This window comes from Lycorma delicatula, chromosome 10, assembly GCF_047948215.1.
Source record: "Lycorma delicatula isolate Av1 chromosome 10, ASM4794821v1, whole genome shotgun sequence".
Lineage (NCBI taxonomy): Eukaryota > Metazoa > Arthropoda > Insecta > Hemiptera > Fulgoridae > Lycorma > Lycorma delicatula.
This window is the reverse complement of record NC_134464.1, coordinates 27,043,666-27,332,023: the sequence shown is the minus strand read 5'-3', so window position 1 is coordinate 27,332,023 and position 288,358 is coordinate 27,043,666. Positions and strand designations below refer to the sequence as shown.

At 29.8% G+C, this 288,358-nt stretch overlaps 3 protein-coding genes and 1 pseudogene across 7 annotated transcripts; 1 reads left to right on the top strand and 3 right to left on the bottom strand.

Annotated features, from left to right (window-relative positions):
• Positions 1–73,716: 73,716 nt before the first annotated feature.
• Positions 73,717–264,426, bottom strand: LOC142331111 (beta-1,3-glucan-binding protein-like). Of its 2 annotated transcripts, none has more exons than XM_075376786.1 (4): positions 264,184–264,426; positions 261,718–261,872; positions 260,735–260,842; positions 73,717–73,884 (listed from the first exon to the last, which is right to left on the bottom strand). In XM_075376786.1, the coding sequence occupies exons 1-4, from the start codon at positions 264,371–264,373 to the stop codon at positions 73,780–73,782; spliced, it is 558 nt and encodes a 185-aa protein (XP_075232901.1). In that variant the 5' UTR covers positions 264,374–264,426; the 3' UTR covers positions 73,717–73,779. The 2 variants fall into 2 exon arrangements, with proteins under 2 accessions (XP_075232901.1, XP_075232902.1); XM_075376787.1 differs by lacking the exon at positions 73,717–73,884 and adding an exon at positions 257,101–257,957.
• On the bottom strand, positions 100,576–155,083 carry LOC142331109 (uncharacterized). Of its 4 annotated transcripts, none has more exons than XM_075376782.1 (7): positions 154,950–155,083; positions 125,881–126,212; positions 122,971–123,208; positions 114,711–114,863; positions 109,265–109,417; positions 105,903–106,085; positions 100,576–102,072 (listed from the first exon to the last, which is right to left on the bottom strand). In XM_075376782.1, the coding sequence occupies exons 3-7, from the start codon at positions 122,983–122,985 to the stop codon at positions 101,494–101,496; spliced, it is 1,083 nt and encodes a 360-aa protein (XP_075232897.1). In that variant the 5' UTR covers positions 122,986–123,208; positions 125,881–126,212; positions 154,950–155,083; the 3' UTR covers positions 100,576–101,493. The 4 variants fall into 4 exon arrangements, with proteins under 4 accessions (XP_075232897.1, XP_075232899.1, XP_075232898.1 ...); XM_075376784.1 differs by having other exon boundaries at positions 123,002–123,208; XM_075376783.1 differs by lacking the exon at positions 154,950–155,083 and adding an exon at positions 136,948–137,121.
• Positions 177,390–219,295, top strand: LOC142331613 (uncharacterized). The gene is made up of 3 exons (XM_075377643.1): positions 177,390–177,713; positions 201,224–201,613; positions 216,932–219,295. The coding sequence occupies exon 3, from the start codon at positions 218,519–218,521 to the stop codon at positions 219,101–219,103; it is 585 nt and encodes a 194-aa protein (XP_075233758.1). The 5' UTR covers positions 177,390–177,713; positions 201,224–201,613; positions 216,932–218,518; the 3' UTR covers positions 219,104–219,295.
• Positions 264,427–274,162: 9,736 nt separating the features above from the next.
• On the bottom strand, positions 274,163–285,272 carry LOC142331693 (evolutionarily conserved signaling intermediate in Toll pathway, mitochondrial-like; annotated as a pseudogene).
• Between the last annotated feature and the right edge of the window lie 3,086 nt (positions 285,273–288,358).

The window sequence follows — 288,358 nt, the reverse complement described above, 5'->3', positions numbered from 1 at the left end:
TCGCTAGCAAGTCCGTTAGCCTGTACGCTTCCGTTAGCGGGCCGCTAACGAGCCCAATAGCGGCGGCACTAACGTATTGGCTTACGTTTGTGCTATTAGGACCGCTGACGGGTTCATTAACTTTAATTTAAATGAAATTAAATTTATTACTTTAATGTTATTATAATTTTCTGATAGATAACTGAACTATATCCAAATTTACTTTTCGACTTTACCCAAAAGTAAATTATGAACTTTTAATTAAATCAGATTTATTACTCTTGAACATCAGTCACCATATTTTTATTTTATTAATTCATTAATTATGAAGAAGTAGAAAACTGTTATTGTTTTTTTTATGTACATTTTTTGAGCATGAAATATTTTAATTTTCACTAGTGATTTTTTAAATCGATACATTTTCGATTAGAATAAACGTATAAATAAACGTATAATAGAATAAACGTATTTTTTTTATTAACATGATCAGCATAATGATAATAATAATAATAATAATTTTATTTATTTTATTTTATTTGCTTTATTTGTGCAACAGAACAGTTATAAAAAACCTTTGTATGTTGCAAAATATCACATAAAGTCACAAAAGAACAGCCACAAGTCAACAAACCACATACAAATTAAAAATACAATATTCAAAACACAATAATAATAACAAGAATAAAAATAATAATAACAATTATACAGTCAAATACAAAAAAAAATAATAATTAGAACTTTAAAAACGGTAGCTATGGAGTGATAATAAACACACATAGATGAAAACATACAAAATAAAAAAAAAACAATATTACTAATACATTTCAAATAAAACAAGTAGTAATAGTAGTAAGCAATAATCCTTAAAAAAACAACAATAATTCTAAAATCATGAAAGTGAACATTACACCAAGGACAATAATCCATCGCCACGTAACCCTCTCAAATGTTTAATGAAGGTTGTCTCATCTTCCCAAAAGCTTAGCTTATCCTGGAACTCCATTGCAACACTGGTACACCGCTCAATCGGAGACACGGTGGAACCAAACGGCGTCACAAATTGCCTAAAAGACCTCACCTACCTGGCCTGGTTCCGCAAGACAACATGATAACGCGTCGGAAGTTTATTGTGCAGAGCTCTATAAAAGAAAACCAAGTCAAAGTACGTTCTTCTATCAGATAACCTGGAAAGGTCTAATCGCCTCTACATATCCTCTCTACTAGCGCCAACAAAACAATCTCCAAACTTAAAACGCATCCAGTTCAAGAACCTATTCTGAACACCCTCAACCAGATCAGAGGCAACAACTCATGTACTATTCCACACCACGGTTGAATGACACAACGTTGCATTCGAATACGCGCGTGTATTTATATACCTATTAGTTATGTATCTAAGATGTCACACCTTGACTGGTAAAAACATGTTTTTTTTTTTAAAACAGCGCTATCTGTTGAATGTAAACGCAACACACGCTATACTAAATATTTTACGATTCAATTAAAATTTTTCCTGTCCGCTATAAATTAAAAAAACTACTGGACCGATTTACGTGCGGGGAAAAGGGAGAAAGAAAAAATCGGAAAAGGTAAAGAGGAAAATATCGGAAGAGGGAAAGAGAGAAAATCGAAAAAGGTAAAAGGGAAGAAGGGGAAAATAGAAAAAATAAAAAGAAGAAAAGGAAATGGAAAGGAGAAAGGGAAAAAAGAGGAAAGGGTGAAAATGGAATAGGGGGATAAGGGAAAGAGAAAGGGGGAAGGAAAAGGAAAGCGGAGGAAAAGAGGGAATGGGGGAATGAGAAAGGGGGTGTGGTAAAAAATGAAAATGAGGGAAAAAAGAAAAATGAGAAAAGGAAAACAGGAAAAAGAAAAAAAATGGGGAAAAGGAAGGAAAGGGAAAAGGGGGGGAAGGAAAAGGGGAAAAGGAAGAAAGGGTAAAAGGGAAAGGTTAAATTTTTTGAAGTTCCGTAATGTTCATTTTGTTAATGTTTTATCAAACTTTCAATTGCGTTCATCTACTCTATGTATACATATATATATATATACATATTCAAATCTAGTAATAGCGAAGCCTTGCCGGGTCTGCTAATTTTAATAGTAATAATAATTATAAATTCAACAAAAATAAAATTAATAATTAAAGTTTTAATAATAATAATAAGACTGTTAAACAAATAATCATAATTTTAGCAATAATAATTTTTAATTATACAAATAACAATGATGACAATGGCAATAGTAAAAAATAAAAGATTAAACATAAAACCGGTTCTTAATGTTAAAAATACTAGAATAGGGAATAGTTTTAAATTATAACACTTATCAACGGACAAGCAGAAGAAGGTATTTATTATTTAGCAGTAATAATAGTAAATTAATTAAAATAACAATGATAATGATAAATAATGCAATGATGACAATAATACAAAATGACAATGACAAAACTAAAAAATAACAGATAAATTACATAATATAAAACCGATTTTAATTACAAAAATAATAACATAGAGAATAGTTTTAAATTACAATACTTAATTATGGACAAGCAGAAGAGGGTCTTCGTCAGTTTTGTAGCAATCCAGTTTTATAGCACCAGTTCTGTTTCAAATGCCGTTTATCATACCAGAATATAACCTTCTTAGTTCATAAACAAAATTCTTCCTTGGTTGGAAAAATGTATTGTATTGTATTTGCTTACCGCAGTAAAAGTGCTTCTCTCTGTCGGTGAAATAAATTGCGTAGAGTACACAAGAGGGCAAAAGTTTCTAATATTGCGTCCGGGTATACGTAGCTGTACTTCATCGGGTAGAATTACACTCATGTAAAACTTTATGAAAAAACAATAAATCAAAGAATTCTCTGCGAAATGCAAGAGATGGTAAATTATATAGTGACTTAAGCTGATTTTGGCAAGATGTTGAAGATTAAAGTTGTGAGAAAGCCAAGACAGAAAATTGTTCTGAATGGATTCAATTTTTTTCGAAGTATACTCTCTCCGAAAATTCCAGGTTGAGCTGGAATATTCAAGTTGGTTTCGATCAAGCGACTTGAAGAGTAAGAGACAAGTGCGAGGTCTCGCAATCCATATCAACAGACTAAGGTTTCGCTTTGCTCTATTCACAATCCTGTCATGTTCAGAAAGGTACAGCTTTCTGAACAGAAAAGGCTAAGAGAATCGGACCGCTGTCGCTCACCCATACCCGCCCTGAAGCCTTCAATATATCCCTGTAGCCTGTCGCAGGTCCATGAACAGCAGTCTCCGAACCCGAGACAGTAGGACTCACCAAAAATATCTTTAAAATTATACGCAAAAGAAAATCTCCTAATTCCTGGTTAGAAGAAACCATTTAACCTAATTTGAATTCCCAGAAATGGATGCGATACATGGAATCAAGTAGAGGAAAATAATAACTGGATTTAAAGAACTCCAGAAGATTAAGGAAACAGAATAAAAAAGAAAATTTACGGCCGAACATCTGGCAAAAATGGCAGAAGACAGAAGAACAGCCTTAGAAAAAAAGAGAAATATGAAAAAGGATTTGTTGCGCGGTCCCCAGTAGGCCAATTTATACTTAATTAATATTAAGGTTAAACCCATTGGGTTGGTCTAGTGGTAAACCCGTCATCACAAATCGGCTGATTTCGAAGTCAAAGTTCTCAGGTTCAAATCTTAATAAAGATAGTTGCTTTTATTCGGATATGAATACAAGATCGTGGATATCGGTGTTCTTTGGTGTTGGGTTTCAATTAACCACACGTCTGAGGGATGGTCGGCCTGAGTTTGTGCTAGATAACACGTTTACCAGTGCATTTACATACACTGATAATTCGCTAATTACTTTAATTGTTGATGAGAGTATAAATAAAAGTATTAAAAAACAAATATTAAGGTATTAGCAAAGAATTTCAAGAGGTTGAAAACAACTTTTTAATGTCTATAAGTTTAACATTTTTTTATTTTATCCAGGCTCTAACTGTTGTTAAAAAATATATTTAATTTTATTTATTGTTAAAATAAGATTAAAGCCAATAAAATTTTAAATATCTTTCTCTTAAAATCTTTTGGAATTATTACCAGCAGTTTCTTTTTGACAAGAAATAATATCTGATATCCAAAGAAACATCTACTAATTCAAATAGAAATGAATAATATAATCACTTAATATACTCGAAAAAAATTAAAACAAAACATAAATTATTATTTAACAAAATTCTTTCTCGAATTTAATAGACCTATTCATAAAAAAATAACAGGTTTTTGTTTAATTTTTATTACAAAATAAAATAATATTTCAAGATTAAAATTATGCGATTAAATTGATTATTAAAAGATCTGCCTTCAATTCACCAGTAAAAAATAAAAAAAAATATTGAAACTTGTTTCTAAGTATTAATAATAACAAGCTACAAAGAAGGAATTAATCTTTTAATTTATGTTTCAGAATATATCCTATTACTCATTTACAATAAGCAATATAGCCACGATAATTATATTAAATAAAATATTCATCTTATATAATAAAATTTTACTTAGTACCGTATGATGACGTAAAATATAATACATCTATTATTGCTACTCCTAGCACGGATCATTCAGTACTGTACTTACCGTTTCATTTAAAATATCTGCTAATTAAAATTTATTATTTGTATTGAATAAATTATTTAAACATTAATAAAGATAAAATGATTTCTTTTAAAAAATTTAATTTTTAATTTTATGATAATTATACATAATTCTTGTTTTATAATCTCTAGTATTTATTATAATATTACAAATATACTGTAAGTTATTGTATATTCATTGATAACAATTTGGTTAAAATTATCGAAGATTGATAGTTTGATAAACGCTTTACAGTTATTATGCAATACTATTCTTCAGGATTAAATCAGTTCCAAATGTTCCTTTTCTATATATTTTTTTACGTAGTATTAAGAATAAGTAATAAAAGAAAATAATCCAACAGTTAAAATTTGTTTTAATAAGAATAAATCATACACGATAATGCCATACCTAACTTAACACCTAATACATTGATGAAGAATTCTGAGAACAGGGCAATGAGAAACTCTCACAATGTAATCAGGTTTTACCAACCAGTATACACATAAAAAGCAATGTTTTATTTCACATATTTTATAACCCGATGTTTGTATCACATCTATAATATAGTTAACTGTATTCATTACTTTATACTTCTATTCGATTTTTCTGTTTAGCCTCCGGAACCACCGTAAAGTATTACTTCAGAGGATGAATGAGGATGATATGTATGAAGGTAAATGAAATGTAGTCTTGTACAGTCTCAGGTCAACCACTCCTGAGATGTGTGGTTAATTGAAACGCAACTACCAAAGAACATCGGTATCCACGATCTAGTATTCAAATCCGTATAAAAGTAACTGCCTATTAGGATTTGAACCTTACAACTCTCGACTTCGAAATCAGCTGATCTGCGATAACGAGTTCACCACTAGACCAACCCGGTGGGGTTTTTTATACTTCTACTACCTTTTATTAACACTAATAAATATATTCAACTAGCAGACCCGACAATGCTTCGCTATTGCTAGATTTGATTATATGAATAGAATAAAATGAACACGATTGAAAGTTAGATAAAACATTAAAAAACTGAACATTACGGAACTTCACAAAATTTAACCTTTCATTTTATAAAAGTCAGAATGTAAATAAATCCACTTGTCAAAACAGCTCTCTGCCTATTGGATTTAATTCAAACTACTCTCTAAACACAGTAGTCGGTACAAAATACCCCTAACTTTCTTTCTACTCTTCCGATCGAAAATTATAATAGCTTTAAACCTTCTCCGGACAACGCAGACCATTTTTCAAAAACCCGCGCGTAAATCATTCCAATAGATTTTTAGTCTATATCGGACACATATACGAACATTGTCTTTTATATATATAGAAGAAGAAAGTCTGTATATTTGTTTCGTAAATATCTCGACACAGGCTCCACCTCGCGGGTATAGTTTTTGCAGAAGTTTTTGTTTTCACGTAGCTAATATATATTCTGAAATGAGACAAATCGGTCCGTAAATACAATTTTTCTAAATATCTCAACCCCAGAACCATCTAGCGGGTCTATTTCTTTCAGAGGTATTCCATGTAACACATATTCTGAATATGAGAAAAATGGATCATGAACGCAATTTTTCAAAATATCTCGATCCCAGCGCCACCTAACGAGTCCATTATTTGCTAAAATATTTCTTTTCACGTAACTAATATACAGATTGTTTCTAAATGAGTGGGTTGACTATACTTTTTTGGATTCTTCTTGTAAAACTAAAAAAAAATATCCTTAGGAAAAATAGTAATTTCTTCTTCGTTCTTCCCTTCTCCGCCATTTTGTTATTTTTATATAATAATTTATATCTCAAGTCTGGATAGATGAATCTCATTAATATTTGGTAAACGTCTTGATAATAAAGTTTTAAAATTATAAAAAAATCAGGACTTAAATACCTTCGCAAATTATAAATTGGCGCCCATTATTTTTAAATCCGTTATATCTCCATAAATATTAGTTTTATCAAAACTTATATTATTTCCTAAAATATTAAGCTTTATTTGAAGAAAATGATAATTATATTTTTTTAAATCGGTTATAGCCGAGTTATGGCAGAAAATTTATGTTGTAATTTTGTGTCTGTTTTCAGTTTTTCACTTTACTTTTAATCCGATTAAACATTAATTATTTTTATTTATTGTTAGTACTAGTATTGTAAATTAGTATCAATTTAAGTAATAATTTTCTCACAATAATAGACCTAATAATTATGACACAAAATTACAACATCAATTTTCTGTCAACTCGGTAATTGTAAACTGATTTTAAAAAATAAAATGTAATTTTCTTCAAAATAAAAGGCTTAATATTTTAGCAAATAAGATAAATTTTTATAAAACTAATATTTATATAGAGATATAACACATTGAAAAATAAACATGGCCGCCATTTTGTAATTTTCGAAGGCATTTAAATCCTGATTTTTTGCTAATTTTAAAACTTTATTACCAAGACGCTTACCAAATATTAATCTGATTCGTCTATCCGAACTTGAAGTATAAATTATTATATAAAAATAAAAAAATGGTGGACATTGGGAGAACGAAGGAGAAATTGCCATTTTTCCTAAGGATATTTTTTGTTTAGTTTTACAAGTCGAGTCCGATAAAGTATAGCCATCCCACCATTTTAGAAACACTGTATGTTCTGAATGTGAGCCAATTCGGACCATAAGTACAATTTTTCGTATCAATAAAAAATTAATATTTTAATAAAAGTAATTATGGTGTATTTTTTCGCGTAAAAATAGCAGCACTACTGATAGTCGTAAACAAAGAGTTGAAACGTTTCAGAATAATAGTGGTATAAATTATTGGTCTATTTCTGGAATGTGATTACTATCTCTAGTCTTTCAGGAAATAATAGGATTCCAATTTTTTAATCGTACGTCAGTTTACTACTATAATATTGCTTAACTTATGAATATTTTTTATTAGTTTCTTGTTTGTGAGTAAATACTGTATAATGTACAGCTAATCAGAAGCACTCTTTACCCTAGAGCAAATGGTAAAGAGTTAGTTGGCCTTGAAAAAAAAAAATAGGTAGACAAGGAATTTACATATCAGCTAATTTTGAATGGGTGTGTAATGATGAATATGGTAAAAGCGTATAATATAAAAATAAAAGATTATATGATGTAATAATTAATTACTACTTTACTACTAATAAAATATAATTATATAGTATATATTTATCTTTTCATTACTTATGTATAAAGTAGATGTAGTTATGGAATACCTTAATTTTTTTACTTCGGCCTACAATACTTGAGCTGAAAATTTGCGCCTCGCCAACCGCTGTGTTTAGTGTACTAGTCATTGTATTGTCCTAGTGTTTGCATTTTATATACAAATGTGACACGTTATTATTAATCGGTTGATGTCATCTGGTTAGATAGTACAACGAACCTCGCTCGCCCGCCCCGCCTATTCCAGCCAACAGTTTGGTTGACAAAGACAAGGATAAATCTTCAGCTAACTTAATGTAAAATATTACTAAAAAATTGCCAATAAACTAATGACATTTTTCATAAAACTAAATTATTTGCTTTATAATATCTTATTCATTTATTCGAATTCTTTCCCGTAGATTACCGTGATGATAAATATCTTAAAAAATATATGTGTAGAAAACACGATAAAGTTAACGGTGATTTTAATGTTTCAAGAATTGATTAGATATTTACTTGGCAAAGATTCATTTATTAATTTTTTTTCACCTTAAATAATGTTTTATTTTTGTTTTAACCTCTAGGATCACCATTAGGTATTGCTTCAGAGAATGAGATGAATGATTTTTAGCGTATGAAATACTATGCCTGACCGGGATTCAAACCCGGGACCTCCAGATGAAAGGCCGAGACGTTACCGCTCGCGCCATGTAGGCCGGCATGTTATATAATGTTACAGAGACATATTTCATATATCAGGCTAAAGGTTCCAAATTCTTCGGAAGAAATATATAAAGTATATGATACTAATAATATTAATAAATAAGTTAACATATGTAACATCTGTCCTACTAAGTAGAAGGCATTGTACAGAATAATTACAAATGAAATATACACTTTCAAAAGCTTATTAAAAATTTATTTTTTAAGAGTTGAGATGATTTCTTACATGATTATATAAAAGAACTTAAGTTTTTATTTATAAATGGTCAATGTCTGCACCGTATGTAACGTGACAAATATCAACACGGTAGTCGAATTCGTCCCAAATACGTGCAAGTATATGCCGGAACAGCATTTGTAATGCGTTTTTTTTAAGTCGCTGATATCAACAGGAAGGAGCAGTACAAAAACTTTGTCTTTTATATAACCCCGTAAAAAATAATCGCAAGGCCTTAAGTTTAGACTACGTGGTGGCCAACACTTAAACACCGTGTTTTCCTCACTTGCACGGCCAATCCATTCATTTGTGAAGGCGTTCGTCCAGACAATTTCTGACCTGTAAGGGCCAGTGAGGCAGAGCTTCATCTCGTACCAAAACGAAGTTGCAGTATCTTCCTCCAGTTGTGACGTTAGCCATACACTTAACATGTCCATATAAATTACTATGGTTACTTTCAAAATAGTTAATACTACGTATTATGTATAGTTTATGCTGTCAATACTATAGTTCCGTGAAAAAAGAACGGTCCGTACACCCTTTACGAGATACAGCGCAAAACAAGTTCACTTTAGAGAAATCGCCTATGTGTTGTAAACTTTCTCTTGGATTTTCAGTACCCCATATTCTTACATTATGTCTATTACCTTTTCCACTAATGTGAAACACACATTCATCACCTAAAATTAGGCAATGAAAAGCCACATTTCTCCAACTCCACATAAAAATGTTTACTTAAGACTTTATTGTCGACATTTAAACTTTGTACTAACTGCAATTTATAAGTTGTCATTTTCAAACGTTTCCGCAGAATTTTTCACACAGTCGGTTGAGGAATTTGCAATTGCTGATTTAGTCCATTTGCCTGGGGTAAGTTGATACACATTATGAAAACGATCGATTTGATCTTTTGAAACAGGAGGTTTTCCAGAACTTTTCTTTTGACATAAGACATACTGTGTTTTGAAACTGTTTATTCTAGTCATAGATTGACTTTCTTATTGATGGTGATTTACCACATATTTTGTCCTGAAACGTCGCTGCGCGACAGAAACCGAGTTTCTTTTGGCTATTTCGAGCGCACAAAAAGATTTCTCTACTGCAGTAGCGACCATCTTACTAGTCTGTTAACATGACACATCAATCAATGACATCAATCAATGATTAGTAGCAGAGCAGATATACCGACACAAACTTTAAAATATTCCCTGTAAAACCATATCATTTATTGTATTCATCTACACCAGTTTAATCTTTAAGCCTTCGAAATTGTATATTTCATTTGTAATCACTCTGTACTGTGCAACATAGTGATCCATTAATTTCGGTTGTGAGTAAAATATGAATGGTGTCACCGAGTGTCACCTTCAGCGAGTAATAGTGCATTTGTGAAAACATGTTAGTTACTGAATAGTTGTATTTTATAGTACTGTTATACTCATTTCCATTAATATCGGCAAATTCCGCGCGCAGTCACATTCCCCGTCATAGGATCTCAGTTCATACTCGCATATACTTCTTCACACATAAGTAGTAAGCAATGTTTTCCTCACTGTGTAATGACTGTACAGTTCATAGCGTACATGTACACTGCATAGTGAAAGCACGGTACTGTTTTCACGGTAACTTGTACATGGTCAAGCGGGTTAGGAGAGTTAGGTCATAGTAGGGGTGACAAGGCAAGTAGATGCTACCGACAGGTGGTGAGGAAAACCACCAATATAAATTGTAATGGATATATCTAGTACGCAACAAACGCTTTTGACTAGTATATTAGACGTAATGTATAATAATTGCCGTCCTCATCCCGCCTACGTAATCAACGCTGTCAACCAGATTCACGGAGCTGACCGTCAGCCAGTATATTACTCAATTACAGTATATTGCGCATCTCAAGGCTTATTTGATCTGATGTTGGTTGATCTAACGGCTGTTAGATCATTTAAATATGACGTTGTCAATTTTACTTTTCGCTTTTTTCCGCGGTTTTTTTATTTGTTATTTTTTATATACTGAGTGACGCCTCTTGGGTACACCCAAACAGATATGTTACGCAATTTCTTTCCAGCCATGGCGCTTTTAAGGATAGACTGCAGAAATTCGGCCTTGAAGATTTTGGGATGTGTTCTCAGTGTGGACAATTGGATGACATCTACCATGTTCTTTATGAATGCTCGAAGTACGAGTAAATGCGCACGGAGACCATCTGTCGGCTTGATCTTATCGGTTAGGCGTTGGATCTCTGGGTAAACTGGAGGAGTCGGACTGAATGGCAATAGTGGAGAGTTTTATAGAGTACTTGGCAAAGGAAAGGATTGCTGAGGGGATCTACAGCCCTACTTTGATCTCTCTTGTATTCTGTTTTTTTTTTATTTATCTATTTATTTATAAATTGAGATTTTGTTGTTGTTTTTGTCCTTTATTTTCTATATTTTTTACAACCGAATGTAGGAGGTAATTCAACAAATTATTCGAACAATCAAAGCTGAAAGCCCATAACGGACACATTTCAATAACATTCAAAAATTTGAATCAATAAATGAGAGCATCTAGACCAAATCTCCGGCTTCCAGAGTAACTGAGTTACAGGACAAGATAAAGTAGTTATTTTAAATTATATTTTACAGAATGATAAACAAACTAAACTACAGTTGATTTTTTTATATAAATCTTTAATCTATTTCAATGGATTATTTTGTGTAGTAAATTTTACTTGTCATAGTTTTGTTTTTGAAGAAAAATTACTTTTAAGATAATCGTTATTTTAGCTATTGAGCTTTAAAATAATTCAATAAAATTTAAAATTTTTATTAAAGAATCGAGTAATTGTATCAGTAAACAACAGGCCCATCTTATATTAAATTGAAAAATTTTGTTGTGGATATCACTTGACTTCCTTGTACGCCTATTAAATTACATATACACATTTTTTTTTTAAATGAAAAGTACATAAAATTTTATTTCATTAATAATTTCTGATATTCTTTAATATATTTTTTTTATTGTTATTATTGAATTGTTATTTATCGTAATTCTTTTTTAGTATCAAGCAATATTTTTTGTAATTTCTAGTAATTTATTGATTTACAAAATAAAACCGTATAGATTTTTTTATTAGTTCAGTGTAAGCTTTCTCACAACAAATCTTTCGGAGTTGTTTTATAATCTGAACAAAAGTGTTGCCAAAAATTCTTGAAAGGAATAATTTATTTTTATAACTAAAAAAGGATAATTTGGCTTACCATACTCATCAGTAGTAATGTTTCTGCTTCTATTGCACATATATGACCTCCGAGACCACCGTTAGGCATTACTTCAAAGGATAAGATAGATGAAAATATTTTTAGCGTCTGAAAACGTCATACCTGACCGGGTTTCGAACTCGGGACCTCCGGATGAAAGGCCGAGACGCTACCACTGGCGCCACGGAGGCCGACGCACATAAATAATCTAATAATTAAAATAACTATTATAATTTAAATAAAATTATAAATGAATAAAATTAATTAGTTGAGTCAAACTAGAAGCATGAAACCACTTCGCACTGACCTCTGAGTTGCTTAAACAAGCATGATTACAATTTTTAACTGTTTTAGAAATTCTTTTTTTGTATTTTTATTTATTTTTAATTGATTAACTTATAAATAATGTTAATGAGCGCTAAACAGCAAACATACCAATTCATACATTTTTATTTTTATAAATGGTTCATAAACCTTTATGTTTGTTTTTAGTAATTTTTTTTGCGTAACTCATTATTTTTATTTTTCAGCATCTTTAAACGGATATCATTAGATTATTTTTAACTAAACCATAAATGTTTATAAGTGCATTTTTTTACATAACTGTGACTTCTCAAAAAGGAGAATTATTTATTTAGGGTGTATATATATATATGTATGTATGTTTGTTTGTTCCGACGTAGCAGCTCAACAGCTGAACCAATTTAGATGTATGATGCCGCGATGGAATCCTTACGTTACCGGAAGTGTAATAAGCTATATGCTAAACATATATATATATAGGAACTAATTCTAGAGCTTGAAATAAAAAAAAATCATACAAATAGATGTTCGAAAAAGCTTTGTTACTTTGTTACAGCTAGCAAATACTTTAGGCGGATTTCAATTTCTCCGATAAAATTTCAGTATATCAGGGGTAAACTTGATGATTTCTTATGTTTTTTGACCAGAAAAATCGAAAAAAAAAACAGGTCCCAGAACTGTATTTTTCTTAGGTTTCATGATATCCAACGTAAAACAGAAAAATTCGCTAACGAAAAACATTTTTTCAGGTTTGAAGTACAATAACTTTGTTAAATGACTAATAAAAGCGTAAAATTTTATTCTGAGAAACGTGTAGAAAATTTTATTCTGAGAAACTTGATGTAATAAACACTTTGAAAAAGAAAAAAAAATCAACTTTTATTTATAACAAAAATATTTTTATTTATAACAAAAAAATCTTATGATTTTTCAAAAATTAAAAACAACTGTTTTTATTACAATAAATTTAGACCTTTGAAAAATTAAAATATTTTTAATTTACTTCTAAAAAAGCACTCGCTATGGTTTATACTGTAATAATTTATTACATTACTGCCCAGAAAGGAAAGTAATTTATTTATGGTGTATATACTCGTACGTATGCACGTATGTATATTTGTTTCACCGTAGCAGCTCAACGGCTGAACCGACTTAGATTATGACCCTGGATTGGAATCTTTACGTTACCGGGAGTGTCATAGACTAAATAAATATGTATATACTCGCACATATATTTCGTTTAAATAGATTTAAAAAATTTGAAAGCAATATTATACTATATACAAAATTGTCACCCGTACGCTTATTAATTATCGAATATTGGTAATTAACTTATATTAAAAGCAATGTTTTTTTTTTTTGCAGTCGTGTTTTTTTATTTTTTAATATTTTTCTCTTGACTATAAATTTTGAACAATTTTCTGTAACTAATAAATATGATTTTACGGGAAAAATGACATGCAACGTTATTAATAATTTTTTTGTTAATTATCATGTTTATATAAAAACATGATGTACATAATTTTTTTATTTTTTTCATTCTAATGAATGAAAAAAAGAAAAAAAATCTAAAGATAATTTTTTTATTTACCGCTATTAAAAATTCAATTTTTAATTAAATTTTTAAAAAAATTAATAGCTTCATGTTAAATTTTATTTTTTACTTTAACTAAAATCGAGTATAAATAAACAATAATTAACCTTCAGTAAGAAATAATCGAATGACTGCATTATCGATAATAATTATAATGCTTTTAATTCGTGTATATTCATATAGCTTACGTAGAAGGGAATAAGCTATTATTACGGTAAAAGAAACCCTATGTACAGTAAAACCTCTTCTGCAATAATATTATTTATTAAGGTAAAAGCACGACTATTTTTTAAAAAGAATAAAATTAAGCAATACCGCCAAGAATCTGTTAAAAAGTATTGCAACAAACCAATACACCTTTCCTGTTAATTCATATAGTAATAACCTACACAATATGTAATATACTGTTTAATAAAATAAAATTTTAATATCATTAATACAAGTATTATCCTTCTAAAATAATATTTATTTGCGTGAATAGAATTTAAAATTAACTTCATTATACATTATTATTTGACTTGTTTTTATGTTTTAACGGTAATAAATAAGTGTTGATAAATGTTATTTTATTCAGACTTTTAAAAGAAATTATGTACATTAAGTAGGTGTGGTATTAGTTCATTTAAATTTTCAACAAATGATTTTTAATTTTCAAATGATTTCTTAATTTTACTAAGTTGTATGTTTTAAATTGTTAACAAACTATTAAAAAACGCACTAAACTAGCAATAAAAAAATTATTTACTTAAAAATAAATTTTTAGCAAATAAAAGTAACACAGATTATTATTAAATTAAAAATGTGAGTTTTTAAAATTTAATAATATAACGAACTATAATTTATAATCTTATAAGTAAAGCCAAAAGTTTATTTATCTACTTTTCTGCCTGCCTGCCCTCCTGTCCGCCCGACCGTCTGTTTGTTCTGTAATCACGCGATAACCAACCGACCAATTACTTTCAGATTTTCAGGATACAGTCGTCTTATCCCGGGGAAGGTTTTATGCAATATACCGAGGCCCTTTCCCCCTTGGGGGTGAAGTTATGAATTAAAAATAGTCATTAAAGAAAGAAAAAAGATTAACTCTTCTACTTCATTATTATATTTTGATCAACGTAACAGCAGAAATAAGTTATGAATTTTTTGTCGTCAAAGGTATTTGTACTTTAGTTACCGTAGTTATGTACTCTGTATGTCTGACTGTATACCGTAATTACCTATTACGTTTTTTTTGTTTTTTTTTTTTTTGTAATTTAGTTTATTTTTCTGGTTTCTATAAATCCCGAATATTTTAATTGATATTATTAATACTAATCTCACAAAAGTGAGGGTAATGAACACTGCGAGGATCCATGGAGCGGAGCCCTCTGGTTACACAGGAATGGCGAGTGAAGTCAGCTCTGCGGTTCTGGGGTAGGCCCCTTGTCCCGCGAAGGCTTCGAAGAGCCCCTGGGTTGGTTCGGGATTTGCCTGTACCGACCTGAGCCCCGGGGATCCAAAGAGCGGAACCCCCTTGGTTAGACGGTTGGGCCAGCGAAAAGATTTCAACTAGCTAGTAAATTTTTAGAAATTAGTTTAATGTGAAAAGAAAGTTATTCTTAACATAAATTACTTATTTCTATGTTTATTATTCTAATAAACAAGAAGGATTAAATGTTTTATAACATTTATTATTTTATAACATTAATATTGGAAAGAAAGGTAGAAGGAAAAAATTGTGTAGGCAGGCCACGGTTGGAATATGTAAAACAAATTGTTAGGGATGTAGGATGTAGAGGGTATACTGAAATGAAAAGACTAGCACTAGATAGGGAATCTTGGAGAGCTGCATCAAACCAGTCAAATGACTGGACAAAAAAAAACATTTATGTGTCCCTGTATCTTATAAATAGGTAAAACGATTTTCTTGGCATATATATATATATATATATATATATATATATATATATATATATATATATATATATATATATATATATATATATATATATATATATATATATATATATATATATATATATATAATCAGACGGTTAATCTCAGGTTGACGACGAAAATTCATATTTATGTTGCTATATTGACAGAAATATAATAATGAAATAAAAAGTTTAATCTTTTTTTTTTCCTTAATAAATATCTTTAATTCAAATTTCACCCAAAACGGGAGCTAGGACCTCGATGAATAGCTTAAAAAATTTGAAAAAATATAAAAACAAACAGAAATAGTGAAAAAAGAGCTAATTTTATGAAAAACGGAAAACCAAAAGTTTTCCATAACATGTGGAATAAATAAACTTCGTAACAATATTATGGATGAATAAAATAAACCTCTTAATAAAAATTTTGGATAAAAACTCCACTAAAAATGAAAAATTAGTTAAAAACTAAACACTATAAAACAAAACACATTTTTTACTCATACGAAGTACGGGTGATCAGTTATAACTAATATTTAGACCGGATTATATGCAACATAAAAAGCTTGAAATATACATGCAAATATGCATAAAAATGCTTAAAATATGCATGAAAAGTGTCAAAATATGCAACTTTAAATAATAAAAAAATTGTAGTTTTTTTTTGTCTTCAGTCATTTGACTGGTTTGATGCAGCTCTCCAAGATTCCCTATCTAGTGCTAGTCGTTTCATTTCAGTATACCCTCTACATCCTACATCCCTAAGAATTTGTTTTACATATTCCAACCCTGGCCTGCCTATACAATTTTTTCCTTCTACCTGTCCTTCCAATATTAAAGCGACTATTCCAGGATGCCTTAGTATGTGGCCTATAAGTCTGTCTCTTCTTTTAACTATATTTTTCCAAATGCTTCTTTCTTCATCTATTTGCCGCAATACCTCTTCATTGCGGCAAGTTTGTAGTTTTTAGTTTTTTTTTATTTCAAAATCAGCATACAATTAGTAGTAATTAAATAACATATCGATAAATTCGATAATTAACAATTATTTAATATTTTGTTACTTTTGTAAACATAAACAATCAGAAATACTGTTCCGCGGCTGCTAAGTGCGCCATGCCAAGTGCGCTCTAATAGGTTTGGCCGGCTACAACGTAAGATTTCATTTATTAAATTAACAAACTACCCTAACGAAAACTATTGAAAATACAGGGAAAATATGCTTCATCACTAGATTTTAAGGAAAATATGCAATAACCGGCGAGAATGGGCTTAATATACAAATGCATATAATCCGGTCTCTACTAATATTTTTAATATTATTTTAAAATAATACTTTTATTTTTAAATAAAATTTCGACTGTTTTGAAACCCAAATTCCAAATTTTCGGGTCCTGCACTGACAAAATTGTTACTATGAAGAAATTACAATACATTGATAGTTTTTATAAATTGAACTGACTTTAATTTTTATTTATCATTATTCTCACATGCATGAGTTTATTGAACACAGCGGGGTGTAAGGGACTCGCCCTTCCCGTCTAACCAGAAGGAAGGGTGAGCGAAGCGAGCCATGACCACCAAATATTACCTGACCGCAACGGGAAACGCAAGTAATCATATAGTATGAGCGAAGCCACGACGAGAATGTTAGTTTTTAATATTTAAGAATGTATTCCTGTTTCCTTTCAGTTTAAAAAAAATAAGTTAAGCGATTTAAAATTTAAAAAAATAATTTTTTTTTAATGTTGGAGAAAGGTTTTTTACATTTCAAATGAGATCTTAGTACACCTTTTCGTGAAAGTAGATTTAAAAGAAATATATAAAGATTAAAACTGAATATTTAAATGAAAAAAAAATAAACTTTGAAACAATATTTCTTAGGATATTTTTACTCTCAAAGAATGCATCTTAAATAATAATAAAAAAAAAATAATAAATTGGATTTTAGGCGAAAGGAAAATTTTTAGGTTTTCAAATAATTGCTTCTCTGTTAAAATCAATATTTGTGCTTCATTGATTGGAGTTAAGTTTAAAAAAAAAAGTATTTCAGGGAAATAAGAATTATAACAAAATATTTTTAAATAATTTCTCATGGATTTTTTCCGGAATTTTAATTGCGTGAATCTTTTGAGTGGTAAATAAGAATTGGTACGGTACCAGAATAAAGAATGAATAACTCAACCACAGTTGAGATCAGATTAGTCTGAAGAAAGAAAAAATACGCACGGTGAAAGTTAAAAGCAATGCTACTATAGCCCAATCTATTCATAATACAGCCAACTAAAATTCTGTAGTTAGGCTATTTACACTTCTATTAATATAATCTAAAGTAAATCCATAATTAATTAAATATCAAAAATCTTCAAAACTACTACATCAGTTTCACTGAAATTTAGGTATGTTCTAGTAGTGTACCTGAAGTTGTGAATGTGAAAATTTGATGAAGACTGGTCGAGTCGTTCTCGAGTTAAGCTTAATTGTTCCAAAAATCTTTTAAATTTTGCGGCTCGAAGATATCTAAAACTACTAAAAAATTTTATTGAAATTTAGATATGCTACAGGAGTGAATTTGAAGTTGTGAATGTGAGAATTTCATGAAGAGTGGTTGAGTAATTCTTCAGTTGCGCTTAATTTAAGTTCGACAACAGACCTTGTAAGGGCATTGGAAAAGAAAAGTTGCTCTTCTTGCGCAGAAAAATGCAATTTAATTTTCATTTTTATGGGTATTACCTTTTTAAGATGATTACAAAATCAGACAAAAAAAGTTAATGTAAAAAGTGATGAAAGTATTTAGAAATATTTGTTCTTTTTTTTCTTTCGTGAAAGACAATTAGCGTAAAAATTGATGTAACATAGAGGACAAACATGCAAGATGTAGGCATTACTAAAAACTAGTCACACTGTATAATTAATTTTAAACAAATAAAAAAAAAAAATCTTAAAAAAACCAAAGTAATAATTATTAATAGGTTCTTTTTTTTCAAACGACCAACTCCAATAAGATAATACGTAAATATTTTGTCATATTATGTATATATTTGAAATGAACATTATTATCGGATAGGCATTTTGTTATTAACTCCAAAATAATTTAAAAAATCCTTAACCTATCAATATTTATGATAAACAGTAAAATTATTAAAAGTACATAAAAAATAATATAATTTAAATTAATCAATTTGTATTATTTATTTATTATTTTTGTATATATTTAACGTTTACCTAAAGCGCTATATATGTTGAGATGGTAATACTAAATTAAAAATCCATGTTTTATGACAGAGCATGTCGGTCGGTAATCCTTACATTTCAAGTTGTCCCTAATTTGGTAACATAATGTAAGCCGTATGTGACTATTCATAACTAAATATACTTTAATAACATATGGTTATATATACAAGGTGCGGCTATTAAAAAACGAGACTAATGCTGTAAAATATTCTATTTTAAATGTATAAATATTTAGTTATTATCCCCTTCAATATACAACCCCTGCTCAAAATATATTATCTCCTCCTCTACCCCTCCAACGCACCATGCGAATTTTCCATTGTTCGAAACAGTACTGGAAGTTTTCTTCTGTAAGCTCTTTCATGATGCGTGCGCTTTTTCTTTCACAGCTTCAACACTCTGAAATCTTGTTCCTTTTAATGCAGATTTGACCTTGGGGAACAGATAAAATTCATATGATGCCAGGTCAGGCGAATAAGGCGGATGGTCTCACACTGGGACGTTATACTTCGCTAGAAATGTCTTGGCAGACAATCGTTGTCCTGATGAAGAACTCATGGACTTATTCTTCCACAATTCGGATCGTTTATTTTTCTTATTTTTTCACAAAATTGAGCAAGGACGTTGAATAAAGACAAGAATAGTTAACCGATGGTCAGACCAGAGCAGATTAGCAAATTTTTCAATATTTTTATCCGTTTTTGTCGTGGAAGGGCGACCCGGGTGAACATCATCTTCAACGTCTTCTCGGGCATCTTGGAAATGCTTAAACCACTCAAAAACCCGTGCACGTAATAAACATTCATTTCCATATTATCATTTTTTTAATAAAATATAAGTTTCAGTAACGGTTTTTCCAAGTTTCATATTAAATTTCACGACAATTCATTGCTCTAATAAAACACTTACCATTTTTTCGGCAAAACAAAAAACAGATTTTATCCAAACGAAGGTCACGGCCAGACTAATATATCTACAAAGTCTAGAGTGGAAACAATCGAAAGAGAAGACTTCACGCTACACAGCTGTCGGTCGTACGAATTTGGAGCATGCGCAGTTCTTCTGTAGCAGCATTAGTCTCGTTATTTCATAGCCCACCTGGTATGTATGGTCGTTTATTTACACACGCACACACACACACACACACACACACACACACACACACACACACACACACACACACACACACACACACACACACACATATATATATATATATATATATATATATATATATGTATATATATATATATATATATGTATGTATATATATCTGTACCTGTAAAGTCAACTTGTCCTGACTAACTGATTCATCAAAGCTCAGCAGAAATTACTGAAGATAAATTGATGAAAATTTGTACACATGTTCTTCGATGTAACTGCACACTAAGAAAGGATTTTTTGACATTCCGGGTTTAAAGGGTTAACATCTTGTAACAATGAAATTTACTATTTTTTTTTTTAATTTCTCGGTAACAAATGAAGATACCACCAACCTGATTTACGGTATGTGTAATCTTCTTGTGAATAACTAAAAATAAATTTTTAGGTTTTTTGAAATTAAACCTTGTAAAGGAGTAAGAAAGGTAACAAAATTTTGAATAATTATTGAAAATTTTCCATATTTCCGACTATACTAAACGAGATTGGGGCTTACAAATACTCTTCAAATAAATATCTAAAAACCATTATCGGGTATTTTGAATTTCGGTGTTTTAAGGGTGCAATGTTAAACGACGCTGCAGTTTAACCAACACAGCTGCTATTACTGTATGTGCGACGCGACTGTCTGCACCTGTCTTCGCTTACTTGACTAAAAAATACAAAATAAAGTAAGCAAACAATTTTTTTAAATAGAAAACAATTACGGTCACCTCTTAGTAGTGTTTTCTGGGCAACGCTAAGAACCGAACAAAATATATTTTTATCAGGACATGAGGTAACCAGTTATAACTAATATTTTTTAAGACGCAGGCCGACTGTTTTATAACCCACATTCTCTTAGATAACTCAAAGTTTCATTTCCTGTACTGACCAAACCGGTGCGCTAAAGAAAATGGATAATTTTTTTTTTACAAATTGAGCAGGCTTCAATTTTTATTTATCATTATCCTTCTTACAACATGATTTTAATGAAAACAGAAGGGTCCAAGGGACAGAGCTTTCTGACTAGTCGAGAAGGGCGAGGGAAGCGAGCCATGGCCGGCTAAATATTCTCTGACCACAACGGGAAACGCGTGTAACCATATAGCGCGGGCAAAGCCGCGACGGGAGATTTTAGCACTCATACATGAAACTGGATTAAAGTTTTGTATTATATTGGAGGTGAAGTCGCATTGATATCGTGGGCGAAGCCGCGATAGGGGAACACTAGTATACTCGTATATACATGTATAAAGTAACTGAATATATATATATTTTTTTTTTTTCAGTTACTTTTTAAGAGAACTATGGTTGACTATGTGAAACATCAGTTACGATTTGTAGTAAATGATTTTTTCCTTGTTTTAATAAAAAAAATATTGTCTCTTGTTTTACTAAGAATTAACATATTTTTTTACTTAATATTTTTATTACATAATAAAATATAGTTTACGGAAATTAATTATAAAAATAAAATAAAATGAAATTTAATAAATTATTTCACAATACAGCATTTATTAAAAATATTAAATCAGTACCTTATAATAATTTGAGAGAAAAACAAAGTATAAATATAATAAAAAATATATTCTTAGAATTAATAATTAATTAGTGGGCGTTACTTAATTTATTAAGTGAAAATAATAATGTACAATACATGCAAATATAATACCAGCAATATAATAAATTCATTTATTATAGTTACGAAACATTTCGACAAAAGAAATGTTAATATAACAGTAAAAGAAATAGCATCAGAAATCATTGTAAGATAAATTATTATTATTCTTTCATTAGATCACTGTGTGAAAAAAAAAACTATCACATCCGCTTCACACTCACTCAAGAAATATTCTGGTGTACAGGGAGGAAAGAACTTTTAATTAGTCTCTAAATTTACTCTAACCTTATCAATGAAATCGTCATTACAAAAATATTTTACGAAAAAAAATTCCACTCAAAAAATAATGATTTTAAAATTATCAAATAATTACGATATGATTACAAAATTACCATTTATATTCGAAATACTAGAATTAGAATGTTATCATATTGCTGGAAAATTGATAACAAATTATGATATCGCAGAAAAAATAAACATGTCTAGGAAAATGAGAAAGTGGTTTGATGATAATTGTGACTAACCACACTGACAAGACGTATTACGTATGACTTGATTTTTATAACTGACGATGAACTGTTATATTTATACAAACATTTTTTTATTTATCTAACACATTTAATATGTGAAGTATTATTATCATATATATACTTACTTCCGATACGTCCCTGAAGATGGAAATAATTTTCCGAAAGCGCTAGGATGTAAATTTATATAAATATTTGTTTGTAAACCAAAACATTTTATTTTTTCTGCAATTACCCAATAATTAATTTAGTTACAGACTTCGTTGGGGTCTTAAAACACTCATTACAACAGACCACAGATAACCAGTTGACACCGACTAGGCTAACTCGATTACGAAAGAGTTTTAAGGTAACATGGCTTTTCTTATACTCAAAACCTTATCTCAATGACGTTGAAATCGAAATTCTCGGCAACTAGTTAAATTACAGACTTTTTATGCGTATTAAACACTCACTATGTCAAGCGCCATCAAATGAGCCACACTGAATTCAGATAAAAGTTTTGAGAGAACACACATTTTCTGCTGTATCTCAACAGCTAATTAAGGTACAGAATTCGTTTGGATCTTAAAAACACTTACCACGCATAGCCTCATCATATTGATTTCGATCACTCAATTTCTAAAAACGTCGTGAGGATAAGTTAAATAAATTAACCGATAAGAAATCACTTATATGTGCTCTCTGAAAATGGTGATGAAATCTAAGAGTCGATGTACAACTAATGTTTTCTGGAAGGAAGTCTTAGTTATGAACCTCTTAGTAAATTATTTATTAAACTTAATTTATTTACTGATGCTGAAGAACAGTAAAGGTCTCCTAATAATAATTGAAAATAAAAGCCAATCCCGTGATTGATAACTTCTCGGTCTTTTTTCCGGGGGACCGTGTTCGAATCCCGGCCAAGCATGATATTTGATATACGCTATAAAAATTTCAATTTCACATTCCCACATAAAAACTTCGTTGTAAGCTTCTTCGGTGAATTAATACATCAACCAAAAAAAACAAAAAAAATTAAGAAAAAGCTGACAACTGTGTGTTGTTTCTGATGCATGGCTTACACACACATACTCACAACGTAATTTAAAATATTTATCATTTTATTTAAATATAATTTTTTTTTCGTTTATTTAATTCAATGATTCTAGCTAAAGCACGCGTACATACAGTTTTTAATTCACCGGGTGTGGCGGTACGGTGACGATCAGTACTAACTAATGTAATTTCACAACTTACATAGAACAAATGTAGCTTGTACGTTCGGTGGACTGGTGTAGCCGCGAAGCTTACGCACCAGGTACCAAGTCAACTGGACGATCGAGTTTGAGACCCAGCCAGATCGAATTATTTTTTTATACTTAAATATTATTCATTTATTTAATTCTACCGCTCACCTGTGACGTCAAAACATAGCAGACGACTAAAACAGATATTTTTTGGGGTGGGGAAGCGATTTTGCAAAAACATTGTTTTTGGAAATGCTATTATTTTTTAATTGTTAACAAATGTGCCTAAGAAAAGTATGACCTTAATTAGGCGAAATATCGAGATATTGAGGGTGACTTTGCTCTACAGCCTCACCCCCTTAACCTTTTAAGTTGAAAATTTAATGGCATCAATGCCTCTATATTTAAAAGTAGTTTGACCAAGTCTGGTCAAAATCGGTCTAGTAATTCTGGATATATAAGGTGATTTAGAGGCCAACACCGAACACACACACACACACATGTACAAACGAACATTAATATCCGGAAAATTTCCATCCGGTATTTTTTTTTTTTTGGTTCCTTAGGTGTCAAAACATCAAGATCGTGAAAATCGCACACGTCCCAAACTGGGCCGATTATAATACTTTCCCTTCTAGAGCTATAGCTCTGCTAAAGCGCTATCTAGACGGGAATGTAATTAAAACCACACCCTCTACAGTTTACGTTATTACAAAGTAAGTTATTAAGCTTTAAGTTCAATCTTTACGAATAATCAATGAGGAATGTAGTAGTAGGTGATTAAAGAATAGCACATGAGCAAGATATTGCTACATTTCAATCATAGTCTGTCGCTCTGGCACTATTATTACTTTTCTTAGGGTGAGGTCTCACATATATCTGAGCTGAATACGATTTATGGATAATAATTGTTTCATTCGTCGTTGAAATAATTTTTCTTATAATGATAAATAATTATTATTAAAATTATTTAATTTATCAGAATTACTAATGGATACACTTCATTTAATAAAATAACTTTAGCAGTTATCTACGTTATTTTAATCATTTAAACATTTTATAAATAAGTAATTTATTAAATATGGAAATAAAATGAAGATTTTGCTGACGTGTACTATCTCACTAAATTCACCAAAGACACCTACTGAAATAGGTATTCTAAATAAATAAATATGTAATTCACCACACACTTTATGAACTGTACTTAAGAAATAGAGAGGGTAAATAAGAGAAGTCGGCAACAGTTGTTTAGTTTTACATTTATAGTTGTTTTAATATTGTCTCCTCTTGCTGAACAATTTTAATAATTGTAACAATTATAATAATTGTTCAGTATTACAAAAGTAATAATAAGAAAAAGAAATGTCTGACTAAATGTTGTCTTAGTTTCTTAGGTGATATGAGCACGTGCAATTACTACTAAACGCCAGCATACCTTTCCGGACTATCAACTCTAAATACATTTCGTGTAATATTAAAGACTGACTGAAATTGGATCTGTTAAGGACACACCTATGTCCGGAAGACCATTTTATTTGACAGAGAAAAAATTGGATGGTATTTCAGATTTCATAGCTCGAAGTCCAAAAAATGTATCAGAATGCTGGTAGAAGCGAGAAGAAAGTACGCACGAAGCACTGATTCTAAAAACTACACCCGTACAAAATCACTGCAGTGCATCTGTTACATAATACACATTTTTCAAAACGTGTTGAATATTTCCGGTGAATTATTCTCGATGTAATTTTTTTTTTTTTTTTTTAGATGAGACGTGGTTTTATTTATCGGGCTATATTAACATCCAGAATAGTCAGTTGTAATATGTAAATCATAATCCTAATGAGATCTTGGAACAATCACTACATGTAGAAAAAATCTGATGTGGACATCACATGACTTCCTTGTACGTCTATTAAATTATATATATATACATACATTTTTTTAAATGAAAAGTACATAATATTTTATTTCATTAATAATTTTTGATATTTTTTAATATTTTATTTTTATATTTATTATTGAATTATTTAGTGTAAAATGTTTTTACAATCAGAGGTTAATAATTATTAATAAATCAATATACTTAAATTAAAAAAGAAAAAAGTTAAAAAAAAAGAAGATGAAGTCTGATTTGAAACGACTTGCCTTTTCCTTGTAAGATCCAAGTATCTCATTAATTAAAATTTTATTTAGCTATAACTTTGGAAGTAATGAAAATAAGTACCAGTACCACTTATGATATATGTTGAAAAGCTCTCAATGAGGGCTTGACTTATTACTGTAGCTAAGAAAAATTCCAAAATATAAATTTTTTGGATTTTGGGCGTTTTCGGAAACTTTTGGTCCCGTCGATTGCAATCAAAAGGGGAGGTGCACAACTAGATGTTATAACAATCCTAAAACTAAAAATTTCAACATCCTACGGCTAATCGTTTTTGAGTTATGCGAGATACGTACATACGTACGTACAGCTGTCACCCCACTAGTCAAAATGGATTCAGGGATGGTCGAAATGGATATTTACGTTGAAATCTGAAAACCGAAATTTTTCGCCATTACAATACTTCCTTTACTTCGAATAAGGAAGTAAAAATATTTATAAAGCATATAAAAATTTTGTTAATTAACTTACAGATTCGGTTGAGGTCTCTAATGGAATTTTCTCTAATGATACCACTGACATTTTCTCCGAATAAATTTAGTTGGAAAATTTTTTATATGATAAATTAATTTTGATTGGATGTTTGGACAACATTTTTCATTTTTCTTTTGGTTTTGCATTGGATTTTTTTAATCAATAATAATCTGAAAATACTCTGATATTAAATGTATTTTTTTTAATTCAAAAAAAATAATAAAAAAAACTTTGGTAAAAATCAAAATTTTAAATAAAAAAATAATAATTCATGCGTTTTAAAGAGCCTCAGATTACTCTCAGTTAGCAATCTGTTCAATCTAAAATGATCTTTTTCATGTTTTTATTATGTTTATAAAACTGGAGGTTTTTCTTAATTTCAATAATTTTTTTTTTGTGTTATACTGTTTTATTTAAAACCAGTTTCTCAGATAATGAAACGTGAAATATAGATATCCAAGACACCTCACGAGAGAATACAATAAACGTCTGAACCAAGGAAAATACGATTAAATGTACAACTATCAATGCACACAAAGTCCATAACAAATTGCACATAAATCAACAAGTAATGAAACAAAGTAAAAAGGATAAATGAACGTGGCAATTTTTAATAAAACAAAGCAAATAAAATATTCACCGCACAATAGCATCAAAATCTAATACGTGCAATCTTTTCAGTCGTCACAAATCCTTACTGTTATCCAACAGCTTAACAGCCAGATGGTTTTCACGCGTGTTAAACTTAAGTATATACTTTGAGCTTAACCGATGAATTTCTTCACGAATAGAGGCATCCCTAGACAATGAGGGATTTCATTGTTCTTCGTAAACCATGGCGCCTCCAATATGTTCTCAGCATTTTGTTTTGGAACCTTTTAATGTCGATAATGCAGATTTGCTTGCTCAGAATTGCTTGCCGTACCTCAAAGTTATGTTCCGTAGGAACATATTGACTTTAAAAACGGCTTACACAACAACAGTCAAGTACTTAACGACAACACGGAGCTTCTTTCTAAATCAGTAATTTTATAGTTGTTTTTTTTTTTTTTGTTTCTAATAAAAGAGAAATCTACAAAATTAAAAATATAATAAATATCTATAATAAAAACATAAATGAAATACAATAAATAATAAAACCAACTCAAAATAACGTCCTGAAAATGAAAATATTACTTCAATTCTTTTATCGAGAAGTTCGTTGAACTTTGCCGGTACTGGACGACACGGCGAAGTCAACGAACTATTTATAATTCTAAACATGACCTTACCTAAAAGTGAAATGAAAATAGGGAAAAAAATTAAGCATGAAAAAATTATACTTCAGTTCAATTAGATTTGTAATAAAGAATACTTTCAAAAAAAATACCTCGAATTTTGGTAGACAACGTTTTTTTTTTTAATTTGATGAACCTCGAATATATCACTTTTTCCTCAAAAAGGTGGGTTTACGAATCGCGCCACTAGGTAGCAGTACTTGATAGTACTAGATAACGTGCAAAAACTTGATAATGTATAAACTTGAAATAATAAAATTTAAAAGAAAATATACTACAGCTTGTTTTAATAGTAAATGTCTTACGTAAATGAAAGTACTGAAGACGAAATAATTTTTTAAATCCCATCACTTCATTAAAAAAAATAAAAGTATTAGTTTACAAGACATTATAGCTGCTAATAAAACACAAGAAACGAACAGTAGAAAAGCGTTGTAAATGTGGCAACAAAAGTTTATTATATAAAACAGAAAAAAATCCCATTGGTAAAATGTTTATTCTACAATTAGAACTATTTGAACTAACTGATGGAGAAATAACAAAAGTTCATTTAATAATAATAATAATAAAAAAGTGTGTCCACGGATACAATAAAAATCGAGGGTTACACTTACAAAGTAATAAGCGCAATAATACATTGCGATCTTCGATTCGTAAAAAATCATTATACTAGTTTTATTTAAAAAAAAAAAAATTGTATGAAGTGAATGATATGACTATCAACTAAAAACAAAAAAACAAATTGGCCGAGAAATTCAAAAACTGTATATTTGTTTGTTCTAGAAAGGCAATAAATTTAAATAATAAATCTATAAGATCATAATCAGTAATTCATAAAAAAAATAAAAGAATAATCTAACAAAACGCAGTGATATCCAAAAAAAGTCAGTGAAATTTTACACCGTACGGTAAGTCTCGCAGATATCATTCCGCTCCAAAAACAAAAATTTCTGTAATATAAATAAAACTGTATCAATAAAAAACACCAAAAAGAAGGCCAATGGTGGATTGTGCCAAATGAGGTGGTGTATCAAGAAATAGAGCCTGTTACTGATACTATGCGGAAAAAAAGAATCTCTTTCTTTGGTCATCTCATAAGAACACCGGAAACAAGACTGTCAAGAAATATCATTGAAAAGCTCTGGTTCCAAAAGCTAGAAGTAGGATGGATCAAAGAAATTAGAGAAGATATGAAAGAATTGGGAATTTTTCTGACTGACCTACAGAATAAAACTGGTAAAATTACAAAGCTAAAAGACAAAAGCATTAGATTTAAACAAAAGACAGACAAACGACAAAATACAACGAAGAGGGTGTTTACGGATGAAGAAAAGAAAGCAAGATCTGAACGGATGAAGAAATACTGGGCAGCTCGGAAGAGTAAAATAACACGCTTTTCTCAGAAAATATCCAACTAAAATTGACTTAAGTAAAAGCATAATAATAATAATATAAATAAAACTGTTTTTAAAAAAATGATACTGATATAAAAAAAGGTAAAACTACATTTCTATTATGAAAATTTGTTAATAATTTATAATTCATTTTTAAAAAGTTCGTGTTAAATATATGTAATAGATAATAGATAATGTTTATTTTTATTTTTTAAAGAGATGCAGTAACCTCATTTACGGGCGCATAGGCAGTAACAGGCTCGCTAACAGGTTCTATTACAGGTGTTATTAAGTGCGTATGTATACCTGCGCACTACCAATTAAACCTCTACCACTGGCTCTCCACCCTTTCCTGGAACATTTTAAGGAAGTATTTATCAAGAAGGGGGATGATACGCTCTCACACAGTCGTACACCAATCATGCACAGACCAAGAAAAAACAAAAATCACACACATCACGCCACAAGCACACCAAACAGTCGCAACAGATCAACAAACACGCATCATACACATCAAGCTCACAAATCTTTCTCATTACTTACCGGAGGCCGCCAACGCTTAAATAATGTTAAGCGTTCTATATAATAAGCAAAAAATAGAAAGATTTGTTACAAAACTCTTACCGGTAAGATTTCATTTATTAAATAACGAATAATAATCATAAGAATTGTATTATTTCTTAAATGAAATCGGGCGGGTAAGAGTTTTGTAACAAATTTTTTATTTTTTGCTTATTATATGGAACGCTTAAACATTGTTTATTATCTATTGTATATCTATTGTCTATTACATACATTTAACATTTATTATTTTTTAAACAAATTCTAAATAAGAGATTTTTATAATAATGTAATGTCTTACCTGTTTTGATTAATTTTGCACTTTTTGAAATTTTCACCAAATTAAGGGATAATAAACTGTTTAAAATTTCGCAGCAACTTCACAAAGTTTAAATATAGAAATAATACTTAACTGTGTGTGAATTTAACGATACAAAAAATGAGATAAACCAGAATTTTTTACGTATTATTTAACGTATACTTAAAACGTTAGATTTAAAAAAAAAGGTGACAACATAACTATGGGTTGTTTCTGATGTATGGCTAACATACCTATAGACACACAACTTAATTTAAAATACTAAACTGATGTAATTTCACAACTGACATACAACAAATTTCGCTTCTACAGTCAGCAGACTGGTGTAGCCGCGAGGCTTAACGCACGAGGGACCGAGTCTACCAAGCGATCGGGTTCGAGACCTAGCCAGATCGAGTTACATTTTTACTTTTTAAATATTGTTCTATTATTTAATTCTACCGCACACCTGTGACGTCACAACATTGCAGACGACTACTACAACTTTTTTTTTGGGTGCAGTTGCAAGTTTTTGCAAACATTATTATTTTTTAATCGTTAACAAATATGCCTAAGAAGAATATGTATGCCCTTAATTAAAGCGAAATCTCGAGATACTGAGAGTGATATTGCTCTACAGCCTCACCCCCTTGACCTTTTAAATTGAAAATTTAATGGTGTCAATGCCCCATATATAGAAGTAATCTGACCGAGTTTGGTCAAAATAGGTAGAGTAGTTCTGGAGTTATAAGGTAATATAGAGACCAACCCTGAACACACACACATTTAAATACGAACATTAACATCCGGAAAATTTCTATCCAGGTTTTTGAGTTTCTTAGGTACAAAACGTCAAGATCCGGTGAAAACCGCATATGCTCAAATTGGACCGATTACAATACTTTCCCCTCTAGAGATATAACTGTGCTACAGCGCTATCTAGACGGAAAAGTAAAATTACTTTATGTAAACTTATGTTTACATAGTAAAAATGTTTTATTATTATTATTTATTTATAATTAAATTAAATCATATCTTTTTTTAAATTAATTAATTTCATACTTCATTAGATTCGGAGTAACAGTACAAGGTGAAAAGATAAAGATGCTACGATTTGCTGATGATATAGTAATTCTAGCCGAGAATAAAAAGGATTTAGAAGAAACAATGAACGGCATGGATGAAGTCCTACGCAAGAACTATCGCATGAAAATAAACAAGAACAAAACAAAAGTAATGAAATGTAGTAGAAATAACAAAGATGGACCACTGAATGTGAAAATAGGAGGAGAAAAGATTATGGAGGTAGAAGAATTTTGTTATTTGGGAAGTAGAATTACTAAAGATGGACGAAGCAGGAGCGATATAAAATGCCGAATAGCACAAGCTAAACGAGCCTTCAGTAAGAAATATAAGTTGTTTACATCAAAAATTAATTTAAATGTCAGGAAAAGATTTTTGAAAGTGTATGTTTGGAGTGTCGCTTTATATGGAAGTGAAACTTGGACAATCGGAGTATCTGAGAAGAAAAGGTTAGAAGCTTTTGAAATGCGGTGCTATAGGAGAATGTTAAAAATCAGATGGGTGGATAAAGTGACAAATGAGGAGGTATTGCGGCAAATAGATGAAGAAAGAAGCATTTGGAAAAATATAGTTAAAAGAAGAGACAGACTTATAGGCCACATACTAAGGCATCCTGGAATAGTCGCTTTAATTTTGGAAGGACAGGTAGAAGGGAAAAATTGTGTAGGCAGGCCACTTTTGGAGTATGTAAAACAAATTGTTAGGGATGTAGGGTGTAGGGGGTATACTGAAATGAAACGACTAGCACTAGATAGGGAATCTTGGAGAGCTGCATCAAACCAGTCAAATGACTGAAGACAAAAAAAAAAAAATGTCATACTTTAAAAATATTGTTCTGATAAAATTATTCTATAGTTTCCCTTGATTCTTCCAGATTAGTATTATAACATTTCCTTTTTATTATTCGTGAAAAACAAATCTAATATTTCTAACATGATCTTTACAATGCATAATTATTTTACGACCCGAATAAATTATTTACTTGTTATATAACTACTTTCTGGAATCGAAGTCGTATTAATATTTATTATTCAAAGCATTCCGCTAGAAATCTTTTTTTAGTTCAAAAAAAAATTTACTATTGAATAAAAGAGAGAGGAGATGACTTCTTTAGTACGTTGGCTCTGTTCGTGAGTACGTGAGGATATTTAATGCACAAGGTAAATAAGATGGGTAGGGCACGGTGATGCTCACACTAGTATAAATGTCGTGTGCTTTTGTAAAACAATGACCATGTTATTTTCATATTGACATTATCAGACAACTCTGTCTCATTATAATTTTAAAATCCTACACCTCTCTTAATAGTAAATTGTTCAAATAAATATTTAAATTATCATAAAAATCGATTTTACTTTCCTTAGGTTCACTAATAACCTATTAAATTTCTAATAGAACAAGGATTACTTAATTATCCTTTTTTGATAAAAGATAAATATTTTGTAAGTAGCATCATAGACATTTAAAATTTAACTTTGCAAACACACAACTTTCTCTTTGGTATGACTCTTTGCATAACATTTCCTTTTTAATTTTTCTCCTAGATGTTACTAAAATACTTAAATAATTTTTTATAAAATGTAAAATATATTTTTAAAAAAACATAAATTATTGCTAGTAATAAACTTTTCGCAAAGTCCGATTATCTTTGTATTCATAACTGTAATTCTACTTCTTTACTGACGGTTATTTTGAAGCTTAATTGGATACTTCATAATAACAGTAAAAAAATCAAGTTTGGTTTCATTTTATTTGACAGTTAACTTTTCTGTTAACTTATAAAATCCTTTTTTCTTACTTTTCATTTTTAACGAAAAAATCCGATGTGGACAACACCTTCTTATACGCCTATTAAATTACATATACGCATTTTTAAAAGTACATAAAATTTTATTTCATTAATAACTTCTGATAATTCTTCATATTTTCTTTCTTTTTATTATTATTATTTATTGTAAAAATTTGTTTACAATCAGAGATTAATAATTATTAATAAATCAATATATTTAAATTAAAAAAAGTTAAAAAAAGGAGATGAAGTCGATGTGTATTTCTCTTATAAGATCCAAGTATTCATTAATTAAAAGTTTATCTGGCTATAACTCTGGAACCAATGAAAATAAGTATCACTTATAAATATCGTTGAAAAACTCTTGATAAGAGCTTATTACTGCAGTTAAGAAAAATTCCAAAATCCAACTGTTTTGGATTTTGGGCGTTTTTGAACATTTATGGTCCAGTCGATTGCAATTAAAAGAGGAGGTGCACAACTAGATGTTACAACAGTCCTAAATCCACAATTTCAACATCCTACGGCTAATCGTTTTTGAGTTATGCGAGATACGTACATACGTACGTACAGACGTGACGCCGAAACTAGTCAGAATGGATTCAGGAATGCTCAAAATGACATTTGCATTAAAATTTGAAAACCGAAATTTTTTCGTTATCACAATACTTTCTTTACTTTGTACAAGAAGTAAAAAGGTTAACATAAAAAAAAAAAACCATTTTTGATTAATCAATTTTCAGTTGTTGGTCAATTTCAAATTAATCAATATTTTAATTAGAAATAATTTTTTTTATCAAAGAAGATTATTACATTGATAAACCTTCATATTTGTAAATAAACATACATTCATCCCAGTGCAGAAGATTAAATTAAATCTTCATTCAAGTCTTTAATAGGCAAATCAATAATTTTTTTCTTATTTCACTGCTTTTACTCAAAAGCTATTGGATAGTAACAAACAATAGGAAATATAATTAACTCACATAAATCTAAAGTTTCAAGTAATTTTAAAATTACTTATGAATAATAAAATTTAAAACATATTATTAAGTATAACAACAGCTAAATATTAAAGATTAAAAAGCACGACTGCCCAAAAATAAAACTTGCTGACAAAGATTGCTCTTTTTGTTTTGGTTTGGTTTCATCGTGATTTTATATTATACTTGCAAATACCCCGTTTGAAATTTGAAAATCGGATGATTAGTTGCGAAGATATAACAAAATTTCCGAATAATCGTGATCTGTTAGATCGTGAGTGTACCTGATGCATGCAAAAGTTAGCCTTCAACCTACTATCAAATACCCCGTTTGAAGTTTGAAAATCGGACGATTGTTTATAAAGATAATATAAGAATACCCCATTGCACCTCCCAAAACAACGCCCCCGGGACACCCTCACCTTTGATACCAATTCATGGTGATGGTTGGTTTAGCCTAGCACGAGATGCTCACATCTAGCCTAACACGCAGTCCCCACGGGAAGCCCAATATTATAAACAGAAATTTTGATTAAATAGGAATATTTTAAATTTCTTTAATATTATTTTATTATATTTAACCTAAATTTAATTGTATTATTTTTATAATATTATTAATTCGTTTGATTCAAATCATTCAGTTCAAACTCAGCTCACACAGTGATAGAGGCTCACAATTTACAGTTCACTAATTCAATTCATTAAAGTTTGTGCTTCAATCGACAAATCTCCACTGCTACAGATATTTTAAATAAGGAAACCAATTAACTGCCTTCTTCTTATTTTACATTTAAATTAGAGTTACTGAAAAGTACCTCTGTGTATAGCAATTGCTCTTTGTTGATAATATTAAGAAAGATAAATTAAAATGATATAATAATATGAATTGTTGCAAACCCAATTCCAATATTAAATAATGCCTACATCTCCAATAATTTGTTTCTATGGTATTAATTATGAATTGTAGAATCTTCAATAACCGCGTTCGGAGGACCAAAATGTTTCAATAAATAGTGCTTTGGTGCCATACCTTGGTTAGGTATATTGGCGTATTTATTCACATATTTATGTAGCCTACGACACTCCTGGTAACGTAAGGATTCCAACGCGGGGTCATATAATAAATCGGTTCAGCCATTGAGATGTTACGGTAGAACAAATATATATACATACATCCTAAATATATTAATTCCTTTTTAAGCTAACGTATAAAAACATTAATAATTTACAAAATAAATACACAAATATAAATATTTACCAAAATATATCTATTAATATTATATTAGTTTTTAATGCAGGAATGGTAAAGATTAATTTTATTACATAGTGGAAACAAGAAAATACAACATCATTAATAAAAATTCTATTTAAAATTTAAAACTAAATGCAATTTCAGATACCTTACATCAAAATATACCTTACACTATTTTCTTATTTAATAAAATAAACAAATTAAAAATAAAATAATAAATAATAAAAGATATTAATTGACAAGTAAATTAAACCTTACAGTTTTAATTTACTACATATCTACTACAATTTTCCACATAATCGCCATTCAGTTCTAAGAATTTTCTTAACGCTGCACCACAGGTGCAGCCTGAGGTTGGTTTCTTTAACCTCTCTGCGCAGAAGTTCGCCGCCTGGGAATTAAACCAGTTGAAATCGGCTATCTTGAGTTCCTCGTCGTTTTCAAACCGTTATCCACCAAGCTACTTTTTCAAATGCAAGAAGAGGAAGTAATCACTTGGTGCAAGGCTGGGACTGTATGGAGGGTAGTCAAAACGTTCACACCGAAAAGTTTGAATCTTCTTGGTTAAGTCAGCGGTGTGAGGACACGCGTTGTCGTGAAGAAGGATTACTTCGTACGACAGTTTCCCGCGTCGTCGATTTTGGATCACACGTCTCAGTTTAGTAAGCGTTTCGCAGTACATGTCAGCTGTAATTGTTGACCACGTTCCATGAAATCAACCAAAATAACGCCCTTTTCTTTCCAAAAAACAGTATCCAACATTTTTCGACTCGAGTACGGAGATTGCTTAACTTTTTCAGTTTTTGGGAACTTGAATGGCGCCACTTCCTTGACTTTTGTTTCGAATCTGCGTTGGTATAGGATATCTACGTCTCATCGCCCGCAACAATGCGGGAAAACAAATCATTCCCATCTTGTCCACAGCAGTCCAAAAACGCTCGTCCACTGCACATTCTTTGCTCTTTGTGTTGGTCGTGGAGCATTTTCGGTACCCACCTTGCACACAATTTGTGATATCCGAGCTTTTCTGTGACAATCGTGTAGATAGAGGTACATTCAACATACGGAAATTCATCAACCAGAGCACTAATCGTCATCGCCGATCACATCGCAGTTTTCGGTTCACTTGTTCAACGATTTTGTCGGTCTGAATACTGGGTCGGCCACTTCGCTCATCGTCATGCGCATTTGTTCGGCCATTTTTAAAGTCTCAACACCATTTTCTAATCTCTCCTTCACTCATCACTGAATATCCATACATTAGGCTCAAGTCCCGATGAATTTCAGCAGCTGAAGATCCTTTTGTGCACACAAAAATCGAATCAGAGCACGCAATTCACAACTGCCGGGAGAAACGGTTGTTGCGGACATTACGATGTGTTCAGACCTGCTAATATTTAAATATAAGCTAACGGCCCTTAATTTATGAATATGCACCGTATATATATATATATATATATATATATACGGTGCATATACGGTGCATATATATATATATATATATATATATATATATATATATATATATATATAAACGTATATATAAACATTTGGACTGACAGTGGTTCTGGGGTCTGGGGGATGTGAATCGTAAAGATTTGTCGAAATTTTCCGGAAGTCGAATCATGTTACCCATTACAATAGGTAGCTTTCTTATGAAATCTACCTAAAATAGGAAAACAATGAAGTAATAAAACAAAGTACTCATGAATACAACTTTAATATGTAAGGGAAAATATTATTACTTGTATTTAAGAGCATATCGAAATTTTGACTCAAATCACCTACGGTGTGACCAATTCTTTTTAAAAAAAATCACCGATGAAATATTTCTGAGATATTTTGCTAATTACATGTTTATAATTCTGGTCTAATCGGAATCCAGTAGAACATAAACCGAGAATCAAAGTGATATTCTCAAATTAAAAAATAAATAAATAAATAAATTGAAAATGAAAATAACGAGATTAATAAATTCACTTAACATATAGATTGATATTTAACGTAAATGTTTTTCCGTTAAAAATTATATACAATAAAAATTTATTTACTACAATGAGAAAAATTTACGTAGTGAAGATACGTAATAATTTCAGATGAGTCTTTAGAAAAACAAGAACTAATATTCTAATACCGATTGACATATTCATATTTTTAGTCAAATTCAGATACTTCAATTTCATATTCTGGGAAAAATATTCGAAAAGATTTTTAAAATTGATAAAGCAAGTGTTGTTATAAGATAATTAGTAGTTTAGTTATTGCATTTGTTTTGTTACCGACCGATCGGCAAAGTATCACTATATACTTTTTCTTGTTTTATAAGAAATATAGACAAGTGAACACTTAGTCGGCCGGTGTATGCGGCATGAATGCAAAATGTGTAGTGTCTATTTCGTACCTGTCGCGATTCCATAGAAAAACGTTTATCGGTTTAAGCTATCGATCTGCAAAATCTGTACATTTTATTTTTTGTCACATAACATCGTGTATCGACCAACCTGCCGTTAAAGTGAACAATAAAAATTAAACACCACCATATGCCATTAGATTGTTATCGACTGGTATAAAAAATATGTGAAATGAACTATATAAACTTATGAATTTCATTTTAGATTCTGCGAAAATACATTTTCTATTTATCGCCTACAAAGGGTTATTTCTTTGCATCTGTCTAAAAGTTGTAGATTTAACATACATCTATACATTGGGTTGGATATAAATATATAAAAAAATTAATAAGCAATAGATTTGTTTTGGTTAGCAATTATATTTAATTATATTTAATTTTTGTTATCCTTATCAGAAAATATAAGGTGGAGATAATTTTTCTCTTCTGTTTGGACAAAATAACTGTATCTGAATGATTTTCTGCATTTCTGTCTGATAAAATTAAAATTTTTGTGATTATCTATGGTAAACTGTTAAAATAATTTAGAGACGATAAGTTTCTTGTCGGGAAAAATTTGTTGTATACCGAGTGGTTACTTTAATTCACAGCTTATGATTGGTTAAAAACAATGATTATGATTGGTTTGAATTTACTACCTAATCATTTATCAGTTCCTTTATGAGATATGATAGGAGAGAAGTAGTGACTATTTGATTGGTCAATCGTATTTTTGATTGGTTAGGAACATACGGTATTTTGATTAGTTACTTACTGAAGTAATCTGTGGGGGTGGTGAAAATTTTGTTATCTTTGATGTACGAGAATAATTGTGGATTGTCATTGGTTTATTTTTTATCGGCCTTTGTTTGAGAGGATAAGTCTCCTGTTTGGGTCAATTTTCATTCATTTTCCACACGTTAGATGACTGTTACGAAGTGGCATAAACAAAATAAATTTTCATCAAATTGATTATTATTAAAAAAAATAAATGCCAATCTCTTATTATTCTACACATTCTTACGCTAACCGCAGTTTTTTTTTTTTAATTTTATACAAAAATTATAAATTTTGTACACATGTAATGTTACAAATACCCATTAAAATATACTGGCATTTAAAATATGAAATCATATAACTTATCGTAAAACGTTAACAGTATGGAAATTTAGATACGATTGATTATTTACTGTGAAGTGTTATTAAAATATAACTCCAACTTATTTCTGATTACTACTTTCAGAATATGCCGTCCAATATGTAATTATGTTTTTTATAAATAAAAAACCATACTATTTTTAAAGGGATTTGTTTTTCTAATTAGTAGAGTATCTGGTATTGTTTTGGCATTAAAAAATGTCCATGAGTGCTAAGTAATATAACAAAATATCTGTCGTTGTTAATATATAAACAAAAAAAAAAATTTTTATTACTTACGATTAAGTTCATACCGAGATGTTGGCTGAAATCACCTACGGTGTGATTAATTGTTTAAAAAAAAATCACCAGTTAAATATTTCTGATATGGTTTACAAATAATATATTCAAATTTTTGGTCTAGTTGGGATGCAGTACAACATAAATAGAGAATCAATCTTATATTAATGCATGATATTCTCTAATCAAAAAAAAACTAATTCAAAATGAAAATAAGGTATATCTTATTTTCGCAAATATTTGACCGTTAAAAATTATAAACGATAAACGTTTATTTATTACAACGTCGTCAATTTACTTACCGACAATACGTTATAATTTCCGATTAGTCGCCAGAAAAATATTAACTAATATTCTAATTCCGACTGACATATATATATTTCTAGTCACATTCAGGTATTAAAATTTCTTATCCTGGGAAGAGAAGTCCGAAAATTTTTTTCAAAAGTTAGAAAGCAAGTAAGATTATTAGTAGTTTTGCTATACGTTTGTATTTTTACCGACCGATCACAAAATAATATTATATAAATCTCAATCCACTATTTCCTGTTTTATAAAAGTATAGAAATTAGTGACCACTCAGTCGTGCTGTGTATACGATATGAATGCAAACTTTGCAGTATCTATTTCGTTTCTCTCACGATTTTATCGTGAAAACGAAATACTTCATCGTATCGTTTTGTAAAATCAGTAACATTTTTTTTTTTCTTGCATTAACATCGTGAATTTACCAACTTCTCGTTCCAATGATAAACCAAAATTAAACAACACTAGGTTATTTCTGTTCGTAAAACAAACATGTGAAATGGAACATAAATTTGTAAATTTAATTATCAGTTCTGAGAAAATAAATGTCCCATTCTATTGAACACTAAATATATCACTGTAGTTTTTAAATTTCACAAAGTTTAAACTGCTAATACGTTAATTTATCGCTTACAAAGAGTAAGTTCTTAGCATACGTCAAATCTTAGCATCGATGTATCTTATTACATCGTTCACATATTAAACTGTAATCTTAAAATATATGTACGTAGTTGATTGTATTACAAATATAAAAAAAAATCAATCATAAATGATGTGGATTGGTTAATAAATATTTTTTTATGTTTATCGGATGAAATATTGGTGAAGAAACTTAATTCTAACTCTTGTGATTGGTCAAAATTAATTGTTTTCAGAATGGTTACACTGCCCACCAAAAAATATTTTTTGAATGTTTCCTTCACTTCATGAGTCAAATCTTACTAATTTTGGGTTTAAAAAAAGGATTGTGGCAAAGAAAAGATTCACTAGCTAGTTTCTGTGATATAATTTTTTTTTGTCTTCAGTCTGGTTTGATCTAACCAGTATCAAACCAGTTCAGACTGGTTTGATCTAAACCAGTCAAATGTTGAAGAGCTGCATCAGCTCTCCAACATTCCCTATCTAGTGCCAGTCGTTTCATTTCGGTATACCCCCTACATCCTACATCCCTAACAATTTGTTTCACACATTCCAAACGTTGTTTGCCTGCACAATTTTTCCCTTCTCCCTGTCCCTCCAATATTAAAACGACTATTCCAGATTACCTTAATATGTGGCCCATAAGTCTGTCTCTTCTTTTAATTATATTTTACCAAGTGCTTCTTTCTTCAACAACTTGCCGCAACACATCTTCATCTGTCACTTTATCCACCCATCTGATTTTTAACATTCCCCTACATCACCGCATTTCAAAAGCTTCTAATCTTTTCTTCTCAGGTACTTTGAACGTCCAAGTTTCACTTCCATATAAAGCTACGCTCCAAACGTATACTTTCAAAAATGTTTTCCTGATGTTTAAATTAATTTTTGATGTAAGAAAATTATATTTCTGACTGAAAGCTCGTTTCGCCTGTGCTATTAGGCACTTTATATCGCTCCTGCTTCATTCATCTTTAGTAATTCTATTTCCCAAATAACAGAATTCTTCTACCTCCGTAATCTTTTCTCTTCCTATTTTTATATTCAGTGATCCATTTACATTATTTCTACTACATTTCATTACTTTCGTTTTATTCTTGTTTATTTTCATACGGAAGTTCTTGCGTAGGACTTCATCCATGCCGTTCATTGTTTCTTCTAAATATTTTTTACTCTCAGCTAGAATTACTATATCACCAGCACGTTTATATCTTTATCTTGTTTAGTTTAACTTTGTTTAATAAACTTTATCAAGTTTAGTTCTTTATCTTTTCACCTTGTACTGTTATTCTGGAACTAGATTGTTTTTTAACATCATTAACTACTAGTTCTACGTAAAAATTAAAAAGTAACAGGGGTAGAGAACATTCTTGTCGGACTCCCTTTTTTATTACGGCTTCTTACTTATGTTATTCAATTATTACTGTTGCTATAGCAATTTTTCTTAGATCTCTGTACTTGAACCCTTACTTTTTTAAAATGCTGAACATTTTATTCCAGCCTACGTTATCGAATGCCTTTTCTATGTCTATAAATACCAAGTATGTTGGTTTGTTTTTCTTTAATCTTCCTTCTACTATTAATCTGAGCGCTAAAACTGCTTCCCTTGTCCCTATACTTTTCCTGAAACAAAATTGGTCTTCTCCTAACACTTCTTCTATTCTCCTCTCAATTCTCTATACAGAATTCTAATTATGATTTTTGATGCACGACTAGTTAAACTAATTGTTCTGTATTCTTCATATTTATTTGCTCCTGCTTTCTTTGGTATCATGACTATAACACTCTTTTTGAAGTCTGACGAAACTTCCCCTTTTTCGTAAATATTACACACTAGTTTGTATAATCTATCTATCGCTTCCTCACCTGCTCTGCGCGGTAATTCTTCAGGTATTCCGTCTATTCCAGGAGCCTTTCTCCCATTCAAATTCAGATCTCCGTATTATTTCTTCCCTTTCATCCTCTTCGACCTCCTCTTCTTCCTCTATAATACCATTTTCTAATTCATTTCCTCTGTATAACTCTTCAATATATTCCACCCACCTATCGACCTTTCGTTTCGTATTATAAATCGGTGTAACATCTCTGTTTAACATAATATTAGATTTTAATTTAAGTACCATAAAACTATCCTGTATGCTCCTATATTTTACCAATGGTCATTTCGCTTTCCACTTCTGAACACTTTTCTTTGATCTACTCTTTTTTCGCTAGTTTGCACTTCCTGTTTATAGTATTTCTTAATTGTCGATAGATCATTTTACTTTCTTCACCACTAGCATTCTTATATTTTCTACGTTCAACCATCATATGCAATATATCCTCTGACATCCAAGGTTTTCTACCAGTTCTCTTTGTTCCCCTTAAGTATGCTTGTGGTGATTTAAGAATTTCCTTTTTAACATTCTCCCATTCGTTTTCTACATTTTCCACCTTATCTTTTTTACTCAGACCTCTTGGTATTCTGCCTTGACTTCTGTCGCTCTTGACATATCGTATTTCAATGTCTGCGGCCTCCGCCCGGCCAGCAACTGAGCCTTTAGCCCATTCTTTGTCAGAACGTCGGCCTCCAGCAGCTGCTTCCCCTGCCGCTCACTTATGAGTTTCAAGATGACACTGTAGTCCCTTGTTTTAGTGGCCCGGGAGACTTGGATCTTTTCCCTCCGCGAGTCCAGGACCTTCTCGGGTTAGCTACCTATGCCCGGAACACAAGACGGTGGCCAATGGTAGTCTTTTACAGCCTGCTAAATATTGCTAGAATCAACGAACAAATTATAAACAATATAAATGGCAACACTTCGAAACGATGGCATTTCCACATGAGCCTAGCCACATTTTTAACGAAACATCATGTGAAAATGCGTTTTACATCAAATTATCTTTACAAAACATTTTAAGAAGAAAGCAGAAGGTATTGGAATACGGTACGAAGATACCGATTAGAATGAAAGTATCATAACTCGGTAGGCCGTAAGCGATGCTACATGTATACGAGAAAAGACAACAGGATGACACGAAACTTTTGTAGCAGGTGCAAAAATTTAATCCGTTTGTAACACGGTAAACTAATTTATAAAAATGTGTGGACACCACACGACGTAAGCCTATTAAATTACACATACACATTTTTGAAAGTACATAAAATATTATTTTATGTACTTTTAAGAGGTTAATAATTATTAATAAATCAATATATTTAAATTAAGAAAAAAAAAGTTAAAAAGATAAAAAGGAGATGAAGTCGGATTCGAACTGATGTGCCTTCCTCTTGTAATAACTAAATATTTCATTAATTAAAAATTTATTTGGCTCAAACTCTGGAACCAATGAAAATAAGTACCACTTATGATAGATATATCGTTGAAAATCTCTCAATGAGGGCTTATTACTACAGTTAAGAAAAAGTAAAAAATCCAAATGCTTTGTATTTTGGGCTCTTTTGGACACTTTTGCTTCAGTCAATTGCACTCAAAAGAGGAGTTACACAACTAGATGTTACAACAGTCCTATTCCAAAATTTTAACATCCTAAGGCTAATCGTTTTTCATTTATCCGAGATGCATACGTATATCCGTACGTACGTAAAGACGTCACGCCAAAACTAGTAAAAACGAATATTTCCGTTGAAATCTAGAAACCGATATTTTCGCGATCACAATACTTCCTTTACTTCGTACAAGGAAGTAAGAATTGTGTTTAAAAATTACGTGGAACGTAACTAAACATCAGATTTAGAGGAAATAAAATATATAATGCAATTGAATATTAAATTTCAGGTAAATTTTTCATTTATGATTTCGTTTAAACTTCAATAATTAGTCGCTAAGTTATAATTATTTTAAATCAAAAATATTTTATAATATTGATATTTTAATTTGGAAATTACAATATCTTAATAAAAAAATTTCTTAAAAATAATGTATCAAATCAATGTAGCGCCTGATAAGACACCACGTAAACACTCACGTTGACAAAGGAAGGACACGACTACCGCAGTGTCAATAAAATATATTATAATTTTTATATATTTATAAACCATAACATATGATGATTATAAAATTAAAAAAATTCATTCCCAGTCAATGCGATACATAAACGAATCGAGATATTTTAATTAAACATTAATAACGTTTATTTAAAAAAATTATTAACACAAAATTATGTTTTTTAATAATAACTTCAACAATTTCTGAACCTCCTTGCCTTGAACTAGTAATAAACAAAAAACCACAAAAAATTAAAAGCTATTAAGATTATTACATAAATCAGTTGCATGGTGAAACAAATTTTTGTCGTATTGAACAATTATTTCTTACCTTATGGTGGAGGCGTGTTGTAACCAATAACTCTGAAAAGTATTATTACTATTACTATTTTTTTTTTTTTTTTTTTATAAATTTATAAGCCCATATATAATTTTTCAAGTCACGATTAACAATTGCTTTCTCTTAGTTTTACCTTCTTTTAACGAAAGCTATATAAAAAAATAAAACAACTAATAAGTTAGGTAAAAATGTAATGTATAATAAAAGTCTTAGTAATAAACAAAATAATATTAAAAACTAGACAACGAAATTTTGAAATAAATGATACATTACATTGGTATGGATAATACTGCTTTAAGATGTTTAAAAATCTATTCTAATCGAATTGTACAAAACTCAAATACATTATTAGTAATTTTTTTTTCATCCGTGGTTAAATAGGTAATACACAAATATAATAAGTAATTACATATTTTATTCTAATAGGTATGTAATGACACATTATATAGATTACGTCAGAAATGAGTAGGTGCATTACATAAAAAAACAAAATCTGTTCTGGCATGATGGATCAAGATCCATCCGGTAAAAATGCGTAATTAAACAAATTAATTATTAATTAAAAAATGTATTAATTAATAAAGTTAGAATTTAGAGTGGCTTTATCTATTTTCTTAGGAAGGAAAACCTTTAGTTAGGGAATCAGAAATTAAATCTTGATCAAAGTAAAATAAAAATGCAAAATTTATCAAGAAATAAAATGTATTATTTGTTAAGTTTTATATTAATCATTAAAAATAGAAATACACATGAAATAACAGTAAATTAAATATGTGACGATATTAAATAAATAATATAATTAAAAAACAAACAACTTAGACGACATTAATGAAAGTTATTTTAACATATATCAATACACGTTAAATAGATATTAAAAAAAATAATTATTTTTAAATAGTAGATTTGTTCAAAAACTCATCGAAAAATTAATATTATGTTCTATGAAACCAAATCTTTAAAAAATCTTATGTTAAATATAAAGGCTCTTTAAAAAGGTTCAGTAATTTATTAAAAAAAGAAGAAAAAATACAACGGAACCATAGAAAGAATGTCCGAGGCGGGTGACGACATGATAGATACTTTCGCTTATGTCGGCCAACAAGGCAATGGTTTTTCTCAGGAACTCTCCTGTGGAGTATGGTGTTGGCAGTACCGAGCTGTGTAAGCCGCCAGCTTGTGGTGAACGCGTCTTCCCAAATCAGCTGAATTGAAAGTCGAGAGTTCCAGCGTTCAAGTCCTAGTAAAGCCAGTTATTTTTACACGGATTTGAATACTAGATCGTGGATACCGGTGTTCTTTGGTGGTTGGGTTTCAATTAACCACACATCTCAGGAATGATCGAACTGAGAATGTACAAGACTACACTTCATTTACACTCATACATATCATCCTCATTCATCCTCTGAAATATTATCTAAACGGTAGTTACCGGAGGCTAAACAGGAAAAAGAGAGTACCGAGCTGTGTGAATTGCCTGTGGTTTGCTCGTCGAAGTCTAGCACCGCTTGGTGTGTCAAGTCACTTCGGCCCTTGACAGGGATTGACTCATGAGTAAGGGTATCGGAGTTCTTACTACTACGTGTGAGCCCTGGGATATTGGTATCGTGGGTCAGGCAGTACCCGACCCTTCGGCCCGGATTATATCTGGCTGAATAAGGGAACCCAGGCAAGATCAATCGTCCGAGGCACGCCAACCGTCTCTCCTCCCGCACCTTGTGACATATTTAATGATGAAACATAGATTATGGATAACTCAACTTCTACAACTTCCAGGATAGAGAGTCTGTGTAAAAATATTCGTCTTGGAGACCCTCTGATTTTGCAGGCGAAAAGGAAGAAGAGTGTTGAGTCCAGGAAAAGAAGGATCGAACATGTTTCGATCGAAGAGCATCGGATCAAATCCAGAATATTTATTGATCAATTAATAAAAGGAGATTCCTCAAAGACTAGACCTTTCGTGATAGGTCGATACATCACGAAATTTGCAGCAGGTGATTATAAAGGAGACAAGAAAAACTAATGTTGGTCTATTTACAGAAAAACAGTCAACGATTAACAATCGTTGAAAGCGACGAAGATGGGCGTCATAGACATCGAGGTCTCACCAAATGAAACGTTTAACACCTCAAAATGAGTGGTTGTGTGCAGGGACATACTATACTGTGCGGAGGAGAAAATCGTTCAGGAACTTCTTAAGCAAGGGTTTTAGCATGTCGGCGACTAAACACGCGACGCAACTAAAAATTTACACCCTCCGTGTCGCATGTGTTAACTTTCACAGACCGAAGGGTCCAAATAAGATAAACCCTGGGCTTCGTTCGTTTATCCCAACTTCATTACGGTGGTTTAGATATCAGAGATGCGGACATATAGCTGCAAGATGTGTGAAGAAGCAGATCTCTCTCTCTCGTGCGCGCGTGTGTCTGTTGAAGTACAGAAAATACCCACCAAGTGTACTGAGAAAACCAAAGTAAGGTTTACTAGAGAAAGAAGACTTTGAACTAACGAAAATGGAGCCTCTGAAAGTTCAGAGGCCTTTAAATGAGAGACTGAGCACTTCAGCCACCCCACGCCCTTTAGCAGGGAGTCTATTGAGTCTTGGACTGAGATTCACTACTGACCATCCCATTGGAGTTGGTATCATCTGATGCTGGCGACAAAACATCCTTCGTAATATACTCAGAGGATTCTATCTCGTAGGCCTCAGATACCTTGGATTTCAACATTGAAGCCTTCAGGAAGTTGGAAAAAGCAAAAAAGAAAGGATAGCCAAAGGATAAATCTAGGCAATAGAATCTATGAAGAAGACAGTTACGTTGTTTTGTTTTTTTTTAATAAACTTTTACTGGAAAGATGCGCTTTTTAATTTTTGTATGATATTGAAGTCGTTTTAACATTTTTAGAAATGGTTTGTATTTGTTTTAAGTGGCAAGGATCTGTTTTATACACCTGTCATCTTGTATTTCTTTGGGTTTCAGTAAGCTTTGAGAGAAAGATCTTATATTGTGTAGAGATTCGTAATATTAAAATATGTAAGAGTGAGTGGTAACAATAAGATAAGTGATGGAAGATTTGAAAAAGTAATAAATTTTTTGACATATAGATATGGAGAAGATAGTGAAGAGATAGGATGGATAAAGTGAAGAATGAGAAAGTATTGAACAGGATTAAAGAAGAAAGTGCATTTATGTGGGAAGTACACAAAAGAAAAGGAATCAGTTTAGGACATGTGGTAAGAGGATGTGGAATCTTGATAACTGTATTGAAAGTATCAGTAGAAGGAAAAAGAAAGTGAAGAAGAAGAAGGTTGAAGTTAATATATGAGGTGAATATTAGAAACTACAAGGTGATAAAGAAGAAGACTTGGGTCAGGGAAGGATGAAGGCAAGAGTGGCATAAGGAACCTGTTGTCAAGCAGAGCATCGTATGATAATGAAAATTTGAGTTGTGTAGTATGTTTTGTGAATGTTGAATTGTGTTTTTAAGGATGGCTATGTAGGTGTTCTGGTTTGTGTAGTTAAATTTCTTTTCTTAATGAGTTAATTCAATTATTTAAAAAGAAGCTTTGAACCTTGTAACGGGAAAATGGGAAGGTAATTTTGTATGTTATGAAAAATGCCATGCTTAACTGGGATTCAAACCCAAAAAACCCAAATGAAAGTTTGAGGTGCTATTATTCTGTTATGGAAATCAGCTAATTTTTTGAATGAATTTTAATGTAAATCTTAGTTCATCTATGTTGTTTTTGTAATATATCCTGTGACATAATTATTAATGTTCTATGTTATAAATTATCATACAGTTTTCTTTGTCATTATGTAGATTTCACTCATAACAACCGAAAACTAAGATCTCAGAACAGTTGAACAGTATGAAGCTTACAAACACACAATATTTGTCAAAAATAACATATTAAATGAAGAAACATAACATACATTGAATATATTAATACACATACCTAAGATAGAGAGAAAGAGAGACAGAGAGAGAGACAAGAGAGAGAGAGAGAGAGAGAGAGAGAGAGAGAGAGAGAGAGAGAGAGAGAGAGAGAGAGAGATAGACAGAGAGAGAGTGAGAGAGAAAGAGAGAGAGAGACAAGAGAGAGAGAGAGACAGAGAGAGAGAGACAAGAGACAGAGAGAGAGAGACAGAGAGAGAGAGATAGACAGAGAGGCACAGAGAGAGAGAGAGAGAGTGAGGGAGAGAGAGAGAGAGAGAGTGACAGAGGCAGAGACAGGTAGATAGAGAGACAGTGAGGAAGAGAGAGAGTGAGAGAGACAAGATAGACAGAGAGAGAGACAGAGAGAGGGAGAGAGAGAGAGAGATAAGAGAGAGAGAGAGAGAGAGATAGAGTGATAGAGGGAGAGAGACTTCTCTTACAAGGATTTACATCTTAAAATCTTGAATTTTAAAAACAATCACTAGGAAATAAGTGTCAAATGTAGATTGAAAGGTTAATTGTAAGAACATCTGTATGATTCTTGAATTTTAAACAATACGTTGAGATTTATTCTGTGATTGTAGGTATGTTGCGAGTCATGTACATTGTTATTTGTAATGTACAAAGGCATTGTTATTTGTAATATAGAGTGGTATATAAAACTTTGGATTGAAATTGTAATATAGTTACAGGGATCATTAATTTATGCGGTTTAATCCCTGAAAATTGTCATGTGAATCACAACTGTTTTCTCAAGAAATGTATACAGTAGACTATAGTATCTGTATGTATTTAGTATGCTAAATTTTTAATTCTTTTCATTGGAAGAAGACACAGAATTTTTAAACAATTTGGCTTAACGTATCTTAATAGAATATAAATTTAATCCAGTACAGTAAATATGATTACATAAAGTACAATACTGAAGAAACAAAGTAAAAAATTAAGAATAAAAAATTGCAAAAGAAACATCATAATACAGTACAGTATTATTAAACAAATATTTACCTTAAAATAAATGTATATAAGCTTAAATACGATAAGGAATATTAAAAAAAAACTTGTGAAACCAAAACTGAACTAAAGCTTTGGTTTCTTAAAATAACTGTCCAGTTAACACTGCTATACTGATTATTGCAACTGATCTAGCAGCATCTTATAACTTCATTGTCCATTTACAACTTTTGTATTTCGTTCTCGATCAGAATCATTTTTAGTTTCGTAATCACAAAATTTTTCGATGTATTCTAATGCCTCCTGCAATCCTTTTACTGTTAATTGTGGCTTTGAAAGGGGAGGATGAGGTTGAAGGTTCACCGCTATTGATTTTTGTTGACCTTGATTTAATGTGTAACTGCTATTCGAATTGTCATCTAGCTGCTCATTTGGTGACTCGACTACTGCTAATAAGTCTTTGTTTTCTAAAGGTTGTTTATCTCCTTCCACAAGTTCATTCATATCTTCAGAATCGACTTTGAGCCCTACACTGCTGGCGAATTATATAACTTCATTAAATAGTATCTAAGTCCTTGTCCATTATCGAATGCAGTTTGATTTTGATAATCATCTTAATACACCTTGTGTCATACTCTGCAAAGCGTACTCTCTTTGATTTCTTCCAAGCTTCACCGAAATTATATACAAAATGATGTTATATTTTTTCCAGAACATTCGCAAATCACAAATCCCATTGCTTGAACTGTTAGTCAGAAACCATCTGAAAAATGTTTTTTGTAAGATAGTAAGCATTGAACTGAGCTATCAATCCTTGATTGCATTACTGGCGATGTCGCATTTGCAGGCATATAAATGACTTTTATATGTGAATTAAAATTACAAATCACCTACTCACCACTCAGCATGAGATGCAACGTTCAAAAATAACATGATAGTACAAGATAAATAATAAACTTGCATCTAGACACACTAGAATACATTAATTTGTTTTTACAAAAACAATGGTGTATGTTTTAAATAAAAATAAACCTGTTTTCTGTAGAACTTTGTTTATTAGATTAAAAATACAATTTTTTAAATAAAATAAATATGTATACACTTTAATCTACTTAAACATTTAAGTGAATGTTAACATTTTGACTACACAGATATATTATAAAATCAAACTACATAATTCTAAAATCTTTTACATTATGAACAAAATGTTATTTATTAACATCACATAAAAACTCACAAAATATATCTTATAAACCAACTTCTAAAACTGAAATTCAAATATACTGCACTTTTCATTACAATAAATTAATCTATTTCTCCAAGAAAAAAATTTTAAATTTAAGTCATATAAACTTGCGATAGTAAAATTTTAGCAATTTACTTTGAAGAACTATTAAAACTACAAAATACCAAAGAAAAGCTCAACTGTTTGGAACCAGTAAATAAATTAGAAATCTCAAATTCCACCAATAACAAAAAAAAGAATATTTAATCAGATATCTAAAAAATTAGAAAGCATCTGGTGAGGGCTCAATAATGGTATAACTTTTAAAATTATAATGATTAGTTAATTAGTGTGTGATGATCTATTAGAGAAATTATTTGAAAAGCAGAAAAAATCCCAAAAGAATGGCAGTCCGCCCTATTCATAGTCTACACATAAAAGGAGACAAAATAGAAGTTAATATTACAAAGGAATATCTCTTCTTTTATTAACCTATCTTTTAGTAAGTTGTAGAAAATTGAATAGCACATCAATAAACAATTTGGAAAATATATCATGGTGGTTTAGAACAGGAAGATCTTGTGTGGAAAAGATCATTTGTGTAAAATTAATAAAATGAGATAGAATGGTGAAACACAAGAATTATGTATTACATTTTACATTTTAAAAAGGTATATGATTCTGTTGATAGAAATGGGAATGAATGATACTTTAACTAAACAAACAATTTCCAACGTCTTCTCTAAATTTAAATTTATTCGGAATTGTAGAAACGATTAGATCAAAAAAGGCATAAGGTAATGTGATCTGTTGACTCTGATCACTTTTAATACTGTTCCAGATACAGGATAAAAGAATAGAGAAAACCAATGAAACTGAATGTGCTTCAATGTATGTTAGTGGCAAGGAAAAAAGGAAAATAATTTAAATCCAGGCGATAACAATAAAAGAATACATTTTTAAAGAAACTGATACACGAAAAGTAGCACTTATTTTTTTACAAGTATGTTAGTAATAAACTAGATTAATAAAGATTTTTAAGATCAATATCTATAAGAGACAAAGATATCGGATTATACACTTTTTGTTTGCTTTTAATATTTGAAAACATGTGACATGAAGTAAACTTGTTGTAATTATATTTTAATATGAATATTATTAAGATGTCTGCCTAATTTAAAGTATAACGTTTGTTAAAAGATTTTTGATAAACATTATTTCTGTTTGTGGTGTAAATTATTAATATGCTTCATTGCATTAGAAAGATTATTAAAAGCCTTTTGACAGAAGTAACAAATATAACTTTTCTCTTTTGTATGAATATTAAGATGTGCCTTTAAAACTTCTTTATAATTAAAAGACTTCTGACAAAACTTACAAACATAATTTTTTTCTTTTGTATGAATATTAAGATGTCTCTTTAAACTAGAGGGACAATTCAAAACCTTTTGGCACACATTACAAACATAAGTTTTCTTTTGTATGAATATTAAGATGTCTGCCTAATGTAGAAGGACAATTCAAAACCTTTTGGCACACATTACAAACATAAGATTTCTCTTCTGTATGAATATTACGATGTTTCTATAAACTAGAAGGATGATAAAAAACCTTTCGCAAAAGTTACAAACATAATTTTTTGCTTTTGTATGAATATTAAGATGTCTGTTTAAACTAGTAGAACAATTCAAAACCTTTTGGCGGAAGTTACAAACATAATGTTTCTCTTTTCTATGAATATTTAAATGTGATTTTAACGTAGGATGTCTAATTCCATTATCAATAGTAACCTGTAAAATTAAAAATAACAAATAATTACAATCGAAAATGAAAGGGACACATTAAAAGTCAATGTCAGATTATGATGGCACAAAACTCTGTTACCCGACATGCTTGAGGACTTTACTGTTCCCCAGATTTATTCAGGTTTCAGTATGCAACAAGGTGGTGCTCCACCAAACTTTATGGAGATTTACCATGTTCCTGAACAAACCTTCTCTGGATGTTCTATCAGACAAGGAGGAATATCCAACAATATTTAAATATATATATAAAAATGTTAAGTTCATTTGTGTACGGCTTCAAAAACTCAAAATGTTCTGCACTGATTGAGCTCAAATTTTAGCACGATATATAACCCACATCAAAGATTGTTTTCATCTATTTTTAATAAATCTATCTATCTATTTTTAATTTGTACATTTTTAATTTGGAAATGTAAACAAAGGAAAACCAATCAGATCGATGCAAGATGGCCGCTGTCAAGCAACGACCAATCACAAAGATCCCGTATGGCGGTTCTAATGTAAACAAAATCACAACTGATTAAGTAACAAATTTCTTTGAATTATATTTAACAGCTAAAACATTTGTATTTTATTAAAAAAAAAACACCAAAACAAAAAGAAAAGCCACCAAGAAGCATGACTTACAGTAAATAAATTAAAACACCCAACTTTCTTATATCCCAGATAGACTTAAAACCATGCAAACAAAAAAAGTCGAAATAACCAAATACACAGAAAATAATATCCCTCTACATAATGACCAAAAAATCCTTTGTTAGGTTATTTTTTTTACATATATATGACCAAACAATCGTTTTTTGGTCATTTAGCGTTCTTTGCTATGTAAAAGCAAAGAACAAAATTCACAAATAGTAACACTGAAACCACACAACTAAGTATTCGTTTTTTTTTCGTTTTTTCTAGCCTCCGAAACCACCATTATGCATTGCTTCAGATGATGATATGAATGATTTATAGCGTATGAAAATGCCATGCCTGACCAGGATTCCAACTCGGAATCACCGGATTAAAGTCCAAGACGTTACCACTCGCGCCACGGAGACCAGCAAACATATTCGTTAGGAGCCGAATAAAAACTTAGGTAAAGGACTTACCAATATGGCGTTGTGTGTCAAACCAATTTTATACAGACTATAATTACTTATAATACGCGAAACCCTTTGCAATGGGTTAACCCGTTAACTTAAACCTAAGTTAACTTAAGTTAACGGGTTAACTTAAACCTTGTTTAAGTTAACCCTTTAACTTAAACCTCTTCAAAAATTATTCCTTTTGAACTAAGCCACATTTTGATATCATTGTTTTTCTATAACACGGCTGGAATTCTTTTCGTTTAATGATAATTATTGTCTTCATTGTCGAAGACAATAACCGAATTCTCTTCCAAAGGACAAAATACACCGCTAAACTATTTCTAAATAATTCAAATTCGTGTAATTTTTTTACGAATCGCGTTTTTATCAAAATCTCAACTTTTTCTTAATTGACCTGTGGGATTTTGTTTTCTTTGGAGACCGTAATTCATTAGTAGATTCATACTCCAGAATCACATTGTACACTGAAGCAGCACAACTTCTACTTACGTTAGCAGTTTATTAACATTTGAAATCAATGCCGTTTGATTATTCTGTAATCTGTAAGCATTACTCTGCTTTTGTAAGCATTTAAAATTATGTGTTTTTTCGCAGCCCACAAATCTTTATATATAAAAATGTTCGTTTGTGTACGCTTCAAAAACTCAAAATGTTCTGCACCGATTGAGCTCAAATTTTAGCACAATATATAACCCGCACCAAAGATTGTTTTTATCTATTTTTCGCATCAGTCACATACCCGCGACCGCAAGAAAACAGTTTTTTTAACGGTCAGCTGTGTACCAGTGACCGCCATCTGCCGGAAGCGAGGGAACACTCGCCATACTAGCTAAGACAACCGCAGTCACATGTGAAACAATACCTGTTCCCAATTACATTGTTTATTAACAAAAAAAAAAACGTATCCACTTGCTTCTGATTCAGATTATTATACAATCTGAATTAAATATTCACTTTAATCGAGGTACTTTTGTGTGATCGTGTCGTGATTGAGCTGTGCCTTTCACCAAGCTCTGAATTTATTAGAAAACAACCAACAGTGGGATATATATATTAATGACGCATCCAACACTGCACATCCAAACCAAATTCGCGCATTATTCGTAATTATATTGACCGCTTGCTTCCCTTCATCTCCCACAGAGTTATGGGAAAGATATCGATCACATATGGCTGAGGATAGTTTGCATAGAGTATGCCTAGAAAATACTAATATGACCATGGAATTTACAGAAGGCATTTACAACTAAGCATTGATAAATATTGAAGATATTTATCAAGTGCTTAGCTATTGCAAATAAAGCTCTTAGTCAACTGGGAATGCCAGCACCCACCCGAGCTGCGATTGCTTCATTTGATGTGGATTTACGCCGTGAACAGAGTTATAACATTGGTGATCTTCAGTAATATGTCCAATCAAACATTCCCAAATTAACGCGTGAACAGAAAGGCATTTATGATCGCATAATGCTAATGATAAATGACGGAGTTGGGAGGACCTTCTTCTTGGATGCGCCAGGAGGAACTGGGAAAACATTCCTCATTAGATTGATTCTAGTAACGGTTCGATAAAAAAATGACAATTATCCTGTTGCGGAATATTAATCAACCAAAACTCTGCAATGGCACGCGACTTGCAGTTAAGAAATTGATGAATAACATAGTGGAAGCAACGATTTTAACGGAGCCATTCAAAGGTGAAGATGTCCTCATTCCTCAAATACCCATAATCCCATCCAATACACCATTTTAATTTAAAAGATTGCGATTCCCAATTCGATTGGCATTTGCAATCACAATCACTAAAGCTCAAGGTCAATCTTTAGAATTGTGTGGTTTAGATTTAGATGCGGATTGCTTCTCACTTGGGCAACTGTATGTTGCGTGTTCCCGAGTCGGCAAACCAGATAGCCTTTATATCTACGCAGACAGTGGAAAAACAAAAAATATTGTATATCCACAAGTATTGCAAAATTAAACTTCTATGAAACGTATACATTGTTTTGTTTCTAATTTCTCATCCATGCAACCACAATGTGCCACAGCGAAGCGTGGCAGGGCAGCTAGTATTCACATACATAGGTGAGCAATGTCAAAACCAAACTGAGAAAGCTGGAACTGCAGTTATTTGAGTGTCACCTTTAACAATGCTTCTGTTAGCATCGTTATTGTTTACATATTACTAATCTCATCTACTGCTGTCAGTCAGAAACTATTCGCACATCAGTGCAGAACGTTTTGTTCCTACTCCAGGAATAAACTTCTCTAACTGATTACACCTACAGTGTATATTCTTTATTCAGGTTATTTTTTACTGAATTAGTTTATATTCTTATGAAGCAGACTAATCTTTATGCCAAGTTTCTTAAAAAAAAATATTAGTAAACCAGTTTGAGGTTTCACCTGTGGAAGCAGGTAGATAATGATGCGATGCTTTTGTTTCTAGCTGTATATATGCTATCTGAAATTTTTTTATCATCTTTTTTTACTGGGGTTTTTAATTGACTTATTTGTAATTCATTTAGCAAAAAATACATATATTTTGGCTTTTGTAAAACTAATTATAAAGCAAATTCCTATAAAGCATATCGAGCGGTTCCTCTTTCTTTTGTAGTAAATTTACTTGCTGTAATAAAAAACAATAAATGAATGACACAAAGTAAATATTTTATGATTATTTGTATAAAGCAGGTCAACAAAATTAAGGGATTTGAATGTTTTTGTAATCTGATAACTGATTTTTGTGTTTATTTTGTGCACTGATTTCAAATATGGCCACAATTTTTTTTTTCTGTCAAGTAGCATTATTTTTCTTATCCATCGCAGTTATTTTTTTTACCTCTATAGACTTCTATTGCCTTTTTTCTTCCTTTCAACGCTTCTCAGGTCATATTTTCTATTGTAGTCAGCTTGCGGATCATCTATATGGAAGCACTAACAGTAACCCTGCAATCAGGTTTAGATTCTGCCTTCCATTTCATTAGTGTGTTCCAGTTTGTTTATATCTACATGAAATCTTTCAAACTGTTCTTCACTTACAGCACCAAGATTATCATATAATTAATATAAGAATGCAGAAAATGGACCTTCTAGCTCATCAAACAACCCCAAGTCTTGGAATTTCATTAGCATCACTTCCTTATACACTTAAAATTTGGGTTCTTTTTTTTCCCAAAAAATTTCTTTAAGACTTATTTAAATGCTTCACAAACTTCTTTTTCAATGTCCTCTATTTTGTTTTGAAAGACTTCGTCTTTAAAAAGTTTACAAATATCGGGACCATTGAAAACACCCTTCTTTCACTTTCGGTTCTGACATCTGTGGAAACATAGAGCATATACATTTAAAACATTCTCCTTCTTTATAAATATTTTATGATTTTTTGTATAATTTATAAAATAAAAAAAAAATTGTATTTCTAATTCACGTATCACAAACATTAACAGTGCAGCCACAGTTAAATTATTATTATTAGGTGACTTTAATGTGATAGGTTTTGTAAGGGAAAACCTTAGAAAATGTTTCTTTGAAAAAGTCATCCAAAATTAAATGTTAAAAATGTTGCTACTCACTTTACAGATTTTTCTACAAATTATAATCTTTTACAATCAAATATTTTGTTATAACTCTTGCAGTAATTCTCATGATTTAGTTTTTTTCTAATCTTACTGACATTAGTGTTAATACTGCTCATGGTGAAATTTTTTATCATTATAAATATATCATTTACCTTTAGAGATAACAACGTTGTATTAAGATTTTGAATTCTACTCTAATTTCTCATAAATATTTCACAAATTATAAAAATAATAATATTGTAAGATTCAATATTTACTAAATGATACAATGTACATCTACTAATTTTAAGAATTATTTAACAACAAAGTGTATAATACTCTTAGTTGTAAAGATTTATTATTAAATTATACTGTTAAAGTTGAGGAATCTTTATTTAATGATTCCAAAGAATATTTATATGCTAAAAAAAATGACAAAAGATTCTCCATCTCATATGGATTTTGAAACTCTAACAATGATTTTTTCAACTGAAATTACATTTAATTGTAATGACTGCTACAGTAAACGTTACTCTGAAAATGATGTTGAAGAAGTAATTTGCTGACTAATTATAATTTTTTGATTGGCCCAGAAAATATTCATCTTCTTTTAGTGAAAAAATTCTCTGCCTTTTTGTACAGTTTTTAACTAAGCTGTTAAATTGTTCTTTAAATACTTTGTTCTTATTTGTTCTTTAAATAATTGTTTCTTATAGCGTTTGGAAAATTTGCTACATATGCCCGTTATTTAAAAACTGTGATATCCATAATTATTGCACTATCAGCAAATGCAAAGTTTTTGCCAAACTCTTAAATAAGGTAGTTTGCATGAAAATTACACCTCGTATAAAGAGTTTGTAATTTTTACAGGAATTCAAATTCCTGAAAAACATGGTTTTTTGGAACATAAATCTTCACAAACGACCTTTTGTGTATATATGGTTAATAATGTTGATTCACTAAATGATGGTTATTAAATTGATGACATTTTTTTTTTATATATGGGATTTAACAATTAATTGTTTTCTTTGATAGATTAATATTTTTCAAAAATAATCCCATATATAAAAAATGATAATTTTATCTCTAAGCCTATTTATGTTAGATCTGGCGTCAGGCAAGGCATGCATTTGGGTTCTCCAGTTTTCCTAGTATTTATAAGCAAGATTCAATTTAATTATACGCTATTCACATTCTTTATTATTTGTGGATAATATGAAATTATTTAAACTTATCGAAATCTAGTTTATATTCAATTACTTCAAATCAATTTGAACTCTGTGCAAAAATAATGTAGCTTAAATACAATTTCTTCTAACATAATTTTTTTTTTATTTAATTTGGAAGGTTTGCTAATGTTCATATAATTATTTACTGAATAATACTGCATTACTGAAGGTATTTTCTATTAAAGACTTAGGTCAATATTTTGATTGAAAGTTATCCTTAGTTATCCTTCAATAAATACACTAGTTACACTGTATCTAAGTCACTAAAAATGGAAAATTAACTCTTACGAAGATGTAAATTGTAAATGGTAAATTAACTCTAACTGGTAACATAAACTTTTCAGAACTTTAGGTTATGCTTTTATTATCCCCATTCCCAAAAAACAAAACATGGAAAAATCAATAGTCAACAAATTTTAATATATAAGAGTAAAATAAAAATTAATCATTTAGATATCGAAGCCAATGAAAAAAGAATGAGAAAAATAAAATTAGCCTACCAACTAGGAAAAGATATTATAACAAAAGTAACACCAAAGTAAATGCCAAAATCAGACACCAAAATTTGGTAATCAAACCCAAGGATCTGTTTGTATCAGGTGCATCCTCAGTTTAAAATTAGATAAAATAAATCCAATTATAAAAACTAAGTAAAAACTTGAGAAAAATCCTAGGACATATACAAATACAAGAAAATGAATGCAGATTAAGAAATAATAAAGATACTTATTACAAACACAATGAAACCAAGAAAATCTCATATTCCATCAGAAAAATAAAAGCCAAATCTTTTTCCAGGCTCATAAAAAATACCATCAACTACAATTACCGTAAAAAAAAAAAGATCAATAAAGGTTTCAAGGATTTCAAAGAAGAGAAAAAGGCACATTTGTTCAAAATACAGAAGACAAAAATAAAGCAAAAAAATGAAGAACTGTTTGAAAACCAGGAACGAAAACACACAGCAGAAATAGATATAAATGCAAAAAATTGCTTCACGGTTCTGTCGGCCAAACATATAAAATAAAAAATTAAAAAAAGCTTACATGCTTAAATGATGTATTAGTTTTGGTCATGTGATGTGGTAAAAATAAACATGTCATTTTTGCTATATCATCCTGTTCAGTCTCTAATTTAATATCTTTATTAAGAGGCAGAGCTTCATTAATAAAAGTATTACTTACTGGCCCATCCATTATCTGTAAAAAAATAAAAAGAAACAAACAAAAATTATAATGAATACCCCTAATAAAAAATAAATAAAAAAAAATACTATAAACATCTGTCTCCTATAATTCCTTAATGAAAGTTTTCGGTTTGTTTTATGACGGCTTGAATGTGATTACATTTGATACAGATGCAACCTCTCTTCTTAATGATAAAGACAAGTACAGGCGAATAATATTAACACATTGATTGCCATTTGCACCACATGTTGCTCACATTAAATCTGTTTGTGAGGTCATGTAATACAGCCCTTGTCTCAGTGATTACTTGAATTGGAAGCCATGGGAACGACATATGGCTCATATACATATTCTTAGAATAAGGCTTGCAACAAAATTCTTTTTTTTTTAAAGTGTACTCACAGCTTCACGGTTTTATGAACCTTAGGGTTTCAGAAATTTCATGTAGAGGGAATAGTGATGACATGATAAATCAAACTATTTACATATTTGCAAAATAATAGATGCAGTTATGTTTAAATCTGTATTAACATAAATAAAATATGAGATTTAAGATGATGAAAACTGAAATCATTGAACTGAAATTTTTAACATCTTGTTATCCTATTTTAAAATATTTGAATTTTGTTTTTGTGATGGATTAAGTATCAAGTGAAACTAACAAACAGTAAATTACAAGAACTAGTAAAAACTAGAACCATTCAGCTGATGAACTTCACTAAGGTACATACAGGCAATTCAAAATTGCATGGCAATCTCTCAGGACATAATTCTATAGCAAAAAATAAGAAAAATTTTTTGTGTAAACATAGATCAGAAAAATTTGCTAGTAAGTTTCAGCTTGCAAAAAATTTAGCCCTGATTTCTGATTCCTCTGTGAAATTAAACCATACTAAATTTCTTGGGGTACAAATTGAGCGATAAATTAAACATTTCCTAATGGTTTTTGATCTAAGAAATTGAATAAATGTGGTTCCTCTATCTCACTTAAATCAAGGAAACAGGTCAAAACAAAATAACATTTTATCAGAACATACTTTTTTTGGTTCGGAATAAAATATTGTTAATTTCCCAATAAATAAATAAAAATTCTAGTTAACGTTGTAGAGAATCCACTTCTGGGAAAATTGATGTAAATAACATCTATTAAAATTAAACACAAATTTAGTTACTAGAGAAAGAAGACTTTGAACTAACGAAAATGGAGCCTCTGAAAGTTCAGAGGCCTTTAAATGAGAGACTGAGCACTTCAGCCACCCCACGCCCTTTAGCAGAGAGTCTATTGAGTCTTGGACTGAGATTCACTACTGACCATCCCATTGGAGTTGGTATCATCTGATGCTGGCGACAAAACATCCTTCGTAATATACTCAGAGGATTCTATCTCGTAGGCCTCAGATACCTTGGATTTCAACATTGAAGCCTTCAGGAAGTTGGAAAAAGCAAAAAAAAAAGGATAGCCAAAGGATAAATCTAGGCAATAGAATCTATGAAGAAGACAGTTACGTTGTTTTGTTTTTTTTTAATAAACTTTTACTGGAAAGATGCGCTTTTTAATTTTTGTATGATATTAAAGTCGTTTTAACATTTTTAGAAATGGTTTGTATTTGTTTTAAGTGGCAAGGATCTGTTTTATACACCTGTCATCTTGTATTTCTTTGGGTTTCAGTAAGCTTTGAGAGAAAGATCTTATATTGTGTAGAGATTCGTAATATTAAAATATGTAAGAGTGAGTGGTAACAATAAGATAAGTGATGGAAGATTTGAAAAAGTAATAAATTTTTTGACATATAGATATGGAGAAGATAGAGAAGAGATAGGATGGATAAAGTGAAGAATGAGAAAGTATTGAACAGGATTAAAGAAGAAAGTGCATTTATGTGGGAAGTACACAAAAGAAACGGAATCAGTTTAGGACATGTGGTAAGAGGATGTGGAATCTTGATAACTGTATTGAAAGTATCAGTAGAAGGAAAAAGAAAGTGAAGAAGAAGAAGGTTGAAGTTAATATATGAGGTGAATATTAGAAACTACAAGGTGATAAAGAAGAAGACTTGGGTCAGGGAAGGATGAAGGTAAGAGTGGCATAAGGAACCTGTTGTCAAGCAGAGCATCGTATGATAATGAAAATTTGAGTTGTGTAGTATGTTTTGTGAATGTTGAATTGTGTTTTTAAGGATGGCTATGTAGGTGTTCTGGTTTGTGTAGTTAAATTTCTTTTCTTAATGAGTTAATTCAATTATTTAAAAAGAAGCTTTGAACCTTGTAACGGGAAAATGGGAAGGTAATTTTGTATGTTATGAAAAATGCCATGCTTAACTGGGATTCAAACCCAAAAAACCCAAATGAAAGTTTGAGGTGCTATTATTCTGTTATGGAAATCAGCTAATTTTTTGAATGAATTTTAATGTAAATCTTAGTTCATCTATGTTGCTTTTGTAATATATCCTGTGACATAATTATTAATGTTCTATGTTATAAATTATCATACAGTTTTCTTTGTCATTATGTAGATTTCACTCATAACAACCGAAAACTAAGATCTCAGAACAGTTGAACAGTATGAAGCTTACAAACACACAATATTTGTCAAAAATAACATATTAAATGAAGAAACATAACATACATTGAATATATTAATACACATACCTAAGCAGTTAACTTAACCTAACCTTTTTAAGATAAGCATGTATGACATTACTGCTGTCTTTCCAATGAGGGAATTTAATAAATTAAGAATAATTTAGTAAGAAGAAAATATATGTGAAATTTTGACTTAAAAATGATAGAATGTTTAGCCTTATTCTAATCCTTATCTTACATTAAACATTTATCTTTGTACTTTTCTGTTCAGGTTATTAATTACTATGGAGGATGGAGCTGTGCAGGCAAAATGAATGAAATGTGCAATCACTGATAGAGGGTCCTCTTACCATAAGATCCATCTATTACCCTGCTGACTTGACCGAAAAATCATCAGTATATTCTTGGTTGAAGTTAGATTATAAATGTCCTTTTATAAATTATAAATGGCCTTTAAAAAATTGAATAAAAGAAGAAAGAAATATAATTAGAAGAAAATTATAAGCAAGTTGATAGATTGCAAGTCCAGGTCTTTTATAATATTAAAACAGTTAAGTGTTGTTTTTTCAGAATTTGCATGGACCTTAAAATTAACCCATCTCTCTTCACTAATCATAGTTTGATTGAGTTATTTTTATTATAACCTTTAAAAAAGATGAAAAATTTATTAAAAAAATAATAAAGCAACATTGAATTTAAAAAAATGTAAAATAGTATAAAAGTTTGCACAAATTCAACCTTGTACTAATGTATTCAAATACAAAACTTAAATTACAAAATTTAAATAAGTATGATGTCAGACTTAATTCTACACATATAGCAATTATTAAGAGAAAGATGAGTGAGATAATAAATAAATGAAAAGAGAAATTTCTTAATGGATTTTTATTTATCTCAGGACGGAATGATTCAGAAGCAAGCATGTCAGCTATTAACATTTTTTGTTTGAGATATATCATGTAACTTATAAAATCTTCAAATTACAATACTCCAAACTCTAGAGTATTAAAACTGAATGTTGTTTTACCTCTAACATCAGGAAAAAAGATTATTCCTACAACGTTTAGAGAAAAAAAAGATTTTTAAGTCAACCAATTGAAATGTGATTTAAAATTATAGGTACGAAAATAAACCCACTCGGTTGGTCTAGTGGTGAATGCATCTTCCCAAATAAGCTGATATGGAAGTTGAGAGTTTCAGCATTCAAGTGCTAGTAAAGGCAGTTACTTTTATACGGATTTGAATTCTAGATCGTGGATACCTTTTTGGTTTCTTTGGTGGTTGGGATTCAATTAACCACACATCTCAGAAATGGTCGAACTGAGACTGTAAAAGACTGCACTTCATTTACACTCATACATATCATCCTCTGAAGTAATACCTGAACAGTAATTCCCGAAGGTTAAACAGGAAAAAGAAAAGAAAACGTATGAAAATAAACATTTTATATTTTTACTGTTTTACAAAAAACAATAAAAATAATTTTTTTATTTAAAGTACTTAGCATTATTGGTTGACATTAAAATCAAAATGTTGTGGAAATTTGTTTTGCTGATTTTCTTATTGATAAATTTAATGTTTTTTCAATTCATTCAAAAATACTATTACAATTGATTTTAATGAAAGAAATGTTAAAAACGCTGACAAAAAAAAATTGTTATACTTTCCTGGCATTGGTTATTTATTCATATATATAGTGGAAAAAATAATGATTCATAAAAAAGTATAAAAACTTTTTTAAAAAATCGATATTCTTTTTTACTTTTTTCTGCTCCCACCACAAAATTGGTTTCTAAGAAAATTTGTTGATTTGTCTACATTTACAACATCGAATGGAAGAAATTAAAGCAAATTCCACTAAAAAATGTACAACCAAAAAACATTTATCTATGATTACTTTTTTTTGGAATCAAGGGTTCCATTATGATGAAATTTTATTTTAATATTATTACCAAGAATTTAAAAAAATATTTAAAAACTACAAAAATTGATATTATTAAACTTTTAACAGCTATCCTATCCCCAGCATTGCTCCCAAAATATTTTTTAAAGTTATTGCAATACTACTCTTCCTAGGAAGATATATAAAAAAAATCAGTTAAAAAATAATTTAAAATCTTACTTAATACACATGATCAGTAAGAAATTTACAGACACATAATTTTACAAAAACAACATATTAAACAACAAACATGCATAACATTGATCAAATATATTTTCAATTACATAAAGTGTTTTTAGAATTTTTATGATAGATGCCATGGTCAACAATGCTACTGTAGTATACTCCACAGAAGAACGAACCCAATTAGCTTGAAAAGGCCACTGGAAGAAAAAGTTCCATTATTTTGAAAGTGAATCATTTATTATTTAATAATTTTAAAATGATCACATTTCATCATTCTGTTCAATAAAATTATTTTAATTGCAAGTAATAATAATAATTTTTTTAAATCCATTCTTGATTATTGAGTAGTGTTAGATAAGAAAAATTGTATCTACTTAAAATTCCTTTTCTCTTTAAAATGTACAAAGAATTAATAATTAAATAAACTACAGCTATTTAATTTAAATTTTAAATACAGTAAATGCAATGTGTAAAATCGAATGTAATGTAAATATAAAAAAATTATTTATTTATTAATTTATTTAAAGATTGATGTTTTTCTATTTATAAAACAAAGTGAATGAAAGTAGGTAATTGAGCTTGGGTGGTGGTGATGGTGATGGTTCAAGGTAAATTAGGATGAGAAGATGATATTGTCTATGAAGATTATTTGATATGTTTGGAATGTCCGGGGGGGGGTCAAACCAGATATCCTTGACCTCTTGAGTCTTATGATATAGCATCACATTATGTACAATTTAACATTATATAAAGTATATAAATGTACCATTCACTCTTATTTATTTATATAAATTTTTACTTCTATAATAGGCCTTAATTGTTATTAAAAAAGTTATAACCGTTTTTTAGTTTTAAATAATATATTAATGTAAAACAATTATTATAATACCACATTTTATGTTAAGTTATTCTTGTTATAATAAACATTATATCACAGTTATAAATATCACTAATAATAACTGAAAAGCAATCACGTAATAGTAGTTGAGTTTTACAAAAACAGTGATACACAAAAGATGGCAAAATTACCTTGTAATTACTATAATAATATTATACTCCATGCCATATAACATGAGATTTATAATAATTCCATGTTACTCATGATTTGCCATAGGAATTTTTTCTGCTAATTAATTCTGGTAATTGAAGGATATTAATAAAAAAAACAGTCGCAGAAGTATTATTTTATAGTGTTGTAAGCTCTCACACTCTCTCTCTCTCTTTTCTGTTTAGCCTCCATAACCAATGTAAGATATTACTTCAGAGGATGATATGTATGAATGTAAATGAAGTGTATTCTTGTACAGTCTCAGGTCGACTATTTCTGAGATGTGTGATTAATTGAATCCCAACCACCAAAGAGCAACCCACCGGGTTGGTCTAGTGGTTAACGCGTCTTCCCAAATCAGCTGATTTGGAAGTCGAGAGTTACAGCGTTCAAGTCCTAGTAAAGCCAGTTATTTTTACACGGATTTGAATACAAGATCGTGGATACCGGTGTTCTTTGGTGGTTGGGTTTCAATTAACCACACATCTCAGGATTGTACGAACTGAGAATGTACAAGACTACACTTCATTTACACTCATACATATCATCCTCATTCATCCTCTGAAGAATTATCTAAACGGTAATTACCGGAGACTAAACAGGAAAAAGAAAGAAAGAAAGAAAAAGCCACCAAAGAGCACCAGTATTTACAATCTAGTATTAAAATCCATATAAAGCTAACTGCCTTTACTATGTCTTGAACCTTAGAACTACAGAGTTTGAAATCAGCTTTGCAATGAAAATTTCACCACTAGATCATCTTGGTGATTATAGTGTGTAAACTGAAAGTTTGAAAAATCACAGAATTCTATTTTCTTTACTGCGACATGGTTGTAAATCAGGTTCAACTCTTTCTCTGTACGTGAATCATATGCTGAATAATGATCATAACAATTAGTTTAGTTATCTACAATTTAATTTATCTGTGAACTCTTAATAACTTTTTCTAAGAATACCAATTAAAAATTTATTATTATATAAAATAATGTAGTAAAGTAGGTGACTATAAAATCCCTAGAATGAATATTAAATTAGGAATAAATTCAATCAACGCAAATATTTCATAAAAATTACAAATATGAAAATATTTTTATAAATCACAAATACAAAAATAATGTCCCTGCTGATTAAATATAAATTAAGAATACTTAATCTAAAAATATTTATGTAAACTAAAAGCAATTAATAGAGAAATCCACAAAGGATGTGACATGGATGCAGAACTCAGGAACTGATAACATTCAAATGTATGTACTATGTTTCGATGTGACATATCATGGATTTTGGGCATTGCTACTTTTCTGTATATAGATTTCTTTTAATGTTACAATAATATTGTGAATTAATATTTTATAAATAATAAAATACTGAGGGTATTTTACACCCAGCACCATTAGAATGAATTGCCCATCAAAAAAGGCAGTGGAAGTGCTTGTTGCAAATACCAAATTTTTCATTTAAATAATAATTTCCTTTCAAATTTATTTTTCAGATGAAAATTAAAAATAATACTAATGAAAGATCATAATTCTAATTTTTTTGTGTCTTTCTCATAAACTTTATTGATTATTCATTTTTCCACTAACCGGAAAATAAGACTACATTAAGAGCTTAAACTAAATTAAGCTATAATTAAAGAAACAGTTGTCCATCAATTCCATTGATCTCATGGTTCTTCCTAAGCAAAACAACTCCTTGTCCATTGTTTATGGTCACTGTGAAACAGACTTTGTCTGGAAATATATAGGATAATCCTAAAAAGTATATATTTCTCCAGATTACTAGGACTCAACAAAGATTTAGAAAAATTTCAGTTTTAAAAAAAATAGGTTCACGATATTACTGTTTTCATAGATTTTAGATATATGGTCAAACCTCTTTTTAATGTCTATTAAAAAAAAACCTCGAAGTCTTAATTTTCTAATATTAGGAAATTTATCAGTCAAATTCTCACCCTTCTATAGGTTATATTTCAATCAAATACATCCTTACATCATAAAGTTTTATTAATTAGTAATTTACTATGAAAAATTATACCTGTTCTAAGGTGGGTCTTTAATATCTGAAAGAAAAATAATTTTTGTAGAATTTACCTGATAAGTGACTGATGCAAAGTTGTTGATCAATAAAGTGCTGGTGTTATCATGATAATATTACCTTGCTCTTCTGAAGAATTATGATTAAAATGAAACTTTCTGCAGGGACTCTCAAAGTAGTCCTTTGAAAAGGTTTGTTTTGATTCATAGTTTCTGTTTGGATATACAATCACTTTTTTACTATGCATTCATTTTATTTATTCTTGAATCTATCCTCCCAGTGTCCTCTGTATGACTAGAAGTTCATTGAATCCATTCCAAGGCTTTGGTGAACTTAACAGATATAAATGCCAGTAATATTTATGAAGTTGATAGGGATTTGCCTATGGATATTTTTGTCTAAACACTTTTTTATATCAGTTGGTTTTATAAAATAACCCATGTGGTTGATCAGGTAAAGTCTTTACCTGAAGGAGAAGCATAACAATTATCATATAAAGCGTAATCTTTTTTAATACAACTGAGAAGTAATGACATGGTATTTTGAATTAAATTATACCAGAAATTGTGGTTTTACGGGTTTGAGAACTGCACTGAATTTTAGCATTTAATAACCTCAAAATGACCATGTGGAGTACATTTTGAGGAGCTAATCGTTTCTTAACGACCAGTGTTTTATTCAAGTCATCCCATCAAAAGTACAGTTCAAAAATAGAGAATTCCATCACAATTCAAAATCATTAAAAGCAGCCAAGTTCTGATTTCTACATGTTTAGAAATTAGAAAGTTAGAAGATAAGCATTATTTAGTCATTGTTTTCATTCTCTGGAGATTGAATTTTTTTTAAATATCTCACTTTCCTAGGATGAGCTGTTAGAAGATGATGAGTGAGTGGCTGGTATTTAAAATTTATGTAGGAATGTATCTTTACAAGATTTCTTTTTCTATAAATAACATAAGTGACCTTCTAGATATTATTATGTGAATTTATTTTGCCAAGTAACTTTTAATTGTATTCTTAAACTGGTCTTTTCTTGCTTATATAAATATTAGCTAACATTATCAATCATTTAGGTCAACTCAGAGAATATATTCACCTTACTTATTTTGAGAAAAAGAACAAGCCCAACATAAAATAATTTTTTTGAAAAGAACATCTTATTAACGACACAAATTTTTCTGACAGCTTACCACAAATTGGATATTCTAGGGCACTTCATATTTTTTATTGGCTCAATTTTTTTTTTCATGTCTACCTGTACTGAAAAAATTACCAGGCAGATGTTATCTGGTTGATCATACCTTTCATGGAAGAATTGTTTTTAAAAGTTTATTTTTTCCATCAGGATTAAAACCCAAGTTATCTTGTATGGTAATTTTACTTGAAATTTTATTTTTCTCCAAATAATAAATAAATTTAAATATTATATCACACAAAAATATAATAGGACTTAGTAAAATTAATACATTGATACAGAGACCTTTATCAAAGAAAGAAATTTTCCAAATACAAAAATCTTTTTCCAAATAAAGGAAATAAGTATAGTTCTGAATCTTCTAAGAGCTTTGTTGAAGGTGTTGAAAAAATAGTGCTGTTGTCAATGATATACATTTTAAACTTATTATGAAACCCTTTAGTATATAGTTTAATATTATATTTGATACTTATTGTAATTTTTAACTTTTAATAAGTTGTTTTTATAAAATTTAATTGTATATAAATTTTATATTGTTCAAGACACTGAATTCATGGCTTTTATACAAAGCACATAACATTTTCATAATGTGACTTAAACATTTATATGGTGTTTCCTGTTTCTCAAGATGATTTGCTAAAGGTTGAGCCTGTTATTTACATGTCCAGCTCTAGGATATTATTTTGTCCAGTCATTGTAATTTGTTTGTTTTAGGATTATTGTGTTTACCAATGTTACTAGTATTTGTTATGTTAATTATCTTCTCTTTGAATTATGATTTTATGTACTCTGAATTTTGAAAACAATACAGTAACCTTCTTTTTTCTAAATACTATCTACATACATACTGGATATAGTTAACTTTCTTACTCAGACTTATATCATGTATCATGTGATCTTATAGACTTCATCATGTAGTAAAATAAAATTGGTTAAATAAATTTCAACATTCTATTCAAATCAGTACGTAATTAGACAATAAAGTAGATTTTATTTAAAAAATGAATAGGTATGCTGCTCTTTGAAAACAAAATACACTGCTCCAGCATTTGCCTGGAACTGAGAAAAACTGTAAGAAACCTTTAACAGATCATCATGAAATACAAAATTAAAAAATAGAAAAGGAAAGTGATTATTGCCCATATTAAATTCAATAATAATTACTACATACGAAATAATAGGGAATACAGTAAATAAGAGTAACACTTGTAAATCCTAATGAAATTTTACAAGTTTCAGGCATTTTCTACAACTGTAAAACAATCCAAAGAATTTAAAAAGTTTAAATTTGCATTTAAAAACTTGAACATTGTCTATGAAACATATATACAATTATAATGTTCATCAAAGGTTGATTAGAATTGTATTAATGTGGTGCAGGTGTACAAACACTGAACCAGGAAATTAATTATTTTATTTAAAATAAAGAGACAACTTCACAGAAATCAAATAATTACAGAATATTATAGACATATCAGTATATATTACAGAGTATTAGACACAGTTCTAATATTGTCATGTAAGCGTTCCATTGTAAAGTTTTATTTTGTATAACTGATGATAAAAAATATTAATTTCTTTCAATAAAATGTGCATTTAAAAAAAATTATATCTGTTCATTAAAAAAAGTGTATTTTTTCACTGTGTAAGGGTGTAAGGGTATTTTTTCGCCTATTATTTAAATTAAATGGAAAGGACTATGGGTAGTCTTTAGTAAATTTTTATTGGGTGAAAGCCAAGATTTCTTTCATTTGTACTTAAGATATGTTTCCAAAATATTTTCAAATAGTTTTTCTTTTCTATGTAAAAGTTTTCTTTTAAAAGTATTACTTTATTTCCTCAGAATGAGAAGAAATATTGTTCAAATTATAGTACCTGCTCAAATTTTTAATACTCAAAATACACTTTTTAAACAATAAAGTTACTACAATAACTTAACACTTCTTCCCTGATGGGAGATCTCCCATATTAATCAATTTTTTTTTCATCTGAATTTTAATTTCTTTAAAATCCATCTTAATGAATATTTTAATAATTAAAAAAAACCCTCTTGCATGAACTCCAAAATTTACAAAAAATTGAAAACTATTTTTCAAAATTGTGAGGCTAATATACTAATATCGTTGATAGACAGTTTCTTCAAGAGTTGATATATGAAGGTATCAAAAACAAAGGGCACACAACTGATTGGCATGTCAACAAAAGTCGTTTTTTATTCACTTGTTATACTTTATGTTTATGTATATGTTTAGAAAAGAACAAAAATACAAATAATAGTCTCATTTTCAACTTTCATTAAATCTTCCACAAGTAGAGAAATAATCAATTTTTTTTGTATTTATTTAACTATATCATAAAATTAGAAATAAATATTTTTTCATAAAAATGTGAAAAAAATTCATAATTTTAGTTATTCTTTTTCACTAAAAATGAATTAGTTTATCATAAACATTCAAATAAGAGTCAAAATTTAAAAATTGAATTAACTGAATTGAAAAAATGAACTGTACAGCTTGAATGGCATAACTGCAAAAATTATGACATAGGCATAGTTAAGCCAGTAATTCATTGCTGGCATTTTTTTACAGAACTTTGCTGTTCTACATATGTAATATTGAACAAGACAATATTGAAAACAAGAAATTTTTTTTATTTTTCTACTAAATTCTTTCAAACTACTCTTAACATAGCATTCTTCTAACTTTAAGTATTTATATTTTGGCTTCATGATATCATATATGCTTAAAGCTTGTGCGTGGAATATGGAAATGGAATTTTATAGTGTATGAAAAATGCCACGGCTGACCAGGATTTGACCTGGACCTCCAAATGAAAGGCCAAGACGCTACTACTCTGCCAGGGAGATCACCACAGAAATTATTTCTGTTAAATATTCCAATAAATATATGAATCCATTATACTTGTAAAAATACAGAATCTGTTTATATTAATCATATTTACAGAACAAAAGATAAATAATTTACCAACTCTGCACTATACAAATTTTAAATTTATTTTTTACTGACCATATCCCAGCATTATCAAAGAGATTATCAGTAAAATATAAAACTCATAATATAAAAGCAGTCATCAAATTGATGGGTAATTACAAACCATTTTGACAAGGAAGAGTGCTCGTCACCAACCTACAATTCTATGACTATATCACATAACCAGAAGCTTACCTTATGTGCAATATTATTAACACTTACCTTACCTTAGTAAGGCAACCAATTAATAAGTAAATAACTGCATACAAAAATAATTTCTCTTATTATGCTTATATTTCAACAGAATCAGTGATTTTATGATTAATTAGACTGCATTAACGTATTAATAAGCTTGAAAACAAAATAAAACTTTATGTTTACTTATGTTACTCTCTAGTTGTGAGAATCTTAACCAACCCAAACAACAAACCAATTAGGTGAAGGCATAGAGCACATAGAAATGTTATGATCATGAAAATAGACGCAGACAAACCAATTGTAACTCAGGAAATGAATAACCTTTCTTAGAATCATATCAAGAAACAGCTATACTGTTTGCTATTAGCTCATAGTTTACAAATACAGCCAGGCCAGTGTAAAAATAATTACCCGTAAGCCTATATTATTGAATGCTTGAATCCAATGAACTGTCATGTATTTGTTGATCCTGTAAGCGCATTTGTGTAAATTCTGTTTCTTTTTATTTGAGTTTTGATTGAGAAAAGTAATCTCATTTTATAATCAGTTTTGTATTTTTATTGTTCTATAATTATGAGTGAACTTAAATCTACTGTAAAAAAATAAAAATATTTAAACAGCTGCAAGAAATAATAAACATTGTGTATGAAAGAAAACACCTGATAACATTAAAAACATGAAGAAAGAATAGCAGCTGCATGCAGGGTGCTGCAATAAAATTTCAATAAGTGAAAAAAGAGAAAAAGCGGTTGCTAGGAAAATTAGCCAAATATCTGGCAGAGACTTCTTTCTCTACTCAAATAAAATACAAACCCTCTTTGATAAGTGTGTGGTGAGATGGACTATAAACAGATTTCATGAAATTCATAAATAACTGCCAATTGTGAAAAGATAATGTTAGTGCTTAAAGCTGCCATTGGTTATTAAGGAAAAGAGACAAGTTTGAGAAAAATAATAAAAGAATTGGGCTTTAGGTGGAGAAAAACTGAAATTAACAAAAACGTTTCGCTAAGATACATGACATAATGTTTAAGCATATTCAGTATCTGACTTCTATAAAAAAATTTAGAATTGAAAACAGGCCATTAGTGTACCTTGACAAGTCATATATATTAACTTTCCACATTAATAAATTGTAGTATAGTGATTCAGGTGAAAGGCTGAAATTTCCTTACTATTGTACATACCGGAGAAGAAATGAGTTTTATACCAAACTCCTTACTAACATGGAAAGCAGGTTTAAAAAGTTGTGGCGATTACAAAGGTCAAATGAAAGTGGAAGAAAACTTAAAATGAACAGAAGAGATGTTCAAACCTTTCCGATAATTCTGTGGTAATTTCTGACAGTGCACCCTATTGAAATGCTGTTTTAGAAAAATTACCAATCTCCTATTCAAGAAAAATCAATAACATTATGATAAAATGGTTGCAGAAGCATTTTGTTCTTCATTCTTCCTCTGCTAACATTATCTTTTTTTACGGCTGAAACCACCGTTGTAGACTCAGTAAAAGCACACAGGGAAAAGTTTTACTGTCTATATAATTGACAAAGTCTTACAAAAACAAGGGCATGACCATTCCCTGACTACATCCATACCATCCAGATTTAAATTGTATAGAGATTGTTTGGTCAGAAGTTAAAGGATATGTAGCAAGTCATAATCTAACTTTTAATATCAAAGATATTCAAAGACTGCATGAAAATAAAGTGTCCAACATGAATGAAGAAAATTGAAAGGTGTATTGTGATAAAGTAAAGGAAATAGAAGCTATAATATATATGCTATGAGTGCGATAAAAACACATTATTGACAATACCATGGAATCATTTATTATTTCTTTACAAGAAGATAAAGAAAGTGACAGTGATGATTTTGATGACAGTAACCTTAAAAATGATAATGCAAAGTAGATAGCGTTAACCATGTTAAATTAAAATAGTTTTATTTTGTCCTAACATTTAAAAGTAATTAGTTTCTGCTGTAATTTCCTATTCCATTATTAAGTGTATTTAATCATTTTGCACTAACTTTTGAAAAAAAATTGAATACAAGCACTCAGCGAATGTAATACATTTTGATTTGCAAATTATACCATTTTATATCTTCTCTTCTGTAATTCTTGTCACATTTACAATTTTGAAAAATGCATAATAACATTTTTTTTCACAGAAAATGGACAGATATTAAACAATTTTTCAGTGAGCCAGTTAAATTTGACAAAATTGTAATAATTTTCAAAATATTCTCATACATTATACATTAAGATGTATAATGTCTCATAGCTATACATTAAGATGATTAAAATTTCAAAAAATTGTGTTCTGCAATCCAATATTAACACCACAATACATCTTATGAGGGTTCATTTGCTGTTAGGTAATGAAGTAAATAAATGTTGTACTAAAAGGATAACAGTATGATTTGAATTGCAGCCATCGCTGCCATGGCACCAAGCATCAAGATTGGTTGTGCCGCCTGTACTTGTTTAATTTGTAAGAAAATTACTTTTGTTTAAATATGTAATTCAGACCTTAAATTTTAGATGTGATCATTTTTCTGTGTTTGATGGGCGAAAGGAGCAGCAGCAATAGTAATCTCCTCAATGTGTAATAAATAGCATGAATGACTATCCAGATATTTTTTTTAACAATATGTTCTGTTTTTGCAAAATCTTTATTAATTCTACTGTTAACAACTTGTAATAGTGTCTATTAAACGACTGTTAAAATTGTTAGTCTACGGTAATGCTGTTACTTTTACGTGATCAATTTGTAGTGCTGATTCTTCTTCATTCCAAGTCTGATACCAGTTTTCTCTGTCCTGCCAGAAATTAAGTAGGTACTGGATCATAAAAAGAAAAATCAATGATAAATACTAGTAAATAAACAGTTAAATATTTACATAAAATCACTTATATAAAATTATTTTTAAATTACAGTTCTTAAGCTTGAAAAACCCTTGTCCTTAGGATTTTTTTTTTTACATTTGGATTCAAAAAAATAGTTAATTTAAGGGTAAAATATGCAATTAATTTATTAAAATTATATTAAATTGAATTAATAAATGAATTCAATTTATATTAAATTGAATTAATAAATGAATTCAATTTATATTAAATTGAATTAAATATGCCCATAATTTTCATTAGCGCAAGCCTTTATTTTTCTCTTCTTTCAGCAACTCTATTTGAATTATGCTCTTCCTAGCAGTGCTACCACTTGAAACTGTTTTCATTTCCTGAGAAGTATGAGGGCATTATTTTTAAGCAATAGTCCCTTTATATGGCCCCAGAAAAAAATATCTGCTGAAGAAAGAATAGAAGACAGCAAACCACAAGCCTTTAGAGATTATTTTGTGCGGCAAGTAGCCACATCTTGCTGAAACCATGAAGTCTTATAATCTATTTATTAAAATAAAATAATCTATTGAATTCTCATGATAAATGTATGCTGCAAGTGTTAAAAAAATATGGTAATTAATGATTGAGAAGTGGCATGCCATAGATCAATTATTTGAGTTTTTTTTCAATGACTTTAGGAGAGTTAAACTTTTATTAGTCATTCATATAATCATCATGGTATGGTTTTGAAATGTTACCTGATTGATTGGTGTAGCAGTGTTTGTTTCTAAGTAAAAACACTTTTCAACAGTTCCCTTAACTGAAGACTAGTTGAAATGCTTCTTGGCATGAAATAAAAGAAATTATTAACCCCTTAACAATATAACCCCTTTATTTTTTGTTTATAAATATTTGTCCTGTATCTGGAAAAACTACCCACAAAATATTTATCTCTTATTATTACAAACTTGGATATACTTAACATATTCACTAAAACGTTTAAAATTATACCGAAAAAATAACAAAGTTGAATAGGGTTGTAAACCTATCCTAAATTATATTGTGAGTTTTAATGTTATACAAATGTGATTTACTGCATGAAATATGCAATATAAAAATTTACAAAATTGAATATTATGTTCAAAATAACCTGAAACTATACTTAAAAAAAAATATTGCAATCTTTTAATATTAGGAAATCATTTTGAAAAGTTACATTTAACAGTAATGTTTTAAAATGCAGCTGTGAACTACACAAAAAGCACACAATCAAGAAATCCATTCAGAAAGCATCTTCATAAAGAATGCAAAAGGAGAAATAACCGACAACACAGTTGTAGGACTTTCCTGTCACATGACTTTTTTCTGAATCGCAGCTTCCACATACAACTTATAATTTTATTTAAATATAATATTTTTTATACAGCTGTAAGTCAGTGCTACACTAGTAGTCCTTGTGGTGACAAGAAGTACTATTGACACAGTACACCCAGCCACTAGTCTAAAGAATTGTTTGAAATGGAGGTGCAATTTTGAAAAACATTTTTTTTGTAAATGTTATTTTTTAACTGTTAACAAATATGCCAAGAAAAATAAGATCTTAATAGATGAAATTTTGAGATACTGAGGGTGACTTTGCTCTACAGCCTCACCCCTTTGACTTTTTAAGTTGAAAATTTAATGGCATTAGTGCACCATATACGGAGGTAGTCTGACCAAGTTTGATCAAAATTAGTACTGTAGTTCTGGAGATATAAGGTGTGAAACACCAAACACACAGGTACATACAAACATCCAGAAAATTTCCATCCAGTTTTTTATTCCTTAGATGTCAAAATGTCAAGATCTGGTGGAAACCGCATATGCCTAAATTGGATTTTTATTATTAATTTTAATTTTGACTTTTAATTTGATTTCTTTATTAATGACTTCATATTTTGTAAATATGCAGTTTTAATTTTAATTTACAATTTAAAATTTTGAATAAAAAAAAATAGATTTTATTTCCGTTTTGATTTAATGGGAAAGGATCTTTTAACAATTTTAAATTTCAATGAGTAAATTGCAACAAAAGATTTGAAAAATTATAGAGCAACTGATGATGCGAGGTACTTGCAAAAGTGTTCTTGCTTTGATTATGGAATAAGGTAGGTGTCCTACCTTTTATTTTTTTATTAATTCTGTACTTGGGTTGATCGGATTAATATAAAACCATACAAATACTTTTAAGATGAGAGTACGAATAAAATATTAATATTATAATGCAATGCAGCAAATCCAGTTTATTAGCAAAGTCAGTTGAACAATGAATGTCGTCACAAATAATAACTGCTGATGATTTGAGGGCTAAAATAACAAACAACCTGACAAAATATCAAAGAACAACTGGGCTAAATTCTGATTCTGTCAACCACTGTTGATATTTTGTTTATTGATGCTGAATTGTGATTTTAAAAAACTAAGCACTCAATATTCTTTATATTTTTATTTTTTTTTTAGATGATGTATTATTGAAATGAATCTGAAGAAAAATATTTTGTAATTAAAAGTCATCAAAAATATAGGAGATTACTATAAGTTTTAGATAATTTTCCTCTGTCTTATGTGGCATTGCATTAACATCTGAACATTTCATTCAGAAGGTCCCAGGGTTTGAGCATCGGTCATGGTTGATACTTTTTTTTTTTAATACTAAACAAATTTTCCATTTCACATACCCAGATACATATTTTGAGGCAATGTTTAGAATTAATCATTTACCAAAATAAGTTAAGGATCTATGCTATTTTTACTGGTTTGTGGTTTATTTACCTTACCTTAGCAGTACCATAATTTATCCATGGCTTTTTATGGTTATTTTGTGTGGTTGAATTATCTGGAAATTCTCTTACTCTTGACACCAAATGTTATATGAAACTGTAAAAGAGATTACTAATAGTACTATTATTTAATCTTAAATAAAAGTAATCTTAGATCCTGTACTGAATCTGTCTTTCTAGATATCAATGATTCACCACGTTCTAATTGAGAAAAATAATTATATTATCTGTTAAGTTTTTATATCATATTTTGTTTACATTTAAAAATATTGTAATGGCAGTTTTAATTGTCCCTAATTCTTTTTCTCACCGCTCAGCTGACTCAACTGTAGACAAGACATGATGAAATGTAATAGTACGGTTATACACAATGTATTCATCTATTCAATTTATTTATTACATTAATACTACTCAATATATTCAATGTGTTATTATTAAACCAAAATGCAATTACGACAAATAAGATTATCAAAATTCAATCAAAAATGTTTCTTTACAAAATGTATTGAATCAATAAATAATGCATAAACTTAATTATTCATCTATAATCATTCAAACTTCAAATAATCAACATATTTATTGGTCCTCCAATCCAGATATTGAACTTCAGTGATGTATTCAATACGACTTATTTAATTTTAAATTGTAAGTTTCAAAATTGACTTAATTCGTATAGACATTCATTCGTATAGTTATACAAGCTACTCCAAAAACTGTAATGCATACAAACATTATACGCAGTGAAATTTAACTATAAAAGTGTAAGCAATATTGGAATCAATGTGTCTGAAATTTCCAAATTGAACTGGATAGTGTTTTCATGTGTTATCTTAGTTCGCCGAGTATACGACAATCTACAAGGAGCTACAAAAATCAACATTCATCATATGAGTAACCCATTGTTCATCTTATTAATTAATAATTAATTGTTTAATAATTAATCTTATTAATTTCTTATTAATATATACGTTAATATAATTAAATTCAAAATGACTGACCAGGAGACACTCAACAGTAAGACTTTGCAGACTAATAGCAAGGAACTTTTTAAAAAACGTGGTATAATTAAGGCATCAATCACACGAATCAATACCTTTGTTGATAATTTTAACCCCACAAAAAATGAAATATATTCTTTACAAATAAAATTAAGAAATTTGTTAGAATTACAAGTTAAATATGATGACATTCAGTCTCAGTTGGAAGCTGTTGATGAGGATACAGCTGAAGACAGAATACAAACTGAAGATAATCTATGTAACATAGAATGTAAATTAAAATCTTTGTTAGATAAAATGTCTATAAAACCTCCTGATAAATCAGATCCTACCGATATGAAACCAATTATTAATAATCAAATGCAGTTCTTACAGCCAATTAAATTGCCATGTTTTAGTGGAAATTTACTTGACTGCCAGCATTACTTTAATACATTTAATGACTTAATTCATTCTAGAAATGACCTTTCCGATATTCAAAAATTACACTACTTACAGTCATCTTTAAGGGATGAGGCCCTTAATATTATCAAAGACTTACCAATTACAAGGGAACATTATTCAGTCGCCTTAAATCTCCTTAAACAAAGATATGATAATAAATACATAATCTCTGTATGTATGTATTCCAATGAAATAAGTTCATTGGAGGCAATGAATTTACCAATAAATCCTTATGAGCTCATTGTTATGCAATTACTAGCACCAAAATTAGACAAAAATACTTGCAAAAATTGGAAGGAAAGACTTTCTAATGAAAACTTTCCTAATTTCAAAAACTTTGTTGAGTTTCTTAATAATAGAAGGCAAATACTTGAAAATGTTGCAGCTAAACTTGAGTATAATTCGCAATAAAATAACACTCACTCTTTTAACAAACAAGTATTTAACAAACTCTTTAAAGGTCAAGGGAAATATAACAATACAAATAAAATTTACAGAAGAAATTTAGTTAGTTACCATGCAAATTCAAAAATTATTCAATGTACTATGTGTAAATCCGATCATTATTTAAATGCATGTAAAAAATTTATTGATTTAACAGTAGATGAACGCAAGGAATTTTTAGTCCAGAATAAGTGTTGCTTTAATTGTTTTCGAACAGGTAACTGTGTAAATAATTGTATGAATAAGCATGTATGTAAAACATGTTCCAAAAAGCATCATTCCTTAATCCATACAGAGGAAATTAATAAATCTAGCTCTAAGCCTGAAAATAATACTTATCGTGCATTAAAATTACAAACAAAAATGTTTTATTGTCTACTGCTGTGTGCAATACTGTGGACAAACATGGAAATTATCAGACATGTAGAGTGTTGCTTGATTCAGGCAGTCAAGCCAATTTCTGCATAATGGAATTTGCTCGTAAACTTGGGCTAACCTTAACAAAAAATAATCTTCCAATTTCTGGAATTAATAACTCATTATGTCATCAAATTACAGTGTCACAGTTAAACTATACTCTCGCTATGAAAACTTTACATTAGACATTGTTTGTGCTGTATTACTGAACCTAACTGACAATCTTCCTGCTGAATCATTTTATTCATCTCATCTTAATTTACCTTTCTTTCTTTTTCCTGTTTAGCCTCCGGAAACTACCGTTTAGATAATTCTTCGGAGGATGATATGTATGAGTGTAAATGAAGTGTTACGTCTTGTACATTCTCAGTTCGACCATTCCTGAGATGTGTGGTTAATTGAAACCCAACCACCAAAGAACACCGGTATCCACGATCTAGTATTCAAATCCATGTAAAAATATCTGGCTTTACTAGGACTTGAACGCTGTAACTCTCGACTTCCAAATCAGCTGATTTGGGAAGACGCGTTAACCACTAGACCAACCCGGTGGGTTATCTTAATTTACCTGAAAACTTATTTCTTGCGGACCCAAACTTTAACATTCCTTCAAATATTGATGTCCTTCTAAGTGCACAGTACTTCCTAAACCTTATTCTGCCGAATAAATTTGTACGTAACCAGCATTTTCCCTTGATACAAGAAACAAGACTAGGATATACATTAGCTGGAAACCTTCCTTTAAATGTTACACGCAACAATTCCGTTTCTTCCTTTTTCATTCATAATGACAATATACTTCTTTCATCACAGATAGATAAATTCTGTGAGGTAGAAGAACCTATTTTAGTCAAACAAACCTCTCATGATAACTCAATATGTGAAAGAAATTTCATAGAAAATACAATTAGAAGTAAGGATGGTAGATTTATAGTTACATTACCTTGTAAATCAGATAACATCAAACTTGGTGATTCTCTTAATAACGCCAAAAATAGATTTTTGTCTTTAGAATGTAAGCTTATTCAAGACCCTAGTTTTAAGAAGGGATACTCTAATTTTATTAATGAATATATAAACCTAGGTCATATGTCTGAACTTAATTCAAAGGATTTATTGATACCTGACTCAGAAATTTTTTATCTACCTCATCACACTGTTTTCAAGGAAACAAGCTTAACAACCAAACTAAGAGTTGTGTTTGACAGCTCAGCCAAATCCAGCAATGGTGTATCTCTAAATGATACACTAATGATAGGACCTACGGTCCAACAAGACTTATTTTCAATAATTTTAAGATTTAGAGTCCATAATTATGTTATCACATCTGATATCACAAAAATGTACAGACAGATTCTAGTTACTCAGGACAGTAATTTGCAAATACTGTGGCGTGAAAACCCTGAACAAGACTTAAAGCACTATGCCTTAAGAACAGTAACTTATGGTACAACTAGTGCCTCATTTTTAGCTACTCGTTGTTTAGTTCAAATTGCCAATGATAATAACGATCAATTTCCTAATGCTTGCAGAGCCATATTAAATGATTTTTATGTTGATGACCTTATTACAGGAGCTGATAGTGTATGTGAAATTAAGCAGTTAAAAACTGATGTATGTAACTTATTAAAACAGTATGGTTTTCCCCTTCATAAGTGGTTCTCCAATTGCCAAAATATTTTCTCCACTGATGATACTGTACTATTAAATACACCTATATCATTAAATAAAAATGAAAACATACATACTTTAGGTATATTACGGAATAATTATTTAGATAAATTAACTTATGAAGTCAATCAAAGGAAAGTTAAAATATTCACTAAAAGACATATTTTATCAATTATTTCTGGTATCTATGATCCATTAGGTCTTATTGGACCCATTATATTTTTATGCAAACATTTTATGCAAAGCCTTTGGCTAGTCAAGTGCAATTGGGATAATACTTTACCCGATAATTTACTATCGCAGTGGCAAATTTTATACAATCAATTAAGTTTAGTTAGTTCTATAACTGTTGACAGATGTGTAAAGTTAAACATTGATAGTAGCACAAATCCCTTCAACTCCATGGATTTGCAGATGCATCTCTAAACGGTTTCGGATGTTGTATATATGTTAGAATTACTTACTGTAATGATAAGGTTTCATGTAATTTATTGTGTTCCAAATCAAGAGTTGCCCCTTTAAAACAGATGACTCTTCCAAGACTTGAACTCTGTGCTTGTTTGCTCTTATCACGTTTACTTAATTAAGTTACATTAGCTTTAAATGAAAGAATCAATGAAATTCATTTATATTCTGATTCCATGACTGCACTCCATTGGATTCATGGTCAATTGACCAATTGGAAGTTGTTTGTATCCAATCGAGTTTCAGAAATTCAACAGTTGACTTTTAATGTGAAGTGGCATCATATTGAATCACCTTCGAATCCTGCCAATATACTCTCTCGGGGATGTCTTTCGGAAAAATTAATTAATTTTGTATTATGGTGGCATGGTCCAAGCTGGCTTTTGCAAGATTCTTTGTTGGCCAACTAATTATCACTTTAATTCTACTGAAACAAACTTTGATCCTCAATGCCTTGTTGGAAAACGTCAAACTGTTCAAGTATCTCTTTTGACCTGTAATATTACTGATTATACTGAGAAATACTCATCGCTGTCTAAACTAATTCGTGTCTTTACTTATTGTTTTAGATTCATTCAAAATATTAAGCATAAGTCTACTAACGATAGAAAATTTGATTGTCTTCAAATGAATTAGAATTCACTCTTGAATTTTTCATTCATCAATCTCAGTTAGCATATTTTAAATCTGAAATTAATGATCTTCAAAACCGTTTCATTTCGAAACAAAGTAAACTCAGTTCGCTAGATCCATTTGTAGACGTTTTTATAAAGGTTTACTTCGTGTAGGAAGTAGACTGGAACATTCTAATTTGTCTTTCGATAAAAAACATCAATTAATACTACATCCTCATGCAAACATAACAAGGTTAATCATCCACAGTGAACATTTACGTCTTTTACATGCTGGACTCCAATTAACTCACAATTCTCTTCGTCAAAGATTTTTTTATTGTGAATGCAAAAATAGCTATTCGTTCTATAGTTAGGAAATGCCTAAAATGTTTTCGTTTAAATGCTGATAACCAATCTCAGCAACTTGGTCAATTACCCTCTTCTAGAATCACTCCTTCGCGAGCCTTTTCTAGTTGCGCTATTGACTATAGTGGCCCTATTATGATTCGCCATGGCGGGCAGAAATCTAAAATTCTTTCAAAGGCCTATATTGCGCTTTTTATTTGCTTAGTTACTAAGGCTACTCATTTAGAACTTGTTTCAGATTTAACAACTGAATCCTTCATTGCTGCCTTAAGACGATTTATTGCTCGCAGGGGTATTTGTAATCAAATGTATTCAGATAACGCTACTAACTTTTGTTGTGCTAGGAACACTCTTTATGAATTGTTTCAATTTTTTAAATCAAAGGACTTCAATTCGGCTATTCAATCTTTCACAAATTCTCAAAATTTCAAATGGTCATTTATTCCCCCTTCCTCGCTCCACTTTGGTGGCTTGTGGAAAGCGGAATCAAGAGTGTTAAATTTCATCTTCGCCATGTCGTTGGACAAACCATTCTTACCTTCGAGGAATTTTATACAATTTTAACTCAAATCGAAGCATGTCTTAATTCTCGCCCACTTTTTGCTATTTCTAATGACCCTAAAGATCCTGAACCGCTTACTCCTGACCATTTCTTAATTGGTTCTCCTCTTACTTCATTTCCTGACCCAGACTTTTCCGAAATTCCAGAAAATCGTTTAGATAGATGGCAATTATTGCAGAAATTTATTCAAGTTATTTGGCAAAGATGGTCTAAAGATTGTTTACATCAACTGCAACAACGCAATAAATTGCATTTTCCTAATAGAAATCTGGGTGAGGGCGATTTAGTTTTAATTTGTGATGACAATACTTCTCCATTATTTTGGAAATCTGGAATTGTTACTCATGCTTTCATGGGTTCTGATAATTTAGTTAGAGTTGTTGACATTCGTACATCAAATGGTGTATTTCATAGACCAATACATAAATTGTGTCTGTTACCCTTATCAGATAATTAATTAAAATGTTAAGTTTTTATTCAATGTTCTTTTTATATGTATTCATGTTGTTATACTTATTACTTATGTATATCTTATTAAGTGTTATGATACTACCTAATATTTTTATTATTTGTCAAAGTTATTTTGTTCAAAATTGTATCATATTTGTATTACATTACATTCTTTATATTTTAATTATTTATGTTTATATTCAATATCAATAATTTATATTTAAAATCTGCCGATTTTGGCGGGCAGTAATGTTAAGTTTTTATATCATATTTTGTTTACATTTAAAAATATTGTAATGGCAGTTTTAATTGTCGTAATCCTTTTTCTCGCCGCTCAGCTGACTCAATTGTAGACAAGACATGATGATATGAATAGTACGTTATACACAATGTATTCATCTACTCAATTTATTTATTACATTAATACTACTGAATATATTCAATGTGTTATTACTAAACTAAAATGCAATTACGACAAATAAGATTACCAAAATTCAATCAAAAATGTTTCTTTACAAAATGTATTCAATCAATAAATAATGCATAAACTTAATACATATTAGTCTATAATCATTCAAACTTCAAATAATCAACATTATCAATGTATACAAACATGTACCTTTACCTTTGTAGACTTATGTCATTAGTTGATTGAAGATTGAGACACTCTACTATGTGTTATACAAATTTAAGCTTCACTAGAATGCTGCAAGCATTTTTCCATCAGAATTCATAAGCTTGTATATAATAAGTAATGATATAATTACTATATTTATCATTTAAAAATTATTACTTTTTTTGTAGTTTCTCTGTAAAGGATGTGAAAAGATTTCATTCACCTAAGCAAAGAAGAAATGTTTTTATTCCCCATAATATAATAAGAAAACTGGTAATAAGTAATTTGGTAAAAAGTAAGGTTTACAAATAAATAAAAAAAAAATAACTGTTCAAGTTAAAGTGAGAACCTCCTTTTTTTGAAAAGTAAACTGTTTATTAGTATAAAGCATGCTGGATTTGATTTGTGTCAGTTCTTTTGGTACAGTGTTGTATGTTCTTGTGCGAACACAATATAAATGTTTGTACAAAAACATATATTTATTTTATGTGACAGTAGTACCAGTCCCTATGGATAGTCACAAAGATGATTGAAAATGTTTTAAAGTAATTTAAAAAAAAAATTTAATATAAAATTTCATTATTCATCACTGCAAAAGTATATTATAATGAAGTATAGTTGCATTTTATATTAATAAAATTAATCTCATTGCCAACAACTTCACAAACAAAAATACAGCAAAAATAAATATAACAGACAGAAGGAAAATAATATGGTTTTGTTATTATAATTTACATCTTTATCAAATGGAGTAAGATAAGATGCATTTGGCCATGTTGAATCGATTTCCTGTTTACTAAATTGAAGGTACTCGTATATTGGTTGCTGAAGGTTAATATTTGTATTTATTTCTTTAATTATGTTCCGATCAACAATAAATGAAATGCTTTCTGGAAAAAAGTTCAATATCAATAAAATAAAGTTTTCTATCCCAATAGTAATTTTTTTTACACTTTTTAAAAGTTTTCTTTTACAATAATATCATCATGATTTACAATATTATTATGATTTCTATAACTTTTAGAATTATCAACTACATTTCACTAAATCATAAACAGAAAATTAAAAAAACATTTAAAAATTAATAGCTAGATGCCAACCTCCATGGCTGATTGGTAGTATTTCGACCTTCTAACCAGAGGTCCCAGGTTAAAATCCCGGTCAGGCATACCATTTTTCATATGCTACAAAATTTTCATTTCATATTTCCACTGCACAAGCTTTGAGATTATGTGGTGACTTTCAGTTGTTGAATGATCATAGCTGAATAATGACTTTGATACTGTCCAAAACAGTCATTTTGGATTCAAAATTATCAGAAATTTGTTTGATAGTTTTTAAATAAACATTTTATATTGCCTAAATTTTGTTCAAGATAAAAGATATTCCTATGAAAGTTCTTCTGGGTAAGGACACTAAGTTAAGGATAGGCATCCTGATGGTTTTACAATATCTGGAACATATTACATAATAGTATTCTAAAACCTGAAGGATATTTTTAATAAAACAAATTGCAAATAGCATTAATTACATTTAGTAAACAGGTTCCTGTAAATCATCAAGAACACCTACTGTTGGAATTTATTAATAGCTAATATGCGTAGCAGTTAGTCTAAAAGACTTGATAAACATTTCTAACATAATTGAGAGTTAACAGTACCTCTACTTTTCTTGATATAAATTTTTATTTTATTATATTCTATATAAAGAGCGTACTAGCCAACCCAAGTGGGAAGTTATTTAAATTGTCCTTAAATAACTTTTAATTATGATATAGTATAAACTATAATTTCTGTTTGTGCATGCACGTATGTAACTTGGCATATGGTTAATAACCTGGGATTTAGAGGATCAAAAATCTTAAAAATTTGGTATGGTTAACTTGTAAATCAATTAGAAGCATGTTGATAATATTACAGAATTTTGGAGTCATTGTCTCACATGAGAGGGGGACGGTCAAGAAAGTATTTTCTGAGGAAGTTTAGAGTTGCAAAGTTTTCAGTCTATAGTCGGATTCAGTTTTATTATGCATACACAACTTAAAATACTACAATTTTTTGAGAGTGCTTGTTTTTCATGTATAAATAATATATATACTTTTTTTTATTATCAGTAGTTATTTCCTTTTATTTTTATGGTTATTTACCTTCCCTAATTCTCTTCTACCTACTGATGATGCCATCAAAATATTTCACTGCTTTATATTCCTGGTTTTGACTGGTTTTAATTTACAGAATATTTATATAAATATTTTCATTTTTCTATATAAATAAATTTTCAGTAACAATTAAGTATACTATTTGTAGATTTTGCTGATGTATCTATAAAAAAAGTTTTGTGAGATAAATAAAATTTTAAACTACTTTAATTTAGTGAAACCAAACTTAATTTTATTTGTTCTATTAGCTAGATCAATATATTAAATCTCTCCTTTTCATAATGCTGTTCTATTCAAAATTATTTTTTTCTTTTGAAAAACTCATACATATTTGAAAAACTGTAGTTTTAGATTAAAACATATATAATGAAAACATGAGAGAAGTCTGTTGATATTTGAATCGAATACACCAATGTATCGGTCTGTTAGGATACATATTTTGTAAAGTTTTAACTGGTTAAGTTTTCTATTCCACTTTTACAACTTACACATTTCAAATACTAATTTATATAGATCATAAAACATGTTTTATTTATAATTTTTATCTAAGACCAAGAGAAAATTTGAAGGAAGAAACAGATAAAAGTTTTCAAAGACAATGTTTAATCAATTGCATGTGTTGGAACCGTATTTCCACAAAAGGTATTTTGAACTTTCTCCCAAAGAAATAATGGATTAAATTATGGTACAGTTAAATTACATTACTTGAAGTCCTAAATGATATGTGGAGGGCTAAACTGGATATTACAGAAACAGGTTATACCTTGGGATTAACTCACAATGATAATTATCCCAAGGTACAACAGTTTACACAAGCTCTTTTTTCCTCTATATAGGTTAATTTGGTTTTATATGAATTTTAAGCAAATACTCATTCTGTGTAATATTTAAATCAACAGTCTTGACTCTTTTTCAGTTAACAGTTTTATCTTTTTACTATTGTTAAGCCGTTAATTAAATATCGCTTCGATTAAATATTAAATGAAGATGAATTATAGTTGTACCTGGTTTCCAGATTAAGGTGAAATTATGAAAATCATTTTGCCAATAATTTCGTACAGATTGTGTACTGAAGGCATTTTTCATCAATCATTCCTGCAATTCCAAATAAGTTTAACTTTAGAAAAGACAATGGAAATTTTTGTTCAGTTAAAAGTTTATCATTCATTCCCATTTCTATCAACAGAATCATACACCTTTTTAAAATGTAAAATGTAGTACATAATTCTTGTATTTCACCATTCTATCTCATTTTATTAATTTCACACGAATGATTTGTTCCACACAAGATCTTTCTGTTCTAAACCACCCTGATAAATTCTCCAAATTGTTTATTGATGTGCTATTCAGTTTTCTACAACTTTTATAAGATTTTATAGGTTACTAAAAGAAGAGATATTCCTATGTGATATTAACTTCTATTTTGTCTCCTTTTTGGGTAGAGGATGAATTAGGGCAGACAGCCCATTCTTATGGGATTTTTTCTGTTTTCCAAATGTTTTCAAATAATTTCTCTAATAGATCATCACACATTAATTAACAAATCAGTAAAATTATAAAAGTTATGCCATTATTGAGTCCTCACCAGATACTTTCTTATTTTGTAGATATCTGATTAAATATTCAGTACTTACGTATTAACACCACCGCAGCTACAGCTTTATTTAAAAACAAAGTAGTGAATCACATTTCGGTGGAAAATGAACAGTCTGTATTAATTTTAATAAATGGTTATTTATATTTATTTATTTTATAAATATAATTTAACCAAACTTAACCTATGCTCATTTCGCTTGCTAACCTTGACTAATTAACACCGTAATTTTTTGAGTATTTATTTAATAAATTCAGTAATTATTGCAATTATTTATTATTTAAATAATCAAAACACTACTGTTAATTAGTCAAGGTTAGCGAGTGTAGGTTAAGTTTGGTTGCGGCAGCACCGGTGGTAAGGGTGCTGAAAAAAGGCAGCTACACCAGGAAGATAGTAGTGCACATTAAGGACCTGGACCAGGACACCACCCATGAGGATGTAAAGAGCATTGGATAAAATGCTAGGGGCGGACGCAGAAGTGCGAGTGGCATCCCTGCGTTCGGTGTTTGGATGCACGCAGAATGCATCAGTAACCATAGCCCTCAAGGACACCCAGAGGGTAGTGGCGATGGGACGTGTCCTGGTCAGGTGGCAGTCGTGCCGCGTTGAACTGAGACAGCAGGAAACTCACTGTTACAGATGTTGGGGTCTGGGCCACCAGGCTACGGAATGTAAGGGTCCAGATCGCACCCAGTGCTGTTTCAACTGTGGTGCGACTCGACACAAAAGGAAGGAGTGCACTGTGCCCTCCAAATGCCTTAACTGTGGAAAGGCGGGCATAGAACGGGAAGCAAGGCCTGCACGCACTAATGGTTAAAATATTACAACTAAACACAAACAGGAGTGTGGTGGGCCATGACCTGCTGTGGGCGGTTGCTACCAGCACAGGAGTCGACCTTGTAACGATAGCAGAGCCAAACCACAGAAGGATCGCCTGCGGCCCCTGGGTTATGGGCGAGGATTTGGACGCTACGATTGGAGTTGTGTCGGGTAAATACGTGGTAATGTCTACCGCTACAGGAAAGGGCTTCGTGGCTATGGAGCTGGCGGAATTTGTCCTCATCACCACCTATGTCTCGCCGAACAGTGGTGTGGAAAGGTTCGAGGCATTCCTTGGAGACCTGGAAGGGCAGCTGCGTGGGACACCAAAACCAGTTGTTCTGACAGGTGACTTCAATGCTGAGTGCCTTAAACTAGGGGGGCATAGATCGACGATGAGGGGGTATGGCCTTGGGGCCATGGTGTCCTTGGTTGGCATTACGGTGGTCAACACGCCAGGAGAGCCCACCTACATAGAAAGAGGAGAGGGGTCGGTACTGGACATCACGGCTGTATCAGACGTACTGACCCCTAGGGTGGAAGAATGGAGGCTCCTACCTGGTGAGTTCGGCAGCAACCATCTAGCCGTCGAATTCACCATCGCAGTGAGAGCACCGGGGAAACCACGAAGTCCGCCCCTATGGCGTCCCTCGACGACGCACATCACAAGACGGCGATGGTCGCAATGGTGGGTAGGAGAAGACTGCAGAACATCAAGTTCAGAGTGGACGGTCATACCGTGGAAGAAAACGGCTGTGCAAAGTACTTAGGGGTTTGGCTGGACCGCTCTGGCAAATTCACTACCCATCTCAGGAAGGCGTCGGATAAGGCAGAAAAGGTTCTGGCAGCAGTAACCAAGGTGATGCACTATAAAGAGGGGCCGAAGGCGGCCAAGCGAAGGGTGATGCTCTCAGTTGTCTCCTCCGTTGTTGTTTGTAGTCCCGGTATGGTACGAATCCTTAGAGGTCATAAAACTTGGCAATTTTCTTTTTTTACTCAATAAATATAAATAAATTACGAAATTAAAAAATTTCTTTAAAACTGACTATGTTTCAGGCATAAACAGCAGAAGCCTCCCCACCTTTAAAGTTGTAACATATATAGAAAAAAGAATAATTTAACGTTTAATTATAAACATTAGATAATTTCTGTTAACTTGTTTTAAATTATGCACACTTAAAGAATGCTTTATTTTTTCCCTTAATAAAATTTCTTAATTCAAGCTTTTTAATGGTTGTAACCATTATTTTCTAATATGGATATATTAAGATGACTGTCTATTTTAAAGTATAACTCTCATTAAAAGATTTCTGAGAAATGTTTCAGTTTTTCTCTTTGGTATGTAAATTATAATATGCTTCTTTACATTAGAAAGATTATTAAAAGCCTTTTGGCAGAAGTTAGAAACATAATTTTTCTCTTTTGTATGAATATTAAGATGTGCCTTTAAAGTAGAAGGATGGTAAAAAACATTTCGCAGAAGTTACATATATAACTTTTCTCTTTGGTATGAATATTAAGATGTCGGTTTAAACTGGAAGAACAATTCAAAATCTTTTGGCAGAAGTTACAAACATAATGTTTCTCTTTTGTTTGAATATTTAAATGTGATTTTAACGTAGAACTTCTAGTTCAATTATCAATAGTAATCTGTAAAATTAAAAAAAAAAACAAATAATTACAATTGAAAATGAAAGGGACACATTAAAAGTCAATATCAGATTATGATGGAACAAAACTCTGTTACCCAACATGTTTGAGGACTTTACTGTTACTCAGATTTTTTCAGGATTCAGTATGCAACAAGATGGTGGTCCACCACACTTTATGAAGATGTTACCATGTTCCTGAACAATGCTTCCCTGGATGTTGGATCAGACGAGGAGGAATATCCAACAATATTTAAATATATATATGTATATATTCACATACATAGGTGAACAATTTAAAAACCAAACTGAGAAAGCTGGAACTGCAGTTATTTGAGTGTCACCTTTAACAATGCTTCTGTTAGCACCGTTATTGTTTTCATATTACTAATCTCATCTACTGCTGTCAGTCAGAAACTATTCGCACATCAGTGCAGAACGTTTTTTTCCTACTCCAGGAATAAACTTCTCTAACTGATTACACCTACAGTGTACATTCTTTATTCAGGTTATTTTTTACTGAATTAGTTGATATTCTAATGAATATGACTAATCTTTATGCTGTTTCTTAAAAAAAAAAATTAGTATACCAGTCTGAGGTTTCACCTGACTTTTTTGTAATTCATTTAGCAAAAACATATATATATTTTGGATTTTGTAAAACTAATTATAAAGCAAATTCCTACACACTGTATTTTTTCAACCATATGATTGTACCTCTTTTTCCTTACGCTGTACAAATGTTCCAAATTTCTTTTTAATTTTACTAAAATAAATTTATTTTTATATACATAAATATATTTTTACTTAGTGTGTTACCCATTAAACATTATAATGATATCTGCACTATATATGATAAACCTTTTTAAATTATCCAGATTTGGCATTGCAAAGGTCAATCTGGATAATTGGTGTTCCAATTATCCAAAATCTAACACCCTTACCTCTTCATTTTCAACTTTTAAATTTTCTAATTTAACTAAGTTGGTCTCTTCAATTGCTAAAGGATCTTTTTCAATATCACCATCAATAATATCAAGTGGTTCCTCTTTCAGTTGCATAGCAAGCGGTTCCTCTTTCAGTTGTAGTAAATCTACTTGCTGTAATAAAAAACAAAAAATGAATGACACAAAGTAAATATTTTATAATTTTTTGTATAAAGCAGGTCAACTAAATTAAGGGATTTGAATGTTTTTGTAATCTGATAAACTGATTTTTATGTTATTTTGTGCGCGGATTTCAAATATGGCCACAATTTTTTTTTTACCTCTACAAAGAATTCTAATTCTACTGCCTTTTTCTTTTCCTCTCAACACTTTTCAGGTCACATTTTGTATTGTAGTCAGCTTGCGGATCATCTATATGGATGCACTAACAGTACTCTGCAATCAGGTTCATATTCTGCCTTCCCTCATATCTGCGTTCCATTTCGTTTGTGTGTTCCATTTTGTTTATATCTTTGTGAAATCTTTCACTCTGGTCTTCACTTAGAGCACCAAGATTTTCAGGTAAGTAATCAATGTGAGAATGCAGAAAATGTACCTTCTAGCTCATCAAACAACCCAAGTCTTGGAATTTCATTAGCATTACTTCCACTATAAACTTAAAATTTGGGTTCTTATTGTTCCCAAAAAACTTCTTTATGACTTATTTAAATGCTTTCCGAGCTTCTTTTTCAATGTCCTCTATATTGTTTTGAAAGACTCCGTCTTCAAAAAGTTTACAAAATCTGGACCATTGAAAATACCTTTCACTTTCAGTTCTGACAGTTGTGGAAACGTATGGCATATATATTTAAAACACTCTCCTTCTTTAGAGAGAGCCTTTACAAATTGTTTCATCAATCCCAGTTGTAGTAAATCTACTTGGTGTAATAAAAAACAATAAATGAATGCTACAAAGTAAATATTTTATGATTTTTTGTATAATTTATAAAATTTAAAAAAAAATTGTATTTCTAATTCACTTACCACAAACATTAACAGTGCAGCCACAGTTAAATTATTATTACTAGGTGACCTTAATTTGCCAGGTTTTCTAAGGGAAACCCTACAAAATGTTATCATCCAAACTTATAAAAATGCTGCTACTCACTTTACGGATTTTTCTACAAAATGTAATCTTTTACAATCAAATAATTTGTTATAACTCTTGCATTAATTCTCATGATTTAGTTTTTTCTAATCTTACTGACGTGAAGTGTTAATGCTCATGGTGAAATTCTTTATCGTTATAAATATATCATTTATCTTTAGAGATAACATCATTGTCTAAGATTTTGAATTCTAATCCTATCTGTCATAAATATTTCACAGATTATAAAAATATTAATATTGTAAGATTCAACATTTACTAAATGATCACCATGTAAGCTTGAAGGTGTGCATCCGTGGTAATGGAATTTTGTAGTGTTTGAAAAATGTTATGTCTGACTGGAATTTGATTATGATATAGAAATTTCTGTTGAAAAATTGCAACAATGAATTAAAAATATTGTTGATTGTCATGTACGAAAAGTACTAATAAAAAAATTAAATTTTTTAAGCAGTTCCCTAGTCAACTCATTATTGCAATTATTAACAAGAAAAACCTCTATAAGCTTCAAAAACAATGTACATCTACTACTTATTAAGAATTATTTAACAACAAAGTGTATGTAATACTATTAGTTGTAAAGATTTATTATTAAATTATACTGGTAATGTTGAGGAATCTTTATTTAATGATTCCTAAGATTATTTTATAGCTAACAAAAATGACAATAGATCTTCTCCATCTCATATGGATTTTGAAACTAACAATGATTTTTGTAACTAAAATTACAAAAATTTAATTACATTAAATTTAATTGCCTCCTCTATGAATCATGAGACCTTGCCGTTGGTGAGGGGGCTTGAGTACTCAGTGATACAGAGTAGCTGGACCGAAGGTGCAACCATATCGGAGAGGTATCTGTTGAGAGCCAGACTAAGGAATGATTCCTGAAAGAGGGCAGCAGCTCTTTCAGTAGTTGTTAGGGAAGTGAGTCAGGACGACTTAAACTGCCATATCAACATCACTCTCAGTCCTCTGAGTACTGCGCAGCTGAAAGAAATGGAAAACTACAGCTGCTTTTTTTCCAAGAAAATGTGGCTCTCTGCATTTTCATATAGCAATGATGGAGGCGCCTTCCTTGGTAAAATATTCCGGAGGTAAACTAGTCCCTCGTTTGGATCTCCGGGTGGGGACTACTAAGGAGGGGGTCACCAGAAAATTAAAAAATAACATTCTACGAGTCGGAGCGTGGAATGTTAGAAGTTTAAAAAAGGTTGGTAGGCTGGAAAATTTAAAAAGAGAAATGGATAGAATAAATGTGGATGTAGTAGGAATTAGTGAGGTTTGGTGGGAAGAGGAAGGCGACTTTTGGTCAGGTGATTTTAGAATAATAAACTCAGCTTCAAATAATGGGCAGGAAGGAGTAGGTTTCATAATGAACAACAAGATAGGGAAGAGAGTAGAATATTTCAAAATGCATAGCAATAGAATCATTGTAATAAGGATAAAATCAAAACCTAAACATAAACCGACAACAATTGTTAACGTCTATATGCCTACAAGCGCCCATGATGATGATGAGGTAGAGTGTGTATACGAAGAGATTGATGAAGCAATTAAACACGTAAAAGGAGATGAAAATTTAATAATAGTTGGAGATTGGAATGCAAGCATTGGAAAGGGCAAGGAAGGAAATATAGTAGGTGAATACGGGCTGGGCAAAAGGAATGAAAGAGGGGACAGACTTATTGAGTTTTGCACAAAGTATAATTTAGTAATTGCCAACACCCAATTTAAAAATCATAATAGAAGAATATACACTTGGAAAAAGCCAGGCGATACTGCAAGGTATCAGATAGATTACATCATGGTTAAGCAAAGATTTACGAATCAACTCATTGACTGCAAAACTTACCCTGGAGCAGACATTGATAGCGACCATAATTTGGTGATAATGAAATGTAAATTGGGATTTAAAAACCTGAAGAAAAGGTGTCAGATGAATCGGTGGAATTTAGAGAAGCTTGAGGAAGAGGAGGTAAAAAAGATTTTTGAGGAGGACATCGCAAGAGGTCTGAGTAAAAAAGATAAGGTAGAAAAAGTAGAAGAAGAATGGGAGAAGAAAGGAAATTATTAATCACCAGAAGAAAACTTAGGCGGAACAAAGAGAACTGGTAGAAAACCTTGGGTTTCAGACGATATATTGCAGCTGATGGATGAACGTAGAAAATATAAGAATGCTAGTGAAGAAGAAAGTAAAAGGAACTACCTACAATTAAGAAATGCTATAAACAGGAAGTGCAAACTAGCGAAAGAAGAGTGGATTAAAGAAAAGTGTTCAGAAGTGGAAAGAGAAATGAACATTGGTAAAATAGACGGAGCATACAGGAAAGTTAAGGAAAATTTTGGGGTACATAAATTAAAATCTAATAATGTGTTAAACAAAGATGGTACACCAATATAATACGAAAGGTAAAGTCGATAGATGGGTGGTATATATTGAAGAGTTATACGGAGGAAATGAATTAGAAAATGGTGTTATAGAGGAGGAAGAGGAAGTTGAGGAGGATGAAATGGTAGAAACAATACTGAGATCTGAATTTAAGAGAGCATTAAAAGATTTAAATGGTAGAAAGGCTCCTGGAATATGTTAAAAATCAGATGGGTGGATAAAGTGACAAATGAAGAGGTATTGCGACAAATAGATGAAGAAAGAAGAATTTGGAAAAATATAGTTAAAAGAAGAGACAGACTTATAGGCCACATACTAAGGCATCCTGGAATAGTCCCTTTAATATTGGAAGGACAGGTAGAAGGAAAAAATTGTGTAGGCAGGCCACATTTGGAATATCTAAAACAAATTGTTAGGGATTTAGGATGTAGAGGGTATACTGAAATGAAACGACTAGCACTAGATAGGGAATCTTGGAGAGCTGCATTAAACCAGTCAAATGACTGAAGACAAAAAAAAAAAAGTTATGCTTTTATTATCCCCAGTCCCAAAAAACAAAACATGGAAAAATCAATAGTCAACAAATTGTAATATATGGGACTAAATTCAAAATTAATCATTTAGATAGTGAACCCAATCAAAAAAGAATGAGAAAAATAGAATTTGCCTACTAACTAAGAAAAGATATTATAACAAAAGTAACACCTCAGTAGATGCCAAAATCAGACAACAAAATTTGGTAATCAAACCCGAGGTTTTATATCAGGTACATCCTCAGTTTGAAATCAGATAAAATAAATCCAATTAAAAAAACAAAGTAAAGAGAAAAATCCAAGGACCAATAAGAATACAAGAAAATGAATGCAGATTAAGAAGTAATAAAGATACTTATTACAAACACAATGAAACCAAGAAAATCTCATATTCCATCAGAAAAATAAAAGCCAAATCTTTTTCCAGGCTCATAAAAAATACCATCAACTACATTTACCGTAAAAAAAGAAGATCAATAAAGGTTTCAAGGATTTCAAAAAAGAGAAAAAGGCACATTTGTTCAAAATACAGAAGACAAAAATAAAGCAAAAGAATGAAGAACTGTTTGAAAACCAGGAACGAAAACACACAGCAGAAATAGATATAAATGCAAAAAATTGCTTCACAGTTCTGTCGGCCAAACATATAAAATTAAAAATTAAAAAAAGCTTATATGCATAAATGATGTATCAGTTTTGGTCATGTGATGTGGTAAAAATAAACATGTCATTTTTGCTATATCATCCTGTTCAGTCTCTAATTTAATATCTTTATTAAGAGGCAGAGCTTCATTAATAAAAGTATTACTTACTGGCCCATCCATTATCTGTAAAAAAATAAAAAGAAACAAATTATAATGAATACCCCTAATAAAAAAAAAATAAAAAAAATACTATAAACATCTGTCTCCTATAATTCCTTAATGAAAGTTTTCGGTTTGTTTTATGATGACTTGAATGTGATTACAGTTGATACAGATGCAACCTCTCTTCTTAATGATAAAGACAAGTACAGGCGAACAATATTAACACACATTGATTGCCATTTGCGCCACATGTTGCTCACATTAAATCTGTTTGTGAGGTCATGTAATACAGCCCTTGTCTCGGTGATTACTTGAATTGGAAGCCATGGGAACGACATATGGCTCATATACATATTCTTAGAATAAGGCTTGAACAAAATTCTTTTTTTTTTAAAGTGTAGTCACAGCCTCACGGTTTTATGAACCTTAGGGTTTCAGAAATTTCATGTAGAGGGAATAGTGATGACATGATAAATCAAACTATTTACATATTTGCAAAATAATAGATGCAGTTCTGTTTAAATCTGTTTTAACATAAATAAAATATGAGATTTAAGATGATGAAAACTGAAATCATTGAACTGAAATTTTTAACATCTTGTTATCCTATTTTAAAATATTTGAATTTTGTTTTTGTGATGGATTAAGTATCAAGTGAAACTAACAAACAGTAAATTACAAGAACTAGTAAAAACTAGAACCATTCAGCTGATGAACTTCACTAAGGTACATACAGGCAATTCAAAATTGCATAGCAATCTCTCAGGACATAATTCTAGAGCAAAAAATAAGAAAAAATTTTTGTGTAAACATAGATCAGAAAACGATTTGCTAGTAAGTTTCAGCTTGCAAAAAATTTAGCCCTGATTTCTGATTCCTCTGTGAAATTAAGCCATACTAAATTTCTTGGGGTACAAATTGAGCGATAAATTAAACGTTTCCTAATGGTTTTTGATCTAAGAAATTGAATAAATGTGGTTGTTCCTCTATCTCACTTAAATCAAGGAAACAGGTCAAAACAAAAAAACATTTTATCAGAACATACTTTTTTTGGTTCGGAATAAAACAATATTGTTAATTTCCCAATAAACAAATAAAAATTTTAATTAACATTGTAGAGAATCCACTTCTGGGAAAATTGGTGTAAATATCTATTAAATTAAACACAAATTTAGTAAGTTCAACTTTAATAAAAAACAAAACACACCAACTAGATCTGAAAAGTAATACAATTTTAAACAGAACAATTTTCATTAATGTTTGAACAACATAATGTAAATGAAAAAAAAAAACAGAAAACTTAACAATAAAAGAAAAAATGATTAAAAATAATTTTTTTCTAAAAATTATTAGTATAAAAACAGTTAAATGATAAATCTGCATACATTTCTTCAAAGCAATTGCTCAATGGGGCCGCCACTCTGTTCAATGCATAGTTCAGCTCAGCGAATCCATGCTAGCTAGGATGACGTCTAATAGCACCATTGGTTTGATGCTATAAGATGTCCCATCTAACAGCATCATTATTATTCCTAATAGTAGTTCAGCTTCTATTGTATGTCTCAATTCTTTTTGTGTGTCAATTTAAGTGGAATAGAATAAAAACTTCATCCAACCCCAAAAGAAAAAGTCCACTAGCGTGAGATCTGAAAACTGAGGTGGATATTTTACAGGACTGTTTTGACCAAACTACTGCTTACTAAATGAGTTATTTAAAATAATTCATTCACATCAAGTTAGCAGGTGTGCCTTCATTGAAAAACCATATCTGCACTCTTTTATCTATCTACATGTTCTATATATTTTAAACAGTCCGATCAGCATGTTGACAAAAAATGCAAATACCAACACCTCCTTTGAGTATTGCCAGGAAGAAAAATGGGACTATAACATTATGATAGACACATTAACCCAAACAGAGTGTTGAAAATGACCTGTAGCATCTTATGGGAATTTTCTACTATACAGGTGCAAGTTTTTCGATAATTTACAATGTCATTTGTTATAAAACAGGATTCATCAGTAACTGGAATATTACACTGTCGTTTAAGCATACCTGTTTCTCAAACTCATCTCTCCAAAGCCTCAAATGTTTTACAATCCGGTACTACTTGGTTTGGATAACTTTCCTGGTATTCATGCACATCAGCCAAATAAATCTTTATTTACTTTACCATAAATTATCAACCTGTCCGAAAACTCTCCCAATGAAAACAAATTTGTGGTATCACCCATTACGAATGACTGACCAAATGGTAACAGCACAAACACTACTCAAATGAATATTCAAATGCTAGACACAAAACTTAATTGTTGATAAGCTGTTATTGCCAACCTATAAAAAATAGAAATTTCTAATATGTTTTAGAAGGAACGGATTGTTTTGCTTGGATTCCGGACCATAAAGGCGATAATTTGATGTAACATCATTAAAGGTATATGGTTGGATATGCAGACCGCAATTACGGAGTTTATTTTATGGACAAGTAAAACTTTGTCCATATTAAGGGATAATAAGTTCAGTTAGGAAACATTACAACTATCTAACTCATAATTTTTCTTACATATCAAGTAAAACATACCTTACTTAAAACCGAATAACTAGAAGAGTTGATTCCTGATGAAAAATAAATGGATGAGAATTTTTTTCCCACATGCAGTGGCAACAAATAATGAGGATAGACACCTTGTAATTAACCAGGGTACGTGTACTATGTTCATGTTTTGTTTCAAATATTATTTATAATTCTTATTTTTGTGGGATGGAATTTAGTTTCAGAGAATTTTTAAGAGAATCGATAGTTTAAGATATTATGTAGGCATAAAAATTATACACTATGTACTACAATGAATATTATGAACACCTTACACTATAATGTATGTAATGGATTGTAAATAATACTTTGTTCAGCGAAACAATAGTTTTTTGTAACCGAATTCCGTTTATTTTCGCGAGTTTTAACTGAAACTAATAAAAAGGATTGGCATTTGCTATTATTTGTCGTCAAACAGATGTATTTTCGATTAATTATAACTTGAAATCTTCAACAGTCTATTACAAAACTCTTTACTGTTTTATTAGTATCGGAAAATAATGGAATAAGTAAAGAAGTATTATAATTTCCAGTGCAATAAGAAGACAATATTTTTACAAATGTTTAATAATAATAATAACCCCACAATTTATGATGAAATTTTTTAAGAACACTAGCATGAAGTACACGATTTTATATCGAACTCAAATGAATTTACATCCACAGGATAAAGCAAATACTTCCGATTCATCAATATAAAAAACAAATCAAACTTAAATTCTTTTAATTTATATTAGAATAGTATAAAATTACTTACTTAGATAAACAAATGAAAACCACAAACAATAAATAATACTGAAATTAAAACGTAGTTGTTTCTGTAACACGAAAGGTAGGAGGAGTATGTTTTATACTTCGATTCACGACGATGTTGGAAAATATATATATTTATTGATGATATCGCACAACTAACCCATAAGTTAATGAGCATTTAAAATGGTTTAATCCAAAAATAAATTATCTTTGAAAATGTTCATAAAATTCTTAGAAGCCACTGTTATTCATTTATTTAAAAAAGAAAAAAATGCGCTAGCATTTAATAATAATAATGTTTTTGTTGAAAATAAAAGTAATACAATAGAAAAAAGAACGTAGTTAAAACTTAAAAATTCAAATAACATTACTATAATAAATTAAACAACCAGTAATCATTTTTAAATACCTTATAGATTCTGGTCCATTACTGTCTGTGATGATATCGGGAGGAAAATTTAAACTGTTACTTTTATAAGGATTTGAATACTAGATCGTAGATACCAGTGTTCTCTGGTGGTTGGGTTTCAATTAACCAAACATTGCAACTGATCTAGCAGCATCTTATAACTTCATTGCCCATTTACAACTTTTGTATTTCGTTCTCGATCGGAATCATTTTCAGTTTCGTAATCACAAAATTTTTTGATGTATTCTAATGCCTCCTGCAATCCTTTTACTGTTAATTGTGGCTTTGAAAGGGGAGGAATGAGGTTGAAGGTTCACCGCTATTGATTTTTGTTGACCTAGATTTAATGTGCAACTGCTATTCGAATTGTCATCTAGTTGCTTATTTGGTGACTCGACCACTGCTAATAAGTCTTTGTTTTCTAAAAGTTGTTTATCTCCTTCCACAAGTTCACTCATATCTTCAGAATCGACTTGGCGAATTATAAAATCATAAAATTATAACTAAATCACTGCTGGCGAATTATATAACTTCATTAAATAATAGGTCCTTGTCCGTTATCGAATGCAGTTTGATTTTGATAATCATCTTAATACACATTGTGTCATACTCTACAAAGCGTACTCTCTTTGATTTCTTCCAAGTTTCACCGAAATTATATACAAAATGATGTTATATTTTTTCCAGAACATTCGCAAATCACAAATCCCATTGCTTGAACTGTTAGTCGCAGAAACCATCTGAAAAATGTTTTTTGTAAGATAGTAAGCATTGAACTGAGCTATCAATCCTCAATTGCATTATTGGTGATGTCGCATTTGCAGGCATATAAATGACTTTTATATGTGAATTAAAATTACAAATCACCTACTCACCACTCAGCATGAGATGCAACGTTCAAAAATAACATGATAGTACAAGATAAATAATAAACTTGTATCTAGACACACTAGAATACATTAATTTGTTTTTACAAAAAGAATGGTGTATGTTTTAAATAAAAATAAACCTGTTTTCTGTAGAACTTTGTTTATTAGATTAAAAATACAATTTTTTAAATAAAATAAATATGTATACACTTTAATCTACTTAAACATTTAAGTGAATGTTAACATTTTAACTACACAGATATATATAAAATCAAACTACATAATTCTAAAATCTTTTACATTATGAACAAAATGTTTATTAAAATCACATAAAAACTCACAAAATATATCTTATAAACTAACTTCTAAAACTGAAATTCAAATATACTGCACTTTTCATTACAATGAATTAATCTATTTCTCCAAGAAAATTATTTTCTAAAACTCTTGTGGAAAAAATCATTTGTGTAAAATTAATAAAATGAGATAGAATGGTGAAACACAAGAATTATGCATTACATTTTAAAAAGGTATATATGATTCTGTTGATAGAAATGGGAATGAATGATACTACAACTGAACAAACAATTTCCAACGTCTTCTCTAAATTTAAATTTATTCGGAATTGTAGAAACGATTAGATCAAAAAAGGCATAAGGTAATGTGATCTGTTGACTCTGATCACTTTTAATACTGTTCCAGATACAGGATAAAAGAATAGGGAAAACCAATGAAACTGAATGTGCTTCAATGTATGTTAGTGGCAAGGAAAAAAGGAAAATAATTTAAATCCAGGCGATAACAATAAAAGAATACATTTTTAAAGAATCTGATACACGAAAAGTAGCAGTTATTTTTTTACAAGTATGTTGGTAATAAACTAAATTAATAAAGATTTTTAAGATCAATATCTATAAGAGACAAAGATATCGGATTATACACTTTTTGTTTGCTTTTAATATTTGAAAACATGTGACATGAAGTAAACTTGTAATTATATTTTAATATGAATATTATTAAGATGTCTGCCTAATTTAAAGTATAACTTATGTTAAAAGATTTTTGATAAACATTATTTCTGTTTGTGGTGTAAATTATTAATATGCTTCATTGCATTAGAAAGATTATTAAAAGCCTTTTGACAGAAGTAACAAATATAACTTTTCTCTTTTGTATGAATATTAAGATGTGCCTTTAAAACTTCTTTATAATTAAAAGACTTCTGACAAAACTTACAAACATAATTTTTTTCTTTTGTATGAATATTAAGATGTCTCTTTAAACTAGAGGGACAATTCAAAACCTTTTGGCACACGTTACAAACATAAGTTTTCTCTTTTGTATGAATATTAAGATGTCTGCTTAATGTAGAAGGACAATTCAAAACCTTTTGGCACACATTACAAACATAAGATTTCTCTTCTGTATGAATATTACGATGTTTCTTTAAACTAGAAGGATGATAAAAAACCTTTTGGCAAAAGTTACAAACATAATTTTTTTCTTTTGTATGAATATTAAGATGTCTGTTTAAACTAGTAGAACAATTCAAAACCTTTTGGCAGAAGTTACAAACATAACGTTTCTCTTTTGTATGAATATTTAAATGTGATTTTAACGTAGGATGTCTAATTCCATTATCAATAGTAACCTGTAAAATTAAAAATAACAAATAATTACAATCGAAAATGAAAGGGACACATTAAAAGTCAATGTCAGATTATGATAGAACAAAACTCTGTTACCCGACATGCTTGAGGACTTTACTGTTCCCCAGATTTATTCAGGATTCAGTATGCAACAAGATGGTGCTCCACCAAACTTTATGGAGATTTACCATGTTCCTGAACAAACCTTCTCTGGATGTTCTATCAGACAAGGAGGAATATCCAACAATATTTAAATATTAAGTTAAGTTCATTTGTGTACGGCTTCAAAAACTCAAAATGTTCTGCACTGATTATTGCAGATATATATTATTGCACGATATATAACCCGCATCAAAGATTGTTTTCATCTATTTTTAATTTGTACATTTTTAATTTGGAAAATGTAAACAAAGGAAAACCAATCAGATCAATGCAAGATGGCCGCTGTCAAACAACGACCAATCACAAAGAGCCCGTATGGCCGTTGCCAATGTAAACAAAATCACAACTGATTAAGTAACAAATTTCTTTGAATTATATTTAACAGCTAAAACATTTGTATTTTATTCAAAAAATCAAAACAAAAAGAAAAGCCACCAAGAAGCATGACTTACAGTAAATAAATTAAAACACCCAACTTTCTTATATCCCAGATAGACTTAAAACTATGCAAACAAAAAAAGTCGAAATAACCAAATACACAGAAAATAATATCCCTCTACATAATGACCAAAAAATCCTTTGTTAGGTTATTTTTTTTACATATATATGACCAAACAATCGTTTTTTGGTCATTTAGCGTTCTTTGTTATGTAAAAGCAAAGAACAAAATTCACAAATAGTAACACTGAAACCACACAAGTATTCGTTTTTTCTAACCTCCGAAACCACCATTATGCATTGCTTCAGATGATGATATGAATGATTTATAGCGTATGAAAATGCCATGCCTGACCAGGATTCCAACTCGGAATCACCGGATTAAAGTCCAAGACGTTACCACTCGCGCCACGGAGGCCAGCAAACATATTCGTTAGGAGCCGAATAAAAACTTAGGTAAAGGACTTACCAATATGGCGTTGTGTGTCAAACCAATTTTATTCAGACTATAATTACTTATAATACGCGAAACCCTTTGCAATGGGTTAACCCTTTAACTTAAACCTCTTCAAAAATTATTCCTTTTGAACTAAACCACATTTTGATATCATTATTTTTCTATAACACGGCTGGAATTCTTTTCGTTTAATGATAATTATTGTCTTCGACAACGAAGACAATAACCGAATTTTCTTCCAAAGGACATAATACACCGCTAAACTACTTCTAAATAATTCAAATTCGTGTAATTTTTTTACGAATCGCGTTTTTATCAAAAATCTCAACTTTTTCTCAATCGACCTGTGGGATTTTGTTTTCTTTGGAGACCGTAATTCATTAGTAGATTCATACTCCAGAATCACATTGTATACTGAAGCAGCACAACTTCTACTTACGTTAGCAGTTTATTAACATCTGAAATCAACGCAGTTTGATTTTTCTGTAATTTGTAAGCATTACTCTGCTTTTGTAAGCATTTAAAATTATGTGTTTTTTCGCAGCCCACAAATCTTCATATATGTTTGTTTGTGTACGCTTCAAAAACTCAAAATGTTCTGCACCGATTGAGCTCAAATTTTGACACGATATATAACCCGCATCAAAGATTGTTTTTATCTATTTTTCGCATCAGTCACATACCCGCGACCGCAAGAAAACAGTTTTTTACGGGCAGCTGTGTACCAGTGACCGCCATCTGCCGGAAGTGAGGGAACACTCGCCATACTAGCTAACGACAACCGCAGTCACATGTGAAACAATACCTGTTCCCAATTACATTGTTTATTAACAAAAAAAAAAACGTATCCACTTGCTTCTGATTCAGATTATTATACAATCTGAATTAAATATTCACTTTAATTGAGGTAATTTTGTGTGATCGTGTCGTGATTGAGCTGTGCCTTTCACCAATCTCTGAATTTATTAGAAAACGACCAACAGTGGGATATATGTATTAATGACGCGTCCAACACTGCACATCCAAACCAAATACGCGCATTATTCGTAATTATATTGACCGCTTGCTTCCCTTCATCTCCCACAGAGTTATGGGAAAGATATCGATTGCATATGGCTGAGGATATTTTGCATAGAGTACGCCTAGAAAAATACCAATATGACCATGGAATTTACAGAAGGCATTTACAACGAAGCATTGATAAATAGTGAAGATATTTATCAAGTGCTTAGCTATTGCAAATAAAGTTCTTAGTCAATTGGGAATGCCAGCACCCACCCGAGCTGCGATTGCTTCATTTGATGTGGATTTACGCCGTGAACTGAGTTACAACATTGGTGATCTTCAGTCATATGTCCAATCAAACATACCCAAATTAACGCGTGAACAGAAAGGCATTTATGATCGCATAATGCTAATGATAAATGACGGAGTCGGGGGGACCTTCTTCTTGGATGCGCCAGGAGAACTGGGAAAACATTCCTCATTAGATTGATTCTAGCAAAGGTTCGATAAAAAAATGACAATTATCCTGTTGCGGAATATTAATCAACCAAAACTCTGCAATGGCACGTGACTTGCAGTTAAGAAATTGATGAATAACGTAGTGGAAGCAACGATTTTAACGGAGCCATTCAAAGGTGAAGATGTCCTCATTCCTCAAATACCCATAATCCCATCCAATACACCATTTTAATTTAAAAGATTGCGATTCCCAATTCGATTGGCATTTGCAATCACAATCACTAAAGCTCAAGGTCAATCTTTAGAATTGTGTGGTTTAGATTTAGATGCGGATTGCTTCTCACTTGGGCAACTGTATGTTGCGTGTTCCCGAGGCGGCAAACCAGATAGCCTTTATATCTACGCAGACAGTGGAAAAACAAAAAATATTGTATATCCACAAGTATTGCAAAATTAAACTTCTATGAAACGTATACTTTGTTTTGTTTCTAATTTCTTATCCATGCAACCACAATGTGCCACAGCGAAGCGTGGCAGGGCAGCTAGTATTCACATACATAGGTGAGCAATGTCAAAACCAAACTGAGAAAGCTGGAACTGCAGTTATTTGAGTGTCACCTTTAACAATGCTTCTGTTAGCATCGTTATTGTTTACATATTACTAATCTCATCTACTGCTGTCAGTCAGAAACTATTCGCACATCAGTGCAGAACGTTTTGTTCCTACTCCAGGAATAAACTTCTCTAACTGATTACACCTACAGTGTATATTCTTTATTCAGGTTATTTTTTACTGAATTAGTTTATATTCATATGAAGCAGACTAATCTTTATGCCAAGTTTCTTAAAAAAAAATATTAGTAAACCAGTTTGGGGTTTCATCTGTGGAAGCAGGTAGATAATGATGAGATGCTTTTGTTTCTAGCTGTATATATGCTATCTGAAATTTTTTTATCATCTTTTTTTACTGGGGTTTTTAATTGACTTATTTGTAATTTATTTAGCAAAAACATACATATATTTTGGCTTTTGTAAAACTAATTATAAAGCAAATTCCTACACACTGTATTTTTTTAACCATATGATTGTACCTCTTTTTCCTTACACTGTACAAATGTTCCAAATTTCTTTTTAATTTTACTAAAATAAATTTAATTTTATATATATATACTTAGTGTGTTACCCATTAAACATTAGAGTGATATGTCCACTCCACTATATATGATAACCTTTTTTAAATTATCCAGATTTGGCATTGAAGGTCAATCTGGATAATTGGTGTTCCAAGGTATGCAAAATCTAACACCTTACCTCTTCATTTTCAACTTTTAAATTTTCTGATTTAACTAAGTTGGTCTCTTCAATTGCTAAAGGATCTGTTTCAATATCACCATCAATAATATCAAGCGGTTCCTCTTTCAGTTGTACATCAAGTGGTTCCTCTTTCAATTGCATATCGAGCGGTTCCTCTTTCTTTTGTAGTAAATTTACTTGCTGTAATAAAAAACAATAAATGAATGACACAAAGTAAATATTTTATGATTATTTGTATAAAGCAGGTCAACAACATTATGGGATTTGAATGTTTTTGTAATCTGATAACTGATTTTTGCATTTATTTTGTGCACTGATTTCAAATATGGCCACAATTTTTTTTTTTCTGTCAAGTAACATTATTTTTCTTACCCATACACGGTTATTTTTTTTACCTCTATAGACTTCTACTGCCTTTTTTCTTCCTTTCAACGCTTCTCAGGTCATATTTTCTATTGTAGTCAGCTTGCGGATCATCTATATGGAAGCACTAACAGTAACCCTGCAATCAGGTTTAGATTCTGCCTTCAATTTCATTAGTGTTCCAGTTTGTTTATATCTACATGAAATCTTTCAACCTGTTCTTCACTTACAGCACCAAGATTATCATATAATTAATATAAGAATGCAGAAAATGGACCTTCTAGCTCATCAAACAACCCCAAGTCTTGGAATTTCATTAGCATCACTTCCTTATACACTTAAAATTTGGGTTCTTTTTTTCCCAAAAAATTTCTTTAAGACTTATTTAAATGCTTCACAAACTTCTTTTTCAATGTCCTCTATTTTGTTTTGAAAGACTTCGTCTTTAAAAGTTTTACAAATATTGGGACCATTGAAAACACCCTTCTTTCACTTTCGGTTCTGAAATCTGTGGAAACATAGAGCATATATATTTAAAACATTCTCCTTCTTTATAAAAGAGCCTTTATAAATATTTTATGATTTTTTGTATAATTTATAAAATAAAAAAAAATTGTATTTCTAATTCACGTATCACAAACATTAATAGTGCAGCCACAGTTAAATTATTATTATTATTAGGTGACTTTAACGTGCTAGGTTTTGTACGGGAAAACCTAGAAAATGTTTCTTTGAAAAAGTCATCCAAAATTAAATGTTAAAAATGTTGCTACTCACTTTACAGATTTTTCTACAAATTATAATCTTTTACAATCAAATATTTTGTTATAACTCTTGCAGTAATTCTCATGATTTAGTTTTTTTCTAATCTTACTGACATTAGTGTTAATACTGCTCATGGAGAAATTTTTTATCATTATAAATATATCATTTACCTTTAGAGATAACAACGTTGTATTAAGATTTTGAATTCTACTGTTATTTCTCATAAATATTTCACGAATTATAAAAATAATAATATTATAAGAATCAATATTTACTAAATGATACAATGTACATCTACTAATTTTAAGAATTATTTAACAACAAAGTGTATAATACTCTTAGTTGTAAAGATTTATTATTAAATTATACTGTTAAAGTTGAGGAATCTTTATTTAATGATTCCAAAGAATATTTATATGCTAAAAAAAATGACAAAAGATTCTCCATCTCATATGGATTTTGAAACTCTAACAATGATTTTTTCAACTGAAATTACATTTAATTGTAATGACTGCTACAGTAAACGTTACTCTGAAAATGATGTTGAAGAAGTAATTTGCTGACTAATTATAATTTTTTGATTGGCCCAGAAAATATTCATCTTCTTTTAGTGAAAAAATTCTCTGCCTTTTTGTACAGTTTTTAACTAAGCTGTTAAATTGTTCTTTAAATACTTTGTTCTTATTTGTTCTTTAAATAATTGTTTCTTATAGCGTTTGGAAAATTTGCTACATATGCCCGTTATTTAAAAACTGTGATATCCATAATTATTGCACTATCAGCAAATGCAAAGTTTTTGCCAAACTCTTAAATAAGGTAGTTTGCATGAAAATTACACCTCGTATAAAGAGTTTGTAATTTTTACAGGAATTCAAATTCCTGAAAAACATGGTTTTTTGGAACATAAATCTTCACAAACGACCTTTTGTGTATATGGATAATAATGTTGATTCACTAAATGATGGTTATTAAATTAATGACTTTTTTTTTATATATGGGATTTAACAATTAATTGTTTTCTTTGATAGATTAATATTTTTCAAAAATAATCCCATATATAAAAAATGATAATTTTATCTCTAAGCCTATTTATGTTAGATCTGGCGTCAGGCAAGGCATGCATTTGGGTTCTCCAGTTTTCCTAGTATTTATAAGCAAGATTCAATTTAATTATACGCTATTCACATTCTTTATTATTTGTGGATAATATGAAATTATTTAAGCTTATCGAAATCTAGTTTATATTCAATTACTTCAAATCAATTTGAACTCTGTGCAAAAATAATGTAGCTTAAATACAATTTCTTCTAACATAATTTTTTTTTTATTTAATTTGGAAGGTTTGCTAATGTTCATATAATTATTTACTGAATAATACTGCATTACTGAAGGTATTTTCTATTAAAGACTTAGGTCAATATTTTGATTGAAAGTTATCATTAGTTATCCTTTAATATAGAAGAGTAAAATCAATATTAATCATTTAGATATTGAAGCCAATGAAAAAAGAATGAGAAAAATAAAATTAGCCTACCAACTAGGAAAAGATATTATAACAAAAGTAACACCAAAGTAAATGCCAAAATCAGACACCTAAATTTGGTAATCAAACCCAAGGATCTGTTTGTATCAGGTGCATCCTCAGTTTCAAATTAGATAAAATAAATCCAATTATAAAAACAAAGTAAAAACTTGAGAAAAATCCTAGGACCAATACAAATACAAGAAAATGAATGCAGATTAAGAAATAATAAAGATACTTATTACAAACACAATGAAACCAAGAAAATCTCATATTCCATCAGAAAAATAAAAGCCAAATCTTTTTCCAGGCTCATAAAAAATACCATCAACTACATTTACCGTAAAGTATACTCCACAGAAGAACGAACTCAATTAGCTTGAAAAGGCCACTGGAAGAAAAAGTTCCATTATTTTGAAAGTGAATCATTTATTATTTAATAATTTTAAAATGATCACATTTCATCATTCTGTTCAATAAAATTATTTTAATTGCAAGTAATAATAATAATTTTTTTAAATCCATTCTTGATTATTGAGTAGTGTTAGATAAGTAAAATTGTATCTACTTAAAATTCCTTTTCTCTTTGAAATGTACAAAGAATTAATAATTAAATAAACTACATCTATTTAATTTAAATTTTAAATACAGTAAATGTAATGTGTAAAATCGAATGTAATGTAAATATAAAAAATTAAAAAAAGCTTACATGCTTAAATGATGTATTAGTTTTGGTCATGTGATGTGGTAAAAATAATGATGTCATTTTTGCTATATCATCCTGTTCAGTCTCTAATTTAATATCTTTATTAAGAGGCAGAGCTTCATTAATAAAAGTATTACTTACTTGCCCATCCATTATCTGTAAAAAAATAAAAAGAAACAAATTACAATGAATACCCCTAATAAAAAAAAAAATAAAAAAAAATACTATAAACATCTGTCTCCTATAATTCCTTAATGAAAGTTTTCGGTTTGTTTTATGAAGGCTTGAATGTGATTACAGTTGAGCAATCTCTCTTCTTAATGATAAAGACAAGTACAGGCGAATAATATTAACACATTGATTGCCATTTGCGCCACATGTTGATCACATTAAATCTGTTTGTGAGGTCATGTAATACAGCCCTTGTCTCAGTGATTACTTGAATTGGAAGCCATGGGAACGACATATGGCTCATATACATATTCTTAGAATAAGGCTTGCAACAAAATTCTTTTTTTTTTTAAAGTGTAGTCACAGCCTCACGGTTTTATGAACCTTAGGGTTTCAGAAATTTCATGTAGAGGGAATAGTGATGACATGATAAATCAAACTATTTACATATTTGCAAAATAATAGATGCAGTTCTGTTTAAATCTGTTTTAACATAAATAAAATATGAGATTTAAGATGATGAAAACTGAAATCATTGAACTGAAATTTTTAACATCTTGTTATCCTATTTTAAAATATTTGAATTTTGTTTTTGTGATGGATTAAGTATCAAGTGAAACTAACAAACAGTAAATTACAAGAACTAGTAAAAACTAGAACCATTCAGCTGATGAACTTCACTAAGGTACATACAGGCAATTCAAAATTGCATGGCAATCTCTCAGGACATAATTCTAGAGCAAAAAATAAGAAAAAATTTTTGTGTAAACATAGATCAGAAAACGATTTGCTAGTAAGTTTCAGCTTGCAAAAAATTTAGCCCTGATTTCTGATTCCTCTGTGAAATTAAGCCATACTAAATTTCTTGGGGTACAAATTGAGCGATAAATTAAACGTTTCCTAATGGTTTTTGATCTAAGAAATTGAATAAATGTGGTTCCTCTATCTCACTTAAATCAAGGAAACAGGTCAAAACAAAAAAACATTTTATCAGAACATACTTTTTTTGGTTCGGAATAAAATATTGTTAATTTCCCAATAAACAAATAAAAATTCTAGTTAACGTTGTAGAGAATCCACTTCTGAGAAAATTGATATAAATAACATCTATTAAAATTAAACACAAATTTAGTTACTAGAGAAAGAAGACTTTGAACTAACGAAAATGGAGCCTCTGAAAGTTCAGAGGCCTTTAAATGAGAGACTGAGCACTTCAGCCACCCCACGCCCTTTAGCAGGGAGTCTATTGAGTCTTGGACTGAGATTCACTACTGACCATCCCATTGGAGTTGGTATCATCTGATGCTGGCGACAAAACATCCTTCGTAATATACTCAGAGGATTCTATCTCGTAGGCCTCAGATACCTTGGATTTCAACATTGAAGCCTTCAGGAAGTTGGAAAAAGCAAAAAAGAAAGGATAGCCGAAGAATAAATCTAGGCAATAGAATCTATGAAGACAGTTACGTTGTTTTGTTTTTTTTTTTAATAAACTTTTACTGGAAAGATGCGCTTTTTAATTTTTGTATGATATTGAAGTCGTTTTAACATTTTTAGAAATGGTTTGTATTTGTTTTAAGTGGCAAGGATCTGTTTTATACACCTGTCATCTTGTATTTCTTTGGGTTTCAGTAAGCTTTGAGAGAAAGATCTTATATTGTGTAGAGATTCGTAATATTAAAATATGTAAGAGTGAGTGGTAACAATAAGATAAGTGATGGAAGATTTGAAAAAGTAATAAATTTTTTGACATATAGATATGGAGAAGATAGAGAAGAAATAGGATGGATAAAGTGAAGAATGAGAAAGTATTGAACAGGATTAAAGAAAAAAGTGTATTTATGTGGGAAGTACACAAAAGAAAAGGAATCAGTTTAGGACATGTGGTAAGAGGATGTGGAATCTTGATAACTGTATTGAAAGTATCAGTAGAAGGAAAAAGAAAGTGAAGAAGAAGAAGGTTGAAGTTAATATATGAGGTGAAGATTAGAAACTACAAGGTGATAAAGAAGAAGACTTGGGTCAGGGAAGGATGAAGGCAAGAGTGGCATAAGGAACCTGTTGTCAAGCAGAGCATCGTATGATAATGAAAATTTGAGTTGTGTAGTATGTTTTGTGAATGTTGAATTGTGTTTTTAAGGATGGCTATGTAGGTGTACTGGTTTGTGTAGTTAAATTTCTTTTCTTAATGAGTTAATTCAATTATTTAAAAAGAAGCTTTGAACCTTGTAACGGGAAAATGGGAAGGTAATTTTGTATGTTATGAAAAATGCCATGCTTAACTGGGATTCAAACCCAAAAAACCGAAATGAATGTTTGAGGTGCTATTATTCTGTTATGGAAATCAGCTAATTATGTGTTTTGAATTATTTATTCATTGTTTTATTTTTGAATGAATTTTAATGTAAATCTTAGTTCATCTATGTTGCTTTTGTAATATATCCTGTGACATAATTATTAATGTTCTATGTTATAAATTATCATACAGTTTTCTTTGTCATTATGTAGATTTCACTCATAACAACCGAAAACTAAGATCTCAGAACAGTTGAACAGTATGAAGCTTACAAACACACAATATTTGTCAAAAATAACATATTAAATGAAGAAACATAACATACATTGAATATATTAATACACATACCTAAGCAGTTAACTTAACCTAACCTTTTTAAGATAAGCATGTATGACATTACTGCTGTCTTTCCAATGAGGGAATTTAATAAATTAAGAATAATTTAGTAAGAAGAAAATATATGTGAAATTTTGACTTAAAAATGATAGAATGTTTAGCCTTATTCTAATCCTTATCTTACATTAAACATTTATCTTTGTACTTTTCTGTTCAGGTTATTAATTACTATGGAGGATGGAGCTGTGCAGGCAAAATGAATGAAATGTGCAATCACTGATAGAGGGTCCTCTTACCATAAGATCCATCTATTACCCTGCTGACTTGACTGAAAAATCATCAGTATATTCTTGGTTGAAGTTAGATTATAAATGTCCTTTTATAAATTATAAATGGCCTTTAAAAAATTGAATAAAAGAAGAAAGAAATATAATTAGAAGAAAATTATAAGCAAGTTGATAGATTACAAGTCCAGGTCTTTTATAATATTAAAACAGTTAAGTGTTGTTTTTTCAGAATTTGCATGGACCTTAAAATTAACCCATCTCTCTTCACTAATCATAGTTTGATTGAGTTATTTTTATTATAACCTTTAAAAAAGATGAAAAATTTATTAAAAAAATAATAAAGCAACATTGAATTTAAAAAAATGTAAAATAGTATAAAAGTTTGCACAAATTCAACCTTGTACTAATGTATTCAAATACAAAACTTAAATTACAAAATTTAAATAAGTATGATGTCAGACTTAATTCTACACATATAGCAATTATTAAGAGAAAGATGAGTGAGATAATAAATAAATGAAAAGAGAAATTTCTTAATGGATTTTTATTTATCTCAGGACGGAATGATTCAGAAGCAAGCATGTCAGCTATTAACATTTTTTGTTTGAGATATATCATGTAACTTATAAAATCTTCAAATTACAATACTCCAAACTCTAGAGTATTAAAACTGAATGTTGTTTTACCTCTAACATCAGGAAAAAAGATTATTCCTACAACGTTTAGAGAAAAAAAAGATTTTTAAGTCAACCAATTGAAATGTGATTTAAAATTATAGGTACGAAAATAAACCCACTCGGTTGGTCTAGTGGTGAATGCATCTTCCCAAATAAGCTGATATGGAAGTTGAGAGTTTCAGCATTCAAGTGCTAGTAAAGGCAGTTACTTTTATACGGATTTGAATTCTAGATCGTGGATACCTTTTTGGTTTCTTTGGTGGTTGGGATTCAATTAACCACACATCTCAGAAATGGTCGAACTGAGACTGTAAAAGACTGCACTTCATTTACACTCATACATATCATCCTCTGAAGTAATACCTGAACAGTAATTCCCGAAGGTTAAACAGGAAAAAGAAAAGAAAACGTATGAAAATAAACATTTTATATTTTTACTGTTTTACAAAAAACAATAAAAATAATTTTTTTATTTAAAGTACTTAGCATTATTGGTTGACATTAAAATCAAAATGTTGTGGAAATTTGTTTTGCTGATTTTCTTATTGATAAATTTAATGTTTTTTCAATTCATTCAAAAATACTATTACAATTGATTTTAATGAAAGAAATGTTAAAAACGCTGACAAAAAAAAATTGTTATACTTTCCTGGCATTGGTTATTTATTCATATATATAGTGGAAAAAATAATGATTCATAAAAAAGTATAAAAACTTTTTTAAAAAATCGATATTCTTTTTTACTTTTTTCTGCTCCCACCACAAAATTGGTTTCTAAGAAAATTTGTTGATTTGTCTACATTTACAACATCGAATGGAAGAAATTAAAGCAAATTCCACTAAAAAATGTACAACCAAAAAACATTTATCTATGATTACTTTTTTTTGGAATCAAGGGTTCCATTATGATGAAATTTTATTTTAATATTATTACCAAGAATTTAAAAAAATATTTAAAAACTACAAAAATTGATATTATTAAACTTTTAACAGCTATCCTATCCCCAGCATTGCTCCCAAAATATTTTTTAAAGTTATTGCAATACTACTCTTCCTAGGAAGATATATAAAAAAAATCAGTTAAAAAATAATTTAAAATCTTACTTAATACACATGATCAGTAAGAAATTTACAGACACATAATTTTACAAAAACAACATATTAAACAACAAACATGCATAACATTGATCAAATATATTTTCAATTACATAAAGTGTTTTTAGAATTTTTATGATAGATGCCATGGTCAACAATGCTACTGTAGTATACTCCACAGAAGAACGAACCCAATCAGCTTGAAAAGGCCACTGGAAGAAAAAGTTCCATTATTTTGAAAGTGAATCATTTATTATTTAATAATTTTAAAATGATCACATTTCATCATTCTGTTCAATAAAATTATTTTAATTGCAAGTAATAATAATAATTTTTTAAATCCATTCTTGATTATTGAGTAGTGTTAGATAAGTAAAATTGTATCTACTTAAAATTCCTTTTCTCTTTAAAATGTACAAAGAATTAATAATTAAATAAACTACAGCTATTTAATTTAAATTTTAAATACAGTAAATGCAATGTGTAAAATCGAATGTAATGTAAATATAAAAAAATTATTTATTTATTAATTTATTTAAAGATTGATGTTTTTCTATTTATAAAATAAAAAATCAAAAAAAGCTTACATGCTTAAATGATGTATTAGTTTTGGTCATGTGATGTGGTAAAAATAAACATGTCATTTTTGCTATATCATCCTGTTCAGTCTCTAATTTAATATCTTTATTAAGAGGCAGAGCTTCATTAATATAAGTATTACTTACTTGCCCATCCATTATCTGTAAAAAAATAAAAAGAAACAAATTATAATGAATACCCCTAATAAAAAAAAAAATTAAAAAAAATACTATAAACATCTGTCTCCTATAATTCCTTAATGAAAGTTTTTGGTTTGTTTTATGATGGCTTGAATGTGATTACATTTGATACAGATGCAACCTCTCTTCTTAATGATAAAGACAAGTACAGGCGAACAATATTAACACACATTGATTGCCATTTGCGCCACATGTTGCTCACATTAAATCTGTTTGTGAGGTCATGTAATACAGCCCTTGTCTCAGTGATTACTTGAATTGGAAGCCATGGGAACGACATATGGCTCATATACATATTCTTAGAATAAGGCTTGCAACAAAATTTTTTTTTTTTTTTAAAGTGTAGTCACAGCCTCACGGTTTTATGAACCTTAGGGTTTCAGAAATTTCATGTAGAGGGAATAGTGATGACATGATAAATCAAACTATTTACATATTTGCAAAATAATAGATGCAGTTCTGTTTAAATCTGTTTTAACATAAATAAAATATGAGATTTAAGATGATGAAAACTGAAATCATTGAACTGAAATTTTTAACATCTTGTTATCCTATTTTAAAATATTTGAATTTTGTTTTTGTGATGGATTAAGTATCAAGTGAAACTAACAAACAGTAAATTACAAGAACTAGTAAAAACTAGAACCATTCAGCTGATTAACTTCACTAAGGTACATACAGGCAATTCAAAATTGCATGGCAATCTCTCAGGACATAATTCTACAGCAAAAAATAAGAAAAAATTTTTGTGTAAACATAGATCAGAAAACGATTTGCTAGTAAGTTTCAGCTTGCAAAAAATTTAGCCCTGATTTCTGATTCCTCTGTGAAATTAAGTCATACTAAATTTCTTGGGGTACAAATTGAGCGATAAATTAAACGTTTCCTAATGGTTTTTGATCTAAGAAATTGAATAAATGTGGTTCCTCTATCTCACTTAAATCAAGGAAACAGGTCAAAACAAAAAAACATTTTATCAGAACATACTTTTTTTTGGTTCAGAATAAAATATTGTTAATTTCCCAATAAACAAATAAAAATTCTAGTTAATTTTGTAGAGAATCCACTTCTGGGAAAATTGATGTAAATAACATCTATTAAAATTAAACACAAATTTAGTAAGTCCAACTTTAATTAAAAACAAAACACACCAACTAGATCTGAAAAAAAGTATACAATTTGAAACAGAACAATTTTCATTAATGTTTGAACAACATAATGTAAATGAAAAAAAAAAATAGAAAACTTAACAATAAAAGAAAAAAATGATTAAAAATAAAAATCACATACCTTTTGGTTTTTTTCTAAAAATTATTAGTATAAAAACAGTTAAATGATAAAGCAGTTGCTAAATGAGGCCGTCACTGTTCAATGCATAGTTCAGCTGAGCGAATCCATGCTAGCTGGGATGACGTTTAATAGCACCATTGGTTTGATGTTATCAGATGTCCTGTCTAACCGCATCATTATTATTCCTAACAGTAGCTCAGCTTCTATTATATGTCTCAGTTCTTTTTGTGTACCAATACAAGTAAAATAAAATAAAAACTTCATCCAACCCAAAATAAAAAATGCAGGTACCAATCTCCAATGAGCCTTGGCAGTAAGAAAAAAGGGACTATAACATTATCATAGCGCACATTAACCGAAAAAGTGTTGGAAAAGACCTGTAGCAGTCTCATGGGAATTTTCTTCTGCCCAAGTGCAAGTGTTTCGATAATTTATAATGTCATTTCTTATAAAACAGGATTCATCAATAACTGGAATATTACTTAGGAAATCGGTATGATGTTCACATTTTCTAATTAACCATTGACAAAATTTCAAACATTTATCAAAATCAGAACATAGTAACTCTTGTAAATGTGTTGAACGGAGTGGGTATAATTGTAGCTCCAATAATGTCTGCCACACACTTGATTGTGAAACAAAAACGATGTGACAACCTTCTGGTACTTGAGGTGGGAGATACTTGGGCCGCATTCGATATTGCGTCTTCAGTGTTGGCATTTGCTACAAAATGTTTACAGACCATCAACCAATCATTGTGGTTTAAGCATACTTGCTTAAACAAACTCATCCCTCCAAAGCCTCTAATGTTTTACAATGCGGTACTACTTGATTTGGATAACTTTCCTGGTATTCATGCACAGCAGCCAAATACATCTTTATTTACTTTACTATAAATTAACAACATATCTGTCAACTCTCCAGATGAAAAGAAATTTGTGGTATCACCCATTACGAATGACTGACCGAACAATAACAGCACAAACACCACTCAAATGAATATTTAAATGCTAGACACAAAATTTAATTGTAGATAAACTGTTATTACCAACCTATGCAAAAATAGAAATTTTTAATATGTTTTGGAAGGAACTGATTGTTTTGCTTGGATTCCGGACCATAAAGGCGAAAATTTGATGTAACATCATTAAAGGTATATGCAGACCGCAATTACGGAGTTTATTTTATGGACAAGTAAAAATTTGTCTTCAGGGATATTAAGTTCAGTTAGGAAACATTACAACTATCTAACTCATAATTTTTCTTACATATCAAGTAAAACATACCTTACTTAAAACCTGAATAACTAGAAGAGTTGATTCCTGGTGAAAAATAAACGTTTGAGAATTTTTTTTTTTTCCCACATGCAGTGGCAAAAGATAATAATGCGGATACACACCATGTAATTAACCAAAGGCAAATAAAGAAAACCTCAAGAGCATCAAGGAGTAATTAATATTTATGTACTATGTTCATGTTTTATTTCAAATATAATTTTAATTCTTATTTTTGTTGTGTCACAATAGTTTTTTTGTGACCGAATTCCGTTTATTTTAGCGAGTTTTAACTGAAACTTATAAAAAGGATTGACATTTGCTATTAGTTGTCATCAAACAGATGTGTTTTCCATTTATTATAACTAGAAAATGTCAAAGGTCTATTACAAAACTATCTACTGTTCTATTGGTATGAACTGTTCTTGTTAATATCGGAAAATAATTGAATAATTAGATATTATAATTTCCAACGCTATAACAAGAAAATTACTATTTACAAATGTCTAATAATAATATGTCCACAATTAATGTTACAATTTTTTAATAACACTAGCTTAGGTAAACGATTTTATATCGAACTCAAATGAATTTACATCGTCAGCATAAAGCCAATACTTCCGATTCATCAATACAAAAAACAAATCAAACTTAAATTCTTTTAATATGAATTAGAATAGTATAAAATAACTTACTTAGAAAAACAAATAACAACCCCAAACAATAAATAATACTGAAATTAAAACAGAGTTTCCGTAACAACTCGTCAAGCCAAATGGTAGGAGTGTTGATCAATGATGCCAACACATGCAATTTTATACTTCAATCCACGATGTTGAAAAAAATATATTTATTTATAAAATTGCACAACTTAATAAATAACTTTTCAATTTAACTTTTAAAATGGTTTAATCCAAAAGTAAAGAATCTACTGAAATTTTTATAAAATTCTTAGAAGCGATTGTTATATTTATTCATTTATTTAAAAAAGAAAAAATGCGCTAGCATTTAATAATAATAATAATGTTTTTGTTGAAAATAAAAGTAATACAACAGAAAATCGAACGTAGTTAAAAAATTCATAACATTACGATAATAAATTAAACAAGTAATCATTTTTAATTACCTTATAGATTCTGGTTCATTACGGTCGGTTATTATATTAATTTAAAAATATAATTTTATGTAACGACAAACCGACCCAAATTTTATCAAAACATAATTTAAATATTATATAAGTAATTAGTTGTTTTTTTTTATACGTTGGTTGAGGACAAATCTCTTAACAGACACCACTCGCAGACAGATGGTAAGAAATGGTCGGTCACCGACCCTTTACGGACTGTACCGAGCTTGACATCTAATATGTTGACTTGTGTCTTGAGACTGGACGGTGAGGAGCCACGCGCGTATTTCAAATTCAACTTCTAATAATGAAATTACGACTTGAACGAGAATTAAATTGACGGCTACTTGTTGATAATTTTAACATTTAAATAATTATTAATCATTTTTAGTTGTATTATACATATCCTATGAAGGATATGTACAATACACATGAAGTGTCTTGTACAGTTTCAGGTTGACTATTCCTGAGATGAGCGATTAATTGAAACCCAACCACCTAATAACAACGGTATCCACAATCTAGTGTTCAAACCCGTACAAATATAACGTCCTTTACTGGGATTCGAACCTTATAACTCTCGACTTCGAAATCGGCTGATTTAACACGAGTTACCGCTACACCAACCCGGTGGGCTTGGATTTGTCCACCTTTTTTTTCTGTTTAGCCTCCGGAACCACTGTCAGGATTACTTGGGGCGTCTCTGGGTGCCGCTTCGGTGGTATGCAGCGGGATTCGACAGCGGTTTACGAAAGATGGTGAATGTCACGCGGGACTCGGCGATGGAGCTGTGTGGGAGTAGGCGTTTATTCTCCTCTCCCGGGCAGACCGGAGCGGAGTCAATTAGGAAACTCACTTGAGTAAGAGGCGGGGTTCTTAAGGGAACAAGGTCTAAATTTCGCTGTGTTAAAACTTTAGTGGGAAAGTTTTGTTATAGTGGTTGTTTTGCTCGGACCTGAGACATTCGATAAATTGTTTCAATAATAGTTAGTGCTAGGCGCGGTTAGGCTTCTAGCTTAGTTCCTGAGGGCGACGTGGTAGCTGCAGGTGTCCGTTGTCTTCTTTCTGAAGGCATAAACACATAAAACTATCTCTGGGTGAATTTTTACTGATGTAGATGTCCCTCGAGGCATCTGCATCGGTGGCATCTCTGCGGGGCCTGGACTGTAAGCGGTGGTGTGCATCAGTTTGAGAGCGAGAAGATTTCCTCCGTTAAAGCCACTACTGGCTAGGAACGGAGAGGGTGGTGTAGCGACCAGACACGGTACGCGAGGTGGGATCTTCTCCCCTCGGGGGGAATCGAGATGTCAGGATTACTTCAGACAATGAATGAGGTTCATATGTAAAAGTGTAAATGAAGTATAGTCTTGTGTTGTCCATTCCTGAGTAGTATGGTTAATTGAAACCCAACCACCAAACAACAATGGTATCCACGATCTAGTATTCAAATCCATATAAAAGTAACCTTTACCAAGATTTGAACCATCATAGACTTCAAAATCACTGATTTGCAAAGATGTGTTCACCACTAGACTAACCCGGTGGGTTAGGATTTGTCCATCTAATGTGGGCATATACACAAAGTTCAAGTGCTCAACACCATCAAGGGCACTACAGTACTACATTAGGAGATTTTTTTTTAAATCTGTATATGCATACTTTACGAATTGGTAGAAATAAATAACAACTGATATAAACATTATTATAATGCAAGTACATATTTATAATCTATTTGTTCATTCAGGACAATGTATAAATGACGTGAATGAATGTTTGCAAATGTCCAAAGGAGAAAAGCCAACAGTAAAAGTTATCTCCTATTTACTTTTCATACTTCTCTTACAAGGAATTACATCTTAAAAATCTTGAATTTTAAAAACAATCACTAGGAAATAAGTGTCAAATGTAGATTGTAAGGTTAATTGTAAGAACATTAGTATGAAAGTTGAATTTTGAGGAATACATTGAGATTTCTTCTGCGATTGTAGGTATGTTATGAGTCATGTTCATTGTTATTTGTAATTTACAAAGGCAAATCAGTGGTATATAAAACTTTGGATTGAAATTGTAATATAGTTACAAGGATCCTTGATTTACACGATTAATTCATCCCTGAAAATTGTCGCGTGAATCACAACTGTTTTCTCAAGAAATGTATGCAGTAGACTATAGTATCTGTACATATATAGTAGGCTAAATTTGTAACTCTTTTCGTCGGTAGAAGATACAGAATTTTTAAACAATTTGGCTTAACGTATCTTAATAGTATATAAATTTAATACAGTACAGTAAATATGATTACATAAAGTACAATACTGAAGAAACAAAGTAAAAAATATAAGAATAAAAAAGTGCAAAAGAAACATCATAATACAGTACAGTATTATTAAACAAATATTTACCTTAAAATAAATGTATGTAGGTCTAAATGCTATAAGGAATATTAAAAAAAAAATTGTGATTTAATTCAGCTTTGGTTTCTTAAAAATCACTGCTGTACTGATAATTGCAACTGATCTAGCAGTAACTTAATATTCCATTTACAACTTTTGTATTACGTTTTTGATCAGAATCAATTTCAGTTACGTAATCACAAAATTTTTTGACGTATTCTAATGCCTCCTGCAATCCTTTTACTGTTAATTGTGGCTTTGAAGGGAGGATGAGGTTGAAGGTTCACCGCTGTAGATTTTTGTTGACCCCAATTTAAATGTGTCACTGCTACTCGAATTCTAATCTAGCTGCTCATTTGGCGACTCGACTAGTGCTAATAAGTCTTTGTTTTCTAAAAGTTGTTCATCTCCTTCCACAAGTTCAGTTACATCTTCAGAATCAACTTTGAGCCCTACACTGCTGGTGAGTTGTATAACTTCATTAAATAGTACCTGTAAGTCCTTGTCCGTTATCGAATGCAGTTTGATTTTGATAATAATCTTGATACATGAACAAAATGTTATTTATTAAAATCACATAAAAACTCACAATTTATATCTTATAAATGTATTTCTAAAACTGAAATTCAAACATACTGCACTTTTGATTACAATAAATTATCTATTTCTCCAAGAAAATTATTTTCTAAAAAATTAAGTACATATATTAAAAAAAGATTTTTTTTTTTTATTAAGTTATATAAACATGCGATAGTAAAACTTTATCAATTTATTTTGAAGACGTATTAAAACTGCAAAATACCAAAGAAAAGCTCAACTGTTTGGAACCAGTAAATAAATTAGAAAACTCAAATTCCCTGAATAAACAAGAAAAAGAATATTTAATCAGATATCTAAAAAATAAGAAAGCATCTCATGAGGACTCAATAATGATGTAACTTTTAAAATTATAACGATTAGTTAATTAATGTATGATGATTTATTAGAGAAATTATTTGGAAGACAGAAAAAATCTCAAAAGAATGGCAATCTGCACTAATTCATACTCTACACAAAAAAGGAGACAAAATAGAAGTTAATATTACAGAGGAATATCTCTTCTTTTAGTAACCTATAAAATCTTATAAAAGTTGTAGAAAACTGAATAGCACATCAATAAACAATTTGGAAAATATATTATGGTTGTTTAGAACAGGAAGATCTTGTGTGAAACAAAATTGTTTGTGTAAAATTAATAAAATGAGATAGAATGGTGAAACACAAGAATTATGTATTACATTTTACATTTTAAAATGGTATATGATTCTGTTGATAGAAATGGGAAATAAATGATAAACTTTAACTGAACAAACAATTTCCAATGTCTTATCTAAATTTAAATTTATTCGGAACTGTAGATTTTGTAGAATTGATAAATTTTGTTAAACTTATTTTAAATTATGCACAGTTGAAAGAATGCTTTTTTTCTCTCGTATTCAAATTTCATAATATAAGATCTTTGTAATGATATTTTAATATGGATATTATTAAGATGTCTGCCTAATTTAAAGTATAACTTTTGTAAAAAGTTAACATTAAGTTAAACATTATAAACAACATTTCTCTTTGGGGTGTAAATTATTAACATGTTTCTTTGCATTAGAAAGATTATTAAAAAGCCTTTTGACAGAAGTAACAAACATAAATTTTCTCTTTTGTATGAATATTAAGATGTCTGCTTAATGTAGAAGGACAATTCAAAACCTTTTGGCACACGTTACAAACATAAGTTTTCTCTTTTGTAAGAATATTAAGATGTTTGTTTAAATTAGAAGGATGATAAAAAATCTTTTGGCAGAATTTACAAACGTAATTTTTCTCTTTTGTATGAATATTTAGATGCAATTTTAAAGTAGATCTTTGATTAAAAGACTTCTGACAAAAGTTAGTATTATTTTTTTTCTCTTTAGCCTGAAAGTTAATGTGACTCTTTAAATAACACTTACATTTGAAACTTTCATTGCAATATTCACAAACCATTTTTTTCCCTTTCTAGATAGGTAACTTGTTTTTACTACTTATATTCTCAACTAAATTTTTTTCTGTTGTAACATCACCATATGCACACATACATTCATTGGATTTTTCTTTTATAATTCCATCACGTACAGAATTATTTATGCATCTCTTACAAGTAATAAAATTGTTGATATTATCCTCTATAGTTCCTTTATCGATAGTAACCTGTAAAATTCAAAAAAAAAAAAAAATTACAATTGAAAATGAAAGAGACATCAAAATTCAATGTCTGGTTATGGCGAAACAAAAATGGCATCATTGATCTGTTTTTTTTTTTTTTTTTTCATGGAGCCCACTGTTATAGGGGACATGTATCTCAACAAGCTTGAGGAATTTACTGTTCCTCAGATTCCTGCAGGATTCAGTTTCTAACAAGATGGTGCTCCACAGACTTTTATCAAGATGTTACCGTGTTAATGAACAATGCTTTTTTGGATGTTGGATCAGATAAGGATGAATATCCACTAATATTTTAGTATATTAATGTACATACATATATATATTTTCACATATACACAGGGTGAACAACTTAAAAACCAAATAGAAAGCTAGAACTGCAATTATTTAAATTGTTACCTTCAACAATGCTTGTATTAGCATTACTGGGTGTGTGTTACTACTTTAATCTACTGTTGTCAGTTGTAAATTAATCATGCATCAGTGCAGTATGTTTTGTTCCGACTCCAGGAATAAACTTCTGAATTGATGACATTAACAATGTATATTCTTTATTCAGGTTATTTCTTACTGATAAATTAGTTGATATTCTAATGAAATAGACTAGTAAACCTGTGTTAGCAGGACTGATAATTGATAATAATGAGATGGTTTTGTTGTTTCTAATTGTATATATGCTATCAGGAATTATTTGGAAGCCACTAATCAAAAGTTATATAAACCAGCCCCCCCTTTTTAATGCTGGAGTAATGCTCCAAAATTTTATCTCATAAAAATTAAACTTCTGTTGCATTTCCTCTGTTTTACTGATGATAAAAATAATAACCCATCTCCAAAAAATAAAACCTCGTAAAGATTCATATACACCAGAAATAATTTAGTGGTTGATGAAAGTTTACTGCTGTAACAAGCTAGGCTACGTTTCATTCAATTTATTAGAATAAAAAGGGACACACTTTGGCATTAAGACTTATGTTATTTCAGCATCAGAAGCAGGTTATTTATAACTTGAAAATTTATGAAGGTGCAAACACAAATTACAAAAACCCAATTCATGGCTACACCACTAATATTATCATGACTTTTAAAATCTAGTAACCTGTACACAAACATCACTATATTTACAACAACAATTATTTTTGCCACCCTGAACTTGCTCTGACTTTTAGTGAGCGAAATACTGACTCAGTGGATACTGTCAGAAAATAAAGGCGTAATATTCCAAAAGACAATACTGCAAAAGAAATTAAATGAAAATGAAATTCATGTAGTGTGCGATAAGGAGGGAAAAATTATGAAGTGACATCTTGTATATGAATACTAAACAATTAGAAGTAGTACGGAAGGGAAAGAAGGCAAACCTTCCAGATGTTGTCAATGATTGTAATAATTTTATGGGTGGAGGTGATCAGATGGATCAAATGCTGAGTGGATGCTTACTCACAAAAAAAAAAGTAAAAGTGTGATATAAAAGCAATTCTGCCACCTTTTAAATATAACTATATTAAATATTCATGTTTTACATAAGAAAAGTGTGGGCAAGTACACTTTTATTCAATACACAAAGCCCTTATTGAGCAAATTCATCAAAAGTCATTCCTAAAACAGGTAGGTCGTCTTTAGAAGATTATACTCTCATAACCTATAAACAACATTTCTTGTCATATATTTCTGATACAGAAAAAACCCACAACAACAAGATGTGTTGCTCATTATGCAAATAAGATAAGAAAGGAATCATAATATTATTGCTGTGAATGTGATGTTGGTCTTTAAGCTGCCCTGTCTTTTAGAAATTTTCAAAGAAATACAAATATATTTCTTAAAATATTTTCATATTTCAAAAACATTAAATTTTATTTTTAAAAAGTAATTATTAATAACTAGTTTTAAACTGAAATATAGCAATAGCTCTGAATTGGCAAATGTAAATGTATGTTGTTATTGTGTGATCTTGAACTATGATTACCTAAATTCATAAATACTTATGAACTATTTTCATAAAAATTAATTTAAAGCAATTTTTAAGGTAAAGTGGTAATTTGTATAATATGTTTTTTTTATTGCGAGAAAAATATTCAAAAATGTATGTATATTGACATCCTTCATTCACCAACATGTCAATTTGGTTCACCATGACCCAATGAGATGATGATTTATGTGTGACATGTAAACAAAGTGTATTCTTGTCAGTCTCAGGCCGACCATTCCTGACGAGGAAGGTAACTATTTAGTTTTTAAATCTGTATAAAGCAACTAACGTTTACTAGGATTTGAACATGAAAACCTTTCGACTTTAAAAATCAGCTGCTAAAAAACAGATTTGCAACTAGTTAATAAATGAACTGTATTATAATCCAAAATTTACACATTAGGTAATAATAATGAAAAGATAATACATTGGGATGCAAATTTTCCAGATGCTCAACTAACTGCACTGCTTAAATGCAGACTAAGCTGTTTAAAAAAAAAAACTAATACATTATTTGAAAAATCTTAACACTATTCAAATAAATGTATCCTTTCACAAGGATTTTTTTTATCAATCTTTATTTTACTTCAGTTTTTAATTGACTTTTGCAATTCATTTAGCAAAAGCATATATTTTGGCCTTTCCTACACACTATATTAATCATATTATTGCATCTCTTTTTTCTTACATTGTACAAGTGTTCCAATTTCTTTATAATTTTACTGGAATAGATTTATATATATTTTTTAATTAGTATGTTACCATTAAACATTAAGAATGATATGTGCACTATATATGATAAATCCTTTTTAGATTATCCTTTTCAATTATCTAGATTTGGGCTGGCAAAGGCCCATCTGGATAATTGGTGTCTCATGTATGTAAAATCGAACACCCATTTACAATTTTTAAATTTTCTGATTTAACTAATTTAGTCTCTTCAATTGCTAAAGGATCTTTTTCAATATCACCATCAACAATATCAAGCGGTTCCTACTTCAGTTGTAGTAAATCTTCTTGCTGTAATAAAAAAAAAAAAATGAATGATATAAAGTAAATATATTATATGATTTTTTTGTACAAAACAGGTCATCAAAATTAAGGAATTTGAAAGTTGTTTGTAATCTGATAACTGATTTTTATGTTATTTTGTGCGCTTATTTCAAATATGGCCACCGTTATTTCTATCACTTAAGAATTTTTTACAATACTAAAAAAAAAGAGAATGGAAAAAAGGCTTATTGTCTATGTATTCCTCATGAGAAACATTTTTATGAAAAAGTAAAAGGACGTTTTACCTACAAAGAGGTAAAATAACCTCAACAAAGAGTTGTAATACCTTTGTCTTTTTCTTTCAAAGCTTCAGGCTACATTTTCTGTTGTAGTCAGCTTGCGGTTCATCTATATGGATGCACTAACAGTACTCTGCAATCAGGTTCACATTCTGCCTTCCCTGTTATCTGTGTTCCATTTCGTTTATATCTTTGTGAAATCTTTCACCCTGTTCTTCACTTACAGCACCAACATTTTTGGGGAAGTAATCAATATGAGAATGCAGAAAATGTACCTTCTAGTTCATCAAACAATCAAAGTCTTGGAATTTCATTAGCATGATTTCCACTATAAACTTAAAATTTGGGTTCTTATTGTTTTCAATGAATTTCTTTACGGCTTTTTTAAATGCTTTCCATGTTTCTTATTCAATGTTCTCCATTTTGGTTTGAGACTTCATCTTCAAAAAGTTTACGAATATCTGGACCATTGATAACCCTTCTTTAACTTTGGCTTCTGGCAGTTGTGGAACTTATGGCATATGTATTTATAACACTCTCCTTCTTTAGATAGAGCATTTACAAATTGGTTCACCAATCCCAGTTATAATAAATCTACTTGCTATAATAAAACACAATAAATGAATGCTACAAAGTAAATATTTCATGATTTTTTGTATAATTTATAAAATAAAAAAATTGTATTTCCAATTCACTTACTACAAACATTAACAGTGCAGCCACAGTTACATTATTATTACTAGGTGACCTTAATTTGCCAGGTTTTGTATGAGAAAACCTAGAAAAGAAAATGTTTCTTTTGCTAAATGTTATCATCTAAATTTAAATGTTAAAAATGCTGCTAGTCAACTTACAGATTTTTCTACAAATTGTAATCTTTTACAATCAAATAATTTGTTAAACCGCTTGCAGTAATTCTCATGATTTAATTTTTTCTAACCTTACTAACATTAGTGTTAATATTGCTGCAGTGAAATTTTTTATTGTGATAATCATTTATCTTTAGAGATATCAACGTTGTCTAAGATTTTGAATTCTAATCTTATCTCTCATAAATATAGTAAGTGCTGTGTAGGTATGCACATTGTGTGCGAGAGATATAGAATGATATAGGACAGGTGGACTGATCAGTCGGGTGGGAGTTATCACCCACCCCACTGATAGGACGGGTGGGCGATAAAGGAAGGACAGGATAGTCATTCCTTTAAAAAAACTTGTATAGCTCTGTATACTATAATATATATACATATACATATTACATATACATATGGAGTTATACATACAGGAATGACCATCCCACCCTATCAATCTATCTCTCACATGCAATGTGCACAGCTATAAAAATATTTATTTTGTAAAATTCAACATTTACTAAAAGAGAGTTTGATTGTAAATTTTTATTTTTTTATATCACTACAGAAGCTTGTAGCTTATGCGTTCATGGAAATGGAATTTTGTAATGTATGAAATATGTCATGCCTGATTGGGATTTGATTATGATGTACAAATTTTTGCTGAGGAATTACAACAATGTATTAAAAATATTTTTGATTGTCATGTACCAAAAGTAGTTATAAAAAATGTAATTTTTGAAGCGGTTCTCTAGTGAACTCATTATTAGAATTAATAATAATTATTGGAATTATTAATAAGAACTTCCAGAGGCTTCAAAAACAATGTACATCTACTATTTATTAAAAATTATTTAACAAAATAGTGTAGGTAATACTCTAATCGTAACGATTTTTTATTAAATTATACTGTTAAAGTTGAGGAATCTTTATTTAATGATTCCAAAGATTTCTTTAAATATACTAACTAAAATGATGATAGCTCTTCTCTATCTCGTATACATTTTGAAAATGAGTATGCTGATAAGGGTGCTGATATTGTAAAACTTCTTGCTAAAAAATTTGGGAGTGAGTATACTAACAATGATTTTTCAGACTGAAATTACATTTAACAGTAACGACTAATACAGTAAACATTATTCTGAGAATGATGTTGAAGAGGTCATTTGCTGACCAATTATAATTTTTTGATTGGCCCAGAAAATATTCATCCTCTTTTAGTGAGAACTTAATTACTTATTAGAAAAATTGGTGCATAAGGATTTAATAATAAATTGTTGTCTTGGATAGATTCATTTTGTTCAAAAAGAATTCTGTATGTTAAAAATTATTATTTCTCCTCTAAGCCTATTTATATTAGATCCAGGGTAAGACAAGGCATGCATTTACGTTCTCCAGTTTTCCCAGAATTTATAAATGAACAAACAATTTATTAACATAAGAAAGAAGCCGTAAAGAAAGGGAGATAACAAAGAAGAATTGAGGGGGATAGTGGAAGAAGTGTTAGAAGACCAATTTGGTTTCAGGAAAAGTATAGGGACAAGGGAAGCAATTTTACGCCTCAGATTAATAGTAGAAGGAAGATTAAAGAGAAACAAACCAACATACTTGGGATTTATAGACCTAGAAAAGGCATTCGATAACGTAGACTGGAATAAAATGTTCAGCATTTAAAAAAAATTAAGGTTCAAATACAGAGATAGAAGAACAATTGCTAACATTTACAAGTAACAATTGAAGAACATAAGAAAGAAGCCGTAATAAAAAGGGGAGTCCGACAAGATAAATGGTTTTTTGTTTCTCAAATCAAAAACAAGTGTCCTCTTTAGAGCACACATGCACTTCACTTTTAGTCTTTCTGTGAATTGAAGATAAGGATAATCAATCTTTAGTGTCTCCATTTGACACACAGGAGATGATTTCTTATAGTGTAAACCGACTCGTTTCTTCCTTACTACATTTATTTTTAGGTGCTCTTACCGATAGGGCATCTAGCTATAGTCTGTCTCTGCCACAAAAAATCAACAACAGCTGGTAGGCTGTAAAACCGGTCTGTGAATATTGTATGTCCCTTGTCAAGATAATCAGAAAGAAGGTCTTTGAAAAGGAGAAATTATGGAATTTTTGTTATTTTTACCCGTGTAAATTTCAACTGAAATACATATGCGGTTGACGAATCACAAACAATATATAGTTTTATGCCATAAATACAAAATCTTACTCCTGCCTCTAAATCCACATACCCCTTCATAAACTGTCAATTTTTCCCTTTGAGAAATGAATGCTGGATACTCAGAGACTAAATGGTTCAAAAAAGGCTTTGGTTCAGTCCGTATTTTCAGAAAAATGGGATTCAGATAACATTTCACGGATTACATCCAATGTTTTGGGAACGTGAACATCAACATTTGGACAGAAAACGATATAACACTAATAATTATTATTTTTACTTATGAAAACAAATATTACACACAAAAAACATCAGTAACTACTTTTGTCTACAACCAATTCTAACAACACCTCTAACCTCAAGCACGAAAACAAACCATTAGTTGTGTGTAATCGATGTTTTCAAAAATATCCGGTATAGCGCGGAATAAAGCAAAAGATTCATTCCAAATGAACTAAAGAACCACCGTAAAAAGCTTAGCAACGAATGCACTCTGTATGAAATTTATAAAAGAATTAAATACGAATGCCCATGGATTTCATTAGCTCCGGTCACTACGAAAATGTCGATAGCCCACAACATCCACGGGCTTAGGATTGAGAGTGTTAAAGGTATAAAGGAATAAATTCTGACAGGACTTGAATTCGGACAATGGCCCAGTTGTTTAATTTCATTATTTGTATTGAATTAGCGACTATCAAGAGGGTGATGTGCAACTGTTAAACTGTGTAAATGTGATTGTTGTACATAACTTTCCATGGTAGAATTTTCACAAACAAATATAAAATGAATGGCATATTAGTGTAACGATGAACATTCATCTTAATAATCGAAATATCGCTGGTTAAGTTGACAGCTGAGTCATTATTCATCTTTCTTTCTTTTTCTGTTTAGCCTCCGGAATCACCATAAGATATTACTTCGGAGGATGATATGTATTAAAATAAGTGAAGTTGTAGTCTTGTACAGTAGCAGGTCGACCACACCTGATTTGTACGGTTAGTTGAAACCTGTTCAATTTTTGGTCAAGGCGCAGACACAACGTTGTTCGAGAGCCAACAGTTTTGTCGATTTCACAATACAGGGCTAGAATTTGTCAACAAATCAGAAAATAGAGTTATAAACATACCAATCTGAAGAGAAGATTAAAACCTAACAAATTGAATCATGATTGTTTTAAGAAAATCTGACTACATACCATCGTTGTAGATCCAATTTCATAATTTTGTTATCTCCTGAAATCCTATTTAAGACATAAGCAGTTCTGTTGATGCTGATAAAACTTCCAATTCTGGTTTTACTGGTCCTACTTCAGGTTTTCATTTTACTCCAGCCTTTATAAGATCATTTGGCTTCCTTTTGAGCAGTGTTGTTCCTTTATACACTTATTCCACCTTTCAAATATCTTTCCCTCTTCCTATAACACTTTACAATTTTTACTGGCAAATTTCTTTAGTGTGTGAACTATTCCTATGTTTATCTCATATTACTGTTTTTAAATTTTATCACATTAGTTCATACCAAAATGTTTTTTTTCTGAATTTTCTACATATGAGCGGTCTCAAAAAACTATTTCTTCTTTGCTTTTAGTGTTGCTCTCCTAACCTCATTATTCAGTTTTCTCCATGATCTCATGTCTTTATCATATTTCTTATGAGATGACAAAAAATGTAAGAAGCCAGTTGTATAATTCTCATTACGAAGACTATTGCATTTGAAAAATAGACTGTATTGTTTCCAATGTTAAACACATGGTGGGACAGAGTGTACAATGATAAACATTGGAGTCAATGTTGGACACATTGTATGGCAGTGCCTTGATCATAACATGGATTCTAAATCTCAGAGCTATATACAATCACATGTTGTATACAGAGGGGTTGTTATAAAAATATACTAATGTACATTCCCTTATAAAAAAGGACCCCCATCCTTCTGTTGAAGCCTAGACATCTGTAAATGAATAATGAAATAAATTTCAAAATCTCTTGCATTATCAACATGAGTTAGATCAATGTCATTAGTTGTACAACTAAGGTAAGGGGGATTCCTTTTACTGATTGAAGAAGAGAATAATTCTCTTCTTCAAAAAAAATAAATATATATATATAATTATTACATTTTCCCTTATTCATATCTAGATCACTTAAATTCACCAATTAAATACACAATCTGCATGATCTCAAAACATAATGTAGTCATTCAGTTCAAAAATGTGTACATCATTCACAAACATTAAATAACTTGAAATCTTTATAACTGATGACAATTATTTGCAATTAATAAAAACAATGGAGTAATAATTTACTGTTATGTATTATTTTCAATCAATCAGGTAACTATGACAGAATCTCCTGGTGTAAATTTATACACAATGATTTAGATTTATCTTCAATTAATGATATGGTAGCTGTACTAGCTGGAATCCTATTCTAAATTAATTTATTTAATTAATTTTTTATTTTGTAAAAATTATGAAGTGGAAGTGTACATATCTCATGAGCAAAGTCGAGATTCTAAATTTTCTTGAATGAATCCCACCACTCTTTTTATCTTCAGTTGCCTACCTCAGCAAATCATCAAAAACCATTAAAAACATTTAAAATGATAATACTCAATGCAATCTGACACCTTTATTTACTCTTAACCTCTTGGTCAACATTCCTGGGTGAATGACTTGAGATTAATATTTCTCTTTAGCAATGTTTATTATGTTTGTTGATAAATTATATCTTTCATGGTTTTCCAAATATTAAAATTTTCTTTAATTAAATATTTAACCAAGATTTTCCTTCTATCTTCACATTCATTAAGCCTATTTTGCATCTCATATCAGCCAACTCTGACTTTCTCACCCACTACATCCAACTTTTTATCTCTTTTAACACTTACTGAAAACTATAATCGTACTAAAAAACGAAGCAATGATACGATTTTAGAAGAACAGAAGCTTAATCAGAAAAAATAAGAAAGCTAACTGGCTGGGATACATTCTGAAAGGAGAAAAATTGGTTAAAACAGCATTTTATATTCTTGGATGTCTGTAGCTGGAATAAGCAAACGATTTGAAAGGCCTTGAAGACCTTCCTATGATTCCAAAATATAACTTTTTTTTTTAATAGGAGATATTAACATAAATATTAATGAAAGAATAAACAGTATTTATAAGCATTATCTAAAACTATTTGGTATGAATGAGTACAACTCCTTAGTTAATATTGATAATAGAGATACTGATGATGATAGGCCATCCTGTATTGATTACGTTTTCTATAAATCAATTTTATATAAATACAATGTTTCTAGTGCTGTCATTCTGGCACATTTTAAGGATCATAGGGCTTTTGCTATAGTTATTTCTAAGAATGGAGCTCAAAGTAATTCATAAAGGATTTTAAAGAGGTTAGGATTAAGGTAAATTAAGATCATATTTATATGAACATGACTGGAGGGAAATTCTTGTAATGACGATGTTAATTTTCAGTTTAATAACTTTTTACATATTATATTAGGGTATATTAATCAATCAAAATCTGTTATTTTAAAATAAACCTGTTTATTTATTTTAAGCCATGGATAAAATCAGGCTGTGCACTACCATTTCTCAGAGAGAGATGGATAGTATAAGATATGGCATAAAAATTCTCACAACCACAAAATTAAGACTGAATCATTAAGTTTAAGAACAAGATAGATGTATGGATTATGGCAGCTAAAAAACAACATTTTAAAAATATGAGGGAATTACCTGCAAAGAATCACTGAATTAAAAAACAGTACACTTCTATGCCTACTATTAAATATAAAATATATATAAATGTTGTTTCTGATAAGGTAAAATTGCTAATATTTTTAATGAATATGGTTCTTGGATCTACTCTATACTTTCTATTAATGTCCTACTTTTGCATAAATTTTATAGTAAAGCTACATCTTTTTCAGATGATACTGCTCTACTTAACCTATCTTGATAGTTTGCAAACCATAATGCACAGTGATATGGATAATTTATGCTTATAGTTTTGTCAATAAATTAGCTTATAATGCTTTAAAAATCAAATATAATTTTTACTTTATCATCTGCTTCCAGCGTATTAGTTTCATTAATATATTAGAATGGTGACTGTGCTTGTATACAGTGCAAATGTTAAGTCATATACCAGATGAATTTTATTAAATACTTGGCTTCATGGTAATGACAAATTTATGGGATTTGCATATACAGAGTTTGAAGAAATATTTATTTATATGAATTAAAACAATTTTATCATATAAGGAAGTTTTTTCCACTAGATGTTCTTTGCCAGACTACTTAGTTTTTAGTTCATTCAAAATTCAAATATAGATTGCACTGCTGGGGACTGGGCTAAGAAAAATAAATGTGTGGATTATGGCAGTTAAAAAACAATATTCTAAAAATGAGGGAATACCTGCCAAAAGACAGTGCAGAATTATAATCCATCACATGTGTTGCTGATCTGGTATATCTATTTGTCATGTGGCCTATAAGTCTGTCTCTTCTTTTAACTATATTTTTGAAATGCTTCTTTCCTCATCGATTTGTAGCAACACCTCTTCATTGGTCACTTTATCCGCCCGTCTGATTTTTAACATTCTCCTACAGCACCACATTTCAAAAGCTTCTAATCTTTTCTTCTCAGGTACTCTGATAGTCCAAGTTTCACTTCCATATAAAGCGATGCTCCAAACATATACTCAAAAACCTTTTCCTAACAGTTAAATTAATTTTTGATGTAAACAAATTATATTTCTGACTGAAAGCTAGTTTCGGCATTTTATATCACTCCTGCTTCATCCATCTTTAGTAATTCTACTTCCAAAATAATAAAATTCTTTTACCTCCATAATCTTTTCTCATTTACCTTCACATTCAGTGGTCCATCTTCATTATTTCTACTAGATTTCAGTTTTTTAAATTGCTAGAAAAAGCAATCAAAAAAAGTTGGTTAGTTTTTACCTAAAAAAAATTGTTTACTCGTGTCTATTTGGGTTTCAGGAGGGTGAATACTGAACTTGCAATGTACGTTTCTGTATTATTTCTTGATATTTATGAAGAATTTGAAAATTCGCTTTTATTTAAAATGTACAGTACTGAAATTAGAGGTCTAGCTTTAAAATGGTTTATGTATTATCTGGAAGGCAGAAATAAGATCATAATTATGGGTGACTGAGCAATAACCTTCAGGTGAATTGTTTAATTCCTAGGGCCTGGTTATTAAGGACCTATTCTATTTATAATTTCTATTAATGACCGATTTTGCATAAATTTTGATGCTGGGGATTGGCCTAAGAAAAAATAAATGTGGGTTTTTTTTTGTCTTCAGCCATTTGACTGGTTTGATGCAGCTCTCCAAGCTTCCCGATCTAGTGCTAGTCGTTTCATTTCAGTATACCTTCTACATCCTACATCCCTAATAATTTGTTTTACATATTCCAAGCGTGGCCTGCCTACACAATTTTTTCCTTCTACCTGTCTTTCCAATATTAAAGTCACTATTCTAGGATGCCTTAGTATGTGGCCTATAAGTCTCTCTTCTTGTGTGGATAAAGGCAAAAATTATGTTTTCCTGATATTTCAAACTAAAATTAAATACCTACAACACTAGTACAAAACGTTTTTCAATCGAAAGCTTTGTTTTAATTACTGTATTGTTATATTGAATATGCTATCACTATTGTTGTTATATAACTATATACAATTGTAATTTTTTGGTAAGCAATTTTAATAAAAATAATTCTAAATATGATTAAATATGCATTTTCACTGATCTCATTTAAAATGTAAGTTTCAACTCAGAAATAGGATATGCCACATTTAAAAACAAAAATTTCAATCGCTGTTTTTAAGAGTGCATCTTAAAAAAACAGCAATTGCCATTATTATCTTTAAGAGATGGTAATTTTAAAAATATTGGGGGCACTAGAAAAGTTTTGATTCTCAATGTGGGCAATGGGTGAAAAAGTTTGATATTCAATGGTTTAAAAGAACATTATTATATATATAAAAGAAGCATCATGAATATTTTCACTGTACAACTAGGCTAGCCAGGGGTTTGACTGAGGTTTGTTAAGCCTTCATCATTTGGCCATTAACATTTTACTTTAATTTTCAATTTCCAGGATCTTACTCTGCACAATGTTGTGGAATCATCATCTTATCTTACCCAAGCCTAACTCTGACTGCTGAGTTAGTTATAAAAAGAATGATCTACTATAAAAAATATGAGAAGATATACTGTTAAGAATTAATTAACATGTAGTACTTATTAGACACATTGAGATCAAAAGATAAGTAGAATTTTGAAGAAGTGTTCAAGTGATATAACTTGAGCTTATAATCACAAATAAAGATAAATTTTGAATTGCTTTGTAAAAGGGAAAAATTAAAATTTGTTTTAAAATAATTTAACAAAATTACTTCCCTTGGAGAAAAACTGATTTTGTCTTTCTTTAAAAATCTGAATTCTAGTTTTAATTCTCTAAATACATTTGTTTTACATTTACGTTGAATTGAATCCATATTAGGTTTAAAGTTTGACTACCAATTTCAGATTAATGGAACTCTTTCTTCCAAAATGCCTTATGCTGCTAATTACTATTTCATGCCTATTTACTCCAAGAGGAGCCAATAATTAGCTACACATGACTTGGAAGAAAAATTACATTAATCTGAAACTCAATTATTAATAACTTTAGTAGTTTTGTCATTTGTTTCTGATAATGTTCAATGAATAAATGCACTATGCATTTCACAATAGCATTATTACAAATTTGAGTATATAAACAAAAATGTTTGAGGTTTACATTTAAATCATTTGTGTGAGGAAGTAAATAGTTAGCTAGGCTGGGTTCAAGTCCTAGTAAAGCCAGATATTTTTACATGGATTTGAATACTAGATCGTGGATACCGGTGTTCTTTGGTGGTTGGGTTTCAATTAACCACACATCTCAGGAATGGTCGAACTGAGAATGTACACGACTACACTTCATTTACACTCATACATATCATCCTCATTCATCCTCTGAAGAATTATCTAAACGGTAGTTTCCGGAGGCTAAACAGGAAAAAGAAAGCTAGGCTGGGTAAATCTGATACTTCTTATTCAGCAATAAGCAGTATGTCTTACTAATATTAAAAATAATTATTACCATGGAAGCTAGAACTAACAGCAAGCACGAACAATAAAAATTAATTTTGTTCACGAGCCAAAAAATAATATTAAAACAGTATAAAAGTTTCGGATAAAAGATACACCAAAAAGATTGGTAAAATTTAACTACAAACATAACGTCTTAAAATATAGTTTTATATTACCTAGATAACACAATTAGTATTAATTAACAACCGTAAATAAGTAACGGGGTTCAAAAACTCACATTCATATTAAAAACAATAAAGAAAATTATACGTCATTACTTACTTGTAGTAAAGGACCACGGCGGAAAATAGGATTTCATTATTCATTTCATTTATTTACTTTGGTATTTTGCAAAAATCACAATCAGTAGACCTATCAAATTATTTATCTTATTAAGCATTCAAGTAAGATTATTTGGACTAACACATTAAGTAAACGGCCGTTAACTATACGGCTGAAAATGACGCTAACAATAAACAAACACGTCACGTGATGTATTTAACGCGTTATCTCGTGGCGAGATGTAAAACAATCTTAAACTGCCGCCATTTTTGACGGGTTTTTTAAAATCTACGCGGGAAACAAGTCAAGTAAAAGTGTTATGAATGTATTAAAAAACAAATATTATTCTGGAACTTATCAAAACCTAATAAAGAATATAGATTAAATTAAAATACTATACTTAAATTATTTATTAACATCTATTGTCATATTTATCAATATTAATTTACTATTTTTATTGACCTAACTGTGTATATATATATATAATCAGTATGTTATTCACAGATTCCTGGATAAATAATAAGTAGAGTACAATTATTTAATAATATTAAGTTAACATTATTGTAACATAAATCACCAGGTAGAATATGTTCTAGTCCCAGTCGACTTCAAATAAAGTATTTGTTCTTGATTTACCATTCCTTCTTTCCTTGCTCTTAAGTTACCTGTGATAGTGTCTAAGAACTCTGTTTCTTTTCTAGAAGGTTGCAAACAAAACCAGTCTGAGCTATCTGTCTGGTAAATGTGAACTTCTATAATATAAATCCTTTCTAATTCAACAGCTCAAGTACAAAATACTACAACTTCTGGTATATGAACTTATCTTATTTTAATATTTAATATTGTTACTCTCTTCTCTATTTTACAAATAACTGTGCAACTCATATAACAATGAAAACAGTAGCATTTTCAGTATTTTTTTTTTCACTGTGCCTACATATCACCATAATATATTACAATTCTTCATTATTACAATAAATATTTATTTTGAGATAAATAAAATCAAGAATTGAAGCTCTACATTTCATCCACTTTTTATAATAAAAGAACCATCTTTGTAACCTTTATTCCTTGATTGCAATGAAAGGTTTTTTAATATTTCAGTCATGTAGATCCATGCATAAGTTTGCAGTTAATTTATTCTTCTGATGTTTCTTTTTCCTTTCTTCCCAATATTTTCTCATTCTAAGTGCATTTGTTTTCTTTCTTCAAACAGTTTTAAATTTAAATTTGGTGTTTCCTCTTCAATGTGAGGGTCATTTATTCCCTTTATATAAGTGAGATATGAGGTACTCTAACAAAAGCTTTTTATTCTACTAAATTTTTGTACCCCTTTCTCGAAAAGTGGTGCTGATTCTTGTAATAAATTAATTCTTGACTTCTTGTGATTACAATTATTTTATTGTAATTGTAAATATCATTTGTGTATAACATTAATCACTTGTAAATCTTTGTAAGTTTACTGTATTAATAAATGTAATGAGTGAAATAAGACTTCATGAATCTTTAGAGAGTTATAATAGTCTCTAAGACTGGAATACGACTGAATGGTAAAGTGAGGAACTTGCTTACATACTGTCTATGGAGCCGCTGAATCATCAGGAGCCGAGTACATGCAAAAGAAGCTGAAGATCTTTAAATTTTAAAAACCCTCATGAATGAAACCTAAGTCTATATATATACTGCTCGTTAAAAATCATAAGATATATGAATTAAATTATTATAAATGATAAAATGAATCATATGAATTTTTTTACAATTATAAATATGTTACAATTTATAATGAATATGTGAACGAATAACAAAAGGTTTAATTGCATATATGGACAATAACATTTATACATTATTAAAATAATAATGCAATTGAGTAATTAAAAACAATATGTATAAGTGTGTTCACATACATTTTATAAAAATACAATCAAATGAAATTAAAGAAAATACTGTATGAAATATTTAAATTGATAAAAATATATATATATATATATATATATAAATATTATTTGAATTAATTATCTGTGCTTGGTAACAGGTATAATTTATGAATAAGTCTTCTTAATGGACCGTTAGCTGTTTGCAAATCAACAACTTTTACAAGATTATCAGGGCCCGGATTGACCCGTGTGACAATTCCATGTTTCCATTGGATGGGTGGAGAATTTTCATTAGTAACTAATACTAAGTCTCCAACACAAAGATTACACGGTGGAAAACGCTTTTGCAATAAATGATGTTGCTGTAAATGAACGACTGTGAATTCAGATCAGAAACTAAATGATAGCCTTAGTGGTGGGACATATATCATAATTGGACCGCCTAGTCAACTGCACAAGTAGAAAATGGTTGGGAAGTAATAATTCTGGAAGACGTTAGCTGACCAAGCTGTTGTACTTGGGTTTTTGCATTAAATTGAAAGCATATCATACACTTACGAATGATGGAGGAAATAGCTTTCTTGTCGTTTTTTATCCAATATTTCTGTCTAAATGAATGATGAATAAGTTGAACGCATGCAAGAATCACAAGTGTTCAGCATTAATAATTAGTTTTGTGATGTTAGTTTTAGGATGTTTCACTTGGTAATGTAACAGAGAGTGATGCAGTCTGCCACCTAAGTGTAGTAAGCCTGAATTATCCAGAAATGAATCAAATGAAATAAGACTGCTTTGTTTAGAAAGAGTTTGATTGTTTTTAAGGTTATTTAATTCATCACTAAAATGTATGTGTTGTGATTGTTGAATAAAAAAGATAAGAGTGTGGTTTGGTTACAGAGTAGTTAAAGGACTAGAAATTCGTTCGGATTGTCTTGATTTGGCATTATGAATAAATCTGAAACAAAAACTAAGTGCGATTTAAAGTATGTACTAACGAAAATTGTTCTATGTAATCGAATACAACAGTAGATACAAATGATGGTACAATAGGTATGCAGTTTTCTATTAGACATTCAGCACTTATATTAGTTATTGAATGTAATATCAATGTCTTTTGGCCAATGGGCAGCAGTTTGTGTAAGCCAATGAGGACCAAAGTGACATGTCAATTAACTTACTTGGTGAACAAGATCTAACCAATACATTTGTTGAATTATCAGAAGATTCGATGTAATGCCAATCAACATTTGTGGTAATTTGTTGAATCTCAGAAATTCTATTGCTGACAAATACTTTCCAATTAGTTGGTCGTCCATGAATACATTGTAGTACTACCGTAGAATCTGTGTAAAAATGTATTTCATCAAATTGTATGTTTGAAGCATTAATTACCTTTAATAATAAACTATTAAGTTGTAAACCACCACAAAGTTCAAGTCTTGGGAGTGTAATTCGTTTTAAGGGTGCCAGTTTTGGTTGGAACAAAGTAAATTAGAGGAAATTGTATTAATAGTGTATACAGTTATTACATAAATACTACAGCTATTGCCCTTTATGGAGGCAACAGAGAATCCATGTATTTCAATAGAAACAATTCTACTATTAATGTTGGACTTCATGAAATGACCTATTTTAATGGATTCAATCAAATGCAACTTTTTAAAATCATTAGCACGAACAGTTTGTTAGCTTATCTGAGGAATTATTCCATAAAACTCCTAAAGTTCATAAGTTCTGTTTTTGATTTAAAGGAAAGGAAGTATTGTTTTCAAAAGTACAAGTGGTCTCATACCTTACCATACATAATGCGTAGGGTTTTATCTCCTATCTGGAGAATCACGCCAAAGTATACATTGTAAATTGGAATCACTAGATTTAATTAATATCTGACGATACATTTTGACTATGTTAGAAGTAATGATGTAATTATTGATTTTGAATCTAAGCAATATGGAAATCAAGTTTTACTGAACTACAGGTCCAACTAAGAGAGTATCATTGAGGGATAAACTGTTAGTGGTTTTCGCTGGACTGTCAAAGTCAGCTCAAATTTTAGTAGTTAAACTTTATGGTTTAAATACTGGATGGTGAGGTAAATAACACACATTCGATTTGTTTATTAACAAATCATTGGAGTTGAGTAGTGACATATGATCTAAATCTAAATATTCCTGTATGAAAACGGAACAGTCTTATTTAAGGTTGGAATTGTTAAGCATACTTTCCAAAGATAAAAATCTATTTTTAGCCTTGACAAAGGAATCACCTAGTTGAATGTTATTAGCCTTGCATGGTAATGACACAATAAATTTTCTGTAATTATTTTGAATAGTATTTGTTTGAAAATGTTCACATGTTGAGGTTTCATTGCCTGAAGTATCAGTATTAATTTCTTCAAGTTCCCAGAAATTCTTGAGTATAGTAGATCAACATAACATTTTTATGAGTGTTATGTACAAGAAAAGATGCAACATTATTGTTGCACTCACTGTTATTAGGAAGACGACCACTAATTATATATCCTAATTTAGTTTCCTGTATAATAGGAAATCTGAAATTACAAATGAATTTCCCAGGTAAAATAAGACTCAGTAGAATTCAGCTCAATTAGTACGTCAATTTTATTTGGTATTTGGAAATTGGGATCAGCCAGAAATACACTGAGGTAATTTGAAGTGAGAAATGTAAAATACAGATGAAGGGAGGCTGTCAGTAATATCTGGTAAAACAACGCATTTTACTTGAACAAAATGTTTCTATAATGTGAGGGTTTAATATTGGAAGGGAAGGTAGAAGGAAAAAATTGTGTAGGCAGGCCACGTTTGGAATATGTAAAACAAATTGTTAGGGATGTAGGATGTAGAAGGTATACTGAAATGAAACGACTAGCACTAGATAGGGAATCTTGGAGAGCTGCATCAAACCAGTCAAATGACTAAATAAATGATAAAAAAAAAAAAAAATGTGAGTGTAACAGTGTATTTGGACTAAACTAATAAATTATTTATGCCTGAAATAAGTACATTATTTTTATTAAGTTAAGATCTAATTTGCGGGCAAAACTGAAAGAAAAAAATTTGCTTGCGAACCAGAATCTAACAGTAATCTACATGAAAACGTATTACCACGTATATCAGTAGTATTACATACAGCTGTTGACAAAATTACATTTTCATTTGACTGATTTTTAAACAAACAATAAGTTATACTTTCAAGTTTATTGCCATCAACCTTAGAATGTTAATTTTGTTCATATGAACGAGTGTATTGTGTTTCTTATCACAAATCTTACAGATTCTTTTAACAACATTGATTAATACAATGACCTTTACATAAACAATTAAACAACAATTATTTGCCAAAAAGTTTTTACAATTATCTATGGACAAATTTAAAAATTCTTTACATTGATATAAGTAATGATTTGATTAACAAAATGAACATCGATACAAATTGGATTTTACATAATAACTAACATTATGAATTTTGTATTGTTTATTGGGATTTAAATTAAAACTTTTGGTTAAAGATCTGGTTGTATTTTATGACGTATTCACTTGCGTGTTTGAAATGGATAAATTAATATTTTCTAAAAGTTTTCATCTAGAATAAAGAAATTCAATGAAGTCTGTAAAGGTGGGAAACCTCTCATTTGACAACCTTTCTTTCATAATCTTAAGGTGTTATGATCCAATTTAGATGTTAAAAACTGAACTACAATAAATTCATATGTATTAATAGGAAATTTCATCGCTTTAAGTAAGTTCACGTTTGTGGATATTTCGTTAATAAAATTGGAAAAAGTATCTACAGATTCTTTTTTTACAGAACCTGATTTTAAAATGCTTTCAGCATTATGAAAAGCAATTACATATTTATTGTCAAACCGCACCTTTAATAATTCTAGAGCAACAAGATAATTTTCATTTGTTATTGGAATTTAATAATAGCTAGTTTGATTTTTTAAAGAATGTAAATAGTGTCATTTTTTATTGTTAGTTAAATCATCTCTATTACGTATTAAATCAATAAATACAAGATATATTAATATAACACTGCCATTCTAAGACATTACCTTTAAATATTGCTATATTTATAGGTTGTAATTGAGCTTGTTTAAATGGTGTATTTGTACCAACTTCTTGATTAGATGATTTTTGATTAATATTATGTATTAGATGTTGCAATTTGCATTCTATATAGTACACTAGTTTTCCTTGACCTGTTCATGATGCAATGATAAAACATCATTGTCATAATCTAATTCAAGTTTTCATTTAATGAGGTCATATTTGCATTGTAAATCAAGAAGATTCCTTAATTTAATTTACAAGGCATGACTATCACCTTGTGATGGATCAAATTTGTCAGTAAATGTGGCAATTCTACTTAGAGGATTTTATTGATCCTCCTTGTTTAATTAATTGTTTCTTTTCCATAATAGTGATTTAAATTAATATAAATTATTGATAATGTAATTTTAATATGAAATAAATTAAATGATATTACAATAATGATGATATAATGTAAATTAAATGTACAGTAAATTAAGAAAGATCTTACATAAATGATGTAGAATTAGACACTGTGAATCCCTTTATCCAGTAATTTATTGAATAATGTTTTGTAGATTTATATATACTCGCAGTCGGAGGACCAATAAAAATGTATGTTGAAAAGTGGAGATGTTTCTTTTAATAAAATAATTCTTGAGTTCTTTTGGTTATAATTATTTAATTGTAATTGTAAATATCATTTATACGTATAACATTAATAACTTATAAATCTTTAAGTAAGTTTATCGTATTAATAAATGTAATCAGTGAGATAAGACTAGATGAGTCCTTAGAGACTTGCAATAGTCTCTTACAAGACTGGAATAGGACAGAATGAAGTGAACAGATTGCTTATGTACTGTGTATGTTACCGCTGAATCGTCAGGAGCCGAGTGTATCAGAAAGGAGCCGTGTAACCTGTTAAGAGCCGAGTGATGCAGACAGGAGCTGAGTGCATGTCAAAGGAGCTGCGTGAACTGTATGGAGCCGCTGAATCATCAGGTGCCAGGTGCAACCGAAAGAAGCCAAAGTTCTTTAAATTTTAAGTCCTTATGAATAAAACCTAGGTCTATAACCCGTTTTCAACACAACTACGAGTCAAATATTCTTCTTAATTATTAAACTTCTGTTTTTTATTTAGAACAAAAGAATATTCCATAATAATTTTACTTTAAGATGAAAGAGAATAATGAAAAGACAAGATATATTGTAATTCCGATGAGTGATGTTAGAAATTGGTTTAACCAGGAATTGTGATTTACTGTTTACATAAATTAATACAGAATGTTTATACAATGGTGAGCTGGCTATACTTTTTTGGATTCTATTTTAAAAACTAAACAAAAAATATCCATAGGAAAAATGGCAATTTCTTCTTTGTTCTTCCCCAACTGTCATTTTGTTACTTTTATAAAAAAATTTATATGTCAAGTTCAGATAGAAGAATCACATTATTATTTGGTAAACGTCTTGGTTATAAAAGTTTTAAAATTAGCAAAAAATCAGGACTTAAATACCTTAACAAATTACAAAATGTTACAAAATCAAAAAATGTTAATTTTTTGAACCATTATATAAATATAAGGTTCTCCATAAATATAAGTTTTATCAAAATGTATGTTATTAAGCCTTTTATTGTAAACAAAATGACTTTTATTTTTTTATAAATCGGTTAAAAAATAGCCGAGTTATGGCAGATAATTCAAGTTTTAATTTTGTGTCTGTTTTCATGTCTTCCACTATATGTTCAATTCCATTAAATATTAATTGTTTTTATTTATTTTTAATTCTAGTATTGTAAATTAGTATCAAATTAAATAATAATTACACGATAGACCTATTATCTTTTCATGAGCACGGTATAAGTATATCATACGCATTATAATACAGGGAATATTTATTTAGACGTGCTACAAATGTACGTTTACCCGGAAGTCGACCGAATTGAACAAGAAAGTAACGTTGCTGTAATGTTTCAACATGATGGTGCGCTCTCGCACTTTAGCCTAGGCGTTCGACGAGGCCTTTTGATGAAATATTTCCTAATCTTATGCTTTGGCCTGGGAGAAACCCACAATTGACACTCCTAGACTTTTTTCTACGGAAATACGATAAAAACAATCGTCTTTTTTGGGGTGGGGGTGCGATTTTGCAATTATTGTTATTTTTTAATCGATAACAATCTTCGGTCTTTTATGTTTCTTAGGTGTCAGAACGTCAACCCACCGGGTTGGTCTAGTGGTGAACGCGCCTTCCCAAATCAACTGATTTGGAAGTCGAGAGTTCCAGCGTTCAAGTCCTAGTAAAGCCAGTTATTTTTACACGGATATGAATACTAGATCGTGGATACCGGTGTTCTTTGGTGGTTGGGTTTCAATTAACCACACATCTCAGGAATGAGTCGAACTGAGAATGTACAAGACTACACTTCATTTACACTCATACATATCATCCTCATTCATCCTCTGAAGTATTATCTAAGCGGTAGTACCGAAGGCTAAACAGGAAAAACAGAGAAGAAGAAGAAGGTGTCAAAACGTCAAGATCCGGTGAAAACCACATATGCCCAAATTGGACTGATTACAATACTTTCCCTTCTATACCTACAGCGCTATCTAGACGGGAAAGTAAAAATGGATATATATATGATTTATTGGATATCTTTGTTTGAAGAAATAATATCATGCTGATTTTCCTGATGGTATGGTAGCAAGACTGCCTTTTAACCAGAGATTTCGAGTTTTAATTATAAATACTAAATTTTTTAACAGTGTTCGTCAGTCAGATCTTGCGATAACGGCCTCAGAAGCAGTGTAAACGATTCCTGTTGGCGCGTTAAAATATCGACTTTTTAAAATATAAATTTTCTTTTGTTATTTATTAATTAGCTTTTATCACGATTAATTTTGAATTATTACTTTCCCATTTTATATGAGAATAAAGTTAACGCGTCAAATTAAAACAGATAAGCACGCAAGGCTAACCCTAGCGTTTTTGCCGCCGTAGGCAAACCCCAAAAATCCCGCCCCCGCCAAACTTCAAAAAAAGTTTAAAATTAAAAAAAAACAGAATTATAAAAGAACTATGCTAACCAGAAAAATGACATATAATTGAATTAAGACAATAATACTAATACAGATTTACGGAAAATTGTTTTATTGAAAAAAAATTACATTTTTAACGAGTTAACGACAACTAAAACTAGTGCCTACTATTTTCAGAGATGATTTAAATATACTTTTAAAAAAATAAACAAAACTACTAATAAATAGTAAATAATATTATTTTCTACATTTAAGTAATCGAAATATATTTTTGTGGGTAGTTATTTTTTTTTTTGCGCTCTAATTCAGGCGGCTTTGTCGCTACTAAATTTTGCCGCCATAGGCATCGCCTACCTTGCCTACCACCGGCCCTGAAACGTGAAAAAATATTAATTTTACCGTTTATTGAAGAACAGAATGAATTTTTCCAAACATAGTTTACAGAAGTATACTTAGAAAAAAACAACTTTTTTTCAGAACTTTGAACGTTTGCTTAGTGATATTACAGATATTACTATTGAAAATAACTCTCACTGTTTGAAAACCTACTTAAATATACGCTGTCACAAATTTGAGTATACAATTAAATTGTAGTCTGTTCTACATTTCACTGTATCAAGCAAGTTGGACATGTTCAACAAACAAAACCAACACAAAACAGAATAAACCTTTGTAAACCATCTCGTGGAAACTGAATTCTTACATAAAGTTACCGACACCCCGTGCAAATCCTGACTTTTTTAAATATGGATAAAGTTTGCGTGATCCACGTCTCAGTAAGAAATATATAAATATAAATATAGTTGTCAAAAATAGTAAAATTTCTGTTATACGTAATGTAAAATGTTTGGACCGTCTAATTAGGTAATAAATTTTCATTAGAATAATAACCCGATTTCATTTACAGTGGGTCAAATCACACTGTGTTGCTTTGAAGTATTTTATTAAACGCTAATCTTTCATCATCGTTATCTAAACGATAACGATGATAGGGTATACATAAACGTTTATGTATACTCTATCTAAAATATAATACTATGTTTTGTGATTATTTGAAAAAGTAAAACAAAATATATACTAAAATAGACTATCAGAACTTCGTTTTGTACCGGTAAATGTAATTCGTGTAAATTATTTCGTAAATTAAAAATTCTGATGTTTCCGTGCATTTATATTTATGAATGTATAACATTTGCTAAGAAGTAAATGTTATTTATTATTTTAATAAAAATTAAAAAGCGAAAATTGTAATTATCTGGTAACAGATTAACAAGAAATTTTCCCTTTGCAAGCGTGCATGCACGTGTGAATTCTTGTATTACTGATGAACCTATGTTGTACACATGTAGTTCTATCAAGACGGAACATTAGATTTGATTAAATTAAATAAAAAGCTTTATCAACCCTTCGTGTACCGTCGGTATATTAATTTAATTTAGTTTGAAGGTACAGTTTTATTTAATTTATTGTAAATACATCGCTTGCGATATATTATTAAAATCCATTTCAAAAAATCCAGATTGCGATTAAAACAAAATGTTTATAAATAAATGTAATAAAATATTTTTTTATACTAATAAATAAAAAAAAAAATTGTTCAATAGCCGATGACAAATATCATTTATAAAATTCTATCGGTCATAGCTCATAGAGGACTATTTTACAAAGACGAATTTTAGAGATAATTATTTTTTTGTTTAATTTTTTGATGACGCGTCAAAAGAAAAGAATTGTCAGTCGGTTACTAATGCGAGGGTGGAGTGCGACAGTGAGGGGAATCACTCCCCTCACTGACCCTCTGCGCCTCTCTCGCGCTGTCCCTCTGTTAATCACGAACAGAACAGCCAGCTGTCTTCCTTCGCGTCTGATTGGCTACCGTCGGACAGTACTGATCACGCCATGGTACAATTCAAATACAACCGTTAACGTAACGGCCATCACTTCTGAACGAGTAACAAGTTAAAAGCATCACTATTTCTTATATAGACGTTCGATATAATTAAATTAAATCAAGATTAGTCATTTTATTATACTGATTACATTTTATTTAAAATAATAATTAATTTCCTTTAATTTTAATAAATACATTAAAAATATTACGATAAAGTTTATTCGTTTTCGTAAGTAAAAAAAATGTAACAATAACAGATCAAATTTCTCCTGTTTTATTTACAGTACGACTTCGTAATATCCTACACGTGTATTTTAACGAGCGAGGAATAATAGAATCAAACCCGAGCCCAGCAGATTTAGAAGCTAACAACTATATCGACTGACGGCCAGTTTTTAATATGATTGTTTTAAACTTACTTATAAAATTAAATAAAGCATTAAAGGATAAAAAAATAATCATTAAAACTTATAATTAAATCTATTATTTATGTTTCTAATAAATAACGTAACAGACGGCCAGATAAATACCACAATGTTGCGTTATACCCTATAAACAACCTACATTCCTACATTTATGCAATTCTTATTAAAGAATTGCATAAATGTTTAAACTAATGTTTCAATAAACATTAGTTTATAAGAACAGGAAATATAATGTTATTTAATAGATCAACAAACATCAACTAAACCGTTTGCCGACCGACGTCCTACGTAAGAAGCTTCGTCCGGAAGGTTCCGGGTTCGAATCTCAGACACGGTTGGAATTTATAATTTATATTATAGACTCGTTTAATTATTTATCAAAATATGAATTTATATTACAGAATATAAGGTATATGTTTAGTGAAGGCTGTTTGTTCAGTTTTTGGTCAAGGTCGCAGACACAACGTTGTTCGAGAAACCACAGTTTTGCCTATTCGCATTAAACGGACTAGGGTTTGTCAGCAAATCAGTGAATGGTGTTATAAAACAACATAACCCAAATATTATTTCAATTCTGACCTGTGTGCGAATGCCGATGTCAGCTGTCGCCAGTCTAACCCACCGGGTTGGTCTAGTGGTTAACGCGTCTTCCCAAATCAGCTGATTTGGAAGTCGAGAGTTACAGCGTTCAAGTCCTAGTAAAGCCAGTTATTTTTACACGGATTTGAATACTAGATCGTGGATACCGGTGTTCTTTGGTGGTTGGGTTTCAATTAACCACACATCTCAGGAATGGTCGAGCTGAGACTGTACAAGACTACACTTCATTTACACTCATACATATCATCCTCATTCATCCTCTGAAGAATTATCTAAACGGTAGTTACCGTTGGCTAAACAGGAAAAAGAAAGAGCTGTCGCCAGTCTGCTCTCTGTGTGCGTTGGGTGTGTGTGTCTCGGTGCTGTAAACATTGTTTTTTTTTTGTTTTTTTTTGACAATATATCGTCGCGTCAAACTCTTTACAAGAATTTAGTTTTCTAAAGACTTTATTTAATGTTTTACTTTCTGCTCACGGTTATTTTTGTGTTATCGGATAAGCTAGAATTATTATTTTTTTAGTGAAATGTTGACCACGGAAAGACTCGTCGTGCTATGTGTTTTCGTACTGTGAGTTAAAATTATTTGTCTGAATTCCTGTTAGTTTTTATTTTGTGAATGTAATAATTATTCTCAGTTGTCTTCTCTCTTCTTGTGTTTCTATTTTAATTATAAATTTTTAACGTTCAAGTACATCGTCGCATAGAATTTATAAACTATATTCAAACTTTTAGTTACGAAAATATCTTATCGTAAATGATGTTTTTAAAAGGTATTTTATAAATGTAAACTATAGATTTTATATTTATGTTATTAGATATACACAAAATGATTCAGGGAGAATGAGAAATAATCTAAGTACCGATTCTAGAGCTTGAACATAAAAAAAAAAGTTCTACAAACATACGTCCGAAAACAGTTTGTTATTGAGTTACGGCTAGCGAATTCGCCAATGAGAATTATGAAACAGACGTTTCAAATTGGATTCTTTATTTAACGATGTTGCGTAACAATGTACTAACCTTTTGAAAACGGAAATATATTCAGTCGTACAAATGATACTTCTTTCACTACACAGGGAAGGCTGTATGTAACTGTACAACAATTCCAACCGCGGAGTAATTCGTTGGTTGTGTAAACTGTATACATTAAGTAATTGCCGGATAACCAAGTATCTTACTTTAAATTTACACTGAATTAATCATAACATTGTTACAATAGTTTCATACTTTTAATTATATATTAAATATGCTGCCGGCCTCCGTGGCGCGAGTGGTAGCGTCTCAATCTTTCAACCGGAGGTCGTGGGTTCGAATCCCCGTCAGTCATGGGATTTTTCACACATGCTACAAAGCATTCATCTCATCCCCTGTGGATAAAAATTGCTTAACTGCGGACCCGGAGAGTAAAAAAAAAAACATTCTGTCTACCTAGATTTAGTAATGTTATCTCTAACATTTTAAAGGAAACTAAAGATTCTTACATTAATAATTTTAACAATAATTAAGATCAGCTGGTTCATTAACAATTAAAAAGAAAATGAGATGTTTACATTTAAGCGAGAGGACAAAGAAAACAATTGAATCTGAACATACTGCCCGTCAAAAAAGAAGTTCTTCTTTCTTGTAATATATAAGGTACACAAATGTTATACTAATACAAATTTCATTAATATGATTCAGTAATACAAGATAAACCAAGTATATTTATTTTACATTTTTTTATCAATAGTGTATAATAGTGATCACAAATCAATGACACTGTATAAAAGTAATAATAATAATAGTAATAAGAATAATCAATAATGCTCATAATATTAATAATAAATGTAAATATATATTCTTGGAAAACTGTACCTATAATCTTATAGAGAGTAAGATTTCTATAAATATGTTGTTCATGACACAAGAGATGTATCCAATGGTCTAAGTAACCATGGTCCCATTGCATAGAAAGTGTAAATAATGAAGACATTGCACATTTAGTGACTTATCACGTCTAACATATAATATCTATGAGTGTGTGTACTTATGTTGTTTGTGTTGTCTGTGTATTTGCATGCGTGTAGTATATATGAACATGTAAATATAGTATAATAGTACAGTAGAGGGTTAGAAGAGCATATAAGTACAGAATATTACATTATAATAACAATATATAACATTTATGATCGTAATATAAATCACAATAATAAGTTACAATAATAAAGTATAATATCAATTAATTATTATTTTAACGATATTCTCAATTAGTAACTTGTAATAATCCTAAGTCATCCAGAAACATGTCAAGCGAAATGATTTTATTTTGGTTAGAAATAATTTGATGTTTCTTAAGTTTATTTAATTCATTACTAGAATGTACATGTTGAGACGGTTTTATGAAAAAGGTAAGAGTCTGACCCTTACCTTTCCCTTGTAGTTAAATGATCAGCGATTTGTTTGGATCGATTTAATTTAAGATTGTGCATAAATCAGAAATAAAAGCTAAATGTACGAATTAGCTTATATAACAATGAGAATTATTGTCAACTAAAAGATGATGATATATTTTTACGTTTTTCTATACGACATTTCAGATCCTTATTATCAAAGTAAATATGAGTATTTGATCAATGAAATGAAAATTGTAGAGAGCCAAGGAGGACTATCCCACCAAAGTGAAATATCAATTAATTTACTTGGATTACAACCCTTACACAATACATCAGTTGGATTTTTCAAAGACTTAATAAGTGCCATTTAGCATTTGAGGTATCTCTTTGAATTTCAGTAGTTCTATTACTCATAAATACCTTCCAAGCAGATGGATGTCCATGAATCCAGGACAATGCTATTGTTGAATCTGAATACAAATGAATTTCATCAATATGTATATTCAGAGCATTTATTACCTTCACTAATAAACATGAGTAGTAAACAACCCGATACTTTAAGCCATGGTAGCATTATTTGCTTTAAAGTAAATTACATAAAATTGTTTGATTAGCAAATAAACTTAGAATGTATATACAACAGCCGTAACCCTTTATGCAGGCATCTGAAAATCCATCTATTTGGGTTGAGTTAACCTCATCGCCATTGTTGAATTTAACTGGACTTATCATTTTAATTAATTCAATTAAATGCAACTGATTGTATAATTTATACCATTGAGATAACATCAGTGTGTGTAATCTGTCATCCCGATTAATTTTAATCTTGCCATAAGATTGCATAAAACATTTATGATAGAAAACAATAGGACCAATAAATAAGACCTAATGGGTCAAATACAACTGCAATAATAGAAAGAATAATCCTTTCAGTATAAATTGTATCAATAGATGAGTAATTTGAAATGATAATGTGTCTGTGGAGTTGTTCCATAAAATGCCTAAGGTACATAAGTCATGTTCCTGAGCTAAAGGAACAGAACAATTATGCTCAGGAGTAGCAATATTATGATTATTAGAGAACCATTGATGAAATGGTAAACCATAATGTTGGAGCAGATTAGAAACATCCCATAAAGGTGAAATATTCCCTTTTATGATTAGAATTTTTTCATAATCTGTGTTCCAGATATAAGAACTTTTTTTAGTGTTAATGAAAGAATCACCTAACAGGAGTTTATCGGATTTACGTGGTAATGAAACAATAAATCTGCCTTGATTGTTTCTAGTGGTATTAAGTTTGAAGTATGTTTCACATGTAAGAAGATGCATTAACTGAAACATCAGAATCAGCTTCATAAATTTTCCAAACCTTTTCAAGTATAGTTCAATGATCTAAGGTATTATTGCTTGCAAAAAGGAATGTAACAGTATTCTTATGTTTAATGTTAGATCTAGAATAGTAACTAACATTATGTAGTTTATGAATCTTGCTAATGTTTGAAGTAGGATGTTTGCGATAAGATTTAAATGCATTGTTGTAGTTTAACATTTGCATTTCCAATACTGAATTCCATAATTTGGCAGTATTATAATCTAGCCTTGTTGTTAGAAACTGGATTACAATGAAATCAAATATGTAAACTGGAATTTGCATTCCTTCAAGCATGTTGACAAATGAAGAAATGTCATTAATGAATTTAGATGGAAGATCTGATTCTCTTTTCAAAAAAAATTATTTTTAAAATGCAATCTGCATTAAAATATTCAATGATAGATTTAGTATCAAACTGTTTTATGAATAAATCTAATGCGATTTTATAATTTTCATCAATTATTGGAAGATTTTTAATAATGGCTAAGGTTTTGTCTCTTGCTGACGAATGTAAATAATGTAATTTTTGAATATTTGTTAAATCTTGCCGAGTGTGGATTAAATCATTAAATATATTAAAAAAGTGAGGCCATTCAAGAATGTCACCTTTAAACGATGGTAAATTGATAAGTTGCAATTGTAATTGTTTAATAGTTGTGTCTACAGAATGTTTTTGATTATTTACTCTATGCTGACTATTTATCTGCGAATAATCCAATTCTTGTAATACAGTCCTTAATTGATTTTCTTTGACATAATTTTGTCCTTATCCATAATGATTACAATATCGAATATGGCCAAAAAACAAAGTAAAACTAAATTACACAAATATTATATAGGTAATGGTGTTAATGTAAATTACGAACCCAGTTTCTATGTAGTGAAGAAAACACCAAAATAATATTTTCGTTCATTCATAATTTAATTATTATTGAAGATCAGCAATGGAAATTAAATTTTTCAAGCTGCAATTTATATATATATATGTATATAAAACAATATTAGAACTTCACATATAACTGATATTTTACATAATTATTTAATTATCTGGTCTTATCCATTTTTTTGGTCCGCTGGGCTGGATCATTTAATCAGAGCCCAATTTTATTTAGATCTTATTCTAGCTTGTTAATTTATTCAAGATATTCAAGAGACTAAGCTAGAATATACTCTCACCGGTTATCTTCCTATTACTTAAACATAAGAATACTGTTACATCCCCTTTTATAAGCAACAATAACTTAGATCATTCAACTATATTTGAAAATTTTTGGAAACTTCATGCAACTGATTCTGATGTTTCAGTTAATGAAAGTTCTACATGTGAAACACACTAGTAATTTCATACCACAAGGAACAATCAAGGCAGATTTATTGTTTCACTACCACGTCAATCTGATAAAATCCAGCCCAGAGTACCAAAAATAAGTTACAAAAATTCCAGCCGCGGAGTAATTCGTTGTTTGTGTAAACTGTATATATTAAGTAATTGCCGGATAACCAATTATTGTTAAGCACTTCTGTTACTGTAAATTTACATTGAATTAATCATTACACTGTGTTACAAGAGTTTCATGCTTTTAATTAAGTTCACATTTTTAAATATATATTAAATGTGCTGTCTAACTAGAACAGATATAGAATTTAGTAATGTTATCTGTTCATCATTTTAAAGGAAAGGTGAAAATATATAAAAAAAATAATAGTTTCTGTATTCTATTGTACAGTTTAATTAAAAAGTTGTAATGACATGAACCTGACATTATTTTTGAATAAATTACTTTTCTAGGTTAGATGCACAATATTATTTTATAAACTAAAAATATGGCTCCGTAATTGAAATCAGTAAAACTACAAATTAATTTAATTTATCACCGCATGGATGGCACAGGCGAACTTGTCTGTTATATCAAAGATCTGAGGTTGGATTCTCGGCTTCGGTCCAGAAAGAGTGTAACGAATAGGTCTCGGACTGATTACTTGGAACTAAATTTTAAATTATCTAAAATAATTGTTTATAACACATTAACCATATTTTGCTTACCCCCACGAGTACAGTACGTTTAGATTGTACAATAATTTTATTTCCTTGGTTAATTATGTATTGCCCAATTAATCTAAAATTTACAACCAAGCATGTAACTTGTTTCATATCTGTTTGTTTATGTTTGGGATACCATTTCGCTGGTATTATAAATAGAAAACAATGTTAGAAATGTTTGGATATGATATTAAGAAATAGTTATTTATTTTGTAAAAATAGGACAGTGCACATTGCATTCTAAAATGGATTACGTAAGTATGGATACACCAGGAAAATCAATTATTTTAAATTCTATTAAAATAATAACATAAAACAAACTTACCTCAATCAATAATGAGGGTCGCTATCTAAAATGAACAATGCATAAGAAATAGTTATAGTTAATAATATATCAAGTGTGACCACAGACGCAAAGATCCAAACTGAACAGCGTATCGCAGGCCAACTGTAACCACTTTATAATCACCCCGAGACTAACAGCTGGGCTTCATATTCTGTCTACGTAATTCACTGTTGCTCCCCACCCTGCAACTACTGTCGCGTCAAGAGAAACAAATCTCTTTAACCGCCAGAGCAAAATAAATTATGAAAATGTATTTCCTGCACCGCACTGTTTCACCTCTCATAATTACAATCGACCGTTTTCAAAGTTCTCCGATAAAGTTCTCTTATATTTGTCATCGCTTTTAAGTCGATATACAAATATCATTAATAGTACAACCAACCGTATTGTCCAATGGAGAATTCAACACGATTTTAAATATTTTAGGAAATTTTTTTTTTTATTATACATATATATAATAGTAAAATTATACTATATTGATTAGTTATTAAATTTAAAAAAAATGAATAATAAACATTTATCATAATATTAAAAATGAGTTTTTTTATTCATCTTCCTTACAGCTTGGAAGAATTATTCTATATAAATGTATTGAATAAGGCAAACGCAACAAACTGATTTGTCTGATGATGCTAAACTTGTCGGGTACGGGGCCAAGGGGGAAGAAAAATCAGTTTAAATGGCAACATAGCATCTATCAGTCACTAAATGTTAGAACTGTGTTTATATACAAGCTCCTATTAAGAATAAATAGTATTCGCTGTATATTAACCGAAGCGAACGGGCGTCTTAAATAATTTTGAAGTAATTTTCAGTTTCAGTAAACCTTATTATTATCTCTTAATAAATAATATACTAAGTTATTTATTTATTTGTATACTCACACACGCGCGCACAATTTTTATACACTATATTAAAAAAAACAAAAAAAAAACAATTATGATGAGAAACTTTCTTTCTGCGTAATTAATGACATCCAGTGTTGAATGAATACGTTGGAGGTCTCCGTTCGTTTCTCAATTTAGTCGTAAGATTACAAATCTACAGGTTAACCGGATTAAAAAAACTTAAGATTCTGGGCTGAGCTGTTTGAATTAGCAGGTTTTTTTTTAATATTTCATTCTTAATTTGCATATAAAAATAACTTTTAAGGCGACAACAAATTCAAAAATGAATAAATAAAACCCATCAAAAGCGTAAATTTGCATGTTTTATTTTTGACTTTATTTAATTTAATTATTTCATATGATGACATACTCAATATTGCTATTACGTAAGGATTGTAAAAAAGCGGTATGCTGTCTTAACCTTGAACTATCGTAGAAGGTTGGAGTGGGGAAGGGTTACGTAACAACTGTGTATAACAAGACGCTGGGAGACAGCGCGGCAAGGAACTTTTATCGTCTTCATCACCATTACTAAAACAAATATTCATTATCTATTTATCTCAAACAATTTATTAATTTGATTTGACAACACATTAATATCCAGTTATTTTTTTCCTTTAATTATGACATGAATTTTTAGGGTGTAAAAACATTGATCCAGACTGGGATTCGAAGCCAGAACCCTTTTGCAACATACCTTTATTTTCAAACGGTTTTTTAAAGACACGAATCAGTACTATAATTTATTTATTAATCTGTCATATTGTTAGCGTTTTAAAATTTTTGTATTAGTTAAAATTGAATATTTAAATAGGCACTAATTTAGTAAATGCAATGACAGGTAGTTTATGTAATGTGTATAAATAAGGAAAGAAATAAAGACGGTTTTCGGGAGTAATATCACATTAAGAGACTCAATAGTCTCAAATGGAAGGGTTAATAAAATCTTGTTGTGTGTGTGTGTGTGTGTGTGTGTGTGTGTGTGTGTGTGTGTGTGTGTGTGTATGTCTGCGCGCGCGCATGTTTATGTGAGGTTTTATTTAAGGTAGCTTTAAGTACATTACATTATACTGAAGTATGTTCCTCTTCAGTAATTTTAATCTTTCTATGAAAGAATTTCTGTTAAAAAGATTATTTAATTTATTTGTATTTTAACTAAAATTAGTTTAAATATTATTACTAAGATTAAATATTTCCATCAAAATAAGTACCGTGTACTTCGAAAATAATATTTGTAGAACAGTCGATTATCCGGTTCTTCATTCGTAATTTATTTTCAAATGTAGTTATATGCATATGTTAATATTTTTATTTCAAGTATTTTATAAAAATAATTATTTTTCAAATGTCATTACTTGATAGAATCGTGGTAAATAGTACGTATTTTGTGAAATACTTATTATTGCTAAATAAATTTAAAAAAATATAAATATTTTAACTAAATAAATAAATGAAAAACACATAGTCGATAACCTTTGCAATGGAACATGCAGTAGATGACTCCTTTCTTTTTCTGTTTAGCCTCCGGGAATTACCGTTCTGGTATTACTTCAGAGGATGAATGAGGGCGATATGTATGAGTGTAATTGAAGTGTTGTACAGTTTCAGTTCAACCATTCCTGAGATGCGTGGTTAATTAAAACCCAACCACCAAAGAATACCGTACTTAGGGATGGGAATATTCCCACCCCTAAGTTGGATCAACTGACAAATTTGTACCAAATTTTTAGATCCTATGATGCCTCTACAAAAATTAAAAATTTTTAACGGTGTACGTACACCACTCCTTTAAATAAATTCAAAATTTTATGTTATCAAATTCCTTATATTTTTATATGTAGATATACTGCAATATTTGAGCTAAATTTCAACTTTTAATGGTTAACGGGGTCACATTAATTCGGCATTAAGCAGGTAATGAAAAAATTACAACAAATGAAATTATAAATAAATAATATTTATTTTTATTATTTTAAGTGTGAATAAGTATATCAAAGATTAAATTCCATGGAAAACTAAATGAACTGTTCCGACATTTGCCCTATTGTATCAAGGGAAACCGTGCCAAAACCTTGATAAGAACAGCCTAACAATATTTATGTTTATGGTATATTATCAGATTACAGGCCTATAACATAGTAAAAACAACTTATATATTATGATAATATTACAATTTTAATTATAATAAATCTTTACAATTTATAAATTTCTTTCACATCTGATATCCATCCTTTTTCCCTGGAAAAAAAAGAAATAAAAATTATTATAATAACGATCTACAATCTCTTATCAATAAAATATATCGAAAAAATGTTTCATCTGTTACACCCATCTTCAGGATAATGTAGAAAGAATAGAGTGAAAAAAAAACATTATGTGTCACGATGGTTTATTACAAGTAGTGAGTATACTTCAGCTCTAACAATCGAATATGAATACATTTTTGATAAAATATTAAAAAAGGCTTATATAATATGAAAAAAATTATAATGAATGTAATCGATATATGAATTAACAGAATAAAAGTTCTGAAAGTACTTTGAGAAATGAACTCAAAAATAGAGATTTACAATTATGTAATCTATTCTGATCAGTTCGAGATAAAAATCTAAACAGTATTCTGGTCCTGTGTACTGATATTTGCCATATATAAAAAAACACAAATCAGTTATTTTTCCATTATAAATAAATTAAAAAATGATTGCTCAATAATTATGAGAAAATATCTTTTCTCATAGTAATGAGAAAAGATCATTACTATGCTTAATTTACAAAATGTATAAACAAAATTGCACCTTTCATATGAGTGACGTAAACAAATAAATCGATTTCAACTTTTGATGAGGGAGAACTATTGATTTAATGAATCAATAGTTTTTTTAACTAATATTTCTTCTGTTACCCCTTTAGGCTATCTAATGATGGCATGTAGACCCCAATCTGGTCTTTGAAACTCTTGCTGATTGCAATCTTAGTTAGCAGTCATTTTACTGTTAAAGCTAAATATTTAAAACTTATATTTAGGTATAAAATAAATAATAGGGTACATAGGGCTATTAGTCCCTAGTCAAATGTACATAGACTACTCTCGCATCGATTTAAAATACCAAATTTGCCCTTATAATTGGTACAAAAAAATGAAGTTAAAAGAAGTCAGGAACGGACCCTGTTATAACTAGACTGATATGCCCCAACAACTCCGTTTTTGTCTGTGCGACAATCGATGCGGTCGATATCTGTACACAGTTATGGTCACAAGTATGAATTTAGCCGATGGCAGGATTTACCTTCGCAAAAAATCTACTTTGTTGGCTATAGTTGAATGAATCGACTGATTCCCTTACATTCAATCCATTACAAAATCATATTTTTATAAAATAAAAAATTTATGTAATTAAACATATATATATATATATATATATATATATATATACAAAATAAATTACAATTCAAAAATTATTTGATTACATATTTTTATATATATCATTGAGATAAAAAAACCCAGGTTGTTTTTTAATTTTTTTATTAGTATTGTTTAGAAATCGACAGTTATATTGTTAAATTTATAATTGTAGAGGTCATATTGTATACAAAATTATATGTAAATTAATTATTATTGTTCATTTAGATTGTGTAAACGCTCTTTGGTACAGTCACATACCACATTTTAATTTTCCCGCTTCTATGGTTACATATCGCTGTTGACTTAAAAGCGGTTTCCCATTACTGCACCAGCGGTTTGTTGGTGGGAGAATTACGTGCGTTTTGTGAGACCGTTCTATTTTTGATTCTACGTCTACAATATCTTCTATTTTAACAAGGTAATTACTAGATGATAAGAAAAGTAATATATTTTAATTATTGTGTATTACTTTTTAAGGATTCAAGACATTATTTTAATTACGGATAAATAAATACAGCATCATCAGATAACCTATAAATAAGGTACTGCTTACATGCGTTTGAAATTCAATTTGCTGAAAGTACTAACAATTTGAGTGTTGTAAATTAGTTCAAAAGAATCCTTGAATATTCTAGTTTGAAGTGATATAAGGAAATATATATGGAGTTTTTTGTTGAGAAGATGCTATAAAACTTAATGAATCTGCACAAAACTTAGATTATGTTACTTCTTTTATGACGGTCAATAAAATCAGTGCTTCTGCGTTTTGCGATTACTGAAATAATTTATAGAAACTTAATAAAGTGGAACCTATATTGTAATATTATTTTTTAATTTGATCTGGTTCAGGTTTAATAATTTATCATAATTTTTCATTTATCATATAATTTATCATAGGTTATTAAATTATATCCATAAATTAAATCATTACATGATGCTTATAGGCCTTCAAAAAATTATACCTCTATTTTGTTCTTATTGTAAGTGAAATGTTACTAGCAACTGTATATGCTAATAAAAAGCTATTTTATTTTATTTTAATATACAAAAATTCAAAATATAATTTTGTAAAATATGAAATCGCAAATATTCTACTTATTTCTTAATGAATGGTGAAGTTTAAGGGGAGAAGCTTCTTGTAACAATACATGCCAATGAAGCTGATAAAAAGGGGGTTCAAGATGTTGGTTATAGCCTGTGGCACAACCAGTATTAACTATTATGTTATTTCATAATATACTGTACTTTCAAAAATTTGAATGTATTAAGAATTGAAATTATCTACTAATGTTTAATGTATCTAATGTTTAATTATATATAATTTTTTGTTTTTAATTAAATGTGAATGTCTTCCTTTTTTGAAAGCGTTATGTATTATTTTTTTAATTTATCCGTTGAATGGATTACATTTATTACCAAATTACAGTTGATTACAAACATATTTGAGGGGATGGGTTACTGCCTCTTTGACAATTTCTTTTCAAATATTGAAATGATTAAACAATGATTACAAAAAATATATTTATCTGCGCTACAATTAGACAGACTAGAAAGCTATTCCCTAAAAATCTTGTAAAAGTTGATAGAAAAATGAAAATGGGTGAGATGGACTTTGCTATGTGGGGACATTGTGGTTTCAAAATGGAAAGACGGAGGAAGAAAATTTGTATGTGTTGTTTGCACAATGCCTATGACCAAAATCAAGTGTTATGTATTAACAAACGGGGAGTATGAGTCAGCAGATATGTGGGTGGTGTTGATCAGTTTGTTCAGCTTTACTCTGCATATAATAAAGTTGTAAATCTCATTGATGGTGGATGAAGTTATTTTATTACTTTACTGTTACATCAATTGTAAATTCATTTTTATTGTATAAGAATATGGCAAAAGCTACTCAACCAAAGAGCAAACACCTCACACATTTGAAATTTCAGTCTCATCGGCAGATGAGTTGTTGGAGGTTTCTGTGTGGAAGAAACCAGGACCAACAACTCAAACTGGAAGAGGGAGAAAGAGAAATCATCCTGATGATTATACGTGCAAATGGTCATACGTGCAAATGTTAAAAGATTGGCTAATGTTGGTAAACACTTACCAGCGACTGGAACAAGAAGAAGATGTGTATATTGCAGCACAGCAAAGGAACAGAAGGGTATAATGTATGTCAGCTGCAAAGTAGGGTTATGTATAGGACCCACCGGGTTGGTCTAGTGGTGAACGCGTCTTCCCAAATCAACTGATTTGGAAGTCGAGAGTTCCAGCGTTCAAGTCCTAGTAAAGCCAGCTATTTTTATACGGACTTGAATACTAGATCGTGAATACCGGTGTTCTTTGGTGGTTGGGTTTCAATTAACGACACATCTCAGGTATGGTCGAACTGAGAATGTACAAGACTACACTTTATTCACACTCATACATATCATCCTCATTCATCCTCTGAAGTATTATTTAAACAGTAGTTACCGGAGGCTAAACAGGAAAAAGAAAGGGTTATGTATAGAATGTTTCATTTCATTTCATGCATCATAAGTTAGGGGTTTTTATATTTTATTTATGTAATGTTTTTGAAATAGGTAATATTTTTATATATATAATATAATATAATATTCTTTCAGCCTCCGCAAAGCACAGAATTAGAGAAATACTCTTACCTTTTTGTTCAGTCAAGAATGAAAAATTATTATTATTAATAATTATTAATTTATCATATCTTATCTTGTATACCAACTTAAATGATTTTAATAAGAATGTTCCCATCAAATTCTTTTGCAGATTTATATATTTAAATTTACATACATATATATATATATATATACAATTTTTCTAAATATACAATTTCCAAAAAAAATGGGTTTCTCGAATGTTGCTGACCATTTGATAAATAATAATCATGATATGACTAATTTAGAAGATAATTTGGAAATAGTTGGAAAAATAAATATTGAAGATGAAAATAATAAAAAATTGGAAATTTTAGAAAAATTGTATATATTTTATACACATACAATTTTTTTATATTTATCTATTTTTTTATTATTTTTTTTTTGTCTTCAGTCATTTGACTGGTTTGATGCAGCTCTCCAAGATTCCCTATCTAGTGCTAGTCGTTTCATTTCAGTATACCCTCTACATCCTACATCCCTAACAATTTGTTTTACATATTCCAAACGTGGCCTGCCCACACAATTTTTGCCTTCTACCTGTCCTTCCAATATTAAAGCAACTATTCCAGGGTGCCTTAGTATGTGGCCTATAAGTCTGTCTCTTCTTTTAACTATATTTTTCCAATTGCTTCTTTCTTCATCTATAAGCCGCAATATCTCTTCATTTGTCACTTTATCCACCCATCTGATTTTTAACATTCTCCTATAGCACCACATTTCAAAAGCTTCTAATCTTTTCTTCTCAGATACTCCGATCGTCCAAGTTTCACTTCCATATAAAGCGACACTCCAAACATACATTTTCGAAAATCTTTTCTTGACATTTAAATTAATTTTTGATGTAAACAAATTATATTTCTTACTGAAGGCTCGTTTAGCTTGTGCTATTCGGCATTTTATATCGCTCCTGCTTCGTCCATCTTTAGTAATTCTACTTCCCAAATAACAAAATTCTTCTACCTCCATAATCTTTTCTCCTGCTATTTTCACATTCAGTGGTCCATCTTTGTTATTTCTACAACATTTCATTAATTTTGTTTTCTTCTTGTTTATTTTCATGCGATAGTTCTTGCATAGGACTTCATCTATGCCGTTCATTGTTTCTTCTAAATCCTTTTTACTCTCGGTTAGAATTACTATATCATCAGCAAATCGTAGCATCTTTATCTTTTCACCTTGTACTGCTACTCCGAATCTAAATTGTTCTTTAACATCATTAACTGCTAGTTCCATGTAAAGATTAAAAAGTAATGGAGATAGGGAACATCCTTGTCGGACTCTCTTTCTTATTACGGCTTCTTTCTTATGTTCTTCAATTATTACTGTTGCTGTTTGGTTCCTGTACATGTTAGCAATTGTTCTTCTATCTCTGTATTTGAACCCTAATTTTTTTAAAATGCTGAACATTTTATTCCAGTCTACGTTATCGAATGCCTTTTCTAGGTCTATAAACGCCAAGTATGTTGGTTTGTTTTTCTTTAATCTTCCTTCCACTATTAATCTGAGGCCTAAAATTGCTTCCCTTGTCCCTATACTTTTCCTGAAACCAAATTGGTCTTCTCCGAACACTTCCTCCACTCTCCTCTCAATTCTTCTGTATAGAATTCTATTTAAGATTTTTGATGCATGACTAGTTAAACTAATTGTTCTGTATTCTTCACATTTATCTCCCCCTGTTTTCTTTGGTATCATGACTATAACACTTTTTTTGAAGTCTGACGGACATTCCCCTTTTTCATAAATATAACACACCAGTTTGTATAATCTGTCAATCGCTTCCTCATCTGCACTGCGCAGTAATTCTACAGGTATTCTGTCTATTCCAGGAGCCTTTCTGCCATTTAAATCTTTTAATGCTCTCAAATTCAGATCTCAATATTGTTTCTCCCATTTCATCCTCACCAACTTCTTCTTCTTCATCTATAACACCATTTTCTAATTCATTTCCTCCGTATAACTCTTCAATATATTCCACCCATCTATCGACTTTACCTTTCGTATTATATATTGGTGTACCATCTTTGTTTAACACATTATTAGATTTTAATTTATGTACCCAAAAATTTTCCTTAACTTTCCTGTATGCTCCGTCTATTTTATCAATGTTCATTTCTCTTTCCACTTCTGAACACTTTTCTTTAATCCACTCTTCTTTCGCCAGTTTGCACTTCCTGTTTATAGCATTTCTTAATTGCCGATAGTTCCTTTTACTTTCTTCATCACTAGCATTCTTATATTTTCTACGTTCATCGATCAGCTGCAATATATCGTCTGAAACCCAAGGTTTTCTACCAGTTCTCTTTATTACGCCTAAGTTTGCTTCTGCTGATTGAAGAATTTCCTTTTTAACATTCTCCCATTCTTCTTCTACATTTACTACCTTATCTTTTTTACTCAGACCTCTTTCGATGTCCTCCTCAAAAATCTTCTTTACCTCCTCTTCCTCAAGCTTCTCTAAATTCCACCGATTCATCTGACACCTTTTCTTCAGGTTTTTAAACCCCAATCTACATTTCATTATCACCAAATTATGGTCGCTATCAATGTCTGCTCCAGGGTAAGTTTTGCAGTCAACGAGTTGATTTCTAAATCTTTGCTTAACCATGATATAATCTATCTGATACCTTGCAGTATCGCCTGGCTTTTTCCAAGTGTATATTCTTCTATTATGATTTTTAAATTGGGTGTTGGCAATTACTAAATTATACTTTGTGCAAAACTCAATAAGTCTGTGCCCTCTTTCATTCCTTTTGCCCAGCCCGTATTCACCTACTATATTTCCTTCCTTGCTCTTTCCAATGCTTGCATTCCAATCTCCAACTATTATTAAATTTTCATCTCCTTTTACGTGTTTAATTGCTTCATCAATCTCTTCGTATACACACTCTACCTCATCATCATCATGGGCGCTTATAGGCATATAGTCGTTAACAATCATTGTCGGTTTATGTTTAGGTTTTGATTTTATCCTTATTACAATGATTCTATCGCTATGCGTTTTGTAATACTCTACTCTCTTCCCTATCTTCTTGTTCATTATGAAACCTACTCCTGCCTGCCCATTATTTGAAGCTGAGTTAATTATTCTAAAATCACCTGACCAAAAGTCGCCTTCCTCTTCCCACTGAACGTCACTAATTCCTACTACATCCACATTTATCCTATCCATTTACCTTTTTAAATTTTCTAGCCTACCAACCTTTTTTAAACTTCTAACATTCCACGCTTTGACTTGTAGAATGTTATTTTTTAATTTTCTGGTGACCCCTTCCTTAGTAGTCCCCACATGGAGATCCGAACGGGGGACTAGTTTACCTTCGGAATATTTTACCAAGGAAGGCGCCTCCATCATTGCTATATGAAAATGCAGAGAGCCACATTTTCTTGGAAAAAAAGCAGCTGTAGTTTTCCATTGCTTTCAGCTGCGCAGTACTCAGAGGACTGAGTGATGTTGATATGGCCGTTAAGTCATTCTGACTCACGCCCCTAACAACTACTGAAAGAGCTGCTGCCCTCTTTCAGGAATCATTCCTTAGTTTGGCTCTCAACAGATACCTCTCCGATATGGTTGCACCTTTGGTCCAGCTACTCTGTATCCCTGAGCACTCAAGCCCCCTCACCAACGGCAAGGTCTCATGATTCATAGAGGAGGATATATAATAAATATATATATATATATATAGTTGTAAACATGAATTCTTATTTTATTTTTAAACAAACAATTTTTTTTGCAAAATGTAAAAAGCTAAAAATTTTCTTGTGTGACTGTAAACAGTTTTAAAAATTATAAAAAAAACATCACTGAGGATGGGCTTAGGCCCGAAAGCGCTTAGATGGAATAAAAGATTAAAGGTAAGAATGTTTCTCTAATTCTGTGCTTCACGGAGGCTGAATGAATATTATATTGTACATATAGATATTTACATATAGAGAAAGAAAAAATGGACTATATAAAAAGGTTAACCTAAATAAATTAATAATATTTTTATGGGTAAGAGTCATTTTGTATTAGCAATTTTCTTGTTCTTATTTTATTTTTAAAATAAAAAAAGAATGTTTGACAAAAAATTTTGTATGATATGAACCACTGCCCACATGGTAAGTGGTACATATATGTATGTAACAGGGCCTAACTGCCACAGATTTGGTAATGGATGTCCAATTTTGATGGAAATACATTATTAATGCCTAAGTCCACCAACCAAGTAAAAAAAAATATTTTTTGTTAGGCCCCAGAGTTGTGCCCTATAAAGTGTTAAAAGAGATGAATGAATCTCAGTCATTTAATTCTTGGTTGAGATATAATGATAATCAAAATGAAAAAAATGATGTTATTGGAAAATCCGTAAAATAAATTTATGCTAATGAAAATGATTCTGACGAAGATGACATCAACATTGAGTCTTAAAGACTCATTACAAATTTTATTAAAGATCTTGTACGGCTACTCGTGATATAAAAAAGTTAAAATCTTGCAGTAATAAAATGTAAATTAATGATGCATCAAAAAATTTGCGGTTGTTTCAAATAACTTTTCATTTGTTAAAAATGAATATTTTGTTAATAGTCTATTAATTATGATTCTGGCCATCAAAAAATATTCTGCTGTTGCCTGCTGTAAGGTATTTATAATTTATAATTTGTAACTTTCTTCTACCCACAATAAAAATATATAAATGACTTTTGTATTTATTGTTTTTCATAATTTATTTTAGTGTTCTATTATAATGTTATTTTATAATAATATACTGTACGTTCAAAAATTTTAATGTATTAAGAATTGAAATTATCTATGTCCCGATTTGTTTGAATTTTTAATGTTTAATTATATATAATTTTTTATTTTTAATTAAATGTGAATGTCTTTTTTCTTTTTTTAAAGGCGTTATGTATTATTTTTTTAATTTATCTCTAGGTTGAATGGATTACATTTATTAACAAATTACAGTTGAATTCATAATGAAAGGGCTTCTATAAAAATAATAACTATAAATAAAATTATTGAAATTAATGAATGCTATAATAAAAGATAATTTTAATTCTTGAATTTAAAAATCATAAAATCTGTTTACAAACATGAAAAATACATAATTATTATTCAGAAGTGATTCATTAGTAAAAAAAAAATTAAAAACAACTAGAATTTAAGGTTTCTTAGTCCTAGTTTATAAAACTGGAAATGAAACACTAATGTTGCAAAGAAAGAAGGAGAGTGGTAGTATAAAATATGGAACTAAAGAAATAAAATTTGAAAAGGATTCAGAAAAAATTCTAACTAAAATGATTGTTACCCTGAGCAAAAAATATAATAAACACAATTCAGTTTACTCGTTTCTTACAACTAATAATGACTTATAATTAAAAATATAAATACTGTATTTCTTTGATTTTTTTTGTCTGAATTATGAAAAATCATTTTAATATATGATTTTTTATTCTATTAAAGTAGTACTGCAAAAGAAACTTGATTAATTTAGACCGGTTCTAAGCCACGCCATCAGACAGGTGAAAATAAATTATAGTATGTCATTATAACAAAGAATCTTCTATTTGAAAAGTTATATTTTACAAACTAGGAATAAATACTAAATTTGTGATATAATTCATTATATTTATTCTTTTCTGCGTATTTATTGTTGTTGAAGTTTGAAGAGTATCTTTAGGAATTCTGAAAATTACACATTCATAATTATTATATAAACATTTAGTTTTACATAGCTGTAAGATTTCAATTAAAATAAAGATGAAAAAGGACTGTATTTCTAACAAGAATTTCTGTTACAACTGTTGGCAATCTTGGTCATCATTTCATAATTCTGGGCAGAAAAAAGATTTGAACTAATAAGCATAATGTTTCTAGTGTACAGCTATTCTACACAAACATGGAGAGTACTTATTTTTAACCAATGACCGAGATCGACAAGGGTTTCAAAGAGAAGCTTTTTCTTTTGCAATACTATTAAAAAGTTTTACTGAAAAATAAAACTTTTTTTCTACTAAATTTAAATAATATGTACTTACTTATGATCGCAGAAAGATACACTTATCTCGTACAAAAACTTGTACAACATTAAATAATTTAACTGTAATCTGGTGAAAATTTCTTGCTCATTGTTTCAGATTCCTTTCTCTAAAGTTAATGAACAAGAAATGCTGAAATCATGGCAAACAGGACTGTAAATAAGAAAAAAGTATATTTAACTCCTTAGCATAATAGCAACAAAAGTTATTTTTTATCAGAATAAATTTTATCTTAATATTGGGAAATTTAATAATAGATATCAATCACCTTACCTGACAAAGTCAAATAATCATTACAAAAAAAAAATCACACATTTGGTTTAAATAAACAGCATTTTATATTTACCTTCCTGATTAAAAAAAAAAAAATTGCTTTCTTTACCATTATGTATAGTAAAAAATATTACCATGAATTACACTACAGAAAAATGGTTTTAATACTATATGTTTTTTGTTGCGTTTCAAACAATTTTTATCCTAGCATTCAATAAAGGTGTTACAGACTTGATTTTATATGAAATTTACTTTTATAAATCATTTAAATACATATACCCCTCTTGTAGTGGTTATACAAAATAAAAAATAAAAAGATTTAAATAAAATTTTTAAAAAACATAATACTGTTAAATTTAAAGAAATATTTTAACCTTTTGAAGTCTGTGCAAATCACAAACAAATAACCGTCAACAACTTGCTAATTCCCACCATTTAAAAAAAAATGTTATTCCAATTGTATGCATTTAATAAAGTGAATACTACTTTTTGCACGATTTCAAATCTGCAAACCAAAATTAAATCGGTGGGCAAGGTATTTAGTAACGCAAATTTAAAGAAAACCTGATTTATGAATTATATAGCCTAAGTATGAAATTACCTTACCTAATATCTGTTTTCCTTTAGTTTTCTTCTAAATCATCCTCAGGAATATCCCTTTTCATTCTCCAGCAGTAATCGGCAAGTATCTTTAAGCACCATTTTCCCTGAAAGCATGTTTTCAACACTGATGCATCCTGAGGAAATTGTTTTTTGTGCTTATCAGTTACATCGCTAAAGTTAAGTGGAAAAAAATTTCAAACGTGAATGTAAAATACGTCATTTTCTTTAGACATATTACTATTTGAAGTCACTTTCTTGCTTATAATTATTTCCTGTGTTAATTTTATCTATCCATTTTTTGCAAAATCTTTTTTGTAATAGTTATGATCTTATGTTTGTTCCAATTTTTATTTCATATCATTCTTTTTTTTTGGTCTTTATTATCCCTTTTTTTTCTTTGTTTTCTGTACCTCACCTTGCATTTAGATACAACTATATTGTAGTAAGAATCGATGTCTTTTCCGGATGTAATTTACATTACATAATTTAGTTTGGAAATCTCTCCTAATAATTATATTAGTCTTGTTGTAGATGGATTTCACTAATATATATAAAATTTATTTTATGATTACCAGTTTACTTTCTTTTTTTTGCGCAGGAGACAAGACATGCTGCAGCTCGCATCACTGGGTGTGTGAGGTTTCCCATCAGAGATGATGAGGACTCTCTAAACAACCTTCCCTAAGGCAACATGCCTTGATACCCACCTATTGGCATTACTCAGGACATGCTGTTTTTCCCGTGGGACACGCAGGGCAGTGTTGGGAGTCCTACACATATCACCAGTGGCAGCGACCCAAGAGCCCCTAACCACCTCCATGCGTAGGCTATCCCTATCCCGCTTACCCCGCGTACTCCAGCAAAACACATGGTCGTTGGAGCCTTTATTCACAGTTGAACTTCTTCCTGTCTATGTCTATTCACCCATGGAGCAACCAGTCCAGTAGGAGTCTGGGGTTTGATCTACACCACAACATTGAGGGGGGAGTCGCTGTCTACATCCAATTTAGTAACGCTGCAGATCTGCACAGGTCATCGTCGGCCCCAAGCTGATGGGTTGGAGAGTCCTGCACATCTTGACAGTATTGACGACCCCAAAGGGGCCCCCAACCACCTACTTGTACAGGCTGTCCCCTCTCCATCCGCCACGTGAAGGCTAGCCCTCGCGCAATAATTCTTCTGTCATCTTGGTTTTGAGGGATATCCTCTGTCAAGGCGACCACTTCTCACCATGATGTTTTGCTGGTGAACATTGTCAGCAGATTATCTGCATCAAGCCTACCAACAGCAATAAAGCACCAGGCTCTCTTTCATCACCAGTTTATACTTGGCTACTAAAAATATTGAAGGTTCAGTTCTTCAATTTTTTTTATCTAGCTCATACTAACTTATCTATTTTTTCTTCTCTTTATTATAAAATTAATATATATAATAAACCTTTGTCAATCAGATAGTGTTGTTTAATTTCCCTCCATATGTGAAATCTGGTTTTTTTAAGTCTATTGGTAAGCTGTAATGAAGTCTCACTCATGTTTTGCAGTGGTAGTTCAATGTATATTGGATTGAATTTTTGCATTTTATTGTACGATCAAATGAAAATCACTCTTGATCCATTTTTGTTCTAAACATCTGTATTAATTATCAAATCAATTTATTTTGAAACTTTCAGCCACTTTTAACTTTAAATGTTTATTATTAAAATTTCAGCTACTTTTGAACTGTTAAACTCGCTTGTAAAAATTTGCACGATTAAAAACTTTTTTACTTAATAAGGTGGCAATAAATTTTAGGTGGTTTTTACAACACCCTTTAAAACATTAATTTTATCGCTGAATTTTTTTATTCAGAAATGCACTTTTCAAGAAGACTTATTAAATAATTATGATTTATATATACAAGAGTATTTATTATTCACAGTTTTAACTGTTTACACAGATGCTCTTTATTAATGATTTTATGATTTCAAAGTAGCACATTTTTATTTTTATTTGCAAACATACTTACTGAGGACCAACTTGCACTTTTGAAGCATTACTCAGTCCCCACCCAGTGAGAGGTCACCACCTCTGCAAAACAGCCATACTGATATTATCAGCCACAGAATTGTAGTTAATTGCTCAGTGCAGTTTCATACACTGAAGCAATCTTACACTCCACACTATTTTAAGAGCAGTATATATATATATATTTTTTTTTTTTTAAATATAATTTAGTCCCGAAAGTAATTTCTTAGTGATGCCATCCAGTCCAGGGCTCTTCCTCAGACTAACGCGCATAGCGGCCGCTGTTCATTCACTCCGGTTAAACAGAGGCACTGTACCTTCTGCAGTGATATCCTGCCAAGGCATCCAATCAGACTTTGGGAATAGTTTTTTGAAACAATCCACTCTGTCAACTGAATGGGGAGGGAACGAACAAACTTCTTCATCACTATTTTGTAGCTGCTTCTCCTCATGTCAACCACCCTGACTGCCTTCAACACCTCAGTGTCAGATCTATACCCCATAGGATCCACCATCTTCTTCCCCAGGTGTTGATTCCCTATTTCAATTAGACCACCCTCCTCAGCAGGTGCCTCTGCAACCTGACCACAAACGGGGGACCTAGACAGGCTTGCGTGTAGCCTAAAGCCATCTTCCTGCGGCATTTCACTGCAAAATACCCATTGGTCACACGCGAACCACAATCACGTTGAAGAATCGACCAATATATCCCACCTAACCTCAACTAAGAACACACATCTATTTAGATATATTTTTAACTGAAGATGTTTGTCTCTATATATTGAACAATTCTTTATTATAATTCACCATATTTCTTACTCTTAATTTATAATTTAAATAAAGTGTGATGTCAATAACGAAAAAAAATTAATGCTTGGCTGCTTCTTCATAAGTTTTGTTTATCTACACTATTCTTTTTTTTCTCATGCGATCTTTGTTCTTTGGTACATATATTGCATTTTACCATCAGTAGTATATTTTTTCAAATTACAAAAGAATTCTTCATTAAGTTTAAATAACTTTCATAGAGAAATACCAAATTGATGTATAAAATATTATAATCCAGTTAATTAAAATTCTGAAAAAAATAAGAATTTCTTAGTGTATTATGATTTTTTTTTGTTTTAATAAATTACAGTAATAAATATTGTACGTAGAATTCAAAGTTTGTTATTAATTATTATTATTATTCTGTTTCAGAAGATTTGAACTAATTTAGTAAAAAAAAAAAGCTTCATAGTATTTTGGAAGAGTGGCAAATATAAAATTAATTTTTGACATTGCCAGGGGAATCCAACAACCTGGTAGATTTTCAGAATTTATTTGTGTATCTTAAGAACTATAAACAAAAGCAACTCCAAAGCAACTCACATTGTTATGAAGATGATTATGAATATTATATGTAAAGTAAATTAATTGCCTGTATGATAAACAATTTGTTAATATTTATTTTATTTTTTTCTATTATTATTAAATTATTTTTATTATTCAGTTAAATCTGATAATCCAATTTTTTTATTTCGTAAGTTAACCATTTTTTTCTCTTAAGAAAAATATGATGAAAATTTAATAATAGTTGGAGATTGGAATGCAAGCATTGGAAAAGGCAAGGAAGGCAGGGAAGGTGAATACGGGCTGGGCAAAAGGAATGAAAGAGGGGACCGACTTATAGAGTTTTGCACGAAGTATAATTTAGTAATTTCCAACACCCAATTTAAAAATCATAATAGAAGAATATACACTTGGAAAAAGCCAGGCGATACTGCAAGGTATCAGATAGATTATATCATGGTTAAGCAAAGATTTAGAAATCACCTCGTTGACTGCAAAACTTACCCTGGAGCAGACATTGATAGCGACCATAATTTGGTGATAATGAAATGTAGATTGGGGTTTAAAAACCTGAAGAAAAGGTGTCAGATGAATCGGTGGAATTTAGAGAAGCTTGAGGAAGAGGAGGTAAAGAAGATTTTTGAGGAGGACATTGCAAGAGGTCTGAGTAAAAAAGATAAGGTAGTAAATGTAGAAGAAGAATGGGAGGATGTTAAAAAGGAAATTCTTAAATCAGCAGAAGCAAACTTAGGCGGAACAAAGAGAACTGGTAGAAAACCTTGGGTTTCAGACGATATATTGCAGCTGATCATTGTCACATTATCACATTATGTTCAAGAAAATAATAAGCAAAGAAAATAAGCAAGAAGGAATCCGGTTGTATAAAACTTCCCATAAATAAAGAGCTTGATTATCTACAGCAATACATGTACGGAACAGAATAAAAACAAAAAGAAGTTTCATTATCACAACCGGAAACAAGTATGGAAGTGACAACTAATCTTCAGGTTCACAGTATCTTAATGGCTCTAATTTCTGCCATACAGCCATGAAACAAGAGCACCTACGTTCATTTAGAGAACTGATACAAAGAGGTAAGAAGTACTAGACAAGAAAACAAATTTTTATGAGACACAAGGATGATTTTTCTTTTTTTTTTGAAAATGAATGCCAATAAAAATACTACTACAAAACATGAATGTGGCCATTATATAAACTGGTTAAATCACAACCGATGAAGACTTTTCATTCACTCAGATTGATATTAAACTAAGAAAGCAGGATCGACCAAAGAAATTAGAAAAATAATACATTAATCGAGTGTAATATTTAAAGAAAGAAATGTTTTAGCGTATATCCTTTGTTGGAATCTACAGGTTGGATTCCAAATTTAAAAATAAAATAAAATTATGAATAGCTTTATTAGGAAGATTTGCCGATTGGCCATGCATTTTTTAAAAAAATAACGCCACAAAAATTAAAATAATAAATAATCCACCATCTGATAAGCAAAGGAAAGAAGACTGAATATTAAATTGGACATTTTTTAATAAAAATAAATAAAATAGTATTCTTTATCACGTCATTTTATGTTGTTTTGAATCGAACAGAATAGAATTTTCATATTTTAATATTTAATTATGCTTATTAATAACTTTTCATACATTTTTTGTTCAATATTAATAAATTTAAAAAAATTTTCATTTCTAAAAGATAAATTAATTAATTAATTTGGTTCTTTATATTTTGAGTATTTTTTTATGAATACTTTTAATAATAATGATAAACACTAAAGTATTTTTATAATAAAAATATGTAACAAATTAATAAATGCTAAAAAATAAAAATTATTTAATTACTTATTTACATTAATAAATATTATTAATTTAATAATTATATATATATATATATATTATGTATATATATATATATACACACGATTATCAGTGGCGGCTTGTAGCTGCATAATTTTTGTAAATAAAACTTGTAGAGAATTGAAGTCTGAACAAAATGGTGAAAGATAACTTACACATGCTTCTCACAGGCAGGAAATGTCAGGAAATATAAATTTAGTAAGAAAAAGTCGAAATTTTTATAAAAAAAATCACAAAAAAATTTCAGAGAATTACATTTTGTTACCAAATTAAGATTATGTAAATTATTAATGCAGTATTTTTTAAGTAATGCCAAAATATATTTGATATACTTTCCTGGCATTGGGAAGTGGTGACCCCATCGCCCAGCGCATTGCAACTACATGCTTCAAGCAGTCTTTGAATCAATACAAGGAACAGTCAAGATCTACTGCTGGCTTTATTTCACTTTTTGGGTTTGTAGTTTTAATATTTATTTACATACTATATGAGTGTTCTTTCCGGGTGCTGAAAACAACACTTCCTTGTGCACCCAGGAAAAAAGAAAACTGAAAGGATTCCAGAACACAGATTATCTTTCACTATAGTATTCCATTTCTTGATCCATTAAGGCATTTTAGAAAAACACAACTCAAGGGACGAAACTTGCTGAATTGAAGAATGAACAGTTTAAAACTGACAACAGTAGATTCATGTAAGTAATACACATAACCAGTAATGGTGCTAATAGAAGCAGTGTTTAAGGTAACATTCAAATAACTCCAATTCAAGCTTGCTCAGTTTGGTTTTTAAGTTGCTCACCGTATTTGTATTATTTGTTATTGTTTGTTTACGAATAATCTTTGTTAGTATAGACTAACAAAGATTTGTTAGTGACACATAAGCTCTCTCACTTATGTGGTGATATAAAAATAAATAAATAAAAATTAATAATAATAAATAACTATTATTTGGAATCAAACTTTCATTTGATAAATGTTGAAGGTTACAAAATTTGTTTTTTTAGAATCTGCTATGTATTTATCAGATAAAAAGCTAGAATTCAAAATCTTAGCTTAACTTATTTCCAAAGGTAAATGATCTTTGTCGTAATAAAAAATTTCATCATAAGCAATATTAACACAAATGTCAGTAAGATTAGAAAAAACCAAATCAAGAGAATTACTGATAGATTTTAACAAATTATTCGATTGTAAAATATTTCAATCTATAGAAAAATTTGTAAGGGGTGTAGCAGCATTTTTAACGTTAAATTAGGATAACATTTAGAAGAAAAAAAAACATTTTCTAGGTTTTCCTGTACAAAACCTGTCACATTAGGCACCTAATAATAATAATTTAACCGTGGTTAATGTATGTGGTAAGTGAATTGGTGATACAGTTTATCTTTATAACAGATTATTATACAAAAAATTTTAAACACATTTACTTAGTAGCATTCATTTTTTATTTTGTCTTACAGCAAGTAGATTTAGTATGACTAAAAGAGGAACCGTTTGATATTTTTAATGGTGATATTCCAAAAGACCCTCTAGCAATTGAAGAGACCAATTTAATTAAATCAGAAGGTTTAAAAGTTGAAAGTGAAATAGTAAGGGTGTTATTTAAAAAATAGTTATTTATAGCTCTTAAGGAAAATTCCTATTTACATCTCTTAACTACTGTTATTATTAGTTAACATCCTACTATGTTCCAAAAAACTGTTTACAGAAAAAAATGAAATTAATTCTAATTTCATTTCTATCACTTAATTTTGTTAAACCTTTCAGTATAGAACATTTTTACACAGAATCATGATCAATGAAGTTTCTATCAAAGGTTTATGAGACTACAAAATTCATCTCATTTCACAAAACTTGAGTGTGCTCTGCTGAAGCAATCAACACAAAAGAAGGCATCACACACTGAACACTTTGTTATCACCTCTTGACAGATTTGCTGAGCTTTTTTTATCTTTGCCTCTTCATTGATCAGCCTTGGTACTGATGCAGTCTTTTGTAGATCCAACTTGACTGACTTTAATTTTCACATCATGGTCAGACGTGTGTAGAAAATGAATCCTCTCTTGTGCTTTGTTACTGTTTCATCTCTGTATTGTTGAAATCATAACAGGGATGTGTTATCCCTGTTATCTTTCCATTTCAAGAATATATTTTTTTTGTTCTTGAACATTCGGTTCAATCTCACTTTTTTCAGTTTGGTGTCTCTGTTATTTGTTTTGGATTTCCATTTTCATTAACCCTTATGGTACCAACATGTGTATAACAATCAAGTAGCTGAGATACTACTCTACCTCGGCGACCGGCAAGGTGATTAGTTGATGCGAACTACAGTAGTAATAACATTAACTTATAAATTTAAAAGAATTGAAATAAAAAACTCACACGATAGAAAGTGAAAAGTGTGAAATTTTATAGGATGTGATTTTTAGTAAATTAACAAAACAATTTAAAAATATTTAAAAAAAATGTAACTTTACTTTTCTCATAAGCAGTATACGTATGTAATTATTGAGAAAATACTAATTCTAAACCGGGAACTGAACCCGAAACTTTCAGTTTACTCTTATTTTTAAAATGTGAAACCTGGCTAAACAAATTGTGATCCGGTGTCCAAATCGAGAATCAAACCCGTTACTTTCAGTATATCAGTCGGTCTCTACCACGTTACCGAGGTGACAAAATCGATAATAATAATGAAATGAGACGCGAAAAATTATAACTATAAATTACTTTGTGTCCTCTAAATATAATTTTTGAATTAAATTCATACTAAATGTATGTTAGCGTGTTTGTGTTCGCCCGCGTATTTGCATTATAGACGGGCCGGGCGGTGTTGTGAAATACAGTAGTCTGCTGTTTATTACCTATATTAAAACAGATGTTCCTGTTTTTTTTCTCTCTTTTCTTTGCTGATTAGTTACTAAATACGATATGATCTAAGTTGTAAAATTGCCAGATCCTCTAACAGGGAATCGAACCCGACACCTTTGGTGTAGTAAGCAAGCACGCTACTTTCTATGACACTAATCTGTTGACATTTTTAATTACACTATTACGTATTTTAAACTGTTGTTTTTATATTAAAAGATATAATAGCAGTATTTAGTAAAAAAGAAAACAATTATAAACGGACTCTCATATTTTTTATGTCAAAGTGTAGTTATATGTGCGAGTGTAAATTATACCCGTAAATTGAATATTAGGTAAAACGAAATAACTGAAAATCTTATCATTACCGTTTGGGTATCGTTGGTTACGTTCCTTTGTTAACGTGTACGAAGGTTTAAGCGAAAATTTGGTTTCAATTATTATTTTGTATAATTATAAAAAAAAAAAAAGAATATGAACCTGAAAAAAAAAGGTAATATTCAACTGTCGGGGTGTCGGTCGGTTGTTATTATGAGAAGTGAAGGGTGCAGTGTAGAAAATAATTTTTCATAATTTATTTTCTCTGGCAGTTGAAGATATTGTTTGTCTAGAGACCTTCCCCACCAATGCGGTAGCGAAGGGGTGGGGAGCGACAGAAAAATGAGGAAAACAGAATGAGATTATGAAATGTAACGGTCAGTCCGGGTTTGTTAGAAAAAGATTACAGATGACGTGCGGTTACTCTTGATTTATTATCAACTATTATTATTTCTTATACATTGTTTTAGATAGGTGACCTTCATTATTGGTTGAGGTAAGATGTTTTTTATATTATTGTAATATAATTTAAAATAGGTGTTCTTTTTGTTTTCCTGGTGTATCCATACTTATGTAATGCCTTTTAGAATATATTTGCACTGTCCTATTTTTACAAAATAAAAATAACTATTTATTTCTTAATATCATATCCAAACATTTCTAATATTGTTTTCTATTTATAATACCGGCGAAGTGGTATCGCAAAAATAAACAAACAAGAAATGAAACAAATTACATGATTGGTTATAAAATTTAGGTTAATACGTAATTAACCAAGGAAATAAAGTTATCGCACAATCTAAACGTACTGTACTCGTGGAGTAAGCATAATATGGTTAATGTGTTAAAAACAATTATTTTAGATAATTTAAAACTATTTCCAAGTCATCAATCGGAGACCGATTCGTTACACACTTTCTGGACCCAAGTCGAGAATCGAACCTCAGATCGTCAGACAAGTACGCCTGTACCATCGATGCGGTGCTATATTAAATTAATTTCTAGTTTTACTTTTTTCAATTAAACTACATAATGTTAGTTACTATTCTAGATCTAACTTTAAACATAAGAATACTGTTACATTCCTTTTTAGAAGCAATAATATCTTAGATCATTTAACTATACTTGAAAAGGTTTGGAAAATTTATGAAACTGATTCTGATGTTTCAGTTAATGAATCTTCTTACATGTGAAACATACTTCAAACTTAATACCACTAGAAACAATCAAGGCAGATTTATTGTTTCATTACCATGTAAATCCGATAAACTCCTGTTAGGTGATTCTTTCATTAACACCAAAAGTAGGTTCTTATATCTGGAACACAGATTATGCAACAATTGTAATCATAAAAATATTTCACCTTTATGCAAGAATACTTAAGATTAGGTCATATACTATTACTTAATTCTGACGATTTATTAACTAATGCTTCAGATGTACATTAATTACCTCACCACTCAATATTTAAGCCCACAAGTCTAGCTGCTAAAATGCGACTTATCTTTGATGGCTCAGCTGAAACCTGTCATGGTTTATCTCTTAATGATACACTATTAGTTGGGCCTGTTGTCCAACAAGTTTTATTCTCAATAATATTAGGTTTAGAATTTATAACTGTCATAACATCAGACATAGCGAAAATGTGTTGTCAAATACTAGTTAAACCTTATGACACTAATTTACAACACATTTTGTGGTGTTAATCTCCAGATCAAAACAATTTGCACTTTTAACTATAACATATGGAACCGCCACTAGATGCCTAATTCAAATATCAAATGAAAACCATAGAGATTTCCCATTAGCATGCAATGCTATTAGAAATGATTTTTATGCTGATTATTTTATTTCAGGCTCCGACCATCTAGATGAAGCTATCCAACTAATGGTTGATGTTTTTAATCTACTCCAGTGTTGTGGATTACCATTTCATACATGATTCTTTAATAATCATAATATTGCTACTCCTGAGCATAATTGTTCTATTCCTTTAGCTCGCCAACATCAGTTAACGTACCTTAGGCATTTTATAGAACAATTCTATAGACACATTATCATTTCAAATTACTCACTCTATTGATACTAAAAGGATTATTCTTTCTATTATTGCAGTTGTATTTGACCGATTAGATCTTATTGCTTTCTATCATAAATGTTTTATACTATCTTTATAGCAACTTAAAATTAATCAGGATGACAGATTACCCACAATGTTGTTATCTCGATGGTATAAATTATACAATCAGTTGCATTTAATTGAATTAATTAAGATGATAAGTCCAGTTAAATTCAATAATGGCGATGAGGTTAACTCAACCCAAATAATGGATTTTCAGACGCCTCCATAAAGGGTTATGGCTGTTGCATCTACATTCGAATTTTATTAGCTAATCAGACAATTTCATGTAATTTGCTTTAAAGCAAATAATGCTACCTAGGCTTGAATTATCGGGTTGTTTATTACTCTCATGTTTATTAGTGAAGTTAATAAATGCTCGGAATATACATATTGATGAAATTCCTTTGTATTCAGATTCGATTAGAGCATTGTCCTGGATTCATGGACATCCATCTGTTTGGATGGATGTCCAATAATAGAACTGTCCAGTAATAGAACTACTGAAATACAAAGAGATACCTCAAATGCTAAATGACACTTATTAAGTCTTTGAAAAATCCAACTGATGTATTGTGTAGAGGTTGTAATTGAAGTAAATTAATTGATATTTCACTTTGGTGGCATGGTCCTCCTTGGCTCTTTACAATTTTCATTTCATTCACCAAATACTCATATTAACTTTAATAATTATAATAAGGATCTGAAATGTCATATAGAGATACGTAAAACTATATCATCATCTTTAGTAAATATTGTTTTAGTTGACAATAAATTTCATTTTTATATAACCTAATTCATACATTTAGCTTTTCTTTATGATTTAATGCACAATCTTAAATTAAATCGATCCAAACAAATCACTGATCATTTAACTACAAGGGAAAGGTAAGGGTCAGACCCTTACCTTTTTCATAAAACAGTCTCAACATGTACATTTTAGTAATGAATTAAATAAACTTAAGAACCATCAAATTATTTCTAACTTGAATATTTCACTTGACCTATTTCTGGATGATTTAGGATTATTACAAGCGGGAGGTAGATTACAACACTATTATATTATCAAGCTAAACATCCTATTATCGTACACTCAAAGGCAAATATAACTAAATTATTTATTACTGTTGAGCATTTATGTCTTTTACAATCTGGTATACAATTGACACATCATTCATTATGCCAGAAATATTGGGTCTTAAATACCAAAACAAGCATTTCATCAGTCATTAATAAATGTTTTAATTGTTTTCGTTTTCTCGCGAAAACTCTGCAACAAATAGGTCAGTTTACCCCCTTTCAGACTGGTATCTTCTCATCCGTTCTCTGTCTGTGCAATATACTAAGGAGGTCCACTTATGATTTGTCATGGCGGGCAGCGGTTCAAAGCCTTAAGAAACTCTTATATCGCACTTTTTATATGTCTCAGTACTAAGGCAGTTCGTTTAGAATTAATCTTGGATTTGACTACACAGTCATTCATAGCAATGCTCAAGAAATTTATTTCACAAAGAGGCATTCCTACCTATATATTTTCAGATAATGGTTTCAACTTCTGTTCTGCCAAGAATATTTTGTACGACTTATTTAAATTCTTAAATCTAAAATCAAACATTTGAGTCTTTTTCAGCCAAACAATCGTCATTTATTCCACCTTATTCACCACAATTTGGTGGCTTATGGGAGAGCACAATTAAAAGCGTAAAATATCATCTACGTCATGCAGTAGGACAAACGATTTTGAACATTGAAGAATTGTGTACGGTTTTAACTCAGGTTGAAGTTTGTCTTAATTTTCATCCCATTTTTATCATTTCTACAGATCATAGGAACCCATAACCAATATCGCCTGGACATTTTCTTATCTGTTGTCCACTTATGTCTACCTGAACTGAACCCAATTATAAAGAAATTAAAATTAACCGCCTACATTGTTGGTATTTTCTCCAGAAATTCGTCCAATCCACCTGAAAACAGTGGTGTATGGACTGTCTTCATTATCTAAAACAGAGAAATAAATTGCATTTCCCTTCGTATAATCTGCCTATTGGAGACTTAGTATTAATCTCAAAGGAGAACTGTTAATCAGTGCAATGGAAATTCAGAATTATCACTAAAGTTTATCCAGGTCCTGACCAATTAGTTCGAGTCGTCGATTTAAAGACTACTGATGGTCAGCTTCAAAGACCTGTGCATAAGTTGTGTTTGCTGCCAGTGTCTGATAATTTAATATTATTTATTTAAAATAAAAATACTTCACATGTTACTAATTGAGAATACTGTTAAAATAATAATTTTGATTGATATTATACTTTATTATTGTAACTTATTAATGTGATTTATATTGTGATCATAAATGTTATATATTGTTATTATAATGTAATATTCTGTATATTTATATCTTGCTGATATGCTCTTCTAACCCTCTAGTGTACAGACTATTATACTACATTTGCTTATACATATATACTGCATGCATGCACATACACAGATACACATATAACATAAACACACACACATAGATACCATATGTTAGATGTGATGAGGCACTAAATGTGCACAATCATTATTTATACTCTCTATCCAACGGCACCATGGTTATTCGGACCATTGGACACATCTTCTGTTCTGTCATGAACAACATATTTATAGAAATCCTAGTCGCTATAAGATTATAGGTACAAGTTTCCAAGAATATATATTTACGTATATTATTAATATTATGAGCATTATGATTATTCTTATTATTGTTACATTTTTATGATTATTACATCAAGATTAATAAAACCATGAGCATTACAATTATCATTCTTATTGTATTATTATTACTTCTATACATTATCATTGATGTGTGATCACTATTATACATTATATTGATAAAAAAATGTAAAATAAATATACTTGGTTTATCTTGTATTACTAAATCATATTAATGATTTGTATTAGTATAACATTTATGTACCTTATTACTTATGCACCTTATTCTCATGTTATTATAAGAAAAGAACTTCTTTTTTGACGGGCAGTATGTTCAGATTCAATTGTTTTATTTGTCCTCCCTCTTGCTTAAATGTAAACATATGTAATTTTCTTCTTAATTTTTAATGAACCAGCTGATCTTAATTATTGTTAAAATTATTAATGTATGAATCTTCACTTTCGTTTAGAATGTTGAAGAGATAACATTAATAAATCTAGCTAGACAGTATATTTAATATATAATTAAAAATGTGAACTTTATTAAAAGTATGAAACTATTGTAACATAATGTAATCATTAATTCAGTGTAAATTTAAAGTAAATAAAGGATGTGCTTAACAATATTTGGTTATCCGGCAATTACTTAATGTATATTATGTAATGCAATAAAAAACTGTTTTTGGGCATATGTTTGTAGAACTTTTCTTCTTATGTTCAAGCTCTAGAACTTGAACACAAAAATTATTTTGTGTGTGTATATATATATATATATATATATATATATATATATATATATATATATTTGTATATCTAATAACATAAATTAAGATATAAAATAAAATTACATAAATATAAAATCTTTGGTTTACATTTTATAAAATTATCTTTTAAAAACATTATTTATGATAAGATATTACCTAACTAAAAGTTTGAATAAAGTTTATAAATTCGATCCGACAGTGAACTCATTCATTGGGATTACAATACATCTTATCTTTTCATTATTCTCTTTCCTGTTAAAGTAAAATTATTACGGAATTTTTTTTTGTTCTAAGTAAAAAAAAAGTTTAAAAATTAAGAAGAAAATTTGGCTCATACTAATGTTGAAAACTTATTATAGACTTACATTTTATTCATGAGGACTTTAAAAATTTAAAGAACTTCCCCTTTTTTCGGTTGCACTTTGCCCCAGATGATTCAGCGGTTCCATACAGTTCACGCAGCTCCTTTGAGATGCACTCCTGTCGGCATCACTCGGCTCTTTACAGGTTACACAGCTCCTGTCAGATACACTCGGCTCCTGACGATTCAGTGGTTCTGTACACAGTATATAAGCAATCTCCTCACTTCATTCAGTCCTATTCCAGTCTTCTAAGAGACTATTACTAGTCTCATATAGTCTTATTTCACTCACTGAATTTATTAATACAATAAACTTACATAAAGATTTATAAGTTATTAATGAATGTTATACATATAAATGATATTTAATATTACAATAAAATAATTGTAATCACAAAAACTCAAGAATAATTTTATTAAAACAAACATCTCCACTTTTTTATTTACATTTTTATTGGTCCTCCGGCTGTGGGTATTTATAAATCTACAATATGAAGAAATATTATTCAAGAAAATTCATATTCAAACATAAAGGGATTCACAGTGTCTTAATTTTATATCATTTATGTAAGATCTTTCTTAAATTATTTCACATTTAATTTACATTATCAATAATTTAAATCACTATTATGGAAAAGGAACAATTAATTAAACAGAGGGGGTCAATAAAGGCCTCTGTAACTAGAATTGCCACATTTACTAACAAATTTTATCCATCACAGGGTGATAGTCATGCCTTGTAAATTAAATTAATCAATCTTGATTTATAATGCAAATATGGCCTCATTCAATCAAAACTTGAATTAGATTATGACAATGATGTTTTATCATTGCATCATGAACAAGTCAGGAAAACTAGTGTACTGTAGAATGCAAATTGCAACATTTAATAAATAATATTAATCAAAAATCATCTAATCAAGAAGTTAGTACAAATACATCATTTAAACAAACTCAATTACAACCTATAAATATACCAATATTTAAAGGTAATGCCTTAGAATGGCAGTATTATATTAATATATCTTGTATTTATTAATTTAATATGTAATAGAGATGATTTAACTAACATTCAAAAATGACACTATTTACATTCTTTAAAAATTGAAGATCTTCCAATAACAAATGAAAATTATCTTGTTGCTCTAGAATTATTAAAGGTGCAGTTTGACAATAAATATGTAATTTCTTTTCATAATGCTGAAGCATTTTAAAATCAGGTTCTGTAAAAAAAGAATCTGTAGATACTTTCTCCAATTTTATTAATGAAATAGCATCAAGTGTGAACTCACTTAAAGCGATGAAACTTCCTATTAATACATATGAATTTATCGTAGTTCAGTTTTTAACATCTAAACTGGATCATAACACCTCAAGATTATGGAAAGAAAGGTTGTCAAATGAGAGGTTTCCCACCTTTACAGACTTCATTGAATTTCTTTATTCTAGATGAAAACTTTTAGAAAATATTAATTTATCCATTTCAAACACGCAAGTGAATACAACGTCATAAAATACAATCAGATCTTTAACCAAATGTTTTAATTTAAATCCTAATAAACAATACAAAAGTCATAATGTTAGTTATTATGTAAAATCCAATTTGTATCGATGTTCATTTTGTTAATCAAATCATTACTTATATCAATGTAAAGAATTTTTAAATTTGTTCATAGATAATTGTAAAAACTTTTTGGCAAATAATTGTTGTTTAATTATTTATGTAAAGGTCGGTGTATTAATCAATTTTGTTCAAAGAGTCTGTAAGATTTGTGATAAGAAACACAATACACTCGTTCATATGAACAAAATTAACATTCTAAGGTTGATGGCAATAAACTTGAAAGTATAACTTATTGTTTGTTTAAAAATCAGTCAAATGAAAATGTAATTCTGTCAACAGCTGTATATAATACTACTGATATACATGGTAATACGTATTCATGTAGATTACTGTTAGATTCTGGTTTGTAAGCAAATTTTTTTCATTTAGTTTTGCCCGCAAATTAGATCTTAAACTTAATAAAAATAATTACTCATTTCAGGTATAAATAATTTATTAGTTTAGTCCAAATACAGTGTTACACTCAGATTATAGAAACATTCTGTTCAAGTAAAATGCGTTGTTTTACCAGATATTACTGACAGCCTCCCTTCATCTGCATTTGACATTTCTCACTTCAAATTACCTCATAATATATTTCTGGCTGATCCCAATTTCAAAATACCATATACCATTGACGTACTAATTGGAGCCGAATTCTACTTGAGGCTTATTCTTCATGGGAAATTCATTTGTAATTTCAGATATTCTTTTATACAGGAAACTAAATTACGATATATAATTAGTGGTCGTCTTCCTAATAACAGTGAGGGCAACAATAATGTTGCATCTTTTCTTGTTCGTAACGCTCATAAAAATTTTATGTTGATGATCTACTACACTCAAGAATTTCTGGGAACTTGAAGAAATTAATACTGATACTTCAGGCAATGAAATCTCAACATGTGAAAAACATTTTCAAACCAATACTATTCGAAATAATCACAGCAAATTTGTTGTGTCATTACCATGCAAGGCTAATAACATTCAACTAGGTGATTCCATCTTTGGAAAGAATGGTAAACAACAATTCCAACCTTAAATAAGACTGTTCCGCTTTCATAAAGCTCAACTAATAAAATTTGAGCTGTCTTTGACAGTTCAGCGAAAACCACTAACAGTTTATCCCTCAACGATACTCCCTTAGTTGGACCTGTAGTTCAATAAAACTTGATTTCCATATTGCTTAGATTCAAAATCAATAATTACATCATTACTTCTAACATAGCTAAAATGTATCGTCAGATATTAGTTAAATCTAGCGATTCCAATTTACAGTGTATACTTTGACGTGATTCTCCAGATCAGGAGATAAAACACTACGCATTATGTATGGTAACAGTATGGGACCACTTGTGTTTCATATTTGGCCACACAGTATTTAATTAAAATTGCAAATGAAAATTAAAATGAATCTCCACTTGTATGCAAGTCCATTCAAAAAGATTTTATGTTGATGATCTGATAACAGGTTCAGACAACTTTGAAGAAGTTATTCAGTTAAAAATTGATATTTCTAAATTATTCAACAATATGGTTTTCCACTCCATAAATGGTTTTCAAACAATAACGTCATTTCTTCTTTTGAAAACAATACTTCCTTTCCTTTAAATCCTTTGAAAGAACTTACGTACTTTAGAAGTTCTATGGAATAATTCCTCAGATAAGCTACCAAACTGTTCATGCTAATGGTTTTAAAAAGTTGATTTGATTAAATCCATTAAAATAGGTCATTTCATGAAATCCAACATTTATAGTAGAATTGTTTCTATTGAAATACATGGATTCTCTGATGCCTCCATAAAGGGCAATAGCTGTTGTATTTATGCAAGAACTGTATACACTATTAATGCAATTTCCTCTAATTTACTTTGTTCCAACTCAAAACAGGCACCCTTAAAACGAATTACACTCCCAAGACTTGAACTTTGTGGTGGTTTACAACTTAATAGTTTATTATTAAAGGTAATTAATGCTTCAAACATACAATTTGATGAAATACATTTTTACACAGATTCTACGGTAGTACTACAATGTATTCATGGACGACCAACTAATTGGAAAGTATTTGTCAGCAATAGAATTTCTGATATTCAACAAATTACCACAAATGTTGATTGGCATTACATCGAATCTTCTGATAATTCAACAAATGTATTGGTTAGATCTTGTTCACCAAGTAAGTTAATTGACATGTCACTTTGGTCCTCATTGGCTTACACAAACTGCTGCCCATTGGCCAAAAGACATTGATATTACATTCAATAACTAATATAAGTGCTGAATGTCTAATAGAAAACTGCATACCTATTGTACCATCATTTGTATCTACTGTTGTATTCGATTACATAGAACAATTTTTGTTAGTACATACTTTAAATCGCACTTAGTTTTTGTTTCAGATTTATTCATAATGCCAAATCAAGACAATCCGAACGAATTTCTAGTCCTTTAACTACTCTGTAACCAAACCACACTCTTACCTTTTTTATTCAACAATCACAACACATACATTTTAGTGATGAATTAAATAACCTTAAAAACAATCAAACTCTTTCTAAACAAAGCAGTCTTATTTCATTTGATTCATTTCTGGATAATTCAGGCTTACTACACTTAGGTGGCAGACTGCATCACTCTCTGTTACATTACCAAGTGAAACATCCTAAAACTAACATCACAAAACTAATTATTAATGCTGAACACTTGTGATTCTTGCATGCGTTCAACTTATTCATCATTCATTTAGACAGAAATATTGGATAAAAAACGACAAGAAAGCTATTTCCTCCATCATTCGTAAATGTATGATATGCTTTCAATATAATGCAAAAACCCAAGTACAACAGCTTGGTCAGCTAACGTCTTCCAGAATTATTCCTTCCCAACCATTTTCTACTTGTGCAGTTGACTAGGCGGTCCAATTATGTTATATGTCCCACCACTAAGGCTATCATTTAGTTTCTGATCTGAATTCACAGTCGTTCATTTACAGCAACATCATTTATTGCAAAAGCGTTTTCCACCGTGTAATCTTTGTGTTGGAGACTTAGTATTAGTTACTAATGAAAATTCTCCACCCATCCAATGGAAACATGGAATTGTCACACGGGTCAATCCGGGCCCTGATAATCTTGTAAAAGTTGTTGATTTGCAAACAGCTAACGGTGCATTAAGAAGACTTATTCATAAATTATACCTGTTACCAAGCACAGATAATTAATTCAAATAATATATATATATATATATATATATATATTTTTTTTTTTTATCAATTTAAATATTTCATACAGTATTTTCTTTAATTTCATTTGATTGTATTTTTATAAAATGTATGTGAACACACTTATACATATTGTTTTTAATTACTCAATTGCATTATTATTTTAATAATGTATAAATGTTATTGTCCATATATCCAATTAAACTTAATACAAGTAAGTAATGACGTATAATTTTCTTTATTGTTTTTAATATGAATGTGAGTTTTTGAACCCCGTTACTTATTTACGGTTGTTAATTAATACTAATTGTGTTATCTAGGTAATATAAAACTATATTTTAAGACGTTATGTTTGTAGTTAAATTTTACCAATCTTTTTGGTGTATCTTTTATCCGAAACTTTTATACTGTTTCAATATTATTTTTTGGCTCATGAACAAAATTAATTTTTATTGTTCGTGCTTGCTGTTAGTTCTAGCTTCCATGGTAATAATTATTTTTAATATTAGTAAGACATACTGCTTATTGCTGAATAAGAAGTATCAGATTTACCCAGCCTAGCTAACTATTTACTTCCTCACACAAATGATTTAAATGTAAACCTCAAACATTTTTGTTTATATACTCAAATTTGTAATAATGCTATTGTGAAATGCATAGTGCATTTATTCATTGAACATTATCAGAAACAAATGACAAAACTACTAAAGTTATTAATAATTGAGTTTCAGATTAATGTAATTTTTCTTCCAAGTCATGTGTAGCTAATTATTGGCTCCTCTTGGAGTAAATAGGCATGAAATAGTAATTAGCAGCATAAGGCATTTTGGAAGAAAGAGTTCCATTAATCTGAAATTGGTAGTCAAACTTTAAACCTAATATGGATTCAATTCAACGTAAATGTAAAACAAATGTATTTAGAGAATTAAAACTAGAATTCAGATTTTTAAAGAAAGACAAAATCAGTTTTTCTCCAAGGGAAGTAATTTTGTTAAATTATTTTAAAACAAATTTTAATTTTTCCCTTTTACAAAGCAATTCAAAATTTATCTTTATTTGTGATTATAAGCTCAAGTTATATCACTTGAACACTTCTTCAAAATTCTACTTATCTTTTGATCTCAATGTGTCTAATAAGTACTACATGTTAATTAATTCTTAACAGTATATCTTCTCATATTTTTTATAGTAGATCATTCTTTTTATAACTAACTCAGCAGTCAGAGTTAGGCTTGGGTAAGATAAGATGATGATTCCACAACATTGTGCAGAGTAAGATCCTGGAAATTGAAAATTAAAGTAAAATGTTAATGGCCAAATGATGAAGGCTTAACAAACCTCAGTCAAACCCCTGGCTAGCCTAGTTGTACAGTGAAAATATTCATGATGCTTCTTTTATATATATAATAATGTTCTTTTAAACCATTGAATATCAAACTTTTTCACCCATTGCCCACATTGAGAATCAAAACTTTTCTAGTGCCCCCAATATTTTTAAAATTACCATCTCTTAAAGATAATAATGGCAATTGCTGTTTTTTTAATATGCACTCTTAAAAACAGCGATTGAAATTTTTGTTTTTAAATGTGGCATATCCTATTTCTGAGTTGAAACTTACATTTTAAATGAGAGCAGTGAAAATGCATATTTAATCATATTTAGAATTATTTTTATTAAAATTGCTTACCAAAAAATTACAATTGTATATAGTTATATAACAACAATAGTGATAGCATATTCAATATAACAATACAGTAATTAAAACAAAGCTTTCGATTGAAAAACGTTTTGTACTAGTGTTGTAGGTATTTAATTTTAGTTTGAAATATCAGGAAAACATAATTTTTGCCTTTATCCACACAAGAAGAGAGACTTATAGGCCACATACTAAGGCATCCTAGAATAGTGGCTTTAATATTGGAAAGACAGGTAGAAGGAAAAAATTGTGTAGGCAGGCCACGTTTGGAATATGTAAAACAAATTGTTAGGGATGTAGGATGTAGAAGGTATACTGAAATGAAACGACTAGCACTAGATCGGGAAGCTTGGAGAGCTGCATCAAACCAGTCAAATGGCTGAAGACAAAAAAAAACCCACATTTATTTTTTCTTAGGCCAATCCCCAGCATCAAAATTTATGCAAAATCGGTCATTAATAGAAATTATAAATAGAATAGGTCCTTAATAACCAGGCCCTAGGAATTAAACAATTCACCTGAAGGTTATTGCTCAGTCACCCATAATTATGATCTTATTTCTGCCTTCCAGATAATACATAAACCATTTTAAAGCTAGACCTCTAATTTCAGTACTGTACATTTTAAATAAAAGCGAATTTTCAAATTCTTCATAAATATCAAGAAATAATACAGAAACGTACATTGCAAATTCAGTATTCACCCTCCTGAAACCCAAATAGACACGAGTAAACAATTTTTTTTAGGTAAAAACTAACCAACTTTTTTTGATTGCTTTTTCTAGCAATTTAAAAAACTGAAATCTAGTAGAAATAATGAAGATGGACCACTGAATGTGAAGGTAAATGAGAAAAGATTATGGCGGTAAAAGAATTTTATTATTTTGGAAGTAGAATTACTAAAGATGGATGAAGCAGGAGTGATATAAAATGCCGAAACTAGCTTTCAGTCAGAAATATAATTTGTTTACATCAAAAATTAATTTAACTGTTAGGAAAAGGTTTTTGAGTATATGTTTGGAGCATCGCTTTATATGGAAGTGAAACTTGGACTATCAGAGTACCTGAGAAGAAAAGATTAGAAGCTTTTGAAATGTGGTGCTGTAGGAGAATGTTAAAAATCAGACGGGTGGATAAAGTGACCAATGAAGAGGTGTTGCTACAAATTGATGAGGAAAGAAGCATTTCAAAAATATAGTTAAAAGAAGAGACAGACTTATAGGCCACATGACAAATAGACATACCAGATCAGCAACACATGTGATGGATTATAATTCTGCACTGTCTTTTGGCGGGTATTCCCTCATTTTTAGAATATTGTTTTTTAACTGCCATAATCCACACATTTATTTTTCTTAGCCCAGTCCCCAGCAGTGCAATCTATATTTGAATTTTGAATGAACTAAAAACTAAGTAGTCTGGCAAAGAACATCTAGTGGAAAAAACTTCCTTATATGATAAAATTGTTTTAATTCATATAAATAAATATTTCTTCAAACTCTGTATATGCAAATCCCATAAATTTGTCATTACCATGAAGCCAAGTATTTAATAAAATTCATCTGGTATATGACTTAACATTTGCACTGTATACAAGCACAGTCACCATTCTAATATATTAATGAAACTAATACGCTGGAAGCAGATGATAAAGTAAAAATTATATTTGATTTTTAAAGCATTATAAGCTAATTTATTGACAAAACTATAAGCATAAATTATCCATATCACTGTGCATTATGGTTTGCAAACTATCAAGATAGGTTAAGTAGAGCAGTATCATCTGAAAAAGATGTAGCTTTACTATAAAATTTATGCAAAAGTAGGACATTAATAGAAAGTATAGAGTAGATCCAAGAACCATATTCATTAAAAATATTAGCAATTTTACCTTATCAGAAACAACATTTATATATATTTTATATTTAATAGTAGGCATAGAAGTGTACTGTTTTTTAATTCAGTGATTCTTTGCAGGTAATTCCCTCATATTTTTAAAATGTTGTTTTTTAGCTGCCATAATCCATACATCTATCTTGTTCTTAAACTTAATGATTCAGTCTTAATTTTGTGGTTGTGAGAATTTTTATGCCATATCTTATACTATCCATCTCTCTCTGAGAAATGGTAGTGCACAGCCTGATTTTATCCATGGCTTAAAATAAATAAACAGGTTTATTTTAAAATAACAGATTTTGATTGATTAATATACCCTAATATAATATGTAAAAAGTTATTAAACTGAAAATTAACATCGTCATTACAAGAATTTCCCTCCAGTCATGTTCATATAAATATGATCTTAATTTACCTTAATCCTAACCTCTTTAAAATCCTTTATGAATTACTTTGAGCTCCATTCTTAGAAATAACTATAGCAAAAGCCCTATGATCCTTAAAATGTGCCAGAATGACAGCACTAGAAACATTGTGTTTATATAAAATCATCATCAGTATCTCTATTATCAATATTAACTAAGGAGTTGTACTCATTCATACCAAATATTTTTAGATAATGCTTATAAATACTGTTTATTCTTTCATTAATATTTATGTTAATATCTCCTATTAAAAAAAAAAGTATATTTTGGAATCATAGGAAGGTCTTCAAGGCCTTTCAAATCGTTTGCTTATTCCAGCTACAGACATCCGAGAATATAAAATGCTGTTTTAACCAATTTTTCTCCTTTCAGAATGTATCCCAGCCAGTTAGCTTTCTTATTTTTTCTGATTAAGCTTCTGTTCTTCTAAAATCGTATTATTGCTTCGTTTTTTAGTACGATTATAGTTTTCAGTAAGTGTTAAAAGAGATAAAAAGTTGGATGTAGTGGGTGAGAAAGTCAGAGTTGGCTGATGTGAGATGCAAAATAGGCTTAATGAATGTGAAGATAGAAGGAAAATCTTGGTTAAATATTTAATTAAAGAAAATTTTAATATTTGGAAAACCATGAAAGATATAATTTATCAACAAACATAATAAACATTGCTAAAGAGAAATATTAATCTCAAGTCATTCACCCAGGAATGTTGACCAAGAGGTTAAGAGTAAATAAAGGTGTCAGATTGCATTGAGTATTATAATTTTAAATGTTTTTAATGGTTTTTGATGATTTGCTGAGGTAGGCAACTGAAGATAAAAAGAGTGGTGGGATTCATTCAAGAAAATTTAGAATCTCGACTTTGCTCATGAGATATGCACACTTCCACTTCATAATTTTTACAAAATAAAAAATTAATTAAATAAATTTTTTAGAATAGGATTCCAGCTAGTACAGCTACCATATCATTAATTGAAGATAAATCAAAATCATTGTGTATAAATTTGCACCAGGAGATTCTGTTATAGTTACCTGATTGATTGAAAATAATACATCACAGTAAATTATTACTCCATTGTTTTTATTAATTGCAAATAATTGTCATCAGTTATAAAGATTTCAAGTTATTTAATGTTTGTGAATGATGTACACATTTTTGAACTGAATGACTACATTATGTTTTGAGATCATGCAGATTGTGTATTTAATTGGTGAATTTAAGTGATCTAGATATGAATAAGGGAAAATGTAATAATTATATATATATATTTTTTTTTAAGAAGAGAATTATTCTCTTCTTCTATCAGTAAAAGGAATCCCCCTTACCTTAGTTGTACAACTAATGACATTGATCTAACTCATGTTGATAATGCAAGAGATTTTGAAATTTATTTCATTATTCATTTACAGATGTCTAGGCTTCAACAGAAGGATGGGGGTCCTTTTTTATAAGGGAATGTACATTAGTATATTTTTATAACAACCCCTCTGTATACAACATGTGATTGTATATAGCTCTGAGATTTAGAATCCATGTTATGATCAAGGCACTGCCATACAATGTGTCCAACATTGACTCCAATGTTTATCATTGTACACTCTGTCCCACCATGTGTTTAACATTGGAAACAATACAGTCTATTTTTCAAATGCAATAGTCTTCGTAATGAGAATTATACAACTGGCTTCTTACATTTTTTGTCATCTCATAAGAAATATGATAAAGACATGAGATCATGGAGAAAACTGAATAATGAGGTTAGGAGAGCAACACTAAAAGCAAAGAAGAAATAGTTTTTTGAGACCGCTCATATGTAGAAAATTCAGAAAAAAACATTTTGGTATGAACTAATGTGATAAAATTTAAAAACAGTAATATGAGATAAACATAGGAATAGTTCACACACTAAAGAAATTGCCAGTAAAAATTGTAAAGTGTTATAGGAAGAGGGAAAGATATTTGAAAGGTGGAATAAGTGTATAAAGGAACAACACTGCTCAAAAGGAAGCCAAATGATCTTATAAAGGCTGGAGTAAAATGAAAACCTGAAGTAGGACCAGCAAAACCAGAATTGGAAGTTTTATCAGCATCAACAGAACTGCTTATGTCTTAAATAGGATTTCAGGAGATAACAAAATTATGAAATTGGATCTACAACGATGGTATGTAGTCAGATTTTCTTAAAACAATCATGATTCAATTTGTTAGGTTTTAATCTTCTCTTCAGATTGGTATGTTTAACTCTATTTTCTGATTTGTTGACAAATTCTAGCCCTGTATTGTGAAATCGACAAAACTGTTGGCTCTCGAACAACGTTGTGTCTGCGCCTTGACCAAAAATTGAACAGGTTTCAACTAACCGTACATCTCAGGTGTGGTCGACCTGCTACTGTACAAGACTACAACTTCACTTATTTTAATACATATCATCCTCCAAAGTAATATCTTACGGTGATTCCGGAGGCTAAACAGAAAAAGAAAGAAAGATGAATAATGACTCAGCTGTCAACTTAACCAGCGATATTTCGATTATTAAGATGAATGTTGACCGTTACACTAATATGCCATTCATTTTATTTTTGTTTGTGAAAATTCTACCATGGAAAGTTATGTACGACAATCACTTTTACACAGTTTAACTAGTTGCACATCACCCTCTTGATAGTCGCTAATTCAATACCAATAATGAAATTAAACAACTGGGCCATTGTCCGAATTCAAGTCCTGTCAGAATTTATTCTACCTTTAACACTCTCAATCCTAAGCCCGTGGATATTGTGGACTATCGACATTTTCGTAGTGACAGGAGCTAATGAAATCCATGGGCATTCGTATTTAATTCTTTTATAAATTTCACAGAGTGAAATACAGAGTGCATTCGTTGTTAAGCTTTTACGGTGGTTCTTTAGTTCATTTGGAATGATTCTTTTGCTTTATTCCGCACTATACGGAATATTTTTGAAAATATCGATTATAAACAACTAATGGTTTGTTTTCGTGCTTGAGGTTAGAGGTGCTGTTTGATTTGGGGGTAGACAGAAGTAGTTACTGATGTTTTTTGTGTGTAATATTTGTTTTCGTAAGTAAAAATAATAATTATTAGTGTTAAATCGTTTTCTGTCCAAATGTGTATGTTCACTTTCACAAAACATTGGATGTAATCCGTCAAATGTTATCTGAATCCCATTTTCTGAAGATACGGACTCTGAACCAAGGCCTTTTTTGAATCATTTATTCTCTGAGTATCCAGCATTATTTCTCAAAGGGAAAATTTGACAGTTGATGAAGGGGCATGAGGATTTAGAGGCAGGAATAAGATTTCATGTTTATGGCGTAAAACTATATATTGTTTGTGATTTGTCAACCGCATATGTATTTCAATTTGAATTTTACACAGGTAAATATAACAAAAATTCCATAATTTCTCTTTTCCAAAGACTTTCTTTCTGTTTATCTTGACAAGGGACATGCAATATTCACAGACAGCTTACCAGCTGTTGTTGATTTTTTGTGGCAGCGACAGACTAAAGCTGGATTCCCTATCTGTAAGAGCTCCCAAAAATAAATTTAGTAAGGAAGAAACGAGTCTGTTTACACTATAAGAAATCATCTCTTGTGTGTCAAATGGAAAGACACTAGAGATGGATTAGCCTTATCTTCAATTCACAGAAATACTAAAAGTTAAGTGCATGTGCGCTCCAAAGGGGACACATGTTAGTTTTTGATTTCAAAAAAAAAACTGTTTATAATTTTCAGTTATAATAAAAATAAATCTGGGGTCGATAGAAATGACCAGATTATTTCATACTATCCATTCAAATGTAAGCAAATGAAATGGTAGAAAAAATTATATTTCTATTTATTTATGTCAATTGCCAATGCCCTTATTTTATATTGAGAATCACAACCATCACCCGTGAGGCATAAATGTCATTTAGAAAAATTTATTACATCGATTGGAATGGCTTTAGGATAAAAGGCAGGAGTTATTGCTCAGGAAGCATTTGCATCAATTTTACTTTTTAACATATGAGGTAATTTACAATTTTTTTGCTCATCGAAAAACAAAATCACCACTTATAAACTTTTAAAAAGATATGTTCATTATAAATACTTCATCGTTGTAAAATTAACACAATTTATAAAAATTGTTTCATTAAAAGGTAAGTAGTTTTGATTTCTTCTCAGTATTGTAAAACAGGTTTTTATAACATATAATAATAATAATAGAGTAATAACAATTTAGATATATTATTTACATAAAATGATTTTAGTTAGTTATTACACTGCGTATTACTTTACATCAAAAATAATTTTTTGAATTGAAACTTCTTAATGCAGATTTAGGATGGGGAGTGAACTGAGAAAAAAACAAGCGTATTTGTTAAATATTACTAAAAATATATTAAGTCACTATAACAAGATAGTTATATCAATATCATTTTTTTTTTTTATAAAGCAAGTAGTTTTGTTATTATTGACTTTGCAGGAATGTTACTGTTTCAGGATATTGTAACTATAAAAATGAGTTCTGTTAGTTTTCCATTATAATCAGTGTATCATGTAGAACATGTTGATGCGAAATAAAGTAGTATTTTCAGTCAGAAATACTGTTATGGCCAAATTACTATAATGAATCAATCCATATGAAGTCATTCAACCAAAATATTTTTGGTTGCTTCATCATTTTTTTTCATTTTTTTATAAGTTATTCTCTAATAAATTGGCAATCCAAAACAGGTCTTTCTCTATTTTTATCCCAGCCTGCTTGTGACTGGTGGCCATGTTTGTTTAGCAGCACGTTTCATTTTTGGCTTTGCAGACATTAGCATAAACTTTAATGTTTTTGGACTGGATTATGCCAAAACTATACAACATAAACATCTCTTTTTCATCAAATTCTCCTTTTAATTTGGTCCTTTACATTGAAACCCTTAACAAGTTAATAAGTAGAAATGATCATTAAAATTTTATATCTAATAACAAATTCCATTTTACAGTTTAAATTTACAATGAAGGGGTGAAATATCAAGTTATTTTTTTAATTATTATTACATAAGCTACCATACTCACCGTAGCTTGAGTAAGAACTGATAAGCTTTTCATTCCTTTTTTATTATTATTAAAAAATTTTAACTTTTGAAAGTTTTAGCTTTTTATCTGTGGTGACAGGTTTGGGACAAAAATCTAATTTTTCCACATAATGTATATACACGTCTATATAAGAACAAACTAGAGTAAACATTTCAAAATTTGATTCTGAATAAAGTTATGAATTTTCAAAATAGGTACAAATCATGTGCATTTACGCCATTATTAACAATTCTGAAATTTACACTTCGTGAAGTGTTCTGCAGATATATACAAGTGAGATAGCAATGCTTTGAAAAATGTTATTTTTTTGAAACGCTTGGATTTTTTTGCCAAATTACATATATATGCTTCATTTTACTAGGCTGTAAAATATTAAAATTGTTTTGTTTTACATTTCAAAAGCTTTTAATCTTTTTTTCTCAGGTACTACAATCGTCCAAGCTTCACTTTCATATAAAGCTATGCTCCAAACATATACTTTCAAAAATGTTTTCCTAACATTTAAATTAATTTTTGATGTAAGCAAATTATATTTCTGACTGAAAGCTCATTTCAACTGTGCTATTCAGCATTTTATGTCATTCTTGCTTTGTCCATCTTTAGTGATTCTACTTCCTAAAGAATAAAATTCTTCTGCTTCTGTAATCTTTTCTCTTCTTATTTTTATATTCAGTGGTCCTTCTATATTTCATCACTTTCATTTTGTTCTTGTTTATTTTCATGCAGTAGTTCTTGTGCAGGACTTCATCTATGCCATTCATTATTTCTTCTAAATCTTTTTTACTCTCTGTAAGAATTACTATCATCAGGAAATCGTAGCATCTTTATCTTTTCACCTTGTACCGATCTAAATCGGTTTTTAACATCATTAACTGCTAGTTCTATGTAAAGTTAAAAAAGTACAGGGATAGAGAACATCCTTGTCTGACTCCCTTTTTTATTACGGCTTCTTTCTTGATATCAGAAAAAGATGCAATGTTTCAATGCTTCATGTGATAGAGATCACATTTTTCTTGTTCTTGATATAAAAGTTTAAAATTTGTTGTCATAAAATTAAAACTTTTATCAAAACCTGCCCTGTTGATAGCCTGCCTGTTATTGCAGTAGTACAGTAGATTAACACTACGTTTTCCTCGTCTAAAGTTTGTAATTCACTATAACACATTGCACTTACACAAATATAGTTGACAATTGCAATAGTTCTATCCAGAGCGTCTTGCAAAATGATGGATTTTGCTAATGCAAAATGCAATGAAATGAAGTCAATTTTTTCAAGTTTAAGTTTTCCTGTTTTAATAAAGCAACAAATCCTTCTTTTTTACCTCTCATGGAAAGTGTGCCATCAGTGCAGACACTGGCTAAATTACTGACATTTAATTGTAATCGATGACATACTTCTCTGAAGTTTTCGAAAATGTCAAATCTGTGAGTTCTTCCAGAGTTAGTGTACCCAGCGGAAGAAGTTCTTCGTAATACCGAAAATCTTTAGTTACAGCACTAATAAAACGTAAAACTTGCGTTTTATCTGTGCTTTCATCTAAAGCAATTGAAAAGTAAACATCTTCATTTTGTATAATTGTACGAAGTTGTTGTGATACATTTTCAGCTAATTCTTGATCTTTTGCAGTTTTTCATGAAAGAGGCAATTGTTTGTATGTATCAAATTTTTCTGGGTCTAACATACTCACCACTTCAACAACACATTATCTAATTTCTGCATCACTAATTGGTTCGCCTCATTTTCCAAGTATATGTGCTATTTTGTAAGTAACATCAATTGCAGTGGTATTTTTCTTTACAAAAGCACAAAAAAAATGGCTGCTGATGCTTTTCATTTTTCAATTTTTAAAGCGCAGCTTGTCTAGAGATTCACCTTCTAAATTAAAATATTTATGTTTACGAGTCAAATAGTGTTTATTTGCATTTGCCTTTTTCAAAGTAGTTAATATTGTATTGCACAACAAACACATCATTTTATCTTTCAAGAAGTAACGAAAAGATCTAACTCCCACTCTACATTAAATGTTCTGTTTTCTTCTCTTATAATTTGACATGATGGAGAAAAAACAAATATCAAATCATATCTTTAAGAAAGCGTATACTTGCTAGAAATAGAATAAAATCTACTTAAGTTACCACAAACCAATAATTTCTGTGATAAAATGCGATGATTAAACTTCGATGTTATGTTGAAATTTTTCTATGTTTTATGTAAATATTTTTTGTATGTGTAATTTATTTTTATTTCAGATTTCTTATTAATAAAAAACTTTATAATTTGTGTATACATTATTTTACACCAATAATTCATATAATATTGCATAAGAAGCGTGTCCTTGCACCAATGCATGTACTTTCTTTGAAGAGTATGTTTAATGTTAGTAGAGTAATGTTGAAGAGTATAATAAAATCGGTAGTTGTATCTTGAGTGGTGAATGGTGGTCAGGTACATGCATCTTTAGCAGCAGAATCTGTTCATTCGTTACCCAGGATTCCCACGTGGATCTAGCAGAAATTCACTTATGTGTAATGATGATTCAATTCAGAGATTGTACTATGAATATCGGCAACGACAGATGTCTAGATAAATCCTCTAAAGCTTGGGAGCATTACACCAATCACTGCGGTTAAAGATGTGACGATATTTTAACATAATGATATTCAAAGCCATATTGATGGCGTACAGTTCAGAATTGTAAACGCTTGTAATATCACCAAACTCATAAGTTCCGTCGGTATTATTCTGCTTTGAACCATCTGTGTATACTATTGCATCTGGGTTTGTCTGTGATAGAAAATGGTAAAATTCTTGCTGAAAGATGAGAGTTGTTAATTCTTTATTACATACGGTGAGATTAAAATTAAATTTTATGGGGTCAAGTCTCCAAGTCCCCATGCGCACAATTAAAACTATTCTTTTTGTTCTTTGATTCTAGCCTTAAATTAAGCACTGTACATCTTATCCAAGAGATATTGCAACAAATTGAAGTCCCAATATTCTTCTTTTTTTTTTTTACAACCGATATAATTGTATACATTTGGAATTCATACATTCTATTGCAGTAAAATTTGAATAATTTTACCTTCAAATAATTTCACCTGCATCTTTTATTTTTTTTAAAATATGTAAATGCTTAGTAGTTGGTTTGATTGATTAGAGACATAATTTATATTTGTTGTCTAGATGATATATTAAAAATCAGAATTTAAACATATTTTATAAATTTGTTTACTAAATTTTAATTTCGGTTTACTAAAAATTATTAATTCATAATAATAAAAGTATTAATTTTTATTTAATATTACTAATATAATAATAAATATTACATTAAAAAATAAAGATAAAATAATTGATTACATTACATTACAATAATAATAACTAATTTACAGAGGAATATTGTATATAATAAAACATTAATTTTGTATATTATAAAATATAACCATTGTTACTAAGGGTGGTACAAACTGCTTTTTCATTATAATTTACAATTTATAAATATTTTAGAACACTATGGACTGCATTACATAAACTACCACGTACATGGTAATAAATATTTTTTATAAAACTTACAAGACTAGATAATGTAATAATTATTGTAAATTTCATAATTTAAGACTAATTATCATTAATTAATAGATTACTTTAAATTTCAACTTGTACACAATGGAAAATTCTATTTTTAAGTATTCATTCATGTTTACAAAAACTGTACTTGATTGAGAAAATGGTTTTTACATTTCTATTTTCTATGTATTGTATTATTTTCACAAGCACAAGGATATTGCAGTGAGGATCTAGATGGTGGCTGGATGGGAATGTCTCTATTTAAATAAACACACACGTTACCTACCCACTGAGTAGGTGGGTAGTAGGTGTAACCTCGCACAAAGTAGTTAGTAGACCCTCCACCTCACAGTAGTTGATCAATGTATCTCTTCAGGGAATATCTGACACCATCAACCTTGATCATGTAGTGAAGTTTTCCAGCTTCTGGACTTGTTAGTTTGCCAGTGGAGAGGTACCACCTTGTTATTTCATTTCCCATGCTTAGTTGATGTACACTGGGAGTGATGTTGGAAGGTGATGGTGTTGATTTCAGGTCTCGTTTAATATGTAATCTTTGTTTTAGGTATAATTCTGATGGAGATTTACCAGATGAGAGGGGTGTAGATCTATAATGCGTTAAGATTTAGTGAATTTTCCTTTGAATAAGTAGTTGCCTGTTGAATGAAGTCATTGCCTGTAACCTTTGCTTGAAAGTCTGTATATTGTGTTCAGCGAGCCCGTAGGTAGTGGATGATCCAGTACTATAAACATTTGGTGTACATCGATATAAGCTAATGTTGTATCGAGAATGGGAGTGATGATGTGGACAGTTTTTATCAATATGCATTTCAATGTTTCTTCATCATTGTTCATTATATTATAATAAATAGATATTGTTTATAATTTGAAAACACGTGTGTTTATTTAAGTAGAGATATAACAATTGGCGAAGAGAATGAGATACAACAGGAAGGTGAGTGAAGCGAACTCTGATCAGGTACTTACTGATAAAACTGTTTTTAAATAATATTTTTTATGTAATATTATGTAGACTACAGGCAGAGAATTTTATAAATCCATTTTTTGTTTTTTTCTTTCATTTTATTTATGGAATTCATTACCATCTAATGGTAAAACAATAAAGGGATAAAACTTTTTAAATCACAAGATTTGCAATATTTTAAAGTTAGTATACAGGGAAAACCTTATATGTCTATTCTGAACAAGGGAAGATCCTTTACAGGCCCATATGCCTTTCTTACAAAAACCATTATCATTTTTATATCAACTATTCTAAAACTATCAGATTCAGGTGAACCACTTAATTTTTTCTCTTTTCCAATTTATTTTCCCTTTCCCAGTCTCACAGTGTTATTGATTTGAAAACAATGGTTGAATATGAAAACAGTTTTTATACTGGAGTCTAAAACATTTTCAGTAAAAAGTCGCAGAAATGATATTGTTTTGTTTGCCTCCTTTTTGCTTTAGATTCATTGTACATATAGATTGTTGAATCTTCTCTTTATGCTGAATAAAAAACACTGATTGAATACCCGCAATTGTCGGCTATAAAATATTTCTACAACCGGTAGAACAGGCAAAAGATGATTCTGTATATGGAAAGAGTTTTAGTGTGAAACCTTTGATGTTGGAGGATAGCGTGAGGGGGGTCGCACAATCAAAAAATGGTTAATTTGATAGTTGAGGGTTGTAAGTTACAGTAGCCGGTTGTGATTGGAAGAGCCGGTTGTATATTGTGTAAATACACTGATGGAAATGTCTGCCGAGGCATTTGCAACGGTGGCCTCCTGAAAGACGCGATGACTGTATTGAGTTATCAAGTTTAAGAGGGCCTAAAAGATGATCTTCAGTAAAGCAACTTCTGGCTAGAAATGGAGGTGGTGGTATGTTAACCAGGATCATCAGGTGTCTTCCCCTTTGAGGTCTAGGATGTTGAAAGTACATAATATTGCCAATGTACCATTTCAACAATGATACTGTTAATTACATAAGATGTCTTCTCTCTAAAATAAAGTATACTGCACACTACGATTTATAACAGTTTATAACAGTTTTCATTAAGAGCTTGACATCAATTACCAATCAGCTTTTTTATTGTTAAATCTATTATAAATGATTTTATATGAAATAAATTATGACTATATGCATACTCCAGGCCAAAAATATTCGTCAAATAACAAAACTGCCCTGGTTCCATTATACTAATATTAATTTGTTTGTTCAAACACTAATAAATGGAGACATTGTTCAATTTATCTGATGTCCTATTAATAGAGTCAACGAATCTTTAACATTGATATAGTTTTATAATTTTTAGAAGCACCAAGAGAATTGATAATCAGGTAATTGATCAAAATTAAGAAAGCTATTAAACAAATTTCAATCTATAGGCAACTTTTGAATGAACTGAACAGAAGTATAATCTGTTGATATTTGAAAAGATGATTCTTTTGTTATTTATAATGTTACTAATATTTTTATAAATGTCATCAAACAACTGGTGTAAGCTTTCTTTCAATATTTCTGATATGCCTCAATTATTACAACACCATTTTGTCTTGTAATAAATGTTACAACTAGAAATTATAGTAAGAAATCTTTTGATGATACAATAGGATGGCTTTCACTTATGTCATAGTTGCCAATAACAGCAAATGATGTATCATTAAGAAACTGTTTACATTCATCAAACTGCAACTGGACATATTCAGTAATTAATTCTATTACATCTGCTCCAAATAGTTTAAGTTTATTGATGTAGTCACTCAGCCTTTGGTTTTAAAACCGATCAAAATATTAAGCTAATAGTTTTATTAATGATTCCAGATTTTTTTTATTATTGATAGTTTGTTTATTTATCCTGCTTATGCTGTTGACAAATCTATTAACATTAAAAATGTTGTACCAAATGATTAATATACAAATCCAACCTGATGTTTCTACTATATTTTTTTGTAATTCAACTTATCCTTTTCATTGCTACTACTATCAGAAGTACTATTATCATTCTTCCAAAGAAATTCTGTATAATTAATTTCATGAGTTTTTTATCATAAATAATAGAATAATTTGTTTTTGTTCTTTAATTAAATATGATCTAATCAAATTAAGTGAAGTAAAGTTAGGTAGGTGAAGAAAGTATTATTTCAATATGTTTTACATGTGTTTTAAAATAATTCATCATTTCGTAGGTTTAAATTCGTCTAAAACTATTGGGGAATGACTTAAGACTAAAACCATAATAAAACACCACTAAATTTAAATTGCTATTCACAATGGCGTTTTAAAAGTGTATCAATTGAAAAGAAAATTGTTCTGGTCATTTATTGACAATGTCAAAAAGCCACTCATACAAAAAGAAATATGATAATTATATAAAACTTTTTTAACTTTATAAGAGACTTTTTTTTAAAAAGAAGGAATAAAAGCCAAAAGAAAAAATGTGGCTTTCATTTTAAAGAAACAGTTACAATAAAACATCCTTATCCAAAAAAGCAAAATTAAGACACTAAAAAGCAGTAGCTTTGCCTGAAGTCTTATTCAGTTTGAAGGCCTACAGAATTTCTTAGGAAAAATCTAGTAAAAGTAAAAAATTATTTTATGAAAAATCCAAATAAGCTAGTTAAGAAATTGAAAAAGATCTAAAATTATTAAATATTTCCAATGAAATAATTTTTTAACAAATAAAACTAGTAGATAAATCTAAATTTTCAAAGAAACAGAGTGGATGAACCTAAGAAGGAGGGAGAGGTTAAATGAAAGAATTTTAGAAAAGAAAGACGTCAGGACTATGGATGGGTGAAAAAATAAGGAAAGAATAAGATTTTCATGAAGAAAATTATTTATTATTTAGTAATAGAAGATAATTACACTGGTATCTGATCTTAAAGTAGCTAGCAACTGTATCAATGTGCAGTTTCAATTATGATGTTTTTTTTTGGTGGGGTGGGGGACAGAATACTTGCTTTTATTACATAAAAATATGTATGTGATATAAGAATTACATACTTAATATGAATACACACTCACAAACATTTATTATGTGTTCATAACATGTGTGCATGGGCACACATACACAAACACAATAAATATATTACATATGTTCACAAATTATAACTTTAAATAACTTTTCATAAACCACATCTCTAGCCACAATGGGGATAATTGAAAAATTTTATTGAAAAGGAAAAGGGTTATGACACATTTTAAAGAACAAAGAAAAACAAACATTTTGACATAAAAAATGATCAGACAGCTCTGACCAAAATGGAGGCCATTTAATACCTTTCACAGCTAGTTTCAATAGTAGCTTACAAACATAAGAAGTGGTGGTCTCATACCACAAAAATAGATTACTGCAGGCCACTTTTGCAAAAAAATATTAAATGGCTGCCATTTTGATTAGAATTGCTGTAGCCTGATGTTTTTATAGTCTTTTTTTTAATGCTTTTCAAAACGAGGTGTCATAACCCTACCCTTCCCATTAAAGTTTCTTGATTAAACCCTAAGCCCTTTGGATGCTTCAAGGTGTGGTGGAGGTCTTATTCTGAATTGTTTTGAGGAAAAATAAAACTAAATTTTATTTTTCTATGTTTAAGGAGTAAAAATTTATTTAAGAGTTGCCATACTTGTGAACACTAAGTAATTGTGTATAAAGTTGTATACAATCATTCATCATTTTATATAAGAATGCAAAATTTAGTATTCTAGGTTGCATAGTTCTTCAAGTTAAAAAAAGACCCAAGTTATTTTTTTATCCAATATCCAATTAAAAGAGCTTCCATAACAGCACAGACTGTTATCAGTGAGTAAAGGAAAACCCACCGTTTTAGTTTAGCAGTAAACATGTCTTCCCAAATCAGCTGATTTGATAGTCGATAGTTCCAGCATTCAAGTCCTAGTAATGGTACAGATTTGAATACTAGATGTGGATACCGGTGTTCTTTGGTGGTTGGATTTCAATTAACCACACATCTCAGGAATGGTCGACCTCAGACTGTACAAGACTACACTTCGTTAACATATATATATATGTATTACATATTCCTCATTCATACTCTGAAGTAATACCTGAACTGTAATTCCCGGAGGCTAAAACAGGGAAAAAAAGGTGAGTAAAGGAAATGGAAATACATATACTATTGTTATTTGAGTGAGGATTGTAAGAGAGAAAATTTTTTATGGATTATATATATGTGATAAATTTAAAATGAACTGCATTTAGATGAATATGAAGAGCATGACATGAAAAAAAAATGCTGCACACACACACACACACACACACATATATATATATATAAATATACATACACACGTAAATGTAAAAATTGTCCATTTTAAATTTAAAAAAAAAACCAAAAATGACATGTAATGAAAAAACACAAGAAACATTATTATAAATAATAATATATCCAAAAGGGGAATATGTATAGAAAACATATTTGGAAACTTATTTGTTATTTAAGAAAGTCTTTTTAAGCTATAAAATATTAACTTAATACTCTAAAAAATATTACCGTCGTGTCTAAGGCACATACTGGTTAATATTGCGATTTATTCCCTATACTAACTGCTTTATAAAGTAAGTTCCCATATAGATCCGATCTGTCTGCAGTGGTTTTTAATTTCTGATGAAGAAAAAATAAATGAACTAAAAAAATTTTAAACCAGAGCAACATTATACCTAATAGAAATAAAAATGTCAAGTTTATTGAATGGCATATTATTTTGTTTAGAACTAGGGATGTTATGAAATGGCATGATAGGGAAAAAATTCAATCTAAAAGTAAACAATAATTATAATTTTAATTCTGTTTGTGTGTAACTCAAAATGTATTAAATGTTCATAAATGAGAAATAGATTTTCTATTAATTGAAGAGTATTAAATAACAAAAGATACTAACGACTGAAGCCGCATTTAATAACTTTTTTTTTTACATCTCATCTGATTTAAATAATTCTAATCGCATGTATAAATATTTCATGACCTCAGCAATATATGATAATTTTTTTTAACAACATTTTTACTAAGATGTAAAACATTAATTGAATGATAACAACACTTTTTTGCAGTAATAACTGACATGCAAGGAAACAATAGAAAGTTGAGAAATTGAATTACGATGTTACAACTAATGTTCTAGATTATGTAACTAGTTTTACTGTACAGGCCACCAAGGGGGGCAATAACATAAAAGTTCAGTAAGAACAAACAAAAGTTTCAGATAAAATGTACAAAAAAATTGGGTCTTAACATTTGCTCCAAATTAACTACAAATGTAATATGTGATTTTGTTTATAACCGATTCTTATAGTATTTCTCATGCTGATTTTCAAATATGAAACCAGAATTCTTCTATCAGACTTTGTTTTGTTATAGATATTTTTATTTTCAGATAGTCTCTTTGCATGAACTCCATAAGCAGAGCACTTTGTGAATGTGTTTTATTATATTATTTATCAGTTAAATACCTTTTCTTTATCTATTACAGGCCCTTAATTGTTGTCACATTGATTTGTTAGAAAGTCATTATGTTTATCATTTACACACCAATTAAAATGAACAAAAACTCATTCTTCCTATTTTCATCTTACTATAAACATATCATCCACTCATTAGTTATTTCTGTCATATTTACACACACTTGTGCTGACTAGAGAAATATTTTTAATTCTCATTCACGTGTGAGATCTCATGTGTGTAACATTCAGTTTTGTAGTTTGCTTTCATATTTCCAGTTATGTTGTTCAGTAAAGTGAGTATGTTTATTAAATTAGTGTTTTTTTAAACAATATTAGCTATTGTAATGTATTAACAATGCCTCAACAGTTGAATTAATCAACCAAACAATTTTGGCTTCTTGTGGTGAGGTAACAATGAAGTCTCAGAAAAGAAATAACTTCACTGATAAAGTCTTATGAACTGTATTTTGGATGTAAATTAGGTGATCAGGACAAATCTTTGGCTCCTCATATTTGCTGTGCTTGTGAAACTGCTGACCGGTTGGCTAAATGGATCTTGTCACATTTCATTTGCAATTCCAATGGTTTGGAGAGAACCAAAGGGTCATACTACAGATTATTATTTTTGGGACAAAAAGATATTTGGGATAACAAATAAAACTAGACGTATTTTAAGTACCCTGATATTCCCTCTCCCGTGCGGCCAGTGCCACGTAGCCAAGAGCTTCCAATTCCATTACCACCAGAAACATTGGAGCTTAGATAAAGATGAAAATGTCAAATCTTGTGCTTACTTATCAGGCGATGAAGAAAGAGATCCAAACTTTAAGAGAATAGATAGATATACTGAACCCCATTTAATTAATAAGTTAGAATTAAAGTATCTGGTTCATGATCTAAATTGATCAAAGAATAAAGTAGAAATACTGGCATCAAGACTGAAAGGATGCATCTTTTACAACCAAACAGTAAAATATGTGCTTTCTGTGAGTCAGCATTTGAACATTTCTTCACTCTGTACAAAAACTTATTATAATGATTTGGACTGGAAGTGTTGGGACATCCTGACTTTTTACTGACTCGTCAAAGCTTAGTTTGTTGAAAGCTTTCTACTTCACACTGGAAATAAATAACCATCAGTACAGTTAGCATGCACTGTTCACATGAAGGAATCTTATGAAAAATATGAAACCTTTATTGAGCAGGATTCAGTATGAGAAATATTTATGGAATATTTGTGGGATCTGAAAGTAATAGCACTTTTACTTGGACTGCAACTTGGATACACTAAGTTCTGTTGCTTTTTGTTCGAGAGGGACAGCAGGGATAGGAAACAACATTACATAAAAGAGAGTAGCCAGAGAGAGAAGAATGTTGTTAGTCAGGCATTAGTTAAAACCCGAAAAAGTTTATCTTCCGCCACTACACATTAAGCTAGATTTATTAAAACATTTCATTAAAGCAATGGATCGTAATGGTGCCGGGTTCTAATATTTAAAAAATTCTGTAATATAAGTAATGCTATAATAAAGGAGATGTATTTGTTTTATCAAAATAAGAAAAGCTAATAAGTGATTAGGCGTTTGAAGAATGTTTGAATGACTGAGGTTGCTGCATGGAAATCATTTCAAAATGTGGTAAACAACTTCCTTGGAAACCATAAGTCCAGTAACTACAGAGAACTTGTGTGTAACATGTCACTCAAAATTATTATTTTCTTTTTTTATTAATAATTCAATAATAATTTTAAAAAAAATCAGAAGTTATTAATGAAATAAAATGTTATGTACTTTTCATTTAAAAAAAAAATGTAATTTAATAGGAGTACAAGGAAGTCATGTGTTGTCAACATCATTTTTCTTTTTTATTAAAACTTCTTTGGGAGATTTCAACTAAAAGAAAAATTGAAATAGAACATAATAGATCGGCAAAATTAATTTATTGGAAATATAAATTTAAAAACATATCTGGAACAAACAGGAATTATTAATGGAATTTATTAATAATGTTGAACAACAATAAAGGACCAATATCTATTTATTTATTACATTTTTTATTATTAAAAATGTATTTTTGAATATTTGTAATCATAAAAATATTAATTTCTCTTAAATTCATTGATTGGTTGGGTTATTTTTTTGATTGATTTAAGGTTTCTACAATTTTTATCTTTGTTGAATAAGGTTTTATCTATCTAACCTATATGAGGTTGGCCTCCGTGGTGCGAGTGGTATCGTCTCAGCCTTTCATTTGAAGGTCCCAGGTTCCAATACCGGTCAGGCATGGCATTTTCACACACTATAAATATTGTCATTTATCTCATCCTTTGAAGCAATACCTAACGGTGGTCCCAGAGGTTAAACAACGAAAAAAAACCTATAGAGGAATGCATTAAGTAGTTCGGTGGATGATCTGAATCAGAAATTTCATTGGTAACTTCTGAATTTATTAAAGCTAAATTTATGGGTTATGTTTGAAAAGTTACATTTTACAAAAATCAAAAAATGTGTATTTATTAATGAAACTTTATATTACATATTACCCAAGTATACCATTATTTTTCTACATATCTGCCATTCAGTTCTAAGGATTTGGTCAACTTTAGGGATATCAACTTTTGTTTCCAGTGTCACACATCCCTGCTGCCATCTCCTTTGACCATTCATGTACAGCATTTTTTACCTTTGTCAGTTGAAAAATGTTTCACCCATACGGTCTTTCAAAAGGGTGAAAAGAAAGATGTCACTTGGTGCCAGGGTGGGACTACAGGCTGAATAGTTCAGAATTTCCCAACCAAAAACTGTTGAAGAGATTGATTATTTTGCGTATGGTGTGGGGCAGAACATTATCATGCAGTAGATAGACTCCCTTTCTCAGCTACTCTCTTCTTTTGTTTTGAATGCCCCAATGCTGTTTTAACCAATTTTTCTCCTTTCAGATTGTATCCCAGTCAGTTATTCTTGTAGAATCTCATTATCTCTTCATTTTTCAGTACATCCATTTAATCTCCAGTTTCCTCCTTACAGATATTTTAACTAATTCTAGCAATTTTTTCCCGTTCCCCTAGTTTCCATGATTCATATGGACATGGAGGTACATACACAAGACACTTCATCAACCACCTTACCACATAATAACCATTTCTTTCTATTGAATGTTTCCTTCTTTGTTGCTATTCTTGTTTTTATTTCATTTTCACTTTTGTATACTTTGTTGACATATTAAAGTATCAGTACTGTTGTACTTCTTCAACTATTTTCTTTTTTTTAGTACAGATATTCATGGGCTTATTTTCTCCTAATCTCATTATTTTTGTTCGCTTAATATTCATTTCACTCTATTTTGCAATAATGTAATCCAATTTTTAATGTCATTTGCTTCATTTCAAAAAAGAAATTGTATAATCTCTGTAAACATTTTACAGTTTATTTTCCATTCTCCTAGATTTATTTTTTCATTTTCTAGAGCATTTTTGATCATATTTTCAACTACATATTAAATAAAGGCAGCATCCTAGGTTAAACTCAATTTGAGTATGCCATATTTTAGTAACCATTTTCCAATTCAGGTGCAATTCTGTAATTAATCTTGTATATTTGGATTGTATATGTGTTCTTTGTCTTTTAATTATTTACATTAACACAGTATTCTATTGACACAGTATTTTATTCCTTTATCTCTTTCTATTTACCTATTACTAATAGTTTTGATTAGCCTAATTGCATCTGTAATACCTATATTCCTTGTAAATCTATTTTGTTTTATATATATAAAATTGTCTTTTTTTCTTCTATACTCAGTCTTTCTGTTGAAGAGAAGATTAAAACTTAACACCACGCTTCTGGGAAATGAAATCATGATTGTTTTAAGAAAATCTGACTACATCCCACTGTTGTAGATCCCATTACATAATTTTGATATCTCCTGAAATCCTCCTTTAAGACTTAATCAGTTCTGTTGATGCTGATAAAACTTCCAATTTTACTTTTGTTTCTCCTACTTCAGGTTTTCATTTTATTCCAGCCTTTATAAGAACATTTGGCTTCCTTTTGAGCAGTATTGTTCCTTTATACACTTCTTCCACCTTTTAAATATCTTTCACTCTTCCTATAACACTATCATTTTTACTGGCAATTTCTTTAGTGCATGTACCATTCCTATACTTATCTCATGTTACTGTTTTTACATTTTATCACATCAGTTCATACCAATCTGTTTTTTCTGAATTTTCTATATATGAGTGGTCTCAAAAAGCCATTTCTTCTTTGCTTGTATTGTTATTCTATTTAACACATTATTCGGTTATCTCCATGGTCAAGTGTCTTCTTCATATTTCTTATAAGACTAAGAAAAAGGTAAGAAGCCAGTTCTATAATTTTCATTACGATGACTATTGCATTTGAAAAACAGACTGCATTGCCTCCATTGTTAGCACATGGTGAGACTGAGTGTACAGTGGTAAACATTGGAATCAATGTTTGAAGCAAATTTGAGACCATTGTTGGACAAATTGTATGGCAGTGCCTTGATCATGACATGGATTCTAAACCCCAGAGCTATATAAAACCATGTTTTGTATACAGAGGGGTTGTTATAAAAGTATACTAATGTATATTCTCTTTTAAAAATGGACTCCATCCTTCTGTTGAAGCCTAGACATCTGTAAATGAATAATGAAATAAATTGAAAATCTCTTTCATTATAAACATGAGTTAGAACAATGTTATTAGTTGTACAACTGTACAACTATGTTAAGGAGGATAACTTTTAATGAGTAAAGAGGAGATTAATTATCTTCAAAAAAAAATGTAATTATTACATTTTCCCTTATTCATATCTCCCCCCTTTCTTTTCCTTGTTTAGCCTCCAGTAATTACTGTTCAGATAATACTTCAGAGGATGATATGTATGAGTGTAAATGAAGTGTAGTTTTGTACAGTCTCAGTTCAACCATTCCTGAAAGTGTGCTTAATTGAAATCCAACCACCAAAGAACACCAGTATCCACGATCTAGTATTCAAATCCGTGTAAAAATATCTGACTTTACTAGGACTTGAACCGTTATTCATATCTGGATCATTTTAAATGCACAATCTGCATTAACCCGGGTAACTATGACAGAATTTGATTCACAAAGAGTTTGATTCATCTTCAGTTAATGATATGGTAGCTGTACTAGCTGGAATCCTTTTCTAAACAGATTTATTTTGTAAAAATTATGAAGTGGCAGTGTACATATCTCATGAGCAAAGTCGAGATCCTAAATTTTCTTGAATGAATCCCACCACTCTTTTTATCTTCAGTTGCCTACCTCAGCAAATCATCAATTACCATAAAACATATTTAAAATGATAATACTCTGTGCGGTCTGACACTTTTATTTACTCTTAACCTCTTGCTCAACTTTCCTGGGTGAATGACTTGATATTAATATATCTCTTTGGCAAGATTTTTTTTTTTTTGGCAAATTACATCTTTCATGGTTTTCCAGATCTTCATATTCATTAAGCCTGTGTTGCATCTTTACATCAGCCAACTCTGACTTTCTCACCTTCTTCATCCAACTTTTTAAATACTAACACTTATTTCTTAAGTACTTACCTTTTCTGTTAACATTGTCTTTTTTTCATCAGTCAAAAATCGATATTATCTTTTCTTAAATTCATTATTATATTAACCACCATGGGTTTCTGTGGTATAGTGATAGTGTCTGCCTTTTGCCTGGAGTTTCCAGATAAGTCTTGGTCAGGCATGCCAGTTTTCACATGCTACAAAATTAATTACATCCATCATAGTGATTATCTTATATTATTAGGCCTGGACCTGGTGCTTGTTTTTAGTGATCAAATAAAAAATGATTGTTATATCACACCGATATAACAATATCAGTGTTTATTTATTGAAAATGAAATTCAGTTACAATAACCATAGTCTACAGAACATAATCTTTTAAAGTAACAGAAAAATGCTTAACTAGTATTGTGACTTTATTTTTTAAATCACTTCTGTTGTAAAATGACTCATTCCAGTTAACAGAATAAATTTATCCACGGATGAAATCCACGGGCTTTCGTATTTAATTACGTTATAAATTTCATACAGATCGCATTCGTTGTTACCCTTCATCGGTTAGTTCATTCATTTGGAATGATTCATTTGTTTTATCCGCACTCTGCCGGATATTTTTGATCTAGTATAAAGTAACTAATGGTTTCCTTACTTGTTGGGAGTAGATATGATGTTTGTGCCGTATGGAGTTGATTGTAAACAAAGTAGTTACGTTTTTGTGTGTAATTTTTTTTATTCGTAAGTAAAAATAATAATTATTAGTGCCAAATTATATCGTTTTCTCTTTATATATGTACATTCACGATCCCAAAACTTAGATTAATTTGTGAAACGTTATCTGAATCCCATTCTTGTGAAGATTCGGACTGTGAACCAAGGTTTTTTTTTAACCATTTGATCTCTGAATAGCAATCATTCTTTTCTCAAAGGGAAAATTTGACAGTTGATGATGGGGTATATGAATTTACGATTTCTTGTTTATGGCATAAAATTATATATTGTTTGTGATTCCTCAACCGTATACGTACTTAAGTTTGAAATTTTCACTGGTAAAAAGAAAACAAAAATTTCATAAGTTTCTTTTCCAAAAACTTTTTTCTGATTATCTTGACAAAGGACATACAATATTCACGGACAGGTTTTACAGTTACCAGCTGCTCTTTTGGTTTTTTTATGACAGTGACAGACTAATGCTGGATGTCCTATTGGAAAGAGTTGCCAAAAATAAATTTAGTAAAAATAAAAAAAATCTAAAAAGAAACGAGTCTACACGAGAAGAAATCATCTCTTGTGTGTCAAATTGAAGACACTAGAGATGTATTTAACTTATCTTCAGTTCATAGAATGACAAAGTGAAGTGCATATGCGCTCTTGGGGCACATGTTAGTTTTTGATTTCAAAAACAAAAACCATATATGATATCAATTATAATAAAAATAAAACGGATGGATAAAAATGTCCAGATTATTTCATACTATCCATTCTGATGTAAGCATATAAATGGCTGAAAAAATTATTTTTCCAGTTATTTATGAACAAAATTGCCAGTGCCTTTATTTTATCATGGGAATCACGACCATCACCCATGGGGCATAAATGTCATTTAGAAAAATTTATTATATCAATTGGAATGTGTTTAGGATAAAAGGCAGGAGTTCTTGCACAGTAAACCACACCAACAGCAGTAAAAACAAACTTACAGGTCATCACTTTCCTTAGAAAATACCCCAAACTGAAAAGAAAGTGCAGTCCTCAAAAGGTCTGTAAAGTCTGCTCTGAAAAACAAAGGCAGCCTCAGGGAAAGCTAGAAAAAAGGAAACTACTTGGTGGTGTTCTGAGTGTGCAGTAGCTTTTTGTATACCTGACTATTTCAAAATTTGCCACACTGAAGCTAAGTATGTTTAAAAAAGTATCACAATTTTTTATTTTCTTCATATGTATGTAACTTTTAGAACATCATAATTTTAAGTAGGTAAAATAGGTATTTAATACAATATATTAAAATAAACTGCATTTTGTTCTCTTTTTAAATATGTTAATATTATTCACCTATTACAAAATTCAAACTCAATTTTTTTAAAACACTCAAAAAGCCCCAGGATACTGGGACCTTTCATTTTCTGTTTAGTCTTTGTAACAATCGTAAGGTATTACTTCAGAGGATGATATGTTTGAATGTTAACCAACCACTAGATCAGCCCGGTGGGCTTAGATACAGGCACTGTGCATATCACAAATGTCAAGGATGCAGTGTTAATCATACATAACCATGATTTTGCATGATCACAGAACAGCTTTCGTAATAGCCTTTTATATTTTAGCCTGCTTGTTAGCATTTACTTATCCTTATAGCAGAGCTTTTAACTGAAATATATATTTTTGCAACTTAATAATGTTACTTTTCAGTAGATCTTCCCTTTGTTACATATTTTACCTCCTGTAATTGTAACTAAATATGTATTTTCTGATGTTAATTTACATTGGTGTTAATCATTTGTAATAACTACTTAGGACAGTATCATTTCTACGACTATTTGGCCCTGTTCCTTGCATATTCGTATCGCATTTATTATCATAAAATGTCATTGAAAAGTATGAATAAAATAATTCTGTAATAAACAAGTATCAGTCATTCAACAGAGTTAATTTCAGCTCCAATTTTCCATTGCAATATAAAGTATGTAGTAAATTCACTAACAAAATATGTTTTGTTTGTAACACAAGTCTTTGGTGTTCAATCCAAAAGAAGTGAGTGGCTTAAAATTAATATACAATTTTTGTATTAACATAGGTTTTTTAATATATTTTTACATCTCAATAAATGAAATTAATTTAAAAAATTTGCTTTTAAATGAATTATGAAATTATTAAATTTGTTCAAATGTTACTGTATTGGGTAGATGTTCATACTACTTACACTAGGATATGGTGTTATAGGTGATAATGCAGTTAATCTAAATTGTTAAATTTTTTTAGGCTATTATCTGAAACCAAACAATTTTTTTTTGCAAGATTGCATTTATTTTATATTTAAGATTCCCTTCAACTCCTGTATGTGTTCCATTGTTTTTAAAACGTTTGAATTTTCTTATTTAATTACTGTACATGATGTATTGTTTAACAGTTAATATTTGTTTGGTACATAAATTATACTTATCCAAAAAATTTAACTTCCGATTTCTGTGGTAATTTTTAAGTTATTTTTAGTATGCATTTATTATAGCTTTATTTACAATTGTCTCTGTGGTCTCCTGATCCAGTCCCTCTTATAATAAACCATGAAAAATTTTGTTTGCAAAACTTGTTTATTTTTTTTTGTCTTCAGTCATTTGACTGGTTTGATACAGCTCTCCAAGATTCCCTATCTAGTGCTAGTTGTTTCATTTTGGTATACCCCTATCCTACATCCCTAACAATTTGTTTTACATACTCCAAACGTGGCCTGCCTACACAATTTTTTCTTTCTACCTGTCCTTCCAATATTAAAGCGACTATTCCCAGATGCCTTAATATGTGGCCTATAAGTCTGTCTCTTCTTTTAACTATATTTTTCCAAATGCTTATTTCTTCATCTATTTGCCGCAACACCTCTTCATTTGTCACTTTATCCACCCATCTGATTTTTAACATTCTTCTTTAGCACCACATTTCAAAAGCTTCTAATCTTTTCGTCTCAGGTTCTCCGATTGTCCAAGTTTTGCTTCCATATAAAGCAACGCTCCAAACATAAACTTTCAAAAATGTTTTCTTGATGTTTAAATTAATTTTTGATGTAAAAAAATTATATTTCTGACTGAAGGTGGGTTTTGCCTGTGCTATTCGGCATTTTATATCTCCTGCTTCGTTCATCTTCAGTTATTCTACTTCCCAAATAACAAAATTCTTCTACCTCCATAATCTTTTCTCTACCTATTTCTAGATTTATTGGTCCACCTTTGTTATTTCTGCCACATCTCATTACTTTCATTTTGTTCTTGTTATATTTATTCTTAATCCCTTTCAAACTTTTACAAATAGTTTTTAATTTTTTCAAACTGTACTTTTTATTTCACTTTTTAGTTTTTATTCCGTTAATTAACTTTTCAATTATATTTTAATTTATTTACTTTTCATTTTTATTTGTTAAATTAGATATGTAGTAGACTAATTCTAAACCTTACTCGATACTAAAAATGTAATATTTAAGAATAAAGTGTTCTATTATTTAAATTGGTAAAATACACATTTCTTAAATTTCAGAGTACTTAATAGTATGTGGATGGACATTGTCGTGCAACAACACAACACCTTTTGACAGCAGTCCTCAGCGTTTGCTTCGAATTGCAGGCTTTAGCATGGCAGTAAGCATCTCACTGTAACTCACACTGTTTATTGTCGTGCCCCTTTCCTCATAATGTTCCAGTCGAATTTGGATGTTTCCATTCCATACTCTGCCCGTTACTCTCCAACTCGTAATGATAGATCCGTGTTTCGTCACCGGTGATGATTCTGTCTAAGAAGATGTCCCGTTCGTTAAAGCGATCCAAATGTTTTTGGTAGATGTCCAAGCGCGTTGTTTTGGGACCCACCTTGCACAGACTTTATGAAACCCAAGCTTGTTGCGGATGATTTCGTAGGCAGACCCGTGACTAATTTGCAGACAATGTGTCACTTCATCGATAGTTACTCGTCTGTCCAAGAAAACCGTGTCATGTGCACACTCACCTCATTTGTAGCGATAAACGGTTGTCCGGCTCCTTCGTCATGCGTAACACTGTGCGTAACATTGTGCAACTGTTTTTGAATTTTTCAATCTGTTGCGGCAACACACTGTTCCCGTACTGTACTGAAAGTCTTCGATGAATTTCAGCTCTTGATACACCTTCTGACCACAAAAAACTGATCACTGAACGTTGCTCTTCTTTGGTGCAAACAGAAAGCGGAGCAGCCATGGTTAACGGCAGAGCAGCAACTATAGAACTAACCTAGCAACATCTAAAACAAGTAGAATTAAACAGTTTCAAGATATACTTTATGATAATCGATTCCCTATAGATACAATGAATAAAATATGTAATCGTCTTCTACATTTGGCACTGATTAATAATAGTTGTGGTCAAAAATTATTAACAGCTTTAAAGCTTAATAGAGATAAGGAAATTATATCAGCACTTCTTGATAACGGTGCAAATGTTAATGTGATTGATATACACGGATTAACACCTCGAGTATATGCAATAAATAACAATTATAAAGTAGAAATAATCAATAAATTGATAAATGTAGGTGCAAATGTGTTAATAAATGTGATTTTGTTGGAGTTACACCTTTAATGTATGCAATTAAGAATAACATTAATGAAATTATTGGTGGATTGATTAATGCAGGAGCCGATGTAAATGCAGTAGATGAATCTGGCAGAACAATTTTACTTTATGCTGCTATATATCATAATGATCAAGATGTAATTAATTTACTTATTAAAGGAGCTGATTTTAGTAAAATAAATAATAGGTATCATTTTTGGTTCGGTGTAGAAGTTGTGAAGAAAAGCAATGATAAATTTATTGCCAAAATTATTCAAAATGGAAACAATGATAAGAAAAATGAATATGGTAAAACATTTTTAATGTATGCAATAGAATTAAATATGAACAAAAATATTATTTTTAATATCATACATAATGGAGCCGACATTAATGCGAAAAAGGATATTCACCTCTAATTTATGCTATAAAGTATGAGTGTGATAAGGATGTCATTATTAAACTCATAGAGCATGGAGCTGATGTGAATGTAATTGATAACAATGGTTTAACACTTTTAAAGCATGATGTTCATTCCCGTATGTTTAAAGAAGTAATACAAATACTTATTGATAATGGTGTGAATATAAACATTCATAATGAAAATAATAATACGCTTTTATTGTATATATTAAAAAATGTTAATAATAATAAAGAACATGTGAGTTTTGTGATTCAGAAAGGTGCTGATGTAAATATTTGTGATAATAATGGGTTTACGCCAATAATGTATGTCATATTATTTGATAAACATGTTATAAATGGTAAAAAAAGTATTAAAACCGAAATTATGTCCACATTAATTGAAATTGGTGCCTATATAGATGCTATAGATAAAGATGGTCGTACATCTTTATGCCATGCATTTCAAAGGGACTATGATAATGACGATATTCTGGTTTTACTATTAGATTGTGGAGCGAGTGTTCGTAAATATCTGACAAATCTTCGTGAAAGTAAAACGCCTTTAATTTCTGTTTGTAATAATTTTTCAGATGTTAAAATTTTAATTGAACCTTTATATGGTAAAGAAGATATTAATGAAAATGATACTGTAGATCATACATCATTTTTATCTCGATTATATTCTCGTCATGTTGAACTTTGCCATTTTCCTTATCTTTAATCATTCAGATTTAGTAAAAACGATAATAAACTAATTTTCCAACTAATTTTCGATACTTTTTCAAGTTGTCAATCGATTTATGCTGAAAAAATATTTTATTGTATTGTCTTAGATATAAAATATTTCGATTTCTATAGATCATTATTTATGGATATAGATGAAAAAATCAGTTAAAATGTTATCTGTTTTAGAAAAACGTTTTTTTGCAAAATTGGTTGATTGTGAATCGAATACACTACTTCATTACACTATTGGTCCCGAACTTATAAATGCATTAATTATATATGGTAATGCTGATGTTACTGCAAGAAATAATAATGGAGAAACAACATGCCACCAAGTATTATTAGATACTGGTGGCTTTTCTCATGATGCAGCTAAATCATTTATAAAACATTTACTTTTAGTTCTTCCTGAAGAGTTGGATAGATACACTGAAGTAAAATTACAATATACTAATTTTATTAATTTTTGTAATGCTGAATTAATAAAGATGCAATCTATAAACATAGTAGATAATTTATCGTTTTTTAAATTTTGTTGTAAATTATCTAAATATGAGGTGAATCTAATATCAGAATCTGATAATTTTTGTGTTTATAACGATGAGCAAATTAAACAACTATTTTCAATTTTTTATGATATAATTATTATGAAAGTAAAGAAATGTAAGATTGATTTAAGTAAAAGGCAATTAATAAATGCTTTAGAGAGATTCATTGTATCAAATAAAATTATTAAATCGTATAACAATATGAAGCTGATTTGAATAATTGTAGTGTTGAACATTCTGATCAGTTATGTGAATGTGTTTTTCTTAATTATGTAATTTATTAATAAATATTTATATGATAAACAAATTGTTAATTTATTGCTTGCTTCATTTTAGATTTGATTTGAAATAATTATTCTGTTATGTTATGATTACAATTTGGATAATAACTGATATTGTAGATTTATTTTATTTTTTATTGTAGATTTTGATTTCTGAGGAACAACAAGATACTACTATTTCAATGTAGCTAAATTTGAGTAAAACCTGTACAATTAATGGTTTGTTTTGCTTAACTTTGTGAAACATTATTAAATTATTTGTTAAATAAGAAATATCTACTTTAGTGGCCATAAAAGTAAATATCCTATTGTAATGTTGTGTGTAAAATAGTTTGATAAAGAAAGCTATTTAAAGCAAATGTCTTAACATTGTTATTATTAATAAAATATATTTTTATATTCACTTGAAACTAAAATTACTTTTACAACTACAAGTTTGTTAGGACTCATTAATTAGTAAAAACGATTATTATTTTAAATAAAATGTTGTGTTTATTAACCAACTTTATCTTGACCTATTTTTCATATCGATAGCACTGTAGAACAGTGATTTTGCTTCCTGAAATACTGCCACTGAAATAATTAAAACGTAACTGCTAAATGGTAAAAATCCTTAAATTCTATTCACCCTCAATTTTCAAGAAATCCTTTTTTATAGTTTTTTTGTTGTAATTCATACCTGTAGTGCATACTGATGCTTCACAAAATGTAAATAAATAATAAAAAGCGATATCGGTAATAAATAATCTTCATTATTGGTCATAATCTTCTAGAGTGATAGATAAGAATAACAACTTCATCAGCTGTGAATATATCTGCTGAATGTTTCAACATGTCTTCTCAAAAGTATGCGAGTAACAGCAATGTTTTTTGTTATATTTGTGGACAATTTAGGAGGACAGTAACTTCATTAATTAAGAGAGCTTATAAACTTAATTTTGGTAGTCCAGTTAGAGACAAAGACAAACCATGGGCTCCACATATGTGTTCAACTTCTGCAACTGACCTTGGAGCTTGGCTTGCTGGAAAAAGAAGCTCAAAATAGAATGCTTAATTAAGTAAAAATTTGATCAAACAAACAATTACAAAGATATTGATTAAAAAATTAGGACAGCTGCCATTTTGAAATTTTTGAAGGCAACGTTTTAAAAATTTTTTATTTTGTTGAATAGGGCTCTAGTCGTAGATTTGCCAAATTTAATTAAGAGTATGTTTACTCGTTCCTGAGAAATAATCTTTTTGTTGAAAATCACAAAAGAGCATCCAGAAAAAACAAAACAAATGAGGACTTATGTCAATACAGGGGCATACGCATGGGGGAGAGCGTACTGGGTTTGACCCCCCCCACCCTGAAAGTTTACGTACTGTTTATAATATACTGTAAATTAACACATATATTCAAGTACCTGTTTAAAAATCCATCATATTCTCTCCTCTAATTTTTCACCTGTCAGAGTAACAAAATCTATCGATATAAGATCCAGTTCGCCGCCCTTCCTTCTTCTGAAAATATATGTTTGAATGAATTAGCATTCGTCAATATACATAGAAACTACACTTCAACTGCAGAAGATGTGTTAAATGAATTGATGAAAAAGAAACGTCATTTGGATATTGTATTTTGAATGCTGAAATTTCCAAACATAGTAACTTAATATACCGTAGGCTAGTACATTATAAATACTATATTAATTTAAGTACCAGTACTCTTTTTAAACGATGATTTTTTAAAACAATAATACACCATATTAGAGTCCTTATTTGAATGTTTTAAACAACTGCATTCAATTCTTTATTCAAATTCCTTAATAGAATGTGAATTCATCGTGCCAGTTTTATTCTTCAACCTCGATAAGTTCCTAATTGATACGTTTTAATTAAATTTATTTCATATTTGATTACTTCCATGGATTTTACACACATAACATTAATCATTAATTCCTTATTTAAGTTTACGAACAGTGTGAATGAAAGACCTCACTAATTTTGGTATGTATGTTCACAAATTAAGGTGTACAACAATACTGAATTTAACGAGAAGCTTGAAATATAATATAGAAACAGCTTAGTGCAGATGACATATTTTGATTCTTTCGGAAGGCAAAGAGATAACAAAAATACAGACAAAACTATTAAAGGAAGTAGGCAATAAAGTCGGATTACAAATTTCTTTTGAAAAAAAGAAATTATGATTAAAGATGGAGAAGACACCTGGGAGATGAAAGAAAAATATGGAAAAATTGTAAGAGTTGATATATTTAAATAACTTATAGTATCTCTAAAGGAAAGAGCAAGAAAAAACAGCATATCAGATAAAAAATATATGTAATAAAAAACACAATACTTCATGTCAAAATAAGACATTATTATGTGGTTAAATGGGAAGCAATATATGCTGTAAATGTTTATCAAAAAGAAAGAAGTCAACTATAGAGAAGATTGAAAAGAAAGATAGGAAGATTTTAGGATCGATTACAGTAAATGAATATCATTTTGTATGTATTATTATTATTATTTTGGATAACAAAGCCTTTTACTTGGCCCACACTAACTCAATTGGACTAAGGTTACAGTGATAAGGGAGAAGCCTTAACACCGTATGACCTTTTGATTTAGCCAAATCATCGATTAAACATTTATTAAATTTGTCACGACTGTGTTTTACAAGTTCAAGGAGTTCTGCTTTTAAACTATTTTCTCCTAAGTGAATATTTTTTGGTTGCAACCATAAAGCAATTTCTTGTTTCTATAAAGTTTCCACAAACTTTGGAATATTTTCCAGTTTCACACTATGGTAAGGAGCATTGTCCATTACAACAATACTATTTTTGGGTAATAACAATACTTTTTCAAACCAGTTCCTAAAAATATCCCTGTTCATATCATCGTGGTAGTCTCCAGATTTTTGGGATTCAAAAGTGAGTAATCCCCCCCTCTAAAAATCCATACTCATTGCCAATATGTACTACAGTTAATCGCTTTCCTTTATTTTTTTGAGGTTGCAAGTCCATGCTTAATCCAGACAAAAATGCTGGTTTTACTGATGTAGCTGTTAAATATATATATATATATATCACACCAGATTCTTGAAGTGGTGTGGCCTTCATTTACCCACTTCAAATCCAAGAAAAATATATTTCTACCAGTTTTTCTATAATTTGCTATTTTTTTTAAATAATTACGCCGCCAAATTATGATCTCTTCTCAATCAAACAATTACACGTTTTTTATTTCTTTTAATAAATTTAAAGTCCATCGATGACAGTAATTTGTATAAACTAGTGTGTCTAATCTTTTGTAAAGTCTTGTCACAGTTTATCACACCCAGCAATTTTTTTATGGTTGGTATTTCATTTTGAAAAAAGAAATTATGTACAGTCAATCTTATTTACATTTTTGTCAAATTCATCCCATTTTCCTGGCATAGGTTTTCCACATTTTTATTTTTTTAACAGGAGTTTCTACCTTTTCTTCTCTATTTATTTCAGCCCGTAATCTATTAATACTACTAACCGACACACCAGTTAATTCAGAAGTAAGTTTCACTACTTCCTTTTTAGTCAACGTAGGATTTTTTCCCAGCAGCTAATTGAATACATTTAAAACTATTTTTTTTTTTACCTATTTACAAATATTTCCCTTTTCTGTGCTTATTAAATGATGTTCCGAAATTATCAGTCATATAGATAAACTATTCGAATGCACACACATACGAATATACATACACAGTCACGCTTACCAAAAAAAGTTCTGAAACTCAAAACAACAATTAAAAATATCCAGTACGGAATAAGAGAATTTATACCTCTTTCTGAAGTCAGGATAAACAACGATGTATTGTTTATAACATCCGGTAGTTACAACAGCTCGGCGTGTACAATGGTGTGCTGTACGACATGCATTACCACACTCCCAGTTTATTTCATATCTCCCAAAAATGAACAGATAGTACACGCACACCACAGCTTTAATTTTTCTATTCATTTAACTTATTTGAAAAACATAATTTATTAATAAACTTGTTGGCCACCTCGTGCGCTAGTAACGTTTATCGATATATAATACCTAGTTTCGCAACAGTGTGTAAATAACAGCTTGTAAACGGGTTATGTGAAGATATTTTTTTTTTGCTGATATAAGTATTTTCATTAACCTCTGTTATTTTATTCAGTGTATAATGACAGTTATGATTTAGAATACAGTGTATTATATTACTTTATTCAAATTTTATTATAACCTGTAATTTGATACAAAGCACTACAAAAAAAAAAAAATTGTACTGTTTAGTGAATTGTATTATTGAATGAACTGCAATGATTTTTTGGTAAAATGTGGGCATTTTTTCTAATCTCTTCCCAAAATTTCTCCTTTTTTTAACCATATGTACTTGTATATATTGTGCAATATCATCATTAAAATGTATGCATTTTAATGATTCATACAATTATTTTGGAAAAACTATAGTACAGTTTAAAATTCATATAATATATTTCTTAATATAGCATTTATTACTGTAAATCAGATTTAAATTTATTCCAATGATAAATTTACAAATTGTGCAAAGTTCATTCTCTGCAATACCTAAAGCAACATAAAAGATCTAGTGCCAAAAGTATTAATACATGAATTAGTGTATTAATACTTAAAATATTTGCCTAATCTAAATTTAATTAATCTAATGTTTGATCTATCGAGTCCAGTTACATATTATTAAACATTACATATAAAGTGGTGTATGGTTCATTAATGGTTTGATTCACAACAGTAGTACAAAGCCTTTGTTCATTTTATAAATTTTGAATACTGTCTAATTTGATTTGTTCTATGTTAATTTTATTCATTCAAATTTAGAAAACAACACTGGTGTCCTGAGTACTGGCAACTTATTTGTTCACCTGTTTAATGACGATATTTTTAACAGTTATACGCTGTATACTTTTGTCTAACATGTTATATATCTTCCTAAATAGACAAATTATTTTAGAAACTTCTTTGAATACAAAGTACAGGCAGGATTTGTGAATTTTCTTCATCTGTACTTGTACTGTATACTTTACTTATTTTATTACCTTTACAACTATTGAAAAATACTCTTAATAATTTGTTTATGTATAGATTCTTATGGGTAAAATATCCAGTTTTTTAAAACCTCAAAAGACTGGTTCAAACTGCTTTTGAAATCCATAATTCTAATTATTCTTTTTTGTGCTACTTACACACTTGTTAACTGAGATTTATATGTGCCTGCCCAACATTCTATTCCAAATTCAAGTCTAAATTAATTAAGTGCATTAAACATACAAACCAACAATTTTTTATTGCAATAATGTTGTAACTCGTAAAATTTATAAGTATAATAATAATTCTTTCCTTAATTTCAATATGTGAGACTTCCAATCAGATTTAGAAGCTATAATTAGGCCTAGATATTTAGTGGAAACAGTTTCCCTAATACGTTCACATACACAGATAGTATTACATGTGCAAAAGTGTTTATGATACTTTACAGAGAAGGTCACTTATCCAGGAAATTAATAAAGCTAAATTTACTTTCACTAAGAACTAATTTATTATTGTAGAACCAATCTCTAATTTTTTATGTCTTCCCGCTTAACACAGCAATATTCTATAGCAGTATCATATGTAAAGAATTGACATTTCCCATTAGAATTTTCATTACTTAACTCATTAATGAATATTAAAAACAGAACAACGGAGAGGACAGCACCCTGTGGAGTGCCACATGATACTACATTCCATTCACTTATATTGTCACCCATTCTGACACACTGTAGACGATTTGGCAGGTAAGATATAAACCAGGTTAATGCCAACACTCCTAATCCCTATTTTTTACATTATAGTAGGAGGATTTTGTGTGTAACTATATCAAATGCTTTTTGCTTATCTAAGGACAAAACTGAAAATTGTTTCCCCATATTTATGCTGCTGAATACGTCTTTAAATAATTCACTTAGTATCAATTCAGTGCTTTTATTCTTTATGAATCCAAATTGACTACTAAAATAATTGTTTTTATTGAGAAAATTAACCAATCTTTCTTTCTGATTTGTTCTATTAGACAGGACAGGGACCAAATATATTGGTTGGTAATTTTCCGCTTCTCTTGAATCTCCTTTTTTAAAACCTCATAATCGACCTTTTGGGTACTTGCAGGAAAATACCAGATTCAAAACTTTTATTAATGATAAATTTGAGTTCATGTCATTATAACAGTATGATTAATAAAAGAACGAAATAAAAATACAAGGTATTTTAGTAAATCAAATATAAACGGGATTTTATCTTTTAAAAAAATTTTTGTTGAAAAATAAAGAGCAAATATAATTTATTTTTCTACTTAGTTTTCTGCTTTAGAATTTGATTTTTTCCAGCGAGAAGGAAGGTTTTTTTATCATAGAATGAAACTGATTGTGTCAGGAGCCAATTGCGCACGAATCCCTCCACGCCCTCGTCATTTTCAAGTCGTTGCCCTCTTAGAGCTTCTTTTAGGAACCCAAACAAATGAAAATCGCAGGGCGATAGGTCCGGGCTGTAGGGAGGAAGATCAAGTTAAGTCCAGTGCATTTCTTCTAGTTTTGAGAGCGTTAGAGCTGGAGTATGGAGCCTGGCAATATGCAGTCCTCACCTCGTTCAACAGCTCGCTGTAGTAAGCAGCATTAATTGTGTCTCGCTCATGCAAAAAATCAATGAGAAAACCGCTTTGCCAGTCGAAAAAAATGGTTGAAAGGACCTTCCCAGCTGACAGTTGAGTCTTGGCTGTCTCCCCTTTTCTCCACCAATCCGTACTGGCTTGTTTCAACTAGGGAGTGGTTGTGGTGGATCCACGTTTCGACGCAGGTGTCTTTTTTTTGCAAGGACAATGTGTCCACCTTCTTTTGCAAACCTTGCTGTAACCTTCTGACAGACCTCCAAGCATCTCAACTTCTGATCTGCCGTTAAAAGACGAGAGACCCATCTGGCATACACTTCAACTGCAAGGTCGTTTGATAGCCCTCATAATTTATTCCGACCTGTTCTGCAAATTCGGGTAATCTCACCCAAGAATGTCTCGGACCACGCGAATGTTTTCGTCTGTAATGCTGGTCCGAGGACGGCGGTCGTGTTTCTGATTTTTCACTCGTTCTCGTTCTTCCTTGAACTCTTTATGCCAGGCATACACACAAGTCCTTGACAATGTTTGGTTTCCGAACTGTGCAGTCAATCTCCGAAAATTTCTGTTGCAAAATATAGTTAATTAATATTTTAGTATCGCATTTGCATAATTTTCTCCTACATTAGTAGGAGAAACATTATTTATTTAATTTATTAGGTTCATTTTTCGGTTGTGTAATTTAATATTTCATATCTAATATTTCATTAATACATTTCCAAGTTTTCTTAATATAGTTTTTATTTAGTTGGAACTTGTTAAAATAATGAATTTTTTGCTTTATTATATTCCTTAATATGTTAGAATATCTCGTATAATAATGTTTTAGTTTTGTATTAAAAGGTTTTTTAATAATTTGTGGTGCATTTTATTTACTTCTTTCATAGCAGCTACCATGTTCAAAGTGATCCATTGTTTTAGTGGTTTATTTTTATGTGATATTTTAATAATCTGTTTATGTTTGTTTAAGTAGTCAGCAAGTTTATTAATCAAATTCATTACTAATGTATCTATCCAGTTTTCTTTATCTAAACCAGATTTAAGTTCTAAATGGAATAAATCCGCTATGTATATTATAAGTTTTGCTTTAACAAATGCATGATCTGTAAATGATCTTGACTCATTGTAGTATACTTATAAATAATACTACAAAAACCAGTACTTGCCAGCGATATTAAATAATTGTATGATTTGTTGGTCATTCCAAGCAAATCCACATCTATGTTTCCAACAATGATAATTTTAGGAAATTACTTTAATAAATACAATACAGTGCTTGCTTTACCTAATGGTAAAAATTATACTGCAGGATGAAACTCTTATGTTGAATTGAACAAATCTTCTTCATCTATATGTCAGTGACGCCATAAAAATTCACATAAATAAGAATCCAAAACACTCTATTAGCCATCATTAAAGATTACGTTATTGTTGTATATAATTTGTATGTTTATCCTTAATTAGACAAGGTGAATGAGTGTAGGCTGTGTTGATATATGAACCATTAGTCATATATTGTTAGAAACAGAAATAAAAACATTTTGTGTGGGGAAATTCCGAAAGAGTATCAAATAGTGTTTAATAACTATATTTCTGATAAATATACAGTATCATTAATTTTTTCATAGTATTATGTTATTACACGTTGGGTGTTGCTGAGAGTAAAAAAAAATTTAAAGAAACAATGACTGGCATGAATGAAGCTCTACCCAAGAACTATCACATGAAAATGAACAAGAAGAAAACAAAAGTAACAAAATGTAATATACCTCCCTTAATATTAACAGTATCAAATCTGTTTAAAGTGATCATTAGTCCTGTAAACATTACCTAAAACTTTTGTCTGAAACAATTTTTGATATGACTAACCCTTACGGCAAAGTATGACCAAAATGTTGCTGGAATTGTTAAGAATATGGGGCTTGTCGTATGCTAAACATGTGAAACTTTTTTTCACATGCAACCATTGTCATATTTAGTAAATTTGAAGTTTTTGTTAACATTAAGGTGGAAATCTTTTTTATCCCCTTAGCACCAGTGAAATCTACCACTGCCTACCAACTTGCTGAAAGGAATTTTTTTTAAATAGAAAGATATTTTATATTTATATATATATTTTTTTATTTTATGTTTTTTAGTCAGGTAACCAGAGGCAGATACAGGTCCAGTGGCATTCACAAGCATTGCATATACACTAAGAGTGGAAAATGCTTGTGTTGGTTGAGCCATTAAAAGAAAAAGAGACCATTTATATAGATAAACTAATCTCAATATCAAGCATTTTCTGAATTTGATCTAACCAAAAGTATGGCTATGTTAAAGTTGAATTTTGTCAAAGAACATAATCAGATATTTATTGCAAGTCATTAAAATGTCCTATAATTTGATGTGGTGAGTTGTATGTTCTTTGCTAGTGTAAAATGTGTTCATAAAAAATTTCAGCTTAATCAGTCGAGTAGTTTTTAGGTGAAAGATTAGCAGACTCATAGACACCAATATACATATATATGTATATATATATATATATGTATATATGTATATATATATATATATATATACACATCCAGCATCTGAATTTAATGATTTTCTTTTGTTGAGATAATTTTACTCTTAATTACAAAAAAATGAATCTGCAGCCCGTTCAACATATTTTAAGTATTAGAAAGAAATAATTTTTAATAGCGACATATGAACTGTGATATATTTTTTAATAATTTTTTACATTTAGCATATTTACTTTAACATTAATTTGTTAACCTTATAATTACAACATTATAATTTGTTTTTATATTTATGATTTATCTTATACTGACATGATATATATTATGTTCCGATCAGATTCAAGATTATATATTTATTTACTTTTAAAGTTCTCTCATAAACAAACAGCATTTTTTGTTTACTTCCCTGCAGCAGTAAACTTTTTAGTTACTTATGTGTGTGGTATCGTTGTTTTAATTAGTTAACTTTTGGAACTTGACCGTAATTTTAGTGACAGAGGGGTGCAAAAATAGGTATACAGTAGGAGGTATAAAGGTTTAATTATGAAAAAACAATAGCTTTATGAAGTAACAATAAGGATGACACAGAATCTATAATTAAGTTTAATTAATACAATTAAGTGCAAACTCTTAAGTACTCAAATTGAGCATTTACAGATTCCTGTAGTCTAGTTTCTACACTTGAGCACACTTCGACGCAGAGGTCTTTATTGTTATCAATTACTTGGCATGCTTCTCTTATGAACTGACATATGTCATCAACAGTGTGTTTTTTTTTGTTATCGCCCCAAAAAAAAGTCCTTTGGAGTAAGGTCTGATGATAGTGGTAGCCATTCAAGTGGCCCTTGTTGACCTATCCACCTATAGGGTTATTAGTTGTCATGAAACCCACTGTTAGAGCATTGCAGGGAGGAGCTCCATCTTGGTAGAAACTCTTCATTATCCTTCTGTAGGTGTAATTGTGGAATACCAATATCCCTCAGCAAATTAAGATACACGTCATGGGTAACAGTTGTATGAAAAAAACAGGCCCAATGACCCCTTCACATCAAAGGCATGCCCAAACTGTAACCCCAGGTTGATTCAATTGTTTTTCAATCTTTACATGGGGGTTATCTGTTGAGTAATAGTCATAGTTATTACTACTAACAGCTCCTTACAGTTTAAAAGTTGCTTCGTCAGACCAACTAATTTTTCGAATGATATCACCTTGTCTTTCTTCATTTAAAAGTATCCTGCAGAATTGTAAACGGCAATCTGGATCATCCTCTAGCGTGGATTATTAATCCATGAAGTAATCTTGGCCGATAAATTTTCAAACCTAAATGTTGCATTAGATGAAAAAGAGATCTATGGGAAATGTCTAACTCAACAGAAGCTCTCTTTTTGTTTTTTGTTGGGCTTTGAGTAAACGCTTAAGCAACTAACATTTCATTTTCCAGCCACTCTTTGGCATATTACAGATGGACCCAGTTCTATCAAATTTATCGCACATCTGTAAATAAATAGTCTACTTGGTGGAGGTGTATTGAATTCTTCTGCGCTTTTCTGTTGAACCTGTTCAGCATTCTCTGTCTTCCAGTATTGTTTGATTATCCACTTACATTGGTCGTTGCTTAAATTACTAGCCATGATTTAAGCAATGATGCTCTGAAAAGAAAAGAAAATAACCGTAACAGAGCAAAAGAATAGAACAGTAACAGATATATTTATTAATACTGTAGATCATAATAATGGTATACCTACTTTTGCACACACCTGTATAACAGAAATTGCCAAAACTATATTGTCCACATTTTTTGATTTTGATTAAAGTTGGTGGTTATATATTTTGAAATATAAATGAGTAAGTATTGCAAAACCATTTTCAACAACTCTTCTGATAATAATAAAATGTATGCTTAACACTGTTGTTAAACTGTTGTCCAGGATACGGTCTTATCAAATATATGAGTGGACCATCTTAATATTGTACTGCATATATCTAGATGCTCATGAATAGATAACCAAATTATCATGGGTAATGTGAAGATATTGTGTTTGAATAGAATATCGATGTAAAAACTCAATAGACGGCAATTCTGTAGATGGCAGTCACACGAGTATTGAGGCAACATTGAGTAATCTTGGCCACACTTCTTAATTTGAATGAATTGTAAATATACCATAATTTGTTTTTTTAAATTACAACCTCAGACATGATGACATGTATATTATCGAGGAAAATTATAGATGAAAAGTGTTAGATTATGAAGGGGATCGAACCAAGACCAGCTGATCCAAAAGGCCAGAAGCTAAAAATTTTAATTCACTGTTTTTAAATTTGTTTTTTACTAAATTTATGTTATTTGAAATAAGTAATCTTATATAAACTTAAGTTTAATTTCATGTATTTATATATTTTTTTAAATGTATTTATTGCATATTCTGAACTGGCACCGCATGGTGGAAACAGACATACAATAACTATTATGCTATTAAGGAAAGTTAAAAGGAAAGTAAATAACTATTTATCAGTGCAATAATTTAGTAATGCTATCTGAAAATCCATGTATGATATTTTTCAATTTCCTTCAGGATAAATTGGTTGCTTGTAGTTATTTTTAATATCCATTTTAATGTTGTTATTTAAATTATTACTATTGTTGTAATATATTGTGCATAAGTAACGTTAACTCTTTAAATGGTGGCAGTGTAAACAGTTTCACATCCATTAACTACAATTGCATGATCAGGCTAACCTATAAAGGGTATAAAGAGTAAAGAGTATTACATTATTCTAAATGTAAATGTTCAGTCTAGAAAATTAAGCATATCCTTGTCCAATTTTATTAAACATAATTATAAATAAAAAAACTGACAACAAGGTTTTTATACTTCCCTAGCATTGGTTATTAATGTAGTTATAATGTGAAAGCAATTATTTTTAAAAATTGGAATCGCTATCAAAATTTGCTAAAAAGTAAGAAGTTTGCTTTTCTGTTTGTGATTATTACATCTTTTCATATACGGTTATGTAATCTATAAGTCCATTCAAGTACCGCATAAGTATGATCATATATTTTGACTCCAATTCAAAAAAGTATTTAAGGAATTAATTAAGTATTTGGATAAAATTGCTTCTTCATTCTAGTGTACTTTGATGTCGGTTCAATTTTATTTTATAATTTTCTATGTCTGATTAAAATGCTATTGATGAATCAATCACAAGAAGCTGAAACATTGGGAAAACTCCCCTGGGAATGTTACTTCAATAGACATAAATAATTGTGGTGACCTGTTGCATAATGTACAAGTGCAGGGGGTTCATAAGTTATGTTACAGTGTAATATATTAAGTTCTGGTGGTTTACTTAGCAGCTCTATAGGAATTATGAAATAATTCAAATGGCCTGCCTTACAAAGGGACCAACTGGAAAGGGGTGAGTTACCAAAAGCTTGTTAATAAATTCAATGACGAACCAATAGGTAAAAAAATGAAAGATAAAGATGGTTGTGTACCTATTACAGTAGTTAAATACAATGTTTGAAGATACTAAATGGTACGGAGCTGTAGAAAGACGTATGCTACCTTTAATTTTAAGTTTGGCTGCAGCAGTGCACAAATTGCAAGGTACAACATGAAATGGAGCTGTAGTAGATTTAGGGAAAAAAGTATTTGCAAAAGGACAAGTTTATATTGCCCTAAGTCAGAAGCTTGGATGGTTTAACTTTAAGTGATTTAGATCCATGTAAAGTTCACACAATAAAAAAGCACTTGCTGAGACGGAATGATTGGAAATCTTGTACAGAATCGAATAATGTCCTACACTTCACTCATGCCATCGATATGTTTATTACTAATGACATATCAACAGTGTTACAAGTATTATGAAGAAATTTAGTTGTCCAACCTTGGGAGAGTCCACAAAAGTTCATGTATTGTGATGCACCATATATAGAAATACAATAATATAAGATGTAATAATTACTATGTTTAATTGTCCCGGGGTATTTGGTGCTCTATTAGTAATCAACATTGCACTGGTTTGATAATAATAAATTTATATTCTGTTGATTTACTTTCAAAAAATATTTAACGATATTTATGATTTACATTGTATTATCTAACATTATTTATTCTATTGTTATATTTTAATTGTAACAGTGGGATTTTTCGCATATATTTGGGGAAAAAATTAAATATTTCATAATAAACAATTTTTAGTTTTAAATCGTACATAGAATAGTTTTAGAAAAACTTATGCAAAATTGGTTGATTCTTAATCGAATACACTACTTCATTGCACTGTTTTTCCCAAAATTATAAATGTGTTAATTATGATGTTACTGCAAGAAATGATAATGGAGAAATAACATGCCACAATGTATTAGATGCTGACGGCTTTTATCATGGTGCAACTGTATCATTTATAAAACATTTACTTTTAATTCTTCCTGAAGAGGAAGAATATATACACTGGAGTAAAATTACGATATACTTATTTTATTATTCCTTGTAATGCTGAATTAATAAAGATGCGGTCTATAAATATAGTAGATAATTTATCTTTTTTTAAATTTTGTTGTAGATTATCTGATTATGAGATGAATCTAATAAAAGAATCTGATAATTTTTGTGTTTATAACGATGAGCAAATTAAGCTACTGTTTCCAATTTATTATGATATAATTATTATGAAAAAAAGAAATGTAAGATCGATTTAAGTAAAAGACATTTAATAAATGCTTTAGAGAGATTAATTATATCAAATAGAACTATTACATCGTATGATCCTAAGAAATATGAAGCAGATTTAAATAATTGTTGTAGTGTTGAACATTCTGATAAGTTATGGGAGTGTGTTTTTCTTAATTGTGACATATTACATTGTATTTCTAAATATTTGTACGATAGACATGTTCATTTATTGCTTGCTTCATTATAATTTTGATAGAAAGTAATTATTCTGTTATATTATGAGTACAATTTGAGTAATGACTGATATTGTAGATTTATTTTTTTGGTTTTGATTTCCAAGGACTGTGTGATAAGATACTATTATATTGATGTAGAGTCTTATACGATTAATGGTTTGTTTTATCTAACTTTGTGCAATATTAATAAATTATTTGTTAAATATCTTCTTGTTTTCTTTGATTACTAATTTTTTTTTAATTGTAATGGATTCAACAATTTCAACATATTTGTATTACATTTTAATGTTACAATTACATTTCTGCTAATTGATTATCTGTAGACATTAAAAATTTTCAGTAAATAAATAAATTTAAAAAATCTTCAATAATTATATCTTTCTTGTGTTACTTTTTAACTGATTATATTTTTTCATTTTTATTAATTACTACATTGGGTTTCCTTCATAAAGATGTTATGTTAACTCTTAACAAATACATTTTGGGGTGTTATTTTCACAAAATTAACATATGCTAAACATTTACCTGCATTGATCTTTTAAAAAAAATCTCAGTTTTCAACGAATATTTTCATGAAGTTATAATACACCTTGGATCATTTTTTTTTTATCAAAGTATATTCAGTGAAATTTTAACAGTTATCAAATTATAGTTAGAACATCTACTTTTGTTGACCAATTAAAAGTAAATACCCTTTGCAAGATAATAATATCCTAATCATAGATGTTTACTGTAGAAAATTAAATACATTCTTTTACGATTTTATGGTACATAATTTATAAAAATAAAGATTTTGGTATATGCGTAAAAAAATCTGACCACAAAATTGTTATATTTTCCTGGCACTGGTTATTAATTCTACTAATGTTTAAAAATATTGACACATGAATAATGATTAAAAAATTCAAAAAATTATATTTTAATCAATAATTAAAAAGAAAAAATCCGTTAAATAATGCAATTAATAAAATATAGCTTTTTTGGTGAAGTGGAAAAATTTTTTTTTTAAATGGCAAGATAAGCATGTAGGGATGTATTGAGATTAATATAAAGAAGGGTTATGTTATGATTGCAATATTTTGAGAAAATTTTGTCCTCCAAAAAAACTATCTAATCCACCTGCTGGAGATACTGACCCCACAACTTACCAATAAATTGCCCCATATAAACTTGCGCCAAATTTCATCAAAATCTACTTATCCATGCTTCAAACATGTAACATCGGTTGATTTTCTTTACGCATACAATCGTTAATTTTCCTGAACTGCTACAATTGTTCAACTTTTACATACCTGGTCATCTATTATGCAGTAATTACTATTTTTACTTGTCCACGGGTGTAATTTGGCGCTCAAATATTAGTCGTCAATCATACTTTTGTAATCAGCATTACAATTAATTTGATGTTTTCAATTAATTTATATTCTACTGATTTACTTTCAAAGAATTTTTTATGTTATGAATGATTTATTTTGTATTGTTACCAAACATTACTTATTTTATTGTCATAATTCATTTCTATCAGTGGGGTTTTGCTTTTGTGTTTGAGGAAAAATAATTTACACATTCATGATAAACAATTTTTAATTTTAAATCATACGCAGAATAAATATAAATTAAAAAATATTTTTAATTTCATAAAATTAAAAATGTCATACATTTCTTAAAATCAAATCAGAAGTAAATATGTTTCAAAAGATTCCTAAAGTATATTAAAGATATTTCCAGGTTCTTTAAAATATAACATAAAGATGTTTTACAATAATATTGTTAAAGGAATTGTTGATGTTGATGTCAATAAAGTTGTTGAAATATTGGAAAACTGTGCTAATAAAATTTAATGATGAACCAGTAGGTACAAATATGAAAGATGAAGGTGGATTGTACCTATTACACCAGTAAGTACAACATTTCAATCTACTAAAGGATAGGGAGATGTAGAAAGACATATGCTGCCTTTAATTTTACGTTTAGCAGTAACAGTGTACAAATTTCAAGGTACAAAATTAAATAGAGAAGCTTAGATAGTTTAACTTTGAGTGATTTAGATCAGAGTCCTTAATAGCCCACATGATGAAAAGGCTTTTGCTGAGATGGAAACATTAGAAACTTTGCACAGGATTGAATAATATCTACACTTTACTCATGCTATCGATATGTTGATTACTAATGACATATCAATAGTGTTATGATTATTATGAAGAAATTTAGATATCTAACCTTGCGAGAGGCCGTAAAAGTTCATGTACTGTGATGCATGTATACAGAATTATAAGATTCCCCCTGTCACTACCAATGCTGTATATTATATAAATGTATATTGGATCTGAAAGGATTAAGACAAGACATGTTGATTTTTGATAATTTTATTAACGGTGCTACATATCTTGTCTAGAAACTCACATTACCTGCCCTACAGAAGACCATAAAACATCATCTAATGTGATTCATACATATAGAATATCAAGATTTCCATTGTCCCTACTTCCACCAGATGGCAAAAAAATATTTTTATCAATTTTCAAACCAATTTTTTAGGTCTAAAAATTTTTTCCATCATCTTAGTACAATCGCAAAAAGCAGCTGTGTTGATTGCAACAAGATTTATTTGAATCAGATTATAGGAAGAAAGTTACACGTGAACAAACACAAAAAAAATATACTGGTCAAATACATAACCTTCTTTTTTGAAATCTGTTAATAATGAATCATATATGAAAAATGTTAAAAAGATTCAAAAATGTATATTTAATCAATAATTTAAAAAGAAATCTTTTAAAAATTATTCAAAGAAATTTCGGTTTTTAAGGAAGGGAAAAATTTTTAAATGGCATATCTACTTCCTTGTACAAAGTAAAGGAAGTATTGTGATGGCAAAAAATTTTGGTTTTCAGATTTTCACAGAAATATCCATCCCTGAATCCATTTTGAGTAGTTTTGGAATGACATCTGTATGTACATATGTATGTATGTATGTATCTCGCATAACTCGAAAACAATTAGCCGTAGGATGTTGAAATTTTGGATTTAGGACTATTGTAACATCTAGTTATGCACCTCCCATTTTGATTGCAAACATGTTGTATTTTTCTTAACTGCAATAATAAGCCCTCATGAAAGTTTAGCAATGATATATCATAAGTAGTTTATATTTTCATTGGTTCCAGAGTTATAGCCAAATAAAATTTTAATTAATGAAATATTCGGATCTTACAAGGACAAGGCACATCAGTTTGAATTCGAGTAAAGTAAACGGATTAATCTAATTTTCCTTAATGAATATCTGTAATTCACAACTTCATATTCCTTGAGGGCGAAGAAATAATGAACATTTTTAATATCTTAACCTCTATGGGTGCTAGGACCTTGGTTGATGGCTTAAAACCTTCCTGGGATAACACAAATGTGTTCTGCAAATCTGAAAGTAGTGTGTTGGTGGTTCTCATGTGATGCAACAAAAACACAAACACACAAATTTTATATGTATGTTCACTCACACATACATTTGCAAATAACTGTGATGTGTTAGATCGAGATTATATCTGATGTATACATAAGTTATCCTTCAAACTACTAACAAATACCAATTAAAATTTTGAAAATCAGATGATTGTTTGCAGAGATATGAGACCACCCATTGCATCTCCTAAATCCGTGCCCCAGAGGCATCTGATTTGTTACCAGTTGATAGTGATGATTGGGCTACCCACCCACAAGGTGCTTGCATGCTTCATTGCTAGCCTCATACAGTCCCCATGGGAAGCCCATTATTTTTAAACAAATTTTTTAAATTTATATTATGTAAATTTAATTTTTATTTATAATATTATTCAATTCATTAAAGTTTGTGCTTTAACCAACAAATCTCCACTGCCATATTTTTTTTCAAGATGAAATATATCTAAAATCTTCTCTGTTATTCCAAGAAACATGGGTAAAAATTTGGTTGAAATTAATCAAGTAGTTTTTTTTTGCTTAACCTGAACAAACTAAAACCTTCATCCTCTTTACATAATAGTGTAGATAAAATATTATTTATTTTATTTACTTTATTTATTTCCATAGCTTTTTCAACACTTAGCGTTGAAACTGCTATGGAAAGAGTTGATCATCTTCACATATATATAAACAGTTAGAATTTTCCTGAATTGCTACAATTGTTTGATTTTTACATACCTGATCATTTAAGAGGTAATAATTATTATTTTTGCTTGCCCAGGGTTATAATTTGCCGTTCAAATATTAGTTTTCAATCATACTTTTCTAATCAACAAAGCGTATGATTTGATATTTATAATTAATTTATATTCTGTTGATTTAATATCGACAAATGTTTTGGGATGTGAATACTTTATACTGTTACTTAACATTATTTATTTTATTGTTATAATTTAATTTTTTCAATGGGGTTTTTCCTATACATTTAGAAAAAATTGATTTTAATAATGTTTCATAATGAACAGTATTTAGATTTAAATACGCAACATAAATTTACATTAAAAATATTCAGTTTAATTTTTCAGATTCAATAATCTCTAGTAAAATCAAATCAGAAGTAAAGAAGTTTCAAAAGAATATTAAAGATGATTCCAAGTCCTTCAAAACATAACATTAAGGTGTGTTATGATAATATTGTTGAAGGAATTGTTGATGATGATCTCGATAAGGTTGTTGAAATATTGGAAAGGAATATGAATGAAATCAAAAGGATAATGACAAATTTTAAATTATATTATTTATTTTATAAGATAAAAAGTAAAGAAATGTTGATAATATTATTGTATTATTTTGATGTTAATAATATATTTGATATTTCCAATAATTTACCATAGATTATTACTGCCGCTATAAGGGTTGGTATGGATGTCAAAATGATACACCGATTGATTGACAGAGGTGGAAATATTAATCATACAGATGTAAGACATGTTTCACCATTATTACAATCTGTAAAGTAAATTTCATAAAAGAAATATTGGAAATGGGTGCTTATGTAAATGAAATATGTGATCATGCAGGAAACTCAATATTACATATAGCAGTAAGTAATATTTGTTACGGTGATGATATCAAAGTTATTAAATTGTTGATGGATTCAGGTGCAGATGTCAATGCAGACAATTTTGGTTGTGAACTAACTTTAATGAAATTACCATTGGATGCAGGTGAAGATTTGTGGTTAGAAGTTGTAAAGGGAAGACTAGATCTCTATCGCAATGTAATGAATCGATAACTTCTTAATTTAGCGATAACTTCTTAACTAATGTAGTATCTAAAACAAGTAGAATTAAACAGTATTTACATGTACTAAATTATAATCAATTCACTATAAACACAGTGAATAAAATATGTAATCGTCTTTTATATTTGACACTGAATCATAATAGTTGTGTTGATTGTATTACAGAAATCATTAATAATGGTGTAAACCTAAATGAAATGAGATACGTTAACCTTTATGTAAATGATAAAGCATTATTAATAGCTTTAAAGCTTAATAGAGATAAGGAAATTATATCAGCACTTATTGATAACGGTGCAGATGTTAATGCGATTGATGGACATGGATTAACACCATTAGTATATGCAATAAATAACAATTATAAAGTAGAAATAATCAATAAATTGATAAATTTAGGTGCAGATGTCAATAAATGTTATTTTAATGGAGTTACTCCTTTAATGTTTGCTATTAAGAATATCAATAATGAGATTATCGGTAGATTGATTAATACAGGAGCCGATGCAAATGCAATGGATATTTATGGCAGAACAAGTTTATGATATGCTGTTGTTATGTATTGTAATGATGAAGATGTAATTAATTTACTTATTAATAAAGGAGCTGATTTTAGTAAAATAAGTGATAGTTATGATCAGTTGTGGTTCAATATAGAAGCGATGATAGATTTATGGCTGAACTTATTACTAATAGATGCGGGGATATAAAAACAGGTGTATTTGGTCAAACATTTTTAATGTATGCAATAGAATTAAATATGAATAAAAATATTATTTTTAATATCATACGTAATGGGGCTGACATTAATGCGACAGATAACAAAGGATATTCAGCTCTAATTTATGCTATAAAGTATGAATGTGATATCGATGTAGTTATTAAACTCATAGAACATAGAGCTGATGTGAATGTAATTGATAACAATGGATTAACAACTTTAAAGCATGCTGTTCATTCCCGTATGTTTAAAGAAGTAATACAAATACTTTTTGATTTGATAATGGTGTGTAAGATAAACACTCATTATCAATGTGAAAATGATAATACACTTTTATTGTATATATTGGAACATGTTAAATATAATAAAGAACATGTGAATTTTGTGATTCAGAAAGGTGGTGATGTAAATATTTGTGACAATAATGGTTTAACCCCAATAATGTATGCTGTATTATTTAGTGAAAAAAGTACTAAAATAGAGATGTACATTAATTGAAAATGGTGCCTCTACAGATGCTATTGATGAAGATGGTCTTACAGCTTTACACCATGCATTTTTTCAATGGGACTCTGATAATGAGGATATTCTGGTTTTACTATTAGATAATGGAGCAAGTGGTCGTAAATATTTGGCAAATCTTTGTGAAGGTGAAACACCTTTAATTTACGCTCTAGATTAAAATTGTAGTTGAACTTTTATATTGTAAAGAAGATATTAATGAGAATGATGATACACCATTTTTATGTAAATTATTTTCTTCTTCTGTTGAACTTGCCTTTTTGCTTGTCATTGATCATAAGGATTTAGTAAAGAAAAATAAGCTACTGATTTACAATATTTTTAAAAACGCACCGGAAATTTATGTTGAAAAATTATTTTATTGCGTTTTAGATATTAACGATGTGTTTGAATGCCGTCGAAGTGAATTTATTTGCACGGTAAATTACAAAAGAATTTTTAAATTGTTCGGAGTAGTTTTAGAGAAAAATGGTTATGGTAAATTGACAGATTCTGATTTGAATACACCAATTCATTACGCTTCTTCACAAGATGAAATTAATATGTTAATTATATATGCTAATGCTGATGTTACTGCAAGAAATAAGTATGGAAATAATAACGTGTGACCATGTCTTACGAACCACTTTTCGCATTTATCGAAATGCAGAAGTACCATTTATAAAACATTTATAAATTGTTCTTCCGGGAACAATTGGATAGATACACTAGTAAAATTAGGTTATACTGATTTTATTAATGATTGTAATGCTGAATTAAATAAGATGCAATCAATGAATATAGTAGATAATTTATCTTTTTTTAAATTTTGTTGTAAATTGTCTGAATATGAGATGAATCTAATATCTGAATCTGATAATTTTTGTGTTTAACGATGAGCGAATTAAACAACTATTTCCAATTTATTTTGATATAATTATTATGAAAATAAAGAAATGTAAGATCGATTTAAGTAAAAGACAGTTAATAATAGCTTTGGAGAGATTAATTATAAGAAATAGAACCATTAAATCATATGTTCCTAAGAAATATGAAGCTGATAAAAATAATTTTTGTAGTGTTGAATATTCTGATCAGTTGTGTGAATGTATTTTTCTTAATTATGACATATTATATTGTATTTCAAAATATTTGTACGAAAGACAAATTGTTAATTTATTGCTGTCTTCATTATAGTAATGATACAACATAATTATTTTATTACATTATGAGTGACACCTGATATTATAGATTTATTTTATTGATTTTGATTTCTGAGGATTGGGTGATAAGATGCTTTCATGTATCTATGTTTTTATTAAGCCTCATACATCATACAATTAATGGTTTGTTTTGTTTAAATTCCTGCAACATTATTAAGTTTTTTAAAAATATCTTCTCGTTTTCTTTGATTACTAATTAATTATAATGTATTCAACAATATTTCAACTTGTTTAATAGTGTCAGCATATTTATATTACATTTTAATATTGCAACTACATTTCTGCTAATTTTTTATTGGTAGACATGAAAATTTCTGTAGTAAATAAATAAATAAAAATTCTGTAATCATTATATCTTTCCTGCATTACTTTTTAACTGATTATATTTTTTCATTTTTATGAATTACTTCTACTTGGTTTCCTTCATAATGATGTTATATTAGGTCTAAACAAGTACATTTTGTGGTGTAATTTCACAAAATTAACTAATATATTTAACATTTTCTAAAATAATATATTCAAAATTTTGCAAACGACTGTAATTTACACTAAGCTTAGAACATGCATATATATATATAAAATATCTTACCTTTATTTTTTTATTTTGCCCTATAATTTCTCCACCTTCCTCAAGGTAGGTTTGAAAAACCTACCTTTTTATTTATTGCAGATCTTTTAATCAAATTTTTTGTCTTGCTGAGCATAATATAGTGGAAGGGGGAAAAAAACAATTTTATGCCATTATATTTTGGGTGCGAATCTATGTTTAAAAATATAGTTCTTTTAAATTTTTTTAACATTTTTTTTTTACATTACGATATATAAAAATAAATAGCCAATGCCTGAAAAGTATAACAACTTTATTGTTAACCTTTCTTGTGCAGTATTCTTATAGATTTTATCATTTATTTATGTGTTATTTAATGTATTTCTCTTAACATTATTTCATGTATTTGTGTTTAAATTATTAAAATTAACTATAAACACATCAATTTTTTATTTCATAATTTGTTTTTATATTGACATGATGTTGTATCTTATATTTACATTGTGTTCAATCAGATTAATGATTATATATTTAATTATTTTTAATATTTTTTCTTAAACGAAAAACATCTTGTGGTGTATTTCTTCTCACCAATGGAAAAGCGTTTAGTTACTTTTGTGCTTGATTCATTGTTTTTATTAGTGAATTTTTGGAACTAGACCTTAATTTCGATGTACTTTGTATAAAATTACGTATAACATAAATTGCCAAAACTGTATTGTCCATATTTTCTGATTGAAATCAGTGATTAGATATTCCTCATTTTTTGGTCAGGTATTGCAAAAACGTTTTCAAAAATTCGTCTGACAATAATTAAATGTGTGCTTGTCATTAAACTGTTGCACAGGGAACGATCTCATCAAATATAAGCGTTGAATCTACCTCCTTATGCCCAGCTTGGGTGCAATGGCCACGCATCACCGACTGCGCTCTGCAATGGAGAGAGTCATGCCCAAAGCCTTGACATTTGTATCATCCCCGCGCTACCTCTATATGGTCGACAACCCTACATGAGATCCACTCCAGGAATAACCGACCAATGGCCACCAAGACCAGCCGGATCTTAGGCGAGGTCTGCGATACCCAGTGACTCTTCGAGGAATCTTTTTTTCCCAACTGCCGAATTATCTTGGTTTCCCGCAGGTAGTACTCCACGGCCATATACAGGGATGGATTTTGGCCGTGTATTGCCTTGAGGATTTTTGGCTTCTCTACCCTTGTTGCCTGAGGCATATATACCATTATCTGTGACCTTTGCTTGGCCAACAAGTGAGCCTTCAGCCTGTTCTTTTTGAGAACGTCAGATTCTAGCAACTGTGCAGCCTGTTGCTCATTAACCATCTCCAGGATTACGCCATTGTCTTTTATTTTATTGTCCGAAACAATGACCCTTGTTTCAATAAAGGTTCCAGATTGAGTGAGATATGGAAACTTTCCCTCTGCAGGTTTAGGACCTTCTTTAGGGTTCGCTCCGTCGACGCCCCTGGACCAGGTTTTACAGGCATCACCTTAATGGTGGCCTGCTTAAATTTGATAGCTGTTGTCTGGCTGGTGGCGGTGGATTAACCCGCTTAGGCCCAGGAGTGGCCATTACCGCGGCGAATGAGACAGGCTTCTTCACCTTCTCCTCCACCTGTTTAATAGAGATGTAGATCTTGCCAAGAAGATCCACATCCGTCACTGGTGTGAAGCTCCCGACGCCCTCCACAACCTGGTCGATCTTGCCCAAAAGTCGAGAAACGACTGTATCTAGGGTTCGGTTGGCGCCCTGGAGTCCTTCATATTTTAGTGCCAGATTTATGTTCGTGACACAACTCACTTAAATAAGAGTCGACCAATTGTCGAAACTCTATTGATATTCTTGACTCCTTTTTGGACGTGATTATGGTCCATGCCGACCGCTTCTCCTCGGTCTCTCCTAAACACTCGGACCCGGGGTTCATCCTCTTTAAAGAAGTAATACAAATACTTATTGAAAATTGTGTGAATATAAACACTCATAATGAAAATAATAATACGCTTTTATTGCATATATTAGAAGATGTTAATAATAATAAAGAACATGTAAGTTTTGTGATTCAAAAAGGTGCTGATGTAAATATTTGTGATAATAATGGTTTAATGCCAATAATGTATGCCGTATTATTTGGTGAAAAAAGTATTAAAATAGAAATTATATCTACGTTAATTGAAAACGGTGCCGATATAGATTCTATTGATAAAGATGATCATACAGCTTTATACCATGCATTTTTTCAAAGGGAATGTGATAATGAGGAAATTCTGGTTGCACTGTTAGATAAGGAAGCAAGTATTCGTAAATATTTGGCAAATCTTAGTGAAAGTGAAACACCTTTAATTTACGCTCAAAATTATATTACACGTTTTAAAATTGTAATTGAACTTTTATATTGTAATGAAAATATTAATGAGAATGCTGATCAAGATTATCCATCTTTTTTATCTAAATTATATTCTTTTCATGTCGAACTTGCTTTTTTGCTTATCTGTGATCATAAGGATTTAGTTAAGAAAGATAAGAATCTAATTTTTAATATTTATGTACATGCTCCAGAGATTTATGTTGAAAAAATATTATTTTGTATCGGTTTAGATATAAACTGTTTTGATAATGTCTGTAGATTATTAAGTATTCTAAATGAAAAAAGATTAGTTAAATTGATCATAACATTTTCAGAAGAAGGTTTGTTTGCAAAATTGGCAGATTCTATGTCGAACACACCACTTCAATGTGCTCATTCACCAGTCCTTACCAGTGTGCTAATTATATATGCTAATGCCGATGTAACTGCAAGAAATGGTGATTGAGAAATAAAATGTCTCAGCGAGATGAATGGTTTACATCATTTTGTGAAAATACAATTTATAAAACATTTATTTTTAGTTCTTCCTGATGAGGTGAATAGAATTCACCAATAAAATTATAATTCCAATAAGATTGAATTATACTGAATTTATTAATGATTGTAATGCTGAATTAAATAAAATGCAATCTACAAATATAGTAGATAATTTATCATTTTTAAAATTTCGTTGTAAATTATCTGAATATGAGATGAATCTAATAGCAAAATCTGATAATTTCTGTGTTTATAATGATGAGAAAATTAAACAACTATTTCCAATTTATTATCATATAGTTATTATGAAAATGAAGAAATGTTTGATCGATTTAAGGAAAAGACATTTAAAAAATGCTTTAGCGGGATTAATTATATCAAATAGAATTATTAAATCGTATGACCCTAAAAAATATGAAGCTGAATTGGATAATTGTAGCATTGAACATTCTGATTATGTGAATGTGTTTTTCTTAATTATGACGTATTATATTGTATTTCTAAATATTTATATGTTAGACATGTTAATTTATTGCTTGTTTCATTATAGTTTTGATGTGAAATAGTTATTCTATTGTAAGAAGTATAATTTGAGTAATGACTGATATTGTAGATTTGTTTTTTTGGTTTTGATTTCTGAGGACTGGGTAGTAAGATACCACTATTTTGATGTAGCTAAATTTTAGTGAATCTCATACAATTAATGGTTTGTTTTGTTTAACTTTCTGCAACATTATTAAATTATTTGTTAAATATCATCTTATTTTCTTTGACCACATTGTATATGACTTATTATTTGTAATAGATGTACATTTTGTTAATATACATTACATTTCTCTACTTGTTTACTGGTAGACATTAAATATTCTTTCCTAAATAAAAAAATAAAAAAAAAACATTGTTTAATGATTATATTTTCCTGCGTTACATTTTAATTGATTATCATTTTTTCAGTTTTATGAATTACTACATTGGGTGTTTTCCTTCATAAAGATTTTCAATTACCATTAAACAAGTACATTTTGTGTTGTAATTAAACCAAAGTAACAAATATATTTTTCATCAAGTTACAATGTATCTTGGATCATTTTAGCTTCATCAAACTATATTCTGTTTCATAATTATCAAAATTATTGTAAGAAATATCTACTTTAGTGGCCAATTAAAAATAAATATCCTTTACTAGATAATAAGGCAATTGGACCAAGCAGCATAAGTTGCACGTAAAATCATTTGATAGTTGTAAAATTACCTCAAAAGATTAAAGATATCAGAGTGTGATTTGGTACTCTACTTCTAGTTATTAATAAAATATGATTTTTTTTATTAAAGAAATTGTCTTATCACTGTTATTATTAATAAAATATATTTTTATATTCACTTGTCAGTTTTAAACTGTTCATTCTTTGGTTCATTAAGTTTCCTTCCTTGTGTTGTGTTTTTCTAAAATGCCTTGATGGATCAAGGAATGGGTTACTGTAGTGAAAGATTTTTTGTTTTCTGGAATCCTTTCCATTTTCTTTTTTTCCTGGGGACACAACAAAGTGTCATTTTCAGTCCCGGTTAGAAAATTCATATAGTATGTAAATAAATATTAAATACTAAAAACCCAAAAGTAAAATAAAACCAGCAGTAGATCTCAACTGTTCCTCGTATTGATTCAAATGTGTGTTAGAGAACACCGCATCAAAAGTTAGATGACTTCATTGCTACATAAGTGCAGATCATTTGGTTTGTCTTCCAAAGGCATCTCACCACTTTCCACAGGGTTTGAATGAAATGCACCTGTAGCAAGATAGATGAATGAATGATAAACTACATCTAGCATTCTAAGAGCAGTGGACCAAGTGTATGAATAAGCAACACAACCGTACTCCAAGCAGGAATGGACTAGAACTCGGTAGAAGGGCAACATGCATACTTAATCAGCTCCCCATTGAGTATTAGATAAAACTCTCTCTGCATGTCCATCATTTTTAAAAATTCTACTTTCAGCTCCTTTAAATATATTACACGCATTAGTCATTGATCAAACCACATTCCTAAAAATCTAACCTCTGTACATATTTCAACTGGTTCATCATGCAAACAGTTGAGAGTCAGTATTTTTCCTCAAACATGAAAAGCAGATGTATTTCATCTTCTCCAGAGAAAACGCAAATCCAGTCATTTTACACCACGATTCTAAATGGGTTATTTTATTTTAAGAGCAGTCTCTCACTAGTACCCACTGGGTTGGTCTAGTGATGAACATGTCTTCCAAATTCAGCTGATTTGGGACAGCTCCAGCATTCAAGCCCTAGTAACCCTTCTATAGGTTATATTTCAATCAAATACATTCTTACATCATAAAGTTTTATTAATGAGTAATTTCCTATGAGAAATTATACCTGTTCTAAGGTAGGTCTTTAATATCTGAAAGAAAAATAACTTTTGTAGAATTTACCTGATAGGTGACTGATGCAAAGTTGTTGATCAATAATGTGCTGGTGTTATGATAAAATTACCCTGATCTTCTGAAGAATTATGATTAAAATGAAACTTTCTGCAGGGAATCTCAAAGTAGTCCTCTGAAAAGGTTTGTTTTGATTCATAGTTTGTGTGGATATACAATCACTTTTTTACTATGCATTCATTTTATTTATTCTTGAATCTATCCTCCCAGTGTCCTCCTTTTCAAGGAAGTTCATTAAATCCATTTCAAGGCTTTGGTGAACTTAACAGATATTAATGCCAGTAATATTTATGCAGTATCTGCCTATGGATATTTTTGTCTAAACACTTTTTTATATCAATTGGTTTTATAAAATAACCCACCATGTGGTTGAGCTGCTTACCAGGTAAAGCCTTTAGCTTAAGGAGAAGCATAACAAATATCATATAAAGCGTAATCTTTTTTAATACAACTGATAAGTAATGACATGGTATTTTGAATTAAATTATACCAGAAATTGTGGTTTTACAGGTTTGAGAACTGTACTGAATTTTAGCATTTAATAACCTCAAAATGACCATGTGGAGATCGTTTTGAGGAGTTAATCGTTTCTTAACGACCACTGTTTTATTCAAGTCATCTCATCAAAAGTACAGTTCAAAAATAGAATTCCATCACAATTCAAAATCATTAAAAGCAGCCAAGTTCTGATTTCTACATGTTTAGGAATTAGAAAGTTAGAAGATAAGCATTATTTAGTCATTGCTTTCATTCTCTGGAGATTGAATTTCTTTTAAATATCTCACTTTCCTAGGATGAGCTGTTAGAATATGATGAGCGAGTGGCTGGTATTTAAAATTTATGTAGGAATGAATCTTTACAAGATTTCTTTTTCTATAAATAACATAAGTGACCGTCTAGATATTATTATATGAATTTATTTTGCCAAGTAACTTTTAATTGTATTCTTAAACTGGTCTTTTGTTGCTTACATAAATATTAGCTAACATTATCGATCATTTAGGTCAACTCAGAGAATATATACACCTTACTTATTTTGTGAAAAAGAACAAGCCCAATTAATTTTTTGAAAGGAACATCTTATTAAAGACACACAAATTTTTCTGAGAGCTTACCACAAATTGGATATTCTAGGGCACTTCATATTTTTTTATTGGCTCAATTTTTTTTTTTCATGTCCACCTGTACTGAAAAAATTACCAGGCAGATGTTATCTGGTTGATCATACCTTTCATGGAAGAATTGTTTTTAAAAGTTTATTTCTTCCATCAGGATTAAAACTCAAGTTATTTTGTATAGTAATTTTACTTGATTTTATTTTTCTCCAAATAATAAATAAATTTAAATATTATATTACACAAAAACATAATAGGACTTGACTTCGGTCTCTATTATATAGAGACCTTTATCAAAGAAAGAAATTTTCCAAATACAAAAATCTTTTTCCAAATAAAGGAAGTAAGTATAGTTCTGAATCTTCTAAGAGCTTTGTTGAAGGTGTTAAATAGTGCTGTTATCAATGGTATACATTTTAAACTTATTATGAAACCTTTTAGTATATAGTTTAGTATTATATTTTATACTTATTGTAATTTTTAACTTCAATAAGTTGTTTTTATAAAATTTAATTGTATATAAATTTTATATTGTTCAAGCATACTGAATTCATGGCTTTTATACAACGCATATAACATTTTCATAATGTGAATTATACATTTATAAGTGTTTCTACAAGACGATTTGCTAAAGGTTGAGCCTGTTATTTACATGTCCAGCTCTAGAATAATATTCCGCGCAGTCATTGTAATTTGTATGTTTTAGGATTATTGTGTTTACCAATGTTACTAGTATTTGTTATGTTAATTATCTTCTCTTTGAATTATGATCTTATGTACTTTGAATTTTGAAAACGATACAAGTAACCTTCTTTTTTCTAAATACTATCTACATACATTTTGGATATAGTTAACTTTCTTACTCAGACTTATATCATGTATCATGTGATCTTATAACTTCATCATGTAGTAAAATAAAATTGGTTAAATAAATTTCAACATTCTATTCAAATCAGTACGTAATTAGACAATAAAATAGATTATTTAAAAAATGAATAGGTATGCTGCTCTTTGAAAACAAAATACACTGGTCCAGCATTTGCCTGGAATTGAGAAAAACTGTAAGAAACCTTTAACAGTTCATCATGAAATACAAAATTAAAAAACAGAAAAGGAAAGTGATTATTATCCATATTAAATTCAATAATAATTATTACATACGAAATAACAGGGAATACAGTAAGTAACAGTAACACTTGTAAATCCTAATGAAATTTTACAAGTTTCAGGCATTTTCTACAACTGTAAAACAATCCAAAGAATTTAAAAAGTTCAAATTTGCATTTAAAAACTTGGAACATTGTCTATGAAACATATATACAATTATAATGTTCATCAAAGGTTGATTAGAATTGTATTAATGTGGTGCAGGTGTACAAACACTGAACCAGGAAATTAATTATTTTATTTAAAATAAAGAGACAACTTCACAGAAATCAAATAATTACAGAGTATTATAGACATATCAGTATATATTACAGAGTATTAGACACAATTCTAATATTGTCATGTAAGCGTTCCATTGTAAAGTTTTATTTTGTATAACTGATGGTAAAAAAGATTAATTTCTTTCAATAAAATGTGCATTTAAAAAAAAATTATATCTGTTCATTTGTAAGGGTATTTTTTCACCTATTATTTCAATTAAATGGAAAGGACTATGGGTAGTCTTTAGTAAATTTTTCTTGGGTGAAAGTCAAAATCTCTTTCATTTGTAGTTAGATAATGTTTCCAAAATATTTTCCAATAGTTTTTCTTTTTCTAGCAAAACTTCTTTTTTATGACTTATAAAAGTATTACTTTATTTCTCAGAATGAGAAGAGATACTGTTCAAATTATACCTGCTTAAATTTTTAATGCTCAAAATACACTTTTTAAACAAGAAAGTCACTAAAATAACTTAATACTCCTCCCCTGATGGGAGATCTCTCCCATATTAATCAATTTTTTTTCATCTCAATTTTAATTTCTTTAAAATCCATCTTAATGAATATTTTAATAACTAAAAAAAAAAACCTCTTGCAAGAACTCCAAAATTTACAAAAAGTTGAAAACTATTTTTCAAAATTATGATGCTAATATACTAATATCGTAGATAGACTGTTTCTTCAAGAGTTGATATATGAAGGTATCAAAAACATAGGGCACAACTGATTGACATGTCAACAAAAGTCATTTTTTATTCACACTTGTTATACTTTATGTTAATGTGTATGTTTAGAAAAGAACAAAAATACAAAATAATAGTCTCATTTTCAACTTTCATTAAATCTTCCACAAGTATATCAATTTTTTTTTGTGTTTATTTAACTATGTCATAAAATTAGAAATAAATATTTTTTCATAAAAATGCGAAAAATAATTCATAATTTTAGTTATTCTTTTTCACTAAAAATGAATTAGTTTAACATAAACATTCAAATAAGAGTCAAAATTAAATTAACTGAATTAAAAAAATGAACTGTACAGCTTGAATGGCATAACTTTCCCAGTTATGCCAGTAATTCATTGCTGGCATTTTTTTACAGAACTTTGCTGTTCTACATATGTAATATTTAAACAAGACATTTTTTTTATTTTTCTACTAAATTCTTTCAAACTACTCTTAACATAGCATTCTTCTAACTTTAAGTATTTATTTTTTGGCTTCATGATATCATATATGCTTAAAGCTTATGCGTGGAATATGGAAATGGAATTTTATAGTGTATGAAAAATGCCACGGCTGACCAGGATTTGACCTGGACCTCCAAATGAAAGGCCAAGACGCTACTACTCTGCCAGGGAGATCACCACAGAAATTATTTCTGTTAAATATTCCAGTAAATATATGAATCCGTTACATATTTGTAAAAATACAGAATCTGTTTATATTAATCATATTTACAGGTGCTACGAACGAAAGATAAATAATTTACCAACTCTGCACTATACAAATTTTTTAATTATTTTTTACTGACCATATCCCAGCATTATCAAAGAGATTATCAGTAAAATATAAAACTCATAATATTAAAGCACTCATCAAATTGATGGGTAATTACAAACCATTTTGACAAGGAAGAGTGCTCGTCACCAACCTACAATCTATGACCATATCACGTAACCAGAAGCTCAGCTTATGTGCAATATTATTAACACTTACCTTAGTAAGGCAACCAATTAATAAGTAAATAACTGCATACAAAAATAATTTCTCTTATTATGCTTATATTTCAACAGAATCAGCGATTTTATGATTAATTAGACTGCATTAACGTATTAATAAGTTTGAAAACAAAATAAAACTTTATGTTTGCTTATGTTACTATCTACTGGTGTCCCATATAAAACGCAACCCAACCTTATATTGGTAGGTATTGAAATAATAAAAAGGTATGTGTAAATGTAAATGTAATTTTTATTATTACCATCCATTACCTTACATTTAGAGTAAATGTTGGAAGTGGGCGCCATCTTTTTGAATACAAGCTTCAATTCTTTTTACAGTGTTTCTTGCAACTTTTTTCAAAGTTTGTGGCTGGATATTTAATACAGCTTGTTCAATATTGACTTTCAATTGTTCAAGTGTTTGTGGTTTGTTGCTGTAGGCTTTTTCTTTGAGGTAACCCCGTAGAAAAAAATCCGCCGCAGTCAAATCTGGAGATCTTGGTGGCCACAAGCCTCAACCGATAACACAATTACCAAAGAATTCCTCAATGAAATCAGAAGTTGAGCTGCGTAGTGCAATATCGCAATGAACTGAAATAAAATATCCTGATATCATTCTGCATTAATGGTGCACTCGAAAAAAATAGGACCGATTATTTTCTTCTGTGATATCGGGCACCACACGTCCAACTTCTGTGGGTGTAATTGTTTTTCGTGATAAACATGGGGATTTTCAGCACTACAAATTCTACTGTTTTGGCTGTTTACGTAGCCATCCAAATGAAACCGTGCTTCATCTGTGAAAAATAACGAATCCATAACATTAATTCCCTCATGCAGAAATCGATGGAAACATTGATAATATTGTAGCTGTTTTTCTTTGTCGGGCTCAAAAAGTTGATGAATCGTTTGAATGCGATAAGGTTGTAATTGTAATTGTTTGGTCGCCTGATGAACAGTTGATTTAGACAAATTAATTTCAGCAGACAAACGTCTGATCGATTTATTTGGCAAGGCAAGTAATCGGTCTTTGATTTCAGTGACTGTATCTGTATTAACACTGACGCAGATCTTTTGTGTTCCTTGTTATTAACAGAAGCAGTCTCTCTAAATTTTGCAACTAACCTTAATACTGATGTTTTGTTAGGAGCTGGTTTATCTGGGTACTTATGGCAAAACAAATCTTGCACTGCAACCACTGATTTCGTACTGAAGTAAGACTCAACAATGAAAACACGTTCATCTAGCGAAAACACCATCTTGTCTCTAGTAGTACACTGAATGTTATGATTGCATTGTTGTTACTATCGGTAGTGTTCTACTGCGTCATCGTGATGTTCAGATGTTGGAAGAGTCTATTTTAGTAACGAGTAGGGAAGTAAGCATGACTTTTGAAATTTCATGGATGAGTGATTGATGAGTTGCGTTTTATATGGGACACCCTGTAGTTGTGAGAATCTTAACCAACCCAAAGAAAATCTTAAAAACCCAAAGAAACAAACCAGTTAGGTGAAGGCATAGAGCACACAGAAATGTTATGATCATGAAAATAAAATCATATTGTTTTGGCAATATATTATCCAAAAATATTAGAAGATTAATGTCACCACCTCCATAGCACTTTTTCAGTGGTGTAGTTCAAAATTATGAAAAATGTTTATTGAACATATCTTAATTGTATAATATAAAATTATGACCAATAAGTGTCAAATAATGTAATAAACTAACAAATTAAATTTAATAAACCATTTTAGTAGGATCAGTATCAAAATTGCACTGTATGAAACCTAGTATTCTTTCAAAGATAAATTATTAAAATCACATAAAAAACCTATCAGTTTCATTAAAACATTAAACATTGAGATAAAAGACTTTAAGAAACATGTTTTAGTAATGAAGTTATGTAACATTTTAATTTTAAGTTAAACTTACCAAATTAACTTCCAACAATTGTTTTTGCGGTATTCCAAAAGAACAGCAAAATTTACATATATTTTCATTATACAATTCAAAATTACAAAATAGAAAACTAATTTAAAATAAAATTACAAATTATAATGAAATACAAACTGAAGATGCAGGATATCAGGAAAACTGATTACTGGAAACTAATATAGCAAGTTTAAATTCCATAATTTATATGTTTTGGAGGTTTATGTACAATATTAAATATTAATTTATTTAAATTAATTTTTTTTTTATTCTGTACCTTGTGGAGTGGCTGAATAAGTTTTATATGATATAATTAGCTAATAATAATATATATATGTATCCACAGACCCTTTAATTTTGATTGATGATTCACATACATCCTAAATCTTACACCAAGTGACTGTTTTCAGTTTACAAGGTGATCTTTCAAGTACTATCACAAGTATTTACAACAAAATATCCAGGAAAAACTATATGAAATAAAATTCAAGGTATATGGTTGCGTTAAGAGAGGAGGTTGGAGACTTATATGATCTTGCTACAAAAAAATTCATTCTCAAATAAACCAAATGCATCAAGGTGCATAATAACAAAGAAAAAAAAATTGTTATAACTGAAATCCAAATATTAAAAGCTTAAAAATACATTCTATTCTTTTTACTTGCATTTTTCTTAATATCCTTTATCATTTGAAAAAAAACAGATGTACTTGATGACATAAGGTGTAATATCATTATTGAAATTAAGAATTGTGGCAGAACAGGTGAATTTCATCTTATTAGTTAAAGTAAAAACTAACCTTACCATGTTAATTTTTAATTAAAAAAGAAATTGTGTAATTTAAAACACAAAAGTTAATTAATGAGAGAGATACGATAAATTAGCATTTATGAACAGTGTAGTTGGTTTTGGAATTGTTTAAGTTCAAAAGAAAAGTTCAGACAAAATTAATTTGTATTCAGTTTTTAAAATCTCAAGGATACTTCTCTGCACCATCCAGATTATATTATCGAGGAAAAAAAGATTTTTCAATAAATGAAAAGTTTTTACTTTATAAAACATACATTTATTCAATAAATATTAAGTAACCTTTAAGTTATAAAAATTCAGATTTATGAAAGCAGTTGTAAACAGAGATCTTCATTAAAACAAAATAAAGAAAACTTATAAATTAACATTAAAATAAAACAAAATCTCTGTGTTCTTCATTTCTTACATAGCTTTAAACGTACAAATGTATAAAAACAAGAGTTTTTTTAGTGCATGGTTTGATATATTATTGCAAGCAGTGTTTTTGCAAGTCAGAAAATATGGCTGCTGATTTATTCATAATGGTATACCTGCCGCAATGAATCTTGAAGTTTAGACTATGAGTTAGTACAATGCCTATTATGCATACTGAAAACATTCAGTTTTCACGTGCAGAAGTAAATTGTTATTTTGTAAATACAACTTATTATTTTATGTTACTGGGTGGTATTATGGAATATTTAAAAATATTTTCTAATTCTGCTGTTCTTACTTGATAAATCAAGTGTTTTGCCATTAAAATAAATATTATGGTATATTTTTAAATGTTATAAGAATGTAGGCCTATTAAACAAGTACATCAGAAGAAAAATGGTAAATTAACTAACATTATAATTGTCTGTCATATATAAACAAGGTTTATAATCTATCGTGAATTTATTAATTCCAAAAATAAACGCAGACAAACCAATTGTAACTCAGGAAATGAATAACCTTTTTTAGAATCATATCAAGAAACAGCTATACTGTTTGCTATTAGCTCATAGTTTACAAATACAGCCAGGCCAGTGTAAAAATAATTACCCGTAAGCCTGTATTATTGAATGCTTGAATCCAATTAACAGTCATGTATTTGTTGATCCTGTAAGCACATTTGTGTAAATTCTGTTTCTTTTTATTCGAGTTTTGATTGAGAAAAGTAATCACATTTTATAATCAGTTGTGTATTTTTATTGTTTTATAATTATGAGTGAACTTAAATCTACTGTAAAAAAAATAAAAATATTTAAACAGCAGCCGCAAGAAATAATAAACAGTGTGTATGAAAGAAAACACCTGATAACATTAAAAATGTGAAGACAGAACAGCAGCTGCATGCAGGGTGTTGCAATCAAAGTTCAATAAGTGAAAAAAGAGAAAAAGCGGTTGCTAGGAAAATTAGCCAAATATCTGGCAGAGACTTCTTTCTCTACTCAAATAAAATACAAACCCTCTTTGATAAGTGTGTGGTGAGATGGACTATAAACAGATTTCATGAAATTCATAAATAACTGCCAATTGTGAAAAGATAATGTTAGCGCTTAAAGCTGCCATTGGTTATTACGGAAACGAGACAAGTTTGAGAAAAATAATAAAAGAATTGGGTTTTAGGTGGAGAAAAACTGAAATTAACAGAAAAGTTTCACTAAGATACATGACATAATGTTTAAGCATATTCAGTATCTGACTTCTATAAAAAAATTTAAAAGTGAAAACAGGCCGTTAGTGTACCTTGACAAGTCATATATATTAACTTTCCACATTAATAAATTGTAGTGTAGTGATTCAGGTGAAAGGCTGAAATTTCCTTACTATTGCACATACCGGAGAAGAAATGGGTTTTATACCAAACTCCTTACTAACATGGAAAGCAGGTTTAAAAAGTTGTGGCGATTACAGAGGTCAAATGAAAGTGGAAGAAAACTTAAAATGAACAGAAGAGATGTTCAAACCTTTCCGATAATTCTGTTGTAATTTCTGACAGTGCACCCTATTGGAAAGCTGTTTTAGAAAAATTACCAATCTCCTATTTAAGAAAAATCAATAACATTATGATAAAATGGTTGCAGAAGCATTTTGTTCCTCATTCTTCCTCTGCTAACATTATCTTTTTTACGGCTGAAACCACCATTGTAGACTCGGTAAAAGCACACAGGGAAAAGTCTTACAAAAACAAGGGCATAACATTCCCTGACTACATCCATACCATCCAGATTTAAATTGTTTAGAGATTGTTTGGTCAGAAGTTAAAGGATATGTAGCAAGTCATAATCTAACTTTTAATATCAAAGATATTCAAAGACTGTGTGAAAATAAAGTGCCCAACATGAATGAAGAAAATTGAAAGGTGTATTGTGATAAAGTAAAGGAAATAGAAGCTGAATATATGCGATAAAAACACATTATTGACAATACTAAGGAATCATTTATTATTTCTTTACAAGAAGATAAAGAAAGTGACAGTGATGATTTTGATGACAGTAACCTTAAAAATGATAATGCAAAGTAGATAGTGTTAACCATGTTTAATTTTGTCCTAACATTTAAAAGTAATTAGTTTCTGTTGTAATTTCCTATTCCATTATTAAGTGTATTTAATCATTTTGCACTAACTTTTGAAAATAAAATTGTATACAAGCACTCAGCGAATGTAATACATTTTGATTTGCAAATTATACCATTTTATATCTTCTCTTCTGTAATTCTTGTCACATTTACAATTTTGAAAAATGCATAATAACATTTTTTTTTCAGAGAAAATGGACAGATATTAAACAATTTTTCAGTGAGCCAGTTAAATTTGACAAAACTGTAATAATTTTCAAAATATTCTCATACATTATACATTAAGATGATTAAAATTTCAAAAAATTGTGTTCTGCAATCCAATATTAACACCACAATACATCTTATGAAGGTTCATTTGCTGTTATGTAATGAAGTAAATAAATGTTGTACTAAAAGGATAACAGTATGATTTGAATTGCGGCCATCGCTGCCATGGCACCAAGCATCAAGATTGGTTGTGCCGCCTGTACTTGTTTAATTTGTAAGAAAATTACTTTTGTTTAAATATGTAATTCAGACCTTAAATTTTAGATGTGATCATTTTTCTGTGTTTGATAGGTGAAAGGAGCAGCAGCAATAGTAATCTCCTCAATGTGTAATAAATAGCATGAATGGCTATCCAGATGTTTTTTTTAACAATATGTTCTGTTTTTGCAAAATCTTTATTAATTCTACTCTTAACAACTTGTAATAGTATCTATTAAACGACTGTTAAAATTGTTAGTCTACGGTAATGCGGTTACTTTTACGTGATCAATTTGTAGTGCTGATTCTTCTCATTCCAAGTCTGATACCAGTTTTCTCTGTCCTGCCAGAAATTAAGTAGGTACTGGATCATAAAAAGAAAAATCAATGATAAATACTAGTAAATAAACAGTTAAATATTTACATAAAATCACTTATATAAAATTATTTTTAAATTACAGTTCTTAAGCTTGAAAAAAGCCTTTAATAGACTTGTTCTTAAAACATTTTTTTTTTTAAATTTGGATTCAAAAAAATAGTTAATTTAAGGGTAAAACATGCAATTAATTTATTAAAATTATATTAAATTGAAGTAAATGCCCATAATTTTCATTAGAGCAAGCCTTTATTTTTTCTCTTCTTTCAGCAACTCTATTTGAATTATGTTCTTCCTAGCAGTGCTACCACTTGAAACTGTTTTCATTTCCTGAGAAGTATGAGGGCATTATTTTTAAGCAATAGTCCCTTTATATGGCCCCAGAAAAAAATATCTGCTGAAGAAAGAATAGAAGACAGCAAACCACAAGCCTTTAGAGATTATTTTGTGCGGCAAGTAGCCACATCTTGCTGAAACCGTGAAGTCTTATAATCTATTTATTAAAATAAAATAATCTATTGAATTCTCATGATAAATGTATGCTGTAAGTGTTAAAAAAATATGGTGATTAATGATTGATAAGTGGCATGCCATAGATCAATTATTTGACAGTGTTTTTTTTCAATGACTTTAGGACAGTTAAACTTTTATTAGTCATACATATAATCATCATGGTATGGTTTTGAAATGTTACCTGATTGATTGGCGTAGCAGTGTTTGTTTCTAAGTAAAAACACTTTTCAACAGTTCCCTTAACTGAAGACCAGTTGAAATGCTTCTTGGCATGAAATAAAAGAAATTGTTAACAATATACCCCTTTATTTTTTGTTTATAAATATTTGTCCTGTATCTGGAAAAATTACCCACAAAATATTTATCTCTTATTATTACAAACTTGGACATACTTAACATATTCACTAAAACATTTAAAATTATACCGAAAAAATAACAAAGTTGAATAGGGTTGTAAACCTATCCTAAATTATATTGTTAGTTTTAATTTAATATAAATGTGATTTACTGCATGAAATATGCAATATCAAAATTTACAAAATTGAATATTATGTTCAAAATAACCTGAAACTATACTTAAAAAAAAAAATATTGCAATCTTTTAATATTAGGAAATCATTTTGAAAAGTTACATTTAACAATAATGTTTTAAAATGCAGCTGTAAACTACACAAAAAGCACACAATCAAGAAATCCATTCAAAAAGCATCTTTACAAAGAATGCAAAAGGAGAAATAACTGACAACACAGTTGTAGGACTTTCCTGTCACACAACTTTTTTCTAATTCACAGCTTCCACATACAACTTATAATTTTATTTAAATATAATATTTTTTGTACAGCTGTAAGTCAGTGCTACACTAGCGGTCCTTGTGATGACAAGAAGTACTATTGACACAGTACACCCAGCCACTAGTCTAAAGAATGTTTTGAAATGGAGGTGCAATTTTGAAAAACATAATTTTTATAAATATTATTTTTTAACTGTTAACAAATATGCCAAGAAAAATAAGATCTTAATAGATGAAATTTTGAGATACTGAGGGTGACCTTGCTCTACAGCCTCACCCCTTTGACTTTTTAAGTTGAAAATTTAATGGCATTAGTGCCCCATATACAGAAGTAGTCTGACCAAGTTTGATCAAAATTGGTACTGTAGTTCTGGAGAAATAAGGTGTGAAACACCAAACACACAGGTACATACAAACATCCAGAAAATTTTCATCCAGTTTTTTATTCCTTAGATGTAAAAATGTCAAGATCTGGTGGAAACCGCATATGCCTAAATTGGATTTTTATTATTAATTTTAATTTTGACTTTTAATTTAATTTCTTTATTAATGACTTCATATTTTGTAAATATGCAGTTTTTAATTTTAATTTACAATTTAAAATTTTGAATAAAAAAAAAATAGATTTTATTTCCATTTTGATTTAATGGGAAAGGATCTTTTAACAATTTTAATTTTCAATTTAATTTTAATGAGTAAATTGCAACAAAAGATTTGAAAAATTATACAGCAACTGATGATGCGAGGTACTCGCAAAAGTGTTCTTGCTTTGATTATGGAATAAGGTAGATGTCCTACCTATTTTATTTTATTAATTCTGTACTTGGGTTGATTGGATTAATATAAAACCATACAAATACTTTTAAGATGAGAGTACGAATAAAATATTAATATTATAATGCAATGCAGCAAATCCAGTTTATTAGCAAAGTCAGTTGAACAATGAATGTCGTCACAAATAATAACTGCTGATGATTTGAGGGTTAAAATAATAAACAACCTGACAAAATATCAAAGAACAACTGGGCTAAATTCTGATTCTGTCAACCACTGTTGATATTTTGTTTAATGATGCTGAATTGTGATTTTAAAAAAATAAGCACTCAGTATTCTTTATATTTTTATTTTTTTTTAGGGGATGGATGTGTTATTGAAATGAATCTGAAGAAAAATATTTTGTAATTAAAAGTCATCAAAAATATAGGCGATTACTATAAGTTTTAGATAATTTTACCATTCCTCTGTCTTATGTGGCATTGTATTAACATCTGAACATTTCAATCAGAAGGTCCCAGGTTTGAGCATCGGTCATGGTTGATACTTTTTTTTTTTAATACTAAACAAATTTTCCATTTCACATACCCAGATACATATTTTGAGGCAATGTTTAGAATTAATCATTTACCAAAATAAGTTAAGGGTCTATGCTATTTTTACTGGTTTGTGGTTTATTTATCTTACCTTAGCAGTACCATAATTTTTCCATGGCTTTTTATGGTTATTTTGTGTGGTTGAATTATCTGGAAATTCCCTTACTCCTCCAACTGCGACACCAAATGTTATATGAAACTGTAAAAGAGATTACTAATATAGTACTATTTTTTTATCTTAAATAAAAGTATTCTTAGATCCTGTACTGAATCTGTCTTTCTAGATATCAATGATTCACCACGTTCTATTTGAGAAAAATAATCACATTATCATTGTATACAAACATGTACCTTTGGAGACTTATGTCATTAGTTGATTGAAGATTGAGACATGTGTTATACAAATTTAAGCTTCACTGGAATGCTGCAAGCATATTTCCATCAGAATTCATAAGCTTGTATATAATAAGTAATGATATAATTACTATATCTATCATTTAAAAATTATTACTTTTTTTGTAGTTTCTCTGTAAAGGTTGTGAAAAGATTTCATTCACCTAAGTAAATAAGAAATGTTTTTATTCCTCATGATATAATAATAAAACTGGTAATACGTAATTTGGTAAAAAGTAAGGTTTACAAATAAATTAAAAAAAAAAATAACTGTTCACGTTAAAGTGAGAACCTCCTTTTTTTGAAAAGTAAACTGTTTATTAGTATAAAGCATGCTGGATTTGATTTGTGTAATTCCTTTTGGTACAGTGTTGTATGTTCTTGTGCAAACACAATATAAATGTTTGCACAAAAACATATATTTATTTTATTTGACAGTAGCACCAGTCCCTATGGATAGTCACAAAGATGATTGAAAATGTTTTAAAGTAATTTAAAAAAAAAAAAAATTAATATAAAATTTCATTATTCATAATTGCAAAAGTATATCATAATAAAGTATAGTTGCATTTTATATTAATAAAATTAATCTCATTGCCAACAACTTCACAAACAAAAACACAGAAAAAATAAATATAACAGACAGAAGGAAAAGAATATGGTTTTGTTATTATAACTTACATCCTTATCAAATGGAGCAAGATAAGATGCATTTGGCCATGTTGAATCGATTTCCTGTTTACTAAATTGAAGGTACTCGTATATTGGTTGCTGAAGGTTAATATTTGTATTTATTTCTTTAATTATGTTCCCATCAACAATAAATGAAATGCTTTCTGGAAAAAAGTTCAATATCAATAAAATAAAGTTTTCTATCCCAATAGTAATTTTTTTTACACTTTTTAAAAGTTTTCTTTTACAATATCATCATGATTTACAATATTATTATGATTTCTATAACTTTTAGAATTATCAACTACATTTCACTAAATCATAAACAGAAAATGAAAAAACTTTTAAAAATTAATAGCTAGATGCCAACCTCCATGGCTGATTGGTAGTATTTCGACCTTCTAACCAGAGGTCCCAGGTTAAAATCCCGGTCAGGCATACCATTTTTCATATGCTACAAAATTTTAATTTCATATTTCCACTGCGCAAGCTTTGAAATTATGTGGTGGCTTTCAGTTGTTTAATGATCATAGCTGAATAATGATTTTGATACTGTTATACTGTTAAAGACACTGTTGAGTAATAATAAATAACAAAAAACCTCATCCAACAGTCATTTTGGACTCAAAATTATCCGAAATTTGTTTGATAGTTTTTAAATAAACATTTTATATTGCCTAAATTTTGTTCAAGATAAAAGATATTTCTATGAAAGTTCCTCTGGGTAAGGACACTAAGTTAAGGATAGGCATCCTGATGGCTTTACAATATCTGGAACATATTACATAATAGTATTCTAAAACATGAAGGATATTTTTAATAAAACAAATTGTAAATAGCCATAATTACATTTAGTAAACAGGTTCCTGTATATCATCAAGAACACCTACTGTTGGAATTTATTAATAGCTAATGGGCGTAGCAGTTAGTCTAAAAGACTTAAAAAATTTGATAAACATTTCTAACATAATTGAGAGTTAACAGTACCTCTATTTTTCTTGATATAAATTTTTATTTTATTGTATTCTATATAAAGAGCATACTAGCCAATCCAAGTGGGAAGTTATTTAAATTGTCCTTAAATAACTTTTTATTATGATATAGTATAAACTACAATTTCTGTTTGTGCATGCACGTATGTAATTTGGCATCTGGTTAATAACCTGGGATTTACAGGATCAAAAATCTTAAAAATTTGGTATGGTTAACTTGTAAATAAATTAGAAGCATGTTGATAATATTACAGAATTTTGGAGTCATTGTCTCACATGAGAGGGTGGCGGTCAAGGGTTATTTTCTGAGGAAGTTAACAGAGTTGCAAAGTTTTCAGTCTATAGTCAGATTCAGTTTTATTATGCATACACAACTTAAAATACTACAATTTTTTGAGAGTGCTTGTTTTTCATTTATAAATAATATATATACTTTTTTTATTATCAGTAGTTATTTCTTTTTATTTTTATGGTTATTTACCTTCCCTAATTCTCTTCTTACCTACTGATGATGCCATCAAAATATTTGACTGGTTTATATTCCTGGTTTTAATTTACAGAATATTTATATAAATGTTTTCATTTTTCTATATAAATAAATTTTCAGTAACAATTAAGTATACTATTTGTAGATTTTGCTGATGTACCTAAAAAAAATGTTTTGTGAGATAAATAAAACTTTAAACTACTTTAATTTAGTGAAACCAAACTTAATTTTATTTTTTCTATTAGCTAGATCAATATATTAAATCTCTCCTTTTCATAATCCTGTTTTATTCAAAATTATTTTTTTCTTTTGAAAAACTCATACATATTTGGAAAACTGTACTTTTAGATTAAAACATATATAATGAAAACATGAGAAGTCTGTTGATATTTGAATCAAATACACCAATGTATAGGTCTGTTAGGATACATATTTTGTAAAGTTTTAACTGGTTAAGTTTTCTATTCCACTTTTACAACTTACACATTTCAAATACTAATTTATATAGATCATAAAACATGTTTTATTTATAATTTTTATCTAAGACCAAGAGAAAATTTGAAGGAAGAAACAGATAAAAGTTTTCAAAGACAATGTTTAATCAATTGCATGTGTTGGAACCGTATTTCCACAAAAGGTATTTTGAATTTTCTCCCAAAGAAATAATGGATTAAATTATGGCACAGTTAAATTACGTTACTTGAAGTCCTAAATGATATGTGGAGGGCTAAACTGGATAATACAAAAACAGGTTATACCTTGGGATTAACTCACAATGATTATTATCCCAAGGTATAACAGTTTACACAAGCTCTTTTTTCCTCTATATAGGTTAATTTGATTTTATAGGAATTTTAAGAATACTCATTCTGTGTAATATTTATACAACAGTCTTGACTCTTTTTCAGTTAACAGTTTTATCTTTTTACTATTGTTAAGCCGTTAATTAAATATCGCTTCGATTAAGTATTAAATGAAGATGAATTATAGTTGTACCTGGTTTCCAGATTAAGGTGAAATAATGAAAATCATTTTGCCAATAATTTGGTACAGATTGTGTACTGAAGTCATTTTTTATGTTATAATCAACACCCATTACAATCCCAGCTTTTAACTTCTTTGAACTGATATCTTCTCCACTATCAGTTGTCAGCTGTTTATTTCCATTATTTTTTATTATCACCATTCTACCAGAATTAAAAATTGGTCCGTATTCTTTATTTTTTGGTTCTAGATAAATTTCTGTTGGAAGAAATTGAAAGTTTAAACAATGAAATTATCAATAAATAAACAAACTTATTTGATTACATTTCATCAAATTTCTTATTTTCTATTACATCATAATTGTATACTAGTAGTATAAAATTTCTAGGCTTTTGATTTACAAATATGTTTGTGTGTTAAAAACTTACTTGGTTTTCTATAAGAAAAAAGGTGCACCTACTTTTACTGGAAAAGTTGAGAAATGTTGCTTAAGTTCCTCAGCATTAGTACAGCATGTAAAACTTAAATTTTCTTCATAAGTTATTACACCCTCACAAAACAATTATCCTTGAATTTATCTGATTTTTTTCAATAGAAAGTGTTGGAGAAAGATGTGAGATGGAATAACATGTGGACTGTGAAGATATTAATATATTAATAGGTGCTACTTCATTCCTGCTGGGTTTGCAAATTTTAAATTATAAATGAAATAAGATACTGTTAGAATACAAATATAATGTATTAATATTTAATATTTACACAAGAAAACAATTACATCATGATGAAACTAGCAACCACGAATAGAAAGAAGTTATATAAAAAACAGATGTTTCTATTTATTTATTATTTAATTGCTAGACAACTTATTTATTCTGCTGATTTAATAGTGGCTTAACTCCAAGAATAAAAATATTTTGGAATATTTTTTAAACCAATAAAAAGTTATAAACACAGGTACACATTCAATTACAGGTTACATTAAATGTTCTAAAATATAGTTAAAAATACTTCAAATGATATTTTGGACTGTAGGATTAAACAATTATTTAAAACAAAATACCTTCTACTCTTACAATAAAATTAAAAATTACTAATCCATTATGAAATTAAGGAAAATGTTTTTTTTCAAGCCTGCAGGTAAAAACTGGATATGAGAGCTAGTAATATCATTTATAGAACAGGGATAAGGGTGTATATTATCCCTAAATATCTAATAATGGTTTAAAACTTCCTTATTTTGATAAAACCTCATTTAGAGAAAAATAATGAAATCAATTTCACATTGATAAGTTAAAAAATTGATGTGAATAACATTTTTAAATTTAAGGGTGTTTTTAATGAAATTAATTCAATCAAGCAATGAAAATGACGTGAGCTGTTTTAAGCTCTCAGTTGTACTGAATGACCTCAGTAAATAGAAAATTAAAGCAGCTACCATGGGTCTGTGAACAACAGATAAACAGTGTAATTGGTCCTAGATTTTATCACTGGTCAAATTGTAACAAAAAAACTGCTTTACGACCTTTAGCAATCATGAAATCTAATATTTGTTATAAAATCATAAAAAAAATTTTGAAACATAATTGTTGAGTAACAAATTATTAATTTATAAATATCATTATTATTAATTAATAATGAATTAGGTTTTCTTTCAACCTAATTATAATCACTCGTTTTTCTGCAGCTTTCAAAGTTGTCTCATTTTAAAGGCTGATATTTATGGAAAATTAATCAAAAGAAAATTACAAGTATACTGCTTAATATTATTAGTATGAAAAAGTTAATTTGGCAAGGTGGAGATTATTTATTACCATAAACTTAGTGCCGTGTAATAATTAGATCTCACAGAATTATTTGTCAACTTTTTTTAAATTTTATTTAGTATTTTTTATGGTACTTTTTCATTATAAAGGCACAGACTCATATTATTTTTGTGTTTGAAAGTATATGGACTATTTTATATTATCATTTTGGATTGAAAAAGCAAAGGTGTATACAAAATATCTTTAAGTTACTCTATAGGTCAAGGTCAGTAATTGCATAATAGTTATAAACTAGCAGGCATTAACTGATATGCGTGCCTGATTTGAAAAGTTACAATCGTAAGCTTTTAAAAATTAATTAAAATATTATAAATATCAAGTTTAATTACTGCCACCTAGTTTACCCTTGACTAGGCTAATTTAAACTTAACTTTTCTAGAGAGTTCCTTTGTGATTTTGTAAACAAAAATTGGTCATTATGAATGTTTACTCACGTGCCACTTCTTTTAGTTTGTCTACTCTTTCCTAATTCTGCATTATTTAATTTTAAACTGTCTAAAACTTTTAACAATAATTGTGCACAAAAGTATCAAATTACCTTCCATACTAAGTCTAATCAAAACAGAAACATTTGAGAGACCTCCCTACACTTCTTCCCAAAGAACATTCATTATATATCAGGTTGGCTGCTAGAGATGCACATACGATCCTCAGGCTGTTATTTCGTACTGGCCATAAGTATCCATACTGGTTCCTCAAACATTACTGAAATGTACTCACCATCACTTTTTTAGACGTGCTGAGAATGCATTGTAATTATTATAAGCCTATCAGCAATAATCTGTTCTAAATCTGTATCCAAGTGCCATCTCTATGCAGCAGTTGTAGTTACATCTACACCAACGTAAAAATTGTCCTTTTCATTGTTATTTCTACTTGTGTTAGTGCGGCTAAAGTGATTTTTCTGTTCGTTTCTTTTTAAATATATGATTCAAACAGTTAGTTTTCGTGAATACAGTCTACATACAATTTTTTTGTTATAATTATTTATATGAGCATTGTTAAGTATCCTAAAATTTCAGATTATTGGAATATTACTGTTCTGTATAGAAATGCTCTTGTACCATCTGAAATGGGCAGAAATCGCTTTCAATTACTTTTACAAATTATACATTTTGCAGACAATGCATGTACACATGACAGATTGTACAAATAAAAGACTTAGTGAATAAGATGCAACAAAGATTTGATAAGGGATACATACACACTCGGGGGGCTGATTGGGGTTGATGAATCCATGATCCTATTTCAAAAAATACTTTTTTGAAGACAATATTTACCAATCAAAACTCACAAATAAGGAGTAAAAATATTCAAACTATGCAACCCGATAGGATATACAAGCAAATGTTAATTTATGAAGAAAATACAAATGAAGGTCTGGCAAAAAAAGTTGTTCTTGAACTTGCCAAAAAATATTTGAATGAAGATACGGTGATAGTACAAACAATTTTTACAGCTCTGTGCCTCTAACAAAGTCAGTGTTATAAAAAACACACATTTGGGTACGTTACGCAAAAATATTTAACACTTACCCAAGATGTAATGAAGGAAAAAAATTAAAACAGAAGTAATTGGAAAATAAAAATCAAATGGTATAGTTGTATGCAAATGGAAAGATAAGTGTGAGGTTTACTTTCTTAATACACAGCATACTTAAGTGAAAGTTGAAACGGAAAGAGTAAATGAGAAACGTGAAAATGTGAGTATACCTGCTGCAATAATACAATATAATTAAGGTAAACAAGGTATTGATATTTCAGACCAAATGGCAAACTACTTGTCACCAGTGCATCAAACCATAAGATGTACCATAAAGTGGCATTTGAACTTTTACTTAATACACGAGTTGTTAATGCATGGTTAATTTTATCATAAAAAGTTACAGAATTCAGAGAACAACTAATGTCGAAAATTGATAACAAATGGTAATAAGACAGTCTCTCCAGGAGTATATAACTCAGCACTTGGACACATATTGCAACCAATAAATAACAGAGATAATCATAATAAACACATAAAAAGAAGATGTGTATTATGTTATTCAGAATTGTTAACTGCTCATGATCGTCAGCATGCCCAAAAAATTCAACCTCATGACAACAATGCGAAGTTAATTTGAAAAATTTATGTGCTTATTTTGTTTCTCTAAGCATATTCAAAAGCTAATTAAAAAGTAAAGACAACTATGAAAATTAGGTCAAAGTCAAAGAATTCTGAAATAGCAATGTAAGCGAGGATCACCTGCAATACATGGGGCCTATGAAGAAAATGTTTTTCCTGTAGGCTGTGAGGATCACAGATGATCCTCTCCTCTTTTTTAATCCTTGATAAATGATATAAATTTTTTACTGATATATTCTCAATATATGACAGTTAATTGATAATATTTTTTGTTTTTCTCTTGCAGCCCCTGAGGAGAGCATTTCCTTAAACAATGTGGCAGCCAACCTGATATGGCATGTAGATTTCTTTCAGTGAACGTAAGCTTTTTAAGTACCATTAATTTTACTTACTAAAAAGTATAATATTAAAAACAGTGATTATTATTATTACACTTGCAGAGTTGTAAAAATACATGAATTATATACTTTTATAATATTATTAATTTCCGTAGAAAAAACTCTAGTGTGATATCTCTGTTATGAATTAACACTTCAATTTATCTTTTATTAGCAGCATTAATCTAAACATAATATATGCATAGCTTACATGTTTTTAATGCTGGTTTTTGTTAAATTCTTTGATGTGCACAATAGGTTTTTGTTGCACTTTTTGATGGGTTGTGATTCCCTTTCCACTTAGCTATGCTTCTCCATATCTCCATATAATTGCTTTGGCAATGCAGTGGGTATCTGTAAGCTTTCTCTCTTAAACTACAAACAATTGTTATGGAGATGATACGTTTTGAACTATATTTTACTTAAATTACTAAATTAATATTTCGTTTGAAACTTTAGTGTGAATCTGTTTCACCCTTGTTTTTAAACTAAAAGTTTTCTTTCACCTGTACAGCTGGGATTTAATAAATTAGCATTATTTTAATTTTAATTTATTACTTTGCTTCTACATATACATTAAAAAAATGTAATAATTTCCTAAAACAGAATTGAATACAAACGTAGTATGATCAAATGGCCAATGTCAAATGGTCAATGTCAATGTCTCTCGATCGGTAATGTCTCTCTATCACACTTTCTCGCATTCTCTCTCTCTCTCTCTGCTTGCGGATGTGTGTGTGTGTGTGTGCGTGTGTGTGAGATAATGTATATGTACAGTAAATTGTCAATTGTCAATGTCTCTCTATCGGTAATGTCTCTCTATCACACTTTCTCGCATTCTCTCTCTCTCTCTCTGCTTGCGGATGTGTGTGTGTGTGTGCGTGTGTGTGTGCGTGTGTGTGAGATAATGTATATGTACAGTAAATTGTCAATTGTCAATGTCTCTCTATCACACTTTCTCGCATTCTCTCTCTCTCTCTCTGCTTGCAGATGTGTGTGTGTGTGTGTGTGTGTGTGTGTGTGTGTGCGAGATAATGTATATGTACAGTAAATTGTCAATGTCTCTCTATCGGTAATCTCTCTCTATCACACTTTCTCGCATTCTCTCTCTCTCTCTCTCTCTCTCTCTCTCTCTCTCTCTCTCTGCTTGCGGATGTGTGTGTGTGAGATAATGTATATGTACAGTAAATTGTCAATTGTCAATGTCTCTCTATCGGTAATGTCTCTCTATCACACTTTCTCGCATTCTCTCTCTCTCTCTCTGCTTGCGGATGTGTGTGTGTGAGATAATGTATATGTACAGTAAATTGTCAATTGTCAATGTCTCTCTATCGGTAATGTCTCTCTATCACACTTTCTCGCATTCTCTCTCTCTCTCTCTGCTTGCGGATGTGTGTGTGTGTGTGAGATAATGTATATGTACAGTAAATTGTGAATTGTCAATGTCTCTCTATCGGTAATCTCTCTCTATCACACTTTCTCGCATTCTCTCTCTCTATCACACTTTCTCGCATTCTCTCTCTCTCTCTATCACACTTTCTCGCATTCTCTCTCTCTCTCTCTCTGCTTGCGGATGTGTGTGTGTGTGCGTGTGTGTGAGATAATGTATATGTACAGTAAATTGTCAATTGTCAATGTCTCTCTATCGGTAATGTCTCTCTATCACACTTTCTCGCATTCTCTCTCTCTCTCTCTCTCTGCTTGCAGATGTGTGTGTGTGAGATAATGTATATGTACAGTAAATTGTCAATTGTCAATGTCTCTCTATCGGTAATCTCTCTCTATCACACTTTCTCGCATTCTCTCTCTCTCTGCTTGCGGATGTGTGTGTGTGTGTGCGTGTGTGTGAGATAATGTATATGTACAGTAAATTGTTAATTGTCAATGTCTCTCTATCGGTAATCTCTCTCTATCACGCTTTCTCACATTCTCTCTCTCTCTCTCTCTGCTTGCAGATGTGTGTGTGTGTGTGTGTGTGTGTGTGTGCGTGTGTGTGAGATAATGTATATGTACAGTAAATTGTCAATTGTCAATGTCTCTCTATCGGTAATGTCTCTCTATCACACTTTCTCGCATTCTCTCTCTCTGCTTGCGGATGTGTGTGTGTGTGTGTGTGAGATAATGTATATGTACAGTAAATTGTCAATTGTCTATGTCTCTCTATCGGTAATATCTCCCTATCACACTTTCTCGCATTCACTCTCTCTCTCTGCTTGCGGATGTGTGTGTGTGTGTGTGTGTGTGTGTGTGTGCGCGTGTGTGAGGTAATGTATATGTACAGTAAATTGTCAATTGTCAATGTCTCTCTATCGGCAATGTCTCTCTATCACACTTTCTCGCATTCTCTCTCTCTCTCTCTGCTTGCGGATGTGTGTGTGTGTGTGTGTGCGTGTGTGTGTGTGTGCGTGTGTGTGTGCGTGTGTGTGAGATAATGTATGTACAGAAAATTGTCAATTGTCAATGTCTCTCTATCGGCAATGTCTCTTAACGCACCAGGTACCGAGTCGACCGATTATTCATTTATTTAATTCTATCACTTACCTGTGACGTCACAACATAACATACAAGCATAACCATAGCATTTTTTGGGGTGGGGTGCAATTTTGCAAAACTCTTTTTGCAAATATTATTATTTTGTAACTTAACAAATGTGCCTTAAAATATGACCTTAATTAGGCGAAATCTGGAGATACTGAGGGTGACCTTGCTCTACAGCCTCACCCCCTTGACCTTTTAAGTTAAAAATGTAATGGTAATAATGCTCCATATATAGAAGTAATCTGATCAAATATAAAAGCAAGTCTGGTCCAGCGGTTCTGGAGATAGGTAATTTAGAGGCCAATATCGAAAACTCAGACGTACATACGAACATGAAGATTCGGAAAATTTCCATCCGGGTTTTTGGTTTTCTCAGGCGTCGAAATGGTAAAGATCCTATGAAAATCGCATATAGCCGAATTGTACCGATTGCAATACCTTCCTATATAGAGCTATAGCGTTATCGAGACGGGAAAGTAAAAATAAGAATTCAAATTGAATTGAGAATTCTTATTCTTTTTAGTCGACTGTTAAAAGTAGTAAATATTATTTAAGAACCTGAATTAAAAACAATGAGAAATCTCCTACTAATGGATACTTAATGTGCAACACGATACGTAACTTCCTGGTGTGACTCAATTTATAGATATTTAACTTGTAATTCCCCTAAGTAATATTATTGTATGTAACCTTGATAAATTCATTTGTTACTTTGAAGTCATCGACTTTGACCGGTACCCCACGTGCTTTACATGTCACAACCGTAAGAAAGATCGTCTCAAGTAATTTAAAATAAAAGATTAATATTATTGAAACAATGCGTTATCTGCAATTCCGCAAGAGAAATTTACCTATTTTATGATGTCACTTTTTACTAGGTATACTTTCTATAAATAAGCAGAGTTAATTCTAGATTATACAGGTATAGATTAAACTGGTTTATAGCTAATCTGAGAACAGTGAAAAAAAAAAAAATATATATATATGAATATTAACTTAAATGTAATTTATTTAAGTTATTTTCCTCTTGATTGGATTGAATTAAATACAATAAAAAAACATATTTTACTTTAAAAGATTACCTTTATTAATTTCCTGGTTAACCAAGTATTTAATTTCTTAGGTTATATAAAGAGATAATTATCTAAGATAAGAAAAGTCTGGTATGAGTAGGGAATCTATTACATCAGGGATGGGGAAAAAATATTGTTTTCTAGGATGGGTAGACCGGTTAATTTCTTAGTATGTAAGAGAATTTTGTATGAATATGTATTGTCACCTGAGGAAACTTAGAGAATTCTAAGTGAATCGTTGTGTATTTTATAGGTTTGTATAATTGATTGGTTAACCCAATAAATAAATTTATTAATTAATTTCTTACCCAAGATAATTAAGAGTTTAATCGTACAAACACGGTTAGGAGTTTTTAACAGCATGGTGTGTTTGCGTGATTATTTCAGTTAGACATAAAAAACTATTTAGTGTAAAAAAATTTATTTACTCTCATTTCGTGTATTATTTATTTTTTTTTATTTACACAGAAATTTTTATAATCGATACCTGAATAAACAAATATATAAAATTCTAACGTCAACATTCCATCGATTTTATTATAAACGTTTTTTAATGAAAAATAAGGAAAAGTAATCTTGCCTAAGAATTATTGGAATTAGTTTTATTTTTAATATTTTTACATAGAACTAATCATTCAGATTACTGAAGAAATTAAATTTAATAAAGAAACATATACAAAAACAAACAAAAAATTTTAAGTATTACATTTAAAGAATATACAAATGTTAACCATAAAATCAGTAAATACACCTTTAATTATTGGCAATAAGAAGCATTAACCGTTTTAGTAAAACAATGAAGTTATAAGTTGAGTTTTCAGATAACTTTAATAAAAAAAAAATGTCCGTTTTAATACAATAGTGTAAGAAGACCGGTATAACGGATCTGAGTAACGGAATCCTGCCAATTAAGAAAAAATAGTAGAAAATATAATAATAGGAGGAATCCAGAAATCCTTTTAGTAAATGTAGCAGATCCGTTTAACAATCGTCCTTTGTAATACTGTTCGCTGGTACACCTAAACAGATGTTCCGTGAGAAGAGTTACCGGACCAGGGAAGGAATTTCATGACAATATCTGAGGGCGGACGATCGTTCTCATGCTCAACTAGGGTCTGGTCCTGCAGGTAAACAGAGAGGTGAATACTTGGGGGAAGATCAGTTGACGGTCACATCTCTTGTGAAGTTAATATTTGAACTTATTACACATGTTCCATACTCACCAGATTTGATGCCCTAGGATTTTCACTTCTTTCTGCAATTAAAGAGCGATATTAAGGGTACTTATTCACCCTATATGATGATCTTAAGGATACAATGAGTCGTGGATCAAGGAAAGACCCCCAGCATTTCTCAGTAACAAAATGAGAAAACTGGTTCACCATCAACATAAAAGTGTAGTAATAAATAAAATGTAATTTTTTGCCATATTTGTTTTATTTGACTATTATTTTCATTTGTGAGTTATGAGCAACTGTAATTATATTTCACACCCATCGTACATAATTTAAAGTTAGGTCGGTAAAGTGTTAAAAATATCAAAAACTGAGGTAACAATAAAATTCTAAAACAATCCAATCAAATAATTTAATAAATCTTGAACTTTAGCAGGATTCCCATTGAATTTAAAGATTCGTTTATACTGATTTTTCCTGACTAATTTAATAAAAATTTCCTGACTCTCATAATGGTATGTATTGCCATTTATTCCGCAAAATATAGATTTCTATTTTTTTGCAACCTCCACCATCATCCCCATAACTGTCCAACTCACGCCTTTTTTATTCATTTATTATTACACTCATCTTTTAATGATTTTTTACAATAGACATTTAAAAACAATTGGCTTGGATCTATAAGACTGCTAAAAACTTTTCACAAAAAAAGCTCACATTATTTTGCAAAATAAACAAAAAACAATATTAAATAACTTGATTTACATAAAATTTTTAACAAAACACAGATTTTCATTTAACAAAAATTGAATATTATGTATGATCACAACTCGAAGAAAAACTAAAATTACTGAGACTGAAAGTAATACAGATAAAAAAACTAGAACAGAACACCTTATTTTATTCAGAAAACAAACATTATTAACATTTACTTGAAAAATATTTTGTCATTATTATTCTAGCATATTTCCAGAATGCCTTCAAAATATGGTACAAGGCGATAAGAGCATTTAGTTGCTCTAAGCTGGAATTTTGATTCTATACAATTATCAGGAAACACCTGCAATATGCTGGACAGGGTTGTCACTTCCTGATGCCAGGAAAGTATATACATTTTGCCATTACTTAAAAAATATTTTATTAATAACATTAATTTTAATTCTGTAACAAAAATGCAATTCTCTAAAATTTTTTGCAATTTCTCCTCACTTTCCTAAGTTTATATTTCCTGACTTTTCCTGCTTGTGGGATTCATGTCTAGTAATCCTTCCAAATATATATTCATTCCCACATAATGATTATAACTGCCAAACTAGTATTTCTCAATAAAGAAATGTTCATTTCAAACGATTAAAAAACTAACAGAACAGATGAGAAGTAATGAAATTTGATAAATGGCACACAATATACTACATAAACAAGCTGAATTTGCAGAAGCAAAGTACCTACTGAATGAACAGATATTTTACTAGCAGGATCCACACCGGTAATCCTTTTAATTGCTAACATAGCTAAGTCAAATGGTTCCTTAGGAACTTCTTGTGGTAAAGGCCACGGTAAAATATTTTTAAATTTTGGCATCCAGTATAACATTCTCATAAATTTTCTAACAGGATAGCCTCTTTCACCAAATATATTTATCAATATTTCTCCAGTTTCCGGATCGGGTATAACACCTGAAATCAGAAAAGTACAGTAAAAAAGAATGATTAAAGACTGTTCATCATAATGCAACATGAAAAACAAAAATAGTGGACTACTAAGATAAAGATATGCACACTTTGAATATAAAAAAACGTAAACACAAGATTTAAAGTAACTAAGCAGAATGATTACTATTCAACTAACCTCTATGGCTAAGTAGAACAATCTCATGCTTTTATTTGAAAGGTCCAGAGCATCTATACTCTAATTTAAATAAACTGCTTATAGTGTTACTTGATAACAAATAAAAAACTGTTTTGTTATAATAAATAAGTTTTATGACACTGTTATATGGATCAAAAAGGACTGAACAAATAAAAGTCGATGATTCAGAAATACCATACAACCTCTGGATCAAACTTTTTTGTTATAATAATTTATATAAGACTGTTATAAGGATCAGAAAGGACTAGACAAATAAAAGTCCAGATGATTTAGAAATATCATACAGCATATTGGGTTCAGTCTTTTTTATGTAGGTATTAATAGTAAATGCAAACTTTACTTAAAATAAGTTCAATTTTGAAAAATATACCTACAAAATAGAGAACAGGCTTATAACAGTCACTACATCGTTTATACTTTTTTCAAACAAGAGATGAATGAGATCAATAAGCTGCAGCCAATTACAATAGTTTGCATTCCACATAAACAAATACATTTAACTAATGGCCATCACATATAGGCTTTATTAATTTACTAGTAAGTAAATATAAATAATCTAAATATTTCCCATTTAAAAAAAATTGGTAAATTAAGTTCTTCTACCAAAGTGTATTGCATAATACTAAAATAATTTTTTTAAAAATCAGACCTAAATTACAAAAGAAGTCTAAGTGTTCTGAAGTTATTTATAAATATATAAATGTACATATTTCAAATATCTCAACACTGAATCGATCCAGGAAATTCAAATGTATGGATTAACAGGATTTGGATAAACAAGGATACACCATAAATCAAAACATTATATACATCAATGTACTGTACTAGTCTACATCAATAGTACTGATGTACTATTCTGATTGTGACTGTTGCAGAGTGCTTTAAATAAATAAAATACACACACCGACAACCAGCAGTAATTATAATACATAATAAAGACCAAAACATAGAAAATTTTAAGAATGTCAATAAAAAATAAAAATAAACATAGTTCTTACTTTCCATTTACCTTACAAATGACTCTTTACCAAGAGCCTTGGTGAGTACATCAGCCACTTCATGGTAACTTCAGCAATATCCAATTGTACATAACATACTTTTATTATACATTGTTTCATTTTCTCTTAAATAAAATGATTCTTAATGTCAATGTGCTTTAATCGTTCACGATATTTACTAATTTATAAAGCTGACAAACTGTTATCAAATAAAAGTACATCTACATCTAATTCTATTAAAATATTTTGAAACCAACAAGCACATTGAAACTCGCTGACACATTGATTGAGGGCTAGATACTCTGCCTCAGTGGAAGACAGAATAACATAAAACATACTGGTTTTTTGAACACTAAGACAGTTTAAAACAATGTCCACTGGTGGATTTTCTGTCAATGGTGTAACCACCCCGGTCAGCATCTACAGAACCTTTGATAATATCAGTAGTAGAACATTTACTATATACTAATTTCAAATGAAGAGTTTCTTTCGTGCAACATCATAACACATATTAATTAATTATTACTAGCACAACATTGGTATCCGCTTCGAATACTAATACTTGCACACAGATATGGTCTGCTACCTAACATAGCATTCATAATACAACCTATTAATTTTTGACACTTATTTTTTATTTCTGTATTTTCCAGTTTTTCTCTCATCAAATAATTATAATCAAAATTATAATCCGATGCAGTAGAAACAGTTTTACAGTCAAACATACTGAAACGTTTTAGTACACTTCCTAGATAATTATTTTGATTCAAAGTTATCACACCTCATCTTTTAAATTTTGTTCTATAGCGATACATAAATAATAAGAAATCTGAACCATATCTTTCATTTTAAACTTACTCTAGTTAACTTACTCATCAGTTCATTTTTAAAAAAATTAATTTCTTGCTTATTTCAGCCCATGATAGTTAAGTCATAAATTAGTACATTAATTTCTCAAATATTAACCTGAAATACAAACAATAATCAATATTTAACTTACAAAATTTTGAGATCGTGAAATCTATCATACCAGCATTTGGAAGAAGTTTTTAAACATAAATTGCTTTCTTAAGTTTGCACACTTTTTGATTTGGTAAACTGCAAATCTCAAGTAAACACATAAATACATTTTCTTTCAGTTCGCCATGTAAAAAAACACTACAGACATTCAGTTCCGTAACAGGCCATTCAAAATTTACACTAACAGGTAACATTAATCTAACTGTATTTCTGGCTTATCAATAACATCCCATGAATCATTTTCAGCTAATGATTTCAACTAAACTTCCATAGCGTCCTGCCACTGCTTAGCAAAAACAACTGATTTTTTAGCTTCTTCATATGATGTTGGTTCTTCAATATTCAACACACTAACAAAGACAGTCTCATAATCATTATATTTAACTGGAAGCTGCAGCTGATCCCTAGGATGAAGCTGTTTCTATCAGTAGGGTTATGTATGTTCATGTTCAGGGAACTTCTTTTTAAACTTTCATCTGCAGTCACATCCTTAATAATGTTTACAATGTATTCAACTTCAGATGTAGGTTCTTCTTTCTTCATGTTGACATTACAATCAAAAAACATAAAAGAACTTATTCGGTTTACAGAGAACAAAAACAACACTACTTTTTAACATTACTGCTTTCATAACCGGAAAATTAACTCTCAGTCCTTTGTTCTTTCACCCTAACCTACAAGAATTTCCTTTTTATTTTCAAGATCAAGCTTCTTTTTCTTCTCTTTGGTATACGCACCCACACTTCTGTATCAAACAGCGGTTTATTATTTTAAAATCAAAACTTTGCTTATTATTTCATAATTCATAAGGTGTTTTACTGTTAACTGTAGCTGCCTAAATGATTGTATGCATTTCTTGTTCAGCACGACCATTCTGCTTGGGATTATAAGAAAGAGTAATTTGATGTTCTCTTCCTTGCCAATTCAGAGGTTTTTTCACATAGTGATTAACAAACGCTTTTCCATTATCTGTTCTTAAGACTTTAATTTTTTGAACCATTTGTTTTTCACATAGTTTCACAAAAAGTTCAAGCTTACCACAAACTTCATGCTTGTGTTTTAAAAAATACACCTGTCTATAATGCAAATAGTCATTTTTCAATAAAAATATATAACAAGAACCACCTTGAGTCAACTTCCACAGGACCACAGACATCAGCATGGATTATGTTTCCAACTTCAGTTGATTGTGAATTACTTCCTTTTAATGAGTTATGATGTTGTTTTCCCTGCACACAGGCTTCACAGAAGAAGGTTTCATTTTTATCTTCACACATAATAGCACTCTGATTTAAAAAGACTTTTCACATGATTAAAATTTTAATGTACCAAACTTTCATGCCACCAGATTAATTAAAGATTTTTTATTTGAGTTCACTATGCCACCATTAACCATATAACACGTTGGTCTACAAAATTCTGGTTGTCCTGCAAAAAGGTTTATTTGAGCGTCTAGCCAACGCACAAACTTAATTTGTTTTCTTGTAAATTAAGTGTGCTTCACAGGCGTATGACTTCAAATGAAAACCATTATCCAGAGCCTTGCCCTAAGAGAAAAGTTTCATCCTTAAATCAGGCACAATTTTCATTTTCATATTCATTATCACTTGTCTATTGACCATTTAATAAAAACAGAACCGCAACCAACTGCAGTGATTAGTGAACCATCACCTATTCTTACTTGTTTCAGTTCATTAATTAAGCTTTACATACTTGTACTTTCTAAACATCTTTAGATCATGCACTACTATCAAGATACTATTCTGTATCCAAATTCACCTCAGAAACTTCAATTAAGGCCAATCTTTCATTTGAATCATTTACATTTTGTTTATTTGCCTCTGACAATTTCTTTTGACGAAACCAACAATCTTTTACACAATATATTTAGTTATCATAAAACCTGAATAATTTTTACACTGATTCTTTTTATGTCCAACCTTTCTACAAGAAAAACTTTTGAGACTAAATTTATTTACATGTTTAGCAGTTAACACCACAGTATCTTCACTAGATTTCAAATGCTCTTCTTCAATCAATAATCTAGTTGTTAAATTATTTAGAGTTTGCTGATTTTCACCCACTGATTTCCAAGCAAAAAAAATGATCAAAGATAAAATTATTTTTGTAATAACCAGATTACAAAAAGATCAGATTTCAGGTATTTCTTCCTTATTGCTTAAGAGAAACAGTTAAATTTTTAATTTTTGATAGAAAGTCCATAACACCATTTTCAGACTTCAAATTAAAAAATTGTAGCTGTAATAAATGAATATTCATACTTAATTGATGCTCATATATTGTTTTCTGTTTAGTCCAAATTTCATTTGCAGTCTTGCACATTAAAATGTGCGACTAAGGCCTGGATTCCACGCACATTAATAACACTTCCTGTGCACGTACATTATAAATTTCATACTTTTTCAATTCTGCAGCTTTCAAAACATCTGGTTTCTGTATATCTCCATTGGTAATAACAAAGAGATCTTTAGCTATCAATACTACTCTCATCTGGAATTTCCAAATATTCCAGTTATTTTCATTTAACTTCATAAACTGCTGTGATTCCATATTTAACCACATGGTCACAACTAAACAAAATTTTCATGACCTCTGTACCTTTGTTCACAGTTACATATCTGGGCCCATAACCTGTTGCAGAGTGCTTTAATAAATATTAATAAATACACATATTGATGACCAGCAGTTTACTTCTAAAAGTAGTTTTAATAACTCAAACTCTAACAAAAACTCCCATATACTGCACATATTCTCTTTCAGTGTTAATACACTACTGTTAATATGGGCCTCACTCGCTATCGATTGACACAAAGCCCATATTACTGTTACAATTTGGTCGCTGAAATTCAGTTAATGAAATAACCTTAGGAATAGCCTGAGCTATTGTTATAGATTGTTACAATAGCAATAGGTTATTGTAATGTCACAGACTTGAAGAAAATAATTTTGTATAACAATATGCAAGCATCTAGTTATCTTGATAATTTAGTTAAACAATCATTTCACAAATCATATAAATTAAAGAATGGGCAAGGAATAACTTCTTTTAAGGAGACCTGCACCTTTTCTCAAGTAGTTCTTTAATAAATCAAGGAAAAGCAATTTCTTACACCACATATTTGCGTACGTCAATGCCAAAATAAGTGATCTGTTACAGGCTGATCCCATTCTGAATATTCTGATTTCCTAAGGGATTATATGTGGGATGAATGTATATTACCTAAAGGAATGTATACTATGCCCAGATGATAATTAATTTAAGTGCTACTTTTTTCTTTTTTTTTTTTGAAGCATTTCCAATCAGATTCTCAAAACCAAGAAAAGTAGAATATATAAATAAATGAATCACTAAAAAAGAAACGGAAATATAATAAGAAAACCAAGTCGACAACTACTATTATCTGAAACTTGTAACAGAATAAGTTTGGAAAGAAGACAACTGAGGGAAAGAACTGACTTCTCAGCACAATTTTTAGTAATTCATTAATACATCTATTTCTCAATACATAGAAATCTCTAAAAAAAATTCAAGTTAGTGATAACTTTTATAAAATATCATGTAAACGAATTTAAAATAATAATGAAGACAATGAACCTATTCCAGTGTTAAAAAGGAATGAACATAAAATGATTTTACAAATTGAATAACAACTCTAAAACAGTTTAAGATTTAGATCTGATATCTTTAACGTATGATAAACTAAAAATTTATTTTTACTTTATTTAAAAAGTATTTATTAAAAATTTCATGGTTATATGTGCAGTACGTTTTTAATGGCAAGCAATCAAAGTCAAGTCAAGAGACAGCCACTCAGAAAATAGAGTATTTTCATCACATAACGTACTTTAAATAGTAAAAGTTACTATTTGACACCATTAAACAATGAACAAAATTATTTAAACAGTGATGAGACTTGTTTTGATACAAAGCTGAATAGTTCTTATTTTATTAAGATCAAACTCCAGTAAATATAATTTCTCCACCAATAGTGGTTATTATTATTGTTTGATGAAATAACACAGAAACTTAGAAGTTTTTACATGGAATATGGAAATGGAATTTTGTATCGTATGAAAAATATCATGCCTGACAGGATTTGAATCCCGGATCTCAGGATGAAAAGCGAAGATCCTATCACTCAGTCATGGAGATTGGCTAATTAAGTTCTTGAGTTTATAAATTAAATATAGCCTATATCTCTGAAAATAACCCTACAAATTCTTTGAAAAAATTTAAGAAACAACTTACTTTCTTAATATACAGAATTATACTACTACTAGAAGGTTCTCTAAGCACCATTATGCAACTCCTTTATAAGTGCTGTTATTAAGTGGCATGTGAATAATGATGTCCATCTTGAAACAGACAACAATATTATACTTGATCTATGATGTATTAGTTCATTTAATTCATTGTTATTTTTTTCAAATTTAATATGCATTTCAGATTGTACAAGTGTGGCCATGGCTTTTATCCACTAAGAGTAAAATTTGCATGTTTTAATTAGATCTTTATTCTGTTTCTATCAGGTTAATTTTAAAGTTTTGTTCTATTGCTCTGAACAGTGAATGGATAACGCAACTGGGTCAATCTATTTGAAGTGACCCAAGGGTGGTTGCTTGACCAATTCAAAAAAAAATTTAAACTTACCCAATTGTTTCCTACATATCTCAGGACATTAAAACTATTTTTTTAAGCAGTTTATCTGTGGCGGCCATTTTTGCTAAATGCGCACACCTATTTTTCTGATTGTAAGGGTTTATGGAAAAAATCATAACTAAAAAAACTATTGTTCCTGGAAGGATGAAACAAAAAGCAATTTATTCATATTTTCTCAACGTAAAAGATTGGTCCATCAATCTTAGATAGGTAAATTAAAGAGAGATAGAAAATTACTAATAAAGTTGAACATGAAAAACGGTGAAATTTCACTTTTGGTAATTCTTTTCAATAGACAGGGATGGCATGCACAGTTTGAAAGATTTTTTTATATGTAGGTATATGTTAGTAGTTCTAGCATAAATAATTTTAATGGGATATACTTACCCCCTTTTTTTAAGAATTTTTGAGAACTAATTTTTTTTTTTTAAATTCAAATTTTGGCATCCAATATAACTCTGATTGGGCTGGTGATAAAGATCTCAAATTTGCACAATCTACAATGTTTTTTGTAGATGTTTATGGCAAGTAAAAATGTTTCTTTATATGTAGGTATATGTTAGTAGTTCTACCATAAATAATTTTAATGGTGATATACTTACCCCTACTGTTATGAATTTTTGAAAAACTAACTTTTTTAAAATTCAAATTTTGGCTTCCAATAACTCTGATTGGGCTGGTGATAAAAATCTCAAATTTGCACAACCTACAGTGTCTTTGTATGTGTTTATGGCAAGTAAATAGGTTTCTTGTGTATTATACTAATAAAAATGTAACAACCTCTCAAAAATCATGAAAAACGTGTTAAAAGCAATACCAATTTGACTCACTAAATAAGTGCTCCAAGGGAATTTATTGTCTTCTTTGCACTTTACATTTTTTTATATATTTTTTGTATTTACCCAATTGTATATTATGTAGTTTCCTGCCCTAATTAAGATTCAATATTAAATTTCTTTACAGCATTAATTAAGATAATAAAAATTGAAACCGAATGTGAAATTTAGAAAAAAATTAATTATTAATAAACTCCATATAAAAATATTATAAACATGGCAATAATATTTCAAATTTTACTTTTTATATGAATATCTGCAACTTTGTAATTTATTGGATACAGCATTAATAAAATGAGTAAATTATTAATTTAAAAATAAGAAGTACTTATTTAGCAACACTTTAAGTAGCGTTCCCAGTTTTGCAATAATGCATCATTATCACATATAATGTTAAATGAATCACATATTGGTAAGCTGTAACAATCATTTCAACAAGATTCAGTCATTCACACCATACTTGACAACTCAGACAATTTTGCTAAAAGAATGATTTTGCCAAGTAGATAAAAAACTCATTGTATTTAAATAATTACTGAAAAACCTTTTTTTTGTACTTATCCATAACAAAGGAGTGTACAATTTCCCCCCTAATTGTATTGGACAATTACTTACAGTTATACTCATATTAGTTATATAATTAACAAACTTGATTTGTGATATTTAAGTATGTTATTAGTCGACTGATGACAGCCAGAGATCTCTATGAAAGCATAATCTGTGGTATATGCTGCAACAAGGGAACTCTGCTAAATGAAAATCGAAATGGTGCCTAACTGTACTGCTGTGCAGTATATTATAGCACTTTAAACTACCCACAACTTTTTCCATGTTTTGTGTACGAGCATCATACTCTGGCAGAATCGACATAGTTATTTTATCTAAGTTTAATATGATTAAACCACTGGGTTGGTCTAATGTGAACTTATCATAAATCAGCTGATTTCAAAGTTGGGAGTTCTAAGTTCAAATCCTAGTAAAGGCAGTTACTTTTATATGGATTTGAATACTAAATTGTGGATACCAGTGTTCTTTGGTGGTTGGGTTTCAATTAACCACATATTTCGGGAATGGTCTACCTGAGACTGTACAAGACTATACTTTATTTACATTCATACATATCACTCTCAATCATCCATCGTCTGAAATAATAACTTATGGTGGTTTTGGAGGTTAAACAGAAACAGAAAAAGTCTAATATGATTAGAATCCAGCTTTTTCAAGTCTGCAATACACTTCCGGTGAATTGTAATAAACGACATACTTTCTTGATAATGATTTTGATGGTATACATTATTGTGCTAAGGATCAGTCATTAGTAATTTAGAAGGACTCTTTCATCAATATGCAAATTTTACCCAGTTTTTACTAAATTAAAAGCACATGTCATAATTCATTGAGAGGCTGTAGACATAGAGGTTATAAGTTTTAAATCACTACATTCACAGACAGGATATAAAATTTACAACTACCTTGATAACATACATATAACTTTTTCTATACCATCTGTCAAACTTACCTTTCATTGTATTCCTTTAACTTCACGTGATCTCATCAAATGATATTTTTTTATTTTGTTTAATTAAATATTCCCTTATTAAAGTCAAAATAAAACTGCTGCATAACACATAAATCTATATTCTATTTTTGCAGTCTTGCTCAGAATGAACTGAATCTACTATATTTCAATTAACATTTTTTTATTAAATAAAATTCAAAATGGAAACAATCACAAAAAGTGTTATTTAAAAAAAAAACGAAAAAGTGAATAATGTACACTACAACAATGACTGATAATATGTTAACAATCTATTCGAGGAATAAAACACACTTTCAAATTATTGAATTTGATGTGACAAAAGCATTGCATTTGCCATAAATTTTGCCTAAGATACCAGCATGAATCTTAGCAATGACAGATAGGCAAGGTATTAAATAGAGATCAATAAAATATTTTCCAATAATAAGACTGTTAGGGCAGGTTTAAACTGAAATACAGAAAACATTGCTAAACCCATTCGTAATTTAAAACTTATTAATAATTCTATTAGATTTTATTTTTGAAACATTAGGATTTGTAGAATTGTACAAATTCCACGAGAACAAATAATAAAACATTACAAAGAATATAAAACACATTATTATAATAAGCAAATACTTACTATTGTATTCCATCTGCTCTAAAAGATCTACTAATATACACTGTTGCTGCTTAGGATAATGCATGAATTCAACTTGAAGAATATTTTGGGCAACAAATTTTCCTTTAGGCATAATCTTTCTCAACACCGAATTCTTTCATATATTTCATGGCAGCATATATAAATTCCACATGTCCTCTTTTATGGGTCTCCCTAACCCTGAAATGATTCAATAATTCTAAATAAGTTTCTTTTGATTTGTCTTCAGTTCTTTCAAAACGGTTAGGAGCCGATAGTTTTTTATCATCTCTCTTAGAAGAGAAATTCTTATTGAATGTATGAAAGCACGTCCTATTATTAAAAATTACTTTTCTATGTAATCCATCACAAACGTTTAAAAAACCAGTAATTTTTTTTAAACTAAGTCTAAAAATTGCTCGTGACATTATTAGTAGCCGTTAAATAAGAATTACCGGTCAACATAAATTAGGATACTTGAAAAATCACATGTTATTTATAAATCATTTTATAAACTATATACATTACAAAAAAAGATATTTAAAGACAAAAATCATACACAACGCTGAAACAATATTATTTACAGTAATTATTTTTTTCATCTAGGGATATGGCTCTCCCGCACATTATTTACAATACTAGAAAATTAACCTGAAAATTTCGATCATTTGAATTGACGATCGACTGCTATCTAGTAATGGGAAGAATCGTGAACGAGTCGTTCCTTCGATTCGAATCTTTATACTGAACGAAAGAATCGAGAATCGGTTTGCAGGAGAAACAGATTCTTTCTACGATTCTTAACAATGAAATGGATAGGCGACGGGAAACCAAATCTTTATCAATTACGAATCGATTCTATTCGATTCATAGCAATGAGTTATGTAATATTAATGCTATAAAAGAAATGTAGTCTCTTAATCTTTTTTGATATCAGTATCATTTTGTTAAAAACAATTTTATCTACATTACAGAAATTTTGTTGATATGAACTAGATCTTTCAGCTTACTTGAAAGCCATCATCAGGAGATAATATTATTTTATTAAAGTTTAAAATATTTAAAAGATCACAGTTAAAATTTAAAACAGTCATAACTGTGTGGTCCTACCACTATACTGAAGGAAGATACATGTACTCTGGTGGATTATTCCTGTATTCCATGTTCTCTACATCAGTATTCCTTCGCTATACTGGTAAGACCATACAGTCATTACTTTTACATGTGAGCTTTTAAATTTTTAATTTTAATTAAAAAATAATTTTATCTCCTGATGATAGCTTTCAAGTAAGCCGAAAGATCATGCATTGATTTCAACGTGCTGGTAAGATGGGTTTCATTAATTGTTTATTTATTTAGAATATCTGTAGTACCATATTTGAGAAATTTCTTGGCCAACTTTTTTTGTTGAATCATATCATTCACAATATATATATTTTCCTCTTTTAATAAAACTAGTATAATGACCTTCACAAATCGATATAAATTCATATAAATCTTCACAAATCATGGTATAGTATTACATTGATTTTTATAAGTATTAATGTTGTGTATATTTTAAAACGTAATTTATACAGAATGCTTTTGGTGACATAAACATGTACATTATAAATTCACTTGCATTAAATTGATCTTTGTAAATATTTTCATTTTAATTAAAATAGCTTACAAAATGCAGATATTTCTGTCTTTTGGGTTTGGTTCAAATACATTTATTATCCCCAATCAATTTTTTTTAATATTACAGAATAAAACACATTAGGGCCTGTAAAGGTTGAACTACAGGTATAATCTATATGAACCTGGTTTACTCATTATATTTGTTAGAGTAATTATTGATAAATGATTAGAAAATTGGTAATTATCAGTAACAATTTTAGTAAAAGTTATTTTAACTTATATGCCTCTACAAATCACGAGACCTTGCCGGTGGTGAGGGGGCTTGAGTGCTCAGCGATACAGAATAGCTGGACCAAAGGTGCAACCATATCGAAGAGGCATCTGTTGAGAGCCAGACTAAGGAATGATTCCTGAAAGAGGGCAGCAGCTCTTTCAGTAGTTGTTAAGGGCGTAGGTAAAGAGGACATAAACGGCCATATTGTCATCACTCAATCTTCAGAGTACTGCGCAGTTGAAAGCAATAGAAAACTACAGCTGCTTTTCCAAAAAAATGTAAGTCTGCATTTTCATAACAAAGATGAAAGTGCCTTGCTTGGTAAAATATTCCAGAGATAAACTAGTCCCCCGTTCATATCTCTGGTTGGTGACTACTAAGGAAGGGGTCACCAGAAAATTAAAAAATAACATTCTACGAGTCAGAGCATGGAATGTTAGAAATCTAAAAAAGGGTAGGTAGATCAGGAAATTTACAGAGGGAAACGGATAGATTAAATGTAGATGTAGTAGGAATTAGTGAGGTTCGTTGGGAAGAGGAAAACTGCTTTTGGGCAGATGATTTTAGAATAATTAACTCAGCTTCAAATAAAGGGCAGGCAGCAGTAGGTTTCGTAATGAAGAATAAGATAGGAACAGAGTAGAGTACTTCAAAATGCATAGTGACAGAATCATTGTAATAAGGATAAAATAAAAAACCTAGGCTGACGATTGTTAACATCTATATGCCTACAAGTGCTCATCATGATGATGATGATGTAGAGAGTTTATACAAAGAAATTGATGAAGCAATTAAGCACATAAAAGGGGATGAAAATTTAATAATACTTGGAGACTGGAATGCAAGCACTGGAAAAAGCAAGGAAGGATATTATGGGTGAATATGGGCTGGGCAAAAGGAATGAAAGAGGGGACAAAGTTTTGCATGAAGTATAATTTAGTAATTGCACACAGTTTAAAAATCAAAATAAAAGAATATATACATGGAAAAAACCAGGTGATACTGCAAGGTATCAGATAGATTATACATGGTTAAGCAATGTTTTAGAAATCATCTCGTCAACTGGAAAACTTACCCTGGAGCAGACATTGATAGGGACCATAATTTAGTGATAAATAAATATAGATTGGGATATAAAAACCTGAAGAAAAGGTGTCAGATGAATCTGTGGAATTTAGAGAAGTTTGAGGAAGAAAAGGTAAACAACATATTTGAGGAGGACGTCGCAAGAGGTTTGAGTAAAAAAGATAAGGTAGAAAATGCAGAAGAAGAATGGGAGAATGCTAAGAAGGAAATACTAAAATCAGCAAAAGCAAACTTAGGCGGAACAAAAAGAACTGGTAGAACACCTTTGATGTCTGAGGATATATTGCAGGTGATGGATGAACGTAGAAAATATAAGAATGCTAGTGATGAAAAAAGTAAAATGAACTATCGACAATTAAGAAATACTTAATTAATGTATTTCAAAATACATTTTGAAGTACTCTACTCTGTTCCTATCTTATTCTTCATTACGAAACCTACTGCTGCCTGCCCTTTATTTGAAGCTGAGTTAATTATTCTAAAATAATCTGACCAAAAATTTAGTCGAGTGGATTAAAAAAAAGTGTTCAGATT

Excerpts from the sequence above, each read along its gene's own strand:
- LOC142331109 (XM_075376782.1), bottom strand. Across the intron at positions 106,086-109,264 it reads CTAATACATCATTTAAGCAT|CAAGTAAATTTACTACAAAA; the intron begins GTAAGCTTTTTT and ends TTTTTATTACAG. Across the intron at positions 102,073-105,902 it reads TAAAAGTTGAAAATGAAGAG|GTTACTATTGATAATGGAAT; the intron begins GTAAGGTGTTAG and ends TTAATTTTACAG.
- LOC142331613 (XM_075377643.1), top strand. The coding sequence starts at position 218,519 with ATGTTTAAAGAAGTAATACAAATACTTATTGATAATGGTGTGAATATA.
- LOC142331111 (XM_075376786.1), bottom strand. The coding sequence starts at position 264,373 with ATGGTGATAATAAAAAATAATGGAAATAAACAGCTGACAACTGATAGT. Across the intron at positions 261,873-264,183 it reads CACCTTAATCTGGAAACCAG|AAAGCATTTCATTTATTGTT; the intron begins GTACAACTATAA and ends ACTTTTTTCCAG. Across the intron at positions 260,843-261,717 it reads TTGCTCCATTTGATAAGGAT|TTTCATATAACATTTGGTGT; the intron begins GTAAGTTATAAT and ends TCTCTTTTACAG.